At 38.3% G+C, this 288,358-nt stretch overlaps 3 protein-coding genes and 1 long non-coding RNA gene across 9 annotated transcripts; 2 read left to right on the top strand and 2 right to left on the bottom strand.

Moving 5' to 3' along the window:
• The first annotated feature begins 2,933 nt into the window (after positions 1-2,933).
• Positions 2,934-187,482, top strand: LTBP2 (latent transforming growth factor beta binding protein 2). The gene is made up of 35 exons (XM_074290027.1): positions 2,934-4,178; positions 10,525-10,595; positions 30,816-31,059; positions 73,903-74,090; positions 86,731-86,901; positions 88,501-88,701; positions 89,931-90,217; positions 92,250-92,352; positions 125,187-125,261; positions 143,802-143,924; positions 145,202-145,366; positions 148,405-148,620; positions 151,071-151,090; positions 153,620-153,659; positions 153,861-153,971; positions 157,400-157,528; positions 159,337-159,465; positions 167,396-167,515; positions 169,584-169,703; positions 170,628-170,750; positions 171,702-171,827; positions 172,473-172,595; positions 177,028-177,153; positions 177,580-177,702; positions 179,602-179,733; positions 179,841-179,966; positions 180,836-180,979; positions 181,351-181,542; positions 181,706-181,789; positions 182,381-182,509; positions 183,428-183,565; positions 183,655-183,819; positions 184,266-184,547; positions 185,813-185,962; positions 186,363-187,482. The coding sequence occupies exons 1-35, from the start codon at positions 3,724-3,726 to the stop codon at positions 186,506-186,508; spliced, it is 5,277 nt and encodes a 1,758-aa protein (XP_074146128.1). The 5' UTR covers positions 2,934-3,723; the 3' UTR covers positions 186,509-187,482.
• On the bottom strand, positions 104,241-141,260 carry LOC141556233 (uncharacterized). Of its 4 annotated transcripts, XR_012486477.1 has the most exons (7): positions 141,184-141,260; positions 140,631-140,739; positions 135,013-135,088; positions 123,658-123,752; positions 111,798-111,925; positions 105,166-105,265; positions 104,241-104,652 (listed from the first exon to the last, which is right to left on the bottom strand). It is a non-coding gene; the product is annotated as an uncharacterized LOC141556233 (long non-coding RNA). The 4 variants fall into 4 exon arrangements; XR_012486475.1 differs by lacking the exon at positions 105,166-105,265; XR_012486478.1 differs by lacking the exons at positions 105,166-105,265; positions 111,798-111,925.
• A 34,349-nt stretch (positions 187,483-221,831) lies between the features above and the next one.
• On the bottom strand, positions 221,832-223,643 carry ISCA2 (iron-sulfur cluster assembly 2). 3 transcript variants are annotated; one of them, XM_074290028.1, is made up of 4 exons: positions 223,485-223,643; positions 223,139-223,322; positions 222,554-222,669; positions 221,832-222,404 (listed from the first exon to the last, which is right to left on the bottom strand). In XM_074290028.1, the coding sequence occupies exons 1-4, from the start codon at positions 223,565-223,567 to the stop codon at positions 222,230-222,232; spliced, it is 558 nt and encodes a 185-aa protein (XP_074146129.1). In that variant the 5' UTR covers positions 223,568-223,643; the 3' UTR covers positions 221,832-222,229. The 3 variants fall into 3 exon arrangements, with proteins under 3 accessions (XP_074146129.1, XP_074146130.1, XP_074146131.1); XM_074290029.1 differs by having other exon boundaries at positions 223,139-223,319; positions 223,485-223,639; XM_074290030.1 differs by having other exon boundaries at positions 223,139-223,319; positions 223,489-223,637.
• A 113-nt stretch (positions 223,644-223,756) lies between these two features.
• NPC2 (NPC intracellular cholesterol transporter 2) lies at positions 223,757-234,739 on the top strand. The gene is made up of 4 exons (XM_074290032.1): positions 223,757-224,065; positions 230,516-230,623; positions 232,853-233,025; positions 233,934-234,739. Exons 1-4 carry the CDS (start codon positions 223,981-223,983, stop codon positions 234,015-234,017), a joined length of 450 nt encoding a protein of 149 aa, XP_074146133.1. The 5' UTR covers positions 223,757-223,980; the 3' UTR covers positions 234,018-234,739.
• The last annotated feature ends 53,619 nt before the right edge of the window (positions 234,740-288,358 follow it).

The following is a 288,358-nucleotide window of genomic DNA, read 5'->3' on the forward strand; positions in this document are numbered from 1 at the left end:
GGGTTTCAGTGCTTTTCACCAGCTTCCACCATCCTATATCCCCTTAATCAGTTCAGTCAATAAACATTTGTTAAGTGCCTTCTATTTTCTTTTTTTTTTTTTTATTAAAGCTTATTATTTACAAACTTCTGCATGGGTAATTTTTCCAACATTGACCCTTGCAAAACCTTTTGTCCCAAATTTTCTTTTCCTTCCCCCCACCCCCTTTCCTAGCTGGTAGGTAGTCAAACACATGTTAAATATGTTGAAATACATGTTAGATCTAATGTATATGTACATATTTATACAGTTATCTTGTTGCACAAGAAAAATCAGATAAAGAAGGAAGAAAAAGAAAAGCTGAGAAAGAAAAAAAAATGCAAGCAAATAACAATAGAAAAAGTGAGAATGCTATGTTGTGATACACACTCAGTTTTCACAGTACCCTCTCTGGGTGTAGATGGCTCTATTCATCGCTGAACAAGTGGAACTGGTTTGAATCAGCTCATTGTTGAAGAGGGCCATGTCCATCAGAACTGATCATTACATAGTCTTCTTGTTGCTATGTATAACGATCTCTTGGTTCTGCTTATTTCACTCAGCATCAGTTCATAAAAGTCTCTCCAAGTCTTTCTGAAATCATCCTGCTGGTCATTTCTTACAGAACAATAATATTCCATCACATTCATATACCACAATTTATTCAGCCATTCTCCAGTTGATAGGCATCCACTCAATTTCCAGTTTCTTGCCACTACAAAAGAGCTGCCACAAACATTTTTGCACATGTGAGTCCCTTTCCTTCCTGTAAGATTTCTTTGGGATATTAAGCCCAATAGCAGCACTGCTGGATCAAAGGGTACACACAGTTTGATAATTTTTTGAGCATAGTTCCAAACTGCTCTCCAGACATGGTTGGATCTGTTCACAGTTCCACCAACAATGTATCAGTGTTCCATTCCCACATCCCCTCCAACATTTGTCATTATTTTTTCCTGTTATCCTAGCCAATCTCACAAGTGTGTAGTAGTTATCTCAGAGTTGTCTTAATTTACATTTCTCTGATCAATAGTGATTTAGAGCACCTTTTGATGTGGCCACAAATAGTTTCAATTTCTTCATCAGAAAATTGTCTGTTCATATCCTTTGACCATTTATTTATCAATTGGAGAATTAAGTGCCTACTATTTTCCAGGAATTGTGCTAAGTTCTGGGAATACAACTATAAATATATATATTTATACAGCTCAGAAGTATACACATGTATACTTCTGACCTAAAAAAATTTATCATCTAATAGGGGAAGACAATACAAAAGCTCAAAAAGGAGTTAACTGGTGGAAGAGGTGGCTGGAAAAGGTGCCCAAATCGGGGGAAAACCAGTTAAGTTCCCAAGTAATAAAGCCAAATGAGAAATGGGATGTTCTAAGCAGTGCTTCCTTCTTAGATGGAGGTTTTGGAGTTTGTGTTTCCAACCTCTAATCAGAGATAAAAAGGGTGCTTATGAGGTGAAATATCAAGGCTACTGGCATTTTGAGGGTGATAAGGTTTAAAAAAAAAAAAAAAAAGCTGACTTGCTTTAGTCTATTATAATGTGCCCTCTGTTTCCTTGTACTAGACTTTGGTATTCCAAACCCTCCTAAATTTTTTATCATGACAACATCCCAGCTCCCTCTTTTCTTCCTATTCCCCTCTTTACATCTTTTAACCCACAATAGTGCATTTCACTATTTTAAAAATCTCCACTGATTCCTAAATCCCATTTTGGCCTCCTGTGCCTCCTGACCCCTCAACCAACCTAGGTTCAGAGACCTTATGTTTCCATTTCTTCAGTTTTCTGATCTGAAGATTTGGGGATGGGACGAAATGATCCCTAAGGTCACTTCTAGCTTTTAAGTCAATTATACTATGAATGTGAGTATCTATCCCCTCCTATTATGAAGGAAAGGACAGTCAATCCATAAATATTTATATGCCAAGCCCTATAATAATTACTAGGGATATCAAGAAAGATTGTCAAAAGACAATCCTTGTTTTTAAGGAGCTCACAGTCTAGTGGGGAAGTAACATGCAAACAACTATGTACAAACAAGATATATAGGTAGGTAGATATATATGTATATATACACAGTATAAATGAGAGACAATCAACAGGGATAAGACATTGTAATTAATTATCTATGCTACTGTAAGCTCTGGCCAATATTTGCTACCTTTCTTTTATCCACTGTCCCCCCTGATCTTTTTGAGCCCCATACTCCCTTTTTAGAACACGAGTGTCCTTTCTACAACTTTTTTTCAGGGTGGGAAAGAAATAAATCCAGAAATAGTATGTCAGGGTAGTGTAACTAGAATTGCACATAGAAGAAACTTATAAGCTAGAAGGGAAATTACATACTCTAAATATGATACAAGGTAGAGTATGATAGGTACCACATGAAACATGAATAAAATACCAAGGGAGTTAGTTCAGAGGACAGAGACTTCTAGCTTGTGGGAGCTCAGAGGACATTACTTCCATCTGGAGAGGGGAAGCAGGATAGGAAACAAGGAAAACTCATGATTAGGAGCCTGAATTTTTTCCTCCATTTTGTCACTGACTTCTTATATGACTTTGTGGCACTACAAAAATGGAAATACCCATTCCATTCCTCACTCCATACAACACATACATTTCTGACTGACAATCATAAGTAGATCGCAGTGACTGAGGGTTCAGAGACTTGAACAGGATCAGATGAATTAATTCCTAATGGGAAAGTACTTAGAATTTCTAATGTTAGGGGTTACAAGACATGATTGTGGCTGATCATTTAAAACGCTATGAATGAAGAGCTAGATTAATTCCACTAGGGGGCATACTGTGCAAGTCATCTAAAAGCCCCTTTATGCCCCAGGGGAAGGCGGAAGCAAGAGAGTTCTGGACTGTCCTCCAGCCACGCGCGGCATGTGGCACTAGGCATGAGTGGAGTCAGCCCTATCGGAGGAGATTGTAGTTTGCAGTAGTTTCTGAATCTCGGGCGCTGGACCCGTCTAATCCTTTCAAGGTGCGTTCAGGCGCCACCACAATTCTCCACTAGCCCCTGAGAGAGGAAAAGTGAGGGTCAAAGAAGGAGGGAAAAAACCCAGCCAGGGATGACTAGAACAGGTGAGAGATGCACTTGAACCCACAACCTGCCCAGACCCTCCCTCCCCTGAGGGCTCTCGGAGTAGGGGACCCGCCGGTTCCCTGCTCTTCAGGGGTTAATCCCCCTCCGCCTTTCCTACGCTCAGCGATGCCAAAGTGGGTGTTACTGGAATTCCTCCCTCTCTCCCGTAATGAGGAGGCTGAGCCGTCTCTCCGAGGAGGGGGCAATAGTGTGGATAAAAGAGACTGGAAAAAAAAAAAGTGGGAGGTTTCCAAAAATAAAACCCTCCACATCCCCTCCCGAGGTTGCAGTGACAGGGGGAAGAGACCAGCTGTGTGTTCAGAGTGGGCCGGGGGTACAGGGCTGAACGCGAGGTCAAGAACAGGTCTGAGTCCGGGAGAATTCTCCGTATCCCGGCACTGACCAAAGCTTTCCCCCAAGCTCCCGATCGAGAGGCAGGTTTGGGACCGAAATTGCTGGGTGGAAAGTGAATTGCAAGGCGAGCATCTCCTGCCCGGGGAGACCAGGAGCCCGGGAGCCCGGCGCGCAGCTGCTCCGGGCGCTACATGTGGCCGCTGCGGCTAGTAGTCCGCTGAGTTCTTGCCCGAGGCCAATCATGGGAAGCTACTGGAGGAGTTTTCTGCCCTTGACCCTGGCTCTCTTTGTGGGTGTGGGTGATGCCCAGCGGGATCTCGTGGGAAGGTACGAGCCTTCAGGCAGGGACCGGGGCCGCCTTCGGCGACCTGGGGTCAATCATCCCGGTGCGACTGCAGGCAAGGTGTATAGTCTGTTCCGGGAGCAAGGAGGGCTTGGTCCAAGCCAGCCTCACGGAGATGTACCTCAGCCGGTTTGGGGACACCTGAGGAACCCAACCGACGGCGAGATCAGGAGGCCTCTCCGAACACAGCAGACTCGTAGAGTCCTGCCACCTGTCCAGATGTCTGCGATTACCCTCCGACAGCAGAACCCACCTCTGGCCAGGACTGCCTCTGCTCTTCAGCGCCCTAGGACCGGGCAGAGAGTCCGGGCTGCGCCCCCGCCCCCGCCCTCCTCGCGCGGGCGACTGATGGGGTAAGCCAGAGGGCGTGTGTGTGCGTGTGGGGGTACTCACTACTGCCGGGAAGTTCATTACCAAGATTGTATATCACTTTCTGTGTATTTATAGGTATATGTGTTTATTTGTACATGTATGCTGTTTGGATTGTATATGCCTCAGACATCTATATGAAAGAGGCTGGGGAGGAGCAGGTATTGATAGACGTCTAGACACATGGATCTATAACAAGATAGGTAGATCGGTGGGGCAACTATCAACTCCTGCCCTTCTCTACCCTCTCTTATTGTCCGTCTAGACTGGACGCGAGCTTTGAGCTGCCCCTCTTCGTTTGTCCGAGCTCAGCTTTTTTATGCCGCCCTCAGTTTCTTCCTCCTCTCTAATTTATCTTTCTTAACCCCGAAGTGTTTGTACACCCGCAGTTCAGATGGGGAAATGGACTTCTCGGGCTTAGTCCTCGGGCTAAGGGGAAAAGTGCCCCCAGATCCGGGAGTGTCTCGTCGTAGCGGGCAGGACGAACCAGATGCTGAAGGTTTTCTTTACCGGGATTCACATCTGTGTGCTGTGCCCGAATCCCGGAGCAGTGCTCCCCGGGGAATGTGTAGGAAAGGAGAACGGGGACCAGACTGGGGTGGAGGAAGGGGAAGAAGTGGTTTGGAGGGCGGCACTGGCAGGTGGAGTGCCTTGGAAATGCTAGGAAAAGAGACGGATCCAATTCCGGGACTCGTTTTCTGAAGGGAAGTTTAAGTGTTTGTTTGAACTCGTGGGTTTGTCTGAGAATGTTTAAGAGGACTGGATACATGAATGAGACGGAGGTGGGGGAGGGGACGCGGGAAAATTCCTGACTGAGTTTAGTAATTGGGAAGAGGTAGAAGTCTGGAGCGATAGGTTTTAGATTTGGGGTGTGTGTGTGTGTGTGTGTGTGTGTGTGTGTGTGTGTGTGTGTGTGTGTGTGTGTTGCTTATACTCCAGAATTCTCTTTGTGAAACTGAGCTGTCCCTAAGAAACATACACTGATAAACACAAATTCCCCTCTTCTCATTCATCTTCCCAAGGTAACACCCCTCTTTGATTCCTGCCTCCCAATTTCGCTTTCCCACCAGCAGCTCTAGGTTTCTCCTGGCTCAGTCCTGTGATCTCCTCCTCCTGCCTGGATTGTAAATGCATAGCACTTTTTGAACAATTGTGTGCCTGGCTAGTGCCTAGAGCCAAGCAGGTGCCTCCTGAGGCGAACTCATGGTTATTGGCAGTGCTGTAGAGAGCAGCAGGGAAAGGGATCAACTGGCAAAGGACACCAGCAGGAATGTCCCCATCCCTCTCTTTGCCCGAGTATTTTGTACCTTTCATTGGGCCCCAAGGATCGGGTGGACTAAGTCAGTGATCTTGATTGTAGTTGTATTTCCATGGAGAACCACAAACCATTGTCTGCCAATTGTGCTTACTCGAAACAACAATAGCTTGCATAGGCATGTGTCCTAGCTATCCATTTTTCTATCTATACACATATGTATAACACATACATACATGATGCAGCTTGCCTATATAGAAGACAATATTTTAACAAATCAGCTTTGTCCTGCCAGTATAGATATGGCACTCACTCATTTGTTAACAGGATTGTGTGGGATGTTTCTTCTAGTATTTCTCTGTTACAATTTCCTCACATCCTTCAGATAAGTTTCTTCCAAACTTCCTACCACCTACCAGAAGCTCTGAGGCAAGTTGGGTGGGTTGGGAAATGAGAGTATGGAATAGGAATTAGAGAAACTAGAAAGGTGATTCAGTAGAAAACTGAGTATTGAGCCAAGAGGACCAGAATTTGAATCTTAACTATATTACCCATATGATTTGGAGTGTCACTTAAACTCTTTGGGCCTCAGTTTTTTTCTCTGTAAAATGAGGGAGGTGGAAAGATCTCAGGGAATATCTATTACTATTGCCTCTTTTATAGATGAAGACATTTGAGGCCTAGAGTGGCTAGCTCCCCACCTCACCCTTCCCACAGGACACATAGAGTGCGGGTCCTGGATCAGGAAAACCTGAGTTCAAATGCAGCCCTAGATACTTACTAACTGTATGACCCTGAGCAAGTCATTTAAATCTGTTTGCAGCAGTTTCTCATCTGGAAAATGAGCTAAGAAAGAAATGGCAAATCATTCCATTTTCTCTGCCAAGAAAACCCCAATGGGGTCACAGAGAGTTGGATATAACTGAAACAATTCAACAACATACTAAAGCAATAATCTGAATCAATATTGATAATCCACATTGGTTCCCCCTGTTCCTGTTTCTGACCCTTCTCTATGTAGCCAGTAGACATTTAGATAGTATGGCTTTTAAAAGCAGATTCATGTTTCTCCTCATGATCTTTACTAGTAACAAAGTTTTTGAGTGTGGATGAGCTTCCACAAATTCAACAGTTCCAAAAACATTTCTTAAGCACCTATATTGTGCTTAAGAATTTCAAAGATGCAACAAGGTATAGCCCTTGAGGCTTTCACAATTAGTGGGAGGGTTGATGTTTACAGGTAATTACAATAAAAGTTATTATATGAAAAGCAGAATAAAGAGATCTGAAGTAGAGAAATCACTTCAAGCTTGAGGAATGTCCTGAGGATGCCAAAATGTTTGAGTTACAGATCACAGACCTGTAGATCTAACAGTAGATTTGGGAGAATGCAGCAAAAACTTGCAAAGACAACAAACATTGCCAATGGCCTTTGATAAATGACCCTTTTTGTTCTTTAGGAGAAAATGTTATAGGAGTTCAAGGAAAGGATTGAGCACTATGAACTGGAATCATTGAGAAACAGTTGAGAGGAGGCAGGACTTGAGTTAGACCTTAAAGAAAAGGAAGGATGTAAGTGAAGGGGAGAGGAAATAAATTCCACAAAGGGGTGATGATATCAGTAAAAGTACACAAGTGAGAAGACCAATCTGACTGAAGCAAGAAGCAGTCAGTTGATTATTATTTGATAAACACTATGTTAAACATAAAGAATAGCAAAAGATAGTCCTCTCAAGGACACTGTAATATGTGAAGGGAGACTATATTCAAATAGCTATGGACAGACAAATGAAAGGCAAGATAAATTGGAGATAATTTCAGAGAAAAAGAACTAGCATTCTTGGAATCTGGAAGAGGTTTCCTGTAGAAGGTGGGATTTTAATTGAGACCTGAAAAAAGCCATGAAGCAGAGTGAGGAGGGAGAGTATTCTAGGTATGGAGAACCAAAAATGAAAACGTGATACTTTAGGAAAATTTATCTGATGCAGTGAATGTGTGCCTATACAGCGACTTCATGTAAAGTCAATCCACTATTTAAAGTACCTCACATGTACACAGGGACATATCAGCCTGTTCTTCTTGGTGAAGGAGAAGGCTTTTAACTCCCAGTTCTAGTCTATAACTCTCTACCGGCCTGTGGGGGCCTGAGTGGAGGGATCTTGTTACTTCATATATCTTCCCCATCCAATGGAAAGAGATATGGAGTCAGAGATCCTGCGTTAACATGTCCTTTCTGTCATACCCTGTGTGATCTTGAGAAGGTTGCCATTCTCCTGGACCTTCCTTCCTTTCTTCATCTGCAAAGGGAGCTTGTTTTAGACTAGATTTCCAAAATTTCTTCTAATTCCAAGTGTTTGATACTATGTTCCTAAGTCCACTGTGAATTATGATACAGAGACAGGTTGATCAATGTTTGCCCCTAGCTACTTAGCATTGAAATCTAAGCGCCACCCGGTGGTGAAATTGGGAACTGCCACTCTCTCTTGGTTACTCTGGCCAAGTACTAGTACTTGGTGACTTTTGAATTTTGGAGATCTTGTCCAATGTCCTCCTTTAGAGAGGAGGTAACTGAGGTAGATGAAGTGATCTACCCAGAATCCCACAGTTCAAAAGTGATACAGCAAATGATTGAATAATCTAGATTTCTGGTTTTTCCCTCTATGATCCGGTGGTCAGAACTAGAGGCTGACCAGACTGTAGAAGCCTTACTAAAGGGGTGAATTTGCTCTATCAAGTGCAGAGTATGACTAACAATGAGCAGCTAGGCGGTACAGCGAATGGAGAACTGGGCTTGGGATCAGGAACTCATCTCTACAAGTTCAAATCTGGTCTCAGATACTTATTAGCTGTGTGATCCTGGGGCCTAGGTGCTTAACAAAAGCTTATTGGTTTATTATGGTAAGCAAAGACAGTAGTAATCACTTCTTATTCTCATTCAATTCATTGATGCTCTATTGTCTGCTTCAGGGAGCTTTTTGGGACAAATTTGTTCTTCCTCAAACTGTAAGAACATAAGTCTTGTGAGTCTGGATCAGACCCATGGTGCATCCAGCTCTCCGATGGGAGCATCGAAGAATAGGCTATCAATGGAAATGACCATTCTCCCTAATGCAAATCCTGAAGCCATATTTCCTCAATTGTTATCAGTATTTAAGAAGAGAGGGATGTTTGGGCCCAGTACACTTCTCAGAATGGATTTTGTGCTATTCACAGCCCTTTACTCCCATCCTTCTACCACTTCTATGTCCTCAGTGTCCACAAACCCAATTCTGTTTGTTCTCACTGACACACTTTGTAATCATTAAAAGGGGACCGTGATCTACAGGTGGCATAGTGAGGTGGTGCCATAATGCAGGGTGCTGGGCCCAGAGTCAGGAAGATTTGAGTTCAAATCTCACCTTAAGCAGTTACTAGCTACGTGATCCTGGGTAAGTTTGCCCTCAATTTCCTTATCTGTAGAATGAACTGGAGAAGGAAATGGCAAACCATTCCAGCATCTTTGCCAAGAAAGCCCCAATGGGATCATGAAGAATCAGACATGACTGAAGAATAGCAACAATCTGCAGATTCTCCCCTCTTCCCCTCTCTTCCCCCCTCTACCCAGTTCCTAGAAATTCTGGAAGGGTTCTGGGGCCTTTTTCCAAGTATTGGAAAGCAGCACTCAGGAATAGGTGTGACTGACCAATCACCCTACTTGATTTTCCTGGAATAGGTCTTGGTGATGAAAGAAGAATGCTGGAGGGCATGGGAAGCTTCTAGAAGAGGCTAGTGCTAGGAATGTCTGATCCAGGAAGGTTGAGCTATGGGCCAGAGGGGCGATTTGGCTGTAGGGGACATTCCTGGAGCTCCCTGGGTGGTAGCTCCCCATAATATTAGTTCAGAAGGCCAGAAATGGGGCTCCTTTTTTGTTATTGATTTTTTTTAAGTGAAAGGAATTTATTTTGAATTGTTTGTGAGGCTCCAAAAACCGCATAGGCTTTGGGGTCCACTCAAATGTCAAACAAACTCCTAAGTGGGACCAGATGCTCCCCCCATGCTATCCACAGAGGTTTAAAAGTGGCCACCAGTCTCAGCTCTTCCTTTTGGAAAAACTCTAAACTCTCAACTCCTCATCTCAAGTTCTGGTCTATCTTCCTCTAAACTCTTAGCTTCCCCTTCTCTAGTATAGGCTTCCTCATTTCTAGCTCTGGAATAAGTATCTCTAGTTTCATCCTCACTCTAATTCATTTATCCATCTTCTAGCCTCGTCCTCATTTCTAATTTCTTCATCTTTTCTGCTCCCTCGTACCCAAGCAGGTTGGAAGATAGAAAGGACTTCAGTTTCTCTGTTAATCTTCATCACCACTTAGTTCAGAGGAAGAATCTATCCTTCTCCTCTATCAAATAGACGTGCAGATCATTCATTCTATGATTTCCCACTCTAATCCATTCTACTACCTGGCTTTATCAAACTTCCAAAAGAATAAGTTTGTTTTAGCAACCTACCAAATGGAGGTTCATGATATAAAAAAAAAAAAAAAAAAAGTTAAGAACTCCTTGCCTTGAGGGAACTTCTTTTGCCCAAAGCAACCTATGGTCTCTAGCTCAGCCCTGGATTTTAGGGATTTAGGCTTGTTGCAAAAGAATCCCTTACTCCACATAGCTAGGCCAAAGTTAAGGAACCCTTTGCTTACTGTGATAATTGCTTCCTGGTTCAGAGTGCTTCTTTAGAGAAATCCTCCCTCCCTTCCTTCCCCTCCTTCTTTCCCTTCCTTCCTTCCCTTCCTTCCTTCCTACCGTCCTTCCTTCTCATATTTTTACATAGGTCTTTATTCTTTTACCCTCATTAAATAAGCACCTCAAAAATCCAAATCATGGTTTCTATTGCTTTCCCATTTCCTTGTCTCAGCATTTTATTACATGATGCCCTCATACAGTGGGTAAAATTTGATTGACATGGCCCAAACAGGTCAAAGGTATGCTGTTTGAGAAGGAAACAGCAATGGAAAAGGGATATGGGTTATCTAAAGCTGGGTACTCTCCTCAGGCAGATATTCCCAGAATGCCTTTTTCCTAACACCATTATGCTCATGCAGGAGGAACGTCTGCGGGGGACGGTGTTGCCCAGGATGGACGACTGCCAACAGCACCAATCAGTGCATCAAACGTGAGTTGACCCCAATTCTCTTAAGCAGGACATTCCTGAGCTTGTGGGAAAACTGTGTTCCTTAACTTTCTAGTACTTTACATCCTACTCCCTTCCAAAGGAATTTTTGGAGATGGGGTCAGAAGGGCACATTTTAAAATATTTTCATTTGAGAAAATGAATATGCATATTATATTCTTACTATGTGTTTTAAAAGGCCCCAAGTCCTAAAGTTATAGTTTCACCTTCATCGCTTAAAACTCTTATGTGATATCTTTGACCAGGTCCTTTTCAAGTGCTAGTTTCTAGGCTTCCAGACTTAGTATGCAATCAGATTTCTTGAGTATTCCTTCCTCAGATGTCCATTGTTCTTTTGTAACCTATGAAAAAATGACCATTGTTTTAATTCACTAAACAGGAGGGCAGAAGGAAGCATCTATGAAGCTGAAAGTATCCTGATCTTGGGCTTTGACCAGAATCCAAGTCCTGGTTCTGACTCTTATTGGCTATGTGACCCTAGAAAAATTTATTTACTGCTCTGTGTCTCAGTTTTCTATCTTTAAAAGAGAGAAAATATAAAACCCTATATTGTAGTGTTATTGTGAAGACAATGGTTTGCAAACTTTAAAACAAGTGAGTTATTATGGCTTTTTTGACAATTCTTCCTTTGGAATTGCTGCTAAACAAATGCCCAAGATTGGTTGGTGGGAGTGGGGTGGATGGGAGTGGAGGAATAAACGGTGAATTCTGACAAAAGAAAGATCATAAAATCATAGATTTAGAGATTAGAAAATTGAAATCCAATGAGATTGTCACATAGGCACTAGCTAGAATTTAAACTCAAGTCCTCTCACTTCAAATCTGCTGTACTCTTTAAAACATATAATCTCAACTGGGCCCTTACTGCCATAAGGCAATCCTTTTATTCTCTTATTCGATTCTTATCCTATTTTCCACAGAGTTTATTCAACCTTTTCTTATCTCCTCCCCGCTTCCTACTTCTTTCAGTTGAGGGCCTTGCCTTCCATTTACTGAGAAAATATTAACCCTGGGATTAATTCGTGCCCATATGCATACACACACTCCTCTCCCATCATGATATATCACCTAGGAGTAGATGAATCTAAAAGTTCCTGACTATACAATTTACTAATAATATAATTAATAATCATAAAGACATAATTATTTATGCTTTAACCATCTGAATATCAGAGTGACCTCTAACCATCACTCTAATTATTGATAACTTCTTGAAAATACTGTTTATTTAAGGCAACAAGCAAAATCTCTCCTCTTCATCATACACACACACACACATATGTATATATATATATATATATGTATATATATATATATACATATATATATATATATAAAGTTAAAGTAGTTTTATAAGGAAAGTAGATCCCTCCATGTTTTTCTCTGGGAATTTTCATTGTGGGATCTCTTTCAGCAGGTGATCAGTAGATTCTTTCCATTTCTTTTTACCTCTGGTTCTAGAATCTCAGGGCAGTTTTCCTCAACCATTTCTTGCAAGATGATGTTACAACTCTTTTTTGTTGATTATGACTTTCAGGCAATTCAATTAATTTTAAAATTATCTCTCCTGGATCTATTTTCAGGTCACTTGTTTTTCCAATGAGATATTTCACAATGCTATTTTTTCATTCTTTTGGGTTTTGTTTTATTATTTGATTTGTTATAAGGTTATTAGATTCCATTTGCTCAATTTTAATTTTTAAGGCATAATTTTTCTCAGTGAGTTTTTGTACCTCCTTTTCCATTTGACCAATTATAATTTTTAAGGAGTTTTTTCTTTGGTGAATTTTTGTTTTCTTTTCCCCCATTTGGATAATTTTGCTTTTAAGGCATTTTTTCTCCTTATTGATTTTTTATACCTCTTTTACCATTTGGTCTAATATGTTCTTAAGGCATTATTTTCTTCAGTGGTTTTTTTTTTTTTTTTTTTAATTTTGGTGTTTCTCCTTTATCAGACTGTTGACTCGTTTTTCATGGATTTTCTTCTATTATTCTTATTTTTCTTCCTAATTTTTCCTCTACCTTTCTTACTTGATTTTTCAAAATCCCTTTTGAGCTCTTCCCTGCTCTCAGACCAATTCTTATTTTTTATTATTATTTTTTTTGGAGGCTTAAGAAGTAGGAGCTTTGACTTTGTTATCTTCTGAGTGTGTGTTTTAATCTTCCTTGACACCATAGTAACTTTCTATGGTTAGAAAATTTTTTCTGTTGTTTGCTCATCTTCCTAGCTTTTTCTTGATTTTTAACATTTTGTTAAATTAGGATTCTGCTTTCAGGATAGAAGGTGCACGGTCCCAAGCTTCTGAAGTTTTGTGCAGCTATTTTCAGAGGTACTTTTTGGGACTTGGATGTTTTCAGTTTTTCCAAGGTGGTGTGATCTAAGGAGAGGTGAGTTTACTCCTCTCCTGGTCTCTGCTCTGGTCTATGAGTGATCAAAGCACTCTTTTCTGCTCTGGAACCATGAGGAAGGTCCCTGCTCCATAATGGTTGCAAGCTCTGGTGTGCCAGTGCTCCTCCTTGCCCTGGGACTGCCAAGTAGGACTACAAACTGGATTCAAGTTGAACAAAGGAACAGAGTATTGTTGCTTTGCCAGTACCAGCAAAAAGACCTTTAAGATCTCTTCTGATAAGTTGTTTGACCCTTTTACAATCTATGGGCTGAGACCTCCTGAAGCATTTGCTGCTGATTCTGTGGTTCCCAAGGCCTACTCCAGATTTGCTGGGGCCAGGTCTGTGCTGACATAGCCTGCACTGGATTGTGGTCCATTCTCACCCAGGTGCAACAGACTTTTCTGCTGACTTTGGCTGGAAAATTATTTTGCCCCATCTTTTTGTGGGTTCTGCTGCTCCGGAAATTGCTTTATAGCATCATTTAAAGGTGTTTGTAGGGGCTTTAAGGACAATATTCTCTGCATTTTTTTCTCAAGCCATTACTCTTAACTATTTTTTTCCAGATTCACTTTTTATATTCTCTTTATAATGTTTCTTTATAAAATGTAGTTGACAGATCTCCTAAGGAAGAAAATATTCCTCATTTTTGAAATCTCTCTCATTTCTCTCAAACTATCTTCATTAACCCTTTTCTCAGTTTTTCAAACTTCCAGTCTCAACTGCCAATATTAAACATTGTATTTGGCTCTTATAGTACAGTACTAGTAACTATAGCATCTGTAGGAGAGGCCTTTGAAATGGGTGTTAAATTTCTCCTTCAAGCCAAAATCTTTCGGTCCTCTGAAAATAATTTGGAAATATACCAAATCTATATATTACATTGATATTAAAATACATAATATATATATATATATATATCATAATGCAAACCATTTGACTGGTTTTTAAATGAGAAAAAGATATGCTTGCTATAGTAATAATTTGTTGTTGTTCAGGCATGTCCAATTCTTCATGAACTCATGGATCATAGCAGATCATTGCTGCTCATGGGGTTTTCTTGGCAAAGAAAATAGAGTGTTTTGCCATTTCCTTCTCCAGTGGATCCAGGGTCATTTTCAGTCATGTTGATCTTGCCACTGGATCCAGTTGGTTCTGGAAGGGAAAATGAGGCAGGGGACCTTGCCTAGCCCTCCCTCACTTCAATCTAATTCACTTGCATGTCATGGCATCATCTCCCTGATGTCACGATCCTCTTGGAGAATGAAGGACAAAAATAATTTCTGTGAGTAAAGCTGGCCCACCAATTGGAATTGATCAGTTAGAAGACTCTTTCCTTCCCTTCTTCCCTCCCTTGTTTCTTTCTTCTTCCTTCCTTCCTTCCTTCCTTCCTTCCTTCCTTCCTTCCTTCCTTCCTTCCTTCCTTCCTTCCTTCCTTCCTTCCTTCCTTCCTTCCTTCCTTCCTTCCTTCTTTCCTTCCTTCCTTCCTTCCTTCCTTTCTTCCTCCCTCCTTCCCTCCATTCCCTCTTTCTTAAGGTCTAGGCCTTAGACCAAAACCAATCTGATTCTAACTGGTCACCAAGAGGCCCTACCTAGATCAATGCCTAGAGGCATTGTTTGGGTCCTGATTGACTCAGATTGAATGTAAGTAGCAATCATTTTAGTTTTGGTCAGAAGCCCTGAGGATCTTTCCCTCACAGATTCATTTATTTATATAGATTTCTTTGGACTGGGTGAAAGAGGAGATTCTTTACCTCAGTTGCTACCTATCCTTAATCATTGAATAATGTAGCCTCAGCCAAACTGAGACCCAATGAAGAATTTAGCCAAAGTCTCCCATTGTATCCTGGGCTGTCTCCAGTCATCCTGGATATTGCATCCAGTGGAGGGGAAAGTGAGGCAATTGACCTTGCACAGCCCTCCCTCACTTAAATCCAATTCACTTGCACGTTATAACATTCCCTCCCTCATGTCATGGTCTTCTTCAAGAACAAAGGACAAACAAGCAAACAGAGCTTTAGGTGACTTGTTCAGAATCACAAAGGTAAGGTTAGATTCAACTCAGGATATTCCTTGAATCCAGGCCCAGCACTCTATCCATTGAGCCATCTAGTTGCCTCTAATAGTAAACAAAAAAAATAATACATTTATGCATTCAAAAGTACATTATGTATAATTCTACTATGTAGCTGAAGAAGTAAATTACCTTCTCTAGCAACTTTATAATTTAAACCTATTTAACATGACTTGTTGAATTATCCTAATTCTATTTTTTGTTTATTATTCTTTCTATCTAGATTGATTGACATTATAAACTCATTACGATCTTTTTTTAACTTCTATGGCTTGTCTCATTATCCTAGGGGATTCAATGGCTGAGATATTAGGCAATAAAGATAATGCCTTTTAAGTTAGTCCTTCCTCTTACTGATTTGGCAATCTCTTTGGTCCTAGGCAAAATTATAGGGCTTCTGGGATGCAGTGTCTGCTTCACTTGGACCAATTACCCTCAAGGAGGAGCTTTCAAGGCTGAATGGGAAGCAAGCTGGGCTTCCACATTCTGAAACTATTGTACAATGTAAACCATTTTCTTTATTGGTACCATTTAATAGTTTCTTTTGTATTAATCTATGACTTGTTTCATTTCTTGTCATCATGGGTTTTCATCTCATTTCACTTTCTAATTTCTTCTTCAATTGAGCCATATTTCTGTTAAATTTTGCTATACCTGATTATCAAATTTCTGTTTCAAATTTCTCTGAAAAGTTATTCAGCAAGATCTTCCATTTTGCTTCAGTTTTTTTTTTTTTTGGCTTCAGTTCTTTTATAACAAACTAAGGCTTCATACTGTTGCTTGCTTATCAATATTGGTTCTTGATTGCATCTTTTTAAATGAAAAAACACAATATTTTAAAAATTTTATTTTTTATTATAGCTTTTTACATACAAAACATATGCATGGGTAATTTTTCAACATTGACCCTTGCAAAACCTTCTGTTCCAACTTTTCCTCTCCCTTCTCCACCACCCCCCTCCCATAGATGGCAGGTAGTCCCATACATGTTAAATATGTTAAATACGATATATGTATAGATATATTTACACAGTTATTTTGTTGCACAGGAAAGATTGGATTTAGAAAAAAGGTAAAAATAACTTGAGAAGAAAAAAACCAAAAATGCAAGCAAACATTAACAGAAAGAGTGGAAATGTTATATTGTGGTCCATACTCATTTCCCAGTATTCTTTCTCTGGGTGTAGCTGGTTCTGTTCATTACTGCTCTATTGGAACTGATTTGGATCCTCTCATTGTTGAAGAGGGCCAGGTCTATCAGAATTGATCATCATATAGTATTGTTGTTGAAGTGTATAATGATCTCCTGGTCCTGCTCATTTCACTCAGCATCAGTTCATGTAAGTCTCTCCAAGCCTCTCTGTATTCATCCTGCTGGTCATTTCTTATAGAGCAATAATATTCTATAATATTCATATGCCACAATTTACAATATTTTATTTTTCCTCAATTACATGTAAAAATAGTTTTAACATTCAGGTTTTTTTTTAAAGGTTTACGTTCCAAATTCTATGTCTCCCTCCCTTCCTGAGATGGTAATTAATCTGATATAGGTTATGCATGTTTATTGCATCCTAATTACCACATCTGATGATTGTCTCTCATTCCTTAACTGTCTCACTAATAATTGATGTCATGAGACATCCTTTTTCCTCCTAAATACTCTCTTTTATATTGATTTTGTTGACACTCCTGCCCCTCTCTTGGTACTTTCCCTACCTGTCTGGGTTTGATTGGTGCTGTCCTCTGTCTCTTCTGCTGTGTCTTCATCTTCATTATATCCTCTAAATACAGGTGTACTCTAAAACTCTCTACTGTTCTCTCGTATTCTTTCTTTCCACCTGCTTTCTTGGTATATCATCTTTCCCTGTAGGTTTGTCTTCCTACAAAGACTATTCTTAGCACTATGCATCTAGTTATAGTCTCCAGCAATGATGATGGTGATGATGTTGATGATATCCAACTGCCTGTTGGACATTTTGAAGTGCAGCTCTCAAACTCAATATATCCAAAACATCATCTTTTCCCCCAAAGCTTCCCCTTTCCATAAGTTTTCCTATTTCAATCAAGGTCACTACTACTCTTTTACTCACATTTCCAATCAGTTTGTCAAATCTTACTGATTCTACATATTTAATCTCTCTCACATGTACTTAGCCCCTTTTCTCCACTCACATAATGATCACTCCTCCAGTTCAGAGCCACATCACCCTCACATTTAGTGTGTGCTTCTTCTTCTCCTTGCTTCTTTCTATGCTTGGGTACATGGGATTTAATCTGCTTGTTGACTGTCATTTCTGACTGCACTCTGGTTCCTTTTTCCTTCTCAGCCCTTATCCAGATGATATGAAAAAGGGGAAAAGTTGCTTGAGGCTAATCATAAGAAGACAAAAGTCTTAAATGATTCAGGAGAGCTGGGGTGTGAAGAGATCAAAGAGGCATGGGGAAAAAAAAAAAAAGATCAGAACTTTGGAGCTGGAAGGGACTTCAGAGATCAATTAGTCCAACCTTCTCATTTTAAAAATGAAGGAATTTAAGGTAGAGCAGCAAAGTGATTTTCCAATGGCTACAAATGTGGCATGTAGTAAAGTCAGGGCTTAAACCTACCCCTTTTGCTACTCCATCTGCAACATGATAAAGAAGATTGGGTTGGTAAAGTCACTTTGGTCCTTACTGGGGAAAAAAAAGAGCCTTTTGGAAAGGACAGTTGGATTGTGAATGGGGCACTGCTGGGAGTCAAGATGAAGAAGTGACAGGATGCCTTGGCTTTGGCAGGAGCAGGATTTCTTCCAATCTTCCTTGTCCATTAAATGGATCCATCCAAGCCTGGATTTCCAGACTAGGCATTTGAATCCTAGAGAAATTCTCATTATTTAAGCATGCTTGTAACTTTCTAGCTTTACCATTTGCCATAATGGAGTTTCAATACTGGAAATATTGGTTTGATGGCACTGAAGAATATTGGCCATAAGGGGTGTGTGTGTGTGTGTGTGTGTGTGTGTGTGTGTGTGTGTGTGTGTGTCTGTGTGTGTCTGTGTGTGTGTGTGTGTGTGTGTAACTGCTTGATCAAGTCCATGTATACTTGTCAGTTATTGCCAACAGATCCATTTCTCCTATTAACTCCCTTTTCTGACCCTTCTTTTCTCTCTCCATTCTTTTCTTTATGCCTTCTCTTCCCAATCTTAACCCTAGATTTAAGCCTGGCAGCTCTTCTGGAGACAATTGCCTGTAGGCGTCATCTCTGTGTAGAGTTTCCCACTTGCAGTCCACTTGTACACTGATGGAATATTTTCTAATTAGCTGATCCTGATGCTGTTTGCTTGTTGCTATTTTGCTGCTAATGAGTCTAATGGGAAACACGTGGGGATTGAAGCGCTTGCCCAAGACTAACTGACTATGTCCTGAGTGCCTTAAAATGTAGGGCTCTTGGATCCACGCCGTGTCAGCTGGCTCTCTAGTCTGCTCACGTCCCATTGCTGCTTCCTTCTCTCCACCCCACCTCCTCCCAAGGAGACTCCCATTGCCTGGGAATGTTAATGATTCCTTCATGCCAGTTTCACACATGTGGGGTGACTCCCAAGGGTGTGTGTGTCAGGAGCTGTGTATGAAGTTCCCTCTTATAAAATGGGATCTGGCTTCAATCCTCATACCACCACCCCTCGAATTTTAAATACAGTGGAACAGTGAGTTTTTAACCTGGTCCTTTTCAAATACCTGACTAACAAGACCAATTGAGCATTAGAGAAATTGAGAAGTTTCAGTGCTTACTGATACTCTCCACAGCCAAGTTCTCTCTCACATGTCCATTAGTCTGTCCTTCTCTCTTTCCATCTGTCTGTATACTCACCTACTTTGGCCCTTCTCCCTATGCCCCCAACTTTGGTTACTCCACTGCAGGTGCAGATGATGATACCCCAGCTTTTTCCTTAACCCCCATGCTCTCTCTCCGTCTGGGCCTCTGTCTCCTTCTGTGGGTTTTTGTATCTGTCTTTCTTTCTGTGAGTTTGCCAGTTCTGGAGGGAGATTTATGTGTTTGTGTGCCTGAAGAGACAGCTGACTTGTTGAGCCTGCTGAATGTGGTTCTGAGATGGGGAAAGGCTGAATGGGTTATGGGTGAATTGGGATGAAGATGGAAGTGGGGAGCAATGTACTGTTTATAGCTGTTGCTTTTGGAAGGACTTCTAGACTTCATGGGGGCCTTTTCTCTCTCCCCCTATAGTGGGGTGTTTTGTGCCTGTGGAGAATTTCCCTGGAAGTTTTTGGACTCTAGAAGCTGTACAATAAGCGACCAGTTTCACTGGGTGAGTTTTTGGGAAAACAGCAGACAGACCCCCTGCAACTTGTTGGGAAGAATCTTGGTGCAAGATTCCCTAGAGGTGCTTGGGTTTTTGGCAACTGGAAGGCCCAGCTTAATGATGTTCAGACTATTCTGAGGGGGGAAACTTCTTCCATCTCAAGTCCAATCTGCCCATTTATTCATGCACAAATGCGCATAAACATACATATACACACACACATACACATAGAATATAAATATATCTTTTATGAGAGTAGAACAGAGGGATAGTAGAAAGATGGCTAGTAGAAGCAAACATTTCCTCCAGTAGGTAGCTAGGAGGTGCAGTGCACAAAGTGCTGGGCCTGGAGTCAGGAAAATTCATCTTCCTGAGTTCAAATCTTGCCTCAGACACTTCCTGGCTGTGTGACCCTGGGCAGGTAACTTAACCCTGTTTGCCTCAGTTTCCTCATCTGTAAATGAACTGGAGAAGGAAATGGCCAAGTCAGTCTAGTATCTTTGCCCAAATGAGATCACAGAGAGTTGGATATGACTGAAATGACAGGAAAGGAAGCGTGGTCCTGAATCTTGGATCCACCGGGAGCAAGAATTATGGCATCTTGTTCTCTTCTCTCTGCATCCTCCATCTCTAAAGATTCTGCTAGTCCTTGAAATCTTATAATGTAGATATATCTTCTTTCTCGCCTCCTTCCCAAATGCTTGTTAGGGACAAGTCTTTGTCCTGCTTTTCCTGGCCATCTTTGCATTTCCCTTTCTGGGATAACAAGTTTGACCATCCTTGGGTATCTGAGCTCTGTAAGATTTAGGAAAGTGTGGATTAGTCCACAGGATTGTAATTTAAAAGCTGGAAGAGACCTTCTGAACACTTTCTCTAATCCTCTCATTTTACAGATGAGAAAACCAAGGCCCAAACATAGTTCTAATGTGATCTAATTGGTTGATGAAAAGTCACATAGGTAGTAGATGGCAGAGCCGGAATTCAAATCCAGGTCACCTGGCACCAATTCCAGTGTTCTTTCCACTGTCCCAGGCTGCCTTTAGGTTGAATGGGTGACTTCATCTGTCTTCCTTCCCTTAGCCCTTTTGCCTGGGACACATTTTGTGGCACTCAAGTGTGGCGTGGCACCCCTTAATCAGCAAAGAAGTTCTGTCCTCTCTGCACTGCCTAGGAATCTAGGGTGAAGATCCCCAAGTCTTAATCCTTTTCCACATTCCTAAGATTACTTAGGATTTAAGGGCTCTATGGAGTTCAAAGGAAATCAAAGGATGTAGGGTATAATCCTGTCTCTGATGCTTATTTTTTGTGTGATTTTGGGTAAATCACTTAGAGACCATGAGCCTCATTTTCCTTATCTGTGAAGTGAATGGGGGGGGGGGAACTAGATGATTTCTAAGATTCCTTCCAGTCCCAGATCTCTGATCTTATGTTGAAGATATAGATGATGGATAAGCTCTGCTTCTTTGAATCTGTTTACATAAGAATGGAATCTGGGTCCCAGACACATACTAGCTGTGTGATCCTGGGCAAGTCACTTAACCCTGTTTGTCTCCGTTTTCTCACCTGTAAAATGAGTTAGAAGGAGAAAAAAATGGCAAATCACTCAAGAAAACACCAAATGGAGTCACAAAGAATCAGACACAACTGAAAACAACTGAACAATAAAATTGGGGAGGCATATGTCTTTGAGGGCACCTCTGAGACCTTATATTGGATTAGGAACAGCCTCCAAAGTGTTCCCATCAATGGGAATGGGCTGCTCCCTGTCTGCCCCAAGGCCTCCCAGCCAGCTACAACATCTCAACATTTGTTAATGCAATTACTCTCCTGCAGTGGAGTCCATGTTCAGGAGCAGGGGGCCAAGATCTGACTCACACACTCCCCTTCCTTCCCTCCTCCAGCCGCCAAACGGTAGAGGCCGAGTCAGCCTGCCAGACCGAGTCTGCAAAGAGCTTGCAGGGCCAGGAACGGCATCTTTCTCTCATTAGAGGCTTTTATGTGAATACAACTGCTATTTTGGAGCTGGGCTTTTGGCTGGCCCTAAACGCTGGAACACTGTTTCCAGTCCTTCCCAAGGTGCTGCCCTCTTTGTAGTGGGAAAGTGGGGGGTGGTGTCTCTGAGACAGATAGTGATTCCCTCCTATAAACCCATAGCTATGCCTTATATTGGCTAGGTCCTTCATGACAGAAGCCCAAGGAAGACGGTTAATGGTAAACTTCAATTTTTGTGTGTGAGGAGAATAATGAGATTAAAACCATCGTAGGTACACAGCTGGACAGGAATTTGGAATCAATAGACTTCATCCCCTCATTTTACATATGAAGGAGCTGATCTGTGAAAACTGAGTGACTTGTCTAAAGTTGGCTTCCAGAGGGCCAGGCATTTAGAATTAGGAGGAACATTAGAGTTCAAACTCCCTCATTTTAATGATTCAGAAATCAAGGCCCCAAGAAATCAGGTGATTTTTCCAAGAACACACAAATAAGTGGCAGAGCTGAGATTTTAACCCTGGTTTGCTGACTATAAATTTGGCCCTTTTTTCACTGTGCCACAAAAGTCTTCCATTGGAAAATAAAAGATGACTTGGATGAGGATCAGAAAGCTTCTTGGAGATAAGGATGAGGTAGAATCCATGTACCAAACATAAAACAGCTGGGGAAAACTGCTGCTGGTGAAACTGGAGAATAATGCCACCTGATCTGAAAGAGAAGCCAAGTGTGGCAGTGGGTGCAAAGTTCTGGCCAGAGAGAAGATTTTGCCCATGGATGAGTGAATGCTTGGCTTGAACAGGGGGGTTCAAGGCTTCAGTATCAATCTTAACAATACCAAGGCTGCTGTATGGAAATACATTGACTTAGGATGAGAATCATGAGATCTGGAGGAAAAAAAAAACCTGTTTTAAAAAATCTAAGTTTCATGCCTCAGAGTTCTTGTTTGTTCTTTATTTTCAAAGAGGACCAATGACATCATGAGGGTGAAGTCTTGACTTGCTTGTGAATTGAATAAAAGACAGGCAAGAACCTAAGAATCTGTTTACATAAAAGATGGAATCTGGGACCCAGAAACCTTGACCTCAACACTTTTCTTTACATCCTCCCCCCACAAAAATGGGTTCTATCTCTAAAACCACTTTGGGCTCTGATAAGCCAACTTTGGCTTATTTTAGCCAGCTCCCCAGCACTTTCCAGACCTCTTTTGCACTTTTTTCCTTTCCTATTCCTTTTATGTATTGTTTCCCCCATTAGAATGTAAGCTCCTCGAGGGCCAGAACTATCTTATTTGATTGTTTTGTATACCCAGAACTTAATACAATGCCTGGAACAGAACAAACTTGATAAATTATCTAGCTATCATCTATATCATTTTGTCATTTATCTTCATCTTCATCATCATCTCTCATTATACATGCCTATTATCTATCTGAAAGAAAAGGAAAACGGAAAGAGAAAAGATCATGAGAGAGTGGATGTCAATAGAAATAGGATTGCAGAACTGTTTTCAAACATCCTTCTGGAGCTAGAGAACTGTCTATCATGTCAATAGCAACTGTTTTCCCCTTACCTCTAAAGTCCTTTCCAAGGTCCCAGTTCTAAATCTATGGTTCTGTGATAATCTCTTCTGTCCTCCTAACTTTGTGGATTTCCCATCCTTCTCAATGGTACTGATAATCTAGAACCCTATCCTATCCAGGTGAGGAAAGAAGGGCTTGAAAGCTGTCTCCCTTTCTTGTTTACTCTAGAGGTGGTTGAGGGGATTATAGGAGAAACTTTTCCCCCAGTGAGAAGCTACTTCCAAAATCTCTCTGGGCCAGTGGTTTCTGAGTTTGGGCTCTTCCCAAAGGTAAAAGTTTTGTGTGGAAAGTCTGAGTAAAACCATATTCAGCTGTTTCAGAGTTGTGTAAAGAAGAGGATGGGGGAGGAAGAGGGAGAAAAGGATATTATATTCTGCTTTAAAAGTGATTTCAGAGGCTTTATTTCTTTCCCCTCTAGTTGTGCAGCTGATTCCAAACACTGAGCTTGCAAGGCTAAAATGTTCTCCATTTTCAGCCTGCTTCAAGGAAGAGAGTGCCCTGTAGGGGTGGGGTGGGGGTAATGATGGAGAAAGAGAGTATTCAGAAATAACTCAAGTTATGAATGGTTGGAGACCAAAATTTGCACGTGGGCAGAGGGAGGTTATGCCAGGGCTCCACTTTTTGAATGCCTTGCAATTTCCCATGCTGGTTTGGGAAGTCACGTTTCATGTTTTTTTTTGGCAGAGAAAGCAATGCATGTGAATTGGTAAAAACCGATTCTTCTTCCTTCCCCTCAAATCTCTCTCCCATCCAAAAAAAAGCCTTCATACCCTCTGCGGCTAGATATGAAGGCTAGGGAGATTTTTGATAAATATTTTAATTATTGATGACCATAAATCAAAATAAGTGGTTGCAGTTGAAAGAACTATATGCATCTGGAGTCCATATCAGGAAGACCTGAGTTCAAATTCTACCTGAGTTACTTACAGTCTGTGTGATCCTGGACAAATCATTTAGTTACTGCCTGCCTCATTTTCCTCATCTGTAAAAATGAGTTGATTTTAGCATCAACCTGCCAGGGTGGTTGTTGAAGATGAGATACTATTTGTAAAGTGCTTTACAAACCTTAAACTGCTATATAACTGCTAGCTAGCTAGCTGGCACTACTACTACTAATAGTAGTAATAGTAGTAGTACCAGCAGCAGTAGCAGTAGTGATAGTAGTAGAAGTTATAGTAGTTAGCACTATATATCCTCACGCTTCATTGTGTTCTGGGAATATCAATTAAGCACAACATTGTCTTTGTCCTCAAGGAGGCCTATAATCTAGATTCAAGAACCATGACTTATTCAAGAGTCATTACACACAGAACAGCTAGAAAACAATAAAAGACAGTACAGAATTAGAATTTAGGTGGTGCAATGCTCCATAGAGTAGGTATTAGTAGAGGAAGGTGAAGGACTTGGGACTTGGTTCTATTGAAAACTAATGGTATCATCGTCAAAAGCAAGACTGGCTTATAAACTGTCTTCTTTGGAGAAAAATGATTTTTAGGAAGTATGACTTTGAAAACTGGCCAGTTGATTATAGAGTATTGAAAGAAAGAAAAGGACGAGGAGGGGAGAAAGAGAAGGACTTAAGGTTTGTCTCTGAGACATAACTGCTGCCAGGACTTCTTAAACTTTTTCCATTTGGAATCCCTTTTCCCCTGAGAAATTTTTATGTGACTGTGGGTATACAAATCATATAAATGTAAATCAAACATTTAATGATAATAAATCATGACTTTGCAATCCCTGCATTCAGTTATGAGACTTCACATGGGGCTGCAAACCACAGTAGGAAAGTGGGTGTTCTACCACTTGGCCTGATGATCGTATTTTGAGGTGGCCAGTTGGGGTTTCCAATAGATGGCTGCTTTTTGCAGCATAGGACAGAAGAGTAGAAGTAGTCAGTTCATGTTGAAAGTAAGCAACAAATAGGCCGATTTGATTTGCAAGATAGAATCCTTGGGATAGAGAGCTGTCAAATTTTGTGTTTGGAGAAACATTTGGGATTAAAATGGCTTGTTTATCCAAATTCTCTGTAGATTTGAAAGGCAGAGGTTCTTAAGAGATGGGAGTGGGATTGAAAAAGATGGCCTAAGTCTATAACCTGAAGATGAGTTGCTCTTGAGGAACTGGTTTTTTTCTGGGTCTCCTCCTAATTAGTCATTTGGCTCTCTGTGGTTTCATATCTAACACACATTTAGAACTGGAAGAGACATTAGAGGCCCTCTGGTCTAAATTCTAAATTAATTTTTCAGGTAAAGAAATTGGGGGCCAGAAAGCACAAATGATTTACCCAGATCACATGTATTATTAGCAATAAACATGTAGGGCAGGATGTTAGTTCTTTGGGATATAGAGAGGCATATATGCAATCTCTACGGACTTATGATCTAATTGAATGTGAAGGATAAATTCATACAGTGACAAATGACAAAATAAAACCATATCTGCCAAGACCTGAATGAATACTAGAGTGAGAATTCAGAGGATAGAGATTTTATTGTTTAGAGTTGGGGTGGTCAAAGAAATTTTCAAGACATACATGAGAACTGAGTTGGACCTTGAAAGATTTAGACAAATAATGAAGAGTGAAAATATTCTAGGCAGGGGAAACAACATGAGCAAAGGCTAGAAAGTGAAAATACATAGAATGTAATTGGGAAACAATGAGTAAACTGATTTGGGGATTGGAAGACTTAGTGGAATACATTGGCTGCAAAGGGAGGTGGGAGCTAGATTGTAAAGGGCCTCCAATGCCAAGCTAAGGATTTGAGTTTTATGCTGTGAGTAATGAGGAGTCTTTGAAAGTTTTTGAGAATAAAATAGTGTCTTGAGAAAGCTGAGCTCATATCATCACATAGGATGGGTAGAAGAGAAAAGAAAAACTAGAATCATGTTCCTCTTATAAGGACACTTGCTAGAGGAATTTTAGATTAAGATCTTAGAAGAGTATGGACTTGGATGGTTCCAGAGGCCCTTCCCATTCCAGGAGAATGGCTGGAGAGATCATCATTGTTAAGAAATATTCTCCTTTTAGGTTCCCTGGAAATCTGGACTAGTCTGAGGATGTTAAATCTTCTCCAGGATATCCAGTTTAATATACTCTTTGATTAAATCTGAACATTAACATTGATCTGGGTCAGAGGAAGCAGGGATAGGGAGAGGGTGATTTTCACCCTTGCGTGCACTTCAGTATATTGGCTTCTGACCATTTGGCAGCAACTTGGGCTTGGCAAGGTAGTGAGGGGCAGTGTTCTCATGTGAGTCTGATTGGTTGGTTTGTAATTAGGAACATGCAGGAGAGAGGAATTTATGGGCCGAAAGGTCTTATGGCCCCCTGAGAAAGCTGAATGCAATGAAGAGAAAGTGTGACTGGTGTTTAGAGATGGAGTCTTGGCCTGGAGCCAAAAATGAAGAACCTGCGGCCCCGGATGCTGATCCATAAGGCATCTTCATCATTTGGTCTACTGTTTGTCTTGGGGCAGAGGAAGCTAATGCTGAAGAATGTTGAGGAATTGGATATAGATCTTTCCTTTCTTAGCTACTGGCTGTCTGCCCCACCTTGTGGTAATTAAGGACTTGAGACCCCTATCCTCTTGAAGATTCCTTTTAGAAGACTTGGAAAGTTTTCTAATCAATCCTCTCTTTAGTGACTGACTCAAAGTCAATTAATCAATTAGGGCTGAAATAAGTCTCCTGACTACTAATCCAATGCAGATAATAATAATATCTAACATTTATATAGTGATTTGGGGAGTTAGGTGGTACAATGGATAGAGCACTGGGCTTAGAATCAGGAAGACTCATCTTCATGGCTTCAGACACTGACTAGCGATGTGACCCTGGGAAAGTCATCTAAGTTTTACATGTGTTAACTAAGCTGGAGAAGGAAATGGAACCACTCCAACATCTTTGCAAAAAACAAACAAACCAACCAACCCACCCAAAATGGGGTCTGAAAAAGTTGGACACAATTGAAATGACTAAACAACAACAAGGATGTAGTGATTCAAGTTTTGTAAAATATTTTACATTATGCTATCTAATTTGATTCTAAAAACAATCCTGTGAAGTAGGTTATTATTATTTCTATTTTACTAATGAAGAAACTAAGGCTGAGAAATGTTAAATGACTTGCCAAAATCATGAACCTAATTCAAATTTAGGTCTTCCTGTTTTTAGGTCTAGCACTTTGTCCATTATATTACACTGTCTCCTTTTCAGGGAACACTGTGAGAAAAGGCAAGGTCTTACTATCTCAAGCCTCTTCTTTATCTAATCCATCCCTCCTTCAGAACAGACTCTGTCTTTTACCTTTTTTGTGTTTACCTCTTCAGTGTTTAGCACAGTGCCTGGTACATAGTATGTGATTAATAATTGTTTATTGATTGACAACTGTCAAAGTGATATATCCAAAATACAGGGTGTTTCCCTGTCACAGCTTCTGTGGCTCCCTATTGTCTCTGGGATTACATAAAGCCCTTTGTAACTTGATTCAGGGGCAGCACGGTGCAGTGTAATATAGTGTAAATGGAGTCTTGCTTTGGAGTCAGAAGGACCTGGTTATGTGACCTTGAACAAATAATCTCTAACATATCTAAGACTAAAAATTAATTAATACTCATTTTGCATGAGTAGAGGAACTGGCTTCATCTGGGAATTCTCCATACCAAAAAAACAAAGGCCTGGTAGTGAGCCTGCCATGTATGTCTTTATCTCAGTCATTAACAAATGTTTAACAGTATTAGATTTAATATATTTCTCTGGGACTCACATTTTTTCAGTCTCATTTTATGATTTCATGATGTTTCATGGAGTAATAAGTTTCCGCTTGACCAATTCTAATTTTTAAGGAGTTATTTTCCTTAGGATTTTTTGTGCCTCTTCTACCAAACTGTTAATTCTCTTTTCATAATTTTCTTGCCTAGTTATCATTTCTAAGCTTATGTCAAACTGTTATTGACCACTTTTAGGTCTAGACTTTCAATCAGTTTTGAATATACTGAACCCTACTATTGTTTAGGTCTCATCTCTCTATTTTATATATATATATATATATATATATATATATGTGTGTGTGTGTGTGTGTGTGTGTGTGTGTGTACACACATAGAAGAACCACATGAAAAACTGACAAACTTTGCAGAATTTTAGGTAACTCGTGTCTATAATATTGACTTGATTTGTCAATTACATTGTCAAAAAAAATTAAATTAGTTTGGTCAAACAACCTTCTCTTGATGAAGCTAAGCTGTCTTTTTGTGATTACTATATCCTTTTCTAGATGTTCACTTGCTAGAATTTTACCAGGAATCAAAGTCAAACTCACTGACCCAGAGGTTTTAAAATGCATTCTCTTTTCTTTTTTATAACTTAAATTTTAATTGATATCTTTTGTTTTAAACTTCCTTATTTCCCAATATATTCTCTCTTGCCTCATAGGTCATCCTTTATTTAAAAAAAAAGAATATAAATTAAAGAAAAAAATTTCAGCAAAAACTCATGGTAGCATGTACATTTTGGTTCTATTTTCTAAGGGGCCAGGATACTTTCCTCTTGGGGTATTAGAGTGAACTGGGATATAGGTGGGTGTTTATTTCTCTGCTTTTGGTTCAAGCTCCTACTCATAATTCTAGCACAACCAGTTCTATTAGGCATTTTATCATGTGGCTTTTATAAGTGTTTTGTTATCTTATAAATCTATCAAGAACAAACACAAAGATATCCCCTGCTACTTTGGTGATGTTGAGGTGTGCATAATTTCCTCTGTATCACCTTGGTCTCTGGGTGGGAAGGAAATTATGCTCATAATTTAGCTCAGTTCCTTTGCACATTTGCCCCATCAAGTTTACTTCTAAAGGTGAAATTACTGCCAATTTATGCGAGGCTGGGGCTCTAAAGGTCATTTCAAATGGTCACTCCAGCTAACCTCCAAGCACTAAATTCCTAGATTCCTGTGGTTCTCACTACTAGCCTCTCAATTTCCTAAGGTCAGAAATTTCAGTCTTTTATACTGGTAGCAGCTAAATCTTGTGGGATCCTGACTATGGCTCCATAGTATTTGAATTATTTCTTTCTGGCTGCTTACAGTATTTTCTCCTTGAACTGGAAACTCTGGATTTTGACTCCAATATTCTTGGGAGTTTCCATTTGGGTATTTCTTTTAAGAGGTAACCATTGGATTCTTTCAATTTCTGCTTAGCCCTGGGCTATTTCTAAAATATATTGAAAGTATTTCTTATAATTTCTTGAAATATGATCTTTTTCTGATCATGGATTTCAGATAACCTGGTAATTCTTAAATCATTTCTTCTCCATCTATTTTCTAGGTTAGTCGTTTTTCTTATGAAATGCTTCACATTTTTTCAGTCTCATTTTATGATTTCATGATGTTTCATGGAGTCATAAGTTTCCACTTGACCAATTCTAATTTTTAAGGAGTTATTTTCCTTAGGATTTTTGTGCCTCTTTTACCAAGCTGTTAATTCTCTTTTCATAATTTTCTTGCCTAGTCATCATTTCTTCCCTCATTTTTCCTTTACCCCTATTATTTTATTATTATTATTATTTTTTACTTTTTAAAATTTCTCTTTAGCTCTTCTAATAAGTCTTGGGTTTGTGTACAATCTGTATTTTCCTTTGAGGTTTTATTAAGGGTGTTTTCAGTTCATTGTTTCTTCTGAGTTTTTGTCTTGAATTTATTTGTTACCACAGTAGCTTTAATAGGCAGTTTTTTTTTTCACTTTCTTCTTTTTGGACTTTGTATTAGAATTGGGCTCTGTTCTCTGAGAAGGATGATGGGCTTGAGCTTTCCTTTATTATATGCTTCTGCTTTCACAGTTCTACCTGGGAGCCTATAAGTTTTTGGTGCTTCCAAAGTGGTGTGATTCAAGTAGAAGTCTGGTCACTTTCCTCTAATCTTTGCTTTTCTCCTTAACCAGGTACACTCTCTGCCCTCTCCTGACTGCTTCTTTTTATCCTGTAACTGTGATCTGGAACTGGGTAATAAGTGATATTGCTGGCAAATGGAACCTTATCTATACCCTGTGTTAGCACAGGGGGCCCCTGAGATTCTGACCATGTGTTCAGTCCCCTTACCACACCTGGGCACAGGTATTGCTGCCTGCCATAGTCTCTACCTGGGACTACTTCCTCTGCACCTTGTTTTTTGCCAGCCTCCACCGCCTATATCCACAGATCTCTCTTCCTGTCTTCCTAAGCTGTTATAGGCTAGTGAAATGACTCATTTTCCCCTTGACTTTCTCACTTAGAATTATTTGGTGTTTTCTGTAGTTATTTTGTAGGAAAGGTTTTGGGGGAGTTTGGCAATTGCAGTCTTTCACTCCATTATTTTGACTTTGCCCTGCCCCATCATTTCTATATCATGTCTCTGCATTAAGATTGTAATGTGTTTTTCAAATTCTTTATCTGTTTCTTCCTTCTGCATAAGAGATCTCTAACATTTGCTTGAAAATATGACTTTCTACATTTTCTATTATGCACTCTATCTTTCAACCCGTATCTAGATGTCTTCATCTGGGTGTATTGCCTTAATTTATAAATATTTTTATTCTCCCTTCACTTCTCCCATTTCTGTTGAATCGGAGTTCCCTTTCATTGCCATATTCATAATCTTGAATTCCATCCCAGTGGGTCTCTATAATATATATATTAGGTCAAATGTACCTCCTTGCATTCACATTTTTAGTTGACCAATCTTGTATGTGGAGGAGGCTCAATGTATAGGGTTCCTTTCACTCAAGTTGGAAGGAAGAAGGTTTTTCTAGCCCCTCAGGGCAGATCCAAATTTACCATGTTATTGCTTAAGAAAACTCCATCCTACTCATGTGGCTCAATCTTCTATCTCTCTCTCTCTCCCCAGCTGTCTGTGAGCCACCATGCCAAAACAAGGGTTCCTGCAGTCGGCCCCAGCAATGTGTCTGTCGTTCTGGTTTCCGGGGCAACCGCTGTGAAGAGGTCATTCCTGAGGAAGAGTACCACCCCCAACCTTCATGGCCAGTGCCTCGGTCACCAGTGGGTGTGCCCAGTTTCAGCAGGAGTAGTGGGTTGAGAGAGAATCCTGCCTCAGTGGTACAGTCCCCAGTGTTGCAGAAATTACCAACTGGGTACGTTTTCTTTTTTTTTTTATTGTGGGCACAGATGCCATTCTTTCCAAACACTTGAAAGTTTTATTTATTTAAATTATTTTTAAATTTACAAAACGTATGCATGGGTAATTTTTCCAACATTTAGTTCAATACATGTTAAGTATTTCAACATACTGTTAGATCCAAGATATATATATATATATGTATATATATATATATGTATATATATATATATACATATATATATATACACACACACACATATTTATACAGTTATCTTGTTGCACAAGAAAAATCAGATCAAGAAGGAAGAAAAAGAAAAACTGAGAAAGAAAACAAAATGCAAGCAAGTAACAACAGAGAGAGTGAGAATGCTATGTTGTGTTCCATACTCTGTTCCCATGGTTCTCTCTCTGGGTGTAGATGGCTCTCTTCATCACTGAACAAGTGGCACTGGTTTGAATCAGCTCATTGTTGAAGATGGCCATATCCATCAGACTTGATCATCAATCATATAGTATTATTGTTGAAGTATATAATGAACTCCTGGTCCTGCTCATTTCACTTAGTATCAGTTTATGTAAGTCTCTCCAGGCCTTTCTGAAATCATCCTGCTGGAAGTTTTGATTTTTTTTTTTTTTGACTGAGGCAACTGGGATTAAGTGACTTGCCCAAGATCACACAGTTAGTAAGTGTTAAGGCCAGATTTTTACTCAGGTCCTCCTGATTTCCCGGCTGGTTCTCTATCTACTGTGGCACCTCGATGCCCCCACTTGAATGTTTTAAAGATATATCTACTTTTTATCCCATATCTAGGATGCCTTTCCCTTTTGTGTCTAATGTAGTTTTTGATGAACAGTGTAAGGGTCATGGTGCTTCCTAATTTTACCCCTTCATTTTATAGATGATGAGATAGAAGCATTAATGTGTGCCCCAATTCACACAGTAAGTGAAAGAGCTGGGATTTGAACCTAACCATACTGGATAGTGTACAGTCTTGGACTCAGGAAGAATTATTCATTTCAAACACTTATTGTTTTACTATAGGTAAACCATTTAATTTCTCTGGGCTTCTGTTTCCTCATATATAATATAAGAGCTAGATGGCCTTCCTGGTCTCTTCTAGCTATATATCAATGATTCTATAATTTATTGATTCTAAAATCAGTGCTCTTTGCAATGTATTCTGCTGTCTGTCACATCTAATAGGCGGCAGAATGAGCCTTCTGGTTCCCAATCCATTGTATTGTGCTGACAAAACTATCCAAAGCTTTTACTGCATAAAGAACACAATGATAATTTCTCTCTATAAAAGCCAACATCACCTTTTAAAATAGTATTGCATTTTTCCAAATAAATGCAAAAAACAAAACAAAACAAAACAAAACAAGCAAACAAACACCACTAATCCAAAAAAAAAAAAAAAAGGTGAACATACTATGCTTTGATCCACATTCAGTGGATATGTTCTCTGTCTGGATATGAATGGCATTTTCCAGCCCAAGTCTATTGGAATTGTCTTGAATCACCTCATTGTTGAAAAGATTCCATCATAGTTGGTCATCAATAATCTTGTTACCATATACAATGCTCTCTTGGGTCTACTCAATTCACCCAGCAGTATTTCTTTCCTGAAATCAGCCTGCTCATCATTTCTTATAGAATAATAATATTCCATTGCATTCATATACCACAACTTATTCAGCGATTCCCCAACTGATGGGCATCTACTCAGTTTCTAGTTCCTTGACACTACAAAAAGTTGCTATAAATAGTTTTGCACATGTGGATCTTTCACCCTCTTTTATGATCTCTTTGGGATATAGATCCAGTAGAGACACTGCTGGACTCTCCTAAGTGACCTTAACTAGCCACTCCAGTCCTATTGATCACTCCCTAATCTGAACTCATGTGATGGCCCTGTCTACTATGTATATACACATACCCATACATTCATACACATATATGTATGTATGTATACACCCCTTCAAATTGCCCTCAAATTATTAGTGATTTATGAATGTGTGCTGTTTCCCCTACTTCACTGTAAGTTCCTTGGCACAATTTTGTCTTTGACTTCTTGGTATTTCTCATGATGCTTTGCTCTTATCAAACACTGTCTAGACTGGTGTTGCCCTGGACCATTTAACATCTGCCTTCTGCGCTCTAACTTCTATCTAAAACTGAAGTGCTGGAAGATAGATAGACAGGTGTGTAAGAGAGAAAAATACAAACAAGAAAGGTAATTCTTGTCTTTAAGAAGCTTACATCTAAATGGGGAAGACAATACATAAAGGGAAAATATAGAAAGGAGGGAAACTTAGTGAGATGGCCAAGAAATGATGTGAAGACTTGGTCCCCAGCAAGATAAGATGAAAGCTCACCTGGTACAGAATAAGAGGATTCAAAGGCATTCATTCTGGTTCAGTAGCAGGTAGAATAGTTCATTACAAAGGAGAGTCTCAGATTTGGGGAATAGAAAGCAAAAGAGGACCAAAGAAAAATGCTCAAAAAGAGATCGCAAAATCACCAATTTAAAGTTTTCTATTTTGTGCAAGGAACCAACCGATAATACTATGACTATTCATTAACCTTGTATATTGTCCCCAATCTTTTTTTTTTTTCCTCCATGAGAGATGTTTTGTGTTTTCAAAGCAGTCCCCATTCACCCTGTAGGTTTCGTAGACACATGGCTACTGTTATGTTCTTAATGACTTTAAGGCTCCAGGCTTATACTCTGTCAAACTGCACTGGACCCTTGATGCCATGAAATCTGGGAAAGTCCAACCGGGCCCCATAAGCTGTGTTTTGCTTTGGGAGGCCAAATCCCACTCGCCTGGTAGTGTCAGACATTTCCTGTGAGCTTGGCCAGGTTTCTCCAAGCAGCGGCTGGCCTCTCTCCTGATAACAGCTGGGAAAGGGATAAGGCCTTTTGTGTCCAGAGAGGGAGGTAGTAGTGAGGGCATCCTAGGCATGTGAGGAAAGGGAAAAAAGCAAAATTAAAAGAGGACCTTGAAATTCATCCAATTTCAAATATTCTGTTTCAAGAAGGGGCTAGACAAAGGCCAAGGAGAATCCTGGGAGAGAGAAGATACTTTTTGTGAAGAATGGAGGGAGAGTGTGGGTGCGGTAGGCAGGATGCTCTGCATAGAGCCAAATGTGGACTGATGCTATCCAGCTGTTTCCCAGGCTGGCTGCAGAAGACTCAAATTTCTTTCTGTGCTCAAATCTGAAGCTCTTTCCCTAGAACAAGGGAGCAGGAGAGGAAAAGAGAGAGGTAGAGACCACAACATCTGAAAAAATGGCAGCCTGTGAAAGAGGAACTTGGAATTGGACTCTTTAGATTGAACCTTGTGTTGAAAAAGTTAAAAGAACTCAGAAAATCTTGAAAAATACTGGACCACCCACTATATGCTCAAAATGGAGGTGGAGGAAGAGTAGAAGGGAGAGAAGTTTGAGTGCCAGTTTCTAATAATGACTCAGGGAAACATTTGAGCATCATGTCAGACTTGAGGGAAGATCTGGCATTCCCCATCCTGGGGCTTGCTTTGGTAGTCTTGGAATAAAAGACCTTTTAAACTCTTCTAGTCAATGAGTGTGAGAAAGGGAAAAAGAGACATGGTGGAAAGCATTACATCTTTCTCAGAATGGGAATTGCCCATTTGAATGTTAATTAAATAGCACTGAGATAGGCCATAGGAAAATGAGTGGCTGAGTTCCAGAGGCTCTGGGTGAAGCCAGGAATCTGGGGATAGAAAGGCGAGGGCAAGCAGGACTCTTGAGTTCCAATGAATAGAGTGCCTGGACTCAGAAAGACCTGAGTTCAAATCTCAACTAATGGACTCTGGACAAATCACTTTACCCCTCTTTGTTTCAAGTTCCTCCAAAGGAGAGTAACAATAACATCTACTTTGCAGTGTTGTCGTGAAGATCAAATGTCATAATACATGTAAAACAACTTAGCACAGTACCTGTCACATAGTATTGTGTAAATGCTACTATTATGATTATTACTCTTGTCTCAAATCACATAACCTCCTTTGGCTTCAATTTCTGCTATGATAAATTGAGGAGAAGGAGATTATAGGATAATAGATTTAAATCTGGAAGAGACTCAAGAGGCCATCTAATTCAATCTCTTAGAGGTTGAAGAAAATTTATAGTTGAGGAAATTAAGTCCTAGAGAGACTGGGTAAATGAGTGGGCCAAGCTCCAAACCTAGATCTTCTGACTTCAAATCCAGCTTTTTTTCCATTATACTCATTTGAGTTTAACTCAGTATAACTCAACTGAGTATAACTGTCTTCTGTGGTTTAGTCCAGATTTAAATCTATGTTCCTCTTCTTGAGCCAATGAATTAGAGTGAAAAGTGGGTCAGCTATGGCTCTGGGCCCATGAACATTGGCTGCAGTGGCTAGAAAGGACAGTTCTGCTCATGAGTCTGGGCTTCCCACAAGATCCTGCCTTCTATAGGTGGTGGGGGGCAGTCTTCTGTATGCTGAGACCATTGCATTCTGGCCATTTTTCTTCCTTCTCTTTTCTCTTCTCCCTCTCACTTTAGCCTAGGACAACTGACAGCATCTGATTTTGAGGGGAGAAAGAGAGAACAAGGTGTCAGAAGAGCAGCATTTAATTGATGCAACATTTAATGTCTGTAGTTTAATTTTAGTTATTTTTCAGTCATATTTAACTCTTTGTGACCTTTTTGGAACTTTCTTAGCAAAGATACTGAAGTAGTTTTCCATTTTCTGTTCCAGGTCATGTTACAGATGAGGAAACTGAGGCAAACAGGATTAAGGCATTTGTCCAGAGTCACACAGCTAGTAAATGTCTGAGGTCACATTTTGACCCAGGAAGAATCTTTCTGATTCTAGTCCTAGTGCTTTATCCACAATGTGACCTAGCTGCCCCCCATAATAGTGAGCAATATAGAAACCTTACATATTATATCAAACAAGGGAGATAAAACATTTTAAATGTTTTGGAAATCTTGGAGTGCTACAATTATCCTTCTCCATCTCTGTATTCTCATTACTGTTGTGATAATGAGGATGAGAAGCATACGAATGACAGTATATGTGTGTGATTATATGAGGAGAATAATAATGTACATTTGAGGTCACCCCAGATAAGACTGATTAGGATTCAACACCACCCCTTTTTGACACTGTGACTTCCATTGTTTAAAGCAGGAATTTAGTCACATCCACGCACTCCTGTTTCCATCTCCATTGGTGTCTCACAGAAGGGCAATTTTGATTTTTTTTATATAATGCAAAAGGCCAACCTGCTGTATTTTGAGGTAAATGTAAAAACTCCCCCAGCAAGAGCTTCTGGGAAGAAATTCTCTTCTCACATCAAATGGCACACCGACTGTAGTCATGAAGACTCTTCCTGAGCAGACTCGAGGGGGAGGATTATAAATAGACATACAAACAGATAGACAGAAGGACACACACAAAGTATATATGGATAGGTAGTCTCCTTAAACCAGAAGGAGAAATGGGATCACTCAGAACATGACTAATTTGAAACAACATCTCAAAAAGAGAAGCATTTCTAGCATTTCCACTGTGGTAGGAAGGGGAACAATCCATGAGGAAATCAGTGGATTCTTCTCTTGTAAACAGTAGGAGATTTTCCCACAGGATCAAGAAAGAAGACTAAAATTCCTCTTTCTTCCCAAGTAGTCACATTTGCTGAAATAGAAAACAGGCAGTGATGAGAGAGACATAGAACCTATATACCAGACACCCAGGCTCAGTGAATTCACTTTGGACATGTGTATCCCATGTGCTGCCAGAAGTAACTGGGCAAGGGGGGCAGAGGGAAGGAGGAAGGATTATGGAACACAGCTTCATGTAGGGCTGCTTTTTATGCTGTTCCATGAAGTTATAGACCCTGGCAACTGAGGTTGGCTCAGTGAGAAGACAGGGCTTGGACAAGCTGGCACTGTAGGGAAATCAGTCTGACACTAAGAAAATATTCTTGTCTGTTGTGGAGGGAGTTCCTCTGGGTCTGCTGTGCAGTATGGATGTCTGGTTAGGGAAAGGGAATGACAGAGAGATGACAAAAGGTGGTTGGGGATGCTTGTATTTGCTTGCTGACCCAAATAAGAAATGAATCAGTCAGCCAAGATACTTTTTTTCTATATTTTCTTTTTTTCCTTTTTTTTAAAATTTTAGTTTCAGTGGTATTTTATCTTTCAAAATCTATGTAAAGATAGTTTTCAACATTCATTTTTGTAAGACTTTGTGTCCTAAATTTTTCTCCCTTCCTTCCTTAGTTCCACCCTCCTCAAGACAGTATGCAATCTGATAAAAGTTAAATATGTGTGATCCTTTTAAACATATTTCCATATCTGTCATGTTGTCCAAGAAAAATCAGACCAAAGAAAGAAAACAAGCAAACAAAAACGGTGAAAATACTATATTCAGCCTCCATAGTTCTCTTTCTTGATGTGATTTTCCATCTCAGGTTTATTGGAATTGCCTCCAACAAGTATTTATTAATTTCTTATTATGAGCCAGGTACTTTGTTAAATGCTAGAGAAACAAAGAAAGGTAAAAACAGTCCTTGTCTTCAGAGAATTCAATTCTCAGGAACAACGTGCAAACAACTATGTATATACAAGATATGTACAGTACAGAGCAGCCGATCTGGATGGAGACAGACAGACCTGTGTCCAAATCTGGCCTCAAACACTAGTTTTGTGCCCTTGGACAAGTCATTTAATTCTGTTTGCCTCAGTTTTCTCATCTGTAAAAATGAGCTGGAGAAGAAAATGGCAGATTAATTTAGTGTCTTTGCCACCAAAATGCAGTCAGGAAAAGTCAAACATGACTGGAATGACTGAACAGCAACAACCTGAAACCTAAGAAACTACCATGGTAGGAAGGAGCTGAGAAAGGCCACCTAGAAAGAAGGTTTTGTATTGAATGTTAAAGGAAGTCAAAGAAACCAGGAAGTAGAGCTAGGAAGGGAGAACATCGCAGGAAAGGAATGAAAAAGCAGGAGTCAGGGAGATCGAATTGATACCTGCCAGGCATAGTAAATAGGTCAGTGAAGACCCATAAGGCCAGATAGGAAGGTAGTTTGAAAGGACTAAGTAATGAAGGGCTTTACAAGCCAAACATAAGGTTTATTTCTGGGGGTAATAGGGAGCAGGTGACAGAGATCTGTGCTTTAGGAAACTTGCTTTGGCAACTGTCTGGAAAGATGATTAAGAGAGGAGAGACTTGAGGCACGAAGATCAATTAGATTTTGTTGCTGTTTAGTTGTTTCAGTTGTGTCCAATTCTTCCTGACCCCATTTAGGGTTTTCTTGGCAAAGATACTGGAGCAATTTGCCATTTCCTTCTCCAGCTCAGTTTTACAGATGAGGAAACTGAGGCAAGCAGGGTTAAGTGACTAGCTCAGGGTCACATAAGTGTCTGACTCCAGATTTAAATTCAGGTCTTCCTGAGTGGCCCCTATAGCACTGTAGTGCCTTGTGTATAGTAGGGACTTAAAAGACATCAAATTACATTAACTCAATATCACATTGTATCATATTTCTAATGTCTTTCTCAACTTCCTAAGACTTTTTTAGACTCCTCCCCCTCCAAGGTGCTGAGTGACTAAGGATTTTAGATACATTTAGATGTAGCATCTATTCCACAAACTCTAGTCTAGCCATATGACTTTGGGCAAATTCCTTCCCTTCTCAGAATCTTAGATTTCACATCTCTAAAATGAGGGGGCAAGACCAGGGAATAACAGCTGACATTTAGAGGGGCTTTTAATGTTTGCAAAGCCTTATCAGCAATACTCTGAGGAAGGTACTAGGTGTATTATTATCTCTTTTTTCATATCAGCAAACAGGCTGAAAGAGCTTAAGTAGCCTCTCCATGTTCACACAGTTAGGGAATGTCAGACTAGTCTTTCTGATTTTAGGTCAAAAACTTTAGCAACTCTACCACATTACTCTATTGACTCTATGGAGAATGCTATGGTTCTTTTCAGTGGTAAATTCCTTCTCTGTCAGTTATTGTCCCTAAATAAAAAAACAAAACAAAACCCTTTATTTGTTTCTAAGAGATGTATTTGAGGATAAATCAAATTAGATGACTGCCAAGTAATGGTGTCCTACCTGTCTCTGAGAGGTATAATTGAGGACAAATCAATTTAGATGACTGCCAAGTAATGATGGCCTTCATGATTGCAACAGTTAGCTCTTCCAAAAATGACGTACTGCACTTGATGCTCAACTGGCAGCAAGTAAGCCTTGGAAAGATTACATAGCCTACATACTTCTCTTTTTATCATTCACCATTCCTTTTGACCAATAAGCAATTTAATCTTATCACTGTGCTTTCCAAGGCTTCTTCCTGCTTGGACTGACACCCCCTGAAGCTCCTTTGAGTGCCAGGATTTTCTCTGCCACAGGGCATATAAGTTTGTTCCATCTCAACCCCTTACAAAACTCCACCCATTGCTGAGTTTTTTGAGAAACTCTTAAACTACAACCTCACCTCCTGGAATTTTCTAGAAAAAAAAACAAACAGATTCTTGGAACTTTATAAAGGATTTCTTGGGATTTTTGGTGTCCTGACAAGGAGCTAGAATATTTATTAATGTCTGAAATAGTGATTCTTGGTTATCCTTTTAAGTAAGGTTTGAAAGTTTTCCCTAAGAGTAACAGTAGGCTGGACTTAAAAAGAAAAACTAAAAACAAGAATCAATTGGCTAAAAATATTAATTAAGCACCTTTCAAGTGCCCAGAACTTTGGGAGATATTAGAAGATGGGACTTCTGCTTAAGGTGGGAAGGTTATAGATGAGCTCAGCTCTCTCACATATACTCCCTCCAATAAATATCTAACAAGAGCACCACACTCAATAATGATTTAGAAGTCCAAAAAGAAACAATAGTAAATTCTTTTGTCAAGCCTAAGATTACATAAAAAGATAACCAGAGGTTTTGGAGAAATCTTGCTAAAGATGCCAATGTGAAATCAGGTAAGTACATTTCTCTGACCTTAGTCTTGGGATTAGAAATCAAAAACATCTTGACTGTGATTTTCTATTTTACTGGAAGCCTACAGTACTCTGCCCACAGTGCTACAAAGAAGCCTAAAGATCATAACTCTCTGGGATTCATTGAATAAAGAGATTGTAATTCCTGGGAAGAAGGTCTCTTCCCCTAGTGCCAGGTTTCTTCCAGGTTTTAGAACAGCTTAACACTGGCATATTATTATTGTCATAAGTTTAGGATCATTTAGTAAGAAGGTGAAGTTTCCATGTAGACCAGATTAAATGGAAATAGTTTTACTTCACTAAGTCTGAATTATCAGGGCTTTTGATTTAAGTAGAAGCTAAAAGGTGTATTTGTGTCTGAGCTTTGGACCTGCTGCTTTTTACTCTCTCTTCTCCCAGGATTAACTGCCTGGAAATCTAAGGATAGGATAGAAGAGGAGCAGAGAGGAAAATAAAAGTTCAGCTATCCAGAAAAATCCTCTCCCTCCTCCAAATCTAAATGAAGAATTCCTCCACTGTTGTGGTCATCCCTCTCACAATAAGGCACTGAGAAGTTCATTTATGAGAGCAGAGATGTCAAAGCAGAGGAGATGTGCAGATTTCACTGCCTCTGGCCTAAAAAACCCAAGGCCTTTTGGAAGGAGACAATAGTGACAATTTCCCCTCCTGACTGAGCAAAGACAAGAAATGTATCCGGTCAAGTCATTTATATCTTTCTGGACTTGGATTCTTCATCTGTAAAATTAGAGAGTTGAACTAAATTATTCCTCCTATGTAACGTGCTCTCCTGGCAGTTACAATTACTAGTCTGTCCTAGACCCACCAGAGTACCTTTGACCACTGTCCTTTGCAGTGTGAGCTCTACCCGGCTCGCCTCCTCTGAGGCCTTCTAAGGTCTCTGGCCACAATCTCTTGAATCTATAGCTTAATAACCGGTAGCGCACTCAAGAACAACCACGTGTAATCTTAAAAGCCTTTATTATACCTACTCACATAATGCCCTAGCTGATGCCCTGACTTGTTGGTTCCCGAGTGAACACCTGGTCAGAAGACCCACGTGTTCACTACCAAAATCCTTACCTCTTTCGGCTACCCATCTTGGCTTGGCCACCCAGGCTGGGGAGCCAGGGTGAACAGCAGGAGGTTAAAGAGGGCGGTTGCTGCCTGCAGTGGGCTTACATAGGGCCTGTGAGGTCACACATACAGCCAATCAGCGAGAGAGTCACCCATTACGAAACTATCTCAATATGGCCAGGATCCCGCCCAAGGGCAGTCCTAATACTTCTGGGCCTCAATCTCCCGATGCACTGTGTCCGCCCATTTAAAGGGCCCTTACACTCCTAGGTTTAAAATTTGATGAGTCTATTTTTCTAGATAAACAAGCATTCAGAACTGAGGCTTTAGGAAGATTTCCTCTTAGACAACCTCTTTTTAATTCCATTGGTGACTTGTGTTTTTCCCTCACCCAAGGGATCTGTTTCTCACCATCTGAGAACATTTGAATTTAGATTATTTCTGAGTCTCCCTTAGGAGAATTTGAATCAGCTCACCTATAAGTGTCCAAGGCTACATTGTAGACTTCAGACTCTAGGATAGATCTAAGTAAATACAATTTCTGACTTAACCCAAGGTGAAATTTGAGTATACAGTTACTGGTCCCAACTTCTGTCACCTAGACAGAAGACTCTGCAAATTTGGAATGATATAGCTATAGGATGCTCTCTGGTTTACATTCCTTGTCCTTGAAACTTTTTCTTTGTTCTGGTCTTAGGCCTTGGTTTAAGATCAAAGATATTGGCTCACACTTGTTCCATGCCCATGGGTTCATGATTCTGCTGCTAGATCAGAGGGGAATGAAGCTACTGGCTCACTTGTATTTCACAGTGTCTGCCCTGGTCACTTGCTTGTAGGCTGAATTCTTGCTGGAAAAGTGACTCACTGGTTTTTCCATAGGTTTCTTGATTGCTACTTGATGTATCTTTTCTTTTCTTTTTTAAATTTTTATTTTATTTTATAATTATAACATTTTTTGACATTACATATGCATGGGTAATTTTTTTACAACATTATCCCTTGCACTTACTTCTATTCAGATTTTTTCCCTTCCTCCCCCAACCCCCTCCCCCAGATGGCAAGCAGTCTTATATATGTTAAATATATTTTGATGTATCTTTTCTTAACTTGTTGAAATAACTATGACAGAGAGCTGGTTTGTACTGCTTGTTTCTATGCTAACATCTTTGTTGGTCTACCTCCTTATTTTTCTTTCTTATTTTCTCTAACCAGCACTAGTACTTTAGGCTTACGGCATCATGGGAAAGCAATCTACACCTTGGGCTCAGAGCATTAAAGAGAAGTAAGTCTTTTCTTATCCTTCTCCATTGTATGTCAGCCACATTATTTGGTGGACAGGGAGAGAGAGGAAAAGAAAGGAAGGGATGGGAAGGATATTGAGGAAGAGAAAGAAGGAGGGAAGGTGAAGGGAAGAGCAGAGAAAGGAAGAAATGGAATGGCATAGCATGGCACTTGATGCTGGAATTGAGCAGTTCCTTTATTGACCCAAAAGAAGCTCACATTTCTACTACTGACTAGCTTTACTTTAGCTTGTTTTCACCCTGGGAGAACAATGACTCTGAGTTTTTACTACATTCTGGGTGTTCTAATATAGTGGGAACAAGAAAGCTGGTCCTTCCCAGCTGTGTCTACTTGCAGAAGGTCAATTCTAGTTTTTCCTGGAAATGGGATTGGTTGGGGCCCAGTAAAGGCTTAGCTCATTTAGTCTGGTCAGCTGTCTCAGGCCACCATCAGAAGGGACAAAAGGAACTCAGAACTCATGTTTTAGGACAGGGCAGGACATAGGATAGAGGTTAAACACTGTTTTCTCCCCTGTGTGTTAGACCCTACAAATCTTCCCATTTGCACATCTGGTCAATTGGCAAACACATGTTGCTCCCATAGTACTTCTCTTGGGAATAGCTGAAGCTACATCTTCAGAGCTGGAGTTGACAATCCATAGAGGGAGTGACTGCAAACAGCCTCCTCACTCCCACATGCAGGACAGATCTCTACCTCTGTTATAGAATCAAAGGAAAGAGAATGTCAAAGAATCCATTCCTACCTTGCCTTTGATCTCTCTACCCCCTTCAAGGTCAATTTTCTTTTTATCTTGGCCTTAAAGGATCTGGATCATGTCATTCTCAAGACTGCCAGGAGTTTTGTCATAATTTTTGGCATCTTCCTACAGTATGCAAGCTTGTTCTAGAGGTTCAAACTTCAGAAAAGATATTTCTAAGGCATGATGTTAATGTTATATTTTCTAGAGACAGTAAATTGGAAGCAAACTAAGCTGGTATAATTCAGATTATTAGTATTAGGCTGGACATGATGTTATAGTTTTACCATTGCTTACTGGAACAAACTGTATAGGGAAACTAGAGGAATAAGAGCCACAAAACTGGTTTGATACCACTACCATAATGATAATAGATAAAAAAACAAAGACCAATACCACAGGTGCCTCAAATCTCCCTATCTCCAAGCTTTTTGGCCTCTTTGGCAGCATTTACTCATTCTCCACCTCTGATCAGATGCTCTCTCCACATCTAGTAGCATGTTGATTCATGTTACTTTTCCGAATAGAAGCCAATCTTTGTCTTCAACAAAGCACATAGCAGCCTTCCTGTTCCCTGGCATCTCCAAATATTATTTTGGAAATGCTGGGGCAATCAATAGCTTCCCCTTTCCCTCACTGAACACTATTTCACCACAGTATTCCATTCTCCCTCCCAAAAAACTGCCCCATATAACAAATAGTATTTTTTTGAGAGAAAGTGAAATCTCTATATTTTTAAAAGGAAAAAAAGTTGAGAAATATGCAATTCCAAAATAAAAACTGGAAGGAATCTTAGAGATTATCTAGTTCAATCCTTCATTTGACAGATGAGGAGACAGATCTAGAGAAGTAAAATTTAAGGTTAGTATAGTAGAGGGTACATAATGGAGCAAGGACAGAAATAATGTCCATTTTTAGGGTTGGAATGCAAATTAGGGTGTTGAAGGGGTTACCAATAGGATAAAATGAAAATTAAACTTTCTATATACTATTTTTCTGTTCTTGTCTAAACTTTTAAAAAAAAATCACATAATATCAGGAACCAGAGGTCCTGGGTTGAAATTCTGCATAAATCTAATCATGTCATCACCTTTCTGTCCCCCATTTTATAAATTCCAGTGCCTCCCTATATTCTGCCAGGATTTTGCAACTTTTCATAACTGGTTCCTTTCCTACCTTTCCAGTCGTTTTACATCTTACTCGCCTCCAACTATTCTAAGATCCAGTGACACCAGGCCTTTTAACATCCCTCTCCCAAGACATTCCATCAAATGATGCCATATATTTTCACTGGCTGTCACCCAGGTTTAGAATGCTTTCCTTCCTCAATTCTACCTTCTGAGTTCCTTGACTTCCTTCAAGTTTCAGCTAAAATTCCACCTTTAAGAAGTCTTCCCAAGTCCTAATTCTTGTACCTTTCCTCTGAGATTACCTCCAATTTATCTGACATATATCATGTTTGTGTAAATTGTCTTGCATGTTAACTCATATGTTAGATTGTAAATTCTTTAAGGGCAGGCACTGTTTTTGTCTTTTAAAAAATGACTTGGGGGCAGCTAGGTGGCGCAGTGGATAGAGCACCAGCCCTGAATTCAGGAGGACCCGAGTTCAAATGTGGTCTCAGACACTTAACACTTCTTAGCTGTGTGACCCTGGGCAAGTCACTTAACCCCAGCCTCAGAAGAAAAAAAAATGACTTGGGTTAAGCACAGTACATGGCACACAATAGGTTTTAATAAATGCTTGTTGACTTGACCTCATTCTTCATCTATAAAATGAGGATATTGAATTGGATGGCTTTTTAGGTCCCTTCTGGCTTTAGTACTATGATCTTAAAGAAATATTTTGCTTTGTGTTTGTCTGTATTTGTGTCATACCTCTGGACTGGAAGCTCTGTGAGAGAGACATTATGTTTTAATTATATGTTATATTTCCTCTATATGTTCTGCACAAAATAAGCATTTAATACATGCTTGTTGAATTCAAGATAGGTATTTAATAAATGTTTGTTGAATTGAAAAGAAAATTATTATGGTAAAACTTTTGGGTGAACGACTTAAAGGTTATAATTAGGGTTTGGGTTATGGTGAAGTTATAGCTATGGTTAGAGTAAAACTGTGATTAAGGGGAAGGTTTGCAATAGGATTAGGGTTTTGGTTATAGTTAAATTGGGTTTGTGGTTAAGGTAGAACTGGAGTTAAGGTTATGATTTTATTTAAGGTTCAGTTAGTATTATATTAAAATTAGGGGTTGCTTTGGAAGAATTAGGACTTTGTTGAAGCCACAATTGTGGCTGTAATAAAACTAGATTAGGTAGGGGTTGTATTGAGAAATAATTAAAGGATATGCTTAGATTGGGATGAGGGTTACTTTAGGGCCTGTGTTCTTAACATTTCTTTGTTTTATGGACACTTTTGGCATTCTGGGAAAGAATGATGTTTTTAAATGTATAAAACAAAATATATAGGATTGCAAAGAGAAAAATTATATTGAATTATTGAAATCCTTTTTAGAATTCCTAGTCCTAAGGTTAAAGACTCTTGCTTTTTAGGGGAGGTTAATGGTAGGATATAATCAGAGCCCTAGAATGTTAAGAGAGAAATGTAGTATTGCTTTTTTTGTTTCCAAACATTGATATTTTGGTGAAGGGTATGTCATTAGAACCCAACATAAGCATATCTTATAAAAGCCAAAAACTGTTCAAGTTTAAATCTGTACTTAACTTTTTTGAGGGTCTAACTTTTGATTTTAATCTGATCAGATTTTTGTTGGAAAAATAAGGGGGGGATGGGACTGATAATGAGAGGCCAGCAAGACGAAAAGGAAGTCAAAGTTATTTTTCTAAGCCTCCAAGCAAGTCCTGTCCAGTTTGAGTTGAGCTCATGTCAGTTTCTGAAGATAGTTCTTGGGGGTTGGGGATTGTCTGGGAGAGGCAGGAATAAGTGAGGAGATGTTTTTGGAAGAACAGGCCACAAATCTGAGTGGAGAGTTTTCTAAGTCTGTAACTTTTCTCTAAAGCTCAAGATTTTCAAATTTTTATCAAGTTAACCATAAGACAAAGAAAATTTGTGGTTTATAGGGCTCAGTGATTCCCCCCAATTGCCCACCACTATGTAGATAATTAAATCTAGTATCAATTAATTGGCATTATACCATTAGTAAGGTGCTTTGAGATACTAAAAGACTACTAAAACCAAGTGGTATTAGGAAAAACACTAATCAAGGCTAGAATAAGCCTTGAAAGTGAAAAGCACACCCCTTCTTCCTATTCTATTTCCATTCCCCACCCTCAAACTAAAAACCAAAAAAAACCCCAAAATACAGTTGAAATAATGTTTCAGCACTTTTCAAGAAATTAATCTTTGGATGGAGCAAAATGAAAAAAAAAAAAAAGGACAGTCTCATAAGAAAAAATTCTAGAAAACCATTAGAAAGTAAAATTAGAAATAAAATGATGGTTATAGTTATTATTAAACAATATGCTTTCTTAAGCCTGTTTCCTTTTCTGTAAAATAAGAAAATTGAACCAGGTGATCTCTAAAGTCTCTTCCAACTTTACAACTATTAATCCAGGATCAGCATCATAAGGTTGGCTTTTGAGGCTATTCAGAAGTGTGTGTGTGTGTGTGTGTGTGTGTGTGTGTGTGTGTGTGTGTTTGCACGTATAATATGTGTCTTCAGATGACATAGTTCAAATTGCTAAATGATTTCCAATAACGAAATGTGAAAACACATAGTTCCTTTGTTAGCTGCATAGCTGTGGTTTTGTGTTAGTGATTCATTGTGGAAGTGAGTAGCTGTTACAGGCATTCTGTGGGTTTTTTATTTTTTCTAAAAAAAAAAAATTATTTATAAAAGGTATAAAATTCAAGGAAGTTGAATATTTTAGAAAAGGAAAAAAAAGTCCTACTGCTTGCAAAACGAAGACCATAAATCAAAATCTCCAGGGCAACCCCTTCTTTGGTCACATCGGCTTGTCTGGGAAGTGAAGCCATTTTCTTCTTTGCCTCTGGATCACTTGCCTAGTCTGGCTAGAGAAATGTAGTACGCATGAGATGCGTCAACACTCTTTGAAGTGAGTCTCAACAACCTGAACTGGCCTTCTTTTTGACAGGCATTGTGTCTTGAAGGCTTAACTTTCCTGAGGTTCTGATGAGCTGACCAGCAGGGTCTCCTCCTTAGGAGGTGATAGAGAGACTTCCTTAGCTCTTTCTGAAGTTATAATGGGAGGACTCTCAGAATCCAGTCAGGTGTTACTGGTGTGAAGCAATGTGGACTGTTAGAATGGGAACTTCATTGGGAGCCAGAATGACTGGGCTCAAGTTCTTTAAAATGTGCTAGCAGTTTGGATTTGGACTTTACTTCTCTTTGCCTCAGGATTATTATAGATTTGGAGCTGAATGGAATCTGTGAAATCATTTAGTCCAACTTTCTCTTTTTTTCAGAATCAAAATTTTTATTGATAGCTTCTCTTTTTTCATCAATTAAATTCCGCCCTGGGAAATTTCCTCCAGGAGAATGCTGTAACTGTGCCATACTGGCTCCTGAGAGCTGATTGTTAAATTTTCAGTTGGAGCAGTTAGAAATCGGCAAGTGCTACAAATCAGAGTTTGATTTATGGTTTTGTTGGTTGTCTAGACAATCAAAACAAGTAAATTTTTGCTTAAGTATACATATTTGTTACAAGGTTTTTTCCTGTTAAATTCAAAAGATATGAAAGGAAGAAATATAAATGCTTGTTAATTTAAAAAGACATGAAAAAGAAAAAAAAATTTAAAAAAAGGAAAAGTAATTTTTTAGGAAATTTGAAAAAGTGATGGAGAATTGTGAAACACAAACAGTGCTTGACATAATAAGTGCTACATAAATGTTTGTTAGTGATGATGAAGATGATAATGATGATGGAGAAAATGTTAATAATTCAAATTAAACTTAAAAGTCTGTCCTGTGTATATTATCCCTTTCTAGAGAGCTAGTTGTTAAGTTTTTATTTGTACACCACTGCTTGTGTCTGTTCTTTTCTCAGATTAAATCCCAGAGAATCATTCTGTATAAAACTTTTTCATCTACCCAAAGATGCTTTTCAGAGTTGTGAAGATCAGATAACGTATATCAAGTGCTTTGTAAACCTAGTTTGGAAGAATTATTCTCCAGCACTGGGAAGGGGGATTCATTGGCTAAAAATTCTATCTAGTGGGCCTGGCAGTATGGGACTTTACCTAATCTGCTCTCATTGCCAATCAATCAAGCACTTACTAATCACCAATTTTGTGCAAGGCCAGTGGGAATAGAAAAATAGCCCCAAATCTCTTGCTATCAAGGAACATTTATTTTATTAGAAGAAATAACAGGTTTCTAAAAGTTGAAATTTATACAAAGTAAGTCTAAGTAATTTCAAGGATGGAGATATCAATGGCCAGGAAAATGCAGAAAAGCTTCATGTATGGTCAGGGTCCCTACTTGTTTCTATTTTGTCCTTATAAGTCTGGTGCCTTGAAAAGTGCCCCATACACAGTTAGTGCTTAGATCCACTATATTCTTGATTGATTAGTATAGGAAGTGACTCTGGGATTGAATGTTGAAAGAAGCTAAGGATTCTAAGAGGAAGAGGTGAGGAAGCAATGAATTCCAGTCATGGTGATAGCGTCCACAAAGGCTTTCAGCCAAGGGGAAGCAGCAGGGCAGGCAAAGTCATCAGCTAAATGGGTCTAAATTCTACTTTTAGTAGACAATCAGTGTACTTTTAGTAGACTATGGAACCTAATGTCTAGACTTCTGACTGCATAATGGAGTTTGTTGGTAATGGGTGGGGGCTTTTGGATTATAGCTCCCAGAATCTCACTATTGCTGAGAAGGCTAAAGAAGTGAGACTATTGGTCCCTGGGGCCTGTCTTGTCAGAGTGACCCTCCCTGTATCCCACCCAGTAATGTGATAGAGGAAGAGACTGATGAAACTGAATAAAGCATTTATCAAGGAACTTCTGCCTCTTCAATTCCAACTTCTGTCTCTCCCAAAATCTTTTCCTTGACATACTTCAACAGGCTTCTGATTCAAAGGAATCGTGTGTGTGTGTGTGTGTGTGTGTGTGTATGATTTCAAATGCCATCTCCTCCAAATTTCCTATAAAATCACTTCCTTTCTTTTAAATTTTTTTGTTTCTTTTTAAACTAACAAATATTTATTTCTCTCCCTTCCATCTCTCTTGAATTTTTTTTTAAAGGAAAAACAAAACTTTTTTTTAATGAGTATGTATAATTAGGAAAAACTAATTCTCATAGTATCTATGACCAAAAAAACTTTCTATCACAAAAACACTCTTTCCTTCAGCATGGGAGTTATATAGCACTAGAGTTTTTGAGTTAGCAGAAACTTGGGAGATCTTCTGAACGACCTCATTTTACAAAGAACAGTCCATTCTTTGGTATAATTTGATGACAATTTCCAAGGCTCTTTTCTTCTTCCCTCATTGCCTTTCCCTACCTCCTACTCTCCCAACACCAACACACATTTTGAAAAAAGACATAGTTCTGGATGATAGCCCCATGTTGAATTTCCAACCACAAAGGATTATCTTCCTGCCCTGGAGGAAGAGCATTCAGTCTTTTAAGGCCCTTGCCAGTGCTTGGGTGCGTCTCTGGCTATGTTCCTCGTCAGTTTTTGTCTGTGCCAGGCTCGTCCAGGCAGGTACCAGCAGCAGGGCAAACACATCTAGTGATTGTTCTGCTGTTTTTTCTGTAGTCCTTTGTTGAGCAAAATGGGAACAGCCCAAATAGTGGTTTTGTCATGAGCTTAAAGAATGTACCTAATGAGTATTAATGATTACACTCTGCCCATGTTAGCGTGGGTATGACAAGAACTGAAGAGGCACTTGTGTGATGGAGGGAAGTACAAGATGGTTTCAATAGGCCTTCATAAGAAAAGGATTATTGGAGCTGGGCTCTCCTCTGGATTCTTGTAGCATTTATTGTCTTGATCATATATCTGACCCTTAGCAGATGTTACTTGTATTGTCCCATTGCTTTTCCATGTAATAGAGTTGATCTGGGATCCCCTGGTTTACTAGGCTGACACTTTCACAGGACTGGACATAGACCCTTTCTAGTTATTAGATAGATACACTCTGGGAGCTGTAGGAGCTGGCTTCAACTCTCCTATCACTGTTGTTTTTTTTTTTGTTTTGTTTTTTTATGTTCATCCTACTCTCCGTTCAGAGGGCAGATAAAATCCCATATCCTTAACAAAGATTCCCCTTCATATTTTAGTCCAGAGATTCTTAACCTGAATCTATGAACTTGGTTTAAAAATGTTTTATACTTGTATTTCAATATAATTGGTTTCCCTTATTACTCAATATATTTTATTGTATGTATTTAAAAACATTATTTTGAGAATAGATCCCCAGAGGCTTCATCAAACTGTCAAAAGAATATAGAAAAGATTAAATACCCTTTTCTTGGCCTATTATGACTTCTCTCATTCAATAAACCCATAGTGAATATCTATACTGCTTATAAATATTTATCCATATAGTTCCTTGTGACAGCTGTTTTACAAAAATATAAAACTACTTTCATTTAACATTCATATGTACATGTTTCATATCCCTATGTGGTTTATTCTATCTATAAGCTCTTTGGGAAGAGAAACCAACCATATCTTAAAGGATTTTATATCCCTTCCTTGATGGCTAGCACTATGTTATTATCAGTACTATTATACTAAATAATAATAACAGGTCACAGAGCTGACCCTGGAACTATGGTCTTCTTCCTTATATCCAGTGCTCCTACCTTTATACAGCATTTGCTTTTCTTTAATGCCCCACATTTGGACAGCGCTATGAAGTCTGTAAGGTATTCTTCTCACAAGTATTCATATTCTCATTTTACAGATGAGGAAACTGAGATTCCATAAATATTGGGTCCATCCAAGTTCAGTATTCTTTCCACTGCCAAATTGCCTCTGAGAAAATAGTTGTTGAATAAATGGACTCTTAGGTGTTAGTGAGGGCAGTACTGGGATTTTTTTGGGGGGAGGGGGAACCACTAGAACTCTTGATGGAATGCAGAACAAGTGAGTAAAGGTGTGGTGTGTATGTGTGTGTGTGTGTGTGTGTGTGTGTGTGTGTGTGTGTGTTATTCAGTTTTAAGGAAATAAGTGTAATTTCCTTAAGGATCTGAGTAACTTGCTTATTTCTACTTAGTTTCTCTTAAGGTAGTCAGATGTTGCAGTGGATAGAGAGCCATATGTAAAGTCTGGAGGACTCATCTTCATGAATTCAAATCTGCCCGGAGACTTACTGTGTGACTCTATGCATATCCCTTAACCTTGTTTGCCTCAGTTTCCTTATCTGTAAAATGAACTGGAGAAGGAAATAGTAAACCACTTCAGTATGGTTTTGATTTTTGGTTCCAAGAGAAACCCAAATGGAGTTTTGAAGACTAAGACATGACAGAAAGTGACTGAACAAAAACTTACCTTCTCATTGGTAAAAAGAGGGTTGACTAGATATGGGGTCTTTTAACTCTTGTATATCATGTTCTCCTTTGGCAGGCTGGTGAATCCCAAGGTCTCCTTCTCTGAATAGTATTTTAAATGCATAAAATTTAATTCATTGAATTATAAAAGAAATTTATTATATTGGTTATTAAAATGAAATTTCAATTGAAAATTGAAACTTAAGAATACTGGACTGGACAATAACTGACATTTATAAAGTGCTTTACATATATGACCTCAGAAAATTGAGGCTGAGCAGTTGACTTGCTTATGCTAACATCTAGTCTTCTTAGGTCCAATTACAACATTCTATCCACTGTTCCACAGAGTTCTAACATCTCTTGTTATTCTGGTTTCTATGACTATGGGAAATAATTAGATGTTTATTTGTTTGATTATTTGTGTGTATTACTTTTACTGAATGCCAACCATGTGCCTGGCACTATGTAGGTACTTTGAGAACATACAAAAATATAAGATGCATGCTCTGCCTTGCTGTGGGATCCATTGTGATCTCTATAAATAAAATAAAGACAGCACATTTTACCTTCTTTATATTTCCTTTGGGAAGTGGCATGAACTTGCCCGGTAATGTCTCCAAAGGTTCCCCACCAGGAGAGAGAGAGATGGAGTCCATTTCCATTAAAGAATCCATCTCAGCAGTTTGGCATCTGACAAATGAGGGAACCTCCCTCCTCCGTCCTCTCCTTCCCCATCACTGAAACCCTTAGTGCTGCAGGGATGGCTACTGCTTCCAAAGTTCTCTCCCCTGAGTCCTATCTGCTGAATGAAACTACTCCAGATTGACTGTCTGCAAGAGGGTGGGAAACTTTGACATTGAATGAGTAACCCAGAAGTGAATGGGGAAAAGTGAATGTGTGTGTGTGTGTGTGTGTGTGTGTGTGTGTGTGTGTGTGTGTGTGAGAGAGAGAGAGAGAGAGAGACAGACAGTTGGGGGTGGGGCAAAATGTACACGGATAAACATCCATGAGTGAGGATTATGGAAGCTGAGTGACAGTGATGAAACTGGAATAATCTCCAGAGAAGCTTCCAGCTGTAACTGGACCAAAGAGATGTCCAGGTTAGGTACTGCTCTCAGATTAGGGGCTCCGAGTATAGGGACCTGTCCAGGAAGCTTTGTTTGAGGTGGCTGTACAGTACACACCTTTCCTCTTAGACTGAATGGGCTCTCCCTCAATACCCACAAGGAACTCATCTTTTTTCTTCTTTCCCCCTTATAACTCATATAATTATATGTTGATCTGCAAGAAGACTTACAATCTGTAGAGATCTTGTTTTCTCTCTAATGCACCCCTCCCTTCCCAGATCAGGGGGAATTTGTGTCCCAGAAAGCCCTTTTACTGCAACCTTGAAGAGAGATTCTTAGGCTGAGTGAGAGCTCAGGGTTGTCCATAATTCTGGGGTGTGGCTGTGGAAGGAGTGACAGGCAATGGAGGAGCTGAGTTAGAGGAATATGACTCATGCAGACTCCTGGTGGGGCGGGACAGGGCAGACTAGGTTGTGATGGGGAAACAGAAGAGATTGTGGAGAGCAGCAGCAACCTAGGTGCTGGAGAGGCTTTGGTCAAGCATAGTGTCTCAAATTGGACAAAGCATTAGACTCAGAAATCTAAGGCTTCGGTCTGAATCTTGGTTCTATTATTAACTGTGGGGCATGGAACAACTTTCTGACCCTTAGCTTCCACATCTGTAAAATGGGTATTTCACTAGTATAGGGAATTCTCGATGAGAACATTCTCTCTTCCAATGTAAATCTATAACTTAAAGCTTGTGGAACTAAGAGACAGAAGAACTTGCCCGCTGCCAATCTTTACGTGTGAGACGAGACTCGAATTCAGGTCTTTTTGACTCTGAGAACAGCTCTCTATCCCCTAAGTCATTCAGCCTCCTATAAGAATGAAAGAATGGGGGTAAGGCAATAGTCTCCCCTCTAGTCTAGCTGAGCCAGTTCAAGTTGGCGAGGCAGCAAAACTGACTAGGTTCCTACTGTGTTAAAAGGAAGTATGTTATGTGCAGTGACCTAGAGCTGCAGTGCCCTGATGTAGGGCTATTCTGTAGAGTTGTGCTGAGCTCTTTACTGTCCCAGTCCTGGTTGTGAGATAGGACTGGGAGTAAGCCTCGGCAGTGGGGGCATATAAGTATTGGAGAGGAGATGGAGATGAGAATTAAGAGCCTATTCTGCCCCCATCTCAGGACTCTCTCAGCCAGCAATGATATGCTAATCAGACAGAGCCAGGATGGAATTAATTTTTTGACTCTGTCTGAGTTAGGAGTTAGGAATGTACCATGTGAAGGAACTTCCTGGAATGAAGGTTGGGGGTGGGGATAGGGACTAAGCCCTTTCTTGGCACAGAACAACCCAGGACTCATTCTGAGGCCAGAGGACATTGAGAAAACAGGGCTCCTTTCCTAAGCAGAATAACCTGGTGTAGGTGAGAGGAGAGGTAATGGATAGAGCATGACCAAGCCTGGAGTTGGGAAGAGCTGAAATGTGGCCTCAGACATTTAGTAGCTGGGCAAGTCATTTAATCCTGCTTGCCTCAATTTCCTCATCTGTAAAATGAGTTGGTAAAGGAAATGGCCAACCACTCCAGTACCTTTGACAAGAAAATGTCAAATGGAGTCAGTCATGAAGAACCAGACATGACTAAAACAACTCAACAACAATAAGGATGAGGAATACATCCTTTATATTAGCCCTCATCAGAGAAGTTAGTTAAATCCTCAGTAAGCATTTATTATGTGCCAGGCTAAGCAATGAGGATACAAAGAAAAAAAGACATTTGCTTATCTTTAAGTATCTCTTGTCTTCTGAAGGAGACAACCTGTAAACAACTCTGTACAAACTATATATAAGAAATATTGGGAAGATTCCCCTACATTCAAATATCTGCCTCCATTAATGTCTAAAAGTTTATCAGTAGTCAGCCAATCAACAAACATGTATTAAGTGCCTACTACATGCCAGGCATTATGCTAAACACAAAGCTTAATTAAGTTAAATTAACAATTCTTTTTTATGTTAAGCAAGTTTTGTTTCCTCTGTTTGCTATTTTTGAAGGCGAAAGCTTAATACACTTTGAGTTTTCAGAATAATTTTATTGTTTTCCCCCAGTTCAATGTAAATTAATGTACTGTTCAGAGTAACAAAAAACTGAAAGCAAAATAGATGTCACTGGATTAAATAGTAATTAAAAAGTAATTAAATAAATCATGGGTCATGATTATAATGAAATATGATTGTACCATAAGAAACAATAATGATTAAGAATATAAGGAAACTTGGGAAGATTATTTGAAATGATGAAACAATATATTCAATATTTTTTGGACAATGTCATTGAGAACAACAAAAGAAAATAAAAAATGAATTATTGTATAAGTATAATGGCCAAGCCTGGCCAGGACATGCACTTCCCTATTTTCTTTGCTCAAGGGGTGGGGGAGTACAGGTGTGGGATACTTCATACACTACGAGACTGGATTGATTTGTTGATTAGTTTTGCAGAACTGCTTTTTTCCTCTTTCTTTTTTCCCCATCACATGGGACAGCTCTTTGGTGGGATAGGAGGAGGGATGGATTTGGAAAAGAAGGCAACTTAAAAATAAAATATATCAACAAAAATATGTTAAAGGTAGAGAGATACCAAGGGCAGTGGATAACAGAGCAGTCTCTAATTACTTAATATAGGGATTGGCAGCGCGCTGTATGTACGTCAAAAGTGGTCTGTGGGATGCTCTTTAATGGCACGGCCAGGGCCAGCCTCCGGCAACATTATGAAACAGGCTGAGTTTGTCTTGGAAATTTTTTTTGTCTTGCCTCTCAGCTTCCCTTTCCCTGGCTCTCAAGTGCGCTCCAAGATTTCTCTTGCTCCATCTCCCTTGTTGCCTATTGTGTGCCATTCTTCCTCTGGTGGGAGCTCAAGGAATCCTAAATTAAAGTATATTAGTAAAGAAACTGAGAAGGAAAATGTGTCTCCTTTTCTCCCCATCTTGCCCCATGCTGTTTTTTTTTTTTTTTAGTGGTTATACTGACCTTTGGTTGGGTGGCTCTCCGGGAAATTTTGAGGAGGATTCTCTTTAAGTAGAGAACAGTTGGCTATCACTGCCCTGACCACTCCCTGGGAAGAGGGGAGAGAGGGAAGAGGGCAAGCTCCTCCATTGCTTGTCACTCCTTCTCCTGAAAGGAGAGCCCCTAGTTCTTTACCCCAACCATAGCAGAGTAAATAAATAGCCTTGGCTTATCACTTCTGAAAGAAGAGCTAGGGCAAACCACCCTCACCATAACCTGTATGAGCTTATTCATTTCCTTTCCTCCCCAGGAGGAGAAATCAAGGCATAATGAAGGAGCTTGGGGGAGAAAGTGGGAAATGAATGCCAAGGAAGAGGCAGAAGGTTGTGTTCTAGCCCCGGGGCAGAAAGTAGTGTGGAGCAGGGGAAAGAGAGGTGTTTGGAGTTAGAGGTCCTGGGTTTGAATCTCAGCTCTTCTGTGCATTTCCTCTTATGTTTGTGGATAGGCCACTATCCAGACCTCAATCTCCCCAACTGCAGAATGATGAGAGGATTAGACAAGATGATTTCTGGGGCCTCTTTCTAGCTTTAAATGGATGGGCCAGTAGCCATGGTACAGTGGAAAGATCACTAGTTCTAGAGTTAGAGGGTGTTGTTTGTGGTTCAATCATTCCAGTCATGTTCAGTTCTTCATGATCCCATTTGATGTTTTCTTGGCATAGATACTGGAGTGGTATGCCATTTCTTCCTCCATTTTACAGATGGGGAAATAAAGGCAAACAGGGCTAAGTGACTCATCCAGGGCCACTGGGTTAGTATCCTGCCTCTAATGCTCACTAGCTATATGACCTCAAGGTAGTCATTTGGTTTCTCTAAGCCTCAATTTATCAGTGAAAAGAAAGGATTGAAGCTTTGGATTTCGGAATTTGGCTTCTTAGGGGGAGAGGCAAGCTTTTGTTCCTCCCAAAGGCAGACAAAGTCCCTGGAGATTAACACGAATAGGAAGAGAGATATATTTGGGATGACCTCAGCACTTTCCCCCCAGAGATTAGCCCTGTTCCTTTTACCTATATCTCCCTGCTGGGGTGGAGTCTCACCCACCAGGGGCACTTAAGATCCCTCCCTTGTTCCTCTGCCCCGGGAGGCCAGCAGTTCAGGGCTGGAGGCCAGGGCTGTCTAGACGTGTGCTCAGCCTTCTACTCTCCAGGCAGGACTGTCTGAGCCTCTGACAACAATATCTCAGACCGGGGGGACTTGGCAGCCAAGGACTCCTGCAACCATTCTGACCCACCCTCTGGGCCCCAGGTGTGAGAGCCCATCTGGCAAGATGGAGAGAAGTGAGAGAACCCAGGGTCTGGGAGGGCTTCCTCCCAGCACCCCATGTCTGGCTTCAGCTCTGCCAGATGCACAGCAATGAACTGAGTCATTTGGCAGGCAAGTCTGGGGGACATAAAACCTGGAGCAGAGCTGCTGGAGAAAGAGATAAGCTCCTTGTAGCTAGGAAGGAACAGCTCCTGACTCCTTTACCCTGAAGCTTAGGCAATGAAGGATGGAGAATGGCAGCATGGGCATCCCTAGATAGGCAGTCAATTCATTTACGATAATTTCACCAATGGGTCAATTTATTTTCTTCTTTTTTTTTTAATGTAAACAATTATAGATAGATATAAAGCATTTATTAAGGACATAACTAGTGTGGGGTACTGTGCTAAGTCCTAGAGATAGAAATACAAATAAGCAAGACAAGCCTTGCCCTCAAAGAGCTTACATTTTAATGAAGGAAGATATCACAAAAAGGAGTACAGGAAAGGGGGAAAAACACGAGGAAGATATGATTAGGATTTTCATGTTACATTGTTTTCATTTACAAATATATCCCATCTATTTTATACAGAAAGCTATCTTTTGTTACAAAGAAGAAAAAAAAAGAGAAAAAAAGCAGAAAGGAATCTATATATCATCCATGACACTATATGCAATATTCTACATCCATAGTCCTCCAAAGCAGGGAGGTGGAGTATATTATCCTGTCATTTTTCTTTTAGGACCAAATTTGGTCATTATAATAACAGAATGCTTAGTTTCAGTTTTTATTCTCTTCATTTATTGCATTTGTATTAATTTTGTGAATTGTTTTCTGCTTTACTAGTCACTTTCATTTGATCTTGATGCAGATATCAATCTATGAATCGGAACTAATTCTGTCCCAGTTAAGTTAAAAAGTCATAGAATCTTGAGCGCTAATGGGAACTGTTAAGTCCCTTACTCCAGTTTAACACCAATGATGGGCCTGAAGATTGCCTGAGTTTCACATCACTGATCTACTCTATCTTTTTGTCTTTGATAGGATTATACCATCACCTCCAACTTTTAAAGACTTCTAGGGAAGATGCTTTTGAGACCTACTTTAATTTCCTGTTTCTTACTGTTTAAACTGTGTAGTAAAACTTCATAGTAGATAGTGCACTGGGCCTGGAGTGAGGAAAACTCATCTTCCTGAGTTCAAATCTATCCTCAGATACTTACCATGTGACCCTGAGTAAGTCACTTAACCCTGTTTGCCTTAGTTTCCTCATCTGTAAAATGAACTGGAGAAGGAAATGGCAAATCACACCAGCACCTCTGCCTAGAGTCACGAAGAGTTAGACATGTTAGAAAATGACTAAACAACTGTTTAAATTAAATCTTCTTTATGTACTCATCTGTTTCCTTTTCTACCTTAAGTAAAATAAACAGTAGCTACAGAAGAGTGGCTATATCTACTCTTAGTATGGTATCTTTAAAAACTTTGCTTAGCATTGTATGTGGATGTGAGGAACACCTCAAAACCCGAAACAGGGTCACAAAGAGTTGCAGACAACTGGAAATGACTGAACAAATGTGTGTAGAGGGCAGAAGGATGATAGGATCGTCAGCCTGGAGATGGAAAGCTCTTTGGAAAGGCCATCTAGTCTACCTCTCTGGTTTTACAGAAAAGATTAAATGACTTGACTGAGGTTTCTCAGGGTTGCAAGCACCAAAGACTAGAGTAAAAAAAAAATTCCCTAAGAGTAATGATGAAGTAGCTGAAGTGAAAGAATTATGTAAGAGGAATGATGCCATTAGAAATTATGAAAGCAATAGTATCTGAGAAATCTGGGGAAACTTGAACTGATACAGATTAAAGTGAGCAGAATCAAAAATACACTTTAAAATAACAACATTGTAAAGACAAAAACTGAAGAACTCAGATCAGTACAAAGGCCAGTCATGATTCTAGAGATCTGATGATGAAGAATGCTATCCACCATCTGATAGAGAGGTGATGGACTCCAAATAAGATGAACATTTTAACCTGGCCAATGTGGGAATTTGTTTTGCTTGACTGAATAATCTTACAAAGATTTTTTTTTTTTGGTGAGACAATTGGGGTTAAGTGACTTGCCCAGGGTCACAGCTAATAAGTGTTAAATGTCTGAGGATGGATTTGAACTCAGGTCCTCTTGACTTCAGGGCTATTGCTCTATCCTTGCACCATGTAGATGCCCCCTTCCCTTTTTTTTAATTTGTTTTTTTCTTTGTTTTGTTTTTTAAGGATAAAAGATGTGGGAGGGACAAAAATACTTATTAAATGAAAAAAAATACTTATGCCCTTTCTACCATACTACATAGTCTCCTCAGAAGAATAAAGTTCCTTTATTAGCATTAGGAAAGATATCATTTTCCAACAAAAGGGCACTAAATGGTAGGGTCTGTTCTTCCCAAAGATAATCCAGGCCAATTTCTCTGGGCTGGGCCCCAGAGAAGCTTTCAAAGGGTAAGGAATACATTGTGTCATGGAAAAAATGTAATTTTCCTGACAAAAGAAGGGAAGAAAAGAAAAGGAAAGAGAAGCAAAATCCCTAGATTGGACTGTCTGTGTTGGAGTTGAGTCCCCTTGAATTTCAAGTAAATTACCAGGTTTCTTTCTGTTTTCTATCAGGGAGTAAGTGGACCCATAAAATCATAGAGTTTTAGAATTGTAAAGGACCTTAGAGATGTTCTAGACCAACCCCCTCATTTTACAGGTGAGGAAAATAAGGCTCTGAAAAGGTTAAGTGACTTCTCCATCACTACACATTAAATAATCAGAACTGAGAGCTTCTTATTTCAAACCCATTTTATTGCTCCCAGTTGCCTCCCCTTTACTCTAGGGACAGACCTAGGCACATCTGGAAAAAAAGACCTTCTAGATGTTTATGTTACTGATGCCCTAGGGAGAGGAAATCTTAAAGGTTTGGCAACAAATTAATAGTAGTAATGAAAGAGTGTGTCATACTCTCTCTCACCACTAGGGGCGTGAAGAAAAAGCAGAATAATAATGATAGTGGATCCTATTACAGTTATTCCTTCCACATCACTGGGGTTAGGGGCTCAGTACCTCCTCTACCCCATTAGGAAATATGCATAAAATTTTTGGACTTCCCTTTGTGCCAGAAAAGAAGTCTGAATTATTATGATATTAACAGATAAAATATGTTGATATTATATAATACTGTGTCTATATTTTATGCATTTCTGAGTTTTTTAGTTTGTGTTGCCTTTGGCTTCCTTGAAACTCCCCCCCCCACATTTCCGTTTAGTTTCTTATGCTGACCCTCTATAGATGGAAATAGCAATGAGGAAAGTCGGGTTGTGGAAGGGATGACTGTATAATGCAAGTGCCAAGGGACAAGGCTAACTTCTCTGTGCTAATCCCATCGTTTTGGGGAGAGCAAGATTATGTACTCCATAGATAAGAAGCATGACTTGATCTGAAATATAACCAAATATATAATATGTCCAAAAATGTGATGTCTCCAGAGAAGTTGAAACACATTTAGAAATGGTGTTTGAAAGAAAGATGGTGAGTGAGTAGAGCAGTATTTGAATCCAGTCCCTTTTTTTGATTTTCTTAATCTTGTATATGTCCTTGTTCAATAATGGGAGTGCATTGGCAGTCATGGAAATTAATCTGTGAATCAGGAAGGCAAAAAGTTCACTAGCTCTCTCTTGCATTAAGGATAAAATGCATCTTCCATTTCCCTCTCCAAGCTGGCTTCCACGCTGATAACACATTATCCCACTCACATATTTTATGTTCAAGCCAAATTTACTCCCTTATTGTTCCATCTCACATAGCCATGCCTTTCCTTAGTTTCTCCTGCTGCTTGTAATGCATTCCTCACTTCTTATAGAATCCCTAACATTCTTCAAAGCTCATTTCAAATGCCACCTCCTACAGGAAGCTTATCTAATCTCTGCAATTGTTAGTGTGTTCAGAAAATAATTTTGTATGTATTTTAGATTTAATTTTCCAAATACTGGATCTTTTTTGGTTTTGTTTTTGTCTTCTCTTAACCTTGATAGGTTGGAAGTTCCTCAAGGAAAGAGATGTTTTATTTTGGTATATCTTTAGGGCCTGTCATAGTAAACTCTTAATACATTTTTATTAAATGAATGAACAAAGCTATTCCTAGTAGTCCTCAAGAGGATACCAGCCCTTTGAATACTCTCAGGCTACCTGTTAGCAGCATATGAGATTTAGGAAAGCCTGAATCTTTTGACTTGTTTTAGACTGGTCCATTATCCTGTGTCTTGTAAGCTGGGTGTTTTTTAAGGAGGGAGTGCATTGGGCAGGGCTGGAAACTGCTTGAGGTCTAAGTCCAGAATACACCAAAGGACTGCTCAGTGATGATCCTATGTCACAAAGTCTGTGACAGCTGCGTTCACAACCACACTTAACGAAATCTTTCCTATTCCCATTGACATTCCTGTATCATAGCTCATAGGATCCCGATGGGTCATTAGAATGTCAAAGAAAATATTTGAGCTGAGTAAGCAACTGCTTGTTCCTTGGTTTGTAGCACAACAGGAGTGCCAGGCATATAGCTAACTATGGTATCATTGATGCTGGATTACAGTGGCATTCCTGTTGCTTAAATTGCCAGAAGTAGGAAGCAAAATGGTGCTGTTGGATAAAGTATTAGTTCTGAAGTTAAGAGGGTCCTGAGTTAAAGCCCACCTCAGACACTAAATACTTCCTAGTGTGTGACCCTAGGTAAATCCCTTAATCCCAATTGCAAAACAAAGAAGAAGAGGAGAAGAAGAGAGGAAGAAGAAGAAGAAGAAGAAGAAGAAGAAGAAGAAGAAGAAGAAGAAGAAGAAGAAGAAGAAGAAGAAGAAGAAGAAGAAGAAGAAGAAGAAGAAGAAGAAGAAGAAGAAGAAGAAGAAGAAGAAGAAGAAGAAGAAGAAGAAGAAGAAGAAGAAGAAGAAGAAGAAGAAGACCCCCCAGTATTTCCTAACCCTCATTGTGGAGCAGACTTATGGGATCATTGTATTAGATCTAGGTTGGGAGTCTTTAAACTTTTTAGCAGTCTACTGAAGCTTATAGACCTTTTCCCAGAATAATATTTTTAAATGTACAGGTGTACAAAGTAAACCAATTATATTGAAATTGATATCAGTTTATCTACTATCCATCTGATACAAAGTCATAGAACCCTCAAAAATTTATCTCTGGATGCTTTGGGGTTTGCAGACCCTAGATTAAGAATCCTGAAGAGAAGAAACTTTAAGACTATTTTCTCCAACTGTCTCATTTTCAGATGATGAAACCAGGCTTGAAGAGTTAAGGGACTTATTCAAAGTCATACAGGAACAGAGCTGGAATCAAAGCCATGGCTTCTGGCTCCAATGCTAGTGTTCTTCCTGGGATGCCGAGCTACTGTATAAGAGTCAGTTGTCCACACAGCAAGAGGAGTATTTTTTGTAGTTGATTGGGTAGTTAGGTGTTCTAGGTTGGAATCTTCCTCCTCTGCTGGGCAGTTTAAGGAAGGATTTCAGGGCATTTTGGAGCATTGTGTCTTTGCCAGTTCAGCTAGAGCTATTCACTTACTCCCTGCCTGATCTTGGTCAAACCTCCTTTGCTTTCCTCACCTTAAAAAAGAGGAAGTTTGCAGTAGCAGAGGTCTCTTTCAGCTCTAAATCTATGATCTAATAACATATAATAACTAATAACTCATGACTCCAATAGAAGGGATGGATAATCTATAATAACATTTTTGTGGTTGTTCAGTACTTGCAGTTGTATTTACTCTGCATGGTATCATTTGGAGGTTTTCTTGGCAAAGATACTGGAGTGGATTGCCATTTCTTTCTCCAGCTCATTTTTTTAAAATCAGGAAACTGAGGCAAATAGGATTAGGTGACCTGCCCAGGGTCATACAGCTAAAGGTAAATCTGAACTGAGGAGGATGTGTCTTCCTAACATCATCATCATAACAATTGCTATCATTTATATGCCACGACTATGTGCAAGGCACTGTGCTAAATTCTTTATAAATATGATTTCATTTGATTCTCAAAACAAGTTTGGGAGGTATGTGCTATTATTATCTCAGATTTGTAGTTGAGAAAATGAGGCAAATGGAGGTCTTGCCCCATAATAAGAGTCTGAGATTGGGTTTTTATTCAGGTCTTTCTGTCTGTCTCCAGTCTTGAGGCTCCGGCCACTGTGCCACCTGATCTGTTTTAGCAAATTCTGTCAACTGGGAGCATGTGTGAGAAAATACTGATAGAAATCAATGAGCTTTGATATGGATGTGTGAATGCTGTAGAAAATGCTCTAGATTCTATGCCCCTAAGCAAGTCATGACATTTATAGGCCTTCCTCCTCATGCGGAAAATAGAAAGGGTTGGAATAGATTGAGTTAACCCAGAGACTGCAGACTTTAAAAATATTTTTGCTAATTAAAGTCATTAGATCTATTCTCCTCTACCAGACCAAAATGATAACTTTTTGACCTATTAGATATTACTAGTCTTAGGACTTTTTGTTTGTGTGCTTTAAGATTCAAGCCACTTTCCTGGTCATTATCCCTTAAAGGGGAAGAAATGATATCAAGCTTACAATTGCAAGCTTCATTCCTTTCTACCAAATGTTAGTTGCATAAAAAAACCCATCACAAATATTCAATAGCAAGCAAATCAAATTATCTGAGCTAATAGCCAAAGGAAAGGAAAGAAGTTGTATAGATTACAATATACTAGAAAGTACACGGAATAAATGAGTTCTTCCACTGGGAGAGAGATATCTCAGCTCAATGACAAGAGAAACTCAGATCTCCCGAAGGGGAAATTCCCTGAAGCCACTAAGAAGGCAAGCTGAGAATCAGGGATATGTGGAGGTGCCAATTCTGTATGTCTGCCACTTCCAGGTTTTTCTTTCTCTCCATGGGTCCCTTCCTGAAGAGAGTCTGGAACAACATGTTCCTCAAAGCAGGAATGAAGGACGTTTTTCCTTTCCAAAATTCTCCTGCCAAGTCTACCTCTCACAAAGGAATGCAGATCATCCTTTCTAATTACTTTTCTGCAGTCTGGAATGACACCTCAGCAATATCACACAAAACACCCCATGTGAAATTCAGTTACTTAGGCATTTAAAAATCATTATTCTGAGGAGTCCACAGATTTCACTGGATTGCCAAGTAAGCCCATAACACACACACACAAAAAGGTTAAGAAACCTAGACTAGATGTTCTCCAAAGTGCTGTACAGTTCTAAATCTTGTAATCCTCTGCTTACAGTTCAGCGGAATGACTACTTAGAAAACAGGAAATGGGAGTGACTTGGAAACAAAACAAAACAAAACAAAAAACCTACTAAGGTGTCAGAAAAGGCCTGAGCCTATGCAGATAGGAGGCAACCAGAGACTATAATGCTCAGAGTTATGGCAATACTAGGTGGGTGTGGTTTGGTGCCCTGGATTATCTAATCTGGAAGCTCCAAACAGTCGGTACATAGACCATAAGTAAGATACCTTAGGAAGGCAGGAGCTCTGGAACCCCAAAAGAAGCTAATTTAATATCTTCTTTCCCAGATTATGGTCGTACCACAATCAAAAGAGGTGATGTTTCTGCTGTAGGGAATCTTGGTCAGCTGGCTGGGGAGGACAGGCAGCAACCAAGGAAAAGGGATGAGAAAGAAGGGAAGGGGGAAAGGGTGGGAAGATGGCTGATCCACTCTACTCGAGACAATCTTTGTCTGGGGCCAGCAGCAAGAACCTATCTGGCCTTATCTGATTTAGGAGCCTCTGGAAATTATATGGTCCACAATTTAGCTGTGATGTAAGGAATGTTCTTAAAGAAAACATGTCCAAACCTAGTTGTCACACTTAAAGGGAGACCACTGGGAAGATAATGGATATGGCAGTAAATTATTTCACTGATCTTGCAGGCTTCCATGGGAGAAATACTGCCAGAAGTCATTCAGATGGGGAAGGTAGATAGGATTGCAATTTTAGACCTGGAAAGGATATTAAAGGGGACAGCTAGATGGTAGCTAGGTGGCGCAGTGGAGAGAGCATCAGCTCTGAAGTCAGGAGGACCTGAGTTTGAATCTGGTTTCAAACACTTAGCTGTGTGACCCTGGGCACGTCACTTAACCCCAGTCGCCTCAGCAAAAAAAAAAAAAAGGGGGGGGGGAGGATATTAAAGGCTACTTAGGTCGCCCTTATTTTACAGATGAGGAAACTGAATTCTAGGGGGGGGGTCATCAATCTGGCCTTGATAGGTAATATTACTTAATGCCAACTCTGCCAAGCCAATAAGTATTTATTAAGCACTTATTATGTTCCAGGCACTGTGCCAAGGGATACAAAGTAAGAACAGTCCTGCCTTAAGGTGCCCACAGTCTAATAGTGGAGTCAATGTGCTAAACAACTATAAATGAATAAGTATATGCAGAACAAATTAGAGATAATTATTATACATGTTGATTTAATTCAGAAAGGCCTCTAGGTATATTTCTTGGAAGGTCTATGAACCAGCCTTGACACAATATCACCATCAATTACTCAATAAGCATTTATTAATGCACCTAATTATATAATAAGCACTATGTTAAGTTTTAAAGATGCAAAAAACAGTAACAAAACAGTCCATGGGGAGGTAACATTGTATATGAGAAAAAAACACGTACACTTGATAATTATATACAAAATATCTTCAAAAAGAATACAAGGTAATTTTGGAGGAGAGGGACTAGCTGCTGGGAAAATCAGGAAAGGCTTCCTGAAGGAGGAGACATTTGAACTGAACTTTGAGAGAAGTTAAGGGCTTCAAAAAAGGCGAAGGTGAGGAGGATGGGATTCCAAACAAGACATATCTCCTAATTCTAGGCATTTTCACTGGCTGTCCCTCATACCTGAAATTCCCTCTTCCTCCCCTCCTCCCCCATCTCTGCTTTCTTGTTTCCCTGGCCTTCTTCAAGTCCTAGCTACGCATTCAGTCAGGGGCCATCTCCAGTCTTCCTGATCCAGATGGCTGTGAAGGAAAAAGTGAGGCTGGTAACTTCGCACAGCCCTCCCTCACTTAAATCCAATTCATTTGCAAGTCAGGACATCTGCTCCCTGAAGTCATGGTCCTCTTCAAAAATGAACAAAATAACAACAACAATCACTAATCGATAAATATTTTTAAATGCCTACCTCAGGGCTCCCCTGAGAGCATGACCTGCATTTTTGCCTTTCTTTGTAAATAATAATATTAGCTCATTTACTATGAGCTAGGCACTGTGCTAAATGCTTTTTGAGTAGGATCTCATTTGAACAACCAGAACCAGAAATTGCATACAGTAACAGCAATTTGTGCAATGATCTACTATGAAAGACTTGGTTCTTCTCAGAAAGGCACTCCCAATAAACTTTGGATAGAAGACACCATTTGCATCCAGAAAGAAAACTATGGAGATGGAATGAAAACCAACACATGTTATGTTCACTTCTTTTTTCTTTTTCTTTGTCCTCTCCTGTGATTTTTTTCTTTTTTATTCTGATTTTTCTCTCTCAACATGATTCATAAAGAAATGTGTATTTAAAAAGTTAATATACATGTATAACTAGGAAAAAATGTTAAAAAAAAAAAAAAAGCATCTCATTTGATTCTCACAATAGCTCTGGGAGGTAGATTATATTATCCCCATCTTACAAATGGGGAAATAGATTAAGTGACTTACTTGATGTCACTCAACTAGTAAGTGACCACTCAACTGTGGTCAAATCTGAATTCAGGTCTTCCTGGTTCTAAGTCTATTGGGCTCTATCTAATCGACACCTAGCTGCCTTGGCATAGACTAGAACAATATGTTCCAATGGCCACAAGGTTCTGTGGAGAACTTAGTTGTTCAGGCATAAAGACACCAAGGTCATCCACTGCATCCCTGACCATTGGCAAGGCAAAATCAGAGTGAGTGACAATGGTGGAAGAGAGGGAGGTTGACAATTTTGTGCAACTTTCCCTCACTAAAATCCAATTCACATGCAATTCAAGATCTCAACTGTGATGTCAAGATGAGCAGCAACAAACAAAACAAGATCAATAAGTGTTTATCAAACATATCTTACTGTATGTGCCAGATACCATGTTAGGAGCTGATGATCCAAAAAAAGCATTGTCCCCATCCCTCCCCCCCAAAAAAACCCTCCCACACACAGTCTCTTGCCTTAAGGAGCTTACAGTCTACTAGGGAACTGACTCTTAGTTATGTCACTATGCACCGGAATGTTTTAGAAGGAGGGAGTGCAGCTTTTTAAACTGTGGTTTGAGAACCCATATGGGGTCTTATAACTGAATGTAGAGGAAATGAAAAAGTATGATTTATCATCAGTAATTTTTTTATTTGTGTCCCTATTTTATATAACTATATACTCAGGGTCATATAAAAATTTCTCCAGTGAAAAGGGATCACTTTGTGGGAAAAGTTTAAGGAGCTCTGTAAATTAAGCTTTATTTTAAGTTGTAAAAGTGTCAGCGTAGATCAAGGGCTAAGCCATGATAATGCCTTGTCATAGGGTCAGCACTGGCTGTGTCCTTGACAACACTTACTAAGTCCTATACCTTTGGGTGTATCCATTCTTTTGGGTGTACTGGTTTGAAAAGTCCCAAGATGCTGACATCAGGAACCATTGTTAGCCTAAACTCTGGGGTACTCTAGTTGTTTAAGATGACCTGATTTATGCATAGACAGAAATCTTTCCCCTAGTTCACCCAATGCAGATTTTTTCCCCAAAAAAAGGCTTTTTGCTTATAAAGAACATGAAGAGTGAAGAACTAATGAGTTTATAGAACTCAGAAATCCTATCTTAAGTAGCTATAATTTGTCTACAGATGAAGGGTATATAGCTCTTCAGAGAGGCAATAAGCCCTTTCCCCCCACTCCAACTTTAGTCCACTGTTTTCGCTAGCCTTTTATTTAGACTTGTGTCATCCATTGTCATTTAATATCCTTCATTGCCCTGTGCTCTAAAAATCATAGAATCTGAATTGGAAGGGGATGTAGAGATCATCAGACCTAACCTTCTCATTTTACAGATAAATAAACTGAGGCCCACTTGCCCAAGTGACAGTGCCAGTATCTGTATCCAAGTTCTTCTTCCACTCCACCCTCACAAGGTTTTAAGCCATGTAGCTAGATGCCAAGCTTCCTGGAGATGGCATTTGGCTTGGGAACTACCCCCTACCATGACCTAAAGCTGACTCTTTTATTTTCTTCCAAAGCTAGCCACCACCATCATTCCTCCTCCCAGTTATATAACCTAGAGTGGGAGAGCCTGATATTTGATGAGCCCTGTTAACACTGGCTCAGTGATGGCTCCTCCTATTTCCTTGTGTCTTTCAAGATGCTGGTCACTGAACATCAAGGGAAGTACCCATCCAAAGTCCTATCTTACAGTTTTACAATAGCTACAAATTTTTTTTAAATGTTGCAATGAGAAATATACTTTAAAAACAACTTAACAATAAGGGAAGAATTCTTTCTCCTCTCCTTCCTTCCAAAACTATTTGAGTGCCCACTATGAATTGCTCCTCTCAAGAGCATTACTAAGTGCCCCTCCACCCTAACTTTTGGGGTCTGGACCTATGATTTCATTGGTGTAGGTTTGGAATTAGTGCTGGTTTGGAAACTCATCCACTAATGATCAACTATCTGCAATTTACAGTCTCAGGCACTAAGAGGTTAAATGATTTATTCTCCATGGTTACACTGCTGCTATATATCACAACAGAACTTGAATTCAGGTCTTCCTGACTTAGTCATTAAGGCTGGTACTCTGTCCCTCATGCAAGGTATATGATTATACGTGGAAGCCAGAATCAATTGATGGTAAGAATGCCAGTTCAGTATTGGGAGGACTAGTGCTTTAGGTTGTATTTTTCATTAATGGGGAAGAATTTGCACATACATAATCTCCTAATTCCTCTTCTAATCATTAATAAATATTTATAAAATCACAAGATCAAATGTAAAAATGAGGATAATAGGTTTGGAAATGGAAGTGATCTTAAAGAGTATCTATAATAGTTACACAGTGATTTGAGGGCTTTACATATGGAATAGTCTATGACTCTGAAATGATTTTTTTTCCTCAGTGCAAAACTAATTAGCCTTTAAGGCAGGGGTTCTATATTTTCTTAAGGTTAAAAATAGTGTATGTGGACTCCTTTGTCAGTCTGGTGAAACCTACGGATGCTTCTCAGAATTATGTTGTGGGTCCTTTATTTTCCCCCCTCCTATAAGCAGCAGATTAGATGTGAGAGGCAGCCAGTGATACAGTAGATGGAATGATAAGTCTGAAGTCAGGAAGGTCTGAGTTCAAATTTACACTCAGATACTTGCTAGCTGTGTGATCCTGGGAAATTCACTTAACCTTGTCTGTCTCCGTTTTCTCACGTGTAAAATGAGCTAGAGGAAATGGCAAACCACTACAGTATCTTTGCCAAGAAAACCCCGAATGAGATTAAGAAGAGTCAAGCATGATAGAAATGACAGAACAGCAACAAAAAATTTCCTTTCAGGAAACTTCTGAGGAAAAGTATAATCCAGCCCAGTTCCCCTCGAGGAAGATGGGAGTAGGAAAGACAAACAGGAGTGCAGCCTGCTTCATTTGCTTCATCTATAAATCAAACATAATTGCAGAAACCTGCCAGGGTAAAAATGATCAAATGAGATAATACACAAGATAAAATAAGACAATATTCATAAAATGCTTTATAAACTCTAAAGCACTATGTAAATAAGAAACTACTTTAAAATTCATAATTGAAGGAGATGCTAAACTAAATTTCGAGATTAGTGAAAATAAAGATGTCATTTTCTCCCCATCTAATTTAATGGAATCCTTGAAATCTATCTTTTATTCTCCCCCCCCCCCCCTGCGGCTGGGGTTAAGTGACTTGCCCAGGGTCACACAGCTAGGAAGTGTTAAGTGTCTGAGAGCAAATTTGAACTCAGGTCCTCCTAAATTCAGGGCTGGTGCTCTATCCACCGCGCCACCTAGCTGCCCCGGAAGTCCATCCATATACTTCTTCCATGAATCCCAGGAAGGGAATAAAGCCTTTTCTTTTCAGCATTAAATCACTTTCAAATCTCTTCTTTAAGGAGAGTGAACCTAAAAATCCTTGTGTCCTTAACACTAACCACTAATCAACTAATTTTAATCTGAGTCAGAAAGAAAAAAAAAGAAAGAATTTCTTCAATACTTCAAAAAAAAAAAAATAGTAATTTCATCAGTGTGAGGATATTCCCAGTAACATAGCTCTTGACCTGTCTCTCTATAATTGAGTGTACAGTTTTTATGAATTTCTGTGGCCAGACAAAATTAATTATTTGCTGTCTATCCCTCTGATGAGTCACCTCCCAGAATTTAGCAAGGCTGTTTTCAGGCGTATAGTTCATTGCAAGGTCTCTATCTGAGGTTTTTTCACTTTAGTAGGGCCTGCCTTTTCTTGGCTTCTATTGTTGCTGCCTTTTGATAATCATTATAATCAGAGTAATAATAATGTTGGTGATGAGAGCTAGCATTTATATAATGCTTTAAAATTTCCAAAGGATTTTACCTATGCTAATTCATCTGATTTTCATAGCAATTCTGAGATATAGGTGCTGTTATTATTCCATTTTGTAGATGAAGAAACAGGTTGAGAAGTCAAGTGATTTGCTTAGTGGTACACAGTATCAGAGGCAGAATTAGAATTCAGGTTTTCCCAACTCCAAGTCTAACCTTCTGTTCAGTGCGCTGAGTATCTTTGAAAGCCCAGAATCTCCTTCATAACCATAGTGTGACATATAGTAGGATTTTGATGGGTAATTAGGCAGTGAATTTTTAAATCTTTTTCACTTTTAGCTTGGCCAAATCCAAGAACTGAACCCAAAGGTCAGGTTCAGAAGTGCCAAATGGGGTGTATATGAAAGACCTCACCCTCTACTCTCCTCATTCACCCTCTGGATACTTGTTGAGTCTATTCATCAGCCTATGGTCTAGTACCACTGAAAGGTCTGTGCTGAGTCTCACCCCATGCTTGCTTCTCCTCCCCCTGACTAATGCCCTCTTGAGAACAATGAGAAAGGTTCATATTCCTCTTGCAGCTGGCTTTGCTGGCCCTGTCCCCAGTAATGGGGAACAGCTGTTGGAGATTTGGGCTCTCAGCTGTGCTCCCTACTCTGACCAATTGTTTGTCAAGCTCTCTCTGTGCACTGGATCTCCTGTAGCCCCTGAAGCTGCAGGATGCTTTCCTAGAACCCACCCCAGAGACAGAATGGATAGAGTGCTGAATTCAGTCAGAAAGACCAGAGTTCAAATTTCTACTCTCACATTTGCTGGCGGTGTGAGTATGGGTCAGAACATTAAGCCTGCTAATTTCCAGTTTTTTCTGTGAAATGTGGTTAACAACACTTGTATTATCTACCTCATAAGGTTGGGGAGTTTTTAAAGAAAAAATAAACCAAATATGATTGTATGAGGAAACTCCCTCTGTTAATGAAAATAAGCACTTCCTCTGCAAATGTTGTCTAGGGAACTGAAAGGTTAAGGTTACTTGCCTAGGACAGAGAGAACATTTGAAGCCAGCTCTTTCTGAATTTAGGGCTGGCTCTCTATTTGCTGGGCCAGGCTGCCAACAGTGCTTATGGAGAACCGAAAGGTATGGAAGGTGCTTTGTAAATAATAAATCAACCACAAAAAATATTTTCAAACCAGGACAAAAAAAAAAAAAAAGGCAGCTGGACCAGGAGGTGAGATTAGGACTTAATAAAATTAATTCATAAAATTAACAATTACTGGTTGTCTCGTTTTCAGGCGTGAGTGGAAGTGGAGCTCCCACAAGCTCACTGAAGTGGGGAATGGGAGAGGCTGGTAGGCTTCAATGTGTTTTAGAACCTGGAGTTTAGCTAGGTACTAGATGAAAATGGATATATGTCATGGAAGTTATTAGATTGGAAGGGGATGAGGGATAGATGTGTAAGGCCGGGGCCTTCTACTGCTGGTGTTGAGTCCTGAGTTTTGTTCTTTGCCAAGAATGAAAAGGTATCTGTTGTTGGCTGGTTTTGTTTCCCAGCTTATCCTTCTTCCCTCCCCTACTTCTTTCCTCATTCCCTCCCCCCCCACACTCCTTCCCCACGCCTCAACCTGACCCAATGGAGGGTTGACGTTAGCTTTTCCCCAGTGAATTTCCCTGGACCCAACTCAGGACACATGGGGATTTACCCCTAAACACCTACTATCTAGTTACCCCTAAGGTGCTAGTATCACCCCCATTTTAGAGATGAGAAAACTGAGATTAAATCTTTGCCCAGGATCACACAAGTAGTAAGTATTTGAACTTAGGTCTTCCTGATTCCCAGCCCCGCTTGGCCTCTGGGCCAAGTGAGTGAGTCTAAAGGTCTAGAAGTCTCTTTGTGATTGGGTCTTATTTTTAATAGCTCTGCCCTTTTAAAATGCAGAGGGTGACAGGTAGAAGAACAGACTGCTTGTATAGACCCTCCACTATATAATTCTCCATACTGAATGGATCAATTGCTTGCCTGATCTTTAGGCCAATCCTGACAATTTCATCCTCAGCACTGTTCATGTTCCATCTGTCTCCTCCTCCATCCAGCCTACTATTCCTGACTCCCATTTCTGCTACCTCTTCCACTCTTCTTGTAAATTGACCATTGCTTTGATATTCAGATCCTAGTCTCTGATGTTGAGCTCCTTCCCCTGGGCAATAGGCAATGATCTGTTCTTGGCAGCTTCTAGCTGTTAATGATAGAATGGTTGAAACCAGCTGTTTAGATGTAGCATTCCATGTCCAGACTCAGAAACCAGGACCAGAAGAGTTGCAGTGGAAAGGGACCCGAGAGATCCATTGGTATAATCTCCTTGTTGTAGAGATGAAGAAAGCCAGGGTCAGAGGAATGAAATAAATTGTCTAAGATTTCAGCTGTAAAGACAATGGTTATTGAATGATTAATGTGTTTATTTGATTTGGAAAGGTAGCTGCCTAGTGAATAGGCGCTGGTCTTGGAGTCAGGGAGAATTGAGTTCAAGCCTTCCCTCTGACATAAGAGCTGTGTGACCAAGGAAGGAAGAAAACAGACATTTATTAAGTGCCAGCCTATTTCGAGGAACTGTGCTAAGCACTGTACAAATATAATCTATTTGATCCTTAAAACAACTCTGGGAAGCAGATGCTAGTATAGTCCCCATTGATGAGGAAATTGAGGCAAACAAAGATGAAGTGACTTGCCCCAAATCACTTTTAGGAAGTAGCTGAGACCAGATTTGAATTCAGGCATTCCTGGTTCCAGATCTTGGACTAGATTTCCTGTACCACCTAGTCGCAGACAGAGGTGAAGTGACTTGCTCAGAGTCACACAGGTAAAAAGTATCTGAGGCAGGATTTCTCAGTACTCTAGATTTCTCTTAGCTTAATTATTTAATCTTTTGGTATCCCTGATTCCCTTCTAAAACTTGTAGAACAGGTGCCAATTGGTGTTGGTAGAGGGATTTTCCCCACTGAGAGTTTTTTTTTTTTTAAATACTAATCAATCTCAGGCCCAGACCAAAATAATAATAACAACAACAATGGTTATGGTAATAATTTGGATGCTCCTTGAATAATCCTAACCTTGTGTTTTGAAGTACCATCATTACCCTGATCATCACCATCATCTTCACCATTATCATCAATGTCAGGAAGCTTCCAAAAGGCAATAATCTCACTGATTTCATGGCCAGACATAGCATCACACCTTCTCCAATGACAATGACAGTGGTGGGGGTAGGATGGGAAACATGCTGTTTTGTGTCACCATGTTATGTTAGAGAAGTAAATATAAAGAAACAGTTTGATATGTAAACATCTATGCTATCTGTCTCTGCAGGAATGCAAATCAGATCAGCCATCCCATCTCTCCCCAGCAGCAGTTGAGGTCATCCCCCACCATCCGGCGATACCCAGGAGTGGTCACTGGCCAGCTGACCTCCAATGCTCTAACTGGAGGGAATGGTCATGAGCAGAGTGACTCAACGCACCGGGCAATACACGTGGCACCTGGCTCATCCCCCTGGGGTAAGAGATCCCTGCCTTTGTCCTCTCCAAAAATAACCCAAGCTATATAAGGACTATGATTGCCTCCTCTTTCTTCCCCATAATTCCCATGTATACATATGTCTATATCTCTGGTGGCAGGCAGCAACTGGAAAGACACCATAGATCCATAGTGTCCAAGACTTTCAGTAGCAAAGAATGAACAAGTCTCAGAAATAAGAGGTAATAGTAACTATCTTCTGCCTCTTCTTTCTTTCTATCCTTCTCTTAACTCATTTGCTGTCTTAGCCATACTCAGATATTACAGCTGATTTCTAGTGGGGATATATAGAAAAGAAAATGGGAAGTAGTCAAGTCAAGGAAGTCAAGAAAGAGGAGATGAATGAATACAAGGGATAATATTATTTTAAAAAATTACTTATGCATATATACTGTCAAAAAAATTTATAAATAAAATTTTTAAAAATTAAAAAAAAAGAAAGAGGAGATGTATGACTCATTTTGGACAGAGGTATCTCATGTGGAGATTCTCATAGATCTTAATTTCCTTACCTTTATTGTACATGTGCAGCCAGTTTGTCATCTCTCTAGCTGGCAATTAGTTACTTCATTCGCATTTGCAGTCCCATGGATGATCAGATTCATCATAAATTAAATTCTCTGACTGCTGGTCCCTAGTTGACTTAAAAAAAAAAAAAAAAAAAAAAAAAAAGAAAGAACATAAAACTTTTTTCTAGATTCAAACTCCTGAAACATACTTTTTTTCCCCCTTTTTGGAGCCAATCAGGTTTAAGTGACTTGCCCAGCCAAGTTACAACTAGAAAGTTCTGAGATTAGATTTGAGCTCAAATATTTCTGATTCTAGGGCTGGTACTCTATCCATTGTACCATCTAATTGTCCCACTTATTCATTTCCATGAATTCCTATGATTTCTGAGAATTTTCAAATCTTTGATTTTTATCTAGACTTTCTGATCACTGCCAACACAAGATAACATTAACCAATTAATTTGTAATCCTGTTAACTATCCAGGTGATGCAATTTCAGACTATCTGATTAGTGATATCCAGATGCTTCTCATATCATATAATAATTAATAATTGTCCTTAAGTTTCATCTAAATTTTCCTCTTCTTTGAGAAATCTTTCCCAGATTTCTTAATTTTAGTGTCTTCCCTCTGAGAGTATCCCCAAATTATGCTGCACAAATCTTATTTATACAAAGTTGTTTGTATGTTATTTCCCCTCATTTTCTCTTTGAGAAAATTGAGGCCCAAATTTGTCTAGGGCCACAACTAGTAAGTTCATCAAATGGGTGTCATACTAAGTCTTCCAGATTACAAGTTTATTGATCCATCACCTGCTAAAACTGACCTATGTATGTGATTGTTCATCTTTTGTTCTCAAAGAAGACTAAGGACTTCAGGAGGGTGATGTCTTAATTTGCAAGTGAATTGGATTTAAGTAAGGTAGGCTTGTACAAAATCATCAGTTTCACTCTTTTGTCCAGAATTTTCAGAGTCCATTGGCAAGACATAGTAAATCAGGATGACTGGTGATGGCCCTGAAACTTTTGAGAACTTGATCTTTTTAAGCTAAGGTGTTTTCCCATGTTTCAGTCTGCCTAAAGCAATACATATTCAGTAGTTAAAGGCTAGATAAGAATTGAGATTAAAGGTGGTTTAGTTTGAATTCATAAAAGAATCATTCTGGGAGAGGAAGATCTTCAAAGTGAACTAAAGGAAACCACTTTAGTTTGTCTTCATGAAAGGAGTATGAATGAAAAACAACCATTTATGTGCTTTGAAGTATACACGAAAGAGCCAGATTAGCAAAGAAAAGACTGGGACACATGATCCTGAATGACACTTCTAAACTGCCTAACATTATCGTCTTCTGGGGCTCCCTGAAGATTTAACTATCTCGGTATTTATTCCCTGGAAACCTATGGAAATAACCTAAGGGCACAACACTGATTTGCTCTTGTGGGCAAGGATTCCTAAGGTACTGTCAGGGACATGGCTCTCATTGGCCTTTGTAACACAATCCACTCAAAACTAAATTTTCTGGGTACTGCCTCAGAACCTGGCCAAGTCAGCATAGGTGTGACCTGGCATTTTTTTTTATTTTTCAAAATATATGTGAAAGTAATTTTCAGCATTCACTCCTGTAAAACTCCATACTCCAAACACTTCACTCTCCCTCTCCTTCTTCCTCAGACAGCAAGCAATACAACACGGGTTAAACATGTGCAGTTCTTCTAAACATATTTCCACATTTATCATGCTGCGCCAGAAAAATCAGATCAAAAAGGAAAAAAAATGAGAAAAAAAAAAAAACAAGCAAGCAAACAATAACAAAAAAGATGAAAACTCTATATTGTAATCTACATTTAGTCTCCATAGTTCTTGCTCTGGATGCAGATGGCTCTTTCCATCCCAAGTCTATTGGAATTGGCCTGAATCACTTTATTGTTGAAAAGAGCCAAATCCATCACAGTTGATCACATAACCTTATTGCTGCTCTCTATAATGTTCTCTTGGTTTTACTCATTTCACTTAGCATCAGTTCATATAAATCTCTTCAGGACTTTCTGAAATCATCCTGCTAGGGAACATTATATTCCTTTACATTCATATACCATAACTTATTCAGCCATTCCCCAACTGATGGGCTTCCACTCAGTTTCCAGTTTCTTGCCACTATAAAAAAAAAAAAAAAAAAAAAAAGATCGCTATGAATATTTTTGCACATGTGAGTCCTTTTCCCTTTTTTATGATCTCTTAGGGATATAGACCTCACTGCTGGATTAAAGGGTATGCACAGTTTGATAGCCCTTGAGCATAGTTCCAAATTGCTCTCCAGAATGGTTGGATCAGTTCAACTCCATCAACAATGCATCAGTGTCCCAATTTTCCTGCATCCCTTCCAACATTTATCATTATCCTTTCCTGGCATCTTAACCAAATGAAAGGTATGAAGTAATGACATGGCATTTATACTCTTTGAAAACTATCACAGTAGCAACATTTTTGTCCTTGACATCCTTGGGATCCTCATCATCACCATCATCATTGTAGCTAGCATATTATACATATCATTTTAAAATTTGAAAAACACTTTACATATATTACCTCATTTTATCCTCATGATAATCTTTTTTTTATTATATATATATATATATATATATATATTTTATAATATTATCCCTTGTATTCATTTTTCCAAATTACCCCCCCTCCCTCTATTCCCTCCCCCCGACGACAGGCAATACCATACATTTTACATGTGTTACAATATATTCTAGGTACAATACATGTGTGCGAATATCATTTTCTTGTTGCACAATAAACATTAGAATCCGAAGGTACATGCAACCTGGGCAGACAGATATTAGTGCTAACAATTTTCATTCCCCTCCCAGTGTTTCTTCTCTGGGTGCAGCTACCCCTGTCCATCATTGATCAACTGGAAGTGAGTTGGATCTTCTTTATGTTGAAGATTTCCACCTCCATCAGAATACATCCTCATACAGTATTGTTGTTGAAGTATACAGTGATCTTCTGGTTCTGCTCATTTCACTCAGCATCAGTTGATTTAAGTCTCTCCAGGCCTCTTTATATTCCTCCTGCTGGTCATTTCTTACCGAGCAATAATATTCCATAACCTTCATATACCACAATTTACCCAACCATTCTCCAACTGATGGACATCCATTCATCTTCCAGTTTCTAGCTACAACAAAAAGAGCTGCCACAAACATTTTGGCACATATATGTCTCTTTCCGCTCTTTAGTATTTCTTTGGGATATAATCCCAGTAGTAGCGCTGCTGGGTCAAAGGGTATGCACAGTTTGATAACTTTTTGGGCATAATTCCAGATTGCTCTCCAGAATGGCTGGATTCTTTCACAACTCCACCAGCAATGTATTAGTGTCCCAATTCCCCACATCCCCTCCAACATTTGTCATTATTTGTTCCTGTCATCTTAGCCAATCTGACAGGTGTGTAGTGGTATCTCAGAGTGGTCTTAATTTGCATTTCTCTGATCAGTAGTGATTTGGAACACTCTTTCATGTGAGTGGATATAGTTTCAATTTCTTCCTCTGAGAATTGTCTGTTCATATCCTTTGACCATTTATCAATTGGAGAATGGTTCGGTTTCTTATAAATTATGGTCAGTTCTCTATATATTTTGGAAATGAGACCTTTGTCAGAACCTTTGTTTTTAAAAATATTTTCCCAATTTGTTACTTCCCTTCTAATCTTGTTTGCATTAGTATTATTTGTACAGAAACTTTTTAGTTTGATGTAATCAAAATCTTCTATTTTGTGATCAATAATGATCTCTAGTTCTCCTCTGGTCATAAATTCCTTCCTCCTCCACAAGTCTGAGAGGTAGATTATCCTCTGTTCCTCTAATCTATTTATTATCTCCCTCTTTATGCCTAAATCATGGACCCATTTTGATCTTATCTTGGTATATGGTGTTAAGTGTGGATCCATATCTAATTTCTGCCATACTAATTTCCAGTTTTCCCAACAGTTTTTTCCGAATAATGAATTTTTATCCCTAATGTTGGAATCTTTGGGTTTGTCAAAGATTAGATTGCTATAGATGTACCCTTTTTTGTCCTTTGTATCTAATCTGTTCCACTGATCTACCGGTCTATTTCGTAGCCAATACCAAATGGTTTTGGTGACTGCTGCTATATAATATAGCTTTAGATCAGGTACACTTAGACCACCTTCCTCTGAGTTTTTTTTCATTAGTTCCCTTGCAATTCTTGACCTTTTATTCTTCCATATGAATTTTGTTGTTATTTTTTCTAGGTCATTAAAATAGTTTCTTGGGAGTCTGATTGGTATAGCACTAAATAAATAGATTAGTTTGGGGAGTATTGTCATCTTTATTATATTCGCTCGGCCTATCCAAGAGCACTGAATGTCTTTCCAATTATTTAAATCTGATTTTATTTTTGTGGCAAGTGTTTTGTAATTTTTCTCATATAATTCCTGACTTTTCTTTGGTAGATGGATTCCCAAATATTTTATATTCTCAACATTTGTTTGGAATGGAATTTCTCTTTGTATCTCTTGCTGTTGCATTTTGTTAGTGATATATAAAAATGCCGAGGATTTATGTGGATTTATTTTGTATCCTGCCACTTTGCTGAAATTTTGAATTATTTCTAGTAGCTTTTTAGCAGAGTCTTTGGGGTTCTCTAAGTATACCATCATGTCATCTGCAAAAAGTGATAGTTTAATTTCCTCATTTCCTACTCTAATTCCTTGAATCTCTTTCTCAGCTCTTATTGCCGATCCTCATGATAATCTTGAGAGTTAGGTGCTAGATGTTATTGTTCTCCCCATTTTACAGATGCAGAAACTGAGTTGGTTATTGTTGTTATCGAATTGTTTCAGTCATGTCCAATTCTCCATGATCCTATTTTGGAGTTTTCTTGACTAATGATTTGCCATTTCCTGCTCCAGCTTATTTTACAGATGAGGAAACTGAGGCAAACAAGATTAAGTGAGTGGCTCAGAGCCATATAGATAGTAAGTGAAGCCAGATTTCAGTCTTCCTGATTGCAAGTCCAGTGCCCTAGATTCACCACTAGAGCTTGAGAACAGTTAGATGATCTGTCTAGCGTCTGAAGCAGGATTTAAACTCATGTTCCTAATTTCAAGTCCAACATTCTATTCACTGTGCCAGAACATATGGGGTAGGACACTCATAAACATGGAACTCTTCAGTTTTTGGTGTTGTACCACACTGAGGTCTTACCTATCTTTTAAAAATTTCCCCTCCGAGTTTTGCTACAGCTGTATCATATTTATGGGAGCAGAGGGAATATTGACTGTATCATTTAGGGGGCTGGTATATCATGTGCTGAATTTGTTCCTCTCTCTAATTTTTGGGTGTAGCCATAGGCAGTCCCATTGTGGGAGGCTGCTGCACTCCTTGGGACTAGTGACTATAAAAGTTGCCTTGACACCCACAAAGCTCTGCTGCCCTGTTTTCCTTACTACAGCAGCTATGCCAAGGGCAGCAGGAACGATTAATTTTCAGTGGAAAGTTATGGTAGTTGCCAAAACCCAGGCTCTCATCAAAGTGCCAAGTCAGCAGAGTTTGTGATTGCTGGCCACTGTGTTCAGGGGAAGACAGATTTTTCAAGGACAGCAATTGTTTAAACAGAGGGGAAGACTATAATGGGTATGCTAGCGATTTACATTTATAGCGGAGCTGTTGCAAGATAGGTGGGACTGTGTGGATCTCAAAAAAAGGGAAAGAGATAATAAGCTATATTTTATACCTAGGCAAGAATCATCCATCCGTACGACCTCCATAATGAATTTAGTAGAGGGGGGACCCTGATGGAACTTTGAAGAAAGATGGAGCTTTGAAGTTGGACCATGTGATCCAAGGCAAGAAAGTTGGAACCTTAAAGTAGGGCCATGTGGTCTGAGGCAAGAAAACCAAAGCCTTGAAACATTCAATCAGTCAACAAGTATTTATTAAGCAACTGTTGGGTTGCTGAGGCATGTGGTCTGAGGCAAGAGAGTCAGCGCCTCAATAATAGTAGGAGACAAGGGACTTACTGCCTCAAGGAGCATGATAGTGATTTAGGGCCTTGACAAGAGAGAGAAAAAGAATTTGGAGACTGTGAAGAGAGATGGAAAGATGGATTGTGAGTGAGAAAGAAAAAGGATTTGAAACTTCAATGAGAGATGGTGTTTAGAGATACCCAAACTCACTAGGACTAAGATAGAAGTCCATGGGCTCCATTATCTTGATAGAGAATGTCAACCAGACTTGTGAAAGGCCAGAGCTGAACAGAGAAGGCTGGAGAGAGGAGAGTCAGAAATCAAATAGAAGTTTAATTTCAAAGTGAGGATAATGGCTTGCCAGCAGGGAGGCGATCTAGACACATGTGCCAGGTTCTGCCCCAGTGGCAGAAAATTCAAAACTTATACCAATGGCTATCTAGTGAGTTGTAGCCCTAGTAATGAGGGGTAACAGCAACAATGAAACAAGTTTGATTCATAGCAAGGATTCATTACCTGAACATGGGAACTTGTCTGAGCTCAAAAGAACACCTGGTGTTGGTCAAAGCAGTGCAATGATTATGTGATTTTGCCAGAGGGTGAGATTATCATCTGGAGGTGAGTGCAAAGGATTGTTGTTCTACCAAGCTCAGGGCAGAGTTTGCTTGCTAGGTCTGCTTCTGGCAAACAGGGTGCCTCCTAATATATTGACAAGAAGAAGCAGCCAGAATAACAAGAATTACCTGGCCCAAGATATCTGATATCTCTTGGGCATAGTAAGTCCTGTGAGCTGTACGCTGGAGTACCAAGGGAAGATGGGATGCCCTAGAGAGAAGGGTTAGTTGTACCCTCAGGAAAGTGAGGATGATATGAACAGATAGTGTCATGAAAGCAACAAAAAAGAGCTTGGAAAGACTTTGGGAGATAGTGGAGGAAAGTTTTCCTAAAAAGTGAGGGGCTTGTATATGAGTCCATTCTGTGTTTTTTGTTCCATTAGTGACTCTCAAACTCTTAGGTTTTAGGTCTCCAATACAGTCTTTTAAAAATTGAAGATTCCCTCAAAGAGATTTTGTAAGTGTGGATTTATTTATCAATATTCAAAATACTCAAAATTAAAATTTCTTAGTGTTATTCCAAAAGTAGTGTTGATCTTTTGGAATCCTTGGAAGGATCTCAGGGATCCCAAGAAATCCCCACACTTTGAGAATTGCTAAGTAAGATAAAACTCATTCTTGTGATGCTACAAGTAGTTGGCTGACATAAAGTGAAGATGAAGATCATAGAAGCTAGAAAAATTGTGAACTGCGAAACAGAAGAAATATAGTAAGGTTCAGGGACAGTGATAGGAAAAGTGAGAAGCACTTTGGCTCACAGAGAGTTTGTGTAGAGCTGCTGTTGTTGTTAACTCATTTTAGTCGTGTCCAACTCTTTATGATCCCATTTGGGATTTTCTTGGCATTAGAGTGGTTTGCTATTTCCTTCTCCTGCTCATTTTACAGATGAGGAAACTGAGGCAACTGGGTTAATGACTTGTCCAGGGTCATACCAAATCCAGCGACTAAGGCTGGATTTGAGCTGATTCCAAGCCCAGTGTGCCACCTACCTGCCCTTTTGTAGAGGGGCAAGAATACAAATGGGCATCTAACTGGTACAATGGATAGAGTGTTATACCTGGAGTCAGAAAGGCCACAGTTGAAATACAGCTACACTTACTAGCTGTGTGACTCTGGGGAAATCACTACACCCTCTTTGCCTCAGTTTCCTCATCTGTTAAATGAGCTCTAGAAGAAAATGGAAAACTACCCTAGTCTCTCTGCCAAGAAAACCCCAGTGAGATCCAAAAAAAATGAGCTCAACTGAAATGATTAAACAATAACAATAATGTAACAGGAGTCTGGGCTCACATGGCGAAGGATCCTGGGCAATTTGTGGGGTTTAAGTTTTTAATTGATGTTTTCTGTTTCTTATATTGACACAGTTATTCTAAGTATCCTTTACCTTCCCCTCTCAAAGAGCCAAGTAGAATTTTTTTTTCAGAGAAGAAAAAAGCAATCATCACAACCAAAGGATAGATTGAACAAATTAGAAAACATCAGCATTATTTAACATTTATGGCTGTTCCACCTCCACAAAAGGTTAAGTTGAGTGTGTCTTCTCATTTTTCTTCCTTTGAGAACTAACTGAATAAATTTTATTTATTTTTTGCTACATTTGCTTTTTTTTTTTTTTCTTTTTTGGTGTGCAGTTCTTTTTGGGGCAGTTTGTATTTTATTTGGTCACTGAAGGTATTTAATCTAAGGAGTAATATGATCAAAGAGGTGATATAGGAAAAGCAATATGTCTAGAGGACAGGATGCATTGGAAAGGGAGGAGATAAATCGGGAAGATCAGTTAGCAAACTATTGCAATAGTCAAGGTATGAGGTAATGAGGATCTAGCCGAGGGTGATGGCAGCAGGAATGGAGAAGAAAGACTCCATCAAGACTTTACCCAGCGTGGTTGATCTCATCCAGGAGGAAAGCAATTTTACTTGATTAAAGTCATTCATGTTAAAGTGTGAAGGATTGGCAGACTAAACTCTGTCAGAGGTTATATGACTTTTGAAAAGGAAACTTTTGCCTCTGAGCCAGAACAACAGTGGTCAACAATTTGGCACCCTATTCTGAAGAAGCAGCCAATCCCTGACCTGGATTGTTAGCATCTCAAGGTCAGAGAGCCTGGAATTATGGTTCTCCTGGATTCTTTCATAGGTCCTACATGCATTAGATGTTTAATAAATGCTTGTTGGTACTTTGGTTTGCCTTCTGCTTCCATGGCATTTCTAATTGCTTCTGCACTTCTTGAAGGCCTTCTAATAATAATATTGGGGGTGTTTTACCAGATGTGGAGTGAGACAATCTGTTTTTAAATGCTACTTTGAAACTCTTATTACTTATAGAACCTTAGCGAGTCACTTCATTTCTCAGGGTCTGAGCTTCCTCATCTATAAAATAAAGGGGTTAGATTGGTAATCCTGCAGGTCTGTCTTTTACTCGCTTTGCACCAACCCCTTTCCCCCCACTTCCTTCCACTCTTCCAGTCTCCCAGACTTTTAATCTTGCATTTTCCATGACTTCTCCCTTTTCCCTCTCCTCACATATCTAGTCATTTGGTCAAATCTTGCTTATTTGGCTACACTTGTACCTGACCTCTCTCTACTACCACCTTAGTTCAGGTTCTGATTATCTTTCACCTAGATTATTTAATTTTTAATTTATGGAATAAAACTAGCATTTCTATAATACAGCATGATAAAAATTATGATTATACATTACACTACAAATCTATTATGTACAATTTGCTATATCTTCTAATATATCATAACATTATATAATATATATATAAAACAATATATAATAAAATTATTGTGTAAATTTTTTCTTCTCTCTTTTCCTCTGCCCTAGAGATGGCTACATTAGACACAAATAAGTGCATATATATATACATTTTTTTTGTTATTTATCAGTTCTTTCTCTGGATGCAGATAATTTTCTTCAAAAGTCCTTTTGTAGTTAATTTAAGTATTTATAATAGTCAAAATGAATTATTGGCTCAAAATTGTTCTTTAAACAATATTGCCATTACTGTGTATGACATTCTCTTAGTTGTGTTCATTTTATTCTTTGTTGTTTTGTGCAAGTATTACCATGCTTTTTAAAGATCATTGAGTTCATTATTTCTTATAGCACAATAATGTTCCATCATAATCACATATGTACTATGTGATTATGATGGGATATTATTGCTCTATGGAAAATGATGAGCAGATGCTCTCAAAAAAAACCTAGAAAGTCCTTCATGAGCTCAAGCAAAGTGAAATGTACTGTGTACAAAGTAATAGCAACATCATGGGATGATCAGCTGTGAATGACTGCAAGTGAATGAGCAATACAATGATCTACAATTACTCTGAAGCACTTATGATAAAACATGCTATCCATATCTAGAGAAATAATTGATTGTGTCTGAATACAGATTAAAGCATACTCTTTTTTAAAATGTATTTCTCTTGAGCGTTTTTTGGGGAGAGGGGGAAATCTGATTTTTTTTTCACAACCTGATTTTTATGGAAACATTTTGCATAACTTCATATGTGCCTTCTTAAAGGAAAATTTGGGGTGGGGAAAAGGGAGAGAAAAGTTTTAAAAACCAAATGTTTTGAGTGTAACCAGAAAAATAAAAACATGAAATAAAAAAAACCAATCACATATCATAACTTGTTCTGCCATTCCCCAATTAATAGGTATCCCACCACAAAGAGAGCTACTATAAATATTTAAGAACATATGGTTCTTTTCCTTTTTCTTTAATCATCTTTGGAAATAGATCAAATGATGGTATGCTAGGTCAAAGGGTATAGGTAATTTAATAAGTCTCTGGGCTCTCATCTAGATTGTTGCAAAAGTCATCTAATGGGTCTTCTTGTCTCAAATCTCTCCCCCTCAATCCATTCTACACATTGCTGTCCAAGTGATTTTTGCTTAAGTATAGATTTGACCATATGTCTCCCCTACTCAATCAAATGCAGGGGCTCTCTATTGCTTTTAAAAGCAAATATGAAAGTTTTGATGCAGTTTGAAGTTACTAGGGCTTAAAAGATCACTAAGACTTTTAAGATAACCTGTATAAACTTTTCTGTTTAGCTTTAAAGCCCTTCATACCCTTGCTCCAGCCTATCCTTTGCATTATAGTCAAATTTGCCTTCTTTGGGTTACTCACACATAATAAACATTCCATTCCAAATTTCATGCCTGTATATTGGCTCCCCTAAATGTTTGGAATAAACTCCCTCCTTATCTCTGTCTCAGACTATCATCATCTCATCCTTCAAGAGGCATTTGGAGCTTTGTTGTTGCTGTTAAGTCATTTTCAGTTCCATCCAACTCTTTGTAACCTTATTTGTGATTTTTTTGGCAAGAAATGCTGGAGTGGTTTGACTTTTCCTCTTCCAGCTCATTTTACAGATGAGGAAACTGAGGCAAACAGAGTTATGACTTGCCCAAAGTCAAACTAATGAGTGTCTGAGGTTGGGTTTGAACTCAGGTCTTCCTGATGCTCTATCCACTGCACCACTTAGCTGTCCTAGTTGGAGCATTATCTTCCCCACCAAGACTTTCCTTATCCCCTCAATTTTGAATGTTCTCTCTCCCAGATTGCCTTGTTTTTGGCTATTTTGTGTTTATTTGCATTTATTCTTTTTGTAAATCTTCTGTATATGCTTTTATATGTCCTTAATATCTCCCTGTTGGAATGCAAGATCTTTGGGAGTAGAGATTGTATTATTTGTGTTATTAATATTTGGAGCACCTAAAATAGTTTCTAAGTTCAAAAGTCTCTTGTTTCAAAATGAATGTTTTAGGTAATCCTGGACAAGACATTTATATTCCTAAGTGTCAGTTTCCTTACTGTAAAATGGGGATATAGAGCCTGTAAAACTAATGTCACTGCATTGATGAAATAATGTATTATTGTTTGGAGCTGCAATGTCTTTTGGAAAAGGGAACTCTGTTGAAAACCATCTTTACATGTAATTGGGGAAAAAATGTACTATTAAAATAAAAATTTTTTAAAAAGGAAAAAGGAACTTCCTCTACCAATGCAAATCAACTGATTTGCAACTTATATCCTTACAACTACTTCTATTTCTTTGCCAAAAAAAAAAAAACCCAAACAAGCAAAATGGGGTCATGAAGGGTAGAACATGACTAAAAAAAACTAAAAACAAAATCCTTATTAAAAAGTTATCTGGAGACCACCCATCTTGGAATGAGGAAAATCTGAGTTCAAATCCAGATTCAGATACAATCTGTGTGATCCTAGCCAAGTCAATTAACCCTAATCTCCCCCCCCCAAAAAAAAAAAAGTTACTAGGAGACACTGACCAGTAGTCACTTTGTGTCAGAGGCAAGAGTGAAACCCAAATTATCTTGGGTTGATTTAGGTCAACTCTCAGCCCACTGAGCCAAGCTGACCCTTGCATTAATGTACACAAGTGCTAACTAACTAATTAAATAATAATCAGTTACTCTGATTTAGATTTTCTAATCCTTCATTCTGTGATATTTCAATATAGGGCTAAACCTGACTGAGAAAATCAAGAAGATCAAGATCGTCTTCACCCCAACCATCTGCAAACAAACCTGTTCCAATGGACGATGTACCAATGACTGCTCCAAAGGGGACACCACCACCCTGTACAGTCAGGGTGGTCACGGACATGACCCCAAGTCTGGCTTCCGCATCTGTGAGTCACACCAGCCGCTCTGTACCCAATGTTGGAGAGGTCTCGTTGGGGCTATACTAGAGTTAGGGACAGGAGAATGGAGAGAGTAAGGGAGAAGAAAGAGTTGTCCCTTTTAATTTAATTTAACTCTTACTTGAGCTCCAACTTTGTATAAAACTAAGCACTTGAGAGAGGGACACAAAGCTTAAATAAAGGGTTGTCTTTTACCCTCATGAAGTTTTTATCATTTATATAATTACAATGAACTGGAGAAAGAAATGGCAAAAAACTCCAATATTTTTGCCAAGGAAACCCCAAGTAGGGACATGAAAGGTTGAACATGATTGAAGACTGGACAACAAAAAATCAATAGTATAATATATAGCTACATTAATATCAATATAACTACATGATTATTAAATATTATAATTTATCTGATTCTATATTTATTTAATGATATTTTCCTAATAGGTGAGGAAATAGAATGTATATGCAGGTAACAAAAAAAGTGTCTAGAGCCTGAAAGAAAGTACTTTGTGAGGTTTACATAGTAAAGTTCAAGGGAACAAAGGTTGTTGAGTTGTGAAATCAGGGAAGGCTTCATGGAAGTAGTGATATTTGTTCCCAGCTTTAAAGCACGTTTACAATTTCAGGCAGGCAGCTGCATGGCACCGTAGTGCACAGAGTGCCAGGCCTGGACTCAGAAAGACTCATCTTCCTCAGTTCAAATCTGCCTCCAATACTTAATAGCTGTGTGATACTAGGGAAGTCATTTAACTCCAATTTACCTCAGTTTTCTCATTGTAATTTGAGAATAGTAATAGTATCTACTTCCCAGGATTGTTGTGAGGATCAGATAAGATAATAGTTGTAAAATGCTTGGCAACGTGCCTGGCACATAATAAGTATTATTTGTTAGCTATTGCTATTATTATCAAATAATAATTGCACAATGCTGACACATAGTAAATATTATATAGATGTTAGCTATTATTATTATTATTATTATTTGTTATTGTTGTCCAGTTGTTTTAGTCATATTCAACTTGTTATCCATTTGGGGTTTTCTTGGCAAAGATACTGGTGTGATTTACCATTTCCTTCTCCAGCTCATTTGCAGATGAGGAAACTGAGGCAAACAGGGTGAAGTGACTTGTCCAGGGTCAGATATTAGTAAAATATCTGAGGTCAGAATTAAACTTGAAAAGTTGTCATCTTGACTCCAGCCTGGCACTCTAAATACTGAGCCCTAGCTACCTTATAATTATAATTATCATTATTATTATATAACAGTTATAAAGTACTTAGTATGGTGCTGGCCTATGGGAAACATATGTAAATGTTAATTATTATTTTGATGTTATTATTATTATCATTAAAGGCTATACTGAGGGTTCCAAGGCCACTGTGTCCTTTTGCCACCCTCTGCCCCAAATGTTTTGCTTGCAGAACATTTTACCAAGCCCTGTTTTGGCCTCTGTTTCCTGATTTGGCTTCAATCCATGGGAGAAGGGAGTGAGACGGGAGTGAACAATGACTCTCTTCCCTCTGAATAGAGGGGCAATGCCAGTATTCCCACTGATGTCCCACCCGTACTCACTTTGAACATTAATGTTGCAGATTTTTGCCAGATCCCCTGCCTGAATGGAGGCCGCTGCATTGGTAGGGATGAATGCTGGTGTCCTGCCAACTCCACAGGGAAGTTCTGCCACTTGCCGGCTCTTCAGGTGGACAGAAAGCCAGAGAGGCCCCCTCATGTGGCCCCTGCTGAAGGCTCTTTGAAACAGTCTGTCTACATGCTGCCCCTCTCCAACCAACTGGGTGAGTAGGAGCACTGAGGAAGGCCAGGGATGGAGAGCTTCCCAGCTCCCTTGGGCCCCTTCCCTTTTTCTCTGTCTATACTAGCAACAAGCAAGAAGCTCAGGGACAAGAAGTCCTTCTTCCAACAGAATGGAAAGGGGGATCAAGCAATGATCCTTCCTGTTTTACTAGCTGCCTTGCCTTCACTACTGTGAATAGTTCAGAGATACTGAAATTTTTTTTAATGGATGTAATAGAATGAGATCAATATTTAAGGGGAAAAAAATCCACCATCTTACTGCCCCTTTCTGCATCCCAAGTGCTGAGGTTGAGATGGCAATACTTACTTTGAAATAAACATGTGACGAATTCACAATGGCCATTCTCTTTGGCAGAAGGCAGATTTATTTAAGGGAAAAGGTTACAGACAAAAATAAGAGGTAATATAGGCACCAGGAGTGGCAAATATAAAATAAGAGTTGGGAGAATATATAGTTAGCCATGAAAAAGACAAATTCTCCAGAGAAACTCACAATTAATCAAGAGAATGGAAATACTCCATGAGGTAGCAGCAATCGTTAATTGGCAGGTTAGACTGACCAGAATTAGCTAGAGTAAGGAAAAAAGTATCATTAGAGGGAACGTACTATGAAGGAAAGAGAGTGTCTTCATAGTGAGTTTATTCCTGAAGAGAACTTAGCAACGATCTTCATTCTAAGCAGATTTTTTATAGGAGAAATAGGCTTCTCATGTGCAAGGCACAAACTCAAGAAGGATGGTCAGACAGCTAGATGGAATGCACCTAGCAGCCCAGGTGGCAGACCCATCTACAGAGATACCCATCAGTATAGTCTAGGAAAGCTCATTTTTTATGCATTTATAGTAATAGAATTTGCATTATGACTGTCTTAATTTAAGGTAATAATAAGAAAGTCTGGGAAAGCTAAGTTGCCATCAAGATTGTCTCAAAGGTTGCTGAGAATGTCTTTAAAGATGCTAATTAGATTGGAGTCAGGATGGATGAATTAATAATAGACTCTGACTTCCCATTATTCCACATGAACAGGATTTGGGCTTCTTCCTGACTGGGGAAGATGGTCAGTTCACTTCATAGTGCTTGGTACTATGTGCAAGTGCTTAGTGAATATTTACTGACTGACTGACCAATGGGTACCTGGATTCCTGGTGTCAAGGGGTGTGGGGGAGGAAAGTCTTATTCTCTTGTTGCTGATCCTAACACTTTTCCCCAGCCTCTGTGAACCCCTCCCTGGTGAAGGTGCACATTAACCACCCACCAGAAGCCACAGTTCAGATCCACCAAGTGGCAAGAGTTCGGGGGGAGACTGAGCCCCATGAGGAAAATAGTGTGGAGACCAGACCTGCTCCCCGGCTGCCCGTCCGACCTGGCCACGAGCAGTGGGACATCAACACCATCACCTCACAGACCAGGGAGCCTCCCCAGCCACCACCACCACCATCTTTCCCCAAGTCCGAGGACCTACTAGGCTGGTGCTATCAGAACTCAGTGAATGACCAGGTGAGGACCTCGCCCCTGCCAGATGTGGCTCACGATCATTTTGATGTCTGTTGAGTCTGAAGATGAGTCTTAGCTTTTCTGTCCTTCCTTCTTCTCTCTATCCTACCATCAAAGATGGGAAGAATCTTAGAAGTCACCTAATCCACCAATCATTTTACAGTTGAGGAAACTGAGGTAATAAATGGCAGTGACAGTATTTAAGTCCATCACTCTTTCCATGGCACTGGGATCTGGGGTATTTATTTTGATGCAGATCACCCACTGTGGTGCAATTCATAGACTTGGAGAAATACCTGGGTCACTGAAAGATTTTAATGGCTTGTCTCAGATCCCCACCTAGCTTGTGTCAAAGGTATAACTTGAAATCAGATTTTCTTTTTTCTGAGACTAGGATCTCCCCCTCTTCTCTAGGTTGGCTCTGACCAGGAGCACTGTAGGTTTGTTGAGAGGTAGCTAGGTTTGGTGTACAAAATCTCAAAAAGATCTGAGTTCAAAAAAAAATTCTGAATTCAAATTTAGCTTTATATACTTACTAGCTATGTAACTTTGAGCAAATAACTTAACCCCAATTACCTCCTAAAGAAGAGAAAAGAATTTTTTGTTTATGTTTTTAATAGTATTTTTTCCAAATACATGCAAAGATCATTTTTAACATTCATCTTTGCAAAACCTTGTCTTCCAAATTTTTCTCCTCCTTAGACAACAAGTAATCTGATATAGGTTAAACATGTGTGATTCTTCTAAACATATTTCTATATTTGTCATCCTATTCAAGAAAAATCAGATAAAAAGAGGGAAAAAACCAAGCAAACAGCAACAACAAGAAGTTATAAAATACTATGCTTTGATCCACATTTAGTCTTCATAGTTCTCTTTCTGGATGTGGGTGGTACTTTCCATCCCAAGTCTGTTGAAATTGCCTTGAATTACCCCATTGTTGAAAAGAGCCGAGTCCATCACAGTCAACCATCACATAATCTTGTTGATATTTTGTACACTGTTCTCTTGGTTCTGCTCATTTTGTTTATAGCATCAGTTCATGTAAATCTTTCCAGGAAAAGAAATGTTTGTTGATGGAATGAATGAATGAATGGGCTAAGTGAGAGTAGCCAGGAGCTTAGCGGGGGTTTCTTTTGGAGGTGGGCAGTTGGAGGTTGGTATTGGGAAGCAGAGTCATCCAAAGTTATATTTTTCTGAATAGAAAATTGTTTGCTAGCCATTCCTGCTAGACTTTAGTCTGAGGGTAAGCAGCAAGGGCTAATAGAAAGCATGGGCTTTGGAGGCAGAGCTCAAGATTCAAACCCTACCTCTGATGATTATTTCTTTTATGACTTTGGACCAATCATCTAGTCTCCCTAGGCCTTGTTTACACATCTGTGTTATAAGGGCTTGGACTAGATAGCCTCCCCATCAGCTGTAGGCTTAGTCTATCAATATGCATTCATTAAGCATCTACTAGATACCAAGTACTGTGCTAAGCCCTGGGGAGATAAAGAAAGGCAAAAAGATAATCCTTGGTTTGAAGGTGCTCACCATCTAATACAAAGATAAATCACTGCATTCCCTCCCACCTGTAGATCTAGTCAGTCAATATGCATATATTAAGCACCTATTAGATACCAAGTGCTATGGTGAGCCCAGGAGAGACCAAAAAAATCTTTGGTCTGAAGGTGCTCACATTATAATGGGAAGACAGGACACAAAGAACTAAGTATAAACTAACCACATATAAGATAAATTGGAAGTAACCAATCAGGGAAAATAGTAGAATTAAGGCAAATGAAGGAAAGCTTCATGTGGATGGAGGGATTTTATCTGGGAGCAGAATGAAATGAGGAGGCAGAAATGAGTAGAGACCATTCCAGTGTGAGGTTCCTTCTTCTCTTGTCCCTTCCTTCTGAGTAGTCCCCTCCCCCCCAGTCAGGGAACAATCTTGAATGCCCAGGCTTCCCCCAAGAGCCCTACCATGTAGATGATTTAAAGGAGAGAAGGAGGAAGCAGATTGATGAGTTTTGTTATCTTCTCTTTACAGTGCGCCAACCCTTTGCGGGAGCCGACCAAGCAAGAGGATTGCTGTGGGAGCGTCGGGGCCTTCTGGGGGGTGAATGCATGTTCCCCGTGCCCTCCCAGGCCAGGTAAGTGTCAGGGGTTGAAGAAGAGGGAATCGGTGGTCTGATGCACATTTCCTCTCGGCTTGGCTGGGGATCTTGGGAACGAGTCCATCTCCTTAGTTCTGGTCCGCTTGACTCCAGCCAGGACATACGAAAGTCTAGAAACGGAAACCAACTTTTAAAAGTGTTGATAGCTGGTAGTTGGAGGTTCATTTTTACAATGGCTACTAAGTCAGACTACTTGTATTTCCTAAAAATCACTTTGGTGGATTCTGATCTTTTAGCCTGAGCTCCTTAACCTGAACATCACCTTTTCCATCCTCCTCTTGGCACTTATCTTCTCTGCTCTTGAACTAGAGAAAGAGGTCTTCTCCTTAACCCAGACAACAAGTTGGCAAAATGCTCCAGTTCTGCCCTTTGAAAATTTACTGCTTCTTTAGGTTTTACATCACAGTCATTTCTCTCTCTTTTTTAAAAAAAATTAAATCTTATTTTTCCAAATACACGCAAAGATAGTTTTGAACATTCACCTTTACAAAACTTTGTATTCCAAAATGTTCTCCCTCCCCAAGACAGCAAGCAATATAATATAAGTTAAACATATTACACTCATTTCTCGTATTCTTCTCTCTCGGCACATACTGTGAGCCTTCTGGAATTAAGGTGACCTGAATTCAAATCTGCTCTCAGACACTTACTAGCTGTTAGTCACTTTACCCTGTCTCCTCGATCTCCACTACTGGAAAATGGAAATATAACAGCATCTACTTCACAGAGCTGATGTGTAAATGAAATGATTTGATATTTGTTAAGTGCTTAGCATAGCACCTGGCATATTTGTTGTTGTTCAGTCATGTCTGGCTCTTTACAATTCCATATATTGCCCATGGGATTTTCTTGGCAAAGATACTAGAGAGTGGTTTGCCATTTCCTTCACCAGTGGATTAAGGCAGACAGGGTTAAGTGACTTGTCTAGAGTCACACAACTAGTAAATATCTGAGACTGGATTTGAATTCAGATCTTCCTGACTCCAGACCCAGTATTTCATCCACTGAGCCAACCAACTGCTTCCTGGCACATGAAAGGTGCTTAATAAATGCTTGTTTCTTTCAGCTTCCTCCTCTCTCCACCTTTCTCTTATAATAGAAAAATACTTAAGTAAAACCAAAGACATTGAGATGGCCTTTGTGAAGTGTATGAAGCAGGATATGAATTCAAATTCAGAATCAGAAAACCTTTATTCAAAATCCACTTCAGATACTAGCTGTGTGACTCTGGGCAAGTTATTTAACAAAAGTGCCTCAGTTTCTTTATCTATAAAGAGGAGATTGGATTCATTGGCTTCTAAGGTCCCTTCCTTGGGAGGAATTCTGGCTTCCTCAGTGAGTCAGAAAGGTTCTTTGAGTTTGTGAGGGGCCCTAAGTCAGGGTCCAACTTAGGAAGGGTAGAAGTGTTTTCTGGATCAACTATTGCTGAGCTTAGGCTCTGCTATGCACATCAGCAGAAGGAAGAAAGGAAAGCAGGAATGAAGCATTTATACAGCTCTAGCTCTGTGCCAAGCACTATGTCTATAATGATACTGGGAGTTCAATGAACTCTGTGCTTCTCCCTCACAGCCATCCATCCAGTGGGCTCTGGCACCCTTGGCCATATATGGAGTCCGTTTGCATATTCCAAAAGGCTTTGATCCTATGTCCAGGTAGGGCCTCTCTGGGGGCCAGAGGCCTGACTGAAAGCAAAACGTGACTGCCCTCCTTTACTTCTGAAATTCTTTTCTTCAAGCACTTTATACCCACAGCATCTTCTCTAGACTCATATTTCCCTTTGGATTAGTTCATAGAAGGGGCAAGGCCAGGAACAGCAGAGGCACAGAAAGGGGTTGCCTTTGGTCTTAGACCATACAAGTAGCATTTACATTCCTTCCTCCTCTAATTCCATGAGTACATTCCTAATTTTTAAAATTTTAACTTTAAAATTTTTTTAAATTAAAATTTAATTTTAAAATATTCTTAATTTTTTGGTTTTGTGCTCTTTTAAAACATTTTTGGCTATTCTCTAATGTCTCCTCTTTAATTTTTTTTCCTCTCTTCATCTTCTTTATAACAAAGAATCACAGTTCACCAACATAAAGTAATGCATCATGGTCTGGCAATGTATGCCCCATTTTGCACCTATAAGTTACCACTTAATCATTTCTCTGGCTTCATGGTTGGTCATTGCATTAATCAGAGTTCTGAAAGTCTTTCTTTACATTATAGAGACTATTGTGTAAATAAATTGCTCTTGTTCTGCTTAAATCATACAGTTAACTTTTCAAGTCTGTTGGAGCTGGGTCCAGCACCCCACCAGTGCATAGCCACAGGGTCACTTGCCTCCCTGAAAAAAAGAAGTATTTTTCTCTTGGGTTCTTCTTTCCATTCCTTCCTTCCTTCCTTCCTTCCTTCCTTCCTTCCTTCCTTCCTTCCTTCCTTCCTTCCTTCCTTCCTTCCTTCCTTCCTTCCTTCCTACCTTCTTTCCTTCCTTCCTTCCTTCCTTCCTTCCTTCCTTCCTTCCTTCCTTCCTTCCTTCCTTCCTTCCTTCCTTCCTTCCTTCCTTCCTTCCTTCCTTCCTTCCTTCCTTCCTTCCTTCCATATTCAGCAGAGAAACTAAGTCTTTGAGAGGCTGTGACTTGTCCAAGATCACACAGTCAGTAAGTCTATTTTTCCTAACTCTCATGCTCTCACCACTGCCATCAGCCTCCCAGGAGGGAGGCCTTTGCAAAAGGCACCTGGGGATACCCAAAGGGAGTTGTATAAAGGGTAGATATAGGACATGATGTTGAGAATGGGAGGAATAGAGAATTATGCAGCTTAGTCAGTGTGGGAGAGGAGCCTTGACCAGGCCTGGGCTAAATATGAAGGAGTTCAGGGATGGGAGTATTAGTTTCGTCCAAATGGAAATTCAGGAGCCATTGGCTGATAATCATCACTGAAGTGTGTCTTGCTTGTCCAAGTGCCCAGAAGCTGTCATGGTGGGTGGACCTTGAGAACTGAAAAACAATGAAAGGGAAAAGAAATGTGGCTCTTTTGCAAGAAGCTATGCTAACTGACCTGGTGGAAGCACTGGAGCTTGGGGGAATGAGAGAAGTAGGTGCCTTCTTGCTCAGAGAGAACCCTCACATTCTACTTGGCAATGTTTCTGGCCATTGCCACGGGTAACCAGGGTGGCCTTGTCCAAATTTGTACCTCCGCCTTGGGAGTTATAAGGGAAACCTTCCCTTTTAAGCTTACTTTTGACCAAATCTGATTTTGTTTGTGCTTATATACATATGTGTCATCTCTTCCATTAGAATGTAAGGTTCTTGAGGACAGAGATGGTTTTTGCCTTTTTTATTTTGCATCCATAGGCTTAGCATAGTACCCAACACACAGTAAATAGCAAATGCATATTATTTGATGGATCAACTCACAGAGCACTCTCCCAAAAAATTACATCTGATCCCATGAGGACATGCTGTCCTCAGCATGAACATCTATAGCCTCCTGACTAACCCTGACCCTGACCCTCCTTGACTACTTCAGAAAGTTCTCCAAAAAACAATCTGAAGCCCTAAATTAACCAGGATATAACTTTTAATTCTCAGTTTAAATGCAACGAGAGAGTCTTATTACACCCAACTGCATGGCCTGGGTCCTATTATAAGGGAAGAAACAGACATGGGAAGCATGCAAAGGCCGAGCCAGTGCCCATATTTTGCCTGGAGCAAAGGCAGCAAGTAATAGAACACACAGTGTACTGCAGGATGGTTTCCTATGGGAAACTACCCATAGGTCATTGCTCGGCCTGTACCCTAAAACTGGTGTGGGGATTGGAACAACATCCACACATCCGCCACCTCCCCCGTGGTAGAGCCAGACGTTGGACTGCGGATTTAGCTCTTGGGCGTGGGTATATACACAGTCCCCAGACTTGGGTGGGTGTATAGTCACATCCTATAAGCCAATACATTTCTGGGAACTATCCCACCCATCCCACTCCCCCCTCCCAGCAGTATGCCAGCCGAGTAACAGCATCCGAGGGACTGAGCAGTCCAACAGGGTCCCTCAATTAAATCATTTCCAGTTTTAGTCTTGGCCACATCTCACCTGATGCCCACAAACCTTCTCCTCCTTGTTCACCCCCACTCCAGTGGAGCTGGCAAGCTCTGTGCTGGGTCTGGAGCGCACATGTGTGCCGGGTGTGGGAGCGTAACTCCGTGACTCTGGTCAACCGCACCCACAGCCACACAGGCCTGCGTTGCCCCCCGTTCCTTAGCTCTCCCTCCTCAGCTGCGAGTAGGACAGACTTCAATGGATCATGTTTCCTCTCCTGGTTAGGGGGTCTTAGACACTATTTGGTACATCTCAGGAAGCTGGGCACCCGGATCCAGACCCTTGGAATGTCAGGCATTCCATCGCTCCCAGCAAGAAATAACAAAGACCAGGGCAATGTAAACATTTGCAAATGCATTAAAGTGCAGCTGGGCATTGTATAGAGAAGGAGCAAGATGGATGGAGAGCTTGTTTGGGTTGACTGAGTGCCAGGGACCCAACTCCTTAGCAAAGCCTAGAGCTAGGGGATGTTTTTTTCAAATCCCACAGGACATCAAGCAAGTGCTACTGTGTGAAAAGCAGATTTGAGGAAAAAATGAGGACAGGCCTTATAGGGCCTCCAGGACTAAGGAGATTTAAGACTAATCCTTAGTTCAACCCTTGGACTAAGTTGGCAAGGCTTTGGGTTGTCCAGCATTCTTTGAATATGAAATGATAATGAAACGGTTCATTATCCCTTCAGGGTGCCATCTTTCTATCTGGTAAATGGAGCTACTGCCTAAAGGTAAAGTGCTTTAAGATCTTAGATGTAGAAAAGAATCAGATCACAACCAAAAGTGGTTGCCAGCAGACTTCTGGATTTCCTGACTTTTAATCAATCTCCTTTTGGTTTCTGTAACTTTTTGCTAAAGAAGTTTCTCTGAGAACATTGCTATCTTCTGAATGCTGAACACTGGCCATCATGAGGATGGCTTTAAAGTATCAGTTACAGTGCCCAGACATAGCTGCCTTTTTAAAAAAAGTTCTATTTACTTCAGCTGTAGATCACCAAATCTAGACTGCACAGTAATTCCTTCTCTCTTTACTCTCCTGTCTTTATACTAACATTCTGATTGAAGGCTGAGTGACACATGCAGAATGTGCCCCTCAGAACTTTCAGGATTTATCTTCTCAGTCCATTGGGATTTTTTGCAGTATTCCAGCTCAGAGACTCGTGCCCTCTCCTACTACTAATCCTTGGACAGCACATAGCTCTCAGAACACACTTTTATATACTTTTATTAGTGCCACATTTTTTATTTTTCATCCCAGAGCAGGAGGCAGACATCTGGATCAACTGGAAAGTTGGCTTGGCACTGGCTATGTCAACCCCAAAGTTCCCTTTTGCTTGGGCATTTAGGGTTGGCACACAGTTACAGTTCACTCTGGTGGGTGGCAGGATTTAAAAAATTTTTTTTGCCATGAGATGCCCTGATGATAGCTGATTTCTTCTAAAAATCTACATTCCCTTTTGGCCTTTCTTGAAATTTCCATTTCTTCATCTCTGCTCTCTATAAGGCATCCTTCTGTATCTCTACTATATATGACTGATTTGTCTGTTTTATTGCTGCATGGACCAGGCAAAAGAAAATCATCAAAATTTTAGATATGAGATTTAATTTTTTTTAAAAAAAAATTGTTTTTCCCCAGTTACATCTAAAGACAATCTTTAACATTCATTTAAAAATTTTTTTTTGAGTTCCAAATTTTCCCCTCTCTTACCTCCTTCTACTCTGAGACAATAAGTAATTTGATACTGGTTATACATGTTCAATCATGCAAAACATATTACCATATTAGTTGTGTTATGAAAGAAGACACAGACCCAAAGGAAAGAAAAATTTTTTTTAAATTACAGAAAGTGAAAATACTATACTTTGATTTGCATTTAGACTTTATAAGTTCTTTCTCTGGAAGTGAATAGCAATTTGGAACTGTCTTAAATCACTGAATTTTGGAGAATAGTTAAGTTACACACAGTCAATCATTATACAGTACCACTATGTTCTCTTGGTTCTGATCATTTTACATCAATTCATGTAAGTCTTTTCATGTTTTTCTGAAATCTGTCTGTTAATCATTCCTTATGGCACAATAACATTCCTTCACAGTCATACACCACTACTTGTTCAGCCATTCCTCAACTGATCAGCACACCCTCAATTTCTAATTTTCTGTCATTTCAAAAAAAGCTGCTATAAATATGTTTGTACATTTATAACATTGGATATGTGTATATAAGAATATATATGTATAAATATGTGCATGTAGTGTGAATGTCATGTATTTGTATGGCATTATATTTATATGTATACATACATATATGTGTGTGTATATTTTTATATGTTGATCAAAGAGAACTGGCATTTTAGTCATTTTCTTAGTATAATTTCAAATTCTGTTCTAGAGTAATTTGACAAATTCATAGTTCCAAGAACAATGTGCCTTTCTACAACCTTTTCCACAATTACTATTCCTTTTTTTTTTTTTTTGTCTTTGCCCATTTCCTGGGCATAAGAAGGTGCTTAAATCTTAAAGTATTATGTAAATGTTAGTTTTTATATGTATCCAGGCTTGCCTCTGTCTTGGATTTGGGAAAAGCTGTTCCAAATGACACAGTTGTGTTCACTGATTCAAGGTTTGATCTGTACCCCTTACTGATTCTTTCTCTGACTGTTATTTGGATAGGACCCAGCAGGAACTAGTCTTGGGGGAAACCAGAAAGAAAAGTGAAGTTTGCCTTTGGCACAGTGTTCATTCCTCTTTTCACTGTCCCCTTCTTTCATCTCTGCTCCTTGCCTCAGGCCATATTCAATTACCCATACTGCTCACCCTGTAGGATCACATATAAATTTCTGAAATCCTTTTGCCTCTAGAGTATTAGCTTAAGTTGTTAGCCCCTCCTAGAATCATATGCATTTTAATGTACTTCTAATTCCTTTCTTCAAAATGGCAAACTCTTTATCCAAAGAATTAGCATTATCATGCTACCTAACTTTGATAATAAAACAAAAAAGATAAATTCAGGTAATAAGTTTAGGCAAATCAGAAATAAAATTATATGAAGCAAATGTGATTGTCTACTTAGACAGCCCTAAAAAATTAAATGAAATAATTCTAGTAAAGTAGCAGGACATAAAATAAACCCCCCCAAATCAGCAGCTTTTTAGTATCATTACTGTAATAATCCAATGAGAAGAGATAGAAATATATATTCCATTCAAAGTAACTATAAAATGTACAAATTATCTGGTAGCCTACTTCCCAAAATGTGCTTATATGAATATAACTACAAAACATGTTTAGAGAGATGTTATTAATAATTAAGATTTTATTTTGTTAATAAAAAAATTTTATCTAATAAAAATAAAGGAAAACAAATAATTGAAGAGTTATTAATTGTTCATGTTTGGACCAAGCCAATATAATAAAAAGGGCATTATCACCTAAATTAATTTAATGATTACCAAACAAATCATTTTATAAATCTAGACAAATCTTTGGAATATTTGTCTGAAGGAACAAAATGGTTAAGGGAAATTATGAAGAAAGTGTGACTGAATGAGGTCCAGCATCACTGGATCTCAAATTATACTATTAAGCAACAATCATTTAAACACACCATTACTGATTGATAAATGTAAAAGGTGATCAAAGAAACAAATTAAATAAATAGTTTACTACAAGTAATTGAACATAGTAGTATAATGTTTAAAAAAACCCAAGGATGCTAATTACTGGAATAAGAATTCCCTACTTAATAAAAATTATTAGGGAAACTGGAAGAAATCTGGCAGAAACTTCTTAGAACAATACTTTCTGCCTTGCTCTATAATAAAATCCATATGGATTTATGACCCATATGCATATATAAAGATCATATCATAAATAAAAATTAGAGAATAAAATAAAGAAATATCTCACAACAAGGTGTAGAATTCTTAACCAAACAAGGGACTTTACAAAGCACTATACAAGGGTGAAAATACTATTTATAAACTATAAAGTGAATTTGTTTGCATAACATTGAAAAGCTTTTACATAAAATATGTGTATCTAGCTGACACAGTGGAATGCTCAGAGAGTTAGAAAAACTCAAGTTCAAATCTGACTTCAGGCACTTCCTAGCTATGTGACCCTGGCACATAGCTTTTTGCCTCAGTTTGTTCATCTACAACCCTGGGGTAATAATAATATTTGGATTGTAGGGTTGTTGTGAGGATTAAGTGAAATGATAATTATAAAATACTAAACAGTGCTTGGCATGTAGGAAGTACTATATAAATATTACTTGGGGTTATTTTTTGTTTGTTGCTGTTGTTTTTAAAATCAGAATAGTAACAATTATTATATCTGTTACTTTCCACATCTGTAAAATAAGAGGGGTTGATTAGATGGCCTATCAGGGTCCTTCCAGTTTTAAATCTATGTTCTATGAGAAATTAGAAATTATCTAATCCAATCTTTTCACATCACACTCAAGGAAGCTAATATTATGTCTACATGTGTTTTCTGGGGAAGTTTCAAGAGATGGGCTATTTGTTTTGTCCATCAGACTGTGCCTACAAAGGCAAGGAAGGTTGGTGACTGGGATAAACAAACACAAGGGGAAATGAGCACTTTAGACTCAATGACAGGCCATGTTTCTCCCCTACCACACTGGGCTTCTTCTTCCTTTCCAGAACTGTTCTCTACAGAGAGACTGACTTCTCATTCTCTTTCCTTATTGCTATCTCAAAGCAATAACTTATAAAATTCAGTTCCTCACCCTTATTTATTCCTTTGTATATATTATCTCAACTGAGTCTTATAAAAATTGTATTGTAGGCCTCTTTGTTCATTTCTATCGGCACCTTCTGTTTTTATATCACTTTCAACCCTGCAAGGATCCTTATTATGATTTAGTGCCCCACACTTAGCACAATACATTTTGTTGTTCCATTGTTAACTCACGTCCAATTCTTCATGATCTTATGAATCATAGTATTCCAAGCCCTTTTGTCTTCCACTATCTCCCAAAGCCTGTCCAAGCTCTTTTTTGTTGTCTTCATGACACTCTCTGTTCATATCATCCTCTACCATCCCATTCTCCTTTTGCCTTTAATATTTCCCAATATCAGAATCTCTTCCAATGAGTCCTCTCTTCTCATTAAATGGCCAAAGTATTTAAGCTTCTGCTTCATATTTTTTCATTCCAATGAATAATCTGAATTGATTTCTTTAAGTATTGACTGTTTTGATCTCCTTTCTGTCTAAAGAATTCTCAAAAGTCTTCTCAAGCACCACAAATTTAAAAGTGTCCATTCTATGGTTCTCAGCTTTCCTCATTGTCCAGCTCTCATAGACATATATTACTATTGGAAAAACCATAGCTTTGACTGCACAGATCTTTGTTGGCAAGGTGATGTCTCTGCTTTTTAGTTTGCTGTCCAGATTTGCCATAGCTTTCTTTCCAAGGATCACCTTTTAATTTCATGACTTCACTCATTATTGTGGTGATCTTTGAGCCCAAGTATATAAAAATGGACATTTTTTTTCTTCCCTTTATTTGCCAGGAAATGTTAAGCTTCAAACCAACTTTTATAGTCTGCTTTTACTTTCATCAAGAGGTTTCTTAGTTCTTTTTTACTTTCTGCCATCAAAGTGTTATCATCTTTGTATCTGAGACTGTTGATAGTTTTCCAGTAACCTTAATATTCTGGCTTTTGATTCATTTTGCACAATATGCTCTGCATATTAGTTAAATAAATAATGAGAGCACTTAATAAATGCCAATTGATTGGTTGGTTCCCATTTCTATTTGCATGTGATGCCACTGGATTAAATGACTTACCCAGGGTTACATATTTACTGCATAGTTAGGATAGATTCAGGTCTTACAAGCTTAAAGGCCAGCTCACTGTTCACTACACTGAGCTGCCTCTTTCAGGATCAATTTCAGGGAGAAAATATCAGGAATGGGGGGTTTAATGCCTAATATAATCCTGTCCCTGGTCCTGAAATCTATACAAATCACCATTAGCTGAACACAGACCCACTGAGAGAATGGCAAAAGGAAGTGACCAGGACAGGTGTGGCAAAGGAATTCTAGCCAATAAATAGAGACCCTTGGATCTAAATGCACTCTTGGATCAGCTATTTCCCCAGACTTGAGGACCCTGCATTGGGAAACAGCTGTATTGGGGCGGTGTTCATTTTCTTTAGTTGAGATTCCCAGTTCCCTGGAGAAATGAGATTTTCAAAATTCCAGTTGTGCTAAAAATGCAAAGCTGTTCTGTCAGAGTATTATTCTAAGAGGTTCTTTCCAGGATACATGGAGTCCTCTGGGGATAATGCCCTGTTGACACAATCCTGGTAAAGATAGCATCAGTTGATATATGATGAGCAGATTCTCCATTCCTGGACATCTCTCAGAATCAAATCAGCATCTACCTATCTATTAGGGATAGTGGAGGTTCAGCTCTATGTGGAAACAGGGAGGATGATAAAAGGATACCGTGAAGTCCCTTTATATTCCAGGTTCCTTCCTTTGGGAAACATCAGGATCCAGTATTAGATGAAATTTCTCAAAGGATAGAGGATTAATGGAGTAATGGATTAATACAAAAGCCATAAGATGTCTCTTTTTTATGGATGAAAAGGGCTCATATTGGGGAGAGATGAAAAGGAGACTGGAATCCATCTCTAATCCAATAGAAAATCAGATTTCTAGTCTTGGTATGGGTTCTGGTCTATCTGTGTACATGTTTGAGTGGGTTGAGCTTACTCTAGAAAAAATATATATATGCACACACACATACATATATATAAAATGTATGTATGTATGATCTTCAGGCAAAGGATGGGTAAAATTGAAGGGCCACACATCCTTTAAATCCCCTTGAAAATAGACACCTTTCATCAAAGGCAAAGATCAAAGACTTTTGTAAACAGACATGTCTTTTGCCAGAACATATGTCTTCACCATCTCTTTCCTCCTCCCTCTGCTGAATGCTTGAGCCAGAATTCTCTGAAGCAATTACTTGGCTCCTGATAAAGTGCTGAGAGTCACCAACAGCACAGGGAGAGAATTCATAGGGTAGGAACAGATTCAAGCAATTGAGAAGCCTTAAAAGTTCATAACCTGGGGTCTTTGGGAATGTTTTAAAAAATATGTTATCAATTATATTTCTGTATAATTGGCTTCCTTTGTAATCCTGTGTATTTTATATGATGTATTTTAAAATACGGTTCTATAAAGGAGCCCATAGGCTTCACTAGGCTGCCAAAGGGGTACAATGCAAAAAAAAAAAAAAAAAAAAAAAAAAAAGAAGTAAAAGCCATATGTTTCTTACCTTGGAATATGATCTAAGTTTTGTCATCAATTAAGCTGGTATACACAAGGTCACAAGGGACTTAAGTATTCTGATCTTCACAATTTCCTCATTTATAAAATGGGAATAATAATAATAATAATACCTTTCCTATATACCTCATGGGATATGATGATCACATAAGATCATAGGTGTGAAAGGTCTTTGAAAAGTTAGACTGTGGTATATGTGATATGGTGGCAGTCTCCAGCAATGCCCGCTCTAGAGATTGGTTAATCAACTGAGATTGGGAATGCTAAGCTGCAATGGACTAAGCCAATCAGTGTCCATATTAAGTCTGAAATTAAGTCTGAAATCATGGTCATCCAAGGGCCACCTATTTACTTGAGGAGGTAGAGTAAATTGACCCAGGTCAGAATAAGAGCAGATCAAGATTTCCATGCAGATCATTAGTGAGATTGGCCTTTAAATGATCATTTCCCATCCCATCACACACACTTAATAGTACTTTATTTTTTCCAATTATATGTAAAGATATTTTTCAAAATTAATTTTTGTAAGATTTTTGAGCTCTAAATTTTTTCCTTCATTCTCCTTCTTCCCCCTCCCTAAGACAGCAACCAATTTGTCATAGGTTACAAATGTACAATCATTTTAAACATATTTCCATATTAATCATATCGTGACTGAACAAAACAACTAAGTAGAATAAAAGGAGAAAAACCATGAAAAAGAAAAAAGAAAAAAGTGAAAATGGTATGTTTCTATTAGCATTCAGTCTCCATAGTTCTTTCTCTGGATGTGGATGGCATTTTCAATCACAAGTCTATTGGAATTGTCTTGGATCACTGCATTACTGAATAAAGTCTGTCATAGTTGATCAGGTGATAGTGCTTCCAGCCTAGATGGGATAAAAAAAAAAAAAGACAAATTGTTTGGTCTCTGAAAAGAATCTTATTATTGGGAGTAGCTAGCTGATACGTGGATAGGAGAATTTATCCACTTGAAGCAAGCATTGTTGGGCATTCCTATTAGGTAAATAGGTAGTACGGTGGATAGCTGGAATTGGGAAGACTTGAATTGAAATCTCACCTTAGATACTTACTATCTGTGTCACTTAACCATTGTTTGCCTCATTTTCCTGAATTTTTAAATGGGAATAATAAAAGCACCTATATCCCAGGATTGTTAAGAAGATTAATTGAGATAATATTTGTAAAGTGCTTTACATAGTCCCTGGCATATAGTAGGTAATATATAAATGCTAGATATTATTATTCTTGTTCCTGATACCACTATCTATTCTTCCTTTTTTCCTTCAGGATTTTTAAGTAGGAACCAGAATTAGAGAAGTAAAAGTTTGTGCCCATTCATATTAGATCAAACCACATAAATGAACACTGGGTATAAATACCTATTTCTGTCACTGATTGTTTCTTTGTCTTTTAAATATTGATGGGGGGTTTCAATGATTTATCCAGTGCTGAAAGAAGGGGCAGGATTGTGGAGTCACTCTGAAAGACAGAATTTTGCAAAATTCTGGAGAATGAGAGAGATCTACAGGATTAGGAGAGGACATAAAGGGAACTAAAAGTCTGTTAGTGATAGGTCAGTGAGCTTAACTTTAATTCTGGCAAAATTTTGAAATGTATTATTAAAGAGATGGTTACCAAGCACCTAAAAAAAGAAGTATTGATCACAAAGATGCAGCATGATGGCATGAAGAATAGGTCATGTCAAACCAAGCTTATTTTATTGTTGTTGTTATTCAGTCATTGCAATCTTGTCTGACTCTTCACAACCCCAATTGGAGGGTTTTCTTGGCAGAGATGCTGAAGTGGTGTGCCATTTCCTTCTCCAGCTCTTTTTACAGATAAAGAAAAGGGATAGATAGGGTTAAGTGATTTGCTCAGGATTGCCCAGGGATTAACTACCTGAGGCACTTATTTGATTTGAACCAATTCTAGGTTGGTACACTCTATCCATTGTGCCACCAGTTGTCCCTCATTTTGTTTTTTAGAAACTACTATAATGATAGATCTGAAATGCTATAGATTTAAGCCTGACAAAGACTTTTATGATACATTTGTGGAAGAAATATGACAATATGGACTACATAATACATTTAGGTGGATTTAAAACTGAAACTGATTGACTGGCTGGTCCCAAAGAGTAGTCAATAATAATTGAATGTCAACATGGAAATAGATCTCAGTGGAGGGCTCTAGAGATTTATAATTGGCCCTGTACTCTAATATTTTTGTCAATGACTTGGATAAAAGGCTTGGTTGGCATGCTTATCAGATGATTAAAAAATTAGGAGAATCATTTACATGTTGGATGACAGTACTGAAAAATATCTTGATAAACTAAAATATTGAGCTAAATATTTGAAAATGAAATTTAATTTTTTAAAAAAGCAAAATATTATACATAGATTACCCCCCCAAAAAAAAGGTACAAACTGGGGGAAGCACAACTAAATAATATTGTCATTGTTGTTTAGTCATTTTTTCAGTTTTGTCTAAGTCTTCATAATCCCATTTGGGCTTTTATTGGCAAAGAATTTAGAGTGGTTTGCCATTGCCTTCTCCAGTTCATTTTATAGGTAAGGAAACTGAGGCAAACAAGGTAAAGTGACTTAGCCAGCTTCACACAGCTAGTAAATATCCAAGGTCAGATTTAAATTCATGAAGTAGTCATAGTTTCCTAACTCCAGGACTGGTGCTCTATATACTGGGCTACCTAGTTCCTTTAATAAGATAATAGTTAATCTGATTAAAAACATCTAAGAGTGTTGGTGGATCACAATTTCAATATGGATCAATAGGAGCCATATGACAACCAAAAAGTTTATGTGATCTTAGATTGTATTAAGAGAGCCATAGTGTCTAGGACAGGGAAATGAGAATCCATGTGTACTCTTCCCTCATCAGATCTACTGTTTTTTTTTTTTCCCCCATTTCTGGGAATCATCTTTTAAATAGGAAAATCATAAGCCATAAGAAAACTAGAGGAAGGCAATCAGTGCAGAGGAGCAAGCATAAATCTCCACCCTCTGCTAAAGCTCTGTATGTAGACATTAAATCATTAATGACTATTTTTTAGGTCTAGTCATTCAACTGGTTTTGAATACACCATGGGGCAACTAGATTGCTTGGTGAATAGAGTGCTAGAAGTCAGGAAGACTCATCTTCCTGAATTCAAACCTGGCCTCAAAGCCATACTGTTATTGTTAACTTGGGTTAGTCATTTTGCTGGGCCTGAAGTCAATAAGATTTGTGTTAAAATCTAGCTATGTGACCCTGGGCAAGTCACTTAACCCTGTTTGCCTCAGTATCCTCATCTGTGAAAGGAACTGGAGAAGGAAATGGTAAACCACTCCATTTTCTTTGCCAAAAAAAAAAAATCTAACGTGACTGAAAGACTTAATGAATAATGAATGTTGTCCTGTTATGTGAGGATTAGTTAAAGGAACTGATAACATTTAACCTGGGGAACAGAAGACTTAGGATATACATAAAGGGCTGTAATGTAGAAGAAAGAGCAGAATCTGAGCAGGTTCCAGAGGGTAGAACTAGGAACAATAGATAGTTTTAAAGAGACAAGTTTGGGGTGAATATAAAGAAAATTATAATAATTAAAATTAATTATCTAATTAATTGACTTTAATATTGATATGAAGAAAATCTTCCTAACAATTAGAACTATCCAAAAGTGCAATAGGCTACTTTGGATGCAAAGGAGTTCCCTTCGCGGAAAGAGCAGCAAAAGCCAGATTACCAGTTGCCAGAAAATTTGTAGAAGGAATTCTTGTTTAGCTGTGGGCTGGATCAGATGGTGTCTGAGTTCCTTTTGACTCTGAAATTCTGTGATTCTTTGATTCCATTCATCAAAACTTGAGATGGGTCATGGGAAGATATAAACACTAATGTACTATGAATTGGTCCAACCATTCTAGAGAACACTTTGAAATGATACTAACATATCCATGACTACATATTTTTGACTCACTGAAACCACAACTAGACATATCCCAAGAAGATCAAAAGCTTAGGGAAAGATAGAAGGGAAAGGTCCTACACACACACTTTGAGTAAAGAGAATGAAAATGGACACCAATTTATTGGGAAGTGGCTGAACAAGTTGTGGTATAGAAGTATAATGAAATATCATTTTACCTTAACAAGTGTTGGAAAGACAATGAGTCAGAGTGGATAGAAAAACTGGTTTTGGCATTATGAACACATGGGTTTAAGTCCTGTGGCTTAATATGGCTACGTTAGCTTGGCAAATTACTTAACCTCTAAATGCCCCAGGCAGCTCTCTAAAGCTATAAGTATAGGGGAGATACTTAGCTGTATAGGCAATGAGAATGCCTTGATCCATTTATTCCCTATAACAATGAAATCACAGATGAGAGAGTGGTGAATGAAAGAAAGAAGGAAAGGAGAAAAGAGGAGAAGAAAAGAGAGGAGAGGAAAGGAAAGGAGAGGAAGTGTAGGAAGACGAAGGGTAGGAAAGGGAAGGGAGGGAAGGAGAGGAGGGAAGAGAGGAATACACAGAGAGGAACAGAGGGGAAAAGAAGGAAGGAAGAAAGGAAGAAAGAAAGAAAGGAAAGATGGACAGAAGAAAAGAGAGGACAGAAGGAAGGGATTGAGGGAGGAAAGAAAGAAGGAAGGGGAGAAAGGGAAGAAAGGAAGGAAGGAAAGAAGAAAGGAAGGAAGGAGAGGAGAAGAGGAAGGAAGGAAGGGAAGAGGAAAAGGAAGAGGGAGAAGGGGAAGGAAGGAAGGAAGGAAGGAAGGAAGGAAGGAAGGAAGGAAGGAAGGAAGGAAGGAAGGAAGGAAGGAAGGAAGGAAGGAAGGAAGGAAGGAAGGAAGGAAGGAAGGAAGGAAGGAAAAGAGGAAGGAAAGGGAAGGGGAAGGAGAGAGGGAGGGAGGGAAGGAAAAAAGGAGGGAGGAAAGGAAGAAAGAAGGCAGTATTTTCATGAGAACTCATCTTCATGAGTTCAGATATGGTCTCAAACACTTAACAGCTGTGTAATCTTGGGTAAATCACTTAGTCCTGATTGCCTCAGTTTCCCCTGAGCTATAAAATGAGCTGGAGAAAGAAATAGCAAACTACTCCAGTAGTTTTGCCAAGAAATTCCCAAATGGGATTATGAAAAATTAGATACAAGTGAAGTGACTGAATAACAACAACAAAGTAAAAAGAACTAGAAAAACAATCCATAAAATGAACATAATAATATAAAAGAAAGCATCAGTGAAAAATGTCACAATTCTAATCAATGCAATGACCAATTGTGATTTTAGGGAATGGACAGTGAAGCATGTTACCCATTTCTTGGCAGAGAAGTAGTGGACAATAAACAATAATAATGCATACTTTTGTTGACATGGTCAATATGTTGATTTTTGCACTCGACTATACTTACCTATTACAAAGGAAAAAATCATTGGGGGTGGGAATCATTAGGAAATTATAGTGAGCTTTTTAAAAGAGAATCAATAAAACACTCAAAAATAAAACAAAAGCCAGCAAAGAGTTATGTAACCCAGAGGTAGCAGATCATTTGCTCTGTCAAAACAACAAAAAAGTACTTCAAGTTGATTTGGCATGAATTATGAACCCATGCTGATGGTTAATGATCACTAATTTCCTCTTCAAATACTTATGCATAACTGTTTTAGTTATTTGTTCTAAGATTTTACTTGGGATTGATGTCAAGCTCTCTTCTTAACATATTTTTATTTATTGTTAAATATTTCTCAATTATATGGAGGGAAATTTAACATCCAGTTTTTAAAAATTTGAATTCCAAATTCTTTTCCTCCCCCCCCCTCAGAAGGCAAGCAATACAATATTGATTACACATGTGAAGTCATGCATAACATATTTCCATATTAGCCTTGTTGTAAAAGAAAATACACACAAAGAAACCAAGAAAAATAAGTTTTTTTTTTTTAAAGTATGCTTGACTTTACAAATAAGATAAAGACTGGATAAATCAGAGATAATCTCAGAAGGAAGTCATTGGCATTGAAGGGGACCAAAGGTTTCATGCAGAAAGTAGGATTTTTAACTGAGACTTGAAGGAAGCCAGGGAGGTCATGAGGAAAAGATGAGAAGATAGAGAATTCTGGGCATGAAGTCTGGAGATAGAATGTCTTATGCAAGAAAGGAGCCAATTTATGGATTGTTTAAAAAGCTTAGAAGAAGAAGATCATTCTTCTTTAAGAAAATGGAAATAAAATTAGCATGGGCAACTAGGTGGTCCAATGGATAGAATACAGTAGATAGAGTCAGGAGGACCTGCATTCAAATCCATCTCAAATATTTACTATCTGAGTGATCCTAGACAAGTTACTTAACCCCAATCTCCTCAATTAAAAAAAAAAAAAAGCATGACTTTGTTTCTTCCATAAGGCAATATAACATTATCTGCCCCAAGTAGTGGGCCTGGTGTGTGTTTGTTTGTTTTTAACTGAACTACAGCTTCCAACCCCTTTTTTTGGTGTGCTTATTTTTCAAAGAGAAGATTCATCTGGATTTTATTCTTCCTGATAAGGTCTATATCATTCTTTTATATCTTACTTTGACATGTGTTCTTGCTTCCATCTTTTATACATTTCCTTTACAAATTGTCTCCTTGGAGACTTATCTTTGCTAGTTTTGGGATGTGTTAGAAACTCATAATCAATTTTCTACATCTGTCCTAGTGATGAATGGTGTAATCACATATTGAGTTCACATCTGTCTCTATCTCCTTTTATCCTAACCCAAGTGCAGTACATATTGCCTTACTCAGTGTTGTGGGTTTCCACATTGGTTTATGAATATAATGGAGTAGGTTTTATAAATCCAGGATTTTATATCAGAAAAAGGAGAATAAAGAAGGCAGTGAGTTAGCTGTAAGAGACATGTCACCAGATGCTCCCATGATAAGGTGTTGTTATTTTCTTGGGAGAGTCAGAAAAGAAGCAATATAACAAAAAAATGAAAAGCCATGCTTCAGAATGATCTATCAAAGTTAGGTCAGTGAGTTCAGGAGAAGGGACTTTAAGAGAAACTCACCTCCAGATGAGAAGATAAAGAAGTGTGCAGATAGAAGAAAAAAATTTAAGAAGCCATTTGTAACAAACTGTAGAGAAGCTATAAGAAGTCAAGTGGTGGTGAGAGAGTGGGAGCTCAGGCAAAGTCAGATGCCACAAAAAAAGGAACCATTCTGAAGAGAAAAAATGTCAGTTATGTCAGGAGCAGATCTGCTCCAACTGTTGCTCTGGTCTCCAGGAAATAGAAAATTCAGTAGAAAACACTCCAATGTTCTGGAGAGAGCTTCATTGGAAGATGTATGGAAGATCATGGTCATGAGTTGCACAAGATAAAAAGGAATGAGTAGGCTGCCATCTGCCCATTCTGCTGTTGTCACGAATGTAAAGGAATATATAAGTGTAGTACAATTACCCATTTAGGTATAATCATTAATGGGTGGCCTCAGGCTGGTACATGGATTATTCATGTACATGTTCTCTTCCTTACTCTAATGGTTTCTAAAGTTATTGTATTTAGTTGTTCTAGTTGTATTCAACTCTTGGTACCCCCATGCAGCATTTTCTTGGCAAAACTACTAGAGGGGTTTGCCATTTCCTTCCCTACCTCATTTTGCTTTTTTTTTTTTCCCCTGAGGCAATTGGAGTTAAAAGACTTTGTCCAGGGTCACACAGCTAGAAAGTGTTAAGTGTCTGAGACTATTTTTGAACTCAGTCCTCCTGACTTCAGGGCTATATACCATCTATACCACTAGCTGCTCCCTCATTTTACATTTGAAAAACCTGAGACTAATGGGGTTAAGTGACCTGTCCAGGATCACACATAGCCATATGTGAACTCAAGAAGATGAGTGTTTCTGACTTTATCCACTGTGCAGCCTAGATGCTAATGTTAAGAAGCACCAGCTATTTTGGTTCTATAATTGTTGTATCACCATTGATTGATCCAATCCCTTCTTTGCACAGATAAGAAATTGAAGATTAAATGACTTACCCTAGAAAATAAAGCAAGGGCGTTTCTAGATAACAGCCCCAGAACTGAGTTCTTCTGGTTCATCCAATTAGAGATCCATTCTTCCTTTGCCATGTGACAAATATTCGGGCCAGCCCATCAAGTCTCTTCTAGCATATAGCATTATTTCCTTCTATTAAAATCTCAAGACCAATTGTTCTCACGCATATTAGTACATGGTCACATGCTTATTCATAATACATGTTAATATATTATCATATACATGTTAATGTAGTGGTGAATACATATTAGTATGTTATTGGGCATGTTAATATAATATATTCTCATTAATATTTAGGCCTCTGAGCCATTAGTCTTGTTCCCAATTTTATTCACTTATTTTCTCTGAATTACTGGGCATCTACTGCTGTTGGGAGGGAGCAGCAGAGTATGTTGGAAAGAGGACTGCACTTGGACTCAAAGAGACCTGGCTAATGCATTCTGGCTCTGGAACTTTTCTAGTTATGTGATTGTGGACGAGTTGGACTTCATTTCCTCACTTGTAACAGGGGGAGGATAATACTTGTTCAATCTCACAGGGTTATTGTTGGGCAAGTATTTTGTAAATTACGAAGTATTCACATAACTATGAGTTATTGTTGTTCTTTTTCCATTATAATATCTGGATTTATAGCATCATTCCCTCCCCACCTCTCTTTTTAGCCCTCTTGATCAGATTTGCAAGTCTATAGCCAAAAGTATTTTTCCAAGTCCTCAGGAAATTCATTCAACCTGTAATTAAGAGCTTGTCATTCTGTTACCTCAAGCTATGGTTCAGAGAAATCAACCCTGATTTCCAATAACTGCTTCTTTTAAAAAGTAAAGTTTTTGTTGATGTATCAGTTATCCCCAGTATCCCTCCCTCTATATAAACCCCTTCCCCCAAAAGGGAAAAAACCCCAGCATAACTGATGAAGATTGAAAATATGTGCAACATTTGTTGCACCTTAGTGAAGAGATGGGGTAAGAATGTCTTCTATTTTTTTTTTTTTTCATTTGACCTATGCTTGTTTGTACTTTTGCAACAATCACTTTTGATTGTGTATATGTGGTTGTTCTTTTCATTTATACTCTTGTATTCAATGTGTCTTTTTGTTTCTGCTTATCTCAATTGCATAATACTTCCTATGGATAAGGAGGAAGGTAACAAGCACTTGTTTAAGTATCTACTATCTTCCAAGCACTATGCTAAACACTTTACAAATATTAACTCATTTGGTCTTCATAAGAACTCCAGGAGGTAGATGGTGTTATTATCCCCATTTTACAGTTGAGGAAAGTGAACCTGAGACAGGTAAGGTGACTTGCTTAGCGTCACACAGCTATTAAGTGTCTGAGGCTGAATTTGAACTCAGGGCTTCTTGACTGTAGATCCAGCACCATCTAACTGTCTCTGAAGCTAGCACAATAATATTCCATTACATCCATGTATCAGAATTTGTTTAGCCATTCCCTGATTGAGAGGCATTTACTTTGTTTCCAATTCTTTATCACAAAAAGTGCTGCCATAATTATTTTGTGTATACAAGAAGTTTCTTCTTATCAGTAGTCTTCCTATGACATGAGTAATAATGGAATCTCTGAATTCTTTTGGTATAAACATTTAAATCATTTTATATGCATAACTCCAAATTGCTTCTCAAAATAATTATATTGATTCACAGCTCCACCAACAATGCACTCATATTCTTATCCTCCTACAAACCCTCCAACATTAAATAATTTTTTGGTTGTTTGGTGGTAAAGCACTAAATAAATAAATTAAGTAGAATTGTCATTTTTATTACATTGGCTCTGCCTACCCATAAGCAATTAATATTTTCTCAATTATTCAGATCTGACTTTATGAAAATTTTTTTGTAATTTTGTTCATATTGTTTTAGATTTGTCTTGACAGGTAGACTCTCAACTACTTTATATTGTTTACACTTGTTTTAAATGGAATTTCTCTTTTTCTTCCTGCTATGTTTTGTTGATAGTATTTAGAAACACTGATGATTTATGTAGGTTTATTTTATATCCTGCAACTTTGCTAAAGTTTCAACTAACTGATTCTCTAGGATTTTCTAACTATAAAGCATGATAGTTTATTTCTTCATTACCTATTCTAGTTTCTTTCATTTCTTTTTTCTTCTCCAATTACTATAGTTAGCATTTTTAGCACAATATTGAATAATGTTGGTAATAATGGGCATTCTTGCTTCATCCCTGAAATTACTGGGAAGGTTTTTTAGCTTATCCCAGGTATATATAGATAGTGCTTGCTGATAGTCTTAGATAGATACTACTTGTCATTTTAAGGAAAGCTATATTTATTTCTATGTTTTTCAGTGTCTTAAGAGTGTGTTGTATTTTGTCAAAATATTTTTTTGCGTCTATTGAGATAATCATATGATTTTTGTTATTGTTAATGATATGGTCAATTAGGCTAATTGTTTTCATAACTGAAACAACTCTGCATTCTTGCTTTAAATGCCACCTGATCAAACCATATGAGCTTTGTGATATATTGCTATAATGTAAATATAAAATGCTAGCATTTTAAATGCATCATTATTCACTAGGGAATTGGTCTATGGTTTTCTTTCTCTGTTTTTGCTCTTCCTAGTTAGGAATCAGCACCATCTTTATGTCATAAAAGGAATTTGGTAGGACTTCTTTGCCTATTTTTTTTCAAATAGTTTATATAGCGTTGGAATTAATTGTTCTTTAAATGTCTGGTAGAATTTATTATGAATCTATCTGATCCTGGAGATATTTTTTTTTTTCCTTAGAGAGCTTTTGTGGCCTGTTTAATTTCCTTTTTTTTTTTTTTTTAAGATGAGATTATTTAAGTATTCTATTTCCTCAAGTGTTAGTCTGGGCAGTTTATATTTTTGAAACTATTTATCCACTTCACTCAGACTCAGATTTATTGGCGTGTAATTGGGCAAAATAGTTTCTAATACTTGCTTTAATTTTATTTTCATTGGTGGTGAATTCATTCTTTTCATTTTTAATACTGGTAATTTGGTTTTCCTCTTTCTTTTTTTTTCAAATTAACCAATGATTTATCTATTTTATTTTTTCATAAAACTCTTAGTTTTATTGAGTTCAATAGTTTATTTAAATTTTATTAATCTCTGCTTTGATTTTTTAGGATTTCCAATTTGGTGTTTAATTGGAGATTTTTAATTTTTTTCTATTTTTTTTTCAGTTGCATGCCCAATTCATCGATCTGTTCTTTTTCTGTTTTATTGATATAAGTGTTTAGGAATATAAACTTCCCCTAAGTAATGCTTTGATTGCATCACATAAATTTTGGTATATTGTCTCATTTTTGGCATCCTCTTTAATGAAATTATTGATTGTTTTGATGATTTGCTCTATGACCCAGTCTTTCTTTAAAATTAAATTATTTGGTTTCCAATTAATTTTTAACCTATGTTACCATGGCCTTTTTATTGAATATAATTTTTATTATATTATGCTCTATCCAGCCATTCTGGAGAGCAATTTGGAACTATGCCCAAAAAGTTGTCAAACTGTGCATACCCTTTGACCCAGCATTGCTGTTATTGGGATTATATCCCAAAGAAATACTAAAGAGTGGAAAGGGACCTGTATGTGCCAAAATGTTTGTGGCAGCTCTTTTTGTTGTAGCTAGAAACTGGAAGTTGAATGGATGTCCATCAATTGGAGAATGGTTGGGTAAATTGTGGTATATGAAGGTTATGGAATATTATTGCTCAGTAAGAAATGACCAGCAGCGGTAAGAAATGACCAGCAGGAGGAATATAGAGAGGCCTGGAGAGACTTAAATCAACTGATGCTGAGTGAAATGAGCAGAACCAGAAGATGCTGTACACTTCAATGTTGTATGAAGATGTATTCTGATGGAAGTGGAAATCTTCAACATAAAGAAGATCCAACTCACTTCCAGTTGATCAATGATGGACAGGGGTAGCTGCACCCAGAGAAGAAACACTGGGAGGGGAATGAAAATTGTTAGCACTAATATCTGTCTGCCCAGGTTGCATGTACCTTCGGATTCTAATGTTTATTGTGCAACAAGAAAATGATATTCACACACATGTATTGTACCTAGACTATATTGTAACACATGTAAAATGTATGGTATTGCCTGTCGTCGGGGGGAGGGAATAGAGGGAGGGGGGGTAATTTGGAAAAATGAATACAAGGGATAATATTATAAAAAAAAAATATATATATATATATAATAAAAAAAAAAGAGCATATAACTTACACCTACACATGCATTGTTCATTCAGTCAATCTATTCATAAAAAAATAAAAAAATAAACAAAACACTTCTAAAAAAAAAAAAAAAAAAAAAAAAAAAAAAGAAATGACCAGCAGGAGGAATACAGAGAGGCTTGGAGAGACTTAAATCAACTGTTGCTGAGTGAAATGAGCAGAACCAGAAGATCACTATACACTTCAACAACAATACTGTATGAGGATGTATTCTGATGGAAGTGGAAATCTTCAACATAAAGAAGATCCAACTCACTTCCAGTTGATCAATGATGGACAGAAATAACTACACCCAGAGAAGAAACACTGGGAGGGGAATGTAAATTGTTAGCACTACTGTCTATCTACCCAGGTTACTTATACCTTCGGAAGCTAATAATTAATGTGCAACAAGAAAAAGGTATTTACACACATATATTGTATCTAGGTTATATTGTAACACATGTAAAATGTATGGGATTACCTGCCATCAGGGGGAGGGAGTGGAGGGAGGGAGGGGATAATTTGGAAAAATGAATAAAAAAAATAAATAAATATATTATGCTCTAGAAAGAATTCATTTACTATTTTTTTTTACATTTAGTTGTGAGTTTTTTATATGCCCTGCTGTCATATAAAGTCACTTTACCTACCACTACCACTGAAAAAGTATATTTCTTTCTATTCCCATTCAATTTTGTCAGAAGTCTACCATAACAGAGACTTACATTAACTGATGTTAAGTAAAGTGAGTAGAACTAAGAGAACATTGTACAGAGCAATAACAAGATTATGTGGTGATCAGCTCTAGTGGACTTACTCTTTTCAACAATATGGTGATTCAGGTCAATTCTGGTGGTGGTGTATGTGCTGTGGAGGGAACCATCTGTAGCTAGTGGGAGGGCTGTGGGGACTGAGGGTGTATTATGGCATGGTATTTTCATCTTTTTTGTTGTTTGCTTTTTTTTTTCTTTCTTTCTTTCTTTTTCTCCTCTTTGATCTGATTTTTCTTGTGTGGCATGATAGATGTGGAGGTTGTGGAGGGGTTGCAAATGTTTAGCATATATTGGATTTCTTGCTATCTGAGGGAGTGAAGGAGGGGAAGAGAGGGAGAAAAATTTGGAGTGTGTAGTTTTGCAGGGTGAATGTAGAGGACTGTCTCTGCATGTATTTTGAAAATAAGCTATTTTTTTTAAGTCTACCATAACTAACATTTCTAGAATTCTATTCATCTCTTATTTTCTTTCTTATTTTTTATTGTTAGATTTACCTCATTCTGGGAGGGCAAAGTTGTAGTTCCCCAATAATATAGTTCTGCTATTTCCTCCTGTAACTTATTTAATTTTTCCTTTAAGAATTTGGATACTATGCTACTTGGTGCATATGTTTCATATTAGTATTACTTCATTGTCTATGGTTCTTTTTAGCAAAATGTAATTTCCTTTCTTATCTCTTCTAAATAGATGTATTTGCTTTGTTTGAAAATATGATTGCTACCCCTGCTTTTTTTTAATGTCACCTGAAGCATAATAGATTCTGCTCCAGATGCTTATTTTTAATCTGTATATGACACTCTGTTTCACATGTATTTCTTGTAAACAACATATTATCAGATTTTGGTTTTTAATCTATTCTGCTTTCACTCCCATTTTATGGGTAAATTCATTCCTTTCACATTCACACTTATGATTACTAATTATCTTCTATCCTATTATTCCCCTTTGTATCCTTCTTTTTCTCTCCTTTTATCCTGTCCTTCCTCATAATTCTGTTTTATTTCTGAATACCACCTTCCTCCATTTGCCCTCTCTTCTATTACCCCATCTTCTCCTAACCCCTTACCTTCCTACTTTCTTGTAGGGCAAGATAAATTTCTATACCCAACTGAATGTGTATGTCATTGTCTCTTTGGGCCAATTCCAATGGAGTAAAATTCAAGTATTACCCATCAATCCTTCATCTTCCCCCTCAAATTTTCTATTCAGCTCTGATCTTTTCATCAGGAATGCTTTAAAGTCCTCTGTTTCATTGAATATCCATTTCCCTCTAATGGATTATACTCAGTTTTTCTGGGCAAGTTATTCTTGGTTGTAATATGAGCTCCTTTGCTCTCTAAGATATCACATATCATATTTCAGAACCTCTAATCCTTTAAAATAGAAGTTGGTAAATCTTGACTGTGGTCCCACAATATTTGAATAGTTGTTTTGTTGTTGTTGTTTTTCCCCTGGCTACTTGCAATATTATCCCTTGATCTGGGACCTCTGGAATTTGGCTATTATATTTCTGTGAGTTTTCATTTTGAGATTTCTTTCAAGAGGTATTTTACCTTCTGAATCTTGGATATCTGGGAAGATTTTCTTGATAATTTTATTGAAAGATGATATCTAGCACTTTTTTTTATCATGATTTTCAGGTAGTTCAATAATTCTTAAATTATCTCTCCTTGATCTATTTTTCAGATAAGATATGTTTTTCAGATGTATATATTTCACATTTTCTTCTATTTTTTATTTTGACTTAATTTTATTGTTTCTTCATATATTATTATTAGCTTCCACTTGTCCAATTCTAATTTTTAACAAATTATTTTCTTCAGTGTATTTTTGTGCCTCTTTTACCTTTTGGCCAATTTTAAGGTGTTAGTTTTTTCTTTATTTTTTGTTACCTCCTTTATCAAGTTGTTGCCTCTCTTTTCATACATTTTTTTTTTTGCACCACTCTCATTCCCCTCTCAATTTGTCCTCTAACTCACATCTGATATTTAAAATCCTTTTTTAAAGTTCTTCTGAGAACTCTTTTTGGGCCTGTAACCAATTCACATTTTTCTTTGAAGCTTTGCATATGGCTATTTTATCTTTTTCTGAGTTTGTCTTGATCTTCCCTGTCACCATAATAACTTTCTATGGTCAGAAATTGTTGTTGTTGTTGTTGTTGGCTAATCTTCCAGCTTATTTCTTGACTTTTAACTTTATGTTAAACTTGGGTTCTGTTCCCAGGGTGGAGGGCCACATTTTTTTTGTGCTGCTATTTTCAAGAGCTTGTTCTGAAGGTCTGTAAATTTTCAGTGTTTTGAAGGTGTTATGATCTAAGGAGAGATGTGGTCATTGCTCTCCTAAACCTGTGCTCTGGTTTATGAATGACCATAAATACTTTTCTCCCTCCTAGGATTGTGATCAAGGTTTTTGCATCCCTATGGCCTCTAATGAACTAGTTCTCCTCTTAACTCTGGGACTGTGGTGCAGAACTACATATGGGTAATGTGATAGAGTCCTACACTTGATGTCATTAAAAGATTCCCTATATTCTTCTTTTGATTTCTCCTTACTGTGGGTATTTTGAGAGCTCCCAAAGTTATTGCTGCAGCTGATGAGCTGCCTCCAAGGTCTGCTACTGGCAGTCTGGTGTGGCCTATACTGTAGAGACTGCTCTGGGCTCAAGTTCGACCACCACCTTTCTGAGACAGACCTTTCCTGCCAACCTCTAAGATTGAGCTGGGGTGGAAAATTGTTCCATCCTGAACTATAGTTTATTCTGCCACTCCAGAAACTAATTTGAGCATTATTTTTAATAGCTTTTTATTTTTCAAAAATACATGCAAAATAGTTTTCTACATTCACCTTTGCAAAACCTTGTCTTCCAAATTTTTCTCCCCCTCCCCCAATAGATAGCAAGCAATGCAATATAGGTTAAACATATGCAATTCTTCTAAACATTTTTCATATTTGCCATGCTGCACAAGTTGTAATATATTTATATAATGTGTTATATATTAATAATATGTATGTATGTATACACTGCCTTGAAAAGATTCTGTCAGTAATAGACATCAAGGAATAGTGGAGAGATCACTGGATGGAATTTTCAGTCCCTGCCACTAACTGGATGTGAGATTCTGAGTAAATTATTTCATATTTCTGGAACTCCATCTCCTCAACTATAAACCAGTTTTTGTTTAGATCTTCTAACTCTAAATCTCTGTTAATCTATTAATCTATGTTTTCCAAGCAACATTTGGTCATTAGAAGCTATCTTCTCCTAAGGCAGAGCTAGATGATTTTTTTTAATTAATATTTTTTATTATATATATATTTTTATAATATTATCCCTTGCATTCATTTTTCCAAATTATCCCCCCTCCCTCTATTCCCTCCCCCCAATGACAGGCAATCCCATACATTTTACATGTGTTACAATATAGTCTAGATACAATACATGTGTGTGAATATCATTTTCTTGTTGCACAATAAACTTTAGATTCCGAAGGTACATGTAACCTGGGCAGACAGATATTAGTGCTAACAATTTACATTCACTTCCCAGTGTTTCTTCTCTGGGTGTAGCTACCTCTGTCCATCATTGATCAACTGGAAGTGAGTTGGTTTTTCTTTATGTTGAAGATTTCCACTTCCATCAGAATACATCCTCATACAGTATTGTTGTTGAAGTGTACAGTGATCTTCTGGTTCTGCTCATTTCACTCAGCATCAGTTGATTTAAGTCTCTCCAGGCCTCTCTGTATTCCTCCTGCTGGTTAGATGATCTTTTGATGTTCATAGCTCTTTACCTAACTGAACCAAGCCCCTTTCTCTGACAAGAATTGTTAGAGAATTCTGACATTTCAGAATTTTAACTGAGAATAGTTCTGGTTTCTTCCTGTGATGAGTAGAAAAGTTTTGGAGAAAATAAGAACAAATATTAATATTATCTGTAATTATAACTCAGTTACTATTGAGGGGATGAACATTGGTATGTGCATTCTTGAGTGATTTTTTTTTATTGTATATTAAAGGTAAATAGGAACATCTTTTCTATTTTTCATTATTTGGAATTAGCTCCACCTCTTTTCCTTTCCCTTAGCTTGAATAATTGAAATTTAACTTTACATCTCTTCTATTTTTACTACCTCTTCCATTCTCAAATCAACTCTGCTTGAATATTAAATTTTCTATTCAGTTCTGCTTTTTCACCAGGAATTTGATTGCTCTGCCATTTCAAAATCTGGTTTGATTCATTGTTTTAAAATTGTTTAGAAAGGAATATTAAGAGAATCCAGCTGGATGGCTGCCCCTAATCCACCATCTTGACCTCTTCCATAATAGATTCTTAATAAATGTTCAATGAATGAATTATTGATTGAATTGAATATACCAGTAATAATAACATGCATGAGCTTCCTAAGATAGAAAATACTATTTCTATATACTTCCCTTTACTCCTCTATTTTCCCCCTAAGGATTATGCTCAGTCTTGCTGGGTAAATTATTTTTGGTTGTAATCCTAGCTCCTTTGCCTTCCAGAATATCACATTCCAAGTCCTCCAATCCTTTAAAGTAGAAGCCATTAAATCTTGTATATTCCTGACTGTGGCTTCACAATATTTGAATTAATTCTTTCTGGTTATTCAAAGTATTTTCTCTTTGATCTAGGAGCTCTGGAATTTGGCTATAATGTTCCTGGAAGTTTTAATTTTAGGATCTCTTCCAGGAGGTGATTAGTGTGTTCTTTCAACTTTAAGTTTTATACTCTGAATCTAAGATATCAGGGAAGTTTTCCTTGATAATTATTTTTGAAATATGATGTCTAAGCTCTTTCTTTGATCATGGCTTTCTGGTAGTCCAAAGATTCTCAAATTATCTTTCCTCAATCTCTTTTTCAAGTTGGTTGTTTTTCCAATGAGCTAGTTCACATTTTCTTCAATTTTTTTCATTTTTAAATTTTGTTTTATTGTTTCTTGATGTCTCATGAAGCCATTAGCTTCTACTTGCCCAATTCTAATTTTCAAGGAATTATTTTCTTCACAATAATTTTGCATCTCTTTTTCCATCTGGCCAATTCTGTTTTTTGTTTGTTTGTTTTTACCAAATTTTAGTGCTTCTTTTACCATTAGGCCAACTCTATTTTTAAAAGTATCATTTTCTTCAGTATTTTTTTGTGCTTCTTTTACCAAGCTGTTAATTCTCTTTTCATAATTTTCTTGTATCACTCTCATTTCTTTTCCCAGATTTTCCTCTACCGGTTTTATCCCTTTCTTTAACTCTTCCAAATGGCCCAATAAACATTTTTTCTTTGAGGTTTTGTTTTTTTTCCTAGCTCTTTTTACATTGTTGTCTATTTCTGAGTTTATGTCTTGGTCTTCCCTGCTACTACAGTAATTTTTGGTAGTCAAATTCTTTTTGCTATTATTGTTGTTGGCTCATTTCCCAAGAGTTTTTCTTGACTTTGAATTTTATGTTAAAGTTAGATTTTGTTCATGATAAATGTGGAAATATGTTTAAAAGAATTGTGTATATGTTTAATCAAAGCTTTTTATTTTCAAATCATATGCATAGATAATTTTCAGCATTCACCCCTGCAAAACTCTGCATTCCAGATTTTTCCCCTCCCTTCCTTCCACCCCTCTGACTAGATGACAAGTAATCTAATATATGTTAAACATGTGTAATTCTTCTATACATATTTCCACAATTATCATGCTGCCCAAGAAAAATCAGATCAAAAAGTTAAAAATGAGAAAGAAAACAAAATGCAAGCAAATAACAACAAAAAGAGTAAAAATAGTATTTTTTGATCCACACTCAATTCCTACTGTCCCTTCTCCGGGTGCAGATGGATTTCTTCATCACAAGAACACTGGAACTGGCCTGAATCACCTCATTGTTGAGAAGAGCCATGTTCATCAGAATTGATCAATCTATAATCTTGCTGTTGCTATGTAAAATGATCTCCTGGTGATACTTACTTCACTTATCATCAGTTCATATAAGTCTCCCCAGGCTTCTGTGAAATCATCCTGCTGATCATTTCTTATAGAACAATAATATTCTATAACACTCATATACCATAACTTATTCAGTAATTCTCCAGCTGATGGGCAGTCACTTAGGGCTGCCACAAACATTTTTTGCATATATGGGTCTCTTGAATTAATGAATTACTGATAGCATTGAATATACCAGTAATAATAACATACAGTTTCTTTGAGCTTCCTAAAATAGCATACTATTTCTATGCACTTTACTTAGGGAAAAGATCACAGCTCCTTTCTCTCCTCATGATTCTTGTTTGAATGGCTACATGTGAAGAGTATGTAGTAGGAGGTGTGTGAAGAGGAAAAGGGTACATGGAATTCTATTAGCTGCTTTCCTATAGTGTACTGTTCCCTCTGTCTCCACATGTGAATAAGGTTAAAGTTTATACCTCAGATGATATCATGCTGGGGGTTTTGATGCTGGCAGGGCATATCTAAATATGCCTAAGCATATATCTAAGCAAAACTGTCTTCAGCGTATAGATTCTTTTGGGATCAGTGGAGTCAGAAGCAAGGGGAAAGTCACATGAGGCAGACTTTTATACAATTACAGAGGGGCAAGGGCCAGAGGCAAGACAGTTGTCCAAAGTCTAGAAAAAATATCACAATCAACAATGTGAGAAACTGCTACTGTGCAAAGAGCAAAATAGGAAGTGGTGGTCTTAAGTTAGAAAGGAGTTTAAGGAACTAGATATCCAAGAGTGTTTGAGTGCCAAAAAAAAAAAAAAAAAAAAAAAAAAAAGGTTGTTTATCCCAATTTGATTCACTCAGTGCAATGAGTCTACTTACTTATACCTTTTGAGTCATAACATTTCAATCTAACTCAGCCTTCTCTTTCTCTCTTCTATGAGTTCCAACTGTGGACAGCTCCTGGCCACTGCTGAAATTTCCTATATAAATCAAACAAGCATTTATTAAGTACATATTCTGTGCCAGAGACTACATACTATGCCCTCGGGATTAAAATACAAAAGAGAAGGCTTACATTCTACTGGGAAAGGGGAAGGGGAATGGAGATACAACATGCTCATAGACAAGTAAATACAGTATATATGCAAAGTGAATGTAGAAGGAGTGAGACTAACATCTGGGAGAAAGGGGAAAGCCTTCTTGAAAGAGAGGGTACTGGAGTTGAACCTTGAAAAGAGGTAGAGGTGAGGAGGGGATCATTTGAAGCACAGAGGGCAGCCCATTTGCAAAAGCACAGAGATGGTACCTGGAGTCAGAAACACATATCAAGAATAGAGCACCTATGCCAGTTTGGCTGGAAGGTAGAGATCATAAAGGGGAGGATATAAACAGAAGAGAAAGGCAGGCTGAACCCAAATTGAGAAAGGCTTAAAAACCAAAATAAGAAGTTTATAGTTTATCCTAAAGGCAATGGAGTAATTGAAGTTCTTTGAGTAGGAATGACATAGTCAGATCTGTGGTTTAAGAACAGCAATTTAGCGACATATGGAGTATATTGAAACACTGAGAAACTGGATACAGAGAGACCAGTTAGGAGACTATTAGAAGAGTCATAGGGTCATAGATCTAAAATGGTCTTCAAAGGCATCCAGTCCAACCCCTACATTTTACAGTGGAGGAAACTGAGAACCGGGGAACTTAAATGAACTTCCCAGTTAATACTATCAGAGCTAGGAATTAAATTAAATTTAATTAAGTCCAAGTCCTCTGAACCCTGGCAAAATTTTTTCTCATAGTTCTATGAAGCTGAGGGGTGATGAGTGCCTAAGTTAAGGAGGTTATAATATTCAGAAAGAAAAAGAAAAAGGTACAAGAGATATTGAGGGATAATTGACATTTGAGTAGATCTGGCAGTTCAGTAGTGATGAAGGAGGGGAGAATTGAGGGTGAGTGAAGGATTAAATATACAGCTAGGTAATTGGAAGGCTAGTGATACTATCAACAAAAACAGAAAAGTTAGCAGAAAAAAGTTTGACCAGGCATTCTTAATTCCTTTTGGAAATCTATGGATTGCTTCATAGGGATCCATGTTTTTAAATGCATAAAATATATTAAATTACAAATAAAATAAATTATACTTAAATATAGTTATCAAAATATTTTAAAACCTATGACATTCAGACCCCCACATAAAGAACTTATAGTTTAGAGGGATACATAATTAATTCAATTTTTAAACAAGTTTAATTTTTAACATGTTGAGTTGGAGATGTCCAGCAGTTAATCAGACTTGTGGGACCAAAGCTCAGAAGAGAAATATTATCATAGAAATAGCTGAGTTTGTATTGCAATATATATATAACATGAATTCAGAATTGAGTATTCTTAATTAAGCCTATTTTCTTGCTCCCCAGCTTCCCCAGTAATTGAAAATGGTCAAGTGGAATGTCCCCAAGGGTACAAGAGACTGAATCATACGCACTGTCAAGGTAAGGATGGACTAAAAAGTTCCAGTCTGTAGGAAGAATGGGGTATAAGAAGAAGACTGTTGAAAGCTGATGATATAGACACATTGACCTCATCTCCACAATGATATAATAACATGATACATTTTCTAGTAACTGGAAGATTTCAGGTATTGCTCCCTAAATCACAGCTGCTTTGGGTTCTGTGGTAATTTGATGGAATTCTGGTTATGAATTGAGGTAGGGAAGCAGTTCAGAGGAATGCAGGGGGTAACACTCAAAAATAAAAGAATTAATCTACCTAAGGTTAAAGTTGAAATATTCAGGCAAGGGGGAAGCTATGTGGCGCAGTGGATAGAGCACCAGCCCTAAATTCAGGAGGACCCAAGTTCAAATCTGGTCTCAGACACTTAACACTTCCTAGCTGTGTGACCCTGGGCAAGTCACTTAACCCCAGCCTCAGGGCGGGGGGGTGGGGGGGGGAAGAAATATTCAGGTAAAAGGACAGGGTTTGAAAACAACAATCAGACAAGATATTTGCTGAATGATTTCCCCCAATAATCTGACAAGCACAACCTTAACTAGATTTAGGTGTTCCCTGTCTATTGTTCATGGACTAGGCTTTCTGGATCTAGATTTTCTGCTCCCTAGTGAAGATAAATAAATAATCAGAAGCTTTCTACTCTGATTGTTAAGGAACAAAACATGGTTGCTTGGATCATTCTTTCTATCATCCCCTGGTCTATAGCTGATGGGACAAATACTGAGACTTTACCCTAGCTTTTTAGAAGGGTTCAATCCTCTTATTAAAAGCTAGTTCTTGCCCTCCCTTACTCCCTATCCAGTTAGAAACTCTGCAAAAGAGCCTTAAAAAATTTTTTAAAAAAGGAGAGCTACACATCTGGGATGGATGAGGGCTAAAGTGGGAACAGAATAAAGAGACCTGATCAGATCTAGAGAATAATGTCATTCCAAGAGACTAAAGTAAGAACTTGAGTGATTGGATGGGCTGGTGGGAGGCATCCTGAGGGTTCATATTTGAGTGACTACATGTGAAGAATATGTAGTAGTATGTGTGCATAAAGGAAAGAGGTAAAGGAAATTCTATTTTTTGCTTTCCTATAAAAAGTAATTGGCTCTATGCTTTGCATGATCTCAACGTAAAGTTAGTATTACATTGCTTGCCTTCTCAATGGGGAGAGGGAGGGAGAGAATTTGGAACTCAAAATTCTTCTTTTTTTAATAGCTTTTTATTTTCAAAATACATGCAAAAATAGTTTTCAACATTCATGCAAAATTGAACTCAGAATTCTTAGGAATGAATGTTTAAAAAAAAATTTGAACTGTAATTAGGAAATGTTAGATAATAAGGGGAAAAGGGAAAAAAAGTAATTGGCAAAAAGGATTTGTGACCTATGTAGGACAATCATCTCAAAGAAGCCTTAGATGGAAAACATGATTGCTAAAAATCAAAATCCCAGAATCTCAGCTTTGAAGAGGATCTCAGAGGGCTTCTTCACATATTCATTGCAACATTTTCTTTCAGTAGTCATCCCACTTATGCTCAACCTCCTCCAATGGTGGTGGTGAAGTGTACATGGGGAGAACTTATCTCCCCTTTTCAGAGACAACCTATATTGTTAGGCATTTTTCCTCAACTTAAATTTGCCTCTTTGGAACTTCTATCTGTTAATCATAGATTTTCTCTTTTGTGCCACATATAACAAATCCACCCCCTCTTCCATAAGACAATATATTTGGAAGTAGATATCATGTCTCCTCTTTTTTCTAGTAGCTTCAGTTTATTTTTGTATGATATTATAATAAGGATCTCTAACATTCAGGTGGTTCTCCTCTGGACACTCACCAACCTTTCAACATCCTTCTTAAAATGTGGTATCCAGAATAAAATTCACAATATTCAATAGACTGTATTCTAGATGTGATTTTTTGGTCATATCTGATTCTTTATGACCCCATTTAAGGTTTTCTTGGCAGAGATACTGGAGTGGTTTGCTATTTCCTTTTCCAGCTCATGTTATAGATGAGGAAACTGAGGTAAACACGGTTAAGTGACTTGCCCAGGGTCACACAGCTAATAAGTGTAATTTGAACTCAGCTCTTCCTGACTCCAGTGTTAGTGCTCTCTCCACTGAATCTCCTTGATTTCCAGTTTTCGAGATTTGTACTGAAAACTTAATAAGGTACTCATTGACTCCAACATATTCCTGCTGCACCAGAGTATTGATAGTTAGTATTCGCACTGTGCTTTGAGGTTTACAAAACATTTTGTGTGTTATCTTCTTGGATCTTAGTGTGCTAGAAAGTAGGTGCTATTATTATCTTAATTTTACAGATGAGGAAATTGAGTCTGAGGAGATAAGTAACTTACCTAGAATCACACAAATAGTATATGACTGTTATGGGATTTGAAGTTCCATTTTCCTGGAATCTACTCCAGCACTCTTATATGCTGTGTCACTTAACTGCCACGGAAAGATTAAAAAAACAAACAAACAAACAAAAACCAAAACCAGCTTTTTCTCTCTTCTTCTTTATCTGTATACCCCAGAACCTAACACAGTGACTTGTATATAGTTATAGTTCAGTTATATCTGACTCTTCATTACCTCATTTGGCACTTTCTTGCCAAAGTTACTGGACTGATAAGTTACAAGAAGAAATAGCATCTCCATTTTTTTTTTTGGAGATGGGGAAGGTCAACCTCCCTCTGTCAGAATTAGATAAATCTAATCACAAAATAAATAAGAAAGAAGTTAAGGAGATAATTAGAATTTTAGAAAAGTTAGGTATGATAGACCTCTGGAGAAAATTGAATGGGGACTAGAAAGGAATATATCTTTTTCTCAGTATTACATGCCACCTACACAAAAAAATGACCATATATTAGAGCATAACTCACAATCAAATGCAGAAAGGCAGGAATAACAAATGCATCCTTTTTAGATAATAATACAATAAAAATTACATGTAGTAAAGGGCCATGGATAAATAGATAAAAAATTAATTGGAAACTAAATAATCTTTTTTAAAAAAAGATACTGGACTAGTTTTTCATTTCTTTTTCCAACTCATTGATGAGGAAACTGAGGCAAACAGAATTCAGCGATCTGTCCAAGGTCACACAGCTAGTCAATATCTGAGGTTGGATTTAAACTTAGATCTTTGATTCTAGGCCTGGTGCTCTATCCATTGTGTCACCTAACTGCCCCATACAATATTCTAAATGTAATCTGACCCAGGCAACAGATTATCATTGAACTATCATGCCCCTGGTCATAGATAATATAGCTCTCTTAGTATAACCCAAGAGGAATATACCTATTTAAAAATAAGAGCTTTGTGAAACTAAATAAAATATATAAATGTCAACTATTATATATTTCAATATAAATTACATCACTGAAATGCTGACTGTGAACTGTTAAAAAAAAATGAAACTGGGAATGGAGAAAGGATAGCAAAACAGAGACCACATCCTGAGTATGTCTAGATCTGTGGCAGACTGCTAATGCTCTAAAGATAATGACTTGGTTTTCTTAGGCAAGGTAAAACTCATAGTGAGGAATTATATCCACTATCCTATCTTTTCTTGATAGATAAAAAAGGCCAGTGTTGGGGACCAGAGAAGTAGCTAAATGCCCAGTTGTATGCAGACAGAGTAGATGCTCCTTGAGAAAGGAATAGTTAGCCTGTTGAACCAGTGAGAATGCAAGTCTTTCATAGTTATTAAGCTCCAAAGCAGCCTGGAGACTTTGGCACTGTGGGCTCTATCCTTGGCTCTGTCTCTGCCTCCCCACAAGGTTGGCACTCTTGCCTTGGCCTTGGTGCCCTGGAGGAGATTTCTTGTGCACATGCAGGATCTGGATCACCAACCTCTGGGGCTTTGTCTGAGACCCCAGATCTGCCGCTATGCGGGAAAGTAAACAGTCCCCACTTGGTAGTGCCTGGCAAAGGCACCAGGACTGATGGAAACCAGGTCCCTATTCAGCATGAAGCATTTGAGACCCCCTCTGCTGGCTGTGGAGCTGGGAAATGGAGTCTGAGAAAGAGAAGTGCCAAGAGACTGCTTTACATTAGAGGTTGGCTTGCATTCTTTTCCAGAACCAACGCAGCAGGACTAAGTGTTGACTGGTCCTGACCTCATGGATGTACCCTGAAGTATAGGGTGGATATTTCTGGTTCTTCTCCTGGAGAGATTATTGCCGTACTGTCTAAGGGGTGGCAGTAAAGGATAAGTGCGTGACATTATCCCCATGCAGTTTTGAGTCTCATATATTGACATCACAGCCATGGGCAAAGTCCTGATTTGAGGGTCGGGGGATGAGGTAAGGATAATATATTTCAAGAGAGATAGAGCATCCTTCCTTTTTAAAAAGTTTATGATGAGAATTGCACATATTTAATCTATGTCAGATTGCTATCTTAGGAGGGAAGAGGTAAGGAGAGAGGGAGAAAAATGTAGAACACAGAATCTTACAAAAATGATTGTTGAAAACTATCTACATGTATTTGGGGAAATAAAATACTATTTGGGGAAAATGTAATATAAATAAATAAATGAAGAGTTTATGATGAACTTAAAGAGCCATCAACAATAAAGGCAACCCAATGAAATACAACGTAGGCAAGAAAATATTACATAGACCCTTTAGCATTCACCAGAACCAAGAAAATGAATGGAACAAAAGAAAAAATGAATTTTCTCTGTCTCTTTTCATTTCCATGAGGCTCTCCTAAGATTTGTTGTTTTTTAATGTATAGCTGTAGCCAATGTGTGCGGATATGAATCCAGTTCTGCTAATCTCAATTTGCTTCATTTAATAGGATTATAGATTTAGAGCTGGAAACAATCTTATGGCCATCTAGTCCAAAACCTTCATGTTTATAGATAAAAAATGAAGTCTAGGAAAGTCAAGTGATTTTGCCCAGTGTCACATAGGAAGAGGCAAGGGGTTCCATGTTCTTTGTACTGTACCTCACTGCCTTTCCAAATAAAACAAGCAAACAAACTTATAACTGCTCTTTGGTTCTTCCATTCAGTATTGGTAATTAGGCAGATGACTTCATTTTGAACCTCCCCTTTATAAACACAATAGTTTTACTCTAGGATTTCTCTGAGGATTATTTTCTCTCTTTTTCTCCCCTTTTGTTTTTCTCTTATTGTTAATGTAGTGATTAAATGAAATTCTTTCACTCTGAAATGAGAAGAGTTGGTGGAAGAGAAGCTTCTTGTAAGGACAGGATTAATACTAGGCAAATACAAAAAGTTCTATGAAAGCAAAAATAGGTGAGTGTTGTAGCAGTCAGGCAACAAGCATTTATTAAGCACTTATTATGTATCTGGTGCAGCCAGGTGGTGCAGTGGATAGAACGCTGAGCCTGGAGTCAGGAACTCATTTTCCTGAATTCGAATCTGGTCTCAAACACCCTAGGCAAGTCATTTAACTAAGTTTGCCTCAGTTTCCCAATCTGTAAAATGGCAACCCACTCCAACATCTTTGCCAAGAAAACCCCAGATGGAGTCATGAATAGTTAAACACTACTGAAAAAGGACTAAACAACTATGCTACATGCTGGGGATCCAAAAATAAAATAAAAAGGCAACGATCAGTCCCTGCTCTGAGACTGGGAGGAAACTGGGAAAAGCTTGAAGGAAGTTAGGAAGGAAGTAAAGATGAGGAAGGAGAGAGAATTCCAGTCATGGCAGACAGTGGCAGCAGTGGAAGAATGGACCCCATCCTCAGGCTTTCTGAGCTAAGATAAGATCCATGGAATTGTAACAAAGGTAGTGTTCCCACAGAAAGCAAGAAGCAAGGAGGACCAAGACTGAGAGGAGACACGAATCCAGTCTTCCCCCAAAGATGCTCCACCTCCACCTACATTGCAGATTTTTCTTATTGCTTTTGGCAATTTGGTCCTGACTACCGGACTTGGGTCCAATTCCATTTATACCCTTATCTGTTTTGTAATAAATATCTGCTTTCATTGGCTGCTTTGGCTGCTAACTAATGAACTAACTAGAATAATTGAGAAGCAAGTAAAATTCAAATGTTTCCAGAGAGTAGATTTCCACTTCTCTGGTGGAGGCTCAAGCCATGATGCTATTTTCAATTAAGTCTCCAAGACTGAACTTAATCTGCCTTTAGTTGACACATGGGTTGCATTAGCAAATGATTTATCTCACTCTAAGAAGTGTGAATTGTCTTAAGTACTTTTGAAGGGACTCAAAGACTTAGCTATTTTGGGAAGATTTCCTTGAACTGAATATTTCTTTCTACAAATTTTTTAAACTGGTAGATTTTCAAATGTGTATTGCTTGCCTCAAAAATATATATACATATACTGAGTTTTATTGGGTAGATAATGAAGAAATTCCAGCTTTTAAATTTTGTTTATGCTATATTTCAGTTCTTTTAATTGTCCATTGTCCCTATTGAGAAGTTCTATATGATGACTATTCTTTAGTAGATGATTTCAGTATTTTTTCTGATAGCGCAAATGTTTTTCCTTAACATTATAATTTTGGATTTCATACAGTAGCACTGAATCCAGAATCTGTCTTTGTCAGAGCCCTATGGATTTTTACTCTTTGTATATATCATATTGTGTTGGCTAATTTTAGGATGTTTTAGTAGATACTCTAGAATTTAGCATCTAGATTATTTGTTTTCTCTATATTTTCTGGTTCGTCAGCATTCCTAAGCTTGCTTGTGATCTATATTTGAGATCTACAATATGATCCTGTATATTTCTCAATTCTTTAATAATTCAATTATTTTCTGAAGTATTTGTCCCAGTTGATCTGTGTTGCCCATTGTAATAAGTAATTGGCTATTTTCTTTCTGCATTATTTCCTCCCCATATTGTTAAAGTTGTTGTTTGTCATGTCCGGACACTTGGTGACTACATTTGGGGTTTTCTTGGCAAAGATACTGGAGTGGTTTGCCATTTCCATCTCCAGCTCATTTTTACTTATGAAGAATCAAAGAAAAGAAGATTAAGTGACTTGCCCAGGATCACACAGCTAATAAATGTCTGAAGCCAATTATTTTTAGCATCTTTTAATCATAACCTCAGTTTCTCTCATATTTTTTACTTCAACTTCTTCTTTTACTTCAATTAATCACCAAATAATAATTTTAAGGAAAAGATAAATTTAGTTTCTAGTGTTTTATGTTCATTATTCCAATGGGACATCAAATTTGAAATATCTAACAAATTGTGATGTAGGATTGGAATTCTAGAGAGAGCCAAGGTTTGTACAGATAAATAGATTTTTTTAATCACTTGCATAGAGATAAGATGGATAAGATGTGCCAAGTGATAAAGCACAGAAAGTAAAGAGAAAAGCATCTAATGGGTTCTATAATATTTAGAATATATCTAGGATAGAGCCTTAGTTAACCCATAGTTAGTGGATTTGACAAGAATAATGATTCAGCAAAAGAGAAAAAATGGTCAGATAGGGAGTATAAGTAAGAGAGAGAACAAAAAACAAGACCAAGAAAACCTAGAGAGAGGAGAGAGTATCTTGGAGGAGGTATCACATAAAATGTTAAAGGTTAAAGTGGATGAGGACTAAAAAGAAAAAAAAAATGCATGAGGACTGAGAACAAGCCATTAGATTTGGCCATGAAGTGATAATTGGTAACTTGGGAAAAGCCTGATTTCCTTACTAATGCTTATATCTTGCTCATTTTCTTTGAATGTTCCATTTGGCTATTTGAGAATGCTTCTTTGAAATGTTATCCATTGTTCCTTGCTCTATGTGTGTTTCCTCTAATATATTAGATAATTCAGTTGTTCCATTTTTTTTTTTTAATTTTGTTGGTATTCATCTTCATTTTGCTCATTTTCTATTTTGGTTGATTTTGTTTTCAAATTTTTCACATCCATTCCTTTACCCCTGACCATTAATTTGACATTTCTATTGGTTGCTTTTTAAAAGATGTACATAAGGAACTGGCCTTGGTTCAATCATCTTATTCTATTATTTTCCAAACAGTTACTTACATGCATTGCCTGTATAACCTTGATTGAGTGACTTAATATCCATCCCCAAGACTCAGTTTTTTTGTTTTTGTTTTTTTTTTTTTTTAATCTGTAAATTTAAGGGATGAGGTTAGGTTGCCTCTGAAGTCAATTGTAGCCTTTAATCTATGATCTAGGTCTATTCTTCCTTTCTTACATCTTTTCTTCCCCCCCTTCCTTTCTTCTTTTCTTTCTTCCTTCTCTATTTCCCTCCCTCCTTCCTTTCTTCTTTTACCCCCTCCCTCTCTCTTTTTCTTTGTTCTTCATTTCTTCCTTCTATTCTTTTTAAAATGTTATTTTTTTCAGCAATATCACTTTTCATCCTTAATAAAAGATTCTCCCCATAACAAACAACTTGTATAGTAAAGTAAAACAAACCAACTCATTGTCTATATCAGTTAATATATCTTTTTTCCACACTTGTAGCCTATCATCTCTTTGAGGAGAACAATATGTTTCACCATTGATCTTTTAGAGTTAAGATTGCAAGATTGCTTATTGTATTGATCAAAATTCTTAACTTTCAAAAAAATTTCCCCTTCTACATTACTGTGGTCATCATTTAAATTGTGTGTATTTTAGGATTACTGGCTAACTGGAGCACATCCAAGCAGGGTGGGGCAACTGAGAGTGAGAGGTCTTAAAACTATGTCATATGAGGAACGGTGCAAGGAATTGGTCATGTTTGTTTTGTTTTCTTCTTAAGTATTCCAAACTTCATAATCATTAACAGAAACAAACAGGAATAAAAGATGAACATAAATACCACTATTTATCATTTATTTTTAAATGTGTATATTAATGTTGGTATGACATTGACAAAAATGAACTGTTTGCTTCAATGTCCCCTGCTGAACTCATTTTCTTCTACATATTTTTCCAGATTTTGTTGCTTTTATTATTTTTTTCTACATAGTCAGTATAGTCAGTGTGTACATTGTTGTTTTAATTCTGCTTTCTTCACTCTGTATCACTTCATATAAGCCTTCAGAACTAGGAATGTTTAGTCTAGAGAAGAAAGGACTAAAGGGAGATATGATAATTGCTTTCAAATATTTGAAGGTCTATCATGAAAGAAAGGGGGATGGGTTTGTTCTCTGTTGCCCTCAAAGGAAGAATTAAGACCATTGGAGAGAAATTATAGGGAGTCAGATTTTGGCTCAATATAAATTAAATATAAATAATTAAAGCTGACAGTGGAAGACTACTGAATGAAGTAGAGAGTTCCCTGTTACTAGAGGTAATTAAAAAAAAAAGGAGGGGGAGGAAATGGTGGCCTAATGGATAGATACTGCTAGAAGTCAAAACTTAAATTCAAATCCTGCCTCAGGATGTGACTCTGGATAAATGACTTAACTTCTCTGTTTCCTCATCTGTAAAATGGGGATAATTATAGCATCTACTTCAAAGATTTCTTGGAGAATTAAATGAGGGGCAGCTAGGTGGAGCAGCGGATAGAGTACCAGCCCTGAAGTCTCTGTCTCCTAATCTAGTCTCAGACACCTAACACTTTCTAGCTGTGTGATCCTGGGCAAGTCATTTAGCCCCAACTGCCTCAGCCAAAAAATAAATAAATAAATAAGAGGGAGAGAGAGAATTAAATGAAATAACATGTAAAATATCTTGCAAATCTTCAAGCACTATATAAATGCTGCCCATTATTGCTATTATAACCCCCCCATCAGAATAAGTCCATCATAATTATTTACTAAGTTCTTACCCTATAACAGGCAATGTGCTGAGGATGTTGACAGGGACTATTGTGTGGGTGGAAGATGCCTTCTAGTTCTGTAGTCCTAAAACAGGGGATTGGAAAAATTCTTTGAGCAACAGTAAATATTGGAATAAATGTATAGTTTCCTAAGATGCATATATTGAAGAAAATAATTCAACCAAATGTATAAGTTCTTAAAAATTTATAAAGTAAGAAAGTGAAGCATTCAGGGTCAGCTGGAAAGAAGTACATCAAGATTATGGTAGAAAGGGGCATCAAGGTGGTGCAGTGGATAGAGCACCAGCCTTGAATTCAGGAGGACCCGAGTTCAAATCTGGTCTCAGACACTTAACACTTCCTAGCTGTGCGACCCTGGGAAAGTCACTTAACCCCAGCCTCAAAAAAAAAAAAAAAAAAAAAAAAAGATTATGGTAGAAAAAGGACAGGAGTCAAGAAGATTCTTTATTCCGGAGTTCAAATCCAGCCTCAGACATTCACTAGTATGTGACTCTAGACCAGTCATTTATCTCTGTTTGCCTCAGGCTCCTCATCTGTAAAATGAACTGGAGAAGAAAATAGCAAACCATTCCAGTATCTCTGCCAAAAAAAGCTCCAAATGGGGTCACAAAAAATCAGACATGACTGAAATTTCTGGACAACAACAACAATATGGCAGAGGATTTGGGTAAGCTACAAGCAAGAATTTCCAAACAGGAAGGACTAGACAAGTATTAAAGTAAGTTTGGTGGAGGAAGATGGACAACATTCTTTAGAAAATTTCAAGTATACGACATTTAGGACTGATCATTTTGCATACAGTAGGTGCTGAATAGAGTTATAGTTTAGTTATAACTAAGACAGTAAGAAGTGAATAAGCATTATTTGTGCCAGGCACATGCTAAATGCCTTACAAATATTCTCTCATTTGATCTTTAACAACAATCCTGCAAGATAGGTGCTATCAGCATTACATTTTATAGGAAGAAACTGAGGAAGACAAACACTAAGTGGCTTTCCCAAAATTATACAGCTAGCATCTGGGACAAATGTAACTTCAGGTCAATCTGATTCCAGAACCAGAACCAATTCCAGAACCAATAATATTTGTAGGTGGGGAGAGTGCAAAAGCAGAGATTTGGGGAGACTTGGAGCCTGCCATGGTAGGAATTCGAAGGGTGAAATCAGGGAAGAACTGACCTGAGTGTGTGTGTAAGAGAATACTATCTGTTGTTCAATGTGTACAACTTTTCGAATTACCATTTAGAGTTTTCTTGACAAAGACACTGAAGTAGTATATCATTTCCTTTCCAGATATTGACAGATGAGGAAACTGAGGCAAACAGGGTGAAATTACTTGCCCAGCGTCATACAGCTAAGAAGTGTCTGAGGCCAGATTTTAACTTAGAAGGATGAATCTTCCTGACATTAGGCTCTGCACTCTATACACTATACTATTTAGTCCTTCTCCCTCTTTGCTTCCTATTTTGACACATTATCCTTACTAAGTCAGTTATTTCTAGGCTGCTGAAGTGCTATAAATTTTAATACTATCCCTTCTAAATTTTGGTAAATTTGGGATAAAGCTCCATTTTGCTTCCCACCCACCGATCCCCATTGATACTGCTTCAGTGTTTAATAAATGTTTGTTGACTGAAAATGACCATGTGCTTGGATTTAGAGGTATTGATTGATTCCATGGGATTTTTTTTTTAACTTTGAAAAAGGGACAATGAATCAAGGTTAGCAACCACTGGTATAGACAATAATACATCTAATAGTAGGACACACCACTTACACCATTCATTTCCATACAATAAGCATTTGTTAAGCACGAAAACTAGTGAGGGAGAAGAGAGAGTGAAGCTTTGTCCCAAGGTGTCAAAATTCAGAGTATGATATTAGTTCTTTAACATTCTAGAAACAACTGAGCTTATTACTTGACAAGGATACTCCAATTTCTGCTGGAGACCTTTCCCTGCTTCTCCCCATTGCTAATGCCTTCCCTCTGAGAATATCTCCAGCTTTCCCTATATATATCTTGTTATGTAAATGTTTCTTTGCATATTGTCTCTTTCAGTATAGCATGTGATCTTCATAAGGGCAGGGCCTATTTTTACCTTTGTATCAGGACTTAGTCCAGTCCCTGGCACACATTCGGTGCTTAATAAATGCTTATTACCTGATTACTGACTAATCTTACTTGTAACATTACTTACTTGTATCATTAATACCTGTGGATAAACTAAAATTTAGAAGGAATACATTAGGATTCATAATATTTCAGCAGCCTAGAAATCACAGAGTTTAGTAAGAAGGATGTGTCAAAATAGGATGCGTACAGATAGCCACAGTGGCTAGGTGGGATGTAGATAGAGTGTGGGACTGGAATCAGGAAGATTCATCTTCCTAAGTTCAAATCTGACCTCATTTACTAGCACCTCTGGTGCCCTTTTCAGGGCTGCTTATCCATCTTTGATGTCCACCTGCCTGGCACTCAGCACTCATCTATATCTCCAAGAACCTATAGTATACCCAGCAAAACATCTGGGCAGATGATCTAAAGTAGTTGAGGGTAGCCAATAGGTTTCAACCATTGATGAGTTGGGGGATGTCTACTCCAAGCATGTGAAGATTTCCCCCAAAGCAGAATAGACAGATGAGAACATTTTGTCCCAGTGGCCATGGAGACCGCTGAAACATGTGCTGTAGAGCACTAAGAACTTGGTCAGACCTTTGGCATACCAAGATTATCTTCTGCATCCTGGCCATTGCCAGGTGTCTTGCCTTCTGTCCTGCTACTGAACTTCAATGGCTCTGGAAGAGAGAGTGAGGCTCAAGACTTTGTACAACTCTGTCTCACTTAAATCTAATTCACAAGTGAGTCAATCTGTCATGCTATGAGATTATCAGTCATCTTTAAAAATGATTAAAAAACAATACTCTATCCATTAGGCCATCTAGACGCTTTCTGATTACTTTTAGTAACAGAGAACTCACCACTGCATTCAATAGACTTTTGTTGTCAGATAACTCTAATTGTTAGAATGTTCTTTATATTTTGCCAAAATCTGACTGCCTATTATTGCTATTCATTGGTCCTAGTCCTGCCTTTGTTTGTTTAGATTAAATGAGGAAGACCTCTTATAACTCTCCATTAAACCAATTCTTATTGGGATGACTTCAGGAGTATCCTTCTAGGTTTAGGATTTTTCATTTCTATGAATTGCAAGAGCAGGTTGGAGGCCTGGCAGAGGCCTTGTGGTAACTAGCCTATTTTATCTTTGGGGTTGCCAAGCCACAAAGAAATGTTGGACTGTGGGTGGGCAGAGGGAGGAATGAGAAGGATATAGAGAGTACAGTAGAAGATATGGCTGGAACTTTGTCAGTCACTAAACATTTATTAAGCACCTATTATGTGCTTATTATGTGTTGGAAAATTTAGAAGTCAAGGAGAAGAGCAAACTTAGTGGCTATATATAAGGCTGGAGGAGTGCTACTTTGACACAAGAGAAGAATGGAAGTGGTAGTTTTTAAAGAATGAGGGGGAGAAAGGGAGAAAGAGGAAGAAGGAGAGAAGGGAGGAGAGAGGGAGAGAGAGAAAGAAAGAGGGAGATGAAGAAGAAAAGAAAAGAAGGAAAAGGAGAGGGACAGAAAGAGGGAGAGGTAGAGGGAAAGGGAGAAAAAGAGGGAGAGGGAGGAGGGAGGGACAGGGAGAAAGAGACAGGAATAGGGAGAGGGAGGGAGAAAAATGAGAGCTAATTAATGGGAATTCTGAGCCCTGGCAGGGAAGTGATCCAAGAGGCTTGCAACCCCCTCTGGATGTCAACTGAGACTGTCTACTAGACACAAAAGGCTGGAATTCACACACACACAAAAAAATACTGCTTGAGGATTTTGCTCTTGGAAGAAGTTAAATACTGATGAACTTATTCCTCTTTCCCTATCTCAAAGTCAGGGCAGCTAGGAAGCACGGCGGATAGAATGCAGGACCTGGAGTCAGAAAGACTCTTCTTCACAAGTCCAGTTCTGGCCTCAGATACTTCTTAGCAGTGTGACCCTGAGAAAGTTACTTTATCTTATTTATCTCAGTTTCCTCATCTGTAAAATGATCTGGAGAAGGAAATGGCAAATCACTCCAAGGATCCTTGAAAACCCAAAAATGGATCACAAAGAGATGGTCATTACTGAGCAACAAAAGCAAACCCCAAATTCAGAGTTACCTGGAAAGCAAACAAGCACTTAGATAGTGGCCTTTTTTTTTTTAAACATTTGGAGAAGGAGGAAAGCAGGATCCTTAGTAACCTGGTCTCCTAGAAACTTGCCAGCTTAATAAATGATAGTCCTTCCAAACTTCCAAAGACACCAAAAATGCTGAACCTGTGCTTCCAAATGCTTCCCTTTCTTTTTCTTTTCCCTTCTTTCTTACCTCTCTTCTTCTAAGAGCCAGCTCCACATGACCCATATGGGTCATGACTTCATATGGGATCTCATAAATGAGTATGGGGGTATGAACTTAGTAAATGTTTGATATGTATGCTTATTTTATATATCTGTATACCCGAGTCAAAGAGACTGCAGACAAAGTTTAAAAAGCCCTGTTTTAAGGAGATACTAATTAAGATATAAATAATGAAACTTAGTGCCTGCTTGCATGCAGCTTATAATCTAGTAGAAAATAGAACACAACATATTCAAAGAGATATATGATTATACAATCAGTATGCAATAATTCTTGAATAAGTCAAATGAAAAATAGAATACAAGAGCATCAGACATCCACAAAATGTCCTGTGAGGTTGAAGGAAGGATAGCAACTTTTCAGCCAAGGAGAAATGGAGAAGCTTTCTGTAGGAGGTGGCAGTTGCTCTGAGTACTAAAGGATAGGTAGGATTTCAAAAGGTATGAGCATGAGAAGAAAGGCAGAGACATAGAGATGGCCTTGCTTTTTTCTCAACTCCCCCAGATAATCCAAACTACTAAGTAACACTCCCTTGAGGAAAGCTACCTTTCCCACATGGAACAAATTCTACAGGACAGCTGTCAATCTGATCAGGAGGAAGAGACTCCCTTCACTTCTGCACCTCTGGGACCAGCTACATTCCCATCAGGACTTGTCAAAGACAAGTCCTATGCCTATGGCACCTCCCCAGGGCCCCCACCTCCTTTCAGTGGATTCAGCCAAGCAGCTGGTTTTCTTTAGTGCCCTAGCCAGGTCATCTTTCAACCCTCGTCCTTGCGCTTGATGCCAAATGCTCTAAAGCACATATTTGGCAAGGAGTCTGTGGGCAGGGTCTGGGCAGGTGGCTCTGATTAAGTCTGGCTGGCTCTTATTAACAGCTTATCTGCTTAAAACATTAGTAAGGTCTCTTTGGAACCATTGAGGACAATTCCCTTCTCTTTATATTCCCCTCTGCTCCCAGCTCTCGATAGCAAAGACCTCTTGAAAAACCTTTGCCATCATAATCACCATCAACTAGAAATGTGTTAGATCCCTATCTGTGGAAGATGTTCTAGCTCCTTACCAAGAAGACTCCCTGTCCTCTTGGAGTCTACAATCTAATACTAATGGCCCTATTGCAGAAGAACCTGTAAAAGATTATGGGGGACTTTTAGACCCATACTACCTGTGAGCTCCACTCCTCATAAGCCATGCTGAATCCAAAGAAGCAGGTATATGGAAACATGAGGGCAGTAGAGATTCCATATAAAGTCTGGTGGACGGCTAATTTTCTTCTTCATAGATAAATATGCAAAAAGAAATAGTATATTGTAACAGGAAAGATTTTGGATAGAAGCACTGACTGGAGAGAAGTCCGTTAAAGGCTTCTGCACTTGGAATCCGAAAGCTTTAAATTCGGTTATGTAACCCTGGGTTATTCCCCTTAAAACTCTGTGCCTCAGTGTCATTATCTGTAAAATGGAGAAATTAGTACCTACTTCATAAGGCTATTGTATATATAATTATATATAATTACAATAATTATTCATTTTAAATAATTTAATTAATTAATTAAATTTAAATAATAAAAAATAACTTTCCCATCATATAAGTTTTGTGTGTGTGTGTGTATATATACACACACTTACATACATCAAGATGGGGTTCCCCTCACTCTTTGAATCATAGAACCTATATAGAACCAGTTTGCAGCTGATTGCTCTGCTTCTCCACCCTACCTTTCTTGGAGCTCTTTGGAGAATCTGGGGAGGTAATTTGCATAACTCAGTCCAGCTGCCCCCAAGGAAGACAGGAGAGGGAAAGAAAAATTGAGAGAGAGTAGGAGTGTCCTTCAGAACTTCTAAACTGCGTGGGATATGCTGATATGAGCAGAAGGCATACTACCATGATGCTGGGAGAGGGAGGAGGCAATCAGCCTGATTCAGCATCAACCAACCTAGAGTGAAAAACACAGATGGTTTAGTGCAGGAAGGAGGCATGCCCTTAGCCAGCTGCAGAGACTTTGACTGGAGAGTGAGGTTGTGGATTCAAATAGTAAAACACACACACACACTTTCAAAAAGTTGGAGGTGCTCTCTCCTGAAAAATGCAAAATTCTCTTGATCATGACTTGAGAGATGGTCCCCTGGAGAGAAGATATTGAGCACCATCTGTTGGAAGAGAGATGAACTTCATGGAACCACTGAGGAAGGGATAAGCAATAATAGCATCTTGTGAGAGTGTCAGAGTCACTAGGGAAGGCTCTGGATGACAATGACAAGGGAAGGGGCATAATGACTTGAGAACAGCAGAGAAAAACTGCAGTGAAAAGGGAAATATGGGACCGGAGAGAGTGAGGTGGAGTACCAATAAGCAATAAGCCAGAGAGATGTCTATTAAAAATAACATGGTACACACAATAGAGCAACGAATGTGAAGGAACAAACTCTGGCCTTCTGCTGGCGTGGCATCAGTACCACAAGTTACAAAACCAGTGTTACTAAGGCTTCTTCATTAACTAAGATGCAAGTTTTTTCTGTGTCCTTTAATGCCGAAATAAAATTGTTCTTTCTTTCTCTCTGACTCCCTCTCTCTCCCTTTCCTTCTCCTTCTCCCTCTTCCTCCTTCCTTCCCTTCTTCTCTCTCCCTCCCTTCTTCTTCTTAAATTAAATTAAATTAGATTAAAGAAAGCTGATTCCCCAGAGATATTTTTTAAGAATAGGGAACACACCAGGGGTGTTCTAGAACCAACTCCAATAAATTGATTGTAAATTAATAAGTTATAAACCAGGGCTTGATTCATTGTTTTGTTGGTTGTCTATAGCTGAGAAAACAGTTAAATAATGCAGATTAAACTTAAAAATGTGTCCAAGATATTTTCCCTAGTTCCACAACCTTCCCTCCCCCAAGCTGGTTATTAAGCATTTTATCAGCACATCACTGGAGCATACCCATTGCTCATGGATATTTTAGGCACATCCTACCTGAAAACAGAAGGACAAACTAGAAGATCTGACTTCTTACTGTCAAGAAGGAAGGAAAAAAAGGCTGGGGGTGGGGGTGGGGCCACAGAGCTGCTGCTGCTGTAGGAATGTCTATAAAGAGCACCTATTGATTACAATCCTACAGGGAATCATTAGAGACTCAGGCAGATTTATTGCTGGTGTTTGTGCCAAAATGTGGTATATATATGAGGTCAAAATTGGCATAAAGAGAACTACAGCTAGCACTTGGTGGAAGAGTACATATGTAAACTATACACTTTGACACTCAGTATAGAGAAATGGGAAAACTTGAAAATAGAGAGAGACAACTTGATGCACAATGGCTATAGACCTCAGGAAGACCTGAATTCAAATCCGCCTTAGGTTTTTAACTAGCTATGTGACCCCAGATGAATCAGCCTCTGCCTCAGTTTCCTAATCTGTAAAATAGGGATAATAATAACACCTACCTTCCAAGGTCATTGTGAGGATCCATCACAATAATGTGATAATAATTGTAAAGTGCTTAAGAGTTCCTGACACATAGTGAGCACTACATAAATGTCAGCTATTATCATCATTTTTATTTGGAATAGCATTTGCCTTACATCACCTTTTCCCACATGATGATCAAAGTGTGTTTATATGTGTATGTGTATATATGTGTGGTTCATGTTTCATTGTGGGGAGTTGGCAGGTATAAGTATTTGCCTAAGTCAAAGGTTGCCAGGTGGTTGCTACCACCGGCCTTCCTAATGTAGTTCAGCACAGAATAAGCAACAAAGAGAGCTGAAAAATCATGTTCTGTCTAGCACAGCTTACCTGACAGAGGGATACAACTGAGGCTCTTTTCTTCATCTTGGAAAGTGCCAGGGGGCAGGGCAAGGAAAAGGTTATAACTAAGGGCCTTATGTCATCTGCTTTCTAGCTCTCCTTTTGTTCCCTCCTGTCTTAGTTCTATCATCATAGTTGTGCCCCTCCAGCTCAGCTTCTCCTACCAGTCAGCTGAGCTCTATGCTAATTGGACCTTGTTAATGTTTTTTCTCCTCAAACAAGCAAAACCAGGAATACATTGTACACACTAACAGCAAGAATATGTGATGATTAACTATGAAAAATTTGGTTCTTCCCAGTGGTTCAGTGATCCAAGGCAATCCCAATAGACTGGACAGAAAATGCCATCTACATCCAGAAAAAGAACTATGGAGATCGAATGTAACTCATCACACGCTATGTTCACTTCTTTTGTTTTCTTTAATCTCTCCCATGCTTTTCCCCCTTTTGCTCGGATTTTTCTCTCCCAACATAATTGATAAAGCAATGTGTATTAAAAATAAATACCCTTACTAGAAAAAAAAAATCTAATGTTGCAGATATCAATGAATGCCTTCTGCTGGGACTGTGCAAAGATGCCGAGTGTGTGAATACCCGGGGCAGCTATCTCTGCACCTGCAAGCCAGGCAACATGCTGGACCCATCTCGAAGCCATTGTGTGTGTAAGTGCCCTCAGCTGGAGGAGCTGGAGGTGGTGCTCTCTGAGAACCCAGAGCCCAGCATCCTCCCCACCCATCATTGTTTCCTCTCGTGCATCTGAACTTGTAACTTTGTGTCTCTGTAATTGCATTCTTCTGTTTACTTATGTTCCAGTGTGGAAATCTGTGTGCACATTGGTCTCCCTGCTCTACATATGGGGGGGCATACACATGCAAACATTTACATATATTCTTGTGTGTCCCTTTGCAGTGACTTGGAGTGGGGGATGGGGTGGAATTGCCAGTTGGGATCACACTATATTCAAGGGGTCAACCAGACAGAAGAGCAGTATCAACTAGGCTGGATGGGACTTTTTCTCAAAAGCGGAACTGAGCCAAATAAAACGAGAATGTTGCCCTCTTTTGGTGTTGTCAGAGACAGTTAGTTATATAAGCCTGGTCTAGTTTCCCCCCTGAAAACCAGCCAAGCTCCAAATGACTCCCTATGAATACCTTCCCTCAACCCAAAATTGATTAATTAATTAATTGATCCTATGATTTGCCAAGCAAAAGAATTCCTTTGCCCCTTTTATCATCTGGTAGAGGGATGCGGGTGGGGGAAAGATAAGGGATAGCACAACTACAATAAAAGAATGCAATATGTGCTATGTTTCAGATGCATGAAATAAGAAGTTAGGAGTGATCCCTTCCAGCTGGGCAATGGGGGCACCAAGGAAGAAGTAGCCTTTAAGCAAGGCCATAAAATTTAGTGGCAGCCAAGTTGTACAGTGGATAGAGTGCTGAGCCTGGAATCAGGAAGAGGTGTCTTACTAGACACTAGCTGTGTGACCCTGAACGAGTCATTTACCCCTGTTTGCCTCAGTTTCTTCATCTGTAAAATGAGCCGGAGAAGGAAATGACAAACTGCTCCAGTACCTTTGCTAGTACACACACACACACACACACACACACACACACACACACACACATCACATAGAGTCTCAGACAATGGGACACAACTGAAAACAATACTAACATCCATTCACCAGTTCCTAGGCACAGCCTTCTAGAATGGTTTCTTGTAACTATGATCTCCCCACTCAGAATAAATGTAAGCTTTTTGAAGGCAAGGACTGCATATTTCTCTTCCGTGTTACCTACTTTGTACGGTACTGGGAGCAGAGCAGGTGCTCAGAAAATTCTTACTGAAACTTGCTCCCTTACAAAAAGAGGGATCCCGATCACCATCTTCATTTCCCAACGTGTTCATTTGAGACAAATGAATTCCTTCTCTGTTCTAGCTGATAAAGCCGTGTCCATGGAGCAGGGGCTGTGCTTCCGATCAGCAGGGACGGGCACATGTACACTGCCCCTAACCCAGAGGATCACCAAGCAGATTTGCTGCTGTAGCCGGGTTGGAAAAGGATGGGGAAAGAAGTGTGAGAAGTGTCCCCTGCCTGGCTCAGGTAACCGTCTCCCTGTGTATTCCCTATACTCCCTGACCTCTGTCTCCACTCCACCCTGGACATCCACCAGCTCTAGCTTCAAACAAAGGAGAAGGCCATTTCTTGAGAAGGATAACAATATCCTTCCTCAGAAAGAGATTGCATGCTGTTCATCCCTTCTCCCTTGGATGCTCTGCTAAGGCTACCAATCCTTCTTTCACCTCACAGGATCAAAGATGAAGAATTGGAAGAGAACTTAGAGGTCACTAGAGAGGCCTTCTTAAATTTTTTCTATTTGCAATCCCTTTTCACCCAAAAAAATTTTACATGATCCTGACATGTAGGTATATAAAATGGGTGAACAGATCAAACATTTACTGATAAATCATAATTTCACAACTTCCACATTCATTTATAAGACAAGATATGAGTTGTGACCCACAGTTTAAGAAGCTTTAATCTAATCCAACTTTCTCATTTTAGAAGTGGAGGAAGGAAGGGAGGGAAGGAGGAAGGAAAGAAGAAAAGAAGGAAGGAAGGAAGGAAGGAAGGAAGGAAGGAAGGAAGGAAGGAAGGAAGGAAGGAAGGAAGGAAGGAAGGAAGGAAGGAAGGAAGGAAGGAAGGAAGGAAGGAAGGAAGGAAGGAAGGAAAGGAGGAAGGAAAAGAAGGGAGGAAGGGAGGAAGGAAGGGAGGAAGGAAAGAAGAAAAGAAGGAAGGAAGGAAGGAAGGAAGGAAGGAAGGAAGGAAGGAAGGAAGGAAGGAAGGAAGGAAGGAAGGAAGGAAGGAAGGAAGGAAAGGAGGAAGGAAAAGAAGGGAGGAAGGGAGGAAGGAAGGGAGGAAGGAAGGAAGGAAGGAAGGAAGGAAGGAAGGAAGGAAGGAAGGAAAGGAGGAAGGAAAAGAAGGGAGGAAGGGAGGAAGGAAGGGAGGAAGGAAGGAAGGAAGGAAGGAAGGAAGGAAGGAAGGAAGAAAGGAAAGGAAGGAAGGAAAGGAAGGAAAGGAGGAAGGAAAAGAAGGGAGGAAGGGAGGAAGGAAGGGAGGAAGGAAGGAAGGAAGGAAGGAAGGAAGGAAGGAAGGAAGGAAGGAAGGAAGGAAGGAAGGAAGGAAAGGAGGAAGGAAAAGAAGGGAGGAAGGGAGGAAGGAAGGGAGGAAGGAAGGAAGGAAGGAAGGAAGGAAGGAAGGAAGGAAGGAAGGAAGGAAGGAAGGAAGGAAGGAAGGAAGGAAGGAAGGAAGGAAGGAAGGAAGGAAGGAAGAAAGGAAAGGAAGGAAGGAAAGGAAGGAAGGAAGGAAGGAAGGAAGAAAGGAAAGGAGGAAGGAGAAGGAAAGGAGAGGAGGGAAGGGAGGGGGAAAGGAAAGGAGAGGAAGGGAGGGAGGGGGAAAGGAAAGGAGAGGAGGGGAGGGAGGGGAAGGAAAGGAGAGGAGGGGAGGGAGGAGAGGGAAGAGTAAGATAGGATGGGCTTATTATGTGCCAGGAACCATGCTAATTTGATCCTCACAATATGATACTATTATATTAGTTGAGGAAACCAAGATAGACATAACTTAAGTGACTTGCCTAAGTCACACAGCTAGGCATCTGAGGCCAGATTTGAATAGGAGTGTTTCAGACTGGACCTGGCTCCAGCACTAGAACCACCCAACAGCTCCTTAAGTCCCTGAGACTCACCCAATCCCACAGGTAATAACTGTCAGAGCTGAAGTTCTGACTCAGGTTCCATCACTTCAATTTCAAAGAAAGAGTTCTGTAATCTTTCCACTGTGCCACGCTTGTTCCTTTGCTTCTGCTTTCTCTAGGGCAGGAGGGAGGAAATGGAATGAATCCCTAAGAATCAGGAGATAGAGTAATCCTCAAGCTATGGAGGTTGACTTCATGGTAGATGTGGGTGTAGTTTGCTATGACTTTGATTGAATCTACCTGAATTTGGGTTAAGTAGGTGGAGGAAGACATTTCCAAGGTAGACACTACTAGGATAGATTCAGTTCACATTAGAATAGAGTCCCAAATAGAACTAATACAAGAGAAAAGATTGGCCCTTAGGCAAATTTCTCCAGAATGCTGGTGAAGGGTGGAGTTACCCAGGTAAGGAGTTTGGACTTGCCAGCTTCAATCTTAAAAATAGAATTAAAAAATCAATTTTCAGTTTTAAAATGTGCAATCTGTGTATTATTTCTACAATTCAGGTAGTGGAGTAGATAGTGTGCTGGGTTTAAAGTTCAAGGAGACTTGAATTCAAATCCAGTGTCAGGATTAGCTGTGTGATCCTGGGCAACTTATTTAACCTGTTAGACACAGTTTTCTGGATTGTAAAAGTAGAGATAATTACAATACTTACCAAGTAAGTTGGTTGTGAGGATCCAATGAAATAGTAATTATAAAGTATTTAGCACAGTTCCTAAATCATATATGAATGCCAGCTATTGTCATTATTAATATTATTGTGAAGATCAAATGAAATATCATTTGTAAAGTAATTAACACAGTGCCTTTCCTTACCTTTCTTTCCCCTTCCTTCCTCCTCCTTCCTTTCTCTCATCTCTCTCCTTTCCCCTTCTTCTTTCACTTTGTGGAAGCTAGCTTAAAATACAGCCTACTTAAAATAATTTATTTTCTCCTGTGGTTTGAAGCAAGCACCCCTCTCTGCACCCTTGCTTTCTCCCCCTCTTCCCACAAATCATATATACTCTCACGGCCAATAAGTTGTTGTCCAGCTCTTAAGGACAGTCCAATCTGAGTGACCTTCCTGTTCAAGCCCCCATCCCAGTAACTGCCAGTGTTTTAAAATCAGATGACAAGACCTAGCAGATATCCTGAGCCTTCTCCTAAGTAGTGTAGATATTGTAGTCCACAGATGTAAATAAGATGCTATGTTTCATTGAACATATTAGAAACCACTTTATAAAGAAGGTGGTTACCCCATTGGCTTAGCCAAAAGTCTTGGCAAGTCTTACCAGCTGAAGTGAATAAGTGGGCTTTTATTTCACAATACTTTGCATATGGGAGGTTTCATGAATGTAGATGGTGTGGCCCCTCTCTAATCACTCACCTACCTCTTATTTTACAGAGAGCTTCCGAGAGATCTGTCCTGCTGGCCACGGTTACACTTATTCCAGTTCTGATATACGCCTGTCCATGAGGAAAGCGGAGGAGGAGGAACTGGCTAGAAGCTTGGAAAAGCCAGGGGAGAGAAACAACGGGACTCTAACCTGGCCAGCTGGGAGGCAACCCCTTCGAGAAGTGACAGCCAGCCAATCAGAAGCTGTGGCCACTTCTGCCAAAGGTACAGTGGGGCCAGTTGCCTTTGGGTCTGCAGGCAGGATTCCCTGGGTCACTTACTTCTCTTGAGCGTCAGGCCATTTCCTCTGGTCCAAATTCTACCTGGGTAAAAGAAGATGGGAAGAGCAGCGTTTAGTTATCTCCTCTTGGAAATCTTCCTAGCTTGTCTTTATAGGAATTCACCCAGCCTCCTCAGAAAAAGTTGTTCAGCTTCTTCCTTTCCCATCTTGAGATCTGGTCACATCCTAGAGAAGATGGGAAAGCTCTCCAGCAGTCCCTCAGCCTTCTTTCTCACGCCAGCCCAACCAAGAAGAGCGTTTTCTCTGTTGCTATGCCCCCAATTCTTGCCAGAGAATGCCAGTTAGTGAATTCTCCAGACTGGCAGCTGTTACATTTGCTGAACAGCTGGATCAGGTCTTTAGTGTTTGGGAAACTAAATGACACTTTCCTTTGACATGGAGTCAGAGCCTCGTATCTATTGCCCTAAAACAAATCTGAGCTCTAGGATTCAGTAGACAGGATACTAGAGTTTCTGATGGAAATTTACTTCTGACACCAGAGATTTTTGGTTTGGTGGGTCTGGAAGAAGATTGGATATGTTGTTCCGGAAACCTGTGCCATTGGGCAAAGGCTGTGCCAGATATGTAGAAGAGCAACTGATCTAGAATGACTAGACAGACAGGATGTCATAGGTCAGAGAGATGGCAATTCATTAGAATCCAAATAGACAAGACCTGAGTTAAGAACCTCTGGAAGTTAAGAGAAGCTGAGGTAGGTTAGACATCTAGAAGATGTAGATTGTTTGGGCTTTCTCCCTGTTTAAGGAGGCAAAACACAGGAAAAGAAAATTAAAAGAGTTCAAAGTAATGAAGGGCTAGTCCCTGGAGATTAACTAGGGATTCTAGATGGAGTCAAAATAAAATAAAGACAATTTGAATAGGCCATATGGGCCCTTGCATTTCAGCTCCTTCCTAAGATAAGAGATATATGGTATTTAACAAGTAGGAATACCAACATGCGGAATGGCAAGCAATACAAAAGCTGTAGTCTGGACTAGGGTCCAACTGAGCTTCCCCCAACATGAAAAGTCAAATGGGGCTTGGAACAATGAGTTACTGGGTCAGCATAACTTTTGATATCTTCTTCACGTTTGAGGTTGGAGAAAGGCTAGGGAGCAAAGGTTGGTGAATAAGCCCAGGGGCATAGGGTAGCTCTGAATCAAAAGAAGAGAGGATATCTAATAGTAGGAAGTGGCCTACAGGCTCAGAAGCAAGGACAACAAAAACCACAGAAAGGTCATCTACTTTAGAATTAGATCATTAGTGGCCTTAGAATAGTTTCAGTTGATAATTGAAATTGGGGCTGAAGTTCAAATGCAAAATGTTGTGAAAGTGAATAATAAGAAAATTGGACACATTGGAAATAAACACCTTTTAATAGAAACTTTTCTAAATTAAATAAGTAGATAATTTCTAATTTTAAAATAAATAAAAAATTTAAATGATAATTAAATTAAATAACATTTAAAATTAAGAAACAAATACCAAGTAAAATGAGCATTTTTATATTTTATAGACACATAGAACTCATTTCCCCAGGAGAATCTCTATTATGTAGGACTTGTTTTTCTTTTTGAAATATAATAAATTCATCGGGTAACTTTCAAAGCTGATCTCTTGTGATTTCTTCTGGCCTGTTGTTTTCTCATTTTGGAGGTGGAGGTGGAAATCCTATCCCTAACTCCCCTCTCTTTCCCACTTCTCAATTGAAGAAAAAAGAAAAACCCTTGTCACAAATATGCAGTTTATCAGATTGCTTGAAATTTGGGAAAAGATGAGTTAGGGTAGAGAAGAGAAGGAGGAAAATTTGGAACTCAAAATCATATAAAAGTGAATGTTGAAAACTATCTTTACATGTCATTGGAAAAAAATAAAATACTATTAAGTGGGGTCGGGGATGGGAAGAACAAATATGCAGTCAAGCAAAGCAAATTCTTGAACTGACCTTGTCCAAAAAACGTATATCCCATTCTGTATCATGATTTTATCACCTCTTTGTCTGGAGGTAGTCAGCATGCTTCCTCCTCAGTATTCTGTTGTTTCTTTTCTTTTTTTTTTTTTTTTTTTTTTTTTTTTTGAGGCTGGGGTTAAGTGACTGGCCCAGGGTCACACAGCTAGGACATGTTAAGTGTCTGAGACCAGATTTGAACTCGGGTCCTCCTGAATTCAGGCCTGGTGCTCTATCCACTGCGCCACCTAGCTGTCCCCCTCCTCAGTATTCTGAAATCAGGGATGGTTATTACATTCATAATTCATAACATATCAATCAATGATTTAAAAAGAAGTTTAGATGCTCAGTGACATAGGAGGAAAGTATTAGGGGGAGCATCTCAGCAAGTGAGATCAGAGTCCTTATCACTTCCATGCGAACTGACATTCACCTTTCTCTTTACAGGTGACTCTGATGGTGGCCAGGTAAGTACTTCTCCTAGTTGGAAAGTTTAGGCTGTATGGACTTGGGGAGTGAGATGGGGGGGTGTGGAATTCTAGGGCTATGTAGATTTAGAGCAGCTAGAACAGTCAATAAGCATTTTATTAAGTGCTCACAGCCAGGCACTATGCTAAGCTTTGGAGATACAAAAAGAAGCAAAAGGCAGTCCCTACCCTCACAATATGAAGGGGGCAACAACACAGGATATATGCAAAATACATACATGATAAATGGAAATAATTAAAAGAAAGAAAGCACTATGAAGTTAAGAAAGAGTTCCTACAAAAGATGTGATTTAGGAGATATTTAGTCAAAGGAGCCAGTAGGCAGAGATGAGGAGGCAGAGCATTCTAGGCATAGGGGAGATCCAGAAAAAAAACCCTGCCTTTGAGAGATGGGTAGGAGTCGGGAATTGGGAGGCATTTAAGATTAGTTCATGAAATAGTCAGGAGCTCAATGTCATAGGATTGAAGAATACGGAGTGTGGGGAATAAGGTATAAGAAGACTAGAAAGATGGATTCTGAAGGGCCCTGAATGAATGCTTCTTCTCACTATCGGGGGACCAACCTCCTCCCCATCAGGAATTTAGTTGTAAGTAGATATCTTCCAAGGATGGTACCCCTGAAACATGAAGTTGTATTATGTCTGAAACTGCTTCTTTGCTTCTTCCTGACCTCCAGAGTGGCTGTTCCTTTAACGGTCTTACGGTTTCTCCTTAAGGACCCTTGAATACTTAATGACCTTTGAATACTTTTCTCCCAGTCCACACCCTTTCCCTGTACCCTGATCCTCCCTCCCCCATAGTTCTACTTCCAGGTCCTCCCAAAGGCAGGACTCAACATTCTCATCCCTGCTATGGCTAAATTCTCCTTTCATCCTCTGCCTACTCCCACGCTACTATTTCCTTTCTTTGCTGTGGTCTCATCTTTCTCTGCCTTGCTTTTCTTCACCATCTGACACTGACCCCTTGTTTTTGGAATTCTCGCTTTTAGCCTGGATACCAGTACTGTCTCCTCCCATTTTTTCCAAATCTCCCTGGACCTCCACCGTTGGCCCTGTTCCCCCCACATTATTCTCTTTATTATTACCATCTTCTCTCTCCATAAAGTGAGCCTTCTAATTCAGTGCTCCTTGAAAGGATTTGGTTCCTTTTCCCAGGAAAGCATCATGGCATGATGAAAAGAATAGCAGTAAAGATGCTGGAATTTGAATCCCACCTCTAGCCACTTACATCGTTGACCTTAGGGAGGTCACTTAACTCTAAGCCTGCAAAATTAGGGAATTAGATTAGAAAACCTCCAAGATCTGCCTCAGTTATAAATGTATGATTTTTATGATCTTCCTGAAAGTGCCAGGTATCCTGGACTGATTTCTCTTCTGAGTTTTTTTGAACTGGGATGAGATTTAGTTCCTTAAGAAGTGAGAGCTGTATTTCCTTCATTAGAAAGATAACACATATTATTGTTGGGCTAATGAGCCTGTTCTTCAAGAAACACTAAGAGCTGATCTTACTTTCTTTTGATTTAAATGTTTAAAATATGTCTTCTTGAAAATGTACTGGACTGTAATTCATGCTATTGGGTTTTGGAGGCCTTTACTGGACTATAGGGGTTAATGATATATATATATATAACTTGTATTCACTATTTTATAGAATCATCTATACCAGATGAAAGAAAGAGAGAAAATACTATGTTGTATCACTTAAATTACAAAACTATGCCAGTTTTTAATTTAAGTGATACAACACAGTATTTTCTTTCTTTTTGTTGTTGTTTGCATTTTCTTTTTCTTATTTTTTTCATTTTTGATTGGATTTTTCTTATGCAGCATGATATTTGTGGAAATATGTATAGAAGAATTGCACATGTTTAACATATAATGGATTACTTGCCATCTAGGAGAGGGGATAGGAGAAAGGAAAGGAAAAAATTTGGAATACAAGGTTTTTCAAGGGTGAATGTTGGAAATTATCTATGCATATATTTTGAAAATTAAAAGCTTTAATAAAAAATGATAAAAAAAATTTAAGTGATATTTAGATAATCCTAGTAACTATGTATTTGGCAAACTATTAAAATTTCAGTGATTGGGGGGAAAAAAAACAAGGAAAGACTTAAGGAGTATGTGGTACAGATAGATAAATGAAACTGGCATATGCTTCTGTCTCCACTATTGATTTTCTCTGGAATTTAGAAAAAGTAAATTTGCTTCCCTGTGTGTTTCTTCATCTATACAATGGATGCAGTGGCATCCCAGGAGAGCAGAAGGGAAAGGTTGAAGGGACAAATAAAGTTGGGGGCCTGGGCTGTTTTGAAAAGGACCCTCTGTGAGAATTGTATCTTTTGAGTTAACCAGGGAAGAATGGAGGAGATGAGTAGGTTAGTGGAAGGAAGAAAGTTTCCAGTTAGTGACAGAAGGGCCCTTCTGAAACCTGTTTCCCCCTGTACCAACCCCTATCATAGAAATGCTAGAATTGATCTCTTCTTATCTATAAAATTGAACTCCACAGATCACTGCAACTGATGACTCTGTGCCAGTTGGGTCCCTGGGTAAGTGTCTCCTTGGGGAATAGAGGGAAGGAATAAAACTGAGTTAACCTGAAACTTGGACTCTTTAGGAGGGTCCCTTGGGGAGGCTCAAGAATAATGGACAGTGGGATAGAGAGGAAGGGCATGTTCAACAATTCTGTGGTGAGCATCTGAGCCCCCAGGAACCTAGTCTCATCCCAAGGTGCACTCTTTCCTCTACAGCACCCACCATAGAAACGCCATCTCCACCACTCCTTGGGCAGGTGACCCCAGATCCTCAGGAAGAGGAGAAAGATACATCCCTCCTCAGTGGGGCTTCAACATTGAACAAAGGTACATGTCTGAGTCCCTGTGAAAACAGCAAGTTGGGATTGTCTGACAGACAGACTGTTTTCTAGAAGCAAAGGGAAAGCACCTGTGTCCTAAAACCTGATGGATGAATCTGACAGGCTTCGTTGACTTCTGTGAGGATTTAGAAAAGTCTTTTTTCCTTTTCTCTCTGCAGGCCTTCAGGATTCCTGGCTCAGGAATGAAAAGAGCATGGGATCTCCCTTAGGGATACAATGCACATCTGGTGTCTTTAGTCAGCTCCAGGGTGTTGAGTGAGGGATTTAGGGGATGGACAGGGAGGGAAAAACAGAAATTTTTTTGGTGAGGGAGATGGACAGGGGTAAGGAGTTTAGAGCTTTCCTCAGGTAATATGGGGAAGGGGCATATCAGGATCTCTCTGGAGACATTAAGAGAAACTCTCAGAAAAGGAGGATAAGTCCCCTTGGGAAACCTGGCTTCTATTCCTGCTGCAGTGAACATTGAGTCATCTGGTCTTACTGGCAGCAGCTCCAGCCTTGTGGCCCTGAAGACAGCTTGTTTACTAGGGAGAATAGCGGTTCTGTTGTTTCAAGGTTGCTTAACTGTCTGAGAGTCTGTACTTTTCTCTCCCTCTGAGCTTCTAGGGTCTGGTCTATAATGACCCAAGGAGAGTTCGGGGAGAGTGGGAGGGGAAGGAAAGGGGGAGAAACCTTGGCAATCTACCTGTCTCTGGAATGTGCTTTTCTCAATAGCTTTTTTGTTTGGAGCTTAATTCAAACAGAGATGTCTAATGTTGTCATGGTGCTTTTACAACATGTGTGTATGTGTGTACATACCACACTGTCTCATTCTTGCCATGCTCAGGTTCCCCTTTTTCTCTCCTTTTTATGGATCCCTGCCTTAACTTTCCTATATATTTGCTTTTCCTTTAGCCTTGTCCTAGAATCACTCCCTTTGCCCTAAAAACCAGTTCTTTCTCCTCCTATCCACCTGTGACTGGACCCTGGCATTTTCTCTTCCCATTGAGCTTTCCTTCCTTAAGATTATGATTCTTTGTACTATGCAGAAATTTGCTTCTCTTCTCATAGGGAAACAACGTGACATATTGGAAAGAGGGTTACATAGATGTTTATTGAATATTGATTTAGAGGTAGAAGGGACAAACACTTCATTTTACAGATAAGGAAACAAAGGCACAGAAATTAAGTGGTTTTCCTACACTTACCCAGTTAGTAGATGTCTAAGGTGGGATAAGAACTCAAGTCCACTGGTCAGCTATAACAGCTGCTTCTCCTAGAAGTGTTAAGGTTGAAATCCCTACTTCAATTTGCCTGCTCTTTGAAAAAATCTCCCTAGGGTAGAAGGGAGGAGAAGTAGTTTCCTCATGCACAGGGGGAGAGGGTCTCATTATCAGCTCATTCTATCAGCCCACAGAACTGTCCAAATACATGGAATGTCTTTGCCTTCTCTCACTAGGGTCCTGAAGAGTCCTGGCTTTAAGTGTCTGATGAGGGCTTCCTCCCTCTTGATAATGCTGAAGCTCCAACTTTCACACTGTTTCTAGTGATTCCTCCTTCACTAGCTAGCTCTCCTCTAGTCCCCTTTTTTCCTGCTCCATGATTTGGTTAGTTTTGCTAGCAAGAAGCTGAGCAACATATATAAAGATCATTGGATTTGATTCCAGAGACTCTTGTAGAGATGAGACTTAGGTCCAGATTCTTAGCAGCCAGTCTGCCCTTCCACCCAACTTTGTCATGTGAGACAACGCTAGTGGTAGCTTCCTTTGAGTCAGAGTATCTTGCCTGCCCTCCCTGTCCCAAGCCCCTCTGAGTGTTGGTTTAGGATTTTGCTGTGGAATCCCAATAAACTTCTAAGCTGCTGCAGCTCAGACTTTATTGTACAAACTGCCTTGACCTCTGGAAGTTGGCGTAGGAGATAAGCTCATCATGGAAAATAGTCTGTGATCACATTGTACATAAGCCAGTTTCTATTCTGCTGACTTAAAAAAAATTTTTTTTGACTTAGCAAACACTAAATGAGATGGGCATTTCCAGATACAAAAATAGAACTAAAAAGAGGATTGGACATAAAACTTCAGTATTCTGTTATTTCTGGCCTACAAAGGGAGTTTATGTCAGGGTGGGGGTTGGAGAAAGTATTGGGGAAAATCATAAGTGAGTTTGCTACAAAATGAGCTCTGTGGGGCAGTTAGATGGTCCAGTGGATAGAGCACTGGCACTGAAGTGAGGAGGACCTAAGTTCAAATCACACTCAGACACTTAATACTTCCTAGCTGGGTTAGTCACTTAACTCCAATTGCTTACAAATAAAATAAAATACAATAATAAGCCCTGCAAGGAGCAGATCATAGTAAATGAACTCTACACTATACAAACAAAGAAATCTAAAGTATAATCCTAGTTTGTTTTGTTTTGTTTTTTTTAGGGCAGCTAGGTATCACGGTAAAGAGCATGCTTGGCCTGGAGTCAGAAAGACTCCTCTTCTTGAGTTCAAATTCAATCTCATATACTTACTAGCTGTGTGACTGAAGGCAAATAACTTAGTTTTATTTGCCTCAGTTTCCTCATCTGTAAAAATGAGCTGAAGGAGGAAATGGCAGACTACTCCAGTATCTCTGTCAAGAAAACCTGAAAAAGGGTCATGAAAAAGTCAGATAACTATATAACAAACACCTCTTTCGCTTTCTGTGTGACTAGACTTTAGTCTTCTAATCTATAAAATAATAATGCCTAATCCACCATTTTCACTGGATTTTTTGTGAGACTTTCTCAGAAAAGTACTATGAAAAGCAAAAAATCTATACCAATTAATATAAAAATATAATTTATTATGTCTGAAGGTGGGGGAGATATGGAACTTGAGGAAGGACTGCATTGAGAATTATAGAAGAGGTCAGCACTGATGTTTTGCATATCAGGAATGTCATGAGGACATGTCAGAGGTTACCTAAGGATGCTATAAAGAAGTTTCTACAGAAAGAGGAAACTTTTCTATCTGTAAATAGAAAAAGATCAAGGGGAATTTACTTGGCAGAATCACCCATAATGGTGCAAGTCTGGAGCTTAGAAGAGAGGCTCACATAGATTTAGAGCTAAAAGGGATATTAGAAGCCATGGAGTCCAATGGTCTCATTCTATAGGTTGAGAGAGGTTAAATAACCTGCCCTGGATCATAAAGTTGCAAAGTGTTTGAGGTAGGATTTGAATTGTAGTTCTGGGCAGAGGCTGGCTTTTCAGGGGATGAATGACAAGACCACTGGAATGAAAAGGGAATTTCTAGGATTGTAGAAGTAATTAGAAATTTCACTTTTCACCTTCCAGAGACTCTGGGGTATTGTGTCCTATTATAGTCAGGGGTAGAGACAAGAATGACTCTGCTTATTTTGGTTCCTTCCCTAAGCACAAAGTAAACTCTGCTTTGGTTCTGTACAGACAATGACAGATGTGCTACTCTGGCTGAAGATATCTGTGGTCCAGGAACTTGTGTGAACCTTCCAGGAAAATACAGCTGTGTCTGTAACCCTGGTTACCAACTGCATCCTAGCCAGACTTACTGTACAGGTATTTCAGTGGTCCCCAAGAAATGAAGGATGAGTCAAGGAAGGGAAAGGAACGGGGTCAAGCACTTTAGCATCCCAGAGGCAATGCTGCAAGTCCGGGGTGTTTGGGGCGTGTTGGGAAGCAGACCTGTGACAAGTGATGGGACATTTTCTATCCAGGAACACAAGTGTCTGAGTGGTAAATATGTATAATGTTAAGGGGATTCAGATGAACCCGCTTTTGAGCAGAATGTTAACTGACCCATTCCAGAGTTTTTTAACCCTGCTCTTGAATAGCAAAGTAATTGTTTGTCCAAAATTAAGCATTTATTAGGCAATTAGTGTGTGCTGGTCAGCATGCATTCATTAAATGCTTACTGTTAGGCAGTGTGCTGAGCAATGGGAAGGCAAAAACAAACTCTCCAAAAGTTGTACTCAAAGAGCTCACTTTCTAATGGGAGAGACAACATACAAACCAATTTTATTCAAGATAAATTGGAAGTAATCTCAGAAGGAAATCATTAGCTCTGAATTCTGGTAAAAAGTGACATTTTAGCTGAAATCTAGAGAAGACTAAAAAAAGCCAGGAGGCAAAAATAAGTATCTTTTAGACATAGAGAGCAGTCAAGGAAAATACCCAGAATTTAGAGATGGAGTTTCTTATTTAAGGAATAGCACAGTCTAGTGGCACCATGGTTTAGAGCACATGGAGTCAGAAGGACCTAAGTTCAAATCTGGCCTCGATCACTTACTAACTTATAACTCTGGACAAGTCCCTTATCTCTCAAATAAAATCAAATCAAAAAAAGAAGAAGGAATGGAAAATAGCCCAGTATCACTGGATCATAGAGTATATGGAAGAAAGGAAGATAGTAAGCTGGACAGTTTATGATTATGGTTATGAAGCCAAATGGAGAATTTTTATTTTATTCTGGAGGTAATAGGGACCCATTGCAGTTGGTTGAATGAGGTGAGAGGAAGACGTGCTTTAGGAAAATCATTTTGGTAGTTTCATGGAGGATGGTCTAGAGAAGAGAGAGATTGAAGTAGGGAGAGCAATCAGAAGGCTCTTGCAATAGCCCAGACATGAGGTGATAAGGGCCTGCACCAGAGTAGTGCACAGGGCACAGAGGGAAATCAACAGGACTTGGCCACAAATTGGATATAGATGAAAGAACGAGAGAGGGGTTATACTTATAGGATATGGGATGGGATATGATAAGTGGGAGTGAATAGTTGAGGAAGATACCTAGATTGCAAGGCTGGGTAACTGGAGGGGATTATGGTCCCCATGACAGAAATGGGGAAATTAAAAAGAAGAGAGGGATTGAGGAGAATAAGTTTAGTTTCAGACATGTCTGTGCTACATCCAGATCGAGATATACAATAGAGAGTTGAAGTCAGTTGTTCAATAGACATTTAGTAAGGATTTACCATGTGCCAGACACTGTGCTAAATAAGTGTTGAGAATACCAAGAAAGGCAAAAGGTAGAAGACAATCTATATCCTCTAAGAGCTGACATCCTAATGAGGGAGACAACATGCAAACAACAATGAACAAACAAGACATATGCAGGATAAATTGGAAATAATCAAAAGAGAAGGTACTAAAATTAAGAGGGATTGAAAAAGGTTTCCTATAATAAGTGGGGTTGTAGGTGAGACTTGAAGGAAGCCAAGAGGCAGAACTGAAGAGAGGAAGCTTTGCAGGGATGGGGTGCAGCTGTTGACTATGCCTGGAACCAGGAATGGGCAATGGGAGGTCAGAATAGAGGCTAAAAGTGGGCAAGAGGCACACCTGAATATGTCTGTATGTCTCTCCTCCCTCAGATGAGAACGAGTGTCTCCGTGACCCCTGCAAAGGAAAAGGACGCTGCATCAACAGGGTGGGCTCCTATTCCTGCTTTTGTTATCCTGGCTATGTGCTGATCACTTCTGGGGCTACTCAGGAGTGCCAAGGTAAGGAAAACCCATTCAAGCTACTTATGTTGTGTGTGCCCTTGAGTTCAGTTTTCCTCATCTTTCTCTAATCAATGTATTACTGAATGAGAAAATGAATGAATGAGTCCTGTAATCAATAATTACACTTTGAAGTACTCAATGAAGTATTTAAAAACTCATTTAACAAAGCATACCACCAAGTATCTTTGGGATACCTCTAGCAGCTCAGAAGAAATTCAGGGCACTAGACGGTCAAAGGTCCAAGATCAAAATGACAATTACAATAACCTCTACTTGCCAGGGTTTCCCCAGGCTTTAATCTTGGGCTACAAGAATCTAATCTGCTCTTTCTTCAGGACAATAACAAGCTAGAGTCCTCTTACTTGGCTACATGGACGGGGAGGCAGAGGAGGTCAGAGGTGGAAGAGGGAGGGTAATAACCTCACCATGGCACACTCAAGATCAAACTGTCCAAAATAAGGTGACAAGGACAGGTATCAAGCTGACTTTTTGCCCAGTCACATCTGAGCATATTTTCCAAACCACACGCTTGATGACAAAGGATATCCCTTTTTGCAAAGCCTCATTACAAGTATATTTTCTAAATGAGATAATGTCTGCAGAGCACTTTGCAGAACCTAAAATGCTATATAAATGTCAGTTGTTGTTATTATTTCTGAAATTGGTATTTTTGTTGTATAAATAGTGCTAGCTATGGGCCCAGATTCTCTGTATAAGTTGAGGTGGGGGCCACTGAGGATGACTGTTGTGGCTGTGACTGGCCTACTAGGGCTTGGCAAGGAAAGTCAGTTCTACTGCCCAGCTAATCCTAGAGTGTGTGACTTTGGCTGCTAATAGCGATGGCTTCGGGGCAGGAGTTCACAGTTATTGCTTTTCCCAACGGGGGCTTGGCTCCTTCTCTGAGATGGATAGTTTCTCCAGCAATCACAGAACTAGAGTCCAGAGAAACATCAATGCCCTTAAGGACAAACAATGAAATTCCCATTAATCTCTCCCTGCTCCAATGACCTCAGAATTCAATTCCCATACATAGCAATGACATCCTCTCCATAACATTTCCACTCTGGCTGACTGTTTCTTGACTCATTAGTAAGGCTGGTGGGCATGAAAGCACCAGCTTCAGGCAGCATAGGGCTAGATGGACTTGGTCCAGTTGTGGCCAATCCTTCCCGAATTCCCGAATTCTGCCCAGCCATGACACAAGGTAGTGGTTGGAAAGTCTTTAATAGTAGGTGGAATAGGTGGCCATCTGTTGAATGGGGGGAAGCTTTGAAAACTTTCTGCCTTGTAGAATACTCCTTTAAAGCATGGCTACCTCTTGTAAGAGTACCAAACTGTAACACCATCAGCCAAAAGCTTAAAGGTTACGAATTCTCTAGTTCAGTGTCCACCTGTGAGCATTGAGAACTAAGCTATGTGGTACACTGGGAAGAGAACTGTCCTGAAGACAGAAACCCTGAGTCCAAATTCCATCTCTGACATATTTTCCTACCTTTGTGCAAGCCACTTAACTTTCTCTGAACTGAGATTCCTCATCTCTCAAATAGGAAATCGGACCAGGTGGCTCCTGAAGTCAATCAGCAAAGGTTCAAGTGCAAACTATGTGCCAGTCACTGGGCTACATGCTGGGGATGCAAAGAAAGGCAAAAATCCAATCTTTGAGACAGCTAGGTGGCACAGTAGGTGAGAGCACCAGTCCTGAAGTCAGGAGGACCTGAATTTGAATCTAGTTTCAGATACTTACTAGCTGTGTGATCCTGGGAAAGTCACCTCCTCTACCCCCTTAAAAAAAAAAAAATCCAACAAGAACACAAAAACCTAACCCAGTTCTTGCCTTCAAGAAGCTCACATGCTAATGAGAGTAATAGCCTACAAATATGTACACGTAACGTTATGGACGGTACGAATGGGGGTTAAGGAACTAAAGTTGGAGGAGTCCTCTTGTAGAAAGTGAGATATAGTCGATTCTTGAATCAGAAAGCCAGGAGTTAAAGAGAAGGGAGAGCGTTCCAAGCACTGGGGAGGAGTTGGGGGAGGGGTGGAAATCTGTGAAAATGCCTATGTTGTAGAATATGTGAAAGTAATTGTACAATGTAGGGAAATATAGAGCACCAGCCTTGAATTCAGGAGGACCCGAGTTCAAATCTGGTCTCAGACACTTAACACTTCCTAGCTGTGTGACCCTGGGCAAGTCTCAGAAAACGGCCTCAGAAACAAATAAACAAACAAACTTGAGACAATTCAGCATCCCTTTAACCTTTGCAGCCAACAAAGCACAGAAAGCCTTCTTAGTCTTACTGCTCAAAGTCACCAGAATCTCTTGTGCTCCCTCTGTCCCTGTGCCAGAAGAAATTTGGGGAGTCCCTGATGGCCTGAATCTTAAGCGCAGGTTTGCCTCCCTCAGTTATAATATCTCTTGAGCTCCCTGCCCCCAAATGGTAAACTGCTATCCCACAGCCTCATAATTATCTCCAGATTCCAAGGCTGTAGGGATAGTGTCCCAGGCTTGTGTGGGGTGAGGGAGAGTCACGAATTACTGATGATGGGGGAGCTGGGAACGAATCTGTTTTGACCTGATGGGATGTAATAGTTGGGTCTTGTTTCAATTACATCCAGACTCAGCCTCATCCACTACAGCCAACTTGACTTATGCCTGCCTCTTACAGGCACACATTCCCCTGTAGGGACTTCTCCTCCTGCCAGGAGTGGGTTGGGACTGAAAGGGGTGATCCAGATGGGGATCCATTAATCAGAGGAATAGAGACAGCAAGAGACCTGCCCAGCCTGAGGAGGGATCCTCTGGGCTCTGTGCTGATGAGAGATGGCCTTGATTTTGGGGGGAGTCTGTGTCTGTATGTATGTGTGTATGTTTCAAGTTCTAAGTTATCACCTGAGACCTGAGTGCTGACAGATTTCTCCTGCCACATGGGACCGAGCCTGTTCAGTATCTTGGCATCTAGTCAAATCAACAAGCATTCATTAAGTGCTTACTATGTGCCAGCCCATGTGTTAAGATGCAGGCTAGTTCTCACACCCAGGGGTGTACCAGAGCCAACTCTACTTTTTTGTTAAATTTTCAGCATGAACATTTTCACCTCAGAAATTGGAAACACTACAAATCAGGGCTTGATTTATTGTTTTGTTGATTGTCTAGACATAAGAAAATGGTAATAATGTCGATTAAGCTTAAAAGTGGGCCATGGGGAAATATGTTTAAAATATATTAAAAAATAAAATGTTTGTTTTTTTTCTAGAGAGCTAGTTGTTAAACATTTACCAACATGTCATTGAATGTCACCCCTCAATGTGTGCAAGAATTGTATATATAACTTGAATACCATCATAAATTAGCTAGAACAGATGAACATTTGAAGAAATCTTAAGGTGAAGCCTTCATTTGTGTATAAATGAGCAATCACTAAGCAACCTAATGGGTAAGAGTGTTGGACTTGGACAAAGGAAGACCTGAGTTTGAATTCTATCTCATGCACTTACCAGTGTACTAAACTAACTTAACCTCTCCTAGCTTTCATTTCCTCATTTGTAAAATGGGGATAATAATAGCAACTACTTCACAGACTTCTTATAAAAATCAAGGTGATTAACAGAAGGTGTCCCAAAAGCCTTAGCGTCATTTTAAACAAGCCTTTTTTTTTTTTTTTTTTAAGGTTGATTAACACTGTCCTAAGACTTTGGGGACATCTGAATTTAAACTTTAATACCTTAAGATGGAACTGTAAAATGCTTTGCAAACAAATGCTAGCTATTATTACTACCATTTATCTCTATATAAATATAAATGCTATATATACAAAATGCATGTGTGTGTGACTAAAAGTGCTAGCTATTATTACTATTACTATTTATCCAAAAGAAACTTCAGATTTATACCAATTTAGTTTAAAAGGTGTAGGCATGTAAAGCACCTCAGAATCCCATAAATTCATCTATAGCGTACATAAGTCTCAACAGGAGAATCCCAAACACAATAGACGAGTGATCCTTGTCTCCAGTTTCAGCATTATAATGAACCTTTCTTATTCCCACATGGGAATCTGCATGTGGATACACTAGTCTAATATGCATAATTGGGTGTTTTCCCTCTCCAGTTAACTATATTAAAGATAGCTGCACTTGTGAGATGATACTCATTTCCTGTGACTCTCAGTCCTATGATGAGTTGAGTCCTTGACTCAGTAGAAGTTGGCAGTTCTGTGGAGAGAATGCAGCATCAGAGATAGAAAACCAGAGATAGAAAATTTGAGCATGGAGTGGCAGATATTTAAAGATCATACTTATCAGCTGTGTGACACTGGACAAATCACTTAATCCTCAATTTCCTCATGTGTAAAATAAATTGGAGAAGGAAATAGCTAACAACTTCTGGATTTTTGCTAACAAAAACCTAAAAGGGTCAGGAAGAATTCCATATGATTGAAATAACTGAACAATGAAGTGAAATCTTGTGTGTAAATTAGTAATCATTATCTAAGGCTGGGGGACTGGATTAACTCCCTTTCAGGGTACCTATGTTTAAAATCCCAGCTCTGTCATTTATCACCTATGTAAGTCCACTTTGAGAACCAAGAATAAACATCAGTCAATCAAATGGGTAAATCACTTAGCCTCTCTGAGCCTCAGTTTATTCATCTCTAAAATGCCTACTTAGATACTATCAAAAATAGCTAGCATTTCTATATTATTTTAAGGTTTCCAACATGATATATATATTTTCTCTCTCTTGAGCCTTCCTTCAACTCTGTAGAATTGATCTTACTATTTTCTCCATTTCATAGAAGAGCAAACTGAAATTGAGGTTGTGGGACTCACCCAGTGTTAATCACTTAGATCTTTCTTACTTTAAGATCAGCTCTATTCACTATACTACCTAGTTGCCAATCCTCAATTAACAATGTAACTTGTGTAAATAAAAAATGTTACAACCTATATGTGTGAGTATATCTATATACATCTCTCTTTCTCTGTCTCTCTCTCTCTCTCTCTCTCTCTCTCTCTCTCTCTCTCTCTCTCTCTCTCTCTCTCTCTGTCTCTGTCTCTCTCTGTCTCTCTCTCTCTGTCTCTCTCTGTCTCTCTGTGTCTCTCTCTCTCTCTCTGTGTCTCTGTCTCTGTCTCTTTCTCTCCCTCTCTCCCTCTCTCTCTCTCTTTCTCTCTCTGTCTCTCTCTCTCTCTCTGTCTCTCTGTCTCTCTCTCTGTCTCTCTGTCTCTCTCTCTCTCTCTGTGTCTCTGTCTCTGTCTCTTTCTCTCCCTCTCTCTCTGTCTCTCTCTCTGTCTCTGTCTCTCTCTCTCTCTGTTTCTCTGTCTCTCTGTCTCTCTCTCTCTGTCTCTCTCTCTGTCTCTCTCTCTCTCTCTCTCTGTGTGTCTCTGTCTCTGTCTCTTTCTCTCTCTCTCTCTCTCTGTTTCTCTGTCTCTCTGTCTCTCTCTCTCTGTCTCTCTCTCTGTCTCTCTCTCTCTCTCTGTGTGTCTCTGTCTCTGTCTCTTTCTCTCCCTCTCTCTCTCTCTCTCTCTCTCTCTCTCTCTCTCTCTCTCTGTGCCCCTATACATATATTTTTAAATTTATTTAAATTAAAATTTAATTTTAATTTGCCATTAAATTATATATTAGTATTTATATATGCATATATTATTACTAGTATATGCATATATATGTGCTAATAATATGATTTTGTGTTTAGGCCTAGTCTGTTAGAAATAATTTTATCTAATTTAACATTAATATCCAAGCATTTCTAGTTTGGAGAGAGATATTCAAATACTGGCACAATCTTCATGCCCTTTGCCACCAAAATAATTTGAGGTAATATTTATAAGAATCCTAAACTGAGGAAGAGATCACAATATAGAAAATACAAGTTTTGGTTAACAATACAGAATCGTTAAGTAACCAGGACACCATTACTGGACCTTCCCTTCAAGGAATCTCTGAGGGTCTTCCCAAAGATGTGTAATCAGAATCTTTTCTGAAGATGATGCAGAGAAGATGACTCGTTTTGAATGGATCAGAGAGTACTTTTGTTGGGGAGGGGTCTTAGTACACTAACTTCAAGGAAAGAGGAAAGGAGACTTCTCTAAGATGGGTCAATAACCCAATCATTTCTTGACAACTGGGTAAATTAGTTAATAACCTAACCACAAACTGATCCAACCAGGTATCTCAGTGAACAGCACATTGGATCAATAGTTAAAAAGACTTGATTTCAAATCCTACCTCAGGTATTTAAAAAGCTCTGTGATCCTGGCTAAGTTGCTTAATCTTTGCCTAGGATTCCTCAACTGTAAAATGGGGATAGCATTTTATTTCCTGACATTATTATAAAATGAAGTAAGATAATATTTATAAAGACTTTTATAAACCTTAAAGTATCAAATAAATGCTAGATGAGAAGTCCTTTAGATAAAAATATTATTTTTGAATATTTTCACTTTTATTAGAAAAGAGGTTTTAACATATCCCCATGTTGATTAAATGACACAAAACTCTGGGCTTGTCCAAGCAGCATAAGAGCATTGGTTTTTCTAGAGGTAAAGGGGCTGCCAAAAAGGGTCAAACAAGGGGAATTGATGTAAAGACATCAGAGGTAAATTCTAGCTCTTTCCCAATCTTGCCCAGGTTTAACCCTAGAAGACAGAATAAAATGGGACAGTCTCAGGGCTGAGGGTATAAAAACTGTAGTCCCTTGGACTCATAACAGTGTTCCTATTCATAAAGCAAAAGATTTAGAATAAATTATCTCAGATGCCTAACAGATCTAGCATGCAATGGTTTTGTCCCACAAGATAAGATAGAGCAGCTAGAACAGGCTCCCTCTTAACAGAGTTAACGATGAACTTGGGGTACAGATCAAGGCTTTTTTGTGAATATAGCTAATCTGGGTATTTGTTTTACTTAGCTGGGCTTATTTGTTATAAGGGTTTAGTTTTTCTTTTTTCTTCCAAAAGGGATGTGGGGAAAAGAGAACAAATTTCTGTTCATTAAAAAAATTAATTTAAAAAACCAAACTATACAGGTAAAATTATATATGAATGGTGGGATAAAATAGGAATGATAAATCAAATAGTAAGTCTTTCTGATAGTAAGGAATCTAGTAGCAAAAACTGGTGGCATAATCTTTGGACCCTTACTTGGAGTCAAAGCCTTGTCAAAACCATGCTAATTCCAAGCCATATCTACATCTGTTGATGGGCAGAGAAGAAAAATGTAAAAGGAAGAGAAGGTAAACTGAGGGCAATTTATAATGCAGGATAATGTCTGGACTACTCTATTAGCAAAACTACTTAAGCATTTTTACAAAGTAGTAATTATTGAAATCCTTCCAAAGCAATAAAAAAAATCCGTGTAATTGGTCTCCTTGTTTTTAGTTTCTCCCCTTCTCCAATCCATCTTAAACATGGCTGTTAAATATTCATAAAACACAGATCACAACTTGCACTTCAAAAATCTTCAATGATTCCCTATTGTCTCAAATATAAGCAAAAAAAAAATAGAAAGTATCTGGCTCCCACTTACCTTTCCAGATTTTTTCTATATTATGTCTCTTCACATAAGGAGATGCTGGAATAACCTTGAAACAAGGTTCATGCTCAAACTGGCTCAAAAGAGTTGACTGTTAAATTTCCAGTGCAGGCATATTCACCAGATTGACAAAGCCTTGATTTATTGTTTTGTTGCTTGTCTAGATTTAAGTAAGGGAGAAAATAATAGTAATGCAGATAAATTTTAAAAGGTGTTGTGCCTTTTTTTTAGGAAGCTGATTATTAAACTTTTACCAATACATTTCTTGCTTTCAGATGTTACAAGTTCCAATTAGACAGTCCCAAACCTGAAACTTCATGTTCAATTTCTCATATTTTTTCCCCAAATCCCTTCCCTACCCCTTCCACTAACCAAGAATCACTGGTATGTTCACAGATGTAGATGAGTGTGAGCGACCTGGGGTATGCACTGGGGGACAGTGCACCAACACTGATGGCTCTTACCACTGTGAGTGTGGCCAGGGATACATCATGATCCGGAAGGGACATTGTGAAGGTAAGAGTACCAAAAGACTGCCATCTCCCAGCTCACTTGCCACCTAGATTTACAACTCCAGTGTTGCCCTGGGTCCCTCTGGCCTTCTGCAGAAAATCTCTGTCCAGAGACTGCTTTCTATAGTTGGTCCACTAATGCTTTCAGCTCTAAGAAAATCTGGTGTCCTCATTCTACAATCTGGTGTCTACATTCTAGGGAAGGTTACACAGGCAGGAAGCATCAGAAGTGGGATTTGAAACCAGTCCCTCTGACTTATTTGCTCTTTCCTCCTTGGCTCCTTAAGCCTTAGCAGAACTGAATAGCTCCCATGCTATGTCATTTCCACATTTTGTTCTTTCCCTAGTTTCATTGGGGTTTTCTTTTAGTGAAAGAGCTCTTAATGTTTTTGATATCACAAATATAAAAATTAACCCATTGGCAGTCTGTGAAGTCTATATATCCTCAGAATCATGTTTCTAAGTGCATAAAATAAAATGTATTGGATTACAAAGGAAACAAATTATATTAAAATACAGTGATCAATATATAGCAAAAACTCATGGAAGCCAGGTTAAGAATACCTATTTTAAAGTCTCCACATAAATCCACAGCCACTTCAAAAGCCCTGAGTTACCCTCTTAGCCTTCTTCTCCATATGGTCCCCTCACAAAAAACTTAATTTCTGACCCTCTGGCAGCATTAGTCACATTGTATGCCTGGCTCCAGTTTGACCTTTACATGTGTATTTAATTATGTTTCCTTGAAAGTGCCTTTTAATCTATGATGAAGCATGTTGACCCCTTCTGACAGAAAAGTAATGAACACAAAGTGCAAAAAGACATAGCCATTGCATGGATTTATTTTACTTAACTCCTTTCTTCCCCCCACCCCCCTCCCACCAACCTTTCTTTGTTCTTAATGAGGGAAGGGGAATGAAGATTGGAGGTGAGAAGAGTGGGGAGGTTATTAATAGCCATGGGGAAAAATACAGAATATTGAAATATATTTTTAAGAATATATAGAACAAGGAATTTTAGAAAGAAGCATGAAAAATCAGGACAGATTTAAAAGTAATGTGTTAAATTTATTAATATACTTTTTAAAATTCTGTTTCATGTAGAATTGTCTTTCTATGTTTCAAAATAATTACAAAGTGCCCCTTTAAATCAACTACAATTTTTAAAATGCCTTTGTATTAGAAAATTCTGTCCATAATCTTTTCTCAAATGTTATTTCAGGGTGTGTGTCTGCTCAAGGCAAAGGCATTGCTTCTTATGGGATAGCCCTTTTATGTTGCATAGATGTATTTAAAATGGGGGTGGAGTTAGGGTGGAGAGGAAGGAAGGAACTACTTCTCTATCCTAGAAAATGATTATCTAGTTGTCTCTGGGGCCTCTAACTTCACTCTTTGGTGTAGCTCAGAGCTTTCTTTTGGCTACCTATTTGACCTAGCTAGATTCATGGTGACCACCATCCAAACAACTAAACTTTCAACAGGTTGAAACAAGCTTGCCATATCAAGCAGATATTCTTTGACCTACAACTTGTCAGCCTTCTAGCAGAGACTGGCTATTGCCCCTGAAAATTTTTCCTGGCTAAATTGATGTTTTAAATACTTGTGGGAGCTCCATCTTAAAACTGACCTAAGATAAATTTGCATGACAGGGGATGATGGGGCCTAGATGAAAATAAGGCATTCCTGGATGAACATCTTGGATGAACATCCTGGTCCTGAGATGAGACACCCAAGTTAGTCAATCAACAAGCATTTGTTAGGCACTTAATGTGCATTGGGAACTGTGCTTAGTATATGACATACAAAGAAGGCAACAATATGATCCCTGTCCTCAAGAAGCTCACAGTCTAATGGAGAAGATGTGTAAATTACTCAATATACATAAAATATTTCTATACAGTAGATGGAAGGTAATCTTGTAAACTCCTGGTTTCCAATGGCTCTTCCTGACTAACCCCTTATCCTAGGCCCAAAGATGTGGGTGTGTCAGGTTGGTAGTCACTGTTTTAGACTACAGATGCAGCAAATTACTGAGAGGGGAGGTGGTATCTGGGTGCTATTGTTATTTTGCAGATATTGATGAATGCCGCCATCCCAGCACCTGTCCTGAAGGGAGCTGTGTCAACTCCCCTGGCTCCTACATGTGTCTTGCCTGTGAAGAAGGCTACAGAAGCCAGAGTGGGCGATGTGTTGGTAAGACATCTCTACTTGGCCATGAAATTCTTTGGCTTCTGGGGATCTCTATATTAGCCAGTTGAGTAAAAGGAAAAGAGAAAGATATGAAAGGTGGAGTCAAAGCAGTTATTGGCTTTAAATACATAGAATGAGGGTTCACAGAGGGCAAATGTTTCTTCAATCACCATCGCTACCAGTAATCAGAGAAAATGCCTCAAGTGAATGCTTCACTACACAATGCTTTGCTCTTTTACTTTCTGAAGCTATTTAGCCTGGTGGGAAACATGGGTGCTGAAATAAGAAACAGGAAATCAGTGTAACTTAGATCCACATAAGGATCCAAGCTGCCATTGTGCTCCTCTTGGTTCCCTCATTCCTCATCTCAGCACCACATCTAGAGAACAGCGCCAGCCCATCTCCTCCTTTTTCTTCCCTTCCCTCACCCCACAAGACCTAGAGAATCTGGTTCCATTCATTCATTCATTGGAGTATAGGTTTGCTACATATTACCAGATTTGATTGGAGTGACATCGAAATGTCATTTGCTTTCCCCCCAGTAGAAGGGTAGGACAGGTAAAGGTATAAGGGAATTCAACCTTTCAGGAGAACCTAGTTCCTCTGAAAATGAATAGTTATACCTTCTAGTTGAGGCTTGAAGAATTTCCTGATTTCCCTCAATGACCTTGTATTTAAAACTCACATATCTGTGTGTGTGTGTGTGTGTGTGTATGTGTGTGTGTGTGTGTGTGTGTGTAAACTTTATATTATCCTCTATTTTTATACACATGTTTTGGCTTCCCCATCATAAGCTAAATTACTTATAAGTAGAGATTGTTTTATCTAGCATGTAGTAGGTGATTGAGAAACTTTAATTTGACTAACTGGCACTCCATGGAGTGAAGGAGGTCCATATTCCCATAAATTCTGACTTCTTTTCCCCAGATGAGGATGAATGCCTGGCCCCAGGGATTTGTTTGCATGGAAAGTGCATCAATCTGGAAGGCTCTTTCAGATGCTCCTGTGAATTGGGCTTCCAAGCCACAGAGGATGGGAAAGGTTGTAACGGTATGGAATGCTAAATACTCCACTTCCTTCCAGTGAGCAAGCATCAGAGTGGGGGGAAGAAAATACAGTCTCAGGACCTCTCTTTTGGAAAGGAAAGAACAGTTCTAAGTACCTTCCTCTAGGCATAGATCTCCACTCCACCAATAATCCTATAAACAGGCCTCAATCCACAGCCCCTTCCTTCATGTACCCCTTACATATTACTTTTACTAAATCTCCAGTATGAGACCTAGGAGCAAAAATTTGTCCTATCTTCTTGTCATCTCCACCAGCCTGTCTATTTGCCCTGAATAGAGCCTTCTAATAAGAGATTCAGTGACCTATTTTAGACCTGGAAGACCCATTGGTCTCTGCCTCAATACTAAGAGCTCATTTTCTTGCTAAAGGACGGCATAGTATGTGAAGGTATTTGTTGTGGGGGGTACGGAGATATCATAACATACTGGAACTGGAAGGCTTCCCAGAGACCGGGTCATCCATCTTCCTGTCTATAGTCAAAACTATGTCAGATAAGGTCTTTCCTAAAACTCTTGTGGAAAGATTGGAGATAGAGAAGGCCAAAAGTGGCTGTGGATAGTCATCCCTAAAAAAAAAAAAATGTGGGTGATTCAACCAGAGGAATGGGAAGGGAAACAGCTGAGAGCTATCTGTATCCCAAGGTCTTTGAGATAGAGATAGATATCCTTAAAAGGGAGATGCTAAAGCCAATAGGGAAGGAGAGAGCCTTAGAAGATCTAAGAAAGGAGGGATAGATGAATGGATGAAAGGAAGGGGGAAAGAAAGTAAAGGTAAGGCATTGGGTCTCCCTTGATGGGGAAATTAGTCTTGGGTTTGGTTATGTAAAATTACCTGGATTCTTACCCATTTCTGAATGACCTGTATAAGCCCTCTCTGTTCATTCATCTGGCTGAATGGGACCCTCTGACTTGTATACCTGTCTGTCTATCACAGATATAGATGAATGTGCCTCTCCTGGTGTCTGCCTCTCTGGAATTTGCTCTAACACCATTGGTTCCTTCTCTTGTAATGCTTGTGACAAGGGATACCAGCCAGATGCCCTTGGGCATACATGTGAAGGTAAAAGCTGCCTATTTCCTTTTGAAAACCTTCATCCCCTCAAAGATTGGGATGGACTGGACTATACCAGCCAGAACTGCTATAGCAATTCCAGAAGCCCTACAGGTTGTCAGGAAAGGGCTAGGCTGACTATTTTTGTTTTCTATGATCCAAAAGGCTGTAAAAAGAGGGCAGTTCACCTAACCCTCTAAGATAATGTTCCAACATTATCATCCTTCCACTCCCACCTGCTTCCTCTGTTTAAGTTCTTCCTTTCATGCCCCATTTTTATTATATAATTGCTCTTTTTTTACTTTTTTTCTACCCAATTTTACTTTTTAGAATCACAGCTATCATACACAATTAAGTCCAAACTCATGTCTAGGATTGGGGGAAGAGAGAAGGGGGAAAAAAAAAGAAATTTATATGAGAACTTTGTTGTATATTTGGAGGGAATAGCAAGTTGAATGTGGTAGATTTGCAGTTTCAAATGCAATAATCTTTACTGTACTCTATTGTGGAAATGCTTATTTTGTTCCCTGAATTAAAAATAAAAAACATTTTTAAAAAGAGAGAGAAGTAGTTGAGGATACTCTACCCACCCTCTCTTTGGACCATATTGATGGTTTACTAGCTTAAAACAATCTTTCCTTGTGCTCCTTGCAGATGTGAATGAATGTGAAGACCCCCAGGTCAATTGTATAGGAGGAGAATGTAAGAATACTTTGGGTTCTTACCAGTGCCGCTGTCCACTTGGCTTCCAGTTAATCAATGGTACCATGTGTGATGGTGAGTCTAGTTGTCTCCCTTTCTATGATTTTGGTTCTAGCACCTCAGTCTTCCAATCCAATACTAACTTTATTGTTGATAGGAAAAATATACATTTGAATTGCTTCCATAACTTTCTTCCTACAGGGTTTACAACAGGGACCTTTAATGAAAGAACAGATAGGTTGTTTACCAAAATTGTGGATGACACCAAGCTGGAAATATAACTAACTTATTGGATAAGAAAGTATGGCTCTATAAACACCTTGACAGGCTAGAAAATGGGGCAGAAATTAATCAAATAGATAATAATAAGGATAAATATCACATCTTATATATGAATTCATAAAATCACCTGTACACATACATGATGGGGGGGGCATGGCTAGACAACAATTTTCATGAAAAATGTTTGGGGACTTTGATAGACTAAATATGAAAATTAATCTGTATAAAGTGGCAGCTTCTCCATATTCTCTCCCCCGCCAAAAAATAACATTTAGCTATATTAAAGCAATATAATGTCTAGGACTAGGAAGGTGATAGTCTTTTTGCCTTAGATGCCATACCACAAAGTCTTATATTTAGTGATGCATTTTAAGGAGAATGTTGATAAATTGGAATGTGTCCTCAGAAAGGTGAGCAGGATAGTGAGGGAACTGGAGACCAGGACATAGAAAAATACATTGAAGGTTTAGCCTTTAGAAGAGAAAGCTTAGGGGCAGCTAGATGGTACCATGGATAGAGCACTGGTCCTGAAGTCAGAAAGGATCTGAGTTCAAATGTGGTCTGAGACATTTAATACTTTCTAGCTGTGTGACCTGGGCAAGTCACTTGGCCCCCAGTTGTCTCAGCAAAAAAGAAAAGAAAAAAATTAAAGAAAGAAGAGAAAGCTTAAGAGGTACATTTTTTTTTTTTTTTTTTTTTTTTTTTTTTTAAGAGAGACAGCTAGGTAGCAAAGGATACAAGCTGGGCCCGCAGTCAGGAGTACTTGACTTGAAATCCAGCCTCAGTCACTTCCTAGCTATGTGACCTGAGCAAGTCATTTAACCCTGTTTGTCTCAGTTTAAAATGAGCTGGAGAAGGAAATGGCAAACCACTCCAATATCTCTGCCAAAGAAAACCCCAAATAGGGTCAAAAAGAGACAGAATCAAAAAGACTGAACAGCAACAAGAACAATAACATGGGCAAGAGAAACCAAATGGGCCCAAGCAGAATAATTCTAAGCCCCCTTTCATGTTCAATTAGGTTCAATTTAACAAATATTAAGCACCTACTACATACAGGATACTATGCTGGAAGCTGGGCATACAGAAACAAAATAGACCTTGCCTCAAGGAACTTACATATGAGTGACTCTAATTACAGAGGTAGCTAGGAGACTCAGTAGATAGAGTGCTAGATTTGGAGTCAGAAAGACAAAAGTTCAAATCCTACCTTGAACACTTGTTTATTAGCTATGTGACTCTAGGCATGTCCCTTAATTTCTCTGTGCTGTTTCCTGATTTGTAAAATGGGGATGATAGCAATGCCCATCTCCTAGAGTTGTAAAGATCAAATGAGCTTCCGTGGGGGGAAGTACTTTGCAAATTTGGGGAGGGGATTGAAGGGAAAAGGGGAAGAGACAATCGGAGCTAAGTGACTTGCCCAGGGTCACATAGCTAGTGTCTGAGGTCGGATTTGAACTTAGGTCTTTCTGACTCCAGAACTAGTGCTCTAGCCAAGTGCTAGTTAGCATTAACTAGTTACTTCCATGGGAAGGTAGAGGGGTGGAAATGGGGAAGAACACTGTATGTTTACAGATAAGTAGGTAAGTATAAGGTATTTGTACAAAAGAATATCAAAAGGCAGAGTATGATATCTGAGGTGTCACATGTGCTGGGATAAGGAAGTAGAGAGGAGAAGGGATTACATTACACCCTGGAGGAATACCTGGCAGTTTGTAAAAAAAAAAAAAAAAAAAAAAAAAAAAGCTCAGAACCCAGGAGGTGGACCATCCAGCATGGAGAACAGCCAGCAGGTCAGTTTGACTGGAATATCAAGTGAGCTAAGGGAGAAATACAACATGAGACAGACAAGACTGATGGCAACTTGTTGAGAACATCCCCAAAAGACACTCAATGAACATTTATTAAGTACCTACTATGTGCCAGACAATAGGTTAAGTGCTAGAAATATAAAGAATATGCTGGCAGAACAACTGCCAATTGAAGCAATAATTCCTCCTGACTAAAATGAAATGAATGAGACTTGAATATGAAACTCTTCTTATATTGAGCTATGGGGGGAAAGGGGCATCAATGAATCCAGTGAAAGATGAGGTAACTAATTTCCCCAGTAGCCAGAAAATCTGAATTGATTTTTCAAATCAATGAAGTAACAGAATTTTGTAGGAACCCTTAGAGAAATGTCTCACATTTTTTACAAACTTGTTCACAAGGCATTGATTCCCTTTCTAACCACTTATCTCTGACAATCAGGATTCTCATTCTTATTCTCAATTAAATCTGAAGCAAGAGATAAATTAATATATCCATATCTCTTTCAAAAGTAAGAATGAGAATTAAAACTTGATTGATAAATGGAGTCAAGGTTCTCATTAAATTAACTATGTTGTAATACACAGTTAATCACTTTATAATCTTAAAATTTTTATATGCTTAATAAAGTTTAATTCATGGAAGAAAAAGAAAGTCAGTCGCTGCATCCTCATGGTCTAATGGGACATCACATGCAAACAACTATATACAAAATAGATAAGTGGAGGTTATCAATGGAAGGACAGTACTAGAAATTAAGAAGGATCTAGAAGGACTTCCTGTAGTTGAGACTTTAGCTAAGACTTGAAGAAGTCAGAGAATGGAAATGAAAAAAACATTCTAGACGGGGATAGTATAAATTTAGGGTTATCATTTAGGAATGAGCTTAGAACATTTAATGGCAATATTAGAGAAGATGATTTTATCTTATTATAATAAAGAATTTTCTGACCAATTAAAGCATGTTCACAAATTAATTGGACTAGTCAACCTCCAAACTCCCAACTTTGAGATTCTGTGATTCTAGAATTGGCTCCATTAGGAGGTAGTAAGTTCCCCATATTAGGAAGGAAAGAGGGAGGGAATAGGCATTTACATAGCACCTACTATGTACCAGGCACTTTTTATAAATATCTCTTTTGATCCTCTTAACAACCACATTTGACAATTGAGGCAAACCAGAGGTTAAGTGACTTACCCAGAATCATGTAGCTAATAAGGGTCCAAGAATGTAGCTAAGAAGGGTCTGAGCTGAATTCAAATCCAGCCTCACACACTTGCCACTTTCTAGCTGTATGGCCCTAGGAAGTCACTTAACCCCAAATGCCTCACCAAAAAGAAAACAACTGTGACAACAAAATTCTCTGTCCTCTTCACCATCTACTGCCTTAAGGCTGGGCAGGATGCCAAAATTGAGGACTGGATGACCCTTATTGGAGATGTTGTAGAACAGGACATAATTCTTGTTCAGTTCTATAATCCCGTAGTTCAACAAAGCCAAACATCCTTCATTATTGTTTTTAAACAACAATTACTTATTTTTATATATTTTTTTAGTTTTTTTATTTTCAAAATACATGCATAGTTTTCAATATTCAGCCTTGCAGAACCTTGTGTTGCAAATTTTTTCTCTCTCCCTTCTACCCCCTTTTCTAGATGGCAAGTAATCCAATATATGTTAAATATATGCAATTCTTCTATACATAATTCCACTATTATCATGCTACACAAGAAAAATCAGGTCAAAAAGGAAAAAAAAATGAGATAGAAAACAAAAAGGAAGCAAACAACCACTATGCTGTGATCCATACTAAGTCTCCACAGTCCTCTCTCTGACATCCTTCATTCTTGAAGAAGAGCATCATGAAGGGGATGTCCAAAAGTCAAGATGAATGTTGATGGCCCGGGATGCAATGGATGACCTTGGCCTTTATAAATTAAGATTTTTCACATTGGATTACTTGCTGCCTAGGGGAGGAGGTTGGGGGGAAAGGAGAAAGAAAAATTTGGAACACAAGGTTTTACAAGGGTGAGTGCTGAAAATTATCTTTGTGTATATTATGAAAATAAAAAACTTATTAAACATTTATAAATTAATTAACTAATTAATTAAGATCTTTCCCAGGCAGGTCTCAGCTTGTCTGATTTTACCACTCAATGACTAATTCTACCTCCATCCTCCATCCTTAGAGTTTGTATTTTCCCAGAACCTAGCATAGTACTTATGTACCTTGCACATAGTAGGCACATAATAAACATTTGTCAAGTAGAAAAGGATGTGGGAACATAAAGGGGAAAGAACTTTGTTGATTAAGACCCTGTATAGGCAGCCAGGAAAGAAATCCACTGGTGTCTGTTCCTATGTCTGTGTCTGCACAAGGCATTTACCCATTCCCTATCCTTTCTCCTATAGATTTGGATGAATGTGCTGGGGAGGAAGAATGTGCACCCCACGGCGAGTGTCTCAATACCCACGGGTCCTTTTTCTGCCTCTGTGCCCCCGGCTTCTCTAGTGAGCCTGGGGGTACTAGCTGCCAGGGTAAGTAAGTAACTACAGATGATCAATCTGTCAACTCGGTCTCCCCGTGGAGGGTGTAATCCGTTCTAGATGCCAGGAGTGGGGCATTAAGAGCCAAGGACAGATTGCTAGGACCACAACAGAGACCAACTATGAGAGGCTCAGAAGAACCAAATCAGGCTTCAGCTGAGATGCACTCTTTGCCTTCTTTGCCCTTACCTGTGCCATGGAACCAATTACTCTTGTCTCTTTCTTCTACTTCTGGTTTATCCAGTTTGGACACTTTTTGGAGTGTTTGGAGACTTTCAGCTCTGTGCTTTCTCATTAGCCTCTCCCTTGTCCAGTACATTTTGTACCTCAACTCTGCAGAAATAACCTCCCTGGGAGGAGACAACTGAGAAGAGACTTGGCCTTAGGCAAGGGATGCTCATTGGCCTTTTCTTTTAGACGTGGACGAATGTGCAGATATAGCCAGGTGCCTCGGAGGGCAGTGTCTCAACACAGAAGGTTCCTTCATCTGTGTGTGTGAGGGTGGATTCCAGCCTTCTCCAGAGAATGGGGAGTGCATAGGTAAGGACTGGCCACAGTAAACATGTGCTTCTGTTCAGAACAGAGATTTAAGAGGCAGTGTGATATAATGAAGAGCCCTGAAACAGATGTCTGTGTTACCATAACATCATTCCAGGTTCTCTAATTTCTTACTCAATAATTTCACAGAATTTTATTATCTTCACTTGAAGATAATTTTAGGGTCATCTAACGCATTGGCTTCGTATAGGGAAAATCCTGTCTAAATGTGACTAATTATTCCATCTCCTTTTATCCATTCTTAGCTCCTTCCTGACTCTGATAAGTATTGTAAATTTAAAAGGGGCGGAGGCACTGGGTAGTCCCTAAATTCCCAAAGGCATTAGACGTAGTTTCAATTGGGCAGAAAGGATTTATTGAGCATCTGCTATCTATACAAAACTCAACTAGAAATGAAGGGAAAATCTAAGAGAATTAAAAACTCCCTTTACTTAGTGAGTTTATATAATCCAGATGTTATTTTCTTTTTTAAAAAAATTAATTTTTTAAATTCACATTGCTTTTCGAATCATGTTGGGAGAGAAAAATCAGAACACAAAGGAAAAACCATAGGAGAGGAGGGGGAAAAAACAGAAAAAACAAATGAAAATAGCTTTTGTTGATTTAGATTCAATCTCCATAGTTCCTTTTCTGGATACAGATGACGTTTTCTGTCCAAAGTCTATTGAGATTGTTTGGGATCACTGAACCACTGAGAAGAACCAAATCTCTCATACTTGATCTTCACATATTCTGCCTGTCATTGTGTACAATGTATTCCTCGCTCTGCTTGTTTAGCTTAGCATCACTTCATGTATATATTTCCAGGCCTTTCTAAGATCAGCTTGTTCATTATTTTTTGTAGAACAATAATGTTCCTTTACCTTCATATGCCACAGCTTATTTAGCCATAGAATTTTCTTTTTAAAAGTCCTTTCATACATTTATCATTCTAAGAGCTTACGGAAGCCCTGAGAGAGTTATTTTACTATTGTGAAGGAGAAATGGATAACTTGGCCAGACTTATATAGGGTCCCTTCATGGTTAAAAAGACAGAAGGAAAGGGGCCCACATGTGCAAAAATGTGGCAGCTCTCTTTGTAGTATCAAGAAACTAGAAATTGAGTGGATACTCATCAATTAAAGAATGGCTGAATAAGTTATGATATATGAATCTTATGGAATGTTATTGTTCTGTAAGAAATGACCAACAGGAGGATTGCAGAAAGGCCTGGAGAGACTTACATGAACTGATGCTGAGTGAAATGAGCAAAAGCAGGAGATCAAGATTATATTATGATCAATTCTGGTGGACGCAGTTCTCTTCAACAATGAAATGATTCAGGCCTGTTCCAATGATCTTGTGATGAAGAGAGCCATCAATACCCAAAGAAAGAACTGTGGGAACTAAATGTGGAACACAACATAACATTTTCAGTTTTTGTTATTGTTTGCCTGGATTTTGTTTTCTTTCTCATTTTGTTCCATTTTGATCTGATTTTTCTTGGGCAGCATAATTGTGGAGATATGTATAGAAGAATTACATCTGTTTAACATATATTGGGTTGCTTGCCATCTAGAAGAGAGGGTGGAAGGAAGGGAGGGAAAAAATTTGGAACCCAAAGTTTTGCGAGGGTGAATGTTGAAAATCATCCAAGCATATGTTTTGAAAATAAAAAATATTTAATTATAAGAGGGGGAGAAGGAGAGGGAGGAAGACAGAGAGAAAAGGAGAGAGGGGGAAGGTGGAAGGAAAAGAGGGAATGAGAGGGAGGGAAGGGAAAAGGTGGGGGGGAAGGAGAGAGAATTGATCTTGGGATCTTTGGACCAAATCAGTAAATTGAAACTGACTTATACTTCCATTCTTCTTCCTGGGGCTCCTGCATGGTGCTGCTGGTGACAGATGTGGATGAATGTAAGGACTTTGGGGATACAGTGTGTGGAACCTGGAGGTGTGAGAATAGTCCTGGATCATACCGCTGTATCATGGGCTGTCAGCCTGGCTTCCATATGACCCCAACGGAAGACTGCATTGGTAAGTCAGGACAAAAAGAGAGTGGGCAAGGACCCAGGACTGCTGCAAGGTCCAAGGAGAGGGATGGAGGAGGAAAAGGGTCCATCCCCTTCTCTTCTATCTCTCAGACATAGACGAATGCGCCAACGAGACCTTGTGTGGGAACCATGGCTTCTGTGACAACACCGATGGCTCCTTCCGCTGCCTGTGTGATCGAGGCTACGAGGTTTCACCTTCAGGCTGGGATTGTGTGGGTGAGAATCCCAGGGGTCATCCCTGGAGGATTTCCTTGCTTTCCAAAGGCCTTGAGCATCTTGCCATGGCAGCTCCTGTGGCCTTCTAAATCACTCAGATGAGGAATAAGTCCCAAGGAGGAAAAAGCACTGAGTTACCTGCCCACGCTGGGATTAGTACAATAGGGAACACAGAAGGCACATTGTCCTGCCCTCAGGACAACAACAAACAAGAAAATAAAAGATCTCAGCCTGTAAGAAAGGAATAGGTCGGACTCTGGCATTGGAATCAGCTCTGTCATGATCTATGTGAATCTAGGCAAATTACTGACTGCTACAGGGTTTTCTGGTTTCCTTCGATCGATGACAACCTGTTCTTGTACATAATAAATTGTGTGGGAACTAGAACAGCTTATTAAAAAGGCTTGATGTTGTACCAGAAGCCTTCATGAAGGAAGATTCAGGCAGGTCTTTAACCTGGCTCTGTTCTATTGCCCGGGGATTTCAAAGGAATAAGAACAGGCAGGACTGCCATCTTAGGGTAATTTGCTAACCCCTAAGAAAAAGCAGATTTTGTCTCCTTCCCCTGACTGCTTCCCTTTCTGTCCACAATCCCGAACACATTGGTCCATGTCCCTCTAACTATCCCCCTCTCCCCACATATATCCCTACACATTCATTCCCCATCTCTTCCCCCAAATCCATCCTGCTGGCTTGCTTGTCGTGGAGACTGAGATTTTGGAGAAGAAGAGCTAATGGGGGCCCCAGATTGGCTAGAGGCAGAAGTCAGGACCCAAGGAGCAGGAGGGCTGAAAGGGATCAGACCACTGTCTCCGGCAGAGGTTGCCTTTTTCCTTCTGTCTCTCATTAACTCTCTTTGTCCTGTGTAGATGTGAATGAGTGTGAGCTGATGGTGGCAGTATGTGGGGCTGCACTCTGTGAGAACGTGGAAGGATCTTTCTTGTGTCTCTGTGCCAATGACCATGAGGAATATGATGCACAAGATGGCCGTTGTCGCCAGAGGACTGTAGGAGGTAAGGGGTCTGCTGGGGGGGAGGAGACAGAAGGATAGGAGGTGGGTGCTGGGCAAGCCAGAGGGCAGGGAGTGAGGCAAGGCAGAACTTGGAGAAAGGAGGCTAATTAATGACAAGGAGTACACCAAGCAGTTTTTTCCATTGTATCTGGAGATCTAGCAGTTTCCTCGCTCTAAGGGTGTTCTGCTCCTGCCCAGGAGCTCTCTGGAAGAAAGGCTATTTTAGAACTACAGTTTATTTTGGGGCAAAAGTATAGGAGGCTGAAAAATACCAAATGAAATTAGACGTTGTAGGCCTAGATGCAGTGTAATACCTCTGGTTGAATTTGGGCCACAAAGGGACAGAATCAGACTGATTTCCTTCAAATACAGGCCAAGAAAGCATCAAGGAGCTGATTGGAGAAAACTTCCCTGGACCAGAGCGCAAATTCTGCTACTCGGGACCAAGCAACCAGTCACCCTGCACCAGCATCCTGGGTCGGAACACCACACGGGAGGAGTGCTGCTGTACCCAGGGAGCCAGCTGGGGAGACAGCTGTGACCCATGCCCTTTCCCTGGGACAGGTGGGAATCCCCGGGAGCCACCTTGAAAGCATGGGGCTCAGGGAAAGCCTGTGAATTTGCCAGGGGATGAAACAATATGAGCAGTGAAGGAAGAGAGGTAAGGTGGAAGAAAAGCTTTCCCTTCATCTGAGCTCTGGTTTCTCTCTTTACTATTCTTCCCCAGTGGAATTCAGCGAGATCTGCCCCAGTGGGAAGGGATATATCCCTGTGGAAGACACTTGGATGTTTGGACAAACCACATATACTGGTAAGGTTCTGGCCCAGAATCCTTCTTCATCCTTGCCCATTCCTATCTCCTGAGCAGATAGAACAATGCCTATGATGCCGGCCAAGGTTTTGACCATTCAGTCAATAACAGTGAATCATTAAATATTTATTAAGCACCTACTATGCACCAAGCACTGTGCAAATAAAAATAAAAACAAGACAGCCCCTGTTCTCAAGGAGGGAAGAAAACAATATACAGAAACTGAAAAGGGAAGGAACTCGCAACTCTTTTTCATTTCAAAGGCATTTTCAGTTAAGTGTCCCCAAGGAAGACTACAGGTTTCTTCTGTTACCCATCACCCTTCACAAACCACCAGTTTTCTTCTTCCTTGTATTTGTTCCCTACATATGAGACCAGCCTAGGGCTGCCATCTCTCCCTCCCTCATAGCTACGTGTGAACATAGGGGAAGTGGAAAGAGGAGAGAGTATCTCATTGTCCTGCCTGCCTCCCTCTGTTCTCCTCCCCATCCCCACCAAACCCACTGCAGATTTTAGGGAGCGGAGTCCTAGCTTTTCAGGAGTTCATGTAGGAGGGTCCCTCTCCCTGATGGCAACTCTGTGCCCCTTCAGATGCGGATGAATGCATGATGTTTGGCTCTGAGCTTTGTCACAATGGCCAGTGCCTCAACACAGTGCCTGGATATATCTGCCTTTGCAACCCTGGCTATCGCTATGACGCCTCCCACATGGAGTGCGAAGGTAAGATCTGTTCTGTTCCTCAAGCTGGCCATACACTCCATGAGCTTCAGGCTCACCGTTTCTCTTATCCTGAATTATCAGGAAAAACCATCCTCCCCTTCAGAAAGGTGATAGCAGAAGCAGCTAGGTGGCCCAGTGGATAGCACACTAGTCCTGAAGTCAGAAGAACCTGAATTCAAATGTGGTCTCAGACAATTAACACTTTCTAGCTGTGTGACCCTGGGCAAGTCACTTAACCCCAAATGTCTCAGGGAAAAAGAAAAGAAAAGAAAAAAAATTGCTTAAGGTAAGGAGCTTCCCTATTTGGGGAGTTACCTGGCTAGGGGCCCGGGCTGGGTTAGAGACTAGTACCTTTCTCTAAGACAGGAGAATCCGAGGGCTTTCAGGGTTGCATCCCGATGTCTCAGGAGTGACAGCCCCTGAGGCTCTATTTTACAAAGACAAGTAACTGGTTTGGCCATATACAGGAATCCTCCCAGGAGGGATTCCTCAGAGAGAAGCCTCTAAGGTAGCTAGATGGAAAAGTGGATAGAGCCCTGGATTTAAATCTGAAAGATCTGAATTCAAGTACTGATTGTGTAACTAGTTATGTGACCCTAACCTGTGTCAACCAGTTTCCTCATCTGCAAATGGGGATAATACTGCCAGAGTCTGAATTGTTCTGAAGATCAAATGAGATAACATATGTCAATTGTTTTGCATACCCGAAGGTTCTAAATAAAAATCATCACATCCATGTGGAGTCATGACGCCCCAGACTTCGGTTGGAATGTGAAGGATGGAGAACCGTCTTTGTTATTCACTTACTGAACGCCCCGATTCTATGCCCCCACTCAGTTCACAGGCTGCGTTGGCCCTTAGTTCCCCCATCTCCTCCCCTGCTCCTGCCACCCAAGCTTCTTCCCGTCTTTCCCACAGATCATGATGAATGCCAGGACACAGCCTGTGAGAATGGGGAGTGTGTGAATACAGATGGCTCCTTCCACTGCTTCTGTAGTCCCCCCCTGGTCCTGGACCCCAGCCAGAGGCACTGTGTGAACAGCACGGGCAGCATGGGTAAGCTCAGGGCAGCGCACACACCACGTGAGCTGAGGCCGGGAGCCTGGAAGGCAACGCTCACTGGATATCTTGCTGTCCTTTGGCAGACCTCCCGGACCATGACATCCACATGGACATCTGCTGGAAAAAAGTCACCAATTATGTCTGCAGCCAGCCCTTCCGAGGTCGGCGTACCACCTACACTGAGTGCTGCTGCCAGGACGGGGAGGCCTGGAGTCAGCAGTGTGCCCTGTGTCCCCCCAGGAACTCCGGTAGGAGGTGGCCGCCCCCTGGATGGCTTAGGGGGAGGGACGGCTGGGCGTCCATAGACCTGGGCCAGAGACAACAGGAGGGAGAGATTGCTAAGGATCTCCCATTTAGTGAGGCGGTAGGATGAGTGAGAACCTGAGAGGGGGAATGGTAAGGGCTGGAATGCTGCGGTTCCCTAGAGATCCTCCTGGCAAGCCCTCTGAGGAGTACCCTCCCCCAGGTTAAGTCGCATTAATGTGCTGCAAAGGAAGGTTGTTATTATTGTTTGTCCTTCATTCTCAAAGGGGACGCTAGAAAGGGGCCTCCAGGACATGCAAGTGAGAGTGAGGGGGGCTGTGCAGAGCCTTCCGGCTGGTCCTGGCTCTGTGGGAATAGAGACCAAGCTGAGGTTCCAGAAGGCACTGGTTGCTCTCAATTTGTACTCATAGCTTTTCTCTTCCCTTGACAGAGGTCTTTGCTCAGCTGTGCAACGTGGCGAGGATAGAAGCTGAGCGAGAAGCCGGCCTTCACCCCCGGCCGGGCTATGAGTATGGCCCGGGACCCGATGACCTGCATTACGGCCTCTATGGCCCTGAGGGGGCCCCCTTTTATAACTACCTGGGTCCTGAGGAGGGTGCTTCGGAGCCCCCCTTCCTGCACCCTGGCAGCGGCCCAGTGCCCAAACTTCCTGCCCCTGAGCCACCACTGCAGCCTTCACAAGTTCAGCCCCACTTCCTGGGCAGCCGGCCAGGTTTGTGCTACCTGCCTGGGGCACTGGTGGGGGGAGGTGGGATCAAGTATCTTTTCCTGTTTTCTTTCTTCAATCCCAACTGCCTAATTCCTTCTCCCCAAGATTAGAAAAGGGGAGCCTGGCTTCACCAGTGAGAGTCACAGAAGTCAAAGGACTGACATCTGGAAAGGACACAGTGCTACTTACCCTCTCTAAGCCTCAGTTTTCCCATCTGTAAAATGAGAGAATAAGGAGCAGGACGTGGTCATGACTAATTCTGTGAGCCTGTACTCTCTCTCACAAAGAAGTTAATTGAATGGGTAGGAACCTTCGTGTTGTAGTCATCACTCATTTAATGAGTAGTAATGTGTTAGATGTGGGAATTCATTCAAGAATCATTTAGTAACCACCAACTGCATACAAAGCATAGGCATTAGGGGAGTTAAAACTCAATTGAAAAATTGAATTCAATTACAATTCAAACATGTCCTCGTGGAACTTACAAAATTGCTTTTGGGGGGTGCTATATGTAACATCCTCCATACATACTTTGCATCTGTAATACCGTGCCCCCAAAAAGGCAGTTAACTATTTAAAAAAATAGGATATTTATCATAGAGATTTACAAATTGGCTTGGAGTTAGAGAAAGAAAATTCTGCTCTCGCTGGCCTTTGAAGGATGCATAGGATTTAAAATATGATAGGGAGATAGGAAATTCTTGCAAAAGGAGTACCATGAACCAAAGCACAGCACGTATGCAAGAAATCGTGTTTGTTTGTTGTTCAGTCATTTTCAGCTGTGTCCAACTCTCCATGATCCCTTTTCTTGGCAGAAATACTGGAGTGGCTCGCCATTTCCTTCTCCAGCTCATTTTACAGATGAGAAAACTGAGGAGTTGTCTGTGAAAGTTGGAGTGTACCGAGATTAGGCTTACAAGTAGAGGAGGTTCTAGTGGTGAAAAGCCTTAAATGCTTTGAATCTGAGCCCTCAAAAGGCAATGCAACTTTGGGGCCTGATCTCAGAGTGTGTGTGTGTGTGTGTGTGTGTGTGTGTGTGTGTGTGTGTATACACATATATACATGTGGGTGTGAGGCACATTTTTAAGAAATAAAATACATCTTTACTTGGGATTGATTTTTGGTAAAATTTCACGATACCCCTGAATAGCACTGTTAATGAATCTTCTAATATAGAATAAGATTTGTCTATAAAAACAGACAAATAGGAAGAATATGGCTGGGTTATGTGTTCTTCCTTCTCTCCTTGCATCCTCTGAATCCCTCAGGGAACTATGACAGCTTTGAAGGCCTCCGAGCAGAAGAATGTGGCATCCTCAATGGCTGTGAGAATGGCCGCTGTGTTCGAGTGGACGAGGGCTATACCTGTGATTGCTTTGAAGGCTTCCAGCTGAATATTGCCCAGATGGCTTGTGTGGGTAAGTTTAGAACGGGGGAGAAGAGTAGAGAGTAGAATTCCCAGGAAGAGGGGTACTGTGGCCAGGTGGTGCGGTATTAACAAGAAAGCCCAAGTAGCCGATTAGGGTCTCCCCAATATAAGGGCCAAATTTGGAATTGGCCAGCCCAAGTATTCTATAGTTCTATTCTGGAGATTCTCAGGACAGGACTAAAATAAAGGAACAAGACTTCTATAGCTGCTACCCCGGGGGCTGGTACAGGACTGTTGCCTTGTACTTTGTTTTTGTTGTTGTTTTATCTTATTTTTTTCAAAACACATGCAAGGATAACTTTGAAGAGGAAAGTATTACTTCCTCATTTAAGGGTTAGTTCACCAAGGCCGAATACTCCAATAAGGGAAGCTTATCCTTTTTCTTATAGATGTGAATGAATGTGAGAGCATGCATGGGCCCACAGCTCCCTGTGCACATGGTCACTGCGAGAACACTGAGGGCTCCTATTACTGCCAATGCTCTGTGGGCTATGTGGCCATGGCAGGGCCCCCTCGCTGTATCCCCAAGGAGTAATGAAGGACAGCACTCGGCAGCCACCTGGAAACGGCCTGAGTCATCCACAAGGGCCCTGAGGAGGAAGAGATCATGAAGGCAGCAGTAAGGAGGCTGGAGGCTCTGCCCCCAACAAGCCTCCCCCTCCCACCATCTCTTATGGCTACAGGCCCCCAGGAGGCCTGCTTCAGCCAGGAGTTTCCAGCTTGGCTCAAACACCACCTGCTGCTTTGATGCTTCAGCCACTGGTCATGGGGCCTGACTCGTTGCCTTGCCCTGTGATATTTGCTGAGGGAAGAGCCCGTTCTCTTCTCTCCAAACTGTGCATATCTGCAGGGTCCTTTAGCCTCACACTATAGGCATCCCCCTCCAGCTATGACTCAAAGGAACCCACAGCTGCAAAAGGGGCAAACAGCTGCCTCACTCTGGCCAGTCGTTGAGAGCCCATCTCGCTGGACGGGGATTAGAGTTTTGCTGATGACTCCAAAGCCCCTCTTGGAGGACTTCTGTCTCTACTAGGCTGGGCTGGGCCCTTCTTTTGATGTATCTCCATTCTATAGCCAGTTCTGTGACCCCAGGTGGGCAGCAGATCCCCTCAGCACAGAGCAGCAAGACTGGTGCCAGCCTTCTCCTGCGCAGATGTGAGAGGAGGGAAGCAAAGACAGATCCAAAAGAAATGAGATCAAAGGGGGATGGGGTAGGAGAGGAGAGGAGAATGGGGAGGCAAAGAGGAAGAAAGAGCCAGAATTTTACAGGAGTCTAAGGGAAACATTTCAGTGGCTTCAGCTTGGTCAGCTTGCATCTCCCAGCAGGCCCTAGCCCTGTGTGCGCCAGTAGCAGGGCTCTTTGTTGCAAGATGCCCTCCTCTCCAACAGACCTTTGTAAAATACACATAGCTTTTTGTAGGAACCAAATCTCTCTTGTGCTCTCCTTTTTTGAAAACCAGTTTGATGTGTTATAAATAAAAAGGTCGATTTTCTGGCCTGTGGATTACAGTGTATGTGTAGTGTATTTTTTTTAACCTCTGCTTAAGCAATTCAGTTTTAGTTGAATTCAAACAGGTAGTGAGTGGATGCCTATCTAAATCCAAGACACTGTTTGGAGTGAGAAGCATCTAAAGCTAACTAGCTGAGCAGAGTAAAGCAGGGTTAATGGAACAAGAATTACTGAAAGCACATGACACATTGTTGGGAAACCTCTTATCATCAAACTTTCCTAGAATGCAGTTTACAGAAAGGGAAAAAGTTTTCCATTTCTATTCTGAAACACTGGTACCCTAGGAAAAATATTTTTTTGGGACCTTGGCGACTACCTTCTATTTTGCTTTGTTTTGGTATTCAAATAAAGGACCTGCTTTAATTTAACCCAGCTATTGCTGGAGTGACATAGTTCGGTCTGAGAGAGACACAAAGAAATTCTTATATAGGGTGTTTATACCTAAAACCTTACTTGTAGGGGAAATGGGTTGTCAGAGAGTCAGGCTCCAACATGCCTTGTGTCTTGCCATCTAATCCAATAGTGGTCTGAATTTCACTTTGAAACTGCCTTTCTGCTTCTACATTGGATTTGTGGACTCTGAAGAAATCTTAGCATCAACCTAATAGGATCTTTTTTGTTCTCATTTGGACCATAATTTAGACTATCTTCTCTGAGAGGGAATTGCATCTCCTAACCTCTCTTTCTTGTCCTACTACCCCAAACATGTATAATTCTGCTACTCTCTCTTGACCCAAGAGGACCCAGTATTAGCCATGATTACTTGGGTCCTCACTAACTTATTTGATTTTTGATCCCTGCCCTATTATTTAATACTTTTGTGACCTTGGGTAAACCTTCCTGGACCTCAATTCCCTATCCTATAGTCACTAAAGTCCTTGGTAGCTCTAAATCTTACATTATTATTTTATCTTTATGTCCAATAGAGCCCAGAGGTAAAAATATCAGATAATTTATCAGCTCTAATCCCAAGTTAGTTTTGCTGAACTGCTTTTTTTTTAAATTTATTCTTTACTACAAGAGATGACTTTTTGAGCAGGAGAAGGGAGAAGGAAGGGAAATGAAAACAAAAATATAAAATTTTATTTAGAAATATAATTTGACAAAAACTAAAAAAGTCTTAAGTAGTCAGAACAATTTTGAGAATTAGGTTAGCTATAGGGATGTGTATAGATTTTGTTTTGTCATTTCCTTCATTTACATTGTTTTAGTCATTGTTTTCGTGGTTCTTACTTTTCTCTGCATCAGTTTAGAAGTCTTCTCATAAGTCTCCCTAATCATAATTTCTTCCAGTATAGCAACCCCATTACATTAATGAACCATAATTTGTTAACCTGCTGCACAGTTGATAGGCATTTATTTTACTTGTAATTCTTTGCTCCCACAAGAAGTTCAGTAGTAGCCTATTATTAAGCTAGTATTGTACTTAGAAGAAGTTCTGCTTTGTCAGACCCTCTACTAATTAGCATATAATATTAATGGTTAATAATAGCTAAGCTAACAACCTTGTTAGAGCTAAACTTCTTTAGGAATTTAGCCCACCATTTGTAATCCCACCTCATGGTGTTTTCCCCTTAATGGTGTCTTCCTCCTGGTTACTTCTAGATAACTTGTCTTACCCTTTGTCAATTAATAAAACCCCTTTTTAAAAAATAAAAAAAAAAAGACCCTCTTTCCTTGCTAAAGACTATTATGGATTTAGCCTGCTCTTTGTAGCATAATAAAATCTTTGCCCCTTGATTTGGGGGATGCCTAAGCCTACAGATTCTTCTGAGGTGATTCATGACACTGATCTATATCTCAATATACTTTTGGGGTCTCATCCCATACCCCTCATTTTTGGTGACCTAATTTGGGGAGAGTCTGACTGCACTTAATAATCTCAACAGATGGAGTGCCTAGACTGGAGTTCAGGAATATCTAAGTACAAATGTGACCTCTTATACTAATAGTTGTGTGTCCCTGGGTAAATCACTTAATCCTATTTGCCTGTTTCCTCATCTGTAAAATGAACTGGAGAAGGAAATGGCTAACCACTCTGATATTTTTGCCAAATGGGATCACAAAAAGTCAGAGGTCAAAGATTGACTGAACAACAACAAATAAAACCCCCTGGCAGAGGGTGGGGGGTGGAGATGGGAGGGGAGTGGAGCCAAGATAGCAGAGTAAAGGCAAGGACTTACCAAGTTCTCCCCCCAAATCCTCCAAATTCTTTAAAATAATAATTTAAACAAATTTTAGAGCATTAGAACATGCAAAAAGATGGTGTGAAATGAAGGTTATCAAGAAAGGTCTGGGACACTAAGGGAGGAGTCCATATGCAGTCCCAGCACAGTCCTGGCCCTAGCCTGGAATGAGTCTTGAAGATCCTTGAGTCATCAGCGGCACTGGCAGTTTGCAGAACCCCAGAAACACCAAAGACAATTTAGAAGGTCAGCAGGAAAGGTTTATCTCAACTATGGTGAGTGGGCCTTGGAAAATCAGCAAACCAGGAGTAGACAATGGCAGCAGCAGTTTCTGGAGGCCTCAGCTCATAGGAGGTCTCTTTATAACAACACTGAGGAAGGAAGTTGTGGCTTTAGTACAGTATAATTTACAGCCACAGTGGAGTGGGGACCCTTCTCACAGTTCCAGGGCAGAAAAGAGTGCTTGTGGTCAGTCCTTAAAAGGATCCCTGGAAACAGCTACACAAGCCACCTGAAGCTTGGGACAGTGCCCCTTCCACCCTGGAAATAGAGTCCTATTTTAACAGAGTTAAAAGCTGTGAAAATGAACAGGCGACAGAAAAAAGATTCGGACCATAGAAAGTTACTAAGATCAAAATGCACACTCAGAAGAAGATAATAAAGTCAAAGATCCTGCATTCAAAGTCTCCAAGAAAAATAAAAATTAGTCTCAGACCAGAAAGAACTCAAAGGGAATTGTGAAAATCAAGTAAGAGAGGCAGAGGAAAATTTGGGAAGAGAAATGAGAGTGATGCAAAAGGAAATACAAAAAGCTAATGAAGAAAGTTTACCTTAAAAAGCAAAATTGGCCAAATAGGAAAGGAGATACAAAAGCTTACTGAGGAAAATAATTCCTTGAAAATTAGAAAGAGCAAATAGAAACAAGTGATTTTTATGAGTAATTGAGAAACTATAAAACAAATCCAAAAGAATGAAAAAAATAGAAAACAAATTGAAATATCTCATTTGAAAAACAACTGAACTGGAAAATAGATCCAGGAGAGATAATTTAAAAATTATTGGTCTACCTGAAAACCATGATCAGAAAAAGAGCCTAAACATTGTCTTTCAATAAATTATCAAGGATAACAGTCTTAATATTCTAGAACCAGAGGGTAATTGAAAGAATCTACCAGTTACCTCCTGAAAGAAATTCCAGGATGAAAACTTCCAAGAATATTATAGCCAAGTTCCAGGACTCCCAAGTCAAGGACAAAATATTGCAACTATCCAGAAGAAACAATTCAAAAAGAATGAAGCCACAGTCAGGATAATCCAAGATTGAGCAGCACCTATATTAAAGGATGAGAGCACTTGGAATATGATATTCAAGAGAGCAATAGAGCTAGGACTACAAGCAAGAATCACCCACTCAGCAAAACTCAATATAATCCTTTAGGGGAAAAAGTGGACATTCAAAGGAAAGCATTCATTTAATTAAAAAAAAAAAAAAAAAAAAAAACAGAACTGAGTAGAAAATTTGATTTTCAAATATAGGACTCAGGAAAAGCATAAGAGGTAATCAAGAAAGGGATATCATAAGGAACTTAATAAGGTTTATCTGTTTTTATTCTATCAATGGAGGATGATATTTGTAACTCATAAGAACTTTCTCCTTATTATGGCAGTTAAAAGTATTACATATAGACAGAGGGCACAGGTATGAGTTGAATATGAAGGGATAATATCTTTAAAAATAAAATTAAGGAGTGAGAGAGAGTACTGGGAGAAAGGAAGAAGTGGAATGGCTTAAATTATCTGCCATAAAAGAGGCAAGAAAAAGCTTTTACAGTGGGGGGAAGAAGGGGAGGAAAAGGGGAATTGAGTGAACTTTAATCTCATCAGAATTGACTCAAAGAGGAAATAATATACACACTCAATATGGGTAGAGAAATTTATTTTACCCTGTGGGAGGGGGAGGTTGATAGAAGTCATATTGGGGAAGGAGGTGGTCAGAAGCACAACCCTTTGGAAAGGGAGAGAGCATGGAATAAACCAGAGAGAAATACAGTTAGCAATAATAATTGGGAAAATAATTTTCAAGCAAGTTTCTCTGATGAAGGCATTATTTCTCAAATGCATAGGGAACTGAGTCAAATTTATAAAAATTAAAAAAAACATTTTCCAATTGATAAATGATCAAAAGATATGAACTATGCCCAAAGGGCTATAGATACATTTATATACTTTGATCTAACAATACCACTATTAAGTATGAAGCATCAAAGAGATTTTAAAAGAAAGGAAAGGGACCTATATGTACAAAATTATTTATAGAAGCTCTTCTCAGGGCAAAGAACTGGAAATTGAGGGGATGCCCATCATTTGGGGAATGGCTGAATAATCCATGCTATGTGATATGAATATTATTGTTCTACAGGAAATGATGAGCAGGATGCTATCAGAAAAACTTGGAAAGTCCTTCATGAATTCAAGCAAAGTGAAATGTATTGTGTATAAAATAATAGGAAAGTTGTGAGATGATCAGCTGTGAATGACTTTGCTCTTTTCTAAATAATATGGTGAATGATCTATAACTACTCTGAAGGACTTATGATGAAAAATGCTATTCATATCCAAAGAACTGATTGTCTCTGAATACAAATTGAATTATACTTTTTTTTTTTTACTTTATCTTTCTTGAGTTTGTTTTTTTTTTTGGGGGGGGGGAGCTATCTATCTTTTCTTTTGCAACTTGACTTTTATGGAAGTATTTTGCATAACTTCACACATGCCTTCTTAATGGAGGATGAAGGTGGGGAGAAAGAATCTGGAATTCAGTTTTTAAAAGAAATTTTTGAAAAAATTGTTTTACATGTATGGAGTGGGGGAGAAGGGGAGGAGGGGATGAAATATTAAATTAAAACAACAACAACCCTGAGACAGGAATTAGCCACTTCCTGAAGCAGTCCATTCTGCTTTGGGACAGTTCTACTTGTTAGGAAAATTTTCCTTTCTTTCTGTCCTTTTGAGTCTAACAAAAGAAATCTAATCCTTCTTCCTCATAACAGTCCTTCAAAAAAACATGAAGACAACAATAATGTCATCTTTTTTGCTCCCCAATCATATATCCCAAGTCTTCTCCCTAAACATTCCTAATCCTTCAGTTAATCCTCCTACAACGTGGATTCAAGGTCCTTCACTATTCTGGTTGCCTTTGGATGGATACTTTCCAGCATATTAATGCCCTTCTTAAATCCCTTTCCCAGAACTAAAACAGTACTATTAGATAAGATCTGAGAAGGGCAGAACACCCTAAGACATTGTAAGCAATATAGTTGCTTCCCCACCCCATTAAACAAAGAAGCCCTAGAGAATTTTTTAAAAATCTGAGTCATCTTGCAGAGTAACATTTTCAGTAAAAGCTACCCCCCCCCTTTTCTTAAAAGCAGGAATGTGAATTTTAGTTAGCTGTCAATTTCCCCAGTTCCTCCAAACATCCAAACATAAATTAGTGTCTGTCCTGAACCTTGACCAGGATCCCCACTCCCTGCCCCCAATGACGTGTCCTATTTGACCTAAATAAGAATCCTCCAATAACCTATCGAGCTTTTTTGTGTTGAGCACATAACTCCATCGATGACTCCAGCACACCATCCTGTGTCCAAACTAACTCACCAGTCTTCCATTGTATGAGAATCTTCCCTCAATAAAGTTGTTTTACTATGTTCTCTTATGAGTACCTGGTTTCCTTATATTGGACCTAGGTACTCTCAACTTTCCTAAGTCTGTGTTGACAGACTAATTACCTCCCCATTCTTAGAAGTCATGTCCCTTTTAATGCAACCTGTAATGGCATTAGTTTTTGGAAGATCCTACCACATTTATATTTAACCACTAAACTGCTGCTTTTTGAGTGCAGCCATCTAATCACTCCTGAATCCTTATCATTGTACTATTGTCTCTAAACAAAGCCCTACCAACTTCTTCACAAAGTATGAGAAACTTTAGCAGGAGCTTGACAAAAAGGCTATATCTATAGCCTCATCTGAACTGCTTGAAAAGTGGCAGTTGATTGTTGTCCTTCTCAAAGAGTAGTAACATGACATCACTTATGTCCAGGTCAAGATATCTGATGATCAGACCAATGGTTGGGTACAAAATAGTCCACATAAAAATGAAGTCAACAAAGGAAGGAGGTTTGTGCTTTCAAACTTTTTGGTCTCTGAAACTTTATATATTTTTAAAAATTATTGAAGATCTCAGAGTTTTTGTTTATTTGGATTATAACTATCAATATTTACTGTATTTGAATTTAAAACTGATAAAATTTAAAAATATATAGTCATTTAAAAATAATAATAATCCCATTGCACATTAATATAAGGAACATATTTTGGTGAAAAAATATTTTCCAAAATGAAAGACCATTCAATATGAAGAGTGGCATTGTTTATATATTTTTGCAAACTCTTTAATAATTGGGTTAAGAAGAGACATCTAGATTCTCATCTCTGTTTCTTCAAACAGTTTTATTATATGTTGTTTTGGTTGAAGAAAATTTGGCTTCATACAGATATATAGTTGAAAAAGAAAATAATATTTTAATAGGCAAATAACATTTTAGTATTATGAAAATAGGACTTCATCCCCTATGAAGAGTACAGATATCTCCAATGTCACAGATTCCCTGGCCACCTTTTCTAGTACTGGTTACACTATTTCACTTTGACCCAATACGAAGTTGGGGAATTGTACTGCTCAACATTCTCCCCATACTTTCATTTCTTAGTAAATTCTCCCCTTTTTATATTTTTGCTTTTCATCTCAACTACCCAATCAAATCCTAGTAGCTATTCCTTACAGACTTCTAGGTCAGTTCCCTTCTTTCCTCAGAATTTACTATGGCTCATAATTTTTTTTCTCTCCTCCCCAATTCCTGCCATCAGACTTAGAAATTTCATCAATCAACCTCTCCTTCAAACATCCTAACCTCTCAGTTCCTCAACCTACTCATTTTCCATGATTCTTTCCTTCAACCCATCTTAGCTACACACAAAGATGTGCTATCCCTTTTAAAATTAATTAATTTTTTGAATACACATTTCTTTATGAATCATGTTGAGAGAGAAAAATCAGAACAAAAGGGGAAAACCACGGGGAAAAAAATAGAAAAAAAGAAGTGAATATAGCATGTGTTGATTTATATTCAATCTCCATAGTTCTTTTTCTACATGCAGATGGCATTTTCTATCCAAATTTTATTGTGACTTTCTTGAATTTTTGAACCACTGAGAAGAATCAAGTCTTTCATAGTTGATTATCACACATTCTTGATGCTACTATATACAATGTATTCCCAATTTGCTTGTTTTGCTCAGCATCAGTTCATGAAATATTTCCAGGCCAAGATGTGCTATCCTTAATCTTGCTATTACTCATAAAATACAACAAATCCCTGTCCAACAATTCTAAAATCCCCCTTTCTGTTGACTTTCCACTTCTCTTTCTTCCTTCCCTCATCAAATCCTACTTTTGATCCATGTCATGAGATCCAATTCCTCAAACTTTCAAACATTCTGTTTTCTTTTAGACCATCTCTTCTATACTTGCCAATCTCTCCTCTTTCCCCCATCTCAATCCCTTGGTGAATTAGTTCAACTCTATATTGTCCTGTTCTCTTGAGTCTCCAAATCCCTTTTATACTTTCTTTCTTTCTTTTTTTTAAATTAAAGCTTTTTATTTTCAAAATATATACATGGATGATTTTCAACATTCACCCTTACAAAACCTTGTGTTCTCATTTTTTCCCTCCTTTCTTCCCACCTACTCCCCTAGATGGCAAGTCATCCAATATATGTTAAATATGTGCAATTCTTCTATACATATTTCCACATACATACTGCACAAAGAAAAATCAGATCAAAAAGGAAAAAAATGAGAAGGAAAACAAAAAGCAAGTAAATAACAACAAAAAGAGTAAAAACACTTGTTGTGATCCACATTCAGTTCCCACTGTCCTTTCTCTGGGTACAGATAGCTCTCTTCATCACAAGATTCATTGTAACTGGTCTGAATTATCTCATTATTGAGATGTGAGAGCCACATCAAACACTTTCAAACCTTCATAATTTACCCCCCTTCTACCTTTCCAGTCTTCTTACAACTCCATATATGCTTCAATCCAGTGATACCAGTCTCTTTGCTGTTTCTCCAACAAGAAAAGATTTAAGCTGGAGGTTAGTGACTCTTTCTCTTTCTCTCTCTATGACTTTGGGGGTGAACCATGAGGTAAAGTACTTGAAGGAGAGATTCTCCTTGAACCCTGCCTCTGGTAAAGACCCACCCAGGGAATTAAGATAAAGTGGTTTCATTCTGTTATCTTAGTGGGACTAGTTGAGTCCAGGACCACTCCTACATAGCTCAAATTTAAGTAATCTCACTTAGCTGGAGATCTAGATTTCTAATTTTTTTTGTTTTTGTTTTTTTTTAGTGCATAAAAATTTTATTGTTAAAAATAGAAAAGCAGTATCCTTTTCAGATCACAATACAATAAATTATATTTAATAAGGGGCCATAGAAACAGATTAAAAATTAATTGGAGATTAAATACACTAATTTTGAAGAATGAGTGAGTTAAAGAACAAACCATAGAAACAATCAATAAATTCATTAAAGAGAATGACAATAATGAAACACATGTCACTAAATGTCTCTAAATGCTTGCATCAATAAAATAAAGGACAAACCAGCAAATTAGGTATGTGGTTAAAATAGACCAGGAAAAGAACAGACTAAGAAATTCCCAATTAAACACTAAATTGGAAATTCTAAAAATTAAAGTGAGACTAATAAAATTGAATTTAAAAGTCATTGAGTTAATAAATAAAACTAGGAGTTAGTTTTTTTTTTTTTTTTTTTTTAAACAACAACATCAGTCTACATTTTACAGATAAGGAAACTTGAAGCAGTTTAAGGCTCAACTCAGGTCTTACAACTCTAGATCATGTGCTTTATTCACTGTACCATATAATGCCTTAGGGTACCAACAGCACTATGTGGGGCATCCTTCTTTCTTATACTGACCCAACACTTACACTAATACTGACAGTCTTGTATTGGAGACTCTTTTCTTGCCCCTACGTTCAATTCCTCAATTTCCTTACCCCCTGGTCCCTGTGGTCATACCTTATAGGTATGGTCCAAACAAACAAACAAAAAAAATCTAGTTAATATTCCTTTGTTTGTTTGTTTTATTTTATTTTATAATTATAACTTTTTTTTGACAGTACATATGCATGGGTAATTTTTTACAACATTATCCCTTGCACTTACTTCTGTTCAGATTTTTTCCCTTCCTCCCCCAACCCTGTCTCCCAGATGGCAGGCAGTCTTTTACATGTTAAATATATTATAATACATGTGTATAGAACCGAATTTCTTGTTGCACAGGAAGAATTGGATTCAGAAGGTAAAAATAATAGTTTACACTCATTTCCCAGTGTTCCTTTTCTGGATGTAGCTGATTCTGTCCATCATTGATCAATTGGAATTGGATTAGCTCTTCTCTATGTTGAAGATATCCACTTCCATCAGAATACATCCTCATATAGTATTGTTGTTGAAGTGTATAGTGATCTCCTAGTTCTGCTCATTTCACTCAGCATCAGTTGATGTAAGTCTCTCCAAGCCGATCTAGATTTCTATTGATCCTTATTGAGCTGAAAATTGGCTCAAAACCACTCCTAGTAAGTGGTCTCATCTAGGCCTGGGGGGCAGTGATAGCATTGAGGGAATCTCATTTGATTGAAACCTCTGTCTCAGATTTCCTTATAAAAATGGCAATTTTAAACTCATTTCTTTGCAGAGGACCTAATATGCCATGCCAAGGAACTTCTCTCTCCCCTTGGCATAAATTGCAACCCTCTGCCTTCTGAAATGATATTCTCTTTCAGTATTACTCCTTCTTTATCTTTATCTATTTCCCTAACAGGACCTCATTCACTTTCTCTGCTACAGGATTTCTCTGCTAAAAACTCTCTCTGCCGGGACTCCACTAGAAACTTTATCTCTCTGTTGGGACTTTGCCACCAAGGAATAAAGTCTTTCTATCAAAGGCTGACTTCCCAATGCCAATAATAAGTTTCTTTTTGCCAGTCTAGTTTTTTGGGTTTGTAAATTCCTTTATAAAGGACATTTGTGCTGACCAAAGGGGTTCCCACAACTTCCTGCCCTACGCCAAACTTCATTATTTTGGGATACAACCCTGAACCTCTTCATTTGGATCAAAGTGTACATGGAGGATTGTAAGAGAGAGAGTGTACTATAGGCAGCTAGATGGTTCAATGAATAGAGTGACAGCCCTATCAGTCAGGAGAATATAAATTCAAATTTGGCCTCAGATTACTTATTAACTATGTTATCCTGGGTAAGTCACTTCAGCTTGTTTGCCTCATCTGTAAAATAAGCTGGAGAAGGAAATAGCAAACCATCTTAATTTGTCAAGAAAACCCCAAATAGGGTCAGAGTCATGACTCAACAACAAAGTATAAGAAGAGTGAAAAGGTGGGAGGGGGCCAGATTATGAAAAACTTTCAATGTCAGAGGATTTTAGATTTTATCTTGGATATGATAAAAAAAAAAAAAAAAAAAAGCATTGAAGCTTACTGAATGGGAGGTCTTCAGCATGACTTAGTAAGAACTACACTTTAGGAAAATTACTTTGATGGCTAAATCAAGAATGGATTATGTGTGAAGAGAAACTTGTGGTAGGCAGACCAACCAGCAGACTATGATAATAATCGAAGTGTGAGGTAAAGAGGGCCTGTACTAGGATGGTAGCACTGCCTTGAAGAGAGAAAGGAACCTATGTGATATGTTACAAGGATATATATAGGGAGTGAGATAAAGAGTGAAGAGTTGAGGACCATAACTGGGTAACTGAGAAGATGGTGATGACCTGAATAGTAATGGAGACATTTGAAAGAAGATTGGGTTGTTTGAGATTTGGAGGAGAGAGGGCAGATGATGAGTTCTGTTTTGGACATAAACAGTTTATTAGACATCCAGTTCAAGATCTAACTGGAAACTGGTGGTGAAAGGCTTAAGGTCAGCAGAGAGGTTAGGGCTAGATTAGGAGATCTGAGAATCATCAGAATAGAGATGATAACTAACCCATAAGGACTGATGAGATCACCCAGAAAAGTAGGAAGAAAGGAGAAGATAAAAGGATCTAGGGGACAGAGGTCTGTGGAACATCCACATTCTAAAGTTTTCCCACAAATTGCTGTCCAGCTCAGTGGACATAATTTTCAAGACAGTACTCTTGCCTTTTTTGAAAATCTGGGCATAAGCCTTTTTCTAGTCCTGTGGTACATCTCCCATTTTTCAAGACCTCTCACGTCTTAATGACCAGGCTTAATAATCCTATTGACCAGTAATCCTATTGACCAGTTCTCTAAGTAATTGAGGAAGTTGTTGTTTGGTATCAGTTGATCTGAATTCAATCAAGGTTAATTAGGTACATTCTTACTTTTTTATCTCAGGTATCTACTCCTCCTAAATCATTTTTGTTCTGATAGTTCTGATGCAAAGGTCTCCTCAGCAGAGAAACAAAATGAGTACTGAGTAGTTCTTTCTGTCATGTCATGATATATCATAACATCTTAAACACCTTTGTGAGCATCCTTTTTCTTCCCCAGGGCCATCTCCAGTTCCCTTGATCTATATGTTGCTACTGGATCCAGATGGTTCTGGAGGGGAAAGTGAGGCAGGTAACCTTGCCCAACTCTCTCTCACTTAAATCCAATTCACTTGCATGTCATGGCATCCCCACCTTGAGGTCATGGTCCTCTTTGAGAAGGAACAACAACCTCCCTAGCAAGGATAAAATAGCTAGTATTTAGTATTTTTAGGTTTGCAAAAAAATTTACACATATTTTCCCATTTCATCTTTACCCCAGTCCCTGGAAGTAGATATATTATTTCTATTTTACAGATTGTTCTGCCACACTCCCTTTAATTGTCCTGACTCAGTTTCCCTGAATTGTTCTGCCTCAGTTTCTAATGGATCTGTTCAATCCTGCAACATCATCCCTCCCTCCTAATCATCATGATCCAGATAAGGAGAAAGACCTTCTATCTTAGACATCATAACCCCAGACCTTCCCTATTCATCAGAATGTCCAGAGCCTCCCCCCACCCTGTCAGAACCTGATTGATAGTCCATTCCTGCTCTCAGTGCTGTGACTCCACCCCTGCCTTGGTTTACTCCTTGGTAGATTTGCATATATATGTCATTGAGAACTCACATTGGTCTCAACATAATCTCTCCCTTTCAAATAAAATATTAAAAACTCTCTAATCTTTATCTTGCCTCAGTTTCTCCACTATTACAAGATAAGGAAAATGAGATTGGAAAAGCTAAGGAATTTGTTCAGGATAACATAGCTACTTAGTGCGACTGGGTTAGGATTTTAATTTGAAGCTTCTTGATTCCAAATCCAGCTCTCTATCAATGTCATGCAGCTACTTTTGAAGGGTGGGATTATTGGATAATTAGGAAAATCTCAAGGATAGTAGTTTGGTCTCATCTTCAAAGTACTATTCTCTACCTTCCTGCTTACCTTATTATTTTTTAAAATAGGAACTCTAGTTCTTTCCCTTCAGCATCCTAGCACCAAAATTTCAGTAAGCACAAGAACTAACATTGGAAATCCTTGGAATCAGATATTGTTCGAGGCCTGTAAACTCACTGGAAGAACCATAAAAACACATAAAACCCTAGGCAAACAAGCTGAAAGAATTCAGTGATTTGATTGGCCTTTAAGCTACCTCCCCCTTCATTTCTTTCCCTCTTCTTCTCCCCGTCCCAACCTTTTATAATTATAATTCAGCTGTTCACAATTCTAAAGTCAGTATTCACAAAATGCTTTGTTTTATGATTATGATTCTATGATGAGTAGAAGAGGGAGAAGCACCTTTTATTCTGGCAATGTAAAGATTAAAAAATTCTGGTCACAGCCAGTAAAAAAAAAAAATAGACTCTAAGGTAAAATCAGAAGATGAAGTGCTTTATTGCTAAAATGAGAGGAAATCAACAAGATAAGAAAGATGGTAACTTCTTTTTTTTTTTTTAATTATTATTATACCTTTTTATTTACAAGATATATGCATGGGTAATTTTTCAGCATTGACCCTTACAAAACTTTTTGTTCCAACTTTTCCTCTCTTTCCCCCCACCGCCTCCCCAAGATGGCAGGTAGACTAATACATGTTAAGTATGTTAAAGTATATGTTAAATGATATATATGTATACATATTCATATGGATATTTTGCTGCACAAGAAAAATCAGACTTAGAAATAAGGTAAAAATAACCTGAGAAAGAAATCAAAAATTCAAGAGAACAAGAACAGAGGCAGTAAAAATGCTATGTTGTGTTTCACACTCATTTCCCAGAGTTCTTTCACTGGGTGTAGCTGGTTCTCTTCATTATTGAACAAATGGAAGTGATTTGGTTCATCTCATTGTTGGAGAGGGTTACGTCCATTAGAATTGATCATCACATAGTACTGTTGTTGAAGTATATAATGATCTCCTGGTCCTGCTCATTTCACTCAGCATCAATTCATGTAAGTCTCTCCAGGCCTAAGAAGGTAACTTCTGCTTGTAAAAATTAAGTTACATGTGATGGAGAAAGCCCTCTGCATCCAGAAAGAGGACTGGGGGAACTGAGTGTGGATCACAACATAGTGTTTTTTGTTGTTGTTATTTGGTTGCATTTTGTTTTCTTTCTCATTTTTTCCCCTTCTTGATCTTGTGCAGTATGATAATTGTGGAAATATGTATAAAAGAATTGCACATGTTTAACATATATTAGATTACTTGTTGTCTAGAAGAGAGGGTGGGGAAAAAAAGAGTGAGAAAAAATTGGAACACAAGGTTTTACAAGAGTGAATGTTGAAAAACTATCTATGCATGTGTTTTGAAAATAAAAAGCTTTAAAAAAAATTAAGTTTCAGAATTCTTAGATTAAGGGGGCCACCTAGCAGCATTTAAGAGGTATAGCTATTACAGATTACTAAAATGCTTCCCTCTTTCAGTATTAAGTTATCAGGCTATATTTTACAGCCAATAAGCCAGGTTAAAAAAAAAAAAAAATTAAAGGACCAAAACCAAATTTACACTTAATGTAATTTGTTACTATTAGTTTTTTTCTTCCTGTCCCCCCCCAAAAAAGGCAAAAGATTACAGACAACTGGAAATTGTGAGAGAGTAACCAAATGTGGAATATTGATGGTTCCCTTGGTGAAAGCTACGAAAAATGAAAAAGTCCTCAACTTCCAGGACATTTGTATAAAGACGTACTTTGTGATTGTAGTGTGATAATGATGGGGTTCTAGTGTTGTGGGAATCCCCTTTTGGTCAGCACAGGTCCTTCAAGAAAGAATTCATGAACCCAAAGACTTTTAAGTAGAAAAAATGGAAGTTTATTGTTGGATGAGAAGTCAGCTTTGCTAGGAGACTGAATTCATAGTGGCAAAGTCCTCTTAGGGAAATGGAGGCTGGCACTGAGAAGAGAATGTCTTCATAGCTGGCAGGGTCCTGACAGCTATGCCAAAGAGGCAAAACATTCTACTTTGGACATTCTGCAAAGAAATGAGTTTAAAGTTGCCCTTTAATAGGAAATCTGAGACTGAAGTTTCAAATTGAAAAAAAAAAGCCAGAGTCCCCAGACCCAGTGAATAGAAATCACTTCTAAAGCTTCCTGAATGAGAATCCAGCTATCAGTGGGGGTGATTTGCCTTATAAAAGGCCAATCAGGAGGATATGCTCTTTCTCATAGACTCTCTGGAGTCTGGGAGACCCCAATCTCTTTTCTTTTGCAGATCAAAAGGGGACACCATTTCAGAGTGATTAATTTTACAGATTAAAAGGAACACAATTTCATACCCCCTGGGACCTTGGGAAGGGGAGGGTGGAGAGCAAGAATGGAAAATTGCCTCTTCTTCCTCAACTTTGTGTCAGAGTGATGGGAGTGAACCCTGAAACTGTCTAAACTCTCCTCTTGAAGAGGCCCAAGGGGGGATGATATAAACTGAGATCTTTTGGGGGGACCAAATGTGTATCCCCTTCAGGGAGTTCCCAGACCCTGGGAAAAGCCTGTGAACTCCCAGTTATCTTTTGGGGATGGCCCAGATCCCTACAGGGAGTTCCCAGACTCTGGGAAAAGCCTTCAAACTCCAAGTGATTTTATTCAATTGGAGATCTCTGTCTGATGATCCTCTATTGATTAATCCAGACATCTCCCAGCCCCAGGCCAAGAAGTATCCCATATAATCATGATTTGTCAACCCACCTCTGCCAAATTCCTAATGAGGAGATTTGTCCACTAAGAGAAATTCCTTCTTAGTGAACAATAAAATTCCCTTTTTTTGCTACATAGATTTCGGGTTTGGGAATTCTCTTGCATTGGACCTATGTCTCTGAGCAAAGGGGATCTCTCCCCCTATTCCCACATTTCATCAAGAGTGCAACCTAGGAACATGATCTTTGGATTTACCACTCACTAGCAGGGAAGCCCACTTCATTTTTTCCTACTGTTTATTCTTATCAGATTCTCTTTACCCTTCCCTTCTATATTTCTTCTTAATAACCAAAAGTCTATAGCAGTCATGCCAACAGCAAATAAGGCTCTGAAAATCTTTATTTACAAAGTAATAAGTAGGCAATGAAAAATCAGTGAAAATGGTTTTCCTGGCACATTAACCGAGTTGCATTAACTCGAGCTTTACTAGCAGTCGCCATTTCTGCACCAAAAAAAAACCCAAGAGAGATTGGGTCAAAAATTAGTTTATGCATTATTGGAAACCATTATCACATTAGTTCAAGACTTTGACTAAAATACCACTCACTGCAACAGATAGAGTTGAAAGCAGATCTAAAAAATTAGGCTGTATTTCTTTCTCCATTGTTTCTATGTTAGAAGAAAATTAGATCACCCCAGACACTCACTTTTATGCAGCAAGCCAACAATAAACAAAGGCCTTGAGTATCTTTCCTCACAAAGTACAAAGAGATTCCTGATACTGCCACTGCCTGGTAAATTTTCCCTAAGGGTATTTCCATAATGGAAAAATAAAATGCCAGGACTTCTTTCTGCCCCCTGGCCTGTCAGGATGAGGTGTCTAGACATAAAAGGCTTGCAAAAGGAACAAATCTGTGCTAGGTATTCCCCAATTCATTGCTTTTTGAAGTGAATCTGCTCAATGGACCCTTTGTCTGATCGTACCATTTTCCACCACTCTAAATGCAATATATACTTGGAACATCCTCCTTTCCCACCAAAACCACTCCAATTGCTTTTTCATCATTTTGGCAGTTCCTCAAGTTCTTTCTTGAAGCTTTCCCAAATTGATGAAATAAGGCAATGAATTTAATCTAAACATAAAACTCTTTGAATAATTTACTATGTTAACTACTAACTTTTGACTGCTGTATCTTGAAATGTTTTCTACAATGAGTCAACTTAATGGTTTATTTATTGAACAAAAAAATGAAGCTTTATTGGTCTTCATTTAAGGCCTATTATCTCATCAAAAGGGCAAACCAGTACAATCAGGGATAAAAGAAAATAAAGGCTAGTCCAATTTAATTTAATTTAATCTACTTTCTACAGAGAGCTTGATGAGATTAGGATTCCTGAGGGTCAGGGAGTTATGATGAGGTTAATGGCAGGTTTGGGGTTCAGGGAACCAAATGAAGAGGTTTGGCTCCCCTAAATCCCTTTAGGATTCGGCACAGGGTAGGGAGTTCTGGGAACCCCCTTTTAGTGGAGCAGAGGTCCTTCATAAAGGAATTTATGAACCTGAAAAGCTAGACTGATAAAAAGAAGTTTATTATTGACATTGGGAAGTCAGACTTTGTTAGGCATGAATAGAAACACTGAATTCCTTAGTGGCAAAGTCTGACAGAGAAGTAAAGTTTCTAATAGAAAAATCCTGACAGAGAGGTATAAAGTCTTGTTAGAGAAATAGGTAAGAAATATAAATAGAGGGTAATATTGAAAGAGAATATCATTTCAGCAGGCAGAGGGTTCCTTGGCACAGCATGGCATGGCATGGCATGGCATATTAGGTCTCTGCAAAGACTGAGCTTAAAATTTAAAATTAAAATTATTTTATAATAGAAGCCTTGGCTATAAACTGGGGTTTGCTCTTGAAGGGGGCTGATGGGTGGAGTTTGACCTGGAAACAGACTAGTCAATCTTGGAATTAAATGGGTGTTTCTTCAGTTCAATAGGGTTGGAATCTCCAGATCTAGACTCAACTAGTCCTACCTAGAAAAACTACTTTACTTGATTCCCTGGAGTGGGTTTGTCACAGAGGCAGGGTTCAAGGAGAATCTCTTCTTCAAGGAGCTTCAAATGCTTTACCTCATGGCTCAGTCCCAAAGTCAGAGAGAAAAAAAGAAAGAGTTTTGGGGCTCCCCTTGTCAGGCTCACTTTATTATGTGCAATATTCCTTCATGAGAATTATGGAGTACCAATAACTAAACATCTTCAATTCTTCAACTTCCAGTGGAGCTATATACCAAATGTAGAATCAGAGCAAAATCCTCAAGATTAAAACATACATCAGAACCCAGTAAGGTAGCACTTGTATAAATTACTTAGACTTTTAATATCCAGAGCACTTCAGGCCCTATAGCTCTATGCTAAATTATAGGCTTATGTGGTTCTATTGGTTCTAGGATAGTTCAGCCTGTTAGTTCCAGTGATTCTGCCTAAGCAACCTTATTTACTATAAAAGGATCAGTAGTTACCAATTCTGTCTAGTAAAGGAAAAGAGGAAAACAGAAAAGAGGAGGATAGAACAGACAGCTCTGATGGGCCTAAACCAGGACCAGGCTAGCACAGGGAGGTTATCCCCATCTAGTAATGATTTCTCAAATATCTCATAAGTAGTGGCTGAGCTGATATCATAAAGAAAAGACAAGTGGGAAAATGGCTGTTTGAACATCCCTATTCCTAGCAAAACCCACACTGAACTATAATCAATAAATCTAATGAGAAACTGGACTATTTTACCTCTTCTTCTCCTAAACTGCACAAGAAGTCAGGCAGAATTGCAATGGCAATAGGAAAACAGCAGAAAAACCAGAGCCAGCCATGAGTAGAGATGGCTAGGGGCCCACAAGTCTTCCTATTCAGTAGTAAAAGTAGGGGAATTCCTTGAGAAAGCTTCTTCATGGTCAGAAAGCCCCAGGTGGGGACCTTTGGGAAGTTTTGGAGTGTATTCAAGTTTTGTAGTATTTAAACCAGGACAACCCAAGTTCAAAGGTTCTGAGCAGCCTAACACTATACTGAGATACCAGAGAAATCATTAAAGATACAATGCTCTGAATCTAGGTTTAGGGGAACTAACCAAGAGTTAACTCCCATAGGAAGAGGTGAGTTGATCATTAAGTGTGAGCATTTACACATTCGAAATCAGCAAACACTATAAATAAAGGCTTGGATTTGTTGTCTTGCTGATTGCTTAGTCTTAAGAAATGAATGGAAAAAACTTTAATAATACAAGTTAAACTTTAAAGTGTGCCATGCATTTTCAGATATTTGGTTGTTAAACATTTATTAGCACACACCTGGGCCTAATCCTGGAAGGTGAAGGTCAATCCAAGAACTGTCATGACCAAACAAGGTCTACCACACTCATCCAAAAGTGTAGCAGGGATTAGAGCAGGGTCCTGGCACAAATAAAGTTAGAAAGATGAATAAATCAAAAAATATACATCAGCACAAAAACTACTGCAAAGATAGAGATCTCCCCCTCCCCCAAGGAGTAACTCTGTAACAAAATGAAAGCCTCTTGTTGGTTTGTTTTTTTGAAAAGGAAAAAAGTTGATTTTCCATAGGGCTTACATGAATACCTAGAAAAAATAAAGCAAGAGATTAAAAAAAAAAATGAAACTAAAGTTCTGGAGGAATGAACTAGAAGCAATTTAATATTTGCAATTAAAAAAATAATTGCAATAATAAGCAATTTAAAACAGAAAATGGTAACCCTTACCTAAAAAAAAAATAAAAATAAAAATAAAAACTATCTGAAATATTAGAATAGACCAAAGAAAAATCGGTAGTCATATGAGATGGCAAGAAATAGTAAAATAAAATCAAAAGATTAAAAAAAAAATAGTGGAAAAAGTGTATCTTATACATACAAATCAGAAAGACCAGAGTTCAAATCGGATCTCAAATGTTTACTAGCTATATGACCCCAGGGAAGTCACTTATCCCTGTTTGCCTCAGTTTTCTCATTTGTCAAATGAGGATTGTAAAAGTATCTGCCTCCCAAAGTTGTTCTGATATGAGATAATAATTATAAAGAGCATAGCACAGTGTGCTCACAGAGTGAGCAGTAGGTAAATCTTAGCTATCATTATTGTTATTATATCTGATATGAAAAACAACTTACCTGGAAAACAGATCAAGGAGAAATAATTACAAATCTCTAGATTCCCTGAAAATCATGATTTAAAAAAAAAAAAAAAAAAGAATGGAATAACAAGAAATAATAAATGATCACTTACAATCAAGAAAAAGTAAAGATCCATAATAAAGATAAAAATAATCGACTGATCATCTCCTAAAAGGAGAAAAACCCAGGAATATCATAGTCAAAATTCAAAGTGATAACATCAAAGAAAAAATACTCCAAACATCCAAAAAGAGGCTGTTGAAGTACATAGGAAACTACAGTTAGTGTCACTCACATAAGATCTAAAGACTTCTAAAAAAAAAAAAAAAAAAAAAAAAAAGAGGTTTTGAAATACAATAATTCAAAAGGCAAAAGGCTTATAACCAAGAGTGGGTGTACAAAGCTGAAATTAATCCTAAAGGGGAAAAGGGGAAAAAAGGAAGATTTTTTTCAAAAGTAGAAAGCTTTCGAGCAGTTCTGATTTAAAAAAAAAAAAAAAAAAAAGACCAGATCTGAATAGTATCATTAAAATAAAAACACAAGAATACAGAAAAATCTAAAAAAGAAAATTTATTGGAGCATTTGGAAGAAGCTGTATGATTCTGTAGTTTTAATATTCTAATAGGGGGAAAGAAACAACTTCAGAACCTTAGTGCCCTCAAAGGGTACTGAGGGAGTCCCTCAGTACTTCAGAAAAACAGATGGCTGAATTAATTGTTTTGAGGATTTGAAGAGGAGGAAGAAAGTCTGCATGTTTAGTTAAAGGAATGATATACACTACAGCAGAAAGGAGGAAGAGGATAGAACTTGTAATTTTTCATGATTGGGATATATGGCTTGTTGTAATTGTTCAGTTATTTCTTACTTTTCCTGATCTCATTTAGCAAAGATACTGAAGTGGTTTGCCATTTCATTCTCCAGTTAATATTAGAAATGAGGAAATTGAGGCAAAAAAAAGCTAGTAAGTGTCTAAAGACAGATTTGAACTCAAAAGACATGATTTTTTCCAACTCCAGGCCAGATGCTCTATCCATTGAACCATCTAGTTGCCTGGGATATGAGATAAGAATATATAAACAGGAGGGAAGAAGCATACATCATACAATCTCATTCTTATCTGAAATGCTCAAAGGAAGTTTGTAACGTACATCAAATACAACAAATTCAACAAGGAAACAAGCAGAGATGGAGGGGAAAGGTTAAGGAAGAGGATGATATCAGGGAGAGAAAAGTTGCAAGTAAAACCAACTTTCTAATATGGATATAGAAATTGAAATGGTGGGGGAGGGGGAAGAAAAGTATGGAGGGAGGAAACTCCTTAAACCTATAAATGGTCTCATTTTTTACTTTTGTTTTATAAACTGGTTGCCGAAAGAGGAGACAAGGAGGAAGAAGAAAATTGGGTGGCTAAAAACAGTTGTCTTGCAACTAGGGAACCAGACCTAGAGTAAGATACCCTAAGACTGCAGTGACAACTAGAGCACCACTGTCCCACCCTAAAAGAAGTGACAGATATAAAGTCTGCTCAGTCATGAGAAGAAAAAGGAGAAGGTAGGAAAAGGAAATGAATAGGCTGAAAATAATCCTGAAGGAAAATAAATCAGAAGCCCAACTAGAACCAAATTCATATTCTAGAACTTACTTAGGGTAGGGCCCCATGTAAGGGAACCCTACATCCCTCAAAATGAGACAGTTTTGCTACTCAACCTAGAAAGACTGTATAACTAGTCAAGAGGAAGAGGTCAGAGTGAATGTTAATAATATATCTTCTACCCCATAACTAAGAAACGTATATGATGCACTTTTCTAACTTTTTTAAAGTATGATCTTTAATAGGTCACATATTCATTTTGAAATGATCTTTTTTATGAAATAAATACTGCCATGATACCTAAACTAAGGAAGGACAAAGCAAAGAAAGAGAATCTATAGACTTACCAATATCATTAATGAATATCAATTCAAAAAAAAAATTTTAATCCTGGAAAAAAAATTAGCAAGATATCCAAAAATCATTAATGATGATAAAATTTAATTTGCCAGGAATAAAAATTAGGAAAGTAATTGTCTTAGTCATGTTAAAAATAAAAATATTTTAAACCACATGATTACATCAATAAATGTAGATAAGACTTTTAACAAAATGCAATGCAAATTTATGCTGATTCATAGGCATGAGATTTTTTTCTAAGAATCATAAAAGTACATATCTAAGCCCCAAAATTAGCATTATATGAAAGAAAAAAGAAAAAAAAAAAACCGAGATTTTCCAATATAGTCCCCCTGTCCTTGATGTAATTTAACTTAATTCTAGAAATGTCAATGATAACAAGAAGGAAAGAGAATGAAATAAAAAGCATAAACATGACAAAGAAGAGACAAAACTATTTCTGAATCAGTGTTGATGGCAGGGCTATACCAATATAATAAAAATAATGAAAGTTCCTAAAATAATTTGGATATATTGTGTTATGTTGCTTAAACTATCAGTGGTATACTTTATAGGTTTTTATAAAACAATAAAAAAATATATTTTGAGAAACAAAAGGATGTCTGGGGAAATGATGAAAAAAAAAGCCACCTAGGTCTAGTAGCAAGATATAGACCAAGATAACTGGAGATGACCCTGGATGCAGTAGAAGTGGGATCATAGTTTATATACCTTTCAAAGAGTAGGTGTTCAATGAGGGCTGAAAGTGATCTCATGTTATCCTTGGATAGAGGACTTGGACTACCTGCCTTGGACAAAACTAGTCTACTTAGGTGGGGTCTGAAAGAGAAAGTCAAATCTCATCACCAATGTCCTTCAAGAGACTGAACTTTTCAAAAATCAAGACTTTAGAAGGAAAGAACTCTGGATCTCTCCCAAATTATTTATTATTAATAATCATTTCTCTCAGAGGACGATGGGATATGTTGGGAGAGATAAAGCAAATTTTTGCTGAGTAAAGGAAAATTTAATGAGAGAGAAACAGAGACATAGAGACACAGAAACACAGAAAGAAATTATAAAACCAACATTGAGTCCAAGGGACAGATTTATGCACTGGGGTTCAGAAATTTTTGAATAATTAGCCATGGAACATACCTGATGACTTCAGTCATTAACGTTGCATCAATGTTGGTCTGATTGCCTTATAATAATGCTTCACAAATCCCTTTTGAGCTATTTGCAAAAAAAAAAAAAAAAAAAAAAAAAAAAAAAAAAAAAGAGGGAGAAAGGAAATAAGGCAAGTCAATAAGTAAAATGAAGTCAAAGAATATTTATTAAGGACCTACCAAATGTCAGGGTGGGTGCTGGGTTCTGAGTTCTGATAATGCAAAGAAAAACCAAAGACAGTCCCTGAAAAGAACCAGAAATACATTTTACACAATAATAGCAAGAATGTGTGATGATCAATTATGAAAGACTTAGTTCTTAGTGGTTAGTGATCCAAAGCAATCCCAATAGACTTTGGACAGAAAATGCCATCTGCATCCAGAAAAAATGCTATCTGCATCCAGAAAAACAAACAAACTAAGAAGATGTAAGATGTAAATCATCTCATGCTAAGATCACTTCTTTGTTCTGTTTTTTTTTTTTTTTTCTCTCATGGTTTTCCCTTTTGTTCTGATTTTTCTTTCCCAACATGATTCATAAAGCAATGTGTATTACAAATAAATTTACTGGGCAGCTAGGTGGCACAGTGGATAGAGCACCAGCCCTGAAAATAGGAGGATCTGATTTCACTTATGTATGGCCTCAGACACTTAACACTTCCTAGCTGTGTGACCCTGAGCAAGCCATTTAACCCCAATTGCCTCAGCAAAAAATAAATAAGTAGATAAGTAAATTATTTACTAGAGAAAAAAAAAAAAAAAAAAAAAAAGACCGTCCCTGCTAAAAAAGAGCTAATAGCCAATATGGGGAAACATATAAATGACTATGTACATAGTAAGTATATACAGCATAAATTGAAGGATCTGGAATGGCTTTATGTAGGTGATGAAATTTTAGAGAAGCTTCTGAAAGAAGCTGAGAATATTAAGATAAAGAGATGAATAGGGATAGAATTCCCACATGGGAGATAGCCCATGAAAATGCATAGTTAAACAAAGGAATTTATATTTGATCCTAGAGGTATTATTAAATTATTAAGCTTATTAAAACTTGGGGAAAGGGTAATATGGTCAAATCTGTATTTAATACCATCAATATGATAAGTTGAGGTGAGGATTGCTTAGTGTAATGAAAGACTTCAGATAGGGAGAGCTATCTTTCAGAAGGCTGTTGCAATAATCGAGGTATAAGGTGATGGTAGTGTTAGAGAAGTGAGTGTATACAAGAAATGTTAATATGTAATGATTTATAGGACTTGGCAACAAATTTGATGGAGGGAGTAGAGGGCAGAATGAAAAATCAAGGATGACAAGGATAGATTATGAACCTGAGTGAATAAGAATACTGTTGGCAATAAGGAAAATGGAAGATTTGGGGATGGGAAAAGATGAGTTCTGTTGTGGATGTGTTAAATTGAAAATGTCTATGGAACATCCAGTTTGAGATGTCCAATAGACAGGTGGAGACAGAAGACTAGAATTCAGGGGAAAAGTTAGGGCAGGATAAATAGATCTAAAACTACCTGTTATATTTGATAATTGAATTCATGGTTCTGATTTGCTCACCAAGTGAAATAGTATAAGGAAGAAATTCATAGTTATTGCTCATAACCTAGATCCAACAAAGGAAAGAGAAAAAGAATAGTGAGACAGGTAAAAGAACCAGGAGAGAGTGCTGTCCCAAAATCTAGAGAGAAGAGAATATTGTCGTAAAAATGATTTATTATGTTGTTCAGGAAAATTGTTATACTGTTTGAATCCAATTTTATGTAATTAAAGGTTGTCACCCAAAATGTAGCCTGACTGCAACATTCTCTAGGAATGCTAAAGTGGTTACAAGAAATTTTGTGTTTTCCCAGATCCTGGATCCACCAAAAGCATTCTTTTTGTGAGTTACCATACCCAGCTATTGTTTTGGTTCCACCAAACCTTGAGAATTTTCTTTATGTTTTAAATATTTATGTTTATATATCTATTTTCTTTTCAAGTTGCTCTTTCAAAATAGCTTAACTATGAACATCTGATGTGATGTGATGTGTGTGTGTGTGTGTGTGTGTGTGTGTGTGTGTGTGTGTGTGTGTGAGAGAGAGAGAGGGGGGGGGGCATCCTTATCTAAATCCTATAAGGATACAAATGTTCCCAAAGCCGAGATACTTCCTTTCTAGCTCACTCTCTTTTACGAAACAATCAAATAAATTTCTTTCTAAGAACTATTTCAAATTTTGTAATTTGTTCGTGCAACAATAGTATCAAGAAGAAAAGAGTAGTCAATAGTGGTATCAAAAAACTGCCAAGAGGTCTAAAAGAATGAGGACTGATTAATGCACTACTGGAGTTGTCAATTGATATAGCTAGTGTGGAAAGGAATTTAGAACTATTCCCTTAATGTTACTAAACTGTGTTTTCTCTTTGACCTTGAAATATTACCACTAGACCTTTGCCTCAAAGATATAAAAAGAGAGAGAGAGAGAGAGAGAGAGAGAGAGAGAGAGAGAGAGAGAGAGAGAGAGAGAGAGAGAGAGAGAGAGAGAGAGAGAGAGAAGGTCCTATATGTACAAAGCTAATTATAGCCATTCTTTTATGGTACCAAAGAAGTGGAAAATAATCCTATCAATCCAATAATCCCATCAACTGGGTTGAACACAATTGGACTGGAATAATATTGTGCTATAAGAAATGATCAAGGGAACAATTTCACAAGAACTAAAGTCTTACATGAACTCATACAAAGTGAAATGAGAACCAAGAGAACAATTTATACTAGAGTAATAACATTATAAAAATGAATAACTCTGAAAGACTTGAAAACTATGATTAACACAACAATCAACTATAATTATAGAGGACCTATCTCCTGACAGAGAGGTAATGGACAAAATATTGAATGTGACATATTTTTGGTCATGACCAGTATGGGAATTTGCTTTTGACTACACATTTTGATTACAAAATGTTATTCATCTCACTACGTATGAGACGGAAGAAGGAGGGAGAGAAAATAAATGCTTAATTGGAAAAAATAAAATTTAGTTAAAAATATAAGTGAAGGCAGCTATATTAAAAGTTGTAGTCAGAAAGATAAATGTACTCATTGTGTTCACTTGTTCTGTGAGTATAAAGGTGTTCTGAATTTAATAACTTATAATGTATTTAAATCTGACAATCATTAAAAGATAATAAAAAGAATGAGAACTGAGAAAAGGCCATTGGATTTGACAATTAGGAGATCATTGGTTTAGATTAATGTTACATATTAAATAAACCACCATAAGTTCAAAATGGATAGTTAAGTCCCAATTAATGCAAATAAACAATTCTCTTTTATGTTTATATTATTTATATTTAAACTGTAAATTAGCAGAGATATGAACAGTCAATGTTGGAGAGGTTTTGGAAAGAGAACCAATTCATTGTTGGTGGAGCTGTAAATTGGTCCATCCATTTTAAAATGCAATTTGGAATTATGCTAAAAAAAAAAAAAAAAAAAGAAGCCATATATCCCAAGGAGATTAAAAAAGAAAAGAAAAGAAAGGCTTGACAATATACTCCAAGATATAGAAAGAAGTTTTTGTAGTACCAAAGAATTTGAAACAAAAGAGATGCCCATCAACTGAGCAAATGTTAAACGAATTGTGATACATTCATGTAACAAAATATCACTGTTTCATAAGAAATAATATCATGATGAATGATGAATATACAAGTCATGGAAAGACTTTTGTAATGAATATAAGGAGGCATAGGAAGACTACTATGAACTGATAAAGAGCAAAATAAGCAGAACCAGTACAATAATATACATAACAAAAAATGTAAGTAAAAGGTATGGCAATCACAAACAAACTGAACACTATATAAATTATAGTGACCAAGCTTGGCCCTAAGGAAGAGAAATGAAACTATCATTCTCTTTTTTTCAGAGGTGGAAGAGTATGCAAGTGAAACACTGCATACATTGTTATATTTGAGCCATCTGTTTTTACTGTATTCCCTTTTTTCTTTTTCTTTTTGTTTTTTGTTTTTGTTTTTGTTTTTTGTTTTTGTTTTTTTGTTATAAGGAATGATCCTTTGAATTGGTCAGAGGGATATATTAGTAAATGCAAAAGACTAATAATTTTTTTTTAAAGTATTGCATCATATCACAAACAAGACTAAAGGAGCAAGGAAGTAATACCCGTGACAACTACAGGCAGAGGAAGAATTAATGACTAGGGAAGGGATAAAAAGTATCATAAAGGTAAAATTGAAAGGAACTTTTTTTCCAAACAAAATTAATGTAGCTAAAATTATAAGGGAAATAATAAATAAGGGGGGAAATATTTGCAGTAAGTTCTCTGGTAAAGGTATGATATCCAAAATATACATGGAAATTATTTGAATTTGTGAGATTAAAAGATATCATCAGGTAATTCTCAAGGAAATAAAATACAATTATCAATAACAGAATTGCAATTCAAAATAACTTTGAGGTTCTACTTTATATTCATCAGATTGGCAAAAATGAGAAAAATGAAATAGCTATTGAATGTACCAGAGAAAACAGATACACACTAATACATCATTGGTGGAGCTGTGAATTGATCAAGCCATTCTGGAAAGGAATTTGGAGCAATATACAAAAAATTATGCCAAACTGTGCATTCCCTTGATTTAGCAATACCACTACTAGGCCAAACCCCAGAGAAAGAAAGGAAAGAGAAAAAGAAGACATATATACAAAAACAGTTATAGCAGTTTTTGTAGTGACAAAGAACTAGAAACTTAGGGAGTACTCATTTGGAAAATAGTTGAACAAATTATGATAAATGCAGGTAATAAAATATTATTGTTCCATAACAGATGATAAAAAGACTGTTCTAGAAAAATCTGAGAAAGCTCCAATGAGCTGATCTTGAGTAAATTGCACAAAACCTTAGAAAATAATTTATACACTAACAATATTATAATAAAAACAACTTAAAAAAAAGACTTAAGAATTCTGGTCAATGCAATGAACGTCATGATTCCAGACTAGTGATGACACATGCTACCCACCTTCTAATATACCCACCTCAAAACAAGACATATTTTATGACATGGCCAATATGGGATTTTGTTTTGCTTGAATAAGCCTTTTTGAAACTAGAGTTATTTTTTCTTTCTTTCAGTTGGGATGGAGAAGAATGCAGGTCAAAGGGTTACCAAACTTAAAAAAAAAAAGTTTTAAAAGAAGGTCATAATTATGGATTAAAAAAATTTTTTTTTTTACTTTTGTTCTGTTAAAAAAAAAAAAAAAGCATGCTTTACAGATTGTAATGTAAAACCCAAAGAGTGACACATTCTCTTATATATAAAGCTGAGGTTTTCTTTGATTCACTTTAAAAACTACAATTAAAAATTCAAAAGGAAAAGAAAAAACCAACCCACAAAATGTCTAAAAAAAAAGGAATCCCACAGAACTTCTTCTTGTGGAATGCTTTAAAAGTTAGCCTACTAAAGAAAACAATTGACTTATGGTGAAGGTTTTGAAGAAATGTTTCTTTGTTCCTTTTGATTTGGGTATTCAAAAATATACTTGGTGATAATGCTGACTGATTCCAGGACTGACCCTGCTGCCACTGGGTAGAACTCTGAGATTGATTTTTGTAACCATCATTGTTCCTTGGCTTCTGAAGTTCTATTATAGTTCCCCCTGCTGGACATTTCACATCTGTTGAAGTTGGCTCTGAATAATCACTTCCAAGGAGCCACAGGGTTATGAATAACCAATTCTTCCACTTCCTTCTTCACCACACTGGGGAATATTTCCCCTCCATGATTTCAGGAATACTTCCTCTAAAGTTCTCACTACACATGTTAAATCCTCCATGACTTCTATAACCAACTATTGCCTCCAAATTGATTTTTGCCAATTAAAAAAAATTTTTTTAATACTCAAAAGAGAATGAAAAGAATATAGAAGGAAAGAGACAAGCAGGACAGCTTTGAAGAGCTTGTTGAATTTAATATATATATTTTTGAAGTTGCACCTTCCCATTCAATTCTTTCTTATTTTGAATCTGAAAATTTTTACTTTATTTGGGATTTAGAATGAAAAATAAAAATAGAATACAATATATCTGTAAATAGAGATAAAGTGAAGCAATTTTACAAATAAATTGTGCTGCTAGTAGTTGCTTTCAGTATTTAGATCATTTTGAATCCGGGGTCTTCTGTGTACCTGATGTGGAAGAATTTGTTATGGAGCAACTAGGCAGCCCACTAGATAGTGTTGTGCCACAGTTCTCTTTTTATGTCAGGACCCAGTTTCCCTAATTGTCCTATTCAGTTACTCTCCCTCAGGTTATAACCATTCCCTCTTAATGTTAGGATAAAGGTCTTAGACCTTGGGCTATAATCATTTCCTCTTAAAGTTTGATGGGATAAAGGTCTTTATCCATTTTAGACATCATTAGAATATCAGGAGCCTCTCCAGTACCTCCCTCCTCCCATTAGGTTATGCCCATCCAGGTACTTCCCCCATTATGTCATTGTTCTTGTTACCCTATAAAAGAGTCTTTCATTTTGACATTCTGGGCTGGATTCTTTGAGAAGATAGTCTCTTTCAGCCCTTAGACCAACCCTGCATCCATTTGGTCCCAGTACATCTCTCCATTTAATAAATTTTGTATTGAATACCCTCTAATTTCTATCTTGCTCAGTTTCTCCGTCATTACAATAGCTCTCTGGGGCCAATAATCAGGACCTGAGTTCAAAATAGACCTCAGACACTTACCAGGTGAGTGATCCTGGGCAAATGATTTAAATGTTTGCCTCAGTTTCCTCATCTGTAAAATAAGCTGGAAAAGAAAATGGTAAAGCACTCCAACATCTTTTAAGAAAACCGCAAATAGATTCAAAAATGCTTGGACAAAACTGAACAAAACCAACTATATTTTAGCTAAAACTGTTAGATATATATTTTTATTAATGTAACAAGTATTCTGCTTGGAGAAAGAGCAAAAACTTTACTTGCTAATCAGAAAATCCTATCTAAGTAATTTCTAACTTGTATGTCAATAATCATGATGAAAGATGATGGAATTCGATAGCAAGGATAAGATCAGTTTTCAATAACAGAATTTGAATTATTTCCATTAAGGGAATAGTAATATTTACCTTCAGGTAAAGATCAGCCTAGAAAAGAATGTTCCATCCTCTTAGTTGGATCAAAGAGAGGACACTCCCATTCATAAAAAGGATGTCTTTCCCAGTCATAATTTGGCCATCATAAACAAAACACATTCCATTTTATTAGTCATTAATAAATTCCCTCTAGTCCTCTCTTCACAGAGTTTCAGGTTGTCCTGGAATTAAGATTATTCCCCAAATTGAAAATCATATTCTTAAATTAGATTGCTTAACTCTTCCATTCAAGTGAAACGAAGGACTTTACCAAGGACATCATTATACCATTAATTCTTTAATTTTTATAACTTAATGCTTTTGTTCACAAGCACTAAGGTGGGGGGGGGGGAAGCAAGACAGCATAGTAGAATGAACAATAGCTCTGGAGTTAAAGGGCTAATCACTACAACTAGGTTGTAGATTCTCAACTGGTTCCTTCCTATATACATCTCCCTTATTGAGTATGTTATCCCACATACCACAGGAACCATTCCACACCTTTACATCTAGTCAGCTTCCCATAGCATTCTCTTCTACTAATCATCTCAAAAGAGGATCATGTCTTTGTGTCTTCATCTCATATTGCTCAGATGCCTTCCCCAGCTACTTCCTTCTTCACTTTTGTCTCACAGAAAGAATGAGCTCTTTTCCACAAGGTAAATCATTCCACAGGACCTCAGATCCTATTCTATTCTGCCTTTTCCAAAAGATTGCTCAATCTTATCATCCCTTATCACTAATCTCTTTCTATTCTTACAGCCTATAAACAGAATCATTAAATAAACTAACAGCTGCAACAACAATTTGTCCCTTCTCCTTTTTGTAAGTAAACTATCTAAGCCATCCTTAGCTGGATCTTCCCCTAGATCACACTCACTTATTTTGTTTGTCCCCATGCTTCTGTCCAGGCCCACTTCTTTTACCTCTCTACTATTATAGTGATCTTTTTAGCTTTCATGAGTTCTATGATTATTTCTATGTAGATGTTTCTTCTATTTATCAGCCTGCCAGTCTATCATCTCTTAACTTCCTACTGAACATGACAAAATGAATGTCTTGTAGACATCTAAAACTCAACATGTCCAAAACTGATCTTATTTTCTCTTGCTCCTGTCCCAAACTCTCTCCTTTCCAACTTTCCTGTTACTTTTAAGGGCAACAACATCCTCCTAATAACGCACTCATAATGTCCCAAATTCCTCACTCAAATTCACTCCACTTATCCAGTCTATTACCAAGTCTTACCGTAATGATCTTCACATTTCACTTCACTCAAGTAACCTCTGCCATGGCTTAGGCACTCATCACCTCACACATTGATTATTGCAATAGTCTTCTGCTTAATTTCACTAATATGTTTTGCCTCACTCTAGTTCATCCTCCACTTGGCTGATAAATCATTCTAAAACTTAGGCCTGATCATATCACCACCTTATTCAATAAATTCTATTGTTCCTTATTATCTCTAGGATCAAATATAAAATCCTGTTTGACTTTTAAATCCTTTCTCAACCCCATCTTTCCAGTTCTTCCCACAGTTTCTTTTTATGTATTGACTATCTTGCCATTCTTTCTCTTAAGTGCCTTTTCGTTGACTATCCCCTACATGCAAAATGAACTTCTTTCTCACCTCTATTTTCTGGCTTCCCTGAAGATTCAGCTCAAGTCTCACCTGCAAGTGAGACTTCCACCTCCACACTGCCTGTGTTTTCTGAGATCAACTCCCATGTACAATATACAGTATATAATTTATACCCTAACATATATTTTTAAATTATATGTTAATATATACAAAAATTAGGTCAGAAAGCGAAGAATTCTCAGAGGGGAGACAATATGCAATTAGGCAGATACAAGACAAACAACTGATCTAATTTCAGAATCTGCCTGTTTCTTGCCTAAATGATCTTAGACAAGTCATTAACCCGCCTGGGCCCAAGTTTCCTCAGTGAAAAATTATGAGAATTGTCTTTGATGATTTCAGGTCCCTTGTATTATTAGACCTATGATTCTGTGCCTTCCACAACTTCCCCTTTCTCTTCCCTCCCATTTGTGCTCAGAAATACAACATATATTCATCAGTTCTAGAATCTTACTTTGCACATAGTCTTCCTGTTCCTTAGATAACATACCACAATAAGATTATTCCATTTTATTCATATAAATAAGGAGTCTCAGTTGAAGAGATTATTTGATGCTAATTTGCTTTCTACAAAAACCAGGTGGACTCCCAGTGGTCTAGTGAAAATGGTGGTCCAATTAAAACCAGACATATATTAGTTAGCTAGTCCTAAGGGTTTAATTAGTATAGTCTTTTTATCCCTGAGGTTATAGACTCTGGGGTGTAACAAATACTGTTGATTGTGGTGTTGGTTTCCTCTTCTTAGGGAGGCAGAGGTTATGTACAGTTGCCAAGTCAAAGCCCTGTCATTATGCCCTTCTGTTAAAATATGAGCCTCCAGAGAAAACTAAGTTTTCAGTGTGATGTTTAAATTAAATTAAAAATAAAAGTTTACAGTATGATGTTCTGATCCAAGGCTGAAGACTGTCATTTAACAAAATTGTTAGTGGTATCTCTTCCAACGAGGGAAAACTGTCTTTGACAGTTCCTCCAGGACCTGAGAGAGGAAAGCCTTAAAACACCTCCTCTAAATCAGGTAATTAATTCAGATTGTCATCAAATGGATATTTGTATACTTAATATGGGAATCCTGGGCTTCTCATGCCTCTTTCCATTAATACCTCATGTTCATGTTAAGGCTAGTTTTTCTGTTTAAGTTCCAAATAAGAGCTAAGAGCACCTGCCTATTTCAGACTAGTTATGGTTCTGGTCAGCTAATTTTTTAAAACACTAATATAACTTTCTACTGCTCTTGCTGAGTAAGGATGAAAAGGACAATAAAGGAACTACTGAATTTGGAAAGTTCTTAACTTCTTTTTACCTGGTTTGTGAAATGAATTCCAGGATCACTGTTAATGATAATGGCAATCCAAATCATGGGATAAGTTGACTGGATCATCTTTATATATGTCAGGGAGCCTGTTTTATTAGCAGGTGAACTCATCCCAAATACATAAATTCTATAAGAACATCATTTACATTTAACCACTTAAATGCTCAATTTAAAAGTTAACAAAAGGGCCCATTAAGGTTGGGTGTAACAGTCCCTCAGGTTTGATTTCCCAACAACTGAAGGGCAAATAGGATAATTCTAAAGTGTGCAAATAAATGTGGAACATATTGACAGTTTTTTATTCCCTGAAGCTACTATAGGTCTGATCAGCCAGTCAAGACACTCGGTAACTTGACTCTAACACGGTGATGTTATTTTGGTCTTCTTCAAGAACCAAGGACAATGATCAACCAACCGACAGCACTTTTTACAAATATTTCATTTGATACCTCATTAGAGCAATATGACTCTTGAGAGGTAAATTATAGCTGAGGAAATGGCAATAGAGATTATATAACTTGTACAGGGTCACACAGCTGAGTACTAGGTAAGGCTGGATTTGAATTCATCTTCCTAAGTCAAGGATCATGGTACTACCCATTGGGCCACCAACTGCTTCACATTCATAAGCCTCTCCATCAGAAGGATAAGATAGTAAGTAGAATGAAGGACAGGATATCTAATTAATGTGACATTTCCTAAAGAGCAATATTTTATAATTAGTCAGCTAGGTGTTTGATAGGTATTGGAAATGATTTTTTTAGGACAACCAAGAATGGTCATTTTACATTCAAACTGAGACTGATTTGTCTAATCTAGCATCTGCTCAGGGAATTAATATCACTTCCTTAGTTTAAGAACTTTTATTCTTTTCCCACTTTTGAAATCAAGTTCTCTTCTCCTTTTCCCCCTAATGACCAATTATATTTTATTGCTTTGCAGAGTACCCCAAAATGTTATGAACTTAGTACTTAGTGACTGTGACATAACACAGAAGTTGACACTTAAAAATCTTTTCTTTCATTGACTCAGAAAATATCCCACTGCTTATGATGCTACAAATTTTCCTCTAAGTTGAAACTGCATTATTCCTACACAGAGGCAAACCTTAACCATTAATGAATAAAAAATTGTTAAAGATTCAGTATCTAACTTTGCGCTACTCTATCTGGGAAGCTACTTTTCATATGATTAAGGAATCTAACACAATACCATGAGAAATTTGGAACTAATATATCTTATGCTTCCTTTTATGCTGTTAAATAGGAGAAGGGGGACTGAGCTCCAGGGAAATAATAAGCTTATGTCAAGAAGCAGTTATACAAAACTGATTTTAAATTCTTCTCAGCAAAGAAAAAAATCAGCTGACAGGAATGAGGGGGAGGAAGAAAAGTCCCAAGCTTTTTTCCAAACCATCCTTCCCTCTTCTTCACCTTCCAGTTTTCAGAATCATTATACACAGGCAACACTTACTTCTGAGTCAAAAGATTGAATGAGTAATAGATTTTCTTTAAAAATAGATACTTTATATACTATATATACTAACAACACACACATATATACAAACAGCTCTGAAGGCCAGGGCTGTCATCTCTGCATTTTGGAAGTTGGGGCCAAAGTCTCCTGACTTAAGTCTTAGCCTTCAGGCCACTGGTGCTGAACCAATAACTGGGGGAGCTTGAAAAATTTCTGCTTAATGATGAGGCCAGTGTCACATGGGATGTACTGACACTGACAAAGAAAAGTAGATATTTTGATGGAGTGACAGGATGTAGAACTTCAAGGCTGATGAAAAGGAAATTGAGCAAGTAATATAGCAAGGGAGAAAGCTCTGGAATTCTAAGGTTTAAATGGAACTGAAGTTGGGGGAAAAGGCAGTCTCTGGATCCTTCATTTCACACATTATAATTTGACGGAGAATGAAGTCCCACAAGAACATCCCTGCTGGGCCTGAGGGTTGTTCAGCACTTGGAATGAACTTCGGATCAGTTCTTGGCAGTAGTCCACCAGGGCCCCTTTGACGAAGGCCAAGCTATCAGTGTCAACCACCACGCGGGCCCCGCCCTGCTCAAACACCCTGGGGAAACATAAAGAAGCGATTAGTGAAAACATCAGAAGTTCCCAGTACATATTTATTCCCAGGTCCCAGAAATGTAGACAGCCATCCCCACTTCCTGTCTTCAAGGCCCTCTTGGCTCTGCCACTCAATTCCCCCTTTTTTCTTGCCTGTCATCGGGATTGATAACTGTGTCCAGAGAGAATTTGTACTGGAATCCGGAGCATCCACCTCCCTCCACCTGCAGCCGGAGGAACTCTGCCCCTTCTGTGACTTCCAGAAGTCTCTGGGAGGGAAAAAGGGAGCATTCAGGAGCAGCCCTGGAGCAGGGGTTTCTTTGTGGGCCTGCGGGTTATGGCAAATGGGCTGAGGGGCGGAGACGGTGTGAGCTTTTGTCTTTACTACAGTCCGGCCCTCCCATAGTCCCCCTTTAAAAAGTTTGAGGGGACCATCGCCCCCCTTCTCCCCTCTGCATTTCCAACACTTACACACAGACTGACACACACTAGGCGCATAATAAATGCCTCCTGCCTCCTTGCTCTGGGTCGATCAGCACGGTGCTAAGTGACGGGGCAGAAATGGAAAAGACAAGCCCCGCTTTTACGGCGGGAGACCACATGAAACAGGATTACGGTTGGGGAGACGGTCAGGATGGAGGCACTAAGGGCCAGGAGGTCTCGGGGAGGTGAGACTTCGGAGGGAGCCAGAAAAGGGAGGTGGGACTGGCGGGCGCTCCCCCCTCCCCCCACGCCTACCTTCACGCAGCTGTCAGTGAGGCGGATCTGACCTTCGCCTGACTCGGAGCCCGGCGTCTGAGAGGGAGGAGAGGAGGAGGAAGAGGAGGGGGTGGTGGACGATTCCCAGCGAGTGGAGTTGCCCACCTGCGGGAGTGCCGCGGGTGCCATCAGCAGCGGGCGTGGGGAGGCGTGAAGGAGCCTGCTGGGGGGCAGAGAGGAGGGTGACCGCAGGCGCAGAGATGGGCTCCCTCCCTTCGGCTGAGGATGGGGGAAGAGCTCCCGAGGGGCCTACCGGCCCGCGTCCCTCCCTCATCCGCCCCGCTCCGGGCAGGGGACGTAGGGTGTCTTCCTCCCCGCCCGGTACCTGCCCCTCAGCCGGGAGTTCATCGTTCTCAGGCCCAGAACCGTTAGTGCCCATCCCCGGGGCGATATCGCCAGTGCCGCCATTTTTCTTCCCTCAGAAAGCCCACACTTAGCTAGGGAGCCCGAGAGAGCGGAGACTCCGCCCCCCAGAGTCTATAGGAGCAAGAAGGAAGAGGCGAGGATGCGATTGGTCCGCATGCCGGAAGCAAGGACGGACAAAACAAAGCCGGTGGGGGGGAAGGGTGAATATTTTCAAAACTTGAAAAACTTTATTAGTCAAGATTTGAAGTTGGATACAGAAAAGGGCCTCCTCGGGGGCGGGGCCAGGCACATGACTCCGGAGCACTGGGCGAGTTGGGGGGTGGGGGAGTGGCGTGGCCTTGGCCCACGTGGGCCGGCTCTTTGACTTGGGCCCCGCCCATTGGGCTTATCTGGTGACTGTCCGGCCTTCGGCTTGGAGTCTCTTCCTCTTTTCCCGTGCTCTTCCTCTCAGCACGATGGCCTCGTTCTGCGCCTCCGTGCTGCTTTTCCTAACCCTCGGGGTGGCCGTACTGGCCGAGCCGGTCCACTTTGTGGACTGTGGTAAGTACCGGGCTGGGCTGGGTCGGGCCCTGAGACCTTAAACTTCTGCGGTAGGACCCGCTCTATCTGCTCTGATTTACTGGCTCCAGGCCAAGCCCTTTCCCCTCACTCTTCCTTCTCATTTTCGTTGTTTTCAGCCCTATCCGACTCTCCGTGACTCTTTTGGAGTTTTTTTGGAAACCAGGAATGGTTAGCTGTTTCCTGCTCCAGCTCATTTTACAGATGAGGAAACTGAGGCAAGCAAGCTAAATGACTTGCCCAGGGTCACACAGCTAGTGTCTGAGGTCAGGTTTGAATAAAAGTCTTTCCGACTCCAGACGTGCTCCTTAAAATGTACTTGGAGGCTCCCTGTGGGGATCCCAAAATTAAGATTTGTTATCAGCAAGTGTCTGGGTTTTAGCTCTCTTATATCGTTATATCTGGGGTGGTGCAAAAAATGTCTTTGGCCCAAAGGGATCGGGCGTGGGAAAAGCTTAAGAAACCCTTCTCTATCCCACTTACCTCATTGTCTTTATCTGTAAAATGGGTACGATAGTACCAAGCTACTGAGAGAAAATTACTTAGTAAACCTAAGGTAGTAATAATTATAAGCATGATCTCCTGGTCCTCCTCATTTCACTCAGCATCAGTTCATATAAGTCTCTCCAGGCCTTTCTGAATTAATCCTGCTGGTCATTTACAGAACCATAATATTCCATAATATTCATATGCCGCAATTATTCAGCCAATCTCCAACTGCTGGGCATCCACTCAGTTTCCAGTTTCTGGCTGCCACAAACATTGCAAGCTAGCATCTTTAAGTGCAGAATTTGAACTAAGGTTTTCCATGACAACAAGTTAAACAATGTCTCTGCCTCTGCCTCTCATCTCCCATTGTCTGTGAATGGGGGGGAGAGTGATAGCTCCCCTTGAAGCCCCTCTCCCCCTTCCTCTTTAGGATCTTGATGCTACTAGTCTCCTTAGCTCCCAACCCAACACCCAACCCTACAGCGGGTTGGTCCTGACTGATATATAGTGTCTTCCCTTTCTATCCTGGAAAGAAAATAGCCTGGTTTTTAATCCAAAGAGCCTGAGTGCCTTTTATTTGACTATTCCTTAGTCTCCTTTATGAAATTTCTGGAGGACTCTGGAAATCTTTTCCAGCTTTAAAATGATCATATGATCCTATGACTAATTTTACTTCTCCATTTATGCACTGTTGCTAGCAATGTGGAAGTAAAAGCAAAAAGTAGAATTCTTTTTATCTTATTTTATTGTGTTCTGGTTATTCACTTCTCTTTCCATATATTGTTTCATTCTTGGTACTTGTGTCTTCTGAGCCTGGTTCAGCCCCTGATAAGTTCCTTGATCAGAGACTGTCTTTTGCCTCTTTGTATTTCCTAGCCTTAGCATGATCACTGTCACATTCTAGGTTGCTCAATAAATGTCAATTGATTGATTTATCATTGGTTCACTGAATAGAGTACTAGATTTTGATTTTAGAATTGCTAAATTTGAATAAAGCTCTGAATAAAGTTCAGCTCTGTTTCCTCATCTGTAAAAGAGATTAATAAACAGTGGCACAGGACTTCTAGCATAGATTGATCTCCTTAGAGAAGATGCAAAGCAGAAGTGAATCAGCCCAAAGGAAACTTGAAATTCACAAAATTAGAGAAGCTACGCCAAATGTGTAATATTCTCTCTAAAATGTAATGTTCTTTGTTGAGGTTTTCTTGGGTTCTCTGGAGGCAGTCTTCGTTTCAGTTCAGTGATCACCATATGAGTAACTAGGGGTTATTTTATCCAAATCCTTTATCTCTTTCAAAGTCTTGTCTCTTTTCCTGGGGCTTCGGCTAGCTTTCTTGGAGGACATCTGTAGTCTTGGTTCCCAGAGCTTGAGCTCCTGCCTTCTTTTCTGGCCTCTGAATCTCTCCAAATTCCAAGGGTTTGTGCTTTATCCTCCAGCCACAACAAAGGTGGAAGATGGAATGAGTTTGTCTCAGCTTCTGAGAGCTATGTGTTTGTCTCTTCTGGCCCTGAGAGCTTCTAGCTTATATCCTCTACACTGAGCACACACCAATCATTATATCACTAGGAAATCATTATTTGTTGTAGGATTAAATCAGTGCTAAACTAGATTTAACCATTGTCTCCTCAATTCCACTTAGTACTTTGTTTCAAGTTCTGGCCCATAACATCTCCTTGGTAGGATTAAATCAATCATACTGAACTATACTAAATTAGATAACTATTGTCTCTAGCAAAGTGTAAAAAAATCTTGTAAAAATCCTTTGTTTCAAGTTCAGAGTTCTGGCCCATAACATCTCCTGATTTCATGTTTTTAGAACATAGGTGGTCATGACCTCCCTGACTTCTCAAGGAGTTGAGAATCCCAAAAAAAGAGGTGATCACGCCTTCCCTCGCTGCTCAAAAGGGGTGAAAACACCATAAAAGGGAGATGAAAACCAAAGGAAAATGGGAATCAAACCAGATTAGCAGGTTTCTGAAGTATCTCATTTGAAACATATATGTAATATCAATATGAGAGATATTACACATAATTACATAAGCACATAGTAATATAACACAGGCTAGTAGTGATGTAACAAATAACATGAATCAACATGAGGAATTATACATGTCCATAAGTCCTAGAAATAGTCCAAAAATGATTCCTGCAAGTTTTGAAGTCAGTCTTATGAACAATTTTTCATCTCAAGGAATCCAATGATTCCTGCTGATTTAAAAGTCTCATAAGTCTTTCAGTGTCAGATGTTTTTTTAGGTCTTCTCCTTTGTTTTGAGATTTATCTCTTTCTGTCTCTCTCCAGGTGCTCCTTGGCACATCCACCTGATTCTTTCTCCATCTGTAAAGATACAAGCAAACCCTTAATCCCAAGCAGTTAACCCTTATCTAGTCCCTGCTATTTTACAACTTTCTAAATCACTTGGCAATTACATTGGAGCTGCTCTCACTGGACACTGCCTTTCTGTTGGGTTAATAAAACCTATATTCTTTCCAATTGTAATCCCTTTCTACTATCTGATTAGTTTTTGGCTGATAGGTCATGTAATCCTATTTTTCCACCTGATTACTTTTTTTGCTGATTGATCACATCAGAGTCCTCCACTTCTAAAAACTTTCTGGGTCTAAACCTCCTGCCCCACCTGTTTTTTGATTGAGGTCTTGGAGCTGGGCCCTGCCTCTCATTTCCCTGGGTCAATCTACATTCTGAGACATAGGGTTTTAGGTCTTTCTAGATCAAAAGGAGTATATCTTCTCCTTTGTTGACCTGAAGAGTCGAAACTCTTTAATCACAGGGTATGCATTTATTAAATCAGATATATCCTGTCCTTCATTTTTTGCTTTAACCAGTGCCTTTTATAATCTTGTCATAGGCTACTTCATAGGTGGTACTGATTTTGTCACTACCTCTCCCCCTTTTCCTTCTCCCTCCACCCAGGAAGGGTTAATTGAGGGAAGTAGGTCAGGGGATATGGAAAGCCCTAATTTCTCCTGCTACGAAGTACCACACTCAAAATTGTACTTAATTCCATTCTTATCTGATTTTTCATCCTTTTCACCCAGTTTATCTGGATCCTCCCCCTCCTGCTCTTGTCTAGTAGTGATATAACAAATAACATGAATCAACATGAGGAATTACACAAGTTCTAGAAATAGTCCAAAAATGATTCCTGCAAGTTTTGAAGTCCTGTATCAGTCTTATGAACAAATTTTCATCTCATTTTTTAAAAGTCCAAATCCTTTAGTATCTTTTTCAAAGTCTTGTCTCTTTTCCTGGGGCTTCAGCTAGCTTTCTTGGAGGACATCTGTAGTCTTGGTTCCCAGAGCTTGAGCTCTTGCCTTCTTTTCTGGCCTCTGAATCTCTCCAAATTCCAAGGGTGTGTGCTAAGCCTCCAGCCACAACAAAGGTGGAAGATGGAATGAGTTTGTCTCAGCTTCTGAGAGCTTCTATGTGTTTTGTCTCTTCTGGCCCTGAGAGCTTCTAGCTTATATCTTCTACACTGAGTATACACCAATCATTTATATCACTAGGAAACCATTATTTGTTAGAGGATTAAATCAATGCTAAACTAGATTTAACCATTGTCTCAATTCCACTGTACCTTGTTTTTAGTTCTAGCCCATAACATCTTGTAGGATTAAATCAATCATACTGAACCATACTAAATTAAATAACTTGTCCCTATCAATTCCACTGACTTAATACCTTATGAGAATCCTTTGTTTCACGTTGAGTTCTGGCCCATAACACAAATGTTCATATGGACTATTTGTATCTGACCTGTGGCAGAGAATTCCGAGCTAATCAGCTACAGTTGGACACATAACTTGACAGTAGCATAATGTCATTTTGGTCCTTGGTAAAAACAGAAAACAATCAAAAACCCCAAATTAATGGTGCCTATTTGCTCAGGCTTTTGAGGATCAAATTAGAGAAGTTTACTTTATAAATCTTAAATCACCATAGAAATAAAAAACATTACTAGTTTATGGGAATACTTTAGGTGAAGTCTTCATACTAAAAATACTTAATTCATACTTTATACTTAAAATAGGTCATTGTATTTAGTTTTAGTTCTCTAACCATATTGATTTCACCTTTCCTACGTGAAAAGCTGAATGATCAGAAGGGTTGAAACTGCAGAAAACACTAAAGAATAAAAGATTAGAAGTAACTTTTATTTCACTTTCCCAGTTTTTAAATTTAAAAGAAAGTTTTTAGATACCTGATGGAGGGACCAAGCATGTCTGAACCATACATGATCTAGTTCTAAAACTACCATAGTCTTGTTTATTAGTAATATAAAGAAGTTTGAAGAAAAATGAGTCAAACTATTCTGACTTGTTTGAAGGAAACTTGTAAATAAGAGGAGAACTTTTTCATACAAATAGCTAAATTAGGTGAAGGATTATTTCTAGGTGTGGCAAAATTTAATGGGATTGACTTTTGAATTGGGAAATAACATTCTTTCCCCACTCCATTTATTTGCATTCATTCGTTAGGGCTTTCCTGCCCTTCCTTTCCTACTTCATTTTTTGTGTTTGTGTGTGTTTCCTTGTTTCCTGTTCTCTATCTTTCTCTCCCTTTACATCAAAAGGATTTTTGAGGACTCTTCCAACCTTCTGAAGAAAATTTTCCCTTAAAGGTAAAAGTTAAGCAAACTACCTCAGTTTTGCAATATTTACAAGTTGTACAACTCTTTTTTTTTAAGTACTGAAAAGTGCAAGTAGATACAGTGATAGTTAGCACAGTTGTTTAAATTTTTGCTTTTGTAAACATTAAAATACTTGAGATATCTGATTTCTTGGTGCTGGCACTATTTTCATCAGTATTGAGCAACTAATAATTTCTCCCTGATGGATTATACTAGTGAAATTCAGAGCCTACTAAGGCTACTTCTGTATATGTGAATGGGCTTTGCAAAGAATAGTATGTCATTCACTTCAATAAGATAGAGAAGGCAAACCATTCCAGTAAGAAGACTCCAGGTGGGGTCATGAAGAGTTGGCTAGGACTGAAATGACAGAAATCTTCCTAAGATTAGATAGGCTTGTACCAAGTGAAAATGGCAGTGGAGACAAGGGGGAGGGGGGCGGATATACCATACCTCTCTAAACTGATAAGATACCCTTACTATATTTGCTATTAAATGTAGTTCATTTCCATATGAGAAAAGGGGGCTTAATTTTTAACTTGACAGCTAAACAAAAAAAAAAAGCAGCAGAAATAATTCAGGCCAGAACTTCCTCGTAGAGAAACAAAAACCTTATCATTTGTCCTTCTCTCCCACTAATCAGTCCTTGGAAATAATGAGGTTATCCACTATAATTGGAAACATTAATATCCTATGATTTTGAAGACAGCAGATTTTTTTCAACTTAACTGTAGTAGGAGTTCATAAGTCTTTTTTTATGTATTTTCCCCATGTAAACTTGAGAAATATAAGCTCAGTGGCAGAGGCTCAAGACAGATCTATCTCTGTAGACAGTTCTCTTCTACTCTGTTAGCAGTCTTACTCTAGATTCACTCTTGAAAAGCCAGGGCAATGATTACAGATTGTCTTAGCTAGTTTTTTCCTATATTCTTAGTACTACTTGCCATCCCAGGAAATGTTGAAGCTTACTGGTAGGCCAGTTTGGGGGATGAATTTTGTCCAGGTCTAAATGCAAATAGCTTAGTTTGCTCTCCTATTCATATGTAAAATGGTAAGGGAGATTTCAAAACTAGAAATAACTCTTTACAATTAAAAAAAATCAGCAAAAAAGACATTTGAGGATTAAAAATTCAAATATTGAGGGAATGGTAATTCCCACAAATTAGTCTCATCATTATTAACTGAGATGAGGTGGGGAGAGAGAGCTTCTGTAACAAGAACTTTCTACTTTGTTAGGTATTTCGTTTTTTTATTTTCATTACTATTTTGTTACCTTCTACTTCTTTTCCAGGTTCTACTGCTGGAGAAATAAAAGAGGTAGCAGTGTCTCCCTGCTCAGTTCAGCCCTGCAAATTGCATAAAGGAGCATCCTACAGTGTCAATGTCACCTTCATCAGTAGTAAGTCAAAAAAGTACTTGTTATAACGTAATTAGAATTTGATAACAAGGCTTTCATTCTTAGTTAAGTCTCCAAACAACATTATAAATTAGGTAATACAAATACTATCATCTTCTATTTTGTAGATAAAGAAACCAAAGCTCAAACAGGTTGAGACTTAAAAGGCTCCAAGGTCACTTGGCACTTGAATCTATACCCTCTACCCCTTGCTTCCCTTCATTCATCTATTTCCTTGAAAGTACCTTAAGAGGAAGAAGTTACATCATATTTTATTTTTAAGTCTAATCCAATAGATTAGAAAAATTTAGTTTCTCACTATATATGTTCAAATCATTCAAATACAACAATCTCTAAAAGCTAGGTATGCTTGTTGCTTAATGATGGGGTAAAATGAGTCATACCTATTAAATTGTATCATTTCGTATGTTTTCCATATTTGTTTGAATTATTCATATTTGTCATTTCCATAGTCTCCACAATTTTTCATTAGTTCTATATACTATAATTTATACAACCATTGTACTAAGTCATTGGGTACTTAGCTTATTTCTAGTGTTTTTTGCTTTTAAATCTAAATTGGTCTTTCCATGATAATTTTCTGCCTCTTTTAAAAGGAACAGGCTGAGAACATGGGAAGGAAGAATGTAATTGACCTAAGCATGTGGCACTTCAAAGTCTAAGCAGGGCTCCATCTTCCAGGATATTCGTATTTTTGAAAGTTGAAAGGGACTTGAGTCTAAGTCCTAGTCTTTATTATTATAGGATCTCTGACCAGTAGTCTTCTGATTCTTAAACACTTCCAATGGCCAGGGCATTCCATTTTATGCCAATTAGAATGCCTCTCTACCTTTTGCCAATTTATTCTAGTTTTGTGTATTAGAATCCAGTAGAATAAATCTGATCCCTTTTTTATATGACAACCCTTCAAAAAGTTGAAGACAGATATTGTATGTGTTGTTTTGGATGGATGGATACATGAATGAAAGAAAAAACATTTATTAAGAGCATACTATATGCAAAGCATTGATGATACAAGCAGAAGAGTAAAACAATCTGCTGCCCAAGAGTTCATCTTTTTATAGAAGGTTTCTGTGCAAATTAGATGGGAAAATTCTATAGTACTCAGTGTTTAATGGCAAAGTAGATTGTAAGGCATTGGCTTTCCTGTCATCCCACTGAAAATTGTTACTTTCTGAGTATGGTTGCAGGACCTGGGCTAGAAGCACTGAGTTCAGGAGCCTATGCTATCTCCCTTAAGGTTTGAAGGGAGCGATTTGGTTTCCTTTCAGAATATTCCTCCTCTGGGTCTCTGTTTCCTGATCTGTGAAAGGAGTGAGTTAGACTAAATGACCTCAAGATTCATTCCAGTTTTAAACTTGTGATAGCTATATAGACCATAATATTTCCAATTATATAGAATAGAGATTTTTCAAAAGTCTGACTCCTGAATCCTCCTGAAAAGTTTTATGAGGGCAGGGACTTTTATTTTTGTAAATTCAGATTTATAGAACTAGAGCTAAAAGGCATGCCAAGAGCCTATTTTACAGATGAGAAAACAGATCTGGAAGGGCAGTTAACTACTAAAGGTCATAGAGATGTAGGAGGTTGCAGAGGGGAATTGGAATCAAGTCCTCTGACTGATAATCTCCAGTAGATGATAAATAAATGTTGAATTATTGCACTTGGAGCAGGGACCTGTCTGGTAAAACAAGAGTTTTTGCTTTGAAGTAGACTCCACAAGGCTTAAGAAATCAAAGTCCAGAAGACTTGAATTGGTAAAAACTGCAGATTTGAGCTAGGGTTATTTATTGAGCTTTACAGGAGACCCATTGGGGCTCCTCTATACCATTTACACATAATCTTTAAATTCAGTTAAATCCTCTGAGCTTTGACAGTATATTGCAGATTAGGTACTTAGATTAAAGGTTAATTAATTGTGCCATTCATCTTTTCTGGGAAAAATGCATCCATGTAACAAACAGCAAGCTATAGTTAAAGCTACTAGCTATTGCTAGCTGTAACCCTGAATAAATGTAACTTGACCCCACATTTGGGGAGTGGGGAGAGTGAACATGGAAATTCCCTCAGAGGGACTAAAGAAGATGGGAAAGCATGTCCTCAGCAAAAGACACCATTGCATTGATTTCCTAAAGGTTACTGATGTTAACCACTGGGGTCCAAGTTGGTCATGTGGCCATCACTTCCAATCTGGTTTTGTTTCTTGTACAGATGTCTGGTCTCAGAACACCACAGCTGCAGTGCATGGCATTATATTGGGAATGCCAGTACCTTTCCCTATTCCTCAGCCTGATGGGTGTAAGAGCGGCATAGACTGTCCCATTGAAAAAGGCAATACCTATAACTATTTGAACAAACTACCAGTGAAGAATGAATATCCCGCTGTAAGTGACATTCAGGAATCGATTCTGTTGGGGCAGTGGGTGGATTTCTTATATGTGTATTATGATACTGTAGCAAGACCCTGAAGAAGGAAGAGATTTTCTGATGCTCAGAAATTGTAGTAATGGGTATGGAGCAAGTCCCTTTTTTTCCATTTACATAACATCCTAGTGATTAGTCTGAACATAATGATACTTCCATGTTTTTTTCTTGGTGAGAATTTTCTCTGCTGCTAAAACCATAACTCCTCCACATAACTCCTCCATAACAATTGGTAGTTGGTTTAAGAACATTACAGCCTATCTGTCCTCACTGTTTCATTTTAAATCAAGTATTTATGTACAAAGGTTGAAGACTTATTGTCAGGAGAGGATGTACTTTGTTTGAAATGCTTTTTCAAAAGAAATAATGGACTTGCACTAGTAGGTCTATGCATTCTGACTTGGTTTGATACATGCATGCCCAATGGTATATACAGGGATTGGGATGCAGTCTGTACCCACAGCACAGACTAAAATTTGCTGGTTTATGTAAAAATTAAAAGCATAGTCTTGGCTTTAGAAGTACCATTTGCACCCCAAGGACCAGATATCTGGCATCTGAGGACCAACATAGATAAATCAGGCTTGGAGTCAAGAAGACTTGTGTTCAAATCCTTTCTCAGACACTTAATAGCTGTGTAATCCTGCTTATTTGCCTGTTTCCAAATCTATGAAATGAGATTGAAAATAACACCTCCAAGGGTTGTGAGAATCAAATGAGTTAATTGTAAAGTGTATATGGCACATAGTGTTGTCTAAATGCTAGTTATCAACCTCATAACTCATGTCCAAAGTGGAAGAGGCACAGGTGATCCTGGAAAGAGTTCTGGTCACCATTTCATTTTCCTTTATCCTGTTCTTTTCTCTAGATCAAGTTGGTGGTGCAGTGGGAGCTTATAGATGACAACTCAGAGATCGTGTTTTGCTGGAAAATCCCCGTACAAATTGTATAAGCTGATGAGCTGCACTCTGTCAGTGTTTGTCTCAGGATGAGAGGGGGTGAGGGTGGGAAGTTGGTTACTGGGAAAGGATGAAACCTGAAACAAGCTCGGTGCCTTAAGAAGGGGATTTCCAGTGTGCTGCTCTACACATCCAGACTCTGCCCACTGCAAGATCAAGAACTATACAGCTATGCCACGTGAGCCCAGATAGGGCAAGTTTGGACTGTCCTCAGCCTTCTCTGCAATTGGCATGGGGAGGCCGGAGAAGAGGCTAACCTTAGGGAAGGCTGTTTAGAGACAATCCAGGAAGTTGGCATTGGGTCAAGGGACTTCATTCCAAACTGGTGATGCAGGGTGGGATATTAAATCTCTTCAGTTTTTCAATCTAAGTGCCTCGCATTCTGGTCTAACATCTTGTGTCACTACGCTTTGACCCCATTCTTATGTCTGTCAGTGCGTGAGTGTTATCTGCCTCCTTCTACCAAAGATCTCAGTTGCTATGAGCTCCGCACGGATGAGTAGCTATTGGTCTTAGTCAGTGTCAAATGTTTCTGCTTTAATTCTGCCATACATGGCTTTTACTGAACAAATGGATGATTTTTTTTTGGGGGGTACTACTTTGTGATGAATGCACCACAGTACATATCAGCTAAATCTATCTTTTTTTAACCTCATTAACTTGCAAACTTTAATGTGCCTGGAAATACCTTTGAATAAAGTCTTTATAAATCTTTCCTCTCCTGTTTAGGATCTCTCCAACTTATGCTTTTCAGATAAAATGCCATCTGGAGGCTCTGGTTGTATGGGGGTCAGAGAGGAAAGCTTAGAGCCTCCAGAGCAAGAGAATTGGGATGGTAAATGACTTTGAGAGCATGCCATATGGGGATTGGTTAGGGACAATGAGATTTTTTTACTAGATGACTGGAGGAACATGCTAATCATCTTTAAATTTTTGAAGGGCTGTTTTGTGTAAGGGATTAAACTTGCCCTCTTTGGCCTTAGAGGGAAGAAGCAGGAGTCTGTGTTTAAAAGAGGAAAATTCAGGCTCACGTCAGGGAAAATTTTCTTAACAATTCAAACTGTCCCAAGAAGAGGTAAGGTTCATAAATTTATGAAGAAACTGAGGCAAATAGAAGTTAAGTGATCCACAAAGTGTCTGAACCTATATTTGAACTCTGGTCTTCCTGAATTCAGAATATTTGTGCCACTAGCTACCTCAAATGTACTCTTGAAGTAACAAAAGTCATCTTTACTTTCCAAATGAGGAAATTAAATCTGGCCAATGTGCATTTGTTTAGTCCTTGCTCTCTTCCAGGTACTTTGCTAAATCCTGGAGATGCAGAGAAAGGCAAAATAGTCTGCTATTCACAGTGTAATGAGGGATATACCTAACAAATTAATATGTATAAACAAGCTATATACAGGCTAAGTAGGGAATAATTATCATAGAAGGAAGAGGACATTAATACTGTCTATAGAAAGTGGGATTTTAATTGGGATTTGAAAGAAACCACAAGGAGATGAGAGAGCATCCCAGAAAGTTGGGCACAGCCAGAGAAAATACCTTGTTAAAGAAAGGCCAATGTTATTAGATCAAAGAATGAGGGGAGGAGGACACTGAGTAGTAAAGTGTAGGAAACCTGTCTTTTTGAAAGTTAACTAAAACAATTCTTATTTGTTAAATTTGTTCCTGAATAGGAAACCTCATTTCATCTCTCATCAGCTTTTGGTTTTGAGTATCTTATAAAGATACCAGTTAAGACCACCAGGGGACAGCAACATGTCAAGAATAGTTTCGCATTTTATTACATCTGAAACCGAAGCCATAAATCAGTTTCAAATTCCATTTAGTGTTCAAACTCAAGAGCAAAACTCAGGATGAGCAGAATAAAAATCTTTTGGAAGACAAACATCAGATTATTCTAGAGGAAGGATAGTTACAATGACAGTCTTATTAGGAACTCTCCTTCTTCCTCTTCTCCCTCCAGCAGGCTTAAGCCCCATGAATCTGCCAGATTCCTTTTTTTTTTTTTTTTTTTTTTGGCTTTTCACTCTACCCAAAGGATTCTTTGTCATTTTTTACCTCCTTTCAGCACTAGACTGTTCCTAATTTTGTATTCCTTTGATCTCTTTCTCTACCTTCAGTAGAATGGAAGTGGAGGAAATTATCATTTATTAAAATTGTGCTACATGAGGGGCAATATGATAAGCAGTTGGAATGTTCCCTCCCTTAAAGGGATTAGTAACAGAAAAGGAAGTTGAAAAGTAAAGAGGACAAAATGTACCTTGGCCCACAGTTTAGAGAAGTTGGAAATGAAGAGATGACTAACTCAGATGCCTTAAGTGGAGGTTCTAGAAGGACGTCCCCATATCCATCTTCAGTCAGAGGGAGGAGTCCCAGAGGCAGAGGCTGCAAGTGAAGAAAAGTTCAATTAATGATTTTAAGAGGCAGGGTGCTAGTATGAGAGAACTATTGACTTTGGAGTAAGAATGTGGATTCAATGTTGCCTTTGGTGTTCACTAGGCTGTGTGCAGTGTGTCTTTTGGGCAAGTAATCTAAACTACTTTGTGCTATTTCCACAAAATGAAAGGGTTGGGCTAAGGGACTTCTGAATTCCTTTCCTCTTGATTTTATGTTCTTGACTGTTTATCAACCTTCCAAGACTACTTACTGTGAGGCAAGCTTCAATAAGCTAGGGGAGGATCAGTAAGGGTAAGATTTCTCAGAAAGGTCTCTCTTTGAACAGAAAGTTCATTGAAGCCCTTTTGAGTCACTGAAGCACTAAGAAACTCAGATTCTTGATCTATTTGGATAAGAAAAAAGTCAAGCTCTTTCTGAGTCAGTTGCTCATATTTTCTGCTTCTGTATTAAGCCATGAGGGTAGCCTTCTTAGACACATTCCTTTTTTTCCTGCATAAAACTCATCCCAAAGAAAGCAGGACCTCCCCTGTTTTCAATCATTCCCAATATCCCCAAAGTGTCTTGAGATTTATATAGAAAGAGAATGTGAAGGAGGAGCTTTTCTGTTTGCAATTTGGAAGATGGAGACAAGATGCAAGATATAGCTCAATCTGGCTCCAGGCTGAGTTAAAGATGATGATGATGCAAGTATTGTTTTCTTTTTACAGGGTCCTTGTAAATGCTATTATTAAGAGTTGTAAAGGGCTGAAAACTGAATTGCACTGAGTCCAAGAACTTGAGGCTAATTACCAATTGGACAATACTCTTAGCAATTGCTTGGAGAATGATGCAGTCCACCATCCTGTGCTGGCTCAATCTGTGGGTGTATACAGTGAATGAAAGGAGGCATTGGAGGGTGGAGTAGGACGAGCGAGATCATTCTTTGTGGAGAGAGAAAGGAAGTGTGGAGATTCCTATATCTATTCCCCTGACTCGACCCAAAAGATCAAGAATAAAGACTTTTGCTTAACCTGACTCCAGCTGATTCTAAGGTATCCAGGGTCCTAATTCGCACATTACAAAGAGTAATGACAAGTGACACCAAGATTTGCAAAGCCATTTACATAAACAACATTAGAGGCTCACAACAACCCTGTGAGAAGGACTACCTTTATTATTATTATCTACATTTTACAGACTCTCTGGTTAACTGATTTTACCATGGTCATGCAACTAGTTATATGAAACGGGATTCAAGCCCATCTTGATTCCAAATCAAGCACTGTATCTTCCATGAACTTCAAAATAACAAATGTTTATAGATGGCTTCAGAGTTTGCAAAGTACTTTACCATGAATGAAGGTTTGTAACCTTGTAAGGTAGGCATGACAAGTATAATTAACCCTATTTTATAGGGAACAGATTTAAACATTAAGTGACTTACTATGATCTTATACCTAGTGAGCATCAGAATCTAAATTTGAATTTAGGTCTTCCTCACCTCAAAGTCAGCTACCTCACTAACTCTCACTAGCCCCAGGTTACCATATCAGACCATATTTCATATCTCATTCAACAGTCCACCCAATTCATTTGACAGCTCCCACTTTCACTTTTTGCTCTAAGTTTGGCAATCAAATCCATAACTACTATAGTCACTGTTGCTTTAAAAAAAAAAATGTCATTTTGCTTCTCTGAGTATTGTCACCATACTGACTCCCCAGATACCTCCTTCTTTCCCTTCCATTTGAATACTTGTGTTGTCTTGTTTCTTGAGGGCAGTAACTCTCTTAGTTTGGTATCTGTGTTAGTACTGCTCAGCCTCTGGCCTGGCAAGTAGTAAATACTTAATAAATGCTTTTTAACTATTTTATTCATTCTAAGTCTATCAGTGTTTACTTTTACTTGCAGTAGCATTTTTTGTTGTGTAGTCAGTTCTTAACTTTGTCAATAGTAATAAATTATATCTGCATAATAATAGATGTTAAAGTTTATGAAAGGCTTTCTTCACATCTTTTTTTAAAAGCTTTTTATTAATATATTCTCTTTCTTAAATGATAATAGTTATCCTAAGTATACCTCTCCCTGCCCATTTCAGATAGTCAATAGTATCTTTAATAGTATTTTATTTTTTCCAATTACATATAAAGGCAATTTTTAACACTTTCCACTGCTAATAATTAGCTTTTTATAGCTTAAACTACTTTTTAAAATTTTTCAGTAGTATTTTATTTTTCCAAATACACATAATTTTCAACTCATTTTTATAAGACTTTGTGTTCCAAAATTTTCTCCCTCTCTTACTTTCCCCCTCCCCAAGATAGCAAACAATCTGATATAGAATAAATATGTATAATCCTTTTAAACATATTTCCATGTTTATCATGTTGTACAAGAAAAAATCAGACCAAAAGAGGAAAAAACCCATGAAAAACAAACAAATCAACAAAAAGGTGAAAATACTATACTTTGATCCACATTCAGTCTCTATATGCAGATGGCATTTTCCATCCAAAGTTTATTGGAATTGCCTTGAATCACCAAATTGTTGAAAAGAGCCAAATCCATCACAGTTGATCATCACATAATCCTGGTTGTTACTGTACTTTGCTCTCTTGGTTCTGCTCATTTTGATGAGAATTAAATAAGGAGTATCTAAATGAAATTAGGTTTAATTGAGGTCTAGTGGCAGGTTCAGGAGTCAAATAGAGCTCCCTTGCAACCCCTTTGGATTCGACGTGATAGGGTTTGAGGTCCCTTTAAGATTCCTTTCTTTTTTCTTTTTTTTTTTTTTTCTGAGGCTGGGGTTAAGTGACTTGCCCCGGGTCACACAGCTAGTAAGTGTTAAGTGTCTGAGACCAGATTTGAACTCAGGTCCTCCTGAAATCAAGGCTGGTGCTCCATCCACTGCGCCACCTAGCTGCCCTTAACGTTCCTTTCTCATTTCCTGACCTCTATGGTTGAATATCTGGGCCCAGCCCCTATGGGATCTGAGCTGGCTTGGGTTTTCCCAGCCCCCACAGGATCTGAGCTAACTGAAAAGCCTGCCAGAACTTGGGGTACTGCCCACAAATCCCCTTCTAGGTATAAAAGAGCCAAGCTGGAGCTCTCTCTTTGCAGGAGCCCTTTCCCTCCCTTCCCCCCCCCCCATACATGGTATTCTTCTGGTCATGTAAGGGTTCCTGCCCACCCAGCAGCCACCTTTGGCCCTGGCATCTTTCTAACTGAGTTTTACTTCCAAATTTCTACAATAAACCTTTTATTTATCAATCTAGGTTTTTGGGCCTGTAAATTCATTTACAAGGGACACTGCGCCTCATGGGATTATCTTACTATCTTTGTGCTGACAGACGGGCTTCTGCCTTTCCTTTCTCTCATCAGGCACAAGGTTACAAAGTTAAATGAGGTCTAGTAGCGGCACAAGAGTCCTCTGTAAAGGAATTTACAGACCCCAAAACCTAAATTGATAAAAGAGGTTTATTGTGGGGTTTGGAAGTAAAATTTAGTTAGTAAAATTGAAGGTAGAGATAAGAGGGCACCGAAGCTACAGGTCCGGTGGGCAGAAACCCTTCACATGACCAGCGTAAGGGTGCCATGGTTGGGCATTCTGCAAAGAATGGACTCCAGTTATGCCCCTTTTATTATATTTTATTATAGGGGGCTATTTATATATATAATATATAATACATATATTATATAATATATATATAATGTATTTATATATTATATAAATATATATATATTTTATATAATTATATATATATGTATATATATATATTTATATATTTTATTATAGGGGGGCTGTTGGTAATCTGAAGGGACTTGTGGGTGGAGTCCCATATTGGTCTCTGGCTTGAGCTTCAGCCAGGGCTAGAATTTGAATAGAATTCAATGGATTTTTAGAAAAGGAAGAAGCTGTTTGTGCTTGGGTAGGGGTTAGGAAACCTGAGCAGATCATTAGAATGGGGGCTGGGACAGCCCGGATATCTCCCATTGGAATTCAGCCATGGGGGTTGGGAATCAGAAAGGAATCTTAAAAGGGATAACAGCCCACATCAATTTTACTAATCATCAATTCATGTAAGTCTATCCAGACTTGAAATTAGCCTGCTTGTCATTTTGTGTAGAATATTATTCCATTATATACCATAACTTATTCAGCCATTCCCCAATCAATGGATATCCACTCAATTTCTAGTTCCTTGTCACTATAAAAAGAATTGCTACAAGTATTTTTGCACTTATAGGTTCTTTCCCCTCTTTTATGATCTTTTTGGGGTAGATCCAGTAGTCTTACTTCTAGATATGCACAGTTTGATAGCCCTTTGGACATAGTTCCAAATTGCTCTCTAAAATGGTTAGATCAATTTACAGTTACACCAGCAATGCATTAGAGTCCCAGTTTTCTCATATCCCCTCCAACATTTATTATCTTTTCCTGTCATCCTAGACAATAGGAGAGATAGGAAGAGGTACCTCAGAGTTGTCTTAATTTGCATTTTTCTAATGAATAGTGATTTGAGTGTTGTTTTTTTTTGTAATGCTAAAAATGGCTTTAATTTCTTTATCTGAAAATTGGTGGTTTGTATACTTTAACCATTTATTAATGGGGAATGTTTTGTATTTTTATAAATTTGAGTCTTTATGCATTTTAGAAATGAGGCCTTTTTCAGAAAAATTGGGTGAGAAATTATTCCCCACGTTTGTGGTTCCCTTCTAATCTTAACTACATTGCTTTTGTTTGTGTAAAAACTTTCATTTAATGTAATACAAATTATCCATTTTGCATTTCATAATTTTTTCTGGTTCTTCTTTGGCCACAAACTCTTCACTTCTCCAAAGATCTGACAGGCAGACTATCCCTTACTCTCCTAATTTGCTTATAGTATCACCCTTTATGTTTAAATCATGAGCCCCTTTTGATCTTATCTTGGTTAAAAATCTTGGTCAATGCCTAGATTCTGCCATACTATTTTCCAATTTTCCCAGCAATTTTTGTCAAATAGTCAAATAGATACTTCTTATCCTAGAAGTTGGATTTGGGTTTATCAAGCAATAGATTACTATAATTATTGACAGTTTTGTCTTCTGCCCCTAATCTATTCCACTGATCCACTACTATGTTTTTTAGTCAGTGCCAAATAGTTTTGATGACAACTGCTTCATAATGTAGTTTTAGATCTGGTACAGCTAGGCTACCTTCCTTTGCATTTTTTCCCCATTAATTCCTTTGATATTCTTGACTTTTCTTCCAGATGAATTTTGTTATTACTTTTTCTAGCTCTATAAAGTAATTTTTTTGACAAATTAATTGGTATGACACTAGATAAGTAGATTAGGTAAAGTTATCATTTTTATTGTATTAGCTTGGCCTACCCATGAACAATTGATATTTTTCCAGTTGTTTAGATTTAACTTTATTTGACTGAAAAGTGTTTTGTAATTGGGTTCATATAGTACCTGACAAGTAGACTCCCAAATACTTTATAATATCTATAGTTATTTTAAATGAAATTACTCTTTTTCTCCAATTCCTGAGCTTTGTTGGTAATTAATAGAAATGCTGAAGATTTATCAGGCAGAGTATTTTATATCTTTCAACTTTGCTGAAGTTATTTATTTCTAGTAGTTTTTTTGTTAATTCTTGAGGATTTTAATATTATCCATAAAGAGTGATAGTTTTGTTTCCTCATTACCTACTCTAATTCCTTCAATTTCTTTTTCTTCTCTTATTGCTAAATCTAACATTTCTAGTATAATATTGAAACTTATTAGGGATAAAATCTATCACTATTACATATAATGCTTTCTGATGGTTTTATTTAGATGCTATTTATCATTTTTAAGGATAACTCCATTTATTCCTATGCTTTCTAGGGTTTTTATTTAGGAATGGGTCTTGTATTTTGTCAAATGTTTTTTCTGCATCTAACTGAGATAATCATATGATTTCTACTAGTTTTGTTATTGTTATGGTCAATTATGGTGATAGTTTTCCTGACATTAAACCAGCCTTGCATTCCTGGTATAAATCTTGGGTTTGAGAGTTTATTTTGTAGTTTGTAACTTTGTATATCATCATATCATCAACAAATAGGGATAATTTTGTTTCTTCTTTACCTAACTTTATACCTTCAATTTCTTTCTCCTATTGCTATTACTAGTATTTTGAGAACTCTGTCAAATAATAGTAAAGAGAATAGACATTCTTGCACTGCTTCCATATTTATTGAGAAAGTTTTTAGTGTATCTCTATTATATAAGGTATTTGTTTTGGTTTTAGACAGATGGTTTTTATGTACTAAAAAAAAAATCACTCTATGCTTATTTTTGAATGGTTTTTAGTATAAAAGAGTGCTGTACTTTATCACAGACTTTTTTCTACATCTGTTGAAATAATCATGTGTTTTGGGATGTTTTGGTTTTTAATATGATTAATTATATTGATTATTTTATTAATGTTGAACTATTCTTGCATAACTGTTATAAATCCTTCTTATTCATAATGAATGTTTTCTTGGATAAATCACAATAGTCAATTTGACAGGATTTTATTGAAAAGTTTTGAGTAAATATTCCTTTATGACATTGGCCTGTAATTTTCCTTTTTGCTTTATCTTTCCCTTGTTTAGGTATTAGGATTATATCTCATAAAAGAATTCTGATAGAGTACTTCATTTCTCAATTTTTGAGACTAATATGTTAAGAAGTACAGGTACTAATTATTCTTTAAAAGAGTAAGAGAATTCTCCTGTGAATCTATTAGGTAACAAGAGAAGGGGTTTTTTTTGTTTTGTTTTTGTTTTTTTCTTTGTTTCTGTATATTTAAAGTTATTTTCTTATCTGAGATTAGGTTATTTAAAATCTTTATCTCATCTTCTGATGGTTTGGATAGTTTATATTTTTGAAAATATTCCTTTTTTGTATTCTCAGTTTTGTTAGCATGTGATTGCATAATATATTCTGATTATTTGCATTATTTCTTCTGGTTTTGCTGTAATTTCACCTTGCTCTTTTGCTATTCTATTAATTTGAGGTTTTTTTACTCTGTTAACATGTGAAAAGTAAGGTAAACTGAGAGACAATGATTTGAATATGATCAGTTTATTAGTTAGGTTAGCATTAACAAATAAACTGGGTCTATGAACTCTCTCTCTCTCTTTTTTTTTTTTTTTTTTTTTGAGGCTGGGGTTAAGTGACTTGCCCAGGGTCACACAGCTAGGAAATGTTAAGTGTCTGAGACCAGATTTGAACTCCTGAATTCAAGGCTGGTGCTCTATTCACTGCGCCACCTTGCTGCCCCTATGAACTCTCAATAACCCAAGACCCTGTAGTAGGTTTACTAACCTTCATATAATTTTGGGAAGTACAAAGATGGGTAGTTAGAGAAGACAATGTGATTGAATGCCTTGTGGGCATGTGGACAACATGGTTGGTTATGTTAAAGAAAGAAGACTAGTACTTACATGGGACTAGTAATCATCACTTTCTAACAAGTAATTTTAATTGTTTTAGGAGGCTCACCTCAATTTTATAATCTTTGCTAGAGAATCAAAACAATAAGGCTGATTATGGAGAGCAATTTGGAACTATGCTCAAAAAATTATCAAACTGTGTATACCCTTTGATCCAGCAGTGTTTCTAATGGGCCTGTATCCCAAAGAGATCTTGAAGGAGGGAAAGGGACCCACATGTGCAAAGATGTTTGTGGCAGCCCTTTTCATATAAGAAACTGAAAACTGAGTGGATGCCCATCAGTTGGAGAATGATTAAATAAGTTATGGTATATGAATGTTATGGAATATTATTGTTCTGTAAGAAATGATCAGCAGGATTATTTCAGAGAGGCCTGGAGAGAATTATATGAACTGATGCCAAGTGAAATGAGCAGAACCAGGAGATCATTGTACATGGTAACATCAAGATAATCAATTCTGATGGATGAGATTCTTTCCAACAATGAGATGACTGAGACCAGTTACAATGATCTTGTAATGAAGCATGCCGTCTACACCTAGAGAGAGGAGAGTGGGAACTGAGTATGGGTCACTCGTATTTGTTGTTGTTCACTTGCATTTTGTTTCTTATTCATTTTTTTCCTTTTTGATCTGATTTTTCTTGTGTTGCAAGATAATTGTATAAATATGTTTACATATATTGGATTTAATATATATTTTAACATGTATAATATATTGGATTGTTTGCCATTTAGGGGAAGAAGTGGGGGGAAGGAGGGGGGAAATTTGGAACGCAAAGGTCAATGCTGAAAAATTATCCATCCATATGTTTTGAAAATAAAAAGCTTTAATTTAAAAAAAAAAAAAAAGGCTGGCTGTCTCTTTGGAAGAGATAAAAACTAATGATACAAAGATAGGAGGCAAGGATGGATGATATATCTTTTGGGGATGGAAGCAAATTAACTTGTTGGATTTAATAAACATATCCAGAAAGAATCCTGGGGATACCAGTATGAGAGAGAAAAATTTTTCTTTTTAAAAAAAAATTTTATTTCCAATCATATATAATTTAAAAAACATTAATGTTGAGTTCCAAATTCTTTTTATCTCCCTAACTTTTATCTTCATTGAGAAGACAAGCAATTTTATATATATTATACATGCTCAGCCATGCAAAACATATTTCTACATTAGCTATGTTGCAAAAGAAAACCAATCTTGCTCTCCCCCCCAAAAAAAAATCAAGAATAACACAGTAAAAAATAAAAGTATGCTTCTATTTGCATCCATACTCTATCAGTTCTTTCTCTGAAGATAGAAAGCATTTTTCATTATAAATCCTTCAAAATTGTTTTAGATTATTGTATTACTAAGATTAGCTAGGTCATCCACAGTTAATCACTGTTATTGTATGCAACATTCTTTTGGTTCTGCTCACTTTTTATCAGTTCAAATAAGTCTTTCCAGGTTTTTTGAAAGCATCCTGCTTGTCATTTCTTATAGCACAATAGTATTCCATCACAGTCATATATCACAACTTGTTCATCCATTTCCCAATTGATGGACATTCCTTCAATTTCCATTCAATCCTTTGCCACCACAAAAAGAATTGCTATGAATATTTTTGTACATACAGATCTTTGTTCTTTTCCTTTTTATTTTTTAATCTCTTTGGGATACAGATCTAGTAATGGTATTGCTGGGTCAAAGGGTATGCACAGTTTTATAAAAACCCTTTATGCCTAGTTACAAATTGTTCTCCATTATTGTTAGATAAATTCATAACTCCATCAACAATACATTAGTGTCCCAATTTTCTCACATCCCCTCCAACATTAGTCATTTTCTTTTTCATATTAGCCATCAGATAGGTATGAGATAGAACCTCAAAGTTGTATTAATTTGTATTTCTATAATCAATAGTGATTTAGAACTTTTAAAATATAACTTTAGATAGTTTTGGTTTCATTGTCTGAAAACTGTGTGTGTCCTTTGTTGCTGTTATTGTTAATCACTTGTTTTAATCATATCTTACTTTTTATGATCCCATTTTGGGATTTTCTTGGCAATGATACTGGAGTAATTTTCCATTTCCTTCTCCAGCTCATTTTGCAAATGAGAAACTGAGGCAAATATAATTAAGTGATTTGCCCAGGATCACACAGCTACTAAGTGCATGAGGCCAGATTTGAATTTGGGAAGATGAGTCTTCCTGACTTTAAGCCCAGGGTTTTATTCACTGTGCTGCCTAGTTTTCTTTTGTAAGCTTTCATCATTTATCAATTTTTTGTTAAACTAACTTAAAAGTAATTCAGAGAGAAAACTAAATTCCTGAATTCAATTCAAAGACTTACAAATGTGACTTTAAGCAGATGCAGACTACATTAAAAAATTAATACAGCATAAAATCAGTTATACTGTAGAGTCAGTAGGATAAAAAGGTGAGGTAATATGAATTTGATCTTTTTAGCTATCTTCTTTTTATTTTTATTTTTAAAATTAATTTTTATAATTATAACATTTTCTTTGACAGTACATATTCATAGGTAATTTTTTTTTTTACAACATTATCCCTTGTACTCCCTTCTGTTCCGAGTTTTTCCCCTCCTTCCCTCCACCCCCTCCCATAGATGGCAGGCATTTCCATATATATTAAATATCTTATAGTATATCCTAGGGACAATATATATATGCAGAACCGCATTTTGTTGTTATTGTTGTTGCAAGGTAAAAATAATCTGGGAACAAAACAAAGCAAAACAAAAAAAAAAAAAACCAATGCTCTCAGTTTACACTCATTTCCCAGTGTTCCTTTTCTGGATGTAGCTGATTCTGTCCATCATTGATCAATTGGAATTGGATTAGCTCTTCTCTATGTTGAAGAAATCCACTTCCATCAGAATACATCCTCGTACAGTATCATTGTTGAAGTGTATAATGATCCCCTAGTTCTACTCGTTTCACTTAGCATCAGTTGATATAAGTCTCTCCAAGCCTCTCTGTATTCATCCTGCTGGTCATTTCTTACAGAACAATAATATTCCATAACATTCATATACCATAATTTACCCAACCATTCTCCAATTGATGGACATCCATTCATTTTCCAGCTTCTAGCCACTACAAAAAGGGCTGCCACAAACATTTTGGCACATACAGGTCCCTTTCCCTTCTTTAGTATTTCTTTGGGATATAAGTCCAGTAGTAGCACTGCTGGGTCAAAGGGTATGCACATTTTGATAACTTTTGGGGCATAATTCCAGATTGCTCTCCAGAATGGTTGGATTCTTTCACAACTCCACCAACAATGCATCAGTGTCCCAGTTTTCCCACAGCCCCTCCAACTTTCATCGTTATTAGTTCCTGTCATCTTAGCCAATCTGACAGGTGTGTAGTGGTATCTCAGAGTTGTCTTAATTTGCATTTCTCTGATCAATAGTGATTTGGAAAACTGTCTTCTTTTTAATCAAATTAGCTAAACGTTTATCAATTTTAGTAATCTTTTCAAAGAACTAACTTTTAGCTTTATTATTTCTATTTTTTATTTCCAATTTTATTTTTTTCTTCTCTAATTTTTAATATCTCCTCTTCTGTACTTTAGGTTTGTTAATCTATGGCCTTTCTAATTTTTTAAAATGTATATTCTTCTGTTTTGTTAATATATGTTTGTAAACATATGTTTTCCCCAAGGACTACTTTAGCTGCTTTCCAGAAATTTTGACCTGCTGTTTTATCATTATCATTTTCTTTCATATAATAATTTATTTTTCCTATGATTAGTTCTTTGGTTCCTTCATTATTGGATTTCATTGTTAAATCTCCATTTGGGTCTCTGTCTTTTGTTTGTGAACCATGTATTATTTTTAGTGTGTATTATTGTTTGTTAAAGATGCATTAACTATTTTTGCTTTTTTAATGTTTGTTTGCAATATCTCTTCACTCTACTATATGTTATTTCATTCCCTCTTGCATTTTTTAGTGGGTGCAGAAGAGACTTGTATTACTCAAATTTCCTTTCCTTTCCTTTGAATTTGAAGGTCTTTACCCCTACATATAATGAACTTTTCCAGTATCCTGCCCTACTCCCTCAGTACCCCTCTTCTTTGGTCCAGTACCAGGAGTTTAGAGAGCCATTAAGTTGGTGTGGTAGGGAGGCAGGAATAACTTTTATAGTTGGGGTCTCTGGGGTCTAGGGAATAGGGTGAAATGGGATGGAGTATTGAACTCTTTTTTTAAACTGGACATGTATGTCTTACCTCTTTTTCCCTGTTCCTAACTCTCCTTTTGCAGCATAGACCATTGACTGGCAACCAAACTTCTGCTCCTGAAGCACTAGGGTTATTTATTTAGCATAGACAATTTATTGCAGAGACAGGACTTGAGTGTGGGGTTGGATTTTGCTTTGTGCTTGTACCTTGGAATCTTGGATCTGGTCTTTAGAAAGTAGGAAAGGGTGTTGAATGGGCTTAGTAGAGAAGTCAGCTTGTTGTTTGTTTGGTTCTTTTGGATTTCTTTTGGATTATTAGTATCCTAAATCATGGTGACAGCTGAAGTTGCTTTATCTTTAGTACATACTGTTTTGGAGAGGTTTGAGAGTTAGAAGGGAGATAAGAGAAAATGTTTAGTGCTCCATTTTGTTGATCATCTTACATGACACTAATTCAGGAAGTAGGTTCTCCATTTATTATTATTCCTCTTTTACAGAGGAAACTACTGGAAGTAAGAGACTGTAAATTACTCCTTGGATCATCTCATTAAAATATACTAAAGACAGGGCCAGTGAAGAGAGGCAGCATACGAGGAGAAGAGCACTGAGCGTCAAAAGCTAGTGCCCAAAGTGCCAGCAGGGGAAGAAGGCACCAGCCACTCAGAGTGCATCCTGCATCAGACACAGCCAGCCATCTTGGAAATCAAAGGCTTTTGCCCTTTCTATTACCATATCCTCAACAAGGTAAAAACTATGCTGACTAAAAAATGAGACCCCTCCACAATTTCCTAGCAACTCTTCAAATCATGTTTTTTCTGGGTACCGCTTATGAAATGGGAGTTGATGAGCACTAGATTAGCTGACATGCCAGGCCCTATGGAAAAACTCAGCACTGCATAATCTGCTAAATTGATGGTTACAGGGTTCATTTGGTCAAGATAATTTCTTGCTATTTAAAACCTGAGTCCAGTTTTGTCAGTGCTTCATAAGGCTTTCAGCTCTTTCATAGATGGAGAAACCAAAAACTAAGTAAATCATTTAAAGGACCCTTGATCTACTGAACACATTCAGAAACATATTATCACCAAAGGGACATTGTTAATTAATTTTACTATTTATTTTTCAAAAAGTTAATGCTAACAAAAACCAATATTCTGAGGATGAATCTGAAGCCATAGTCATAATACAGATTTCTCCCTCCCCCCAAAGACCTACTGACTAATCTTCCTAATTCTCTTTTGCTTAGGCTAATACTAAGAAATGAATTTATATTCCCTGACCTCATACCTACTGACTTAGGGGGAGATAGTATGGAAATGTCCTGGGTAGCAATGCACCTGAGCTGGAATTTAAAATTTATTTCACATAATCCACAAAGTGATTAATCCATATACAGATAACAGATCTGAATAAATTGGTCTGGGAATAGAACTGTAGTGAGTGGGAGGGAAAATTAGCAAAAAGTTGGGGATGACTGTGGATGAGGCATCAATATGAGGTTAGGGTTGAGAAAAGAATGAAAATCCTGTGATGATGTGTAGCCCAGATAAATCTCCCCAGATCTCTCAAGGTGGGGGAGAATCTGGGACAAAAGGTCAAGCTAGGGTTATTCAGAGACTAGGGGGAATAAGCTGTTGTGATATTCTGGACTGAGAATGAGAACTGAGGTTCTAAAGTTCTCTCCCTCCCACCTGTTACTGTTATAAGTCATTCCCATTTTTAGGGTATTGGAGTCTTTTAGGAGGGGTATTTTTTTTTCCTTAAGGAAGAAAAAGAATTTCTACAGCAAAAACAGCTTCGGAGTTCATCTTTACAGCCAGTTTGAGTTCTGGATTGAGCCTTGTTCATTTACCACTGTCATTTGACAAGGAACTGAATGGTCTAAGTATTTGTTGCCATGGAAACAGAAAGATGAAAGGCCCATTGCTATGGGAACCTGTCGTGATCTCTGAGCTTAGGTTCCAATTCCTAAAGGGGAGAATTGGGCCTTAGAAAATGGGGGTTGTGACAACATGAAGGACATTGCCTTTATTTATGGTAGTGAGGGGCATGCCCCCACCCCGATACTTAAAAGGTTTGGAACCATGTGGGGCCTGAGCTTTGGGTAAGCTAGCCCAGCATCATTGAGCAGGGGAAAAGATCATGGCATCATCAACTTAGACCTGGAAGGGATCTTTGCGATATCTACTCCAGTTTAGAGTAAGAAGGGATAGTCCTTCTTACCTGGTCTGAGGAGAAGGATAGGTTGCAGACATCACTTACCTATGTCTCAGACAATCAACTGGGAGAAAAAGTAGCTTTACCAGTAAACCAGGCTAATAGCTTTTTGCTGTTTGGCACTCTCCCTAGCGTGGTCTCATTCTCCAACCATCTCCATCCCAGGCGAAATTAGGACTTACTTTCGGCTCCCCCCGGCTCTGATGGGTGGGCTTTATACAACTCTTCTAGCCGTGAGACAGGATAACAGAACACTTCTTGCAGTCTCTATGTGCTGATGCTTCTCCATTGCAGCTTTCTCTTCGCTACTGTCTTCCTCCATCTGATTTTACACTCCCTGTGGACAGGATCTGTACTGTTTGCTTTTTATATGTGTCCCTGGCCAATGGCATGTGTGCGGCACAAAGTATGCACTTAATAAACACACTGTGTTTTTGTCAGTCTATCTCATCCATCATCTATCCCCTGTGGACTAAATGAGAAGCTGTCAGCGAGAGACATGAGGTCTTGAGAGTCTCAAGACAAAGGTAAGTGAACAAAACTAGGCAAGAGGAAGAGGCATATTTAACTAGCTGTCCTCTTGGTCAAAGGAGCCCAGGGATCACTCATTTGTATGTGCTATGCTGCATATGCATACCAGTAAGAGTGAAAGAAACTCACACCAAAGGACATGGACCTGTTCTCAGATCGGAGTTCAACTTTCTTATTTGCTGTTTAGTCATTTTTTTCAACCACGTCTGAGTTTTATGACCCATATGGGGTTTTTGTGGCACCACCCCACTAGAGTGGTTTGCCATTTTCTTCTCCAGCTCCTTTTACAGATAAGGAAACTGAGGACAAACACAGCTAGTGCCTGAAGCTGGGTTTGAATTCAGGTCTTCATGAAGTTAGGCCCATTGTGCCACCTATAAACTTGCAAACTATATCAAATGCCTATAGAATAGAATATTGCATCTGAAGCTTGTATCCTGCCTTCGCACTCCTTGCTCTTGTCCTGACCTCCTCTCTATGTTGGAGTTCTTGGTCTCATCCATTCCAAGGTAACTGGTGGTGTTCCTAGGCTCCTGAGACTAACCCTGCCATTCGGAATTTGGACCACAGAAGAAAGCAATCTTATCAATTTCATAAGTCCCTCAAAGGGGGACATATTTATTTAATTAATTTATTTTTTTTTAATTCAATATTTTTTTTATTATAGCTTTTTATTTACATACTTAATTTGATGGAGGAAATATCCATGCCTGTTTCATCTTTAATTCTCTCTCGAAATTATTTACTGGCCTGACATGATGGGAATTTATACTAGGTTGTTTATCTAACTTAATACCTTTCAAAAAATAACTCATATTTCTATAGCTTTCAAGTTTACAAAGTATTTTTCTTCATCACAATTTTGTGAAATAATAATATCTTTTATCCCCATTTTGCAGATTAGGAAATAAATAAGGACTTCAGTGGGATGGCGTGGTTGTGATAACAGAATTAGTAAATGCAAGCTCTGGACAGGAATTCTTAATCTAGGGTTCATGAACTTGTTTTGAAATTGTTTTAATAAATGAGCAGGCTGATTTCAGAAAAGCCTGAAAAGACTTCCATGAACTGATGCTGAGTCAAGTGAGAATCAGGAGATCATTGTACACAATAACAAGATTATGTGATGATTAACTGTGATAGACTTGGCCCTTTTCAACAACTACATAACATACCAAGACATTTCCAATAAATTTGTGTTGAAAAATGCCATCCTCATCTAGAGAGAGACCTGTGGAGACTGAATGTGGATCAAAGCATAGTATTTTCACTTTTTTGTTTGTTTGTTTGTTTGCCTGGTTTTCTCTTTTCTGTGTTCTTTTACTTTTTGTTCTGGTTTTTCTTGGGCAGCATGACAAATATGGAAATATGTTTAGAAAAAATGCACATGTTTAACCTATTTTGGATTGCTTGCTGTCTTGGATAGGGAGAGGGGGAGAGAGGGAGAAAAATATGGAATACAAGGTTTTACAAAGGTGTATGCTGAAAACTGTCTTTGCATGTATTTGAAAAAAATAAAATATTTTTTAAAAATTGATTTATGTATATGCATATATATAAATCGATTATCTTTAAAAAATCAATGTAGTCCAATATCATTAATGTCTTTTGTAATCCTATATATTTTATGTGTTAAAAATATGATTCTCAAAAAGGGTTCATAGGCTTTACTAGACTGCCAAAGCAATCCATGATGTAATAAAGATTCAAAATCCCTCAACTAGGATTTAAGCTGAGATTTCCTAGCTTCAAGTCCATATGCCTTTTTACTATACCACCTTTCTTATTCGTCTCTTGTGGCCCTTCTGTTCAATTTCTTTTCATCTAGGCCCAGAGCTCCAAATGAATCAGTAATCCTAAAGATTCTGATTTTCACTGTCACCCATCACGACCCCTGATTCCAAAGTAAATTAGTGACACTACCTTGTCATGGTTCTTCCCTGTTCCTGGTAGACCACTTTTAGTGAACAAGAACCAGACCTCTTGTATCCCAGAATCCAGCTATCACAAATACCCATAACTCATTAACAAAACTGGCATGTCTCCAGCCTGAAGGCATCTTGGCCCTGATCTCTGGAGGAAACAAATGTCCTCCCCCTGCCTCTGGCTGCTGTCTTTCTTCAGTTCAGTGAGTCTCCCAGCAGCCCCAGGGCTATCTCTGGCTCACACTGACAGGTCTGCTGCTTCAGTTTACATCAGGTTACTTTGCTAGCTACTAGAAAAGAGAGACAATCTTATTTTTTTCATCCACTCCCACCTCCATGCAAGAGCTGGTTCAATAGATTTTTAAAGATACTAACAGAAATTCCCATGGCTCCTGGCCAGCCCTATTCTAGCCCAGCAATAATGGGTTGGGTCTTTGAGAGGTACCTTCATCTGTCTACTTAATCCTTTTTTTTTAATTTTTATTTTTATTTCCTCAATTAAAGGTAAAAACTTTTTTTTTTAAACATTTTGAGTTCCAAATTCTCTCCCTCCCTTCCCCTTGAGAAGGTAAGCACTTTGATACAAATGGGTAGCAAAGTGGTACAGTGAATAGAATACCAGGCCTGGAGTCAAGAAGACTCATCTTCCTGAGTTCAAATCTGACCTCAGACACTTACTAACTGTATGACCATGGGCACATCATTTGCCTCAGTTTTCTCATGTGTAAATAAATTGGAGAAGGAAATGTCATACCATTACAGTATCTATCCCAAGAAAACCCCAAATAGGGTCACAAAGAATAGAACATGACTAAAAATAAAAAACTGAACTGAAATATATATGCAGTGATGCAAAACATATCTCCATCTTAACGATGCTGCAAAGAAAAGACCAAAAAAACCAAACCAAAACAAAACAAAACAAAAGCAAAGTAAAAAAAAAAAAAAGTCTCTATCTGCATTCAATTTCTATTGTTTTTTTCATTGGAAGTGCATAGCTTCAAATTTGTCTTGGATCATTGTATTGCTGAGAATAGCTAAGACATTTACAGTTGATCATGGCAACGGGCAGGGAGCATAATGCACATAATGATGTAATAAAAAAGAGTTCAACTGAGCACTCCTAATATTCCCCTCAAAATAACTTTAAAATAAGCCTCAAATCAAACTCTGGAGAGTTGGCTCTGCAGAGCCAACAAAAGTTAGACTGAGTCTTCTAGTCCAAGACAATTAGGAGTTCACAAAGAAAGATCTGAGATACCAGTGGTGGGACTATGAGGTGGCAACAGAAGCACCAGCGGCACTATGAGGTGGCAACAGAACAGCTTTCCACACTCCCAAGCCAGAGATAATGAGGGGACCTGGCAATTGATCAGAAATAAGCTACAGGGAACTCCTGTACTAAAACTGTACTAATATTGCCAAACAAAATTGCTGTTTGGCAATTCCATTGTCTATGCCCACTTCTAGGTCATAGTTCAAGGATGGGGAGGAGCATTTTTGGTCAAGAGGGAGTGAAAGCCCTAAGGAGGAGTATCTCTTCTGGTCTCAAGTGTTCAGGGACCTGAGGAGCAGAATTTACTGCAATTCCAAAAGATCAGAGATCCTTCCTGGGTAAGAACCAAGAGAGTGACCATAACTTTCCTCAGATCACACTACCTTGGAAGCACCAAAAATTTCCATACCCTCAGAAATACCTCTAAAAACATCAATTAAAAAACAAAACAAACAAAAAAAAGCCTGAAGCTTGAGACAGTGTCTTTCCACTATCACCACCCCACCTCTCATTCAGATAATAGAGTACATCTTTAACATTAAATTCCATATCAAGAAATAAGGTGGGAAAATAAGAAAAATAAGAAAACACTAGCAACTATGGTTTCAGAGAAGATCAAGATGCAAACTCAGAAGATGATGAAGGAAAAACATCTACAAAGCAAAAACTCAAAAGAAAAATGTGATTTGGATACAACCCCAACAAGAACTCCTAGAAGAGCTTTAAAATATTTCCAAAAGTAGATAAGAATTGTAGAGCAAAAATTAGGAAATGAAAGCAAAAGAAGAAAATTATGAAAAGAAAATTGTTTGATAACAGAGACACACAATACAGAAGAAAATTACATCTTAAAATAAAGAATTAGCCAAATGAAAAAAGAGGTATAAAACTTCACTGAAAAAAAAAAGTAATTCCTCTTTTTTTCCTTTTTGATCTAATTTTTCTTGTGCAGCGTGATAAATGTGGAAATATGTTTAGAAGAATTGCATATGTTTAACATATATTGGATTATTTGCAGTCTAGGGAAGGGAGGTGGAGGAATGGAGCCCTGAAGTCAGAAGAAGAAGAAGAAGAAGAAGAAGAAGAAGAAGAAGAAGAAGAAGAAGAAGAAGAAGAAGAAGAAGAAGAAGAAGAAGAAGAAGAAGAAGAAGAAGAAGAAGAAGAAGAAGAAGAAGAAGAAGAAGAAGAAGAAGAAGAAGAAGAAGAAGAAGAAGAAGAAGAAGAAGAAGAAGAAGAAGAAGAAGAAGAAGAAGAAGAAGAAGAAGAAGAAGAAGAAGGAAGAAGAAGAAGAAAGAAGAAGAAGGGAAGGGGAGGGGGAGGAGGGGGAGGAGGAGGAAGGAAGGAAGGAAGAAGGAAGAAGAAGGAAAAAAAACAATAAAAAAGAATGCTTTTTTTTTTTAAAAAGGAAAGAAAAAAGTAATTCCTTAAAAATTGGAATAGGGCAATTGGAAGCTAATGATTCCTTCTACTTGTCTAATATTTCATTGGAAAAACAACTGACCTGGAAAATAGATCAAGGAGAGATTATTTAAAAGTTAATTGGTTTCTCTAAAAGCCACAATCAAAGAAAGAGTCTAGAAATCATATTTCAGGAAATCATCAAGGAAAACTAACTGCATTGATATCCTTGAATGAGAGGGCAAAATAGAAATTGAAAAAAAAATCCAGATAAATAGATAGGTACTTAATTGGTAACAGAGACCTAAAACACAAGTTGAAATAATTAAATAATTACTTCAGTAAAGTTGTAGGATATAAAATAAACCTAAGTCATCATCATTTCTATATATTAGTTTCAAAACCCAATAGGAAGAGGTAGAAAGAGAAATTGCATTTAAAATAACTCAGGAAATATGAAATATTTGGAAGCTTACCTGCTTAGACATCCCCTTGATTTCTAATCCTTTGCCACTAAAAAAAAAAAGCTGCTATAAATATCTTTATATAGATATGTCCTTTTCCCCTTTTCTTTGATCTCTTTGGGAATCAGATTTAGCAGTGGTATTGCTGAATCAATGGGCATGCTCAGTTTCATAGCCCTTTGGGTATAGTACAAATTATTCTCCAGAATGGTTAGACTAGTTCACAATTCCACCAGCAATGCATCAGTGTCCCAATTTTTCTATATCTTCAGCATTTGCCATTTTTTTTCTTTGTCATGCTAGTCAATCTGCTGTAAAGTATGCTATCTCAGGTATGAGGTGGATATCACAGAGTTGTAATTTGCATTTCTCTAATCAGTAGTGATTTAGACTATTTGTTCATAAGACTATAGATAGCTTTGATTTCTTCTGAAAACTACCTTTCATATCTTTTGACCATTTGTCAACTGGGGGAATGTCTCCTATTTTTATGGAGTTGGCTGGGTTCCCTTTGTATTTGAGAAATGAGGCCTTCTATGTATCACAAAAGAGATTTAAAAAAAAAAAAAAAAAGGAAAAGGACTTATATGTACAAAAATACAGCAACTCTTTTCCCAAGGCAAAGAATTAAAAATTAAGGGGATGAATAAATTGTGGCATGGGATTATTGTGGAACATTATTATTATTTTATAAGAAATGATGAGCAGGATACTCTTAAAAAAAAAAAAAAAAAAGAAAGAAAAAAAAACCTGGACAGCCCTCCATAAGCTCATGCAAAGTCAAATGTATTATACTTCATATTCTTGACCTTTTGATTTTCTGCATAAATTGTTACTACTTTTTCTATACTATAAAATAATTCTTTGGTAATTTAATTGGTATGACACTGAATAAGTAATTTAAGTAGAATTGTCACTTTTATTATATTGACCTGATTTTGTTGAATTGTTTCAGTCATATCCAATTCTTCATGACTCCATCTCAGCTTTTCTTGGAAAAGATACTAGAGTGGTTTGTCATTTCATTCTCCAATTTATATTATAGATGAGGTGTAAGAGCTATAGGAGCCCTTTAAATGGGCGCCACAGTGCATCGGGAGATTAAGGCCCAGAAGTAATTTCTGTGGATATTAGGACTGCCTTGTAGGTGGGACCCTGTCCATTTTGAGATAGCTTCGTAATGGGTGACTCTCTCGCTGATTGGCTGTGTGTGTGACCTCACAGGCCCTTTATAAGCCCACTGCAGGCAGCAGTTGTTCTTTTTTTAACCTGGCATTCTACACCCTGGCTCCCTAGCCTGGGTGGCCAAGCCAAGATGGGTAGCCAAAAGAGGTAAGGATTTTGGTAATGAACACGTCAAGGCATTATGTGAGTAGGTATAATAAAGGCTTTTAAGATTACACGTGGCTATTCTTGAGTGCGCTACCGGTTATTAAGCTATAGATTCAAGAGATTGTGACCAAAGACCTTTGAAGGCCTCAGAGGAGGCGAGCCGGGTAGAGTTCACAGTGCAAAGGACAGTGGTCAAAGGTACTCTGTTGGGTCTAGGACAGACTAATAATAGTAACTGCCAGGGAGAGCACGTTACAATGAGGAGACTTAGGCAAGTAGGGTTAAATGATTTGCCAGGGTCACACAGCTAGTAAGTGTCTGAGGACAGATTTGAACTCATAAGGATGAATCTTTCTGACTCCAAGCCTAGCACTCTATCCACTATACCAGCTAGCTACCCATGAGCAATTAATATTTCTCCAAGTTGTGTGAACTTGTTTTGGAATTGTGTTCATATAATCCCTGGGTTTTTCTTGGCAGGCAGACTTACAAGTATTTTATATTGTTTGCAGTTCTTAAATGGGATTTCTCTTTCTATCTCTTCCTGCTATGTTTTATTGATAGTATATAGAAATATTGGTGAATTATCTGGGTTTATTTTATATCCTACAACTTTGTTGAAGTTGTTAGTTGTTTCAAATAGTTTTTTGGTTGATTCTCTAGGTTGCTCTAAGCATACCATCATATCATCTGCAAAGTGATAATATTGTTTCCTCATTACCTGTTCTAATTCCTTCCATTTTTTTTCCCTTCTCATTGCTATTGTAAGCTTTTCTAGTACAGTATTAAATAATAGTGAGGATAAGGATATCTTTGCTTCATCCTTGATCTTACTGGAAAGGCTTCAAATTTATTCCCATTGTAGATAATGTTTACTCTTGGTTTTTAGATAGGTATTGGTTATCATTTTAAGGGAAAGCTCTATTTATTCCTCAACTTTCTAGTGTTTTTAATGGGAATGAGTGTTGCATTTTGTCAAAAGGCTTTTTCTGCATCTATTAAGATAATCATATGATTTTGGGTTTTTTTGTCATTTATATGATCAGTTATGCTGATAATTTTCTTAATTAAAAGGCTTTTTCTGCAGCTATTAAGATAATCATATGATTTTGGGGTTTTTTTGGTCATTTATATGGTCAGTTATGCTGATAATTTTCTTAATATCGAACCAGTACTATGTTCCTGGTATAAATTCCATCTGGTCATAATGTGTGATCTTTATGATATATTGCTGTAATCTCCTTGCCAGAATTTTATTTAAAATGTTTTGTATCTTCCAAGTGACTCATGATGAAAAATATTACCCATCTTCAGAGAAAGAACAAATGGAATCTGAAAGCACATCAAAGCATACTACTTTGAGAAAATTTTGGAATTCAATTTTTAAAAATTAACATTAAAATTGTCTTTACATATAAAAATTTTACATCAATATTCATCTGTTTTTGCTCTCCCTGGTTTAAGTATTAGCATTATATTTGCATCATAAGAGGAATTTGATGAGACTTTCTCTATCTATTTTCCCAAATAATTTATATAGTATTAGAATTAATTGTTCTTTAAATGTTTAGTAGAATTCACTTCCATGTAGCCTGGAAGAAAAAAAAGAACTCAATAGATAGTTCAATTTCTTTTTTTCTAAGATAGAGTTAACTTAATATTCTCTCTTCTCTTAATCTGGGCAATTTAAAATTTTGTAACTATTATTATGTTTCAGTTTTAGTGGTATATAATTGAACAAAATAGCTTCTAATAATAATTTAATTTAATCTTCATTGGGGATGAATTCACTTTTTTCATTTTAGATAGTCATATTTGGATTTTCTCTTTCTTTTTATGAAAATCAAATTAATCAATATATATCTATTTTAATTATTTTTTTCATAAAACTAGCTCCTAGTTTTCCTTATTAAATAAATGGTTTTCTTATTTTCAATTTTATTAATCTCTCCTTTGATTTTTAGGACATCTAATTTGGTTTTTAATTGGGGATTTAAATTTTTTTCTTCTATTTTTTTTAAACTGCAGGCCTAACTTATCTATTATTTTTTCTATTTTATTACTATAGCATTAAGAGAGAATAATTTTCTCAGTATTGCTTTGGTTGCACACCACAAATTTTGTAATGTTGTCTCATTGTCATTCTCTTTACTGAAATAATTGATAGTTCTTAATGAACTGGGGTTTTTTTGATTCAATCATTCTTCAGGATTAGATTATTTAGTTTATAATTTACTTTTATTCTGTGTTTTCATGGCTCTTTATTAAATGTAATTTTTATTGCATTATGATTTTAAAAGGATGCATTTAATATCTATACTTTTCTGAATTTGGTTTGCTGTAAATCATGAGGGTTTTATGGTCTAATGCAAAATAAAATTTTTGAATTTTTAATACAAAATAGTGCTTAACAATTACAATAGATTTTAACTGGAAAATGCTAATCACATGTAGAGAGAGATCTATGGAGACTGAATGTATATCAAAGCATAGTATTTTTACCTTTTTGTTGGTTGATTTACTTGGCTTTTTTTTTTTTCTCTTTTGATCTGATTTTTCTTGCACAACATGACAAATCTATATCAGACTGCTTGCTGCCTTAGGGAGTATTTCGTATTAGGCAATAATTTTTCAATAGTATTTCATTTTCCAAAATATTTCCAAGTAGTTTGTATTAGGCAATATTTTTTCAATAATATTTTGGAAAAATGAAATGCTGTTGAAAAATATTGCCTAATACAAAATACTTGAAAATATTTTGGAAAAATATTGCCTAATACAAAATACTTTTTTGTAAAGGTGCTAATGATAGGTGAGAAAAAGGTATGTTCCTTTCTATTGCCATTCAAATTTTTTCCAGAGTTTTGTCATATTTAACTTTTCTAAAATTCTGTTCATCTCCTTGACTTCTTTCCTTTTTTATTTAATATTTTCTTTTTCTCTACTTGCATGTAAAAACAAGTTTTAACAATCACTTTTAAAACTTTGAGTTCCAGATCTCCCCATGTCCCTCTCATTGAAAATGCAAGCAATTCAATATAAGTTATATATGTGTTTTGATTTCTTTTTTTAAAATCTATTTTATGATTAAATTTATCTAGTTCTGAGAGAGGAAAGTTGAGATTTCCCTCTAGTACAGTTTTATTGTCTATTTCTTCCTGTAATTAATTTAACTTTTCCTTTAAGAATTTGGATGCTATGTCATTTAGTATGTATATGTTTAGTGTTATTTTAGTATCTATAGTTTCTTTTAGTAAGATGTAGTTTTTTCAGTTTATCCTTTTTAATTAGGTTTCTCTTTGCTTTTGCTCTGAGATGATTGCTACCTTTCTCTCCTTTTTTAACTTCAGCTGAAGCAGATTTTGTTTCACTTCTTTATTTTTACTCTGTATATATGTCTCTCTGCTTAGCATATTTTTGGATTCTAGTTTCTAGTTTATTCTGCTATCTTTTTCCATTTTATGGGGGAGTTCATCCCATTCATATTCACAGTTATGATAATCAACTGTGCATTTCCCTCCATCCTATTTTCTTCTGTTTATACATAGCTCTTTCTTTTTGTCCTGTTCCTTTTCTAAAGTCTATTTTGCTTCTGACAATTGACTTCTTTTCTCTGCCCTTCCTTTTATTATCCCCCCTTCTCTCTTATTTCCCAGTTGACAAAGATAAGATTTCTGTACCCAAGTAAATATGTATTTTATTTCCTCTCTGAGCCAATTCTTATGAGAGTTCCTCTCTTTTCTCATATACTATAAAAGCTCTTCATTTTGAACCTCTTTTATGTGAGATAATTTTCTCCATTCTACCTTTCCCCTTTTTCCTAGTGCATCATTATTTCTCACCCCTTAATTTTATTTTTTGGATATCATCCTATCATAGTCAACTCACATCAATGATCTCTGCCTATGTATACTCCTTTTAACTACCCTAATAATGAAGAAATTCTTAGGAGTCACAAGTATAACTTCCCATGTAGCAATATACAGATATTTCTCATTTTATGTAAATTCACATTAAATAAACCCAATTTTATATAAAAATTTTTTGGGGAAAAAATTGCATTCCCTCCCCCCAATCTGTGTTAACATTACTGTGCATTATGATTTTTTTCCTCTCTTCACTCCTGTCCCTCAACTTAGAATTCCACAGCCTCCCACCATCCACAAAACCTTAAAAATATAAAGCCTTATTTTAAAAAAGCATCCAAGTCAAAGCAGAAGAGCCTAAGAGGAAAGACCTGTGCCACCATCAATAGCATCAGATGGAGTTTGCCTAGAGATCTGAAGTTTGACCTTTGCTTTGCTCCTCCCACCTGCCAATGTGTCCATCCCTCATGTCTTCTGTTCTCTGTACTACATGTCTGTGCCCAGCCCTGAGTATTCATCCTCCTGCTTTTTCTTCTCTATCCCCAGCTTCCACAGGTGCACATCCCTCTTCATGCTTCCCTCCCTCCCTCCCTCCCTTTCATTCCTCTGTCCTCAGGCAATTTTGTATTATATAAAAATCACTTTATATAGAAGTCTATAGAATGGTCCATTTAAAGTAAGAATGGTCTGAAAAAGATTAACCTTTTTGAATCCCTTATGATTTCTCTTTCATGTTTACCTTTTTATGCTTCTCTTGAGTCTTGTATTTGAAAGTCAAATTTTCTTTTCAGCTCTGGTCTTTTGATCAGGAATGCTTGAAAGTTCTCTATTTCATTAAATATCTATTTTCTTCTCTGAAGGATTATACTCAGTTTTTCTGGGTAGGTTATTCAAGGTGAGTAACAGGAAAAAAAGCCTCAGAAGGGAGTAAGACAGTATAATCTAGTGGAAAGAGCAGTAATCTTTGAGCCAGCTGAGAAGCTGGTCTGACCTGAGATTAGTGTCACCTTTCTGTGTTGCTGTTTTCCCCTCTAGACACTGGAAATAACACTCGCCTCACACTGGTATTGATTAATCCAAGTGGTATATAAATATGACATTACTTTGTCTTGCTATTGTGAGGAAAAAAATAATTTGTCCTTTACTTACTATTTTATTATATGGATGTAGTTGCTTTTGGTCAGATATGAATAAAACCAAGGTCACGAACACCATGGAATTGGAGTAATTTGGCAGAACAAGAGCCCAGTTCTACAACAAACTACTCCTCAAGACCCCTAGCCCCCTGTCTTGCAGCATAGTAGGGTGAAAAGAACAGTGGGGAATTTAGGTTTGAAGACCAGCTCTACTACTTTCCTATGTATGTGACGTTTGACAAATTTCTTTGAGCTACAGAGGTGAGATTTGATTTATAAGATCCCTTTCAGCTAAATCTATGATTCTTTTGATCATCTCCCTAGTCCGGTTAAGGAGACTGGCTGGAGTTCCAGCTAAGAGAATGAGCACAGCTCAATACAAATCCATCTTTGCTGCTATGGGAAAAAAAACCAAAACTTTGTCTCCTACAGATATTCCACTAGTCATATTTGAGCAGTAATGAGTATCGGGCCTTTGGAGAAATGTCATGATGGATATGTCCCAGCAGGGGGAGTTCTGAGAGTACATGCATAGGAAACGATTAAAGATAGAGTAATAGGATTTTTAAAGGATGAAACCAAGGACCCAAAATGTAAAGCAGCTTGCCCATGTTTACGCAGGAAGTAACTAGAAATGTTATTCAGTTGTTTTCTGCTGTGTCTGACTCTTCTGACTCCATTTGGGATTTTCTTAGTAGAGATACTGGGATGGTTTTCCATTTCCTTCTCCAGCACATTTCACAAATGAGGAAACTGAGGCAAAAAGGTTAAGTGACTTGCCCAGGGTCACACAGTTTGTAAGTGTTTGAGACTGGATTTGAACTCAGGAAGATGAGTCTTCTTGATTCCAATCCAGTACTCTACCCACTGTGCCACTTCAATGCCCTCAGGTAATATCTAGTAGGTCAATTAAAAAAAATATATATATATATATATGAAGGGGAGAAATATGAAAAAAAAAAGTCTAGAAAAATAGGTGGAAGTCATATTGTAGAGACCATTAAATGCCAAGCTGAGAAATTTGTATATTATCCTAGAAGCAATAGAAAGTTATTAAGGATGGTTGAGCAGAGAAGTTTGTGATCAGACTTCTTCCTCTTAGGAAGATTATTTTGGCAGCTATGTGAGGCAGAGATTGGAGAGACCAAAAGGAAAGGATTGTTACAATAATCCAAGTGATAGATGAAGAGTAGATGAATTAGATATAATTGTGGGATGGGTAGAAATAAGGAAAGAAAGGCTAGAGATGTTAGGAAGCTAGAATAAAAGTCAAGACTTGATAAATGATTAAAGATAGGAGATGAGAGAGAGGGAGGAATCAAAAACAACCTCCAGATTGTGAACTGGAGTAACTAGGAAGATGGTAGTATCCTTAATAAAAGAAGGAAAACTTGGGAAAAGATTAGGTTGAGGGCAAAGATAATGAATTCTGTTTTGAACATACTGAGTTTGAGATTCTGACAGGACATATACTAATAAATGTCTTTCCTGGGTTTTCATATTACTCTTCTCTCCTGGTTTGCCTCATACCTATCTGATCACATCTCAATTTCCTTCACTACCCTATATCCACATCATATCCTCTAATTGTGAATGTATCAGAAGGTTTTTTCTGGGTACTATTCTCTCCTCACCAATTCCTACTCCATTCTTCACTTGAATTACATCTTGTCAACAAAAGATTGCTGGCTAAAAACTTTATATCTCTCTCTTTTTTTAGGTAATACTGCTAATTTTTTTCCAATTACATGTAACATTTATGTGTAATTGCCATTTCCTTCTCCAGCTCATTTTACAAATGAGGAAACTGAGCCAATTACATTAACATTTTTCAAAAATTAAATTCCAAAATCTCTCCCCTTCCCCCGCCTCCATTCTTGAGAAAGCTGGTAATATAAAATATAATTCCATAATAGCATGCTGCAAAAGAAAATACAGACCAAAACATAAAAATATGAAAAATAAAATTTTAAAAAGCATGTTTTGATATGTATTCAGATTCCATCAGTTCTTCCTCTGGAGATGGGTGGCATTTTTCGTTAAAAAAAAAAAATTTGGAATCTTTTGGATCACTATTTCTGAGAAGAGCTAAGTTATTCACAATCAATCATTATACAATACTGCTATTGTTGTCTTGGTTCTGCTCGCTGCGTTTTGCATCAGTTCATATAAGTCTTCCCCATTTTTTTCTAAAACCATCCTAACTTTTTCTTTTAATAGATGTAGCACCACTGTACCATCAATTGATGGCAATCGTCTGACTCAGCAACCAATTAGAGGATCGTTAGCTATGGGTTTTAGAAGCTGGCCCCCCAGATCTCTCACATTGTTTACCAGAAGCTGACAGATAATGCCTGCACATACTATATGTATGATAGCAGGGTTGTAATTCATAACCACATTTATATCTGTGAATGTTGTTTCCCCTGTTGGAATGTAAGCTCCTTGAGGGCAAGAAACTTATCCTTTCTTTGTTTCCTCAGCTCTTCACACAGTGACTGGCACATAGGAGGTGCTTAAGATATGCTTTTGGGGTGATTTCCTGAGCTCAGATGTGATTATCCTTGTAGATGACTGAGGTGGATCAAAGATTTAAATTATTAGAATTCTGGGTAGGGTTGACAAACTGAAAGGCCAATATATTCAAAGGAATATCAGTCTACATATTGATGATTTCAAATATGAATATAATTTTAGGGATAAAGAGGAAGACAATTGAATTCTGAGAAATTAAGAAGAATGATTTCAATTTATGTTAAGTAGCTAGAGGCTAGTTGAAATTAGACAAATGAAATGGGTTTTTTTGTTTGTTTGTTTTTTTGCTGAGGCAATTGGGGTTAAATGGCTTGCCTAGCATCACACACCTAGGAAGTGTAAAGTGTCTGAGACTAAATTTGAACTCAGATCCTCCTGACTTCAGGGCTGGTACTCTAACCACTGTGCCACCTAGCTGCCTCTGATGGAATGAATTTTAAAAAGGAAAGAGTTTGGTGATTGACAATGATAAGGGAAGTAGTGCAATGGATATAATAGGGGACCTACAATCAGGAAGATTCATCTTTCTGAGTTCAAGTCTGACCTAATATATTTACTAGCTGGGTGATCGTAGGCAAGTCACTTAACCCTGTTTGCCTCAGTTTCCTTATCTGTAAAATGCAGTAGAGAAGGAAATGGCAAAATACTCCTCTTTTCCAAAGGAAGCCTGAATAGGAGGTAATGAATAGTCAAACATGACTGAAAACAATTGAACATCAAAAATGGTAGAAAGAGGGTCTTGAAATGATATTGAAGTTCAAAAAGCAGGCTTACTCCACTTCTTGGCAAAGGGTGTCAGGGAACATGAGAAAAGGATCTCCTAGTACTAGAGAGCATGGCCAAGGATGCAATATCTGCCAGAGAGAGCCCATGGCTACCAGAAAATAGGCAATAGAATGAGGCAATCTACAACAAAAGGGAGTATGTTAGTGACAGAATGAGTATTCTGAAAAGCACAATGGAACAGGGAGATACAGGACACTTTGGACTGTGGAGAAGTGAGGCAGAGAAGTGAGGAGGAGAAGATATTCTGGGTATGTATTAAGTATCTATCTTCTCAATTCTAACCTATCTTTATGACTCCTCCTCACCCCATCCTCATAGTTTAGTGTAGTTTGTTGCTTGCATGTAACACTTCATCTCTCATTTGTCTCCAATGGTGGGTCTCCATTGCTGGGATACACATTCTCTTCACTCAAACCTCTTAAAATCCTTGTTTCCTTCAAAATGCCGCTCAATTATCATGATCTACATGAACTCCTTCCTGATCCCCCTCCCCTATCCATTAGTGCCCTCTCATAAAATTTACCTTGAATTATATATATATGCATTTATATATACATTGTTTCTCCCAAAAGAATGCCCTTTGAGGGCAGTGTCCATTACATTTTTATTGTATTTCCTGTACCTAGGATAGCACCTGGAATGTGGTAGGCATTTAATAAATGCTTGATTCTTGATTGGAATTCCTTGTTCAGGGGCTATTTGTTGAGTTCCTTCTCCCCTATTCTATATTCCACAATCCCTTCTAATAAAGAAGTGGTCTTTATCCATATCTTCCACTTGTATACTTGATCATATTCTTTCCCATCTCCTTTGGTAACTTCTCTTATAATATGATTATAATATATATGATATAATATAATATAATATAAATTATTCTTCTCCTGCCTACAAATCTCCCTCATCCTTAAAACAAAACAAAACAAAACAAAAAAACCTTCACTTAATTGTACCATCCTTTAAAGGTAATGTCTACTATGTCTTTCTTTTCATAGTTATATTCCTAGTCATCTACACTCCTTGCAGTCATTTCTCCTTTCCTTGAACTAAGGCTTTTTTACTTCATCTTACAACCGACATTATTCTCTCCAACAAAGATTCTCCATGACCTTTTAATTGCATAAACCCCATGTCCTCTTTTCAAGTCTTCATTCTTCTTGAACAAGCTGCACACTTAGCACTATTGAACTCTGTTGAACACTATTTTTCCTCAAAAAATGTCCAGGAGGAGATTTTCATAACAATGAATTCTCTTGGTTCACTCATGACAATGAATTTTCTTCGTTCTGAGTTTTCAAGACAATGAATTTTCTTTTCCTTGATTGTTTCTTTTCAGATTTTTTGCTGGTTCATTATTTATCTCAGAAAGATCTGTCCTATTCCCTCTTCTCTCTATATAATCTCTTTTTCTGTAATATCTCATCAATTGCCATGGGTTCAATGAACACTTCCATGCAGATGACTCCTAGATCTATATATCTGGGCTTAGTCTCTCTTGTAAACTATAGCCCTACATCATTGTTTATTGGATATTTCCAACTGGATGCTCCATAGATATTGTAGTCCAAAATTAATATCCCTTCCCACTAAAATTACCCTCCTCCTCCTATTTTTATTGAAATAGCCACCATCTTTCCATTAATTCAGGTTTGTGACCTTGGAATCATCTTCTACTCTTGACCAAACCCTGCCCTTATCACATTGGTATTATTCATTTTGTCTCCATATTTTAGATCCTTTTACTACATTCAGATGGCCACTATCCTCATTATTTCTGATCTGGACTAAGGCAGTAGCCTCTCAATTAGAACAATCTTCCAATTTCTTCCCTGTCTAATCCATCTTCCACGCTTCTATCCCATCAATATTTCTGAACAATAAGTCTGTCCATATTATTCCAGGATAAAATATAAATTGTCTCTTGGATAACATATAAATTCCTTGACTTGTTACCTAAAATCTCTCACAATCTGGCTCCAACCTACCTTTCCAGATTTATTTCACATTATTCTCCTTCATGTCCTCTGTTTCAGCCCAGACTGGCCTACTTTCTTATTATTCCTTATAGCAGACATTCCATCAGTTATAATTGTTCCTGTGCACAGGCTGTCCCTCCCATGCAAAGAATAAACTCCCTATTCCCTTCAGTCTGTTAACTTCAGAGACTCCTATCAAGACTTTTGTGTTATTTCCTACATGAGGTTTTTCCAAGTATTAATCCCCTATTGTCTTTCCATATCACTATGCACATATTTTTATTTATTTACTTATTTATGTACATGTTGCTCCTGTTCTCTAAATAGAATACAAGCAGGAGCTGTTTCATTTTTTTAATATGTCTTTACATATCCAACTCCTAATTCAGATCTTGGAAAATAAAAGGTGCTTAATAAAGGCTTATAAAAGCCTCTTTTCTTGGAGCCAAATGTGTTCCATGAAAGTGTCACTGACTCATCTTCCAAGAAGCCAATTTTCTCTGGGGGCAGCCATTCTTCAATTGCTATATCTCACAATTCTGGTTCATTTATCTACTCTTTTTGTTAAAGTGCAAGCCTAAAGGTAGTGACTGTTCTTAGTTTCATTAACAATAAGTGTTATTGAACTTTGTCAACGTGGGGTCACCTATGCAGAGCTATGTTCATACCTTGTCAGAGAGATATCATTTCCAGAAAAAAAAACCTCTGACTTAACCTTGTCAGCAAGAATTTAACCTTATAAAGAATTGGTGACTAGCAAGGTCTTGGTAGGCCCACTCACTACACATATTTTTGTCTCATTTGTTGACATTTACAAAAAGGGAAGCAGAAAGAAGGAAGTCTTAATATGGAGTGAGACATCCTGCCTTAGAATCTATACTGAGTTCAAATCTATACTCAGATGCTTACTAGCTGTGTGATCCCAGGCAATTGACTTAACCTCAATTGCTTCCAAAAAAAAGTAAGTTTTTTGAGAGTAGAAACTGTCTTAGTTTTCTACTTTTATATCTAGCACTTAGCACAGTGCTTTGCTCATAGAAAACACATAATAAGTGTTGATTTGTTCATCCATTTTTATTACTTATACTTCCATATTATACCCTAATCCATTCTCTTAGCTAGCATTTCAAATCTAGTGTCATTACCTCTCAGTAGATTTCAGCAGCCTTTTCATTGGTTTTCCTGCCTAATCTCCTTTTCAATTAGGACTCTACATAGAAGCCAAAATAATTTTTCCAAAGACAGGTCTGATTCATGCACTTTTGCTACTCAATAAGTTCCAGTAGCTCCCTACTGACTTTAAGATCAAATATTATTGTATCCTTACATTTTCCTTTTTAAATTTCCATTTTTTGTATACACACTTATTAAAGCAACTAGGTGGTAAAATGGATGGAGCATTGTACCTGCAGTAGGTTATCTCATTCCAAATTCCATTTCCTATCCTCCTCAATATTCCCATTCTAAAGGTCCAATCAAATACCACGTATACCTTTTTTGGTGCCTTTTTTCTTTCTTTTTAATATTTAATTTTTCCAGTTACATGCAAAACAATTTTTCCATATGTTTCTAACTTTTGATTTCCAGATTCTCTCCCTTCCTTCCTATCCCATGTCCATTGAGAAGGCACATGTGAAATTATGCAAAACATCTATAAAACTCAGGGTGCAAATGAAAACATAGATTCACTCTCCCCAAAAAAAAAGCTCTCAAGAAAAATAAAATAAAACCAAAAAGTATGCTTCAGTCTGTATTCAGACACAATCAGTCCTTTTCTAGGTATGGATAACATTTTTTCATTATATGTTATAGTATCCTCTTGAATGCCTGTCCATAGGTGACAGACTTTTCTTCATCATAAATCTTTCTTTTTCCCATTTCTTCCATTTTCTAGTTATTCAACTCTGGATTCCATCTCCCTGGAAACCTTTTACAGTACTGGCTGCACCTTCACCTATCCTCAGCGGACTGGTTGAGGAAGAAAAGTTGTATTCCTTGTTTTCTGCTTCTAGGCTCTCCCTTATCTCCATCAATCTGTAACTCCTCCTTCTTTTAGGTTCATGGTGTTTATATCTACCACCTAATCAAAATCCTGGTAATTGTTGTCTTAAAAAACCTCCAGGTCAGTCTCATTCCTTAATGCATTTGGTACCTGGCTCACAATTTTTCTGTGCTGTTTAAATCTTGCCCTCATAATAGAGGAGAGCCAATATACATAATGGCTCTCCTCCACTCACCCCAACTAAACAATTCCATGACCTCATTTACCAAGATCTTCTCCTCCCTCAAACCTGTCTCAGCCACACACAAAGATGTGCTAACTTTCATCTTGCTATCATTCACAAATGCACCAGCTCCCTGTAATCCTCTTATCTGACTAAATTTTATTGGCTTTCCATTTCCCCCTCTCTTTTTCCTTACTAAACCCTACTCTTTCCTCACACTTTGATCTCCAATCTCTAGACTTCTCAGTTCTCTCCTAGGCCCTCTCTCCTATACTAACAACTCTCTCTTCCTCTCCCCATCTTGACCTATGGTGAATCAGTTCAGGTCTACAATGACCTCTTTTCTTGAGTCTCTAACCTCTTTATCATATTACTGATTAAACCCTGCCAAATCTCAGCCTTAGACCTCCATCCACTATTTTTGCTCTTACACAAGTGTTGCTGAATGAAGGAGGAGAAAATCACACAACTGTTTTGATTTAGGTCCATATTGCACAACTTCCCTGGTCCTCACTGATGCTAGGTAGTCCTACTATTATCTCCCTTATCAACTTACTCTCCAGTTTTCATGGTAGCTTATCCAAACCTTTTCATTTCTCCCATTCACTTTTTCCATCCCACTTCCGCCCTTTCAGCTAAGAACCTTGCTTCATATTTTAAAGTAAAAAATATACTGTCTAGTGAGAACTCCCCCTTCCCTTCCTCCAACCCCGTTTCAGATGAAGATGTGCTTCTTCAAGGAAAATCTCTCTACAGTCACAAGTTATCCCATTCCATCTCATAATTCCTACTCTTTCACTTATTTTCAATCTCTGTCTACTTGCTCCTTCCCTGCTGCCTACAAACATGTCCATGACTCTCAAATCTTCAAAAATCTTTCATTCATTCCATTCAATCCCTTCTATATGTACCTAAACCTCTCCTGATTTCTGTCCTTAAATCTCTCGAGAAGACTATAATAAGTGCCTCCACCTCCTTTTCCTCTTGATTTCTTCTTAATCCTCTATAGTTTGGCTTCCAACCTCATCATTCAACAGAAACTGTTCTCTCCAGAATTATTAATGATCTCTTACATGCCAAACCTATCCAAGAAGGATGTCCTTATCCTTCTTGACCTCTCTGCCTCCTTTAACACTATTAATAATGCTTTTTTGTAACTCTCTTCTCTAGGTTTTCAGGGTACCACAGGCTCCTGTTTCTCTTCTCCTATAATACTGCTCCTTCTCAGTCTCCTTTGTTGGATCCTCATCTAGATCATGCCCCCTAAATTTAAGTATCTCAGAGGGTTATGTCTTGGGCCTTTTCTTCTTCTCTAATCCTTGGTGCTCTCATCAGCTTCTGTGGATTTAATTACCATCCCTAAGTTGCTCCTACTTTTCCTTTACTGGATCCTCATCTACTAACTGTAAGTATCCCACCACATTCTGTCCTTGGTCCTCTTTTCCCCTGGATATGACTTGGTAATCTCATTGCTTTTCATGGATTTAATTATCATCTGTACTGACAATTCTCAAATCCACCTCTCCTGACCAGTCTTTCTGCCAACATACAATCTCACAATTTTTCAGACATCTTGAACTGGATGTCCAGCAGGTATCTTAAACTGAACACATTCAAAACTGAATCATCTTTCCCCCTCTTAAAGTTATCTGAAATAAAATGGAAACTGAGGACACAATTATCGACTGTATGATTTAATTTGTGAAATTAAAGTTTGCATATTAAACCAAGTAACCTGACTTGTCAGAAGTCAGAGGCAAGAAGTGATTTATAAAGATGGTTTTTATAACAAAAAAAGAGGAATAGGAAAAAAAAAATGACAGAAATTTGTTTTGAATATAATTCAGTCAGACAAGGCAAATCACCTGAGTAGTTAGTTTCTTCCATACTTTCTTAATATACCAGATGTCCTTTTCTCCAAATGGTACCTTTTGTAACTAGAAAGTATACTGCAAATAGGAGTTTGTGGTCAGTGGTTAGACTCTTTCTTAGAAGAGTCAATTATTCAAGTTCAATTCTAACTCAGGACAAAAAGGACTTTACCCAGTAAGACTGGAAAGAGAAACTTGACCACTGGCTAACCTTTCTCCAGCTGCCATAAAGGGGACCTCTGGTCAACCCTGTTTTCTACCAGAAAGGGAAATCTAGCTTTTTAAAAGAGTAATCCTATGATTTTTTTATTACATCGTATTCTAAATCTGTTACTAAATAATAAAACTATTCACTAAATCTATAGGTAACCTAGATTTAAGAAACTTTATGTTAATCAGGCTTTGTAAGGGCCCTTTAAATGGGCGGCGCCACAGCACAACAGGAGATTTGAGTGGCCCAGAAGTATTCTCTGTGGATATAGGACTGCCCTATGGGTGGGATCCTGTCTATATTGAGATAGCTTCGTAATAGGTGACGGCTCTCTTGCTGGTTGGCTGTGTGTGTGAGACCTCACGGCCCTTTATAAGCCCACTGCAGACAGCAAGTCGCTCTCTTTAACCTGGCTCCCTAACCTGGGGTAGCCAAGCCAAGTCAAGCTGATGGATAGCCAAGAGGTAAGGAGTTTGGTAGAGAACACATGGTTCTTCTGACCAGGTGTTCACTAGGGAACCAACAAGTCAGGGCATTATGTGAGCAAGTATAATAAAGGCTTTTAAGATTACACGTGGCTGTTCTTGAGCGAGCTATCGTTTATTAAACTATAGAATTCAAGTTCAAGAAATCGTGGCCAGAGACCTTTGAAGGCCTCAGAGCAGGCGAGCTGGGTAGAGTTGACACTGCAAAGGTCAGTGGTCAAAGGTACTCTGTTGGGCCTAGGGCAGACTAGTAATTGTAACTGCCAGGAGGGCATGTTACAAGGCTTATTTTAGGGTTAGCTCTTTTTAAAGAAAGGAGTCTAATACTATAATCGAACTAAAAATAAATCAAAATAATAAAAAATAGCTGATTTTGTTTTCATCCTCTCCTCCTAATTTCCTTATTACTAAAGAAAACAACAATCCTAATCTCTCAAACTTGAAATCTGTCTGCCATCCTCAACTCCCCATTATCTGTTATTTCCCAAACTGAATTTTTGTCAAGACTTGTTGATTTCACCTATCTCAAAAATACCCCCTTCTTTCTTCTGACACTGCTGCCATTCTAGAGCAGGTCCTCATCACCTTACTCTTGGACCCACCTGCTGTGGGTCTTCCTACCTCAAATGTACCATTCAGCCAACAAAGTGATTTTCCTGAAGCACAAGTGTGACCTTTTCACTTCCCTACTTGACAAACTCCAGTAATTCCCTATAATCTCCAGGTCAAATACAAAATCCCTGTTTAACATTAAAAGCCCTTTATAACTTGGTCTACCTTCCAGTCTTCTTACATCTTACATATTCTTCTATCCTTCCTGATGGTTCATGAACAAGATATTCATCTCTCAGATCCTCATGAGGTATTTTCTCAAGAGGGTATTGTCCCTCATATCTGGAATGCTCTCCTTCGATCTCCATCTACAGCTTTCCCTGGATTTCTTTAAGTCCAAACTAAAATCCCATTTTCCACAGTAAGCCTTTACCCAATGCCTCTTAATTCTAGTGCCTTCCCTCTGTTAATTATTTCCTATTTATCCTGCATATTGCTTGTTCACACATAGTTACTGTATTGTCTCTATTATTACATTGTGAGCTCTTTGAGAGCAAGGAATATATTTTATCTCTTTTTATATCCTCAGCACTTACTTAGCACATTGGCAAGGATATAAGAGGAGTTTAATAAATGTTTATTGACTGAAAAAAACTTCAATTTAAATCCAGCTACAGATTTGTATTACTATAAGTTGGTAATTTGATCTTTGTCTGACACAGTTTTCTTATCTGTAAAAGGGGAATAATAATAGCACCTACCTCTCAATGTTGTTGAGAGGATAAAATGATATGTTACTAAAGCACTTTGCAAAATCTTAAATCATTATATAAATTCTACTATTGTTAGTATTGTGATACAATATAATGTTTAATTAGGTAAATATATTTATATTGGTTGTGTGTTCTCAAAATTATTTTTACTGATGGGGATATACAATAAAAAAAAAATTGGAGGTCATTGATTTTTTGCTACTTCTTTTTGTAATTCCTCCCTTGTTTGTAATGGTTTGCAGCCTATTCTCTAATACGATATAAATCAAATGGAAGGTAAATTCAGTTGGAATTGCAAAGTTTAAGAGGAGCACACAAGTGGGAACAAGGGGATTGGGCATCCAATGGGAGTCTGGGAGAGCCCACCATCTAGTAAGCAAAAATGGGTAAGCTATGCCTTGGGGAGTGTCAGCAGAAAGTGTTGTGGTGATAACAGGGATTAATTTTCAGCTGGGCAATATTCTTAAACTTAATCACTGCTTCCAGCCTCCCGGCCCAGTTTTGAATGACTCCTGTCTGGTGAAGCATTGTGCCTTGGCCCTCACATGTCTTGTTCTTCATTTGCCTCTATGGCTGAGACCCCCAATGATTCACTTATAGGATCATAGGGATGTAATTTGACAGATATTAGAAGCTCTAAGGTTCACCCCCTACAAATTTACAAGCAAGAAAACTAGTTGCCCAAGGTCACATAGCTAGGAAGTATTTGTGACAGAATTTGGACCTAGATTTTCCTCAAATTCCAAAACTCTATCACTCCTCCAAGCTGTCTCTCAAAAACAGATGCTGATGATGAAGAATTCACTCTCTGATCAAAGTACAATTGTCAAGCACAATAATGATTTTAGTGTCCTCAGACTCAGGGACCAATAAAGACTTCAATTTTGCTTAAAAGAAAGAATGGAAACTAAGAGCTTCCAGTCAAGACTCACTCTCCTGGTGATTGAGCAAAGTTCATCCCTTAGTTAGAGACCTCCCACAACAAATGACAAGGTCTATCACTATGGATCAGACAAAATGGGGTCGTGAATAGAGAGCTGGAATTTCAATCAGCAAAAGCTAGATTCACATTCTGTATCAGATATTTCCTAGTTATGTGCCTTGGGCAATCTCATATGTCTCAAACCTATGTGCCTCAGTTTTCTTGCCTGTAAAATTGTAAGGGGTAGAATCAATGAACTCTAAGGTCCCTTCTAGTTACTAAATTATGGTCAATGATCCTGTGAGTGAAATATTTGGAGTTTCAACTATAGAGTCAGCAGAAGAACAAGACAACTGAAGACCAAAGCACTTCACTTGTGCTATTCCTGGGTCTTCAAAGGAGGACTGTTGTTGGTCTTTCATTCTCCAAGACAACCAATATCATGAGGGAGATATCTTGGATTTGAGAGAGGCAGAGCTGTCCAGAATCATCAGCCTCCCTCTCTCCTTCAGTCACCTGGGGCCACAGGAGGCCACTAAGGACTAGGAGAGGAACTTAGATTCATCAATAATAAAGGAGGAGACTGTTCCCAAAGCTGTGAAAAAGTCAGAGACCAAATCCCCAGACTCTCTTATCTTACAGTTGGTGAAGTTTCTCCTTTTTCCACAAACTTTCAGACTAATCACCTGCACCACACAAACTCGTTCTGCTTGCAAATTGCAATCTGGCAGTCCTAAGAGCAGCATCTGAAGCTGTTGTTTGTCACGAGAAGCAGAATTCTTGTTTATTTTGGTAAATTAATTGCTGGCAAGAGGGCGCTCCCAGTTTCCCACCAAAATGAGAATGAAAGAAAGTGGCAGGTGGTAGGCAACTAAGGAATTAATCTGAGCTAAACTGCTATGCTAGCAAGAAAAATGGACAATTCCTGATGCCTACAGGGTCCAAAAATGTGGAAAATACCTATATTTGATTAAGCACCTGAACAACTACTTGTCTGCTCTTTATAAAAGTTCAAACAGTCAATCAAACTAAATTTTCATTCATGTGAATCATGACAACTTCTGAATCCCCTTTCTTAAAATCTTAGCCATCTTCCTCAAAGGCCTGAATTAGGAATCAGAAGATTTGACTTTCAATTTTGCTACTTTCTCACTATGTGATCCCCAAACAACTCACTTCCATTTTCTGAATCTGTTTCCTTATCTGTGGCTCAGTGGATAGAAAATCAGACCTGAAATGCAGAAGATGTGATCTCAAATGTAGCCTTAGACATTTGCTGTGTGTCTGTGACTTAAGTTACTTTGCAAGTAACCTAACCCTGTTTACCTCAGTTTCCTCATCTGTCAAATAAGCTGAAGAAGGAAATTGCAAACTACCCCAGAATCTCTGCCCAGAAAACTCCAAATGAAGTCACAAAGAGTTGGGCACAACTGAAAAAACTGTCTAAAAAACAACAAAGTGAAAACAATAACCTAGCTGCCAGACTTGTCGGAGACTAAGTGTAAATTAGATCAGCACATAACATTCCAAACAAAATGATCCTGGAAGCTCCCCCATCATCCTTATTTCTTTATCAGAAGCTGTCCCAGGTGGTATTCTATTCCCAAAGGGTACCTTTATATCCTGTGTTCAGATGTAAAGAGATGAGATGAGCACTCCTCCTACCAAGTAAATTCCCATGAAACTTAGATCACTGAGAAGATTCCTTATACAATGCTGTGTAGTGGCCTGTAGTCTCTCAGTTGTTAATCGTTCTCTGGGAGGAGATCTCTTTTCTCTGTGAATCCTTTTCTCTGTGTGCAGGTTTCTTGGGAGGCTTCTGGAGCCTCCAGCCAGCCTCTTCTTCTTCTTCCTGAATCCTGGCTCTGAATCTCCTCTAGCTCTTGTCCTTCCCCAATCCAGACTGATTCTCCAGGCCCAATGTTGTCTTTTATCCTCCCAGAGAATGGGCTTGTGAGAACTCCCAGGTGCTTGTGGGAACTCCTTCAACCAATGAACTTGCTCCTTTTAAAGGTTGTGTAAAGGGGGCAGCTAGGTGGCGCAGGGGATAGAGCACCAGCCTTGAATTCAGGAGGACCGGAGTTCAAATCTGGTCTCAGACACTTAACACTTCCTAGCTGTATGACCCTGGGCAGGTCACTTAACCCCAGCCTTAGGAAAAAGAAAAAAAAATAAAAATAAAAAAAAATAAAGGTTGTGTAAATTCCTTTTCAGAAGTCTAAAGGTGTAAACTCCTAAAGGTGTGAACTCTGAGTTATCACCTTGTAATCCTAATATCTCCCCCTTTCTTTTGATTTAGAACATAGGGTGGTCATGGCCTTGAAACATAAATCCATCAATATGGAAGGTATTACACATAATTACATAAATTACATAAACACATAGTAACATAACACATGCTAGAAGTGATGTAACAAATAACATGATCAAATAATCATAAAATTGAGAATTTATACATGTCCATAAGTCCATTAGTTCATGTGCCAAAAATCCAATAATTCCTGCAAGTTTTGAAGTCCTCCAATAGTCTCATCTTGTGTTAGGAAATCCAATGATTCCTGCTGGTTTTAAAGTTCTTTAACAGTCTTCTTATTAGCCATGCTCTTTCAGTGTCAGATGTTTCTTAGATTTTCTCCTTTGTTTTGAGGTCTTTGTCTTTTTCTGTCTCTCTCTGATGGACAAGGCAAATATGACTCGTTGGCACCCATCTGATTCCTTCTCCATCTGAAGAAATACAAGCAAACCCTCTCCCCCAAGCAGTTAACTTATCTCGTCCCTTTCATTCACCACTTTCTGGGTCTCTCCACATCACCTAGAAATTACATTGGGGCTGTTTGTACTGGACACTGCCCTATTGGTTTAAAAGGTCTGTATTCTTCCCAAGTGTAATCCATTTCTGCAATCTGATTGCCTTTTGGCTGATTGATAAGGTAATCCCTTTCTTCCATGTGATTACTTTTCGGCTGATAGATCATATCAGAGTCCTGACCTTCTAAAGGCTCTTTGGATGTAACCTCAGCTGCCACCATGCCCCACCTATCTTTTGATTGATATCTTGAAGCTGGGCTCCATCTCTCATTTCCCTGGGTCAATCTGCATTCTGAGGCCCAGTGGAAGCCCTTTTCACATTTTGGACATGGAATTTTAGGGCGTCTCTCACCCTGTCTTCTCACTCTATCTCCATATCTACATTGAGCTCTTAGATGCCCAATTTTTCCACATTGGAAATATTGATGAATTTCTCTAGAAGTCCTTTGCCAAGAGGGACCCTGTCTTTCCATGTTCATCATAGTCTGGGTGTAAAAAATATTTGTTCCCACTGTAGCACAGTATCTATAATCTCCTCTAAAGAAGCATCTTTGTCTAATCCCCATATAATTATTTTGTAAATCTCATTGGTATTTTCCTTAGCCAGATGTCTGGTCATTACTTCTGTAGCTGCATTTTCTCCAATAGTTATTTTGACAGCAGTTTGCAAACATCCCACAAAATCCGCAAAAAGTTCATTGGGACCTTGCTCTATTTTAGTGAAAGCCTCTCCCCAATCTTTCTGTCCAGAGAGGGCACCCCAAGCTTTTATTGCAGCCTTAGCAATTTGGTCATACACTGTCATGGTATAATTAATTTGTTCTGAATTCTCTCCATATTGACCTTCACCAGCTAATTACTCAAAAGTGAATTGTGTGTGAACTCCTGTTTCCAAATTGCATCTGACTTGAATTTTACATAATTCATGAAACTCCACAAGCCACAACAGATTTTGTCCAGGTTCTAAACATGTCCTTGCTATGGATTTCCAATCATTCAGGGTTAGGATTTCATAAGACAAACCATCTAGTAACATTTTAACATAAGCTGATGTAGCCCCATAAAGGGTACAACCTTTTTTCAAATCTTTAATTTTATTCAAGTCTAAAGGTGTATATCTTCTCCTTTTTTGACCTACAGAGTCAATCTCTTCAATCACAGGATATGCATGTGTAAAATCACTTATATCCTGTCCTTCTCTCTTAGTTTTAACCAATGCTTTTTCTAATCTTGTCATGGGCTGCTTCATCTTGTAATCCTGACAATGCTGGGAGAATTAATTGGGACAAGTAACAATTTTGATATGGTTTCATTTTGTGGCCATATATGTGTGTTTCCATTGACACTTGATTGACCTAAAATGATTGATCTTTACCACATGAAACTGAATTCAGTTGGTTTCCTATTTTTGGTTAGTTTTCTGTGAGTTGAGTACTGCGTTTCATGCCTTGTACATATTTCATTTCTCTCTTTAGTTGTGTTTTGAATTCTATGGTTTTTAAGATTGGATAATAATTACTCCAAGGAAACCTGTAAAAATTGTACTTCTCTGTCGATGACTTCTTAGCGCTATTGCAGCAAATTTGCTATAGGGAAGTCAAGAGTTTCAAAAACTATTCAAGACAACAATGGATTGGGATCAGTTACATTGAAACACAAAGGAAAATTTGGTCAACACAAAATAACAGTTCCAATAACTGACAAACTCAGTAGCTTGTTGTTGTTGTTCTTGGGATTTTCTTGGTGATACTGGCATGATTCCGGCTCATTTTACAGATGAGGAAACTGAGGTCAAAATTAAGGATTAAGTGACTAGCCTAGGCTAGATCACACAAGTAGGAAATGTCTGAGGTCAGATTTGAATTCAGGAAAATGAGTCTTCCTGACCCAAAGCCTGGCACTCTTTCCACTTTACCACCTAAATACCTAATCAGCAGCTAGAGGGTGTCTAATTGATTCCTCTAAAATAGAGGATAAGTTTCTTAAAGTTGGGAGAGCAAGAAGACAAGTAAAAAAATTAGTCCACATTTACATAATGTTTTAAAGTTTGCAGACTATCTCACAAATATGGATTCTCAGGACAACCATGGGAAGTAGATATTATAGTTAACCCCATTTCATAGATATGGAAGGTGGAAAAACAGTCATGAAAAGGACTTGGCAAGCTCTCACACCAGAGGTGCTCATCTACTTAGCAAGCCTGTGTTATGTACAGGGAATATAAAAACAAAAGCAGAAAAACATGTGGAGACTTCTCCTGATGGAATGGACACATGTGAACATTTTGTTCCCATGGCCATGCAATAGTCTATGGAACACTTAGGACTTAGGAAGACACTAAGGTCATTCACCACATCCTGGGCTATCAGCTGTCTTGACTTTTGTCTTACTACTGGATTTGGTGACTGAAAGAAAGAGCAAAGCTGCTAACTTAACTCTGTTGGCCTCAGTTCCTCATTCGTAAAATGATCTAGAAAAGAGTCTTTGTCAAGAAAACCCCAAATGGGATCACAGAGAATTGGACACAACTGAAAAAAAAAAAAAAAAAAAAAAAAAAAGCAATGTTTGTCATATGCAATACTATATACAAAGATTGGATTACTAAAAGACAATATGGAAAAAAAAAACAATGTTTACTGATAAAACTCACTTTTTCATTCAGAAAGGAGCTCAGGCAAGCCTGTTATATCTGTATCTGACAGTAAAACATCTACCTAAAAATCTTGTTGGGGGGGATTTTTTTTCTCACCTTTTCATATCAGAAGGAGCTCAGGCAAGCCTGTTAGATCTGTATCTGACAGTAAAACATCTACCTAAAAATCTTGTGGGGGGGGGGGATTTTTTTTCTTTCCACTAGTCTGGAAGTACTGTCCCCATTGAGGGAAAGGTAGACTGTTAAGTAAATGAACATACTTAGTAGTACAATTTACTGTTATAGAAATTTCCAAGTAGAGAAGACTATAACCTAAACTTGTACCCTACCACACGTCAGGAAAGATGAAGAAATTTATCCAGGAGACCAGAAGTAAGCATACTCCAATAGGTTGGGAGTTCATTTGATTCAAACCCTACTGAAAAAATATTCAAGGGTAAATGGAAAATGAATTGCTATTGAAAGAAATGCCAAAAGTAATAAATCTGGTTTTATGTTGAAATAAAGAATATGTGTCAAAATCTTGGAAACTTAGTGTTCATTCATGTAAAACAAGTGATTTCACCAAAAAGGACATATTGTATATTTGAAGTTGTAATGTAATATTTGTAAAAAGTTGTAAAGTTTTTTTTTTTTTTTAATCAATAGATTTAGGAGTAGTGACACAGTGGATAGAGTATAGGCCCCTCAAGTCAGGAAGATCTGAGATCAAATCCAACCTCAGACACTTAACACTTACTAATTGTGTGACTTTGGGCAAGTCACTTGACCCCAGTTGCCAAGCCAAAAGAAAAAAATCAATATATTTAAATATTTTATTTTGTCAGACTCATGATGAAAAATGTTATCTATTTCCAGAGAAAGAACTGATAAAGTCTGAATGCAGTTTGATGCATACTGTCTTTAAACTTTTTTGAGGGGGGGAGGGAGGTTTGGTGTGCTTTTTCTTTCATAACATGATTAATATAGAAATATATTTAGCATGATTGTGTATATATATATATATATACGTATATATATATATATATATATATATATATATATATATACATATACATAACATATTAAATTGCTTACTATCCTAGGATGGGTGGGGAGGGGGAAGAAGAGAATTTTTTTTCTCTCCAATAGTATTTTATTTTTGCTATTACATGTGAAGATAGTTTTTAACATTCATTTTTGTAGGATTTTGAGTTTCAAGGTTTTTCTCCCTCTCTCCTTTACTTCCCCAAAAAGGAAAGCAATCTGATGTAGGTTATACATGTACAATAATTTTTAACATTTCCATATTAGTCATGTTGGGAAAGAAAAACTAGAAAAGGAAAAACCACTAGAAAGCAAAAGCAAATAATATCAACAAAACAGTGAAAATAATATGCTTCAATCCATATTCAGTTTCCATAGCTCTCTTTCTGGTTGCAGATGGCATTTTCCATCCCAAGTTTGTTGATATTGTCTTGGATCACTGATTGCTAAGAAGAGCTAAGTATGTCATAGTTGATCATCATATAATCTTGCTGTTACTGTGTATAATGTTCTCCCAGTTCTGTTCACTTAATTCAGCATCAGTTCATATAATTCTTTCCAGGATATTCTGAAATTAGCCTGCTCACAATTTCTTATAGAACAATAATATTCCATTACATTCTTATACCATAATTTATTCAGCCATTCCCCAATTCAATTCCATTCAATTTCCAATTCCTTGCCACTACAAAAAAGAGCTGCCATGAACATTTTGCACATGTGAATCCTTTCCCTTCTTTTATAATCTCTTGGGATAGAGACTCAGTAGTGATACTGCTGGATCAAAGGACACGTACAGTTTTATAGCCTTTTGGGCATAAGGAAATTAAAAAAAATTGTTTTAAAGAATGTTAAAAATTGTTTGAACCTGTAATTGGGAGGAAAACAGAATGTCATTCAAAAATATATTTTAGTTTGTCCCAAGTAATTTGAACACTTAAAGGTGAATGATCTATTGCTACTCTCTATCCTTCCCCAGAAAAAGGAAAAATAGTTCTCTTTGTTTACAAAACATTCCTTTAGGATTGTTGTTATATGCCCTTCATATTCAGAATGAACCAAAGACATCATAAGTCTTGACTTGTTCATAAACTGGATTTAAATGATGCAAATTCAGTGGTCTCACTCATTCCTTCAGGCAAGACAAAGGTCAAGAAGACTGGCAGTGGCCTTGGAGACAGTGGGAGACCTCAGCCTTTCTAAAGTAAGGTTTTTCCCAGGTCTCAATTTGTCTGAGGCAGCACCTGTTTAATGACCTATCGTGTTAGGGACTGTACTAATTATCTAGGGTATAAAGAAAGGAAAGAAATGATTTTTGCTCCACCATGTAGTGGAATTCATACTGCATTTGGAGACAGTGCCCCTCGATTCAAGTACTGATCTTGACATTAATCATTTGACCATTAGTAAAATAAGATTGTGTAATCAAGTTATCATACTTTCTGTAGGCAGCTATGATTTCCATATTTTTACAATATTACTATATACTATATTTCTATAGATACCTCTGATTTTTATTCACTGGAGTTTTCTTCAGACAGCTTGAGTATCTTACGGTTTAATGGACTTTTTTTTCACCCTTCTTAATTCATAGAATCACAGAACCTTAGAGTTGGAAAGGACTTCAGAGGTCATGTGGTCCAATCCTTATCCAAATAAGAATCCCCTTAAAAACTCATACAATAAATGGTCATCCAACTGAAAGTCTCCCATTGAAAAAGAACCGATCCCATTCCAATTTGTGACCATTACAGTATAGACAGTATGGCAAAATGAAGAGAGAGCCAACAGTTGTGTCAAGTCCTGCCTCTGATCTGGTCACACTGATCGGGTGACCCTTGGTAGATCCTTTAACCACTCAGAACTTCAATTGTCTCTCTCAGATTGTGAAAAGCAAGATGGGCACTAATCAACACTGGTAGAAGAAATTTCCACATTGAATATTCCTTATCACTATGAAATTACAGGTCTTGGAACAGCTAGTTGGTGTAATGGATAGAGAACCAGCCCTGAAGTCAGGAGAACCTGAATTCAAATCTGACCTCAGACACTTAACACTTTCTAGCTGTGTGACCTTGGGCAAGTCACTTAACCCCAACCTCAGTAAAAAGAAAGAAAGAAAGAAAGAAAGAAAGAAAGAAAGAAAGAAAGAAAGAAAGAAAGAAAGAAAGAAAGAAAGAAAGAAAGAAAGAAAGAAAGAAAGAAAGAAAGAAAGAAAGAAAGAAAGAAAGAAAGAAAGAAAGAAAGAAAGAAAGAAAGAAATTACAGGTCCCATCAAAAGGAAATTTTTACAGATGAAGGAACTGAGGCACACATAGATGAAGTGATTTGCTTAGGACCACACAGCTAAAAAAAATAGGCATTCAAACCCTGGTATTCTGACTCTAAAACCAGAGGGTCCCCACCCCCCTTCACTAGAGAAGCTGCTACCCCTTCCTGGCCAAACAACTAAATCCTGACTGAAAAATCCAAGCTGAGGATGGGTTATTCTACACTTGAGGTTTGATCACTTTAGAGAACACAGCCTTTCTCTGTTTCTTCCCCAAGTTATCTCCTGCCTAGCTTTCATGGTACAAGCACAGGTCAATGCATGTATGTTCCTCGATGAGGCACCTTCTAGGTGGGTCAGGTGCACCTCCTGCTTTAATGAGGTCTCCTTCCCTCCTGCTGGCTGCCTCCCCTCGGTTCCCCTCTCGATAGATCTCATTTTCTCTTATTGGGAAAAAAAATTTAATTGGCTAGATGGGAGCATGCAGGCATTTTATGTAACAGATATGAAATTCCTTATCTGCCCTGATTAGAAACAGTCCACCCACAAGGATATCCAGCAGCAACTTCATTTGGCTTCTGATATTCTAAGGAACTTGGTACACCAATGATCTTATAAGTAATAACAGAGCCTTCTGCCCAGCTCCTCCCAGCAGAGACCAGGCTTTGTCCTGTTTCTCCCCTCTCTCCCCAGCCCCAGGAAGAAAGGGGACAGGGACAGCAAAGGCTTGGATTTTTGTTTTTTTGTGTTTTTTTTTAAACAAAGTTAACTTTATCCTAGTGTTTCCTCAAATGAGGACTTTGCCAGTATCATTAGAATGCAGTGTGGTCAAGTGGAAAGAGCCTTGATTAGGGGTCAAATCTTTCTACTGTTAATGTCTGTGAATCTGGGCAAATAACTGATCTCTCCCCCACCCCCAGTTTCATTTTCTTCATCTACAAAATGATGGGGTTTGACAACATGGTTCCTTGTAATTCTACATTTGTGATGCTAGAAATTATGTTGGGTAAGTCTCTCCCATAAGGTGGAGTGCTGCCTCTGTGAAATATGTATATCCACATGGATTATCTAAATATGACTCAAGGGGAGGCCTTGATATTTCTAAAATTTTGTTCCTTTTTTTTACAAGGGAAACTGGGATTTCTGTCTTAAGGGAAATAGAAGAAGGACCTACGGGATCAATCATTTCTATTCTCTGAGAAAAGGGTGCTTGATTATAATCATATTTATCTGCTCTTCTAAACATTGCTAGTATCATAATGAAAAATGCTATCCTCTTCTAGAGAAAATTGATGAATTCTGAGTGCAGATTGAAACATACTTTTTTTTTTCATTTTCTTTCTTTTTTGGTGAGGCATTAGGGTTAAGTGATTTGCCAGGGTCATACACCTAAGTATTAAATTTCTGAGGTCAGATTTGAACTCAGGTTCTCTTGACTCCAACTGCCCATAACTTTCTTTTTATTTATTGTTTTTTATTATTTGTTTTGCAATGTGATTTATGTGGAAATGTTTTTATATAATTTCATAGTATAAATGTATGTTCATATGTATAAATGTATATTATATTGCTTTTTCAATGAGTAGGGGAGAAGAGAAAAGAAGGGAGATAATTTGGAACTCAAAAAAATTTAAATGAATATTTAAAATAAATAAATAAAATGAAAAGCAAAAAAAAATTGCTGCTAAAAATGAAAATAAATAAATATTGTTAATTTAGAGGTACTATTTTCCTGGCTGTTATCTTTTAAATGGAGGATATCCCATATTTTTATACCCACAGGATTAACTCTTAATTCTTTTCCACAAAATACTGTTGAAGAAGATCACAACATTAGGGAGGTGTGCCATGACATGCAATCAAATTGGATTTAAGTGAAAGAGAGCTATGCAAAGTCACCAGCCCCACTTTCTCCTCCAGAGGCATCTGGGTCCAGTGACCAGATATAGATCAGGACATGGTTCTGAATGTAATAGGAGACCCTGGTCTTTTTTCCACCAAATGTTAATTGCACAAGGATCCATTGCAAATAGTGCCCACAGAAATTGGAAAGGTTCTACCTCTTAGAATATACCAGGAAATCTACAGAATGAATGAATTCTTTAGAAGGAATCATTTCTCAAAGAAGAAAAAGAAAATGTCTCTCCTCTCCAAAGTTACAGCACTGATTTCAATCCCTTGTATGTAAAGTCATGTTCATCATTCTCACCCCAAATACAGAATCTTGGACACATAGCAGAGGAAGGAAACGTCTCAGGATTGACTTAAAACCTAAGCTATTTGTAATTTCTGTGGGCCTCAGTTTCCTCATCTGTAAAATGAGAGGATTGATGAGATTGACTTCTGAGGTCCTTTCTAGCTCTAAGTTAATTATTCTTTGAGTAAGGTAAAGGGTTAAAGAGATCTTGACATGAGAAAGATTAATTAATAAGGTGCCTCTCAAGACTCTAAGGAAAGTAGGCTGAATGGGCAGACCAGGGACTTTGCTCTGCTATTTACAGGTTATATGAGCTTGGGCAAGTCAAAATGGATTGTTTTGAGGATCAAATGATAAAAAAAATGCTTAATAGCCATAAGGTACTATATAAATGTGAGCTTTTGCTAATAATAACTTTACTTCAAATTAATTTTTATCCTATGTAACTTAATTTTTTTTATAATAATAAGCTTTTTATTTTTCAAAGTACATGGGGAAATAGTTTTCAACATTCACCCTTGCAAAACCTTGTATTCCAAATTTTTCTCTCTCCCTCCCCACTTCATCCCTCCCCTATTCAGTAAGTAATCCAATATAGGTTAAACATGAGCAAGTCTTCTAAACATATTTCCACATTTACAATTCTGCACAAGAGAAATCACATCAAAAAAGAAAAAATGAGAAAAAAAACAAGCAAACAACAACAGCAAAGATGACAATATTATGTTGTAATCCACATTCAGTCCCTGTAATTTTTTTCTCTGGACACATGTGGCTCTTTCCATCACAAGTCTATTGGAATTGACCTGAATCATTTCATTGTTGAAAAGAACCAAGCCCATCACAGTTAATTATCACATATTCTTCTTGTTGCTGTGTACAATGTTCTCTTGGCCTTATTCACTTCACTCAGCATTAGTTCATGTAAGTCTTTCCAGGCTTTTCTGAAATCACCCTGGTCATCATTTCTCATAGAACAATAATATTCCATTACATTCATAACTTATTCAGCCATTCTCCAACTGATGGGCATCCACTGATGGGCCACTACGAATGCTTTTCATTTTATTTATTTCATAGTGGCCCACTGACACAAACATCTTCACACATATGGGGTCTTTTCCTATTTTTATGATCTCTTTGGGATATAGACCCAATAGAGACACTACTGAATGCACAGTTTAGATATGGCCCTTTGGACATAGTTCCAAATTGCTCTCCAGAATGTTTGGATCACTTTACAATTCCACCAACAATGTATTAATGTCCCAGAAAAATATCTATTTAATATTAAACTAAGAAGATGGAAACATTTTGAAATGATCTGCTGGGATATGATGGAGAAATTGCGGTAAGAAATGGTGGAATAGGCTCAATGTGTTCATTGAAGCATTCTGTCCTACTGAAGCAGTGCCTGGGAACAACCATATTGGTCCAAACAGGACAAAACATCACCCTACCCCCCCCATTTACATCTTTTCTCATGAATTAAAAGTTATGCCTAAGCCTTAAGACCACCCTTGGGAGTCTCTAGTTACCTCTGGTATCCAAAACTGACCCTATTCCTCTCCCTTTCTCCCATCCCTAGTTCTCCAAATGGAGAGGCTCAACATTTTACTCTATCCTGGGGAAGCTCTGCCATTCTCTTTAGGCAGCAGAATTTAGACATAAATTCAAATCTTGTTTGAGACAGTTACTGGGTCATCTTGAGTGAGTCACTTAAGTTTAATGACTGTCAGTTTCCTCATCTATAATATGGGAGTAATAGCACCACACTCACAGGGTTGTTCTGAGAATCAAATGGGGTTATGTATGTATATTAAAGCATTTTGAGACTTTTACAGAGCTATATAAATGTGAGCTGTTATCTCAGCAAGAACCAACTTCTCAATAGACCAATAACTACAAAATTCTTCTCATTTTCCCCAGCTGCACTCCCCCTTCCTGTAATATCTCTTACTCAGGCACCTAGCAGACAGAGCTAAAGATAGAATTGAGGGCAGGACTGTAGATCAGCAGCAAAGAGCCCGGTCAGCCGATGTACCGAGGAGGAGGAATCCTAAGCAGGGTCAAGCTTCTTCCACAAAGCAGACAGGATAAATTCTTGTGATCTCTGGAGAGTCTCTAGAAATCAGCTGAACCATTACTTCTACTTTTTTTTCTCTTACATTTCAGGATGTTTGTAATAGATACCCATTCTAGATCAGAAACCCAAGCTATCCTCAGCTCCTGCCCCCTCTGCATTTCTTGGGCCACTGGTGTATTGATCATAAAACTATAAATTTATAGATATGAGCGATCTCAGAGGACACTGAGTCCAACTCTTTCACTTAAGGAAATTATGTGTGTACAATTGAGGAAGGAAATCGAGGCCCTGATTAGAAAACCTTACTAAATATTAAAGCAAGGCCCCGGGGGAGATCATGTGCCCTTTGTTGTATGTTTCTGAAGCTTATTTTAATGCAATAATTATTATTAATTATAATGATTCTCCTATTTTCTAAATAGAGACCAGGAGATCTGTGTTTACCTGAATCAATGCTATATCCTTTCTGAATATCATTCCCATGCTATTATTAAGTAAATGTTATTTTGTTAAGTGTTGGAAGTGTCTCATTTCATTCCAATCTTGAGACTGTATCAGGATGGCTTGAGTCAGATCCAACCCAGAAGCCGACAAGAGAGTCATTTGAAGGAACTAGGAATAAGAAGAAACAATTAGATAGAATGTGATCGTTATCTTCATATATTTGAGGGGCTGTCATAAAAGGGGGGGTATTTGACATCTTCGTGATACCAGAAGAAAACTCTGAACAATAAAACAAAGCTAAAATGAGATAGACGTAAGCTGTGAAGG

Source organism: Sminthopsis crassicaudata, chromosome 2, assembly GCF_048593235.1.
Source record: "Sminthopsis crassicaudata isolate SCR6 chromosome 2, ASM4859323v1, whole genome shotgun sequence".
NCBI classification, from domain to species: Eukaryota; Metazoa; Chordata; class Mammalia; order Dasyuromorphia; family Dasyuridae; genus Sminthopsis; species Sminthopsis crassicaudata.

Bases quoted from the DNA above. Each gene is read 5' to 3' on its own strand.
- LTBP2 (XM_074290027.1), top strand. From the start codon at position 3,724: ATGGGAAGCTACTGGAGGAGTTTTCTGCCCTTGACCCTGGCTCTCTTT. The intron at 4,179-10,524 runs GTAAGCCAGAGG...ATGCTCATGCAG, and splicing joins TCGCGCGGGCGACTGATGGG to GAGGAACGTCTGCGGGGGAC. The intron at 185,963-186,362 runs GTAAGTTTAGAA...TTTTTCTTATAG, and splicing joins TGCCCAGATGGCTTGTGTGG to ATGTGAATGAATGTGAGAGC.
- ISCA2 (XM_074290028.1), bottom strand. From the start codon at position 223,567: ATGGCGGCACTGGCGATATCGCCCCGGGGATGGGCACTAACGGTTCTG. The intron at 223,323-223,484 runs GTACCGGGCGGG...TCTGCCCCCCAG, and splicing joins AACTCCCGGCTGAGGGGCAG to CAGGCTCCTTCACGCCTCCC. The intron at 222,670-223,138 runs GTAGGCGTGGGG...TTTCCCTCCCAG, and splicing joins TCACTGACAGCTGCGTGAAG to AGACTTCTGGAAGTCACAGA.
- NPC2 (XM_074290032.1), top strand. From the start codon at position 223,981: ATGGCCTCGTTCTGCGCCTCCGTGCTGCTTTTCCTAACCCTCGGGGTG. The intron at 224,066-230,515 runs GTAAGTACCGGG...CTTCTTTTCCAG, and splicing joins GGTCCACTTTGTGGACTGTG to GTTCTACTGCTGGAGAAATA. The intron at 230,624-232,852 runs GTAAGTCAAAAA...TTTCTTGTACAG, and splicing joins CAATGTCACCTTCATCAGTA to ATGTCTGGTCTCAGAACACC.